The following is a 288,358-nucleotide window of genomic DNA, read 5'->3' on the forward strand; positions in this document are numbered from 1 at the left end:
GAAACTGGATTGGAAACAATTGCATTCTTTCTTACAGTCTTACACTCTCCTGTCTCTATCTGTGTAGTTTCACTACCATGTAGCTGAAAGATATGATAGCTTGGATATAACTATCTGGCAGGAAAAAAAAAAAATCCTCATACAGTCCAATCAGTTTCACCAGAGTTCTATAGACTAAGACCTCAAGTTCAAACCCAACTGTCAAACATGTAGCTTTGTGCATTTCCCCTCTGTGTGTTCCATATGCATGTATCTTCCCAGATGACCTTCCACGGAGGATAGGAGGCCGGGCCTAGGTGGGAAGAAGATGTTCTGAATCCCTTGGCTCTAACACTCTACTGTCACCAATAATACCATACCAACAGGATGGTTTAGAGAATCTCCTCTGATTTTAAAAACAACTATAAATAACAATTTTATCAGAAATTGGTTTATGACTTGATTAATGTAGAGCTTACCTGACAAATATAATATATGCCAAAAATTCACTTGTCTGAATTAGTTTGCATAGAATCCAAACCCTTCTCTTTCTCAGAGTATCTCTAACTCTATTTCTTTCCTTCACTGTCTGTCTCTCTTCCTACAAACACACACTACACTGTGAACATGTAGGTGTATCACAGCATCACATTGACAGAGACTCCTCTGTCAGAGTCTGCTCCTTCCCAGCCAAGCCATCTGAACCGAGGAGTCTCCCTTGATGACCCAAAAAAGAAATAATAGAATTGGTGCCTGTTTTTCTTGTCGACAGCCCACATACAGCGCGCGCGCACACACACACACACACACACACACACAGAGCATCTAGCTTATATTTTACCATGCTCTGGGAACTATGCACCTCAAATAAAATTTACTGCAACAGTGCAGAGTGAATTATCAAGGACATATCCCTGAAATGAGAAAATCTGCAGGCAAGAGACAGCTGCCCTCTATGCCTAGTGGAGCTTGGAGAGCCCTCTTCACCAGCAGCAAAGTTGAACAGAGCTCCCTTCTGCTTTTCCTTTAGGGCAGTGACTTATCAATAGTGAAACTTTCCAGGTCCTTAGCCACCTATCCTCTCATGAGAATCCCATCATTTCCACACCATTGACTGGAGCCTAAATGTGGCTTTTGGTATGGAAGTAAAGGAAATAAAGCTTAAAGAATAGTCAGCAGCCACCTCCTTAGGCACTTATGAAAGCTTAACTTAAAGGGTCATGTCTGACTTCCCAGGGCAGCAAAGAGAAAGGACAGACAAAAGCTTTCAAGAGTTGTAACCTTCTGGCATTCATTCGGTCAGTACTTTCTTTCCATAGTGATAGCAAATGCAGACTATGTCAAAGATTTTTAGTTTTGCTAATACTCTCTGAGCAATTCTCAAGCTGTTGCTATAAGCAGCTCATGTTTTCTAATGCGCAAGAGCATTTTAGTAATTAGGCATGAGATGCTGCTTACCATTTTAGAACCTCAATATTGAAGCCTAGTAGAGGAAGCTTTGACTGAGTCTTCTCAGTTTATGAGGGCTACTTACTTGTACCATTTTTTTTTTTCAAGAAGAGTCCTGGGTACAATGACAAGCTGGGACCAAACCCAAGGCAGAGCTGGCTCCCCACAGAGTCCCAGAAAGTGAGAACTGTACCAACTGCTTCCTTTTGTGCTTCACAACAGCAGGGGAGGATTATGATAAGGGAAGGTAGAAGGGAAGAAAAAGGAGGGAAGGCCAGGGCTGACCAAAGGTGGAAAGAGAGGAAGTTAGAGGACATATTCTGGCAAAATCTGGTTACCTTCCCTCCTTAGGCGGAGGTAAGAAATAACAAGGAAGGTGCTTGATGACACTGCATTTCTTGGGGTGGCCTGAGGGAAGAGGGGAAGGGGCCTTGCATTCTGGAATAACCACACAAGCTCTTTACCTCATCCGGCTCCCTCAACCTCCATGCAAACACAAATGGCTAAACCTCCTCCATATAATAATATGCTGCCCTAACCAGGAATGGACCCCAAAATTAAATCTGTTATTTATTAAAAAAATATTACATATTCAGAGTAAAATCTTCAATTATGCAAAATGGCATATGATGAAAGGTAAAATTCCTTTGTCTGTCACCTGACTTCCCCTCATGTGCCCTTGTCACAGAAGCTCACACTTAACAATTTAGTTTATATCCCTAGAGAAATTATTCATATATGCAACTACACCTATATATAATGTTTTTGTAAAAAATATTCAAATGAGAATCACACAAAGCATACTGTTCTGCCACTTGCTTTTTTAACTCAGTGTATTTGAACATTTTTCCATAATCATACACCAGACCAAATTCACTGTTTTTAAGGACTGCATAGTGTTTGGGCAGACCATACTGGAAAGTCTTCTCATAAGTGACCATTAGATAACTTCCACTTACTTTGCATTACAAGCCATGCTGTAGTTAAAGTTATTTGTACATCTATCTTTGTGTACCTGTGAGAGTATATCTTACAAGACTGGAATCCTAGGCTTAAGAAGTATATACATTGTAAATTTTGGTAGATAATGCCAGATTGCACCCAACAATACTGCTTACAAGTTTTTGCTTTCCAATGTCCTTGCCAATACCCAATATTCACTAAAAGGTAAAAAATGTATTTTATTATTTTCATTTACATTTCTTTAATTATGAATAAAACTGGGCATATACCCACTCATTACAAATCCTAAGTATGGATTTATAAAGCCCTATTTCCAGACACATACATATACACAGAAACATTTCTCCCAGGAAGGACCTATTCATATCCTTTCCTCATTTTCCTTTGTATTGTTCATTCATTCTTCTTAATTTGTAAGGATATATAATATGAAATTACTATATTTTTATCAGAGGGCTTTTACCTTGTTTATAGTACTACTTTAATACTGAAGTTTTGATACTTTTTTTAAGTAGCCCGATTCATCCATCTTGTGCTTCATAACTTCTGGGTTTTATGTCAGGCCTCAAGGGCTTACCAACTCCAAAATTATTTCTAAATCACTGGTATTTTCTTCTAGTATGTTCATGTTTTAATTTTTTAAGTATAAATGTTTTAATTATTTGGAATTACTTTTGGTGTAAGATGTGAAGTAAGAATCTACCTGTATATTTTCCCAAAATTTTCAGTTGTCCTAACCTAATTTGTTACTAATCTAATTTTGTCTCACTGATTTCAGACAAAATTAGGCGCATTCAGGGTGGTATGGCCGTAGACTGCGCCGCTGATTTCAAATGTCAAATGCCAAAACATATGCAGGTCTTTTTCTAGACTCTGTAATATGTTTCATTGATTTTTTATTTTTACCTCAGTTATAAACTGATTTAATCCTGTAACTTTTTATACATTTCAGTATCTGCTAGGGTTAGTCTTTCCTCATAACTCTTCTTTAGTATATTTTATTTTCAAGCTGGAAAAGTTAGAAGCAGACTCTCTCTTCAAAGGTGGAAGCCTGCATTTGCTTTGAAGGATGACTATGCTGGAGCTTTGTGAAAAGCCATTTGAATAGGTCCTCTGGTTATGTAACAATTACCTACAGCTCTGGGGAAGACCTCAGTGCAAACTCAGATGCGTTCTGTTCCAGCTGAAGCCAAATGTTCTGTTTAGAAATATAAATTGGGCAAATCTTTTAGCAGAACTATGTTGCTACTTGTATAGTCAATAGAGAAATGTTTCTTCTCTAAACATGAATTTATAATATCCTATTCTTATACATGAATTCATGTGGCAGAGAAATATGTTTTCCTGCCCTGGCAGAATTTGTGCCCAGGAGTTGCAGAGGCAGGGTGAAAGAGCCAGTGCAAGAGAGAGGCCAGGATGGAATCCTGATCCTGTCTTCAGCCTACACTACAAGAGAGACCGTAGGAAACAAAAAGAAACAAAAGGAAAAGAAAAAACAGGCCTGGAGAAGGCAGCCCATCTTGAACCTGAGCTCTTTATTCCACACTTTGTGTTATCAAATATTGAATGGGCTGAATTGGGAAAATGTATATTGTTCTGATTTATTCTGAAGCCTTCAGGGAAACCCTTATTTCTGTGGCCTTTTCCTTTCAGGGAAAAGAGAATGACTATTCCCAGTCATCCAGGAAGGTGAGTGAGGAAATGTGGATATTTGGAGGCCTTTAGGATCCATGGACCTAGACTCCAGGCAAGAGAGATGTGCTCAAGGGCAGTCCACTGTGAGTGCCTGAGTAGTGCATGGGTGGTTTTGAGAGTTGGAAAAGAGGTACACCTAGGAGATGGCGTCACAGAGGAGCTTTGAAAACTGCCATATCTGGAATCCTTATGGTATCCTCTTTGTTGTGATTCGCTTCTGAAACCGCTAAGCCTTCACAAAGCCTTGGACTATCTAACAAGCAATTATGGCAGGTTTAAGGGAAGTGGTTTGCCCACCTTGGGGAAAGTGGTCGAGATGCATGCAGCTGCAGGGTGAAGAGAGAGGGGAAACAGAGCACAGATGGCAGTCAGATAACTAAAGTGACAACACCCCCCACTCCCAATTTCTCTAACATGTGAAGCTTTACCACGGGGTCCCAGAAATGCTGAAGTGGGGAAAGCTGGGATACACTGGAATTCCTAGAGGCAGACAAAATCGCGTACTGAGGGGAAGTGTGACCTCACATCTGCTGAAGAATAATCATTTCTTGTAACAAATGCTCAACTCTTGTAATTTCTACTTTTGTTACTAAAAGTGAGGTATCCTTTCACTCATTAAACTGTTTAAGTTTTTCAAACAGGCCAGCTTCTTTTTTATGTTTTTATTTCAATAGTTTTGAGGTACAAGTGGTTTTTGGTTACATGGATAAATTCTTTAGTGGTGATTTCTAAGATTTGAGTGCATCAGTCACCTGAGCAGTGTACACTGTACCCAGTATGTAGTCTTTTATCCCTTAACCTCTCCCAATCTTTCCCCTACCCTGGCTCCCCAAAGTCCATTATATCACTCTTATGCCTTTGCATCCTCATAGCTTAGCTCCCACTTATAAGTGAGAACACACGATATTTGGTTTTCCATTCCTGAGTAACTTCACTTAGAATAATGGTTTCCAAGTCCATCCAAGTTGCTGCAAAAGACATTATTTCCATCTTTTTTATGACTGAGTAGTATTCCATGATGTATATATACCCCATTTTCTTTATCCACTATTGATCCATGGTCAATGGGCACATAGGTGGGTTTCATATCTTTTTGTGACACTCAAATTTGGAAACTCTACTTTTGTTTCATAAAATGAGGTATCTTTTTACTCATTAAATTATTTAAATGTTTCAAACAGGCCAGCTTCTATCTAGGCCTTACCCAACAGACACTGTTTTCATGTCATCCAGTCAATCCTACCAAGGCAGAAAGAGTTTTTATCCTAAACAACAATAAATGAAAATCCAGCTTATCCAGGTGGTTACCTCAAGTCTCCTTTTATCAGACTGAGGGCTTGGAGATCAGTCTTGGTTGCAACCTTTGCCAGCAAGCAGAGAAAGTCTCCAGTGGTGGGTCTTGCTCTGTTCCCCACACCCTCACATTTCCACACGGAGACGGCCTCTAGGGGAGGACATTGCTTTTCCAGGTGTTGCTAAATAAAAATAATTAAAGAACCGAGGTTCATATGAGCCTTTTTGTTGTTGTTGTTGTTGTTGTTGTTTTTGACAGGGTCTTGTTCTGTTGCCCAGGCTAGAGTGCAGTGGAGCGATTATAGTTCACTGCAGCCTTGAGCTTCTAGGTTCAAGCAATCCTCTCTACAGACAATTTTGTAACGTGATTTTCACTTAAGGTCTCCCCAGATTTTTTTCTGAGACAGTGTCTCACTCTGTCCCCTAGGCTGCAGTGCAGTGGTGTAATCATGGTTCATTGCAGCCTCGACCTCTCGGGCTCGAGTGATTCTCCCGCCTCAGTCTCTGGAGTAGCTGGGACTACAGGCACACACCACCATGCCTGGTTGACTTTTGTATATTTTGTAGATATGCGGTTTCACCATATTTTCCAGGATGGTCTCAGACTACTAGGCTCAAGCAATCTGCCTGCCTCAGCCTCCCAAAACGTTGGGATTGTAGGCGTGAGCCACTACGTCCAGCCAAGGTCTCCCAGGCTTTAAACAATCATGAAAAATCATCATTTGACTAATGTACCATTAGTCTTTATGAGTTCATTCATTCATTTAATAAGCATCTATTGAGCACATGTCTATTGTATGTGCAACTTTATACCATAGAAAATAGAGATGTTGATGACACTCTGCTTGCATTTTTACAATGCTGCTATTTTTAAAATAATTTCCAAATGTATTACTTTATCTAATCTCAAGGATAAGAAACATCTTTGATTTTCTTTTTGAAATATTAGGCTCTTTGAGAAACAATAAGTCCCACACCAATGTAAAAAAATTAATTTTATGCTTTGCTTATATTTTATAAAACAGGAAAATTAATATGAGGTCATCTGAGAAGGATACTTGAAGGTGTTTGAAACTTAGAGCAACTTTTAAATTTGAGGATGAATATGAGTAAATTTTTTGAATTTTTCATATAATCACTATGTGGAAATTTTGGGAAAACCCACTATACTAACTGATGCTATTAGCATGCGCAAGAAAAAAATAGTGCAATGGAATATATGATGGAGTCTTTCCTTCCATTAATTTTCCTGTATGTGCTGTGATTACATATATTTCAATACATGTAATTTAATATTCTGATTTTTTTTTTTTTGAGATGGAGTCTCACTCTGTTGCCCAGGCTAGAGTCCAGTGGCTCGATCTCATCTCAATGCAACCTCCACCTCCCAGGTTCAAGCAATTCTCCTGCCTCAGTCTCCCGAGTAGCTGGGATTACAGGCACCTGCCACCACACCTGGCTAATTTTTGTATTTTTAGAAGAGACAGGGTTTCACCATGGTGGCCAGGCTGGTCTCGAACTCCTGACCTCAGGCGATCCACCCACCTCAGCCTCCCAAAGTGCTGGGATTACAGGCATGAGCCACCACACCCAACCTAATATTCTGAATTTTAAGTAATATTAGAGCATAAATATTAACATGCTATTGAATAGTATTCATAACCATCATGTTAGTATTTATATTATATTACAGTGACTACTATATGATTATAATGTATTGTAATGCCCTATTACTAGACACACAGTCTTCCAGCTTTTCAACTATATTGTACATAATTATCTCTTCATATTGCTGTTGTTTTCTTATGGTAGTTACTAGAAACCTATTTTTAATAATTTATCTGCTTTTGACTTTAAGCTTTCTTGTTGAAATTATGACAGATCATTGCAAAATTAAGATCATTAAAATCCCAATAAAGAGTTTTGCTGCACATGTCACTCGTTTAAATCTACATCTGTTCTTGAGTTACTAGTCCTCCACAATTTTCTCTGACTGCTTTATTCCTCTGCAAAGTAAATAACAAATTTTTCTGTCAACTTTTGTTGTACAGAAGTGGGCTCATTAACATCAATAAGCCACTCTGTGCCCAAATATAAGAGCTAAATATAAAAAATGAATCAGTAATGAGTGACGCTAAGTGTTGAATTAAACAGTGAAATATCTTGGGCCTCTGGAAGCATTCCTGTGTGTTGAAGACTGACTTAGTAACACACTTTCCTGAGTAACACAGTAGGTTTGCTCTGCTTCTATTTATTTTCTGTCTTTTTTCCCTAAGCCTGTTTGCATAAAAACAAGAAATGTTTCCGGTTTCCACCTGCATAACACCATTCTGCTACTCTTTACACTCCTTTAATTAATCAGTCATCATGAAATCATCTTTTATATTCCTCCCATCTCATGAATAGAGACATCTATACATAGAGCCATTCACAGTGCTTGCTAACATCCCATTGACGGTAGATTTTATAAAAGAAAGCAAATCAACAATTCTGTTATATTTAAAGTTTCACATCCATAAAGGTTTATTGTGGACTCCCTGCAATTGACTCCTAGAAAATGTTTTCTTTCAGGGAATTTCAGTGCAGATCATTTAAAGGGGGAGAAATATGCAATTATTGCAGAAACAAAAACTAAAGGACAAAAAATCTCCACCCAAAAAAATAAAAAAACACATGGTTCTACAAGATACATGCACTTTGAAATGTCTCTACATAAATTGCCAAATATAACTAGGAGCACTTCAGAAGACTGATTAGCTATTTAAGGTATATACAAAGAAGACTGGATAAGAATTTGCAAATAGGAACGTTAAGGTCTTTTTATCTTTCATGTTGCAACAAATGAAATACATTATTCACTATAAAAATTTCAAATTAACAGAAAAGCACCAGGAAGAAAATAAAATAAAATCCACTGGTAATCCTGTAATCTTTTACATAGAAACAACCACATTATTAATATTACACATATTTTAAATATTTCTCTGTTACAGTTTTTTGGGGTTTTAGTTTTAGTTTTCACAAAACAAGGATCATGCTCCATGCATTTTAAACCTTGATTTTTTTCAATTAACAATACACTGTGAACAATTTCCTGTGGTATTAGGTTCCTAAAATGTGGTTTTTATCAGTCATATATTCTATATGTTAATATATCACAAATTATTTAGTTCCTGTTTTCAAGTTGGGATTTTTTAGTATACATAATTGTAATTACAACTTTACATAAATTTTTGTATACTCCTTATTATTTCCTTAGGAGAGACTTCTGGGAAAATCACTGATTTTGCTAGCCAAACAGTATTTTAAAGCCATTTGGAAAATGTTGTCAAGATGTCCATGGAGGACATGTCATTCATTTAATCTATGAAAATTACATTAAATTTTATTTCTTTTTTTCCAGCTTTTTGGAAGCATTATTGACAAACAAAAGTTCTATATAGTTCTATATATTTAACGTATACAATGTGATGTTTTTGTGTATATATATGTTGTGAAATGATTACCACAATTAAGTTAACTGACATATCTACTACTTCATATAGTTAGCATTGTGTGTGTGTGTGTGTGCGCGCGTGTGTGTGTGTGTATGGTGAAAACACTCTAGATCTACTCTCTTAACAAATTTTGAGTACAAAATACATTATTATTAACTACAGTCACCATGCTGTATAGGTCTCCAGAACTTATTCATCTTATACCAGAAGGTTTTATGCTTTAACTAACATCTCCCCAACATCCACCCCCGAGCCACTGGCACACCATAATACTCTGTTTCTATTAATTTGTCTATTTTAGAGTCCACAAATAAGTGAGATTATGTAGTATTTTTCTTTCTGTGACTGATGTATTTCACTTAACATAATTTCCTTCAGGTTCATCCATGTTGTCACAAATAAGATTTCCTTCTTGTTTAAAGCAGAGTAGTGTCCTATTGTGTATATATACATTTTCTTTAGGAATTCACCAGTTGATGGACACTTAGGTTGTTTCCATATCTTGGCTTTCTACAATGGCTGTACTAATTTACATTGCCACCAACAGCATGCAAGGGCTCCCTTTCTCCACATCCTCACCAACACTTTCTTTCGTCTGTTGAGAATAGCCTCTCTAACAAATGTGAGGTGATATTGAAGCGGCATCAGTCATCTGGGGTGATATCCAAGGTTCGTTGCCTCAAGCAAAGGAAATCAAGGACACAGACACATAAGGAGTGAGGACAAGAGCAGAAGTTTAATATGTGAAAGAAAGAGAAAAGCTCTCACTCCTGCAGAGAGAGGGGGGTCTCAAGTGGGTCTTCCAGTTATGTGGTGAAATGCACAGGGTTTTTTGTTTTTTTGTTTGTTTGTTTGTTTGTTTGTTTTTGACAGAGTCTCACTGTGTTGCCCAGGCTGGAGTGCAGTGGCGCGATCTTGGCTTCCTGCAAGCTCCACCTCCCGGGTTCATGCCATTCTCCTGCCTCAGCCTCCCGAGCAGCTGGGACTACAGGTGCCAGCCACCATGCCCAGCTAATTTTTTCTTGTATTTTTAGTAGAGATGGGGTTTCACCATGTTAGCCGGGATGGTCTTGATCTCCTGACCTCATGATCCACCCACCTCGGCCTCCCAAAGTGCTGGGATTACAGGCATGAGTCACCACACCTGGTCAATGCACAGGGTTTTATAGACTAGCTTGAGGAGGCAGTGTCTGGTTTACACCAGGCCCAAAAGGTGTACCATTTACATAGCATGCAGAGAAGCTGGCTGCCCCACCTTAATCTTCTATTATGCAGATAGGTTCTCTACCTGGCCGGCACCATGTTGCCTGTTCCTTTACTGTACATGTGGTTGACAAAGAAAAAGGAAGATGGAGCCTCCATGTTGAACATGCCTGGCTCCCAGGGAGCCGTTTCCTGTTGGTACAGCTGCCAGCATTTACATGTACAAGCTTCTGCCTTGCTTTTCTATGTCTGCAGCTTGATTTTTCAGGCTGCTCTTTATTAGAAAAGAAAAATCAAGCTGCCCTTTGTTAGAAAAGAAATTATTTGGGCGCTGCTTTTTATTAAAAAAATGGAAACCTTACTGAGGACTCTCTTACCTCCACTATTTGTCTAAATAATTTCTTTTTAGCTCCTGTATCAATATCTTTTATGGTTTTAGTTTGCATTCCTTTAATCAATAGTGATGTTGAACATTTTTCATATACCTGTTGGCCATTTGTTTGTCTCCTTTTGAGAAATGTCTCTTCAGATCCTTTGCCCATCTTTAAATCAGGTTATTTGTTTTCTTACCATTGAGTTGTTTGAGTTTCTTATATATTTTGAACATCAATCCCTTTCAGATGTGTAATTTGCAAATATCTTCTCCCATTCTGTAGGTTGCCTTCTCAGTCTGTTGATTGCTTTTTAGTTGTGCAGAAGTTTTTCAGTTTGATGTAATTTCCTTGCCTATTTTCAATTTTGTTGCCTGTGCTTTGGAATTCATAGCCAAAAAATAATTACCCAGAAAAACATCATGGAGCTTTTCCCCTATGTTTTCTTCTACAAGTTTTACTATTTCAGGTCCTACAGTTAAGTCTTTAATCCATCTTGAGTCAATTTTTGTATGTGGTGTGAGAAAAGGGTCTAATTTCATTCTTCTGCAGGAAGATACCCAGTTGTGGAAGAGACGGTCATTCCCAGTTGTGTGTTCTGGTACCTTTGTCAAAACTCAGTTAACTGTATATAAGTAGATTTATTTCTCTTCCATTCGTCTATATGTTGTTGATTTTGTTTTAATGCCAGTACCATGATGTTTTGATTACTATAGCTTTGTAGTATGTTTTAAAGTCAGGTAATATGCTACCTCTAGCTTTGTTCTTTTTGCTTAGGATTCCATTAGCTATTCCAGGTCACTGTGGTTCCATATGATTTTTAGGGTTATTTTTCATATTTCTGTGAAAATATCATTGTAATTTTTATAGGAATTTCATTGATTATGTCAATTACTCTGAGTAGTATGGACCTTTTAACAATATTAATTCCTCCAATCTGTGAACATGGAATATCTTTCCATTTATTTGAATCTTCTTCAATTTATTTCATCAGTGTCTTACAGTGTAGTGTTTCAGTGTATACAATTTTCACTTCCTCAGTTAAATTTAGTCCTAAGTATTTTGTTATTTTTGATAATATCATAAACAGGATTATTTTATTAATTTCTTATTTGGATAGGTCATTATTGATGTACAAAAATTGGTATACAGAAATGAAACTGATATTTGGATGTTGATTTTTTATTCTGCAAGTTTTCTGAATTCATTTGTTGTAAAGTTTTTTTAGTGAAGTCCTTAGGGTTTTCTATATAAATGACCATGTTGTCTGCAAAAAGAGACAATTTAACATTTTCTATTCTGACTTGAATACTTTTTACTTCTTCCTGTTGCCCAATTATTCTGTCTAGGACTTCCGGAACTATGTTGACTAGAAGTAGTGAGAGTAGGCATTCAAGTCTTGTTCTTGATCTTAGAAAAAAAAACTTGCAACTCTTTCCTGTTGTGTATGATGTTAGCTGTGGCTTTGTAATATATGGCTTTTATTGTGTTGAGGTACATTTTTTCTATCACTAATTTATTGAGAATTTTATCATGAAAGGATGTTGAGTTTTGTCAAATGCTTTTTAAGCATCTAGTGAGATGATTATATAGTTTTTCTTCTTTATTCTGTTAATATGGTACATATTATATTTATAGATTTGTGAATGTTTAACCATCCTTACATCCCTAAGACACTTTTAAAGTGTTGTTGAATTCAGTTTGCTGGTATTTTCTTGAGGATTTTTGCATTTATGTCCATCAGCATTAAGGGCCTGTAATTTTCTTGTTTTGTCCTTATCTGACCTTACTATCAGAGTAATGCTGGCCTCTTAAAATGAGTTTGAAAATATTCATTCTTCTAAGTTTTTTTTTTTCTGAGAAAGTTTGAGAATGATTGATATTTGTTTGTTAAATGTTTGATAGAATTCAGCAGTGAAGCCATCAGGTCCTGGACTCTTCATCGATGGGAGACATCTTATTGCTGATTCATTCTCATTACTCAAAATCAGTCTGTTTAGATTTTCCGCTTTTTTGTGATTCAGTCTTGGTAGGTTTTATGTGTCTAAGGATTTATTCATTTCCTCTATGTTATCCAATTTGTTGGTGAATAATTGTTTGTAGTCATCTCATGATCCTTTATATTTCTCTGGTATCCAATGTAATGTCTCCTTTTCATTTCTGATTTTATTTTTCTTCCTTTTTTTCTTAGTCTAGCTAAAGCTTTGTCAATTTTGCTTCTTTTCAAAAAACCAACTGTTATTGATCTTTTCTACTGTTTTTCTAGTTTCTAATTTATTTCTGCTCTGATCTTTGTTATTTCATTCCTTCTGCTAACTTTGGGCTTAATTTGTTCTTTTTCTAGTTCTTTGAGATGTCGAGTTCAGTTGTTTGTGATCTTTCTTCTTTTTTAATATCATTATGTGTTTCCCTCTTAGTACTGCTTTTGCTGCATCACATAAGTTTTGGTGAGTTGTGTTTTGTTTTCATTTCTCCTATTTTCTATTTTCTCTTTTGATTTCTTCTTTGACCTATTGGATGTTCAGAAGTATGATGTTTGATTTCCACAAACAGTCTGCATCACTTAACGACACGGTTACATCCTGCGAAATGCATTGTTACGTGACTTTGTCATTTGTGTTAACAAAATAGAGGGTACTTACGTAATCCTAGAAGATATAGCCTACTACACAACTAGGCTATATGGTATAGCCTATTGCTCCCAGGCTACAAGCCTGTAAAACCTGTTACTATACTGAATACTATAGGCAATTATTACACAATGCTAAGTATTTGTGTTTCTAAACAAAGAAAAGGTAATGTGTTGTGCTGAGTCACTAGGCTGCTGCCATGCCACTAGGAAACAAGACTTTTTGAGCTAGGTTACAATCTAATGAGACCACAGTGGTATATGCAGTTAGTCCCTGATGGAAATGTTGTTATACTATGCATGACTATATTTGTGAACTTTCTAGTTTTCCTCCTGTTGATTTCTAGTTTCATATCATTGTGGTTGGAAAAGATACTAGATGATTTCAATTTTCTTAAATATGTTAAGACTATTTGTGCACTGCATGGGGTGATGTGGTTCCTGTTCTGATTTGGGCATAGTCTACATAGTCTAGGTGCAGCTACATCAGCTGAGGGCAGTGATGCTGAAGACTGCAAGGTCCCAGTGGCCAATGCTGTTACGTCCACAGCATTGAGGAGAGCTGTTGGGGTCTTAGGTGGTGAAGACTGCTGAGGTCGTCCTGATCTGTTTTTCTCCAATAGAGGAAGTCTTAGAAGAAGGAATCCCTCTTGGTGCCAGGTATGTCTCACAGGTATGCTTATATGATAGGGATACTGTCTGATGCATGGTGCCTATGGAGCTGCCAGGAGGCCCATGTCTAGAACCAGGCTTTCATGGAGGTTCAGGCCTCCTGGGTCTGAGACAGCAGAGGCCCTTGTTTTCAGGGTGCAGGGCCTCCCACTGCCTCTATGGTAATGGTGTATGAGGCATGGGCGCTTGTTGAGCAGCAGTGAATTTAGTGTCTAGAGCTTGGGCAGAAGCAGAGTTACAGCAAGAGGTGCGGAGGCGCCTGCTGTGGATTGGCTCTGGTGTCTAAGGATGGAGATGGGCAGGCTCATAGGAGCCAGGATCTAGAGCAACCACCACTTGGGGTTAGAGTATGTCCAAGGTTGGCAAGAGTGGTTGCCTTGTCCCAGGGTGGCACAAGAGCAGTTCTTTCCTGGGAGTTGGGGAGTACAGAAATATTTCCCTCACCCAAGGACACAAGGTGGCATTGGCTGTTGGCTACCTCAGTGGTGAAAGCTGCTGGTATCTTTCGTGGCACAAGCTACTGGGGCCCATATGCCTCCACTAAATACTAGGAGGGAACTAAGGAGTTCAAGGCTGCCACGGGGCTGTGGAGGTCTTAGGCACAGAGATCTCCAGAGTCCCCTGCAGAGCCAGTCTTTGGGGATGTGCTAGCAACCACTGCATGATCAATAAATAGCCCTTGTCCTTCCTTGTTTGCAGCCATCTCCAGGAGTCTCAGGTATGCTATCTCCACAGTGATCCTTTCTAGGTGGTTATTCTCCATTTTTTGCCCCACCGTGTTGCTGCAGTTTCTTAGTTGAGGAAATGTTCCTGCTCTCTTGCAGCTTAGGACCTATTTGGAAGAATTGGCCAAGTTAGACCTACTGGAGTTATCTCCTAGGGTTTTATATGCTAACAGTAAGAGAAATACTCTTTCCTCTCAATTGGGAGCTATAATTACACTATCCTGGAGTTCTCATCAGTCTTGCCCTCTGCTATGTGGAGGCAACAGAATAAAGAGGTCAAGATGGAAGCTGAAGAAAATGGTAGTGGCCATAAGATCAACAGTCTTTAAGGCTGATTTGATTCCCGAGACTCATCCCTGTGTTCCCAGTTACAAGAGACAGTATGGCGCTCCCTGCCTTTTTGTCTTTAACCTACTTGTCCAACACAGACTTCTTCTGGTTGGCTCTAGTAAGTGCCTTATTTTCTTCTCTTCTCTTCTGTTTTAGAAGATGGGATCTAGGAGTCCTGGAAGCAAGAGACTAGAAAGGAAATTCTAAGCTTAAGTACGTATTTTAATTATTCTTTCCTGTAGCAGTACTTTCTCCAACTATTTTATTTACTTGTATAATTAATTCATTCAACAAATATTGAGCAACTTCTATGCACCAGGTAGTCTACTAGGTGCTGAGGATACAGCAGTAAACAAAATACATAAAATTCTTTATCCTTAGGGAATGTGCTTTCTAGTTAATTTACCATGTTTAGTGCATCGTTAACTACTGGTGATAAGAAAATTAATCATTAGAAATTCGTCCCTTGTTAATTTGGCATCCATATGCATATCCTTAAGAATTGTGGAGCCATCCCAAAATGAGGATTCTGAAGATGGATTATTGTGCTGCTTGCTCAAAGTTGTGCTTGACTCCCCAAACTTGCCTGCTCACTCTCCCAGCAGACCAGCTGGTGTGGGGGGCCCGAAGCAAGAGAGGTTTTTAGGATGCAGACTGGTTGATGTAGGTTATGCCAATCTTTATCTCCATTGATGTGGGCTCATGTTTCAGGCAGATGGGTAGCACTTAAGGTAGCAAATCCTTTATGGAGAGAAAACTTGACATTCAGATGGTTGTTTTTAAATGTTTATACATTTTACATTTGTTGATAGATACCATAAATAATATCTGATAGATATCATAAATAACTCAACTGGTGTTGGTTCTTTTGCTGGTGGGGTGACTGTAACTTTCATGCCAAGATTCTGGGCCATACACAGTCTTGCCTGAATTGGGTTTCTGTAATTTCCCATGATGGTAATCACGGTCATGGTCATACTAAAAAACACCTGAAGGGATCTCCTGTATTGCATACACACCCTTCCTTACCTCCATTGTGGAGTAGTAGTCCAATTTCCCCTTTGTAGTCAGGATCAATTACCTCAGCCAGAGTCCTAACTCCTTTCTTAGCTTGTTGACACAGAGACACCAGTAGCCCAAAGTGGCCGAGTATCAATCTTGACTTCCAGTTCAGTTGGAATCATTGCTGTGTCTCCTGGTGGAATGATTCTTCTCTCCAAAATTATGACCTCCATGCCAGCAGAGCATAAAGTCATGGGAACAGGAAGCAAAAATTTTGCTACTGGGTCACTAGAGATAATGGTGAGTGGTGCTACTCCCATTTCCACCCCATAATTCCTGGACCCATGAATCCTGGCTGTGGGAAAAATAGTATCAAATCTTGGACATTAATTCAGAGCATATACACCCTTCTGTTGAACCTTGCCCAAGCCCTGCAAAGTATTGTCACCTACCTGGTGCTGCAACTGCAACTTCAAAGGACTGTCTGACTGCGAGATAAAGCTAGCTACTTCAGGATGATGGGGAACATGGTAAGACCAATGAATTCCAGGAGCATGAGTCCATTGCCACACTTCTTTGGCTATACAGTGAGTTCCTTGGTCAGAATGAATGCTGTGTGGAATACCATGACAGTGGATAAGGCATTCTGTGAGTCCAGAGATGGTAGTTTTGGTAGAAGCATTGCATGCAGGGAAGGTAAATCCTTATGAGAGTGTCTATTTTAGTAAGGACAAAATACTGTCCCTTCTATGATTAAAGTAGTCCAATATAATCATCCTGCCACCAATGCAATCATCCTGCCATTTTGTAGCTAGCTGATCGTCCCAAGGGCATGGTGCCATATAGGGAGCTCAGTGTTGGTCTCTGCTGCTGACAAATTGGACACTCAGTGGCTGCTACAGCCAGCTTATCCTTGGTGAGTGGAAGTTCATGTTGCTGAGCCCATGCATAATCTCCTTCCCAGCCACCATGGCCATTTTGTTCATGAGCCCATTGAGTGATAATAGAGATGGCTGGGGAAAGAGGGTAACTAGTAGGCACAGAAGAGATCACTCTATCCGCCTGTATCCACACACCTCTTCCCCAAATTTCTTCATCACCAATTTTCCAATCATTTTCCTTCCAATTCCATGATCATCTGTCCAAACAATTGGCTACAGCTCATAAATCTGTATATAATCACACATCTGGCCATTTCTCCTTTCAAGTAAAGTACACAACAAGCTGCACTGCCATATGTTCTGCCCACTAAGATTTCCTTCACCACTGTCCTTCAAGGATGTCCCAGAAAGGGACTGTATTGCTGCAAGCTGTCCATACAGAACCATCTGTAAACGAGGCCCCAGTCTTCTCTTTCTCTGTCAATTGATTATAGAGTACTCTCCATGAGGCCATAGATACAGGCTAGGAGAGAGAAGGCAATGTAGCAGGAGTGAACTATGGGCATTTGGGCCACTTCATATAACTTACTTATACCTTCAGGACCTGTTCAAGCAGGATCATATATAGACCATTTCCATTTAATAATGAAGTGTTACTGTGCATGCCCAACTTAACAATATGGTGGGTCAGATAACACCCAATGTATAATGGGCAGCTCAGGTCACATGGTAACTTGACAACCTAAGGTCAAACATTTAGTGTCAACTGAGGCCCAGCACCAGGCCAAAAGCTGTCTGTCAAAAGGAAAGTAGTTATCTCTGGGTGATGGCAAGACCTTGTTCCAAAATCCTAAGGGCCTCTGCTGCAATTCACCTATGGGGGCCTTCCAAAAGCTTCAAACAGCATTCCTACCTACCACTGACAGCTCAAGTACCATGGATCTGCTGGGTCTTGTGGCCCTAGTGGCAGAGCGACTTGCACAGCAGCCTGGACCTCTTATAGAACCTTCCTCTCTTCTGGGCCCCACTCAAAACTAGCAGCCTCCTGGGTCACTCAGTAGATGGGCCAGAGTAACACATGCAAATTAAGAATATGTTGCCTCCAAAATCCACATAGGCCCACTAGGCATTGTGCCACTTTCTTAGCTGTAGGAGCAGCCAGATGCAACAATTTATCCTTCCCCTTAGAAAGGATATCTTGACATGCCCCATACCACTGGACCTCTAGAAAACTTCACAGAGGTAGAAGGTCTCTGAATTTTAGCTGGATTTATTTCCTATCTTCTGACACACAAATTTCTGACCAATAAGTCCAGACTGGTTGGTACTTTATGCTCACTAGATCCAATCAGCATAACATCATCAATGTAATAGACCAGTGTGATATCTTGTGGAAAGGAAAGGCAATCAAGATCCTTGAAAACCTAATTGTGACAAAGTGCCAGAGGGTTCATATACTTCTGAGGTAGAACAGTGAAGGTATATTGCTGGTCTTGCCAGCTAAAAGCAAAGTGCTTCTGGTGGGCCTTATGGACAGGAATGAAGCATTTGCCAGATTAATAACTCCATACCAGGATATGTGTTCATTTGCTCAAGCAATGAAATGCCATCTGGTACAGCAGTTGGAACTGGGGTCACAATTTGGTTAAGGTTACAGTAATCCACTGTCATTCTCTAAGATCCATCTGTCTTCGTTACAGGCCAAATAGGAGAGTTGAATAAAGATGAGGTGAGAATAACTACCCTTGCATCTTTCAAGTCCTTGATGGTGGCACTAATTTCTATTGTTTTTGATTGACTATTTTCCTCAGTAGAGGTAGCTCTAGTGGCTTCAATTTGGCCTTTCTCACCACACTAGCTTTCACTCCATTAGTTTAGGAACTAATATGGAGATTCTGCCCACTGCTAAGTATGTCTGTGCCAATTATACATTCTAGAATTAGAGAAATGACCACAGACTGGGTTTGGGGACCCACTGAACCCACTGTGAGGCAGACCTGAACTACAACTCCATTGATCACCTGACCTCCAGAAGCTCCTACTTTTGCTGAAGAGCCACAGTGACATTTTGGGCCTCCTGGAATCTGTCAGTTCAGAGTTAGTGTCCAATAGTCTCCAAAGGTCTGATTATTTTCTTTTCCCCAGTGCACAGTTACCCTGGCAAAATGCCATAAGTCTTTTGGGGAAAGCTAAAGGAAACATTATCAGTACAAATTTTTGGTGTACCAGGGTCCTTCCTGGAGGGTACCTGGTCTCCTTTGCTTTCAAGGGGTTTTTTAAACTGACTCATGTCTGGGAACTAATTGAGGGGCCGTGATTCTCTGCTTTTATTATTGGAGTTAGACTTTTTGTTTGCTTGACCTGAAAGTGTTCTGCTTATACAGTAAAGTAAGGATTTAGTAGGTTTTCTATCTATTTTATATCTAGGAACACCGTAATTGACTACTCAATGCCTTAGGTCTACATCAGTCAGACTATTCTGATTGTTGGTCTGCCTCTTCTCTACATCCACCTTACTTTTGGTGTTGGGAACCACCACTTGGCCCCTGCCACCCCAGATCAAATTATCCCCATTGTATGTAAGTTTTCCCATTGAGTGACAGTGCTTCTCACCATAAGGTCGGGCCTACGGAGAAGTGCAATCACAGAGCTCTTCAGGGATGCTGGAACTCCCCTTACAAATCTGTTTCTCAAAGTATTCGTGAAAGATCTATCTGGACCTTCCCAGTGTGGGTCAGTAGGTTTTACTACTCTAACTCCACTCTAGCATTACAGTCTCTTTAAGCCTCTAAATCCCTTCCTTTGTGTAAACCAAATGGAGATGAGGCTTATCCAACTTGCCCTCAGTGGGTCATCTTTTGATCTATGTTTCAGCCAACCAACCAAACAAACTGTTACTGCCTTTACTAACTTCCTGAGCTGCAATGTTACATGCAGAATCTCTGCTTAGTGGGGCTGTATCAATAAATTCAGCCTATCCCACTATTCCTTCCATCATTCTTCTATACCTTTAGTATCCATTTCCATATGTTTCCCCCCTTTTCTGCTTATATAAATTAGAAAACTCAAGTAGTTCTATCAGAGTATAGGGCACCTCCTCATGGGTTACACTCTCTATATCACTTTTAGGGGCCTGCTGGGTCTCAAGTCTAGTTACAGGGATAGAAGCAAAGAGAGATGGTGGGCATGAGTCCTGAGGAGAATCAGCATTGTCTTGCTTGGCAACTGCTTCAAGGGAGGCCACTAACCTTTTCCATAGGCAATGCACAGATCATCCCTTCAGAAAGAGATGGAAAGGCCAATACCACTGGGAGTGAGAACACCACTGCCTTGGAAGGTGGAGAGACCACTTCCACTGGCAAACAAGACTCATGAGGATTTAGGAGCTCAATGTCCCCAGCCTCATCAGAGTCTTCTCACACATCCCCATCCCAACTTACAGGATCCCATTCTTTCCCAATCAATGCCCTCTCTTCAACAGCAGATACCCTGTGAGGCTGGGAGTTCAACTTTTGTTGTAATGCAGATAATTGCATGACAAGGGCTTGTGTTGATTTTCAGCAATTTCAGCCCTTTCCTACAGGAAAGAAGATTCTAACTCAGGGCACATTCAGAAGCTCTTAGGCTATTTATACATAGTTGCAGCTGGTAAATCAAATTCATAAGCTCATCCTTTTCTTTCATCGCTTCGTCCAGCAACATTAGAAGTAACCAACCAATATCATTACATTCCTTGGTTTTCCACAAATGTTCAAAATATCACATGCCAAGTCACCAAGTTCCTTGCCTTTTATGCATGGTGAATTAAAAGTATCAAATGCATTTATTCTGCATGTCTCTGTAACAGTTCACACCATTGACTATGAGGCACTTTGTACTATTAGAAGTAGAATCCTTAGCATTTTTAGGTCTAATTAGATAGACAGCCAATTCCAGGAAACTCCAAAACCAATTAAGAAACCTCATCCTTAAAATTCTATTTCTCTAGGACCATACCTGGTACCAAAATCTGTATTCATGAGGGTTCTCTGAGACACAGAACCAATAAGATAGATATAGATATATAAGAGGGGATTTATTAGAAGAATTGGCACACATGATTATGTAGGCTGAGAAATCCAAGAGAGATCATCAGTAAGCTGTATACCATGGGATCCTGGTAGCATGGCTAAGTTCAAGTCCAAAGGCCTGAGAACCCAGGAGACCACTGATGTAAGTCAGCACACAGTCTTCCTTCTTGATACCTGTGCCCTGTAGTGTCTATGAAAGATGCTTTTAGTTATTCCTGGAAATCAGCATGGAGAATGTTTGTTGACAGGAGACCAACTCTGATGACAGAGTCACGATGTCAACCCTTCCCAGGCAAAATGAATTAAAATTAAATTTAAATTGAATTTTAAAATTAAGAGTGCAGTGTGTGGCCCCATCCTATGGATGACAAAATAGAAGAAAAAGTCCAAAAGGAATAGATGGAGGTCAGAGCATGGAGTGCAAGGCACTACAGAAAGAGTAGAGAAAAGTGGAAGAAAAAAAAGGAGGAAAAAGGCAGAAGCAGCATAAATGCATAGGAAGAGTAAAGGGAGAAAACAGAGAACAAAGGGTTAGGAAGCTGATAATGACAAACAGACAGTGAGTCCTTCCTAGTGTGAGTCAGTCACCTCCAGGACTGCAGCCCAAGAAGCAACAAGAACAATGCGTCTTTAGGAATGACAGCCAGCTCAACAAGAGAAGTCAACAGAAAAGTGTAACAGATGAGATGGAGCACAGGGAATAGAGACCAAAACCCACTTCTCTGGCTGACCAGCTTTTGCCAGTTCTCTGGTCATGTAAGCACAAAATGCAGCATTTGTGCAAGTGCACCTGTAGATATAATAGCTTAACATATTGTAGATTAATTTTGTATGATTCTTTATGTGTAAAGGGTAGAAAAGAATGAATTATTTTCATAAAACTGTTCATTCTCATAAAACAATTCCGGCAATACTAAATAGTAGAAGAAAAAAATGAGACAAAGACTTCATGACAAAAACACCAAAAGCAATTGCAACAAAAGCCAAAATTGACAAATGGAATTTAATTAAACTAAAGAGCTTCTGCACAGCAAAAGAAACTAGCATCAGAGTGAACAGAAAACCCACAGAATGGGAGAAAATTTTTGTAATGTACCCATCTGACAAAAGTCTAATATCCAGAATCTACAAGGAACTTAAATTTACAAGATAAAAACAACTTCATCAAAAAGTGGGCAAAGGATATTGACAGACACTTCTCAAAAGAAGACATTTATGTGGCTGACAAACATAGGATAAAAAAGCTCATCATCACTGATCATTAGAGAAATACAAATGAAAACCACAATGAGATACCATCCCACGCTAGTCAGAATGGCAATTATTAAAAAGTCAAGAAACAATAGATGCTGGTGAGGCTGTGGAGAAGTAGGAATACTTTTACACTGTTGTTGGGAATGTAGATTAGTTCAACTATTGTGGAGGTCAGTGTGGCGGTTCCTCAGAAATCTAGAACCAGAAATACCATTTGACCCAGCAATCCCATTACTGGGTATGTACCCAAAGGAATATAAATTATTCTACTATAATGACACATAAACACATATGTTTATTTCAGCACTGTTTACAATAGCAACGACACGGAACCAACCCAAATGGCCATCAATGATAGACTGGATAAAGAAAATGTGGCACATATACACCATGGAATACTATGTAGCCATAAGAAAGAATGAGATCATGTCCTCTGCAAGGACATCGATGAAGCTGGAAGCCATCATCCTCAGCAAACTAACACAGGAACAGAAAAACAAACACCACATGTTCTCACCCATAAGTAGAAGTTGAACAATGAGAACACATGGGCACTGGGAGGGGAACAACACACACCCAGGCCTGTTGGAGGATGGGGGGAAAGGGGAGGGAGAGCATTAGGACAAATACCTAATGCAAGTGGGGCTTAAAATCTAGATGACAAGTTGTTAGGTACAGCAAACCACCATGGCACATGTACACCTATGTAACAAACCTGCGCATTCTGTATATGTATCCAGGAATATAAAGTAAAATAAAAATTTTTTAAAAGAGAAAAAAATGAGACAGTTAAATCCCACCTACTGGAAATAAGCATTGTTAACACATAGTGGACATCATTTCAGATAAAACAGCTAAATCAATATCTCTCTACATGTAGATATAGATATTAACATAAGTAGATGTGTAACATATACGTACACACACATATACATACACGCACACACAAGCATATCTCTCTCTCTCTACATACACATACTTACATAAATATATGCCACACACACACATAAAAGAATGCATGGTTGGATGAATAGAAAGATGTGCATATAACAATAGAAAAATAGAAAAAAATCAATGATGGATAGAGAGATGATAGAAGACAGACTTGCAAAATGGACTTATATTACCTGCTATTTTTAATAAAAAGATTTCAATGGAGTCCTATTATTTAAGCATTTATTTAACTTACATATGTACAGTCATGCACTACAACAGATAAAGACAAAGAGGAAAATTAAAAATTTATGTAACGCAGACAATTTAACTTACATTCACCTCACACAATGAGCATGAACGAGATTTTCATCTATTTTTCTCCATTCGCTTTCAATAACAGTGTACCTCTTACAATGCAAGCATTTCACTGCACTGAATATGGGCTTTGGTATTTAAAAATATTATTTGCATAATATGACTTCAAAGACCACAGTAGGCATTAAGTTTATCTAGTAATCAACTGAAAAAACAGCAATCTCCTCCAAAGCTGGAGATTAAATTGGCTGTGTTGAGCTCACTCAGCAAGTGACTTTCACTGCCACGCACTTTTTTATGAGATTTTCAGAGAAAATTTTGACTATACTTTAATATTCATATTCAGAGATCATTTGAAAGCCTATGTCTTGAGCAAGATGCAATTCGTCACTGTAGATTTTTTTAAAACTTACTAGAAGGTACTGAAGAACAACTGAAAAGTTACTAAATCTCAAATTAATATTGATTTACAAGAGATTTTATTTATGAAAAGTTTCTGACATGGCTTGACTCTGTGTCCCCACCCAAATCTCACCTCTAATTGTAATCCCCACATACAGAGGGAGAGACCTGGTGGGAGGTGATTTGATCATGGGGGCAGTTTCCCCGATCCTGTTCTTGTGATAGTGAGGGAGTTCTCATGAGATCTGATGGTTTTAAATGTGGCAATTTCCCCTGTGTTCGCTCTCTTTCTCCTGCCAACTTGTGAAGAAGGTGGTTGCTTTCTTTTGCCTTCTGCCATGATTGTAAGTTTTCTGAGGCCTCCTGAGCCATGTGGAACTGGGAATCAATTGAACCTCTTTTGCTTACAAATTACCCAGTCTCAGGTAGTATCTTTATAGCAATGTAAAAATAGACTAATACAGTTTCCAAAACAAAACACATAGGGTTGTTTTTTAAACTGTGCTTAGGATTCCTTTTCAATTAACCTATTTTATTTAATTTTAGTTAATATTTATTAATGCATTCCTTTGAAAGACATGGAAATTAACACTTAAACTTTCTTCCAACATTCCTCCCTCAACTCACACTTTTTATTAGTTATATGATTATTTCACATTGCCAAGCCTTACAGGATTACGATCTGTCCTACAGTCATAATTCCCCATTTTTGTTTGGCCTCTGTTATCAAGCATTCCACCACTACTCCACGCATCATGACATCATCATTCATCTCTTTATGTTTGAATGTTGCCATCAAGTCAGTTTTTCAAGATTGGCTTACAGAGATCACAAAGTTTAGAATGTCTATTTTATAACTTACCATTTGTATTACCAAGTTACTGAGTTACTGGTAACTATTGTTCCATTATCTTTAGGCACTGAGTAGTGCTGTTAAGAAGCCCAGGCCAGGTGCGGTGGCTCACACCTGTAATCCCAGCACTTTGGGAGGCCAAGGCAGGTGGGTTACCTGAGGTCAGGAGTTTAAGACCAGCTTGTCCAACATGGCGAAACCCTGTCTCTACTAAAAATACAAAAAATTACCTGGGTGTGGTGGTGGGCACCTGTAATTCCAGCTACTTGGAAGGCTGAGGCAGGAGAATCACTTGAACCCAGGAGGTGGAGGTTGCAGTGAACAGAGATAGCATCATTGCATTCCAGCCTGGGAAACAAGAGCGAAACACTGTCTCAAAAAAAAAAAAAGAAGAAGAAGAAGAAGAAGAAGAAGTAGCCCGAGCTCAAGACCAAACATATTTTTCCCTTGTACAGGATTTCATTGTTTGACTGTTGAAATTTTCTTTACTCCTAAAATTCAGTAATTTAGCTTATATATGTCTTACTATTAGTTATTGTATTAAGGTAATTTTTGCTTTCTAGAATAAATTGGTATTTTTAATCTGTAATTTCATGTTTTTATTTAGTTCAGGAAAGTTGCCTTTTATTATATTTTTGTTAAATACTTTTGCCCCATGTCTAAATTAATATAATAGGCTTCCAGTAAATATTCCTTTAATGAATAAATATGTTTGAATACTTTTCCTGTTTCATTTTTTTTGTTCTCTCCTTCAGGAAGTCAACTATATTTATATTGATGATGTTTTCTCTGTCTTCCAGTTTGATCACCTTTGATAATCTTTTAAATATCTGTATTTTCCATTTTGTTTTTGTGATTTTTGAAGCCTATCCGGCACTCCTATCTTTAGCTGTGTTTTCAGCATTTACATTATTCTTGTTGCTTCTAAAGTATGTTTCATCTTTATAATGATTTTATTTTCTTGCAGTTCTTCCTTAGATTCTACTGGCACACTATTAACTTCCTGCTTATGTATTACATTTTCTTCTCAGAACTCTTTGAGTTCTTTTTAGAGAAAACATCATCATTTCTTTGAAAACATACAAACTTATTTTTCTGAACTCTACCCTATGTTTTAGGGTAATTCTTTTTGTGATATATTCTCTAGGTTACTTCCTTAAAATGAAAACAATAATTCCTCTTTAAATGGGGCCAACTATTAGCTAAGGAATAATATGGGCAAGAGGATCTAAGGCCATTTACAATGTAAATTGAGGTTTATTGTTATGGGCACAGTCTTACCAAGTCTGCCACTACCTACGCGGTAGGCAAGAAGCTCTTGAGTATATATATACACATTTTAAGCCTACAGTTTTAATGAGAATAAAAGGAAAGAGCCATCTGGACACCTTCATCCACCTCACAGAGATGCTTGTCTTTAACATTCTTTGCTGATAAAACAAGGAAAACGAGATTGAAATATATATAGTTCCTGTTGTAGACTCAACACTCCCAGAAACAGACAGACCTTTGTCTGTCTTTTTCAAGTCTCCCACAGGAGCAAAAGTTCATGGAGGCAACACTGCTGCTCAGTGTTGTTCAGCATCACTGTGGAATATCTCCTCTTCCCAAGTGAAATACTGAAATGGTAATGCAGACAGTTGGCAAATAAGAAACCAGGAATAAACAAGGGCAAAATTATTTAGGACCAAAAGATGTGTAACTGAAATGGATGCTTGAGAAAAAAAGGGGGATGACTCATGCTGCAAATTATGCAGGAGACAGAGTTAAGTGTATAAGAAATTCTAATATTGGGATTTAGAGTTTGAGTATGGCAGCATTTCAAATCCAATCTGTGCCACTAGTCAGACAATCAATTAAGCTCTGATTACCCACATTCATCCTCTTGCTCATATTTCCAGTACCTACACAGAACAGCCAAAAGCAGAGCAAAGATTCAAATCACAGCTTTGACTACTCTGCTCCTTCCCCAGTGCCTCTGCCTGCACCAGGACCTGAGAAGCCATGGCAAGGGCAACATAGATGTAGAGAGGGAAGGCACGGCTGCTGAGATCTGCCAGAGGGCAAGTTCACAGATGGAGGGACCTAATGCTTTGCCCTTGAAGCTTTAGTGCTGATGACAATCAAGTCCCTTCTATATTGTGGGTAGATGAACATGGTTTCCCTGCTCTCCATACTGCTCCTGGTGAGATGGATCTTAGACCATAAACACAGTGTCAGTAAGGCTCCTTTTTTAGAGATGCCATCCCTCCCATTGAAAATCACTAAACTGTAATTCCACAGGGGTATTCCTCACTTAGTAAATGAGTCCTGACACAGCCATAGACATTCTACAAATCATTAGAACTGTAGGATGGGGCTGCAGGTTTGAGGAAAATCTGTATGCCTCTGCTCTCCTGTTCCTACCTCTTCAGGTCGAGAATACACTTTGGGGCAGGAATACCACATAGATTGCAGGCTGGAGTTGGGGCCATTTTCTTGTTTCTTTGAATATAAACAGGCTTTTCTTTTTCCTATTTTTCATTCCTTTTATTGCTTTTTATGTGTTTTAAGAGAAGAAAGAGGAGCAAATATGCTTTTACGAGAACACACTTAACCAGAAACGCTATAAGTTTGATTTAAACATTTAGCATATTTTGATTACAATTCACAGTGTATGTGTGGAGAAAGTTTGGTGGCTCAGAGCATGGAGTCTCAAGTCAGTTTAAATTCTGCTTCTAACACTCATGAGATCTTGAACCAGTGATTTAATCTCTTTATGTCTCGGTTTCCCCATATAAAAAAAATGTAGGTAATAGGACCTTACTGATAAACTTATTTTCAGAGTTAAACAAAATAACTCATTTTAAACATCCAGCATATAGTAGGAGCACCAAAAAAGAACTACCATTTTTATAAATTTTCCTTAATTGTTCTCTTATTAGAAAATGCTGGTTTAAAAAACAATGAAGTATTGGTTGATTTGCCATATCTACATCTAGGTAGACTTTATTAATCACCTAATATAATTAGTCTTATATCCAAGTAAGAAAATACAGCATCCTTTTCCCCAGAAGGAAAAATATGCAACACTTCCCTGTAGTTCTATTCCACAAATGTATCAATGACAGGTCATAGCAACCTTTTATAAAAGTATGGCACTTTATAAGTCACTTGCATATTTATTATCAGCTTTGATGCTTTAATAACACTCTGCACTCTAAAGCAGACATCTATTATTCCCATTATATGTAGATATAAAAATGAAAGTGATCTCTTTGAGATTTCACAGTAAGGGTCTCAAACTCGAACTTCTCTCTTCCTGTTCTCATTATGCCACACAGACCCTCATAAGAGGAACGCAGCAGTGCTAAGGAAACAAGTCATCCTCTCCCTCCCTAAAGTGCTGGAGGAAATAAAACACCGAAACAGACACGGCCCACATGCCTCTCCTCTTTATAATCATGCAACTTAGGAAGGCTTAGAATAAGTTAATAGACATTTTCTCAAATCCTATTTGAGGAAGGAAGAAGGGAAAGAAACAAACCCTACTTCTGTCCTTAAAAAGCTGATAGTCAATTTTAGGCTTTCACAGACCTGAATGATGTAATTTAAGAATTTTATTTTATATAATCTTTGTGGAACCAACCTATAGCCATGCCTGACATTATCAATTCTCTTCAAACTTCCCCCTGGTACCTGAAAAAAAAAAGGACAAGGCTTGAAGAGATGGCAAGAAGAGATATTAGAAATGGCAGCCTACAAATTGCTCAATGTCAGGCTGTCATTGGAAACTGAGAGCTGTGATACTAATGGGTAGCAGCTGAGACTGGCTGGGGCAGTGCTGCACATGAGGAAAAAAGAGTGAGCTTTATTAACTGGACTTTCCTCCTTGGACTCCAAACCTCTTGATATCTAGAGTAGCTTGAGTATAGACCTAGAGCAAATATGCCAGTCACAATCATTGGAAGAGTTCTTTAATACATGACTTTACAAAGATGCCAACAATTTTATAAGAATAACTGATTCAAGTTGTAATAAGATCTGCATACAGTTTTACAGTTGTTAACTTCAGCATATGGACCCGCAGAAAATATTTAAGTAGATTTCTCCCAAAAAGATGTTCTCTCTTGCTGTTCTAACTCTGTTTAGTCCATGTATCTAAACTAATTCATTTCACAACAGAGAGGACGTTTTAGTTTCCTAGCTTTGGGTCAAGAAGCATAATTCCCAGACTGACTTTGACAATAGCCTATCACTGTTAAACATCCTCCAAAGAGGCCAGCACTTTAAATGTATAACTGTCCACTAATCGTGCTCATTAATCAGGAAGACCAACTACAGACCTTAAGAGATAAAAACAAAATAAGGATTCCTAATAAAGAGAGAAGATGGTTTATTTCTCCAGGCCTCAAGACTAAAACAGACTTTACTTGGCCATTGAAGAAGTAGCTTGGGCTCCAGAGTAGCTCTCTCTCAGCACAGGCTGCAGTCACTGGAAAGAAACACCAGCCCATGCCCTCCCCAGTGCCCTCTAATTCTCAGAGTCCGCCACAGCTGAGCAACACAATGGAGTCCCTTGCACATTCACAGCATCATCTCAGTCAGTCCTTTTAGGGCCCTTCCAACACTTCCAGTCCTTCTAGGATTTTGTGGACAATAGGCTAAATCAACCACTGAAAATAACAAGACAGGCTCTTCCAGCAGTAGTTGAGGCGTTGCTTGTGGATCCATCCTGAAGTATCTATTGCATAATAGAACTTTGAGCTGCTACTTTGTACTTGTTGTGTGTTATTTCCCAGGCAGGCAAGTGCTGCCTCCTGTGACAACTTCTGAAATCAGCACCTAGGCCTTTACTATCCCACAACTCCACATCACTGCTGCTTGCATTGCTACCACCCAGTCCTGGTTTTGCAGGAATAAAGCTCTCTGGAAAAGTACAAAAGTTTTCATCTTACACTAAAGCTGAGTAGTGCTGAAATAGAAATTAAAAATAAGAATTCTCCTTTACACAAATAGTGGATTCTTGGTCACTCTCTTCAAGCACAATGCTAACACCAGGTGATATCTATTTAGAATAACATAAAACCAACAATAAGAAACATCTGGTGGAGCAGTGGGTGGGGAAGGTTACTATAGGCCAAACATGATCTTAATTTTTTTATGTATTATCCGTTTTTGATCCTTAAAACACTCCTAAAAGGTTGTTATCCATATGGTATTGTTATCCATATGCTGCAGATGAGAAAGGTAGGCAGAGAGATTTAAAAAATTGCCCAAAGTCACACAGCCAGTAGGTGGTTCGGCAGGCATCCAACCCAGGTCTGTCTGACCTCATGCCTTGGGCTCCTACCCACCATGTTTGCCATCTCCCAGGGCTTAGACATACCTCATGGAATAACTTTATAAAGATATTACTAATGCTTTATATTTGTGTTGCATGTTATAGTTTATGAGGCCCTTACATGTTGGTTGTCATATTTTATCTTTCCAACCCCAAGAAGTAGCCTGTCTGATTTCATAAATGAAAGTTCTTCAGTGTTAGGTCATTGAGAGTCAAAGTAAAATTGACCAATGAATCAAAGCTTTTAATAAAATTATCAAATTAAGCCTCAAAAGGAGCTCTTCTGAATACCAGACCAACATTTAATTTTTACTGAACCACCATGTAAAGCATGTTTTTTTACATAGAAAAATTACAGGAAAATTTAAAGCTTTCTTTCTATTTATAAATGACTAATATTTGATTAACACAAGGATTAGAAACTAAATACATTTCCAAATGCTAAATAATGTGCATAGTCAAGAAAGATAGTGAAATTTTGTCATTGCTTTAATCTTGGTGCCTAGAAAACTGCCAGCACAAAGTCGTTGCTCAGTAAATGTTTGTGGAATAAGTGAAAGAATGGCAGGAGTGGGGGATCATGGTACAGCTGCACATAATATGTTGTGAGCAGCTCTTTAGTCATGTAACAAGAAAGATCTGATGCGCTAGAGAAAAGTCCTTGAATTGATCATAGTCTGATGCAATGGGACATGGCAGCATGGGATATTGGGAGTTGGGAGGAAGCTTGGGTTTTAAAATCTAAAAAGCAGCCTTTGACTTGTTCCTCCACCACTTCCTATACGGCCTTGGGAATTGATGCAACCACTCACAGCCTCTGCCTTCTTCAGTAAAAAAAGAATTTATTTAAGTCACATCACATGAGTGTTTGTATTATGAGTTTAATTAATTATTTAGATATAAGGAGATGCGAAAAGCACAGAAATTTATTATTCGAATTGTGCTGCCAGTCCATTAAATAAGCATATGCACTGGAGGGTTTTTCGCTTCTCTCTCTCTCTCTCTCAAAATTGTTTAACATTTTCATTTGCATATAAACTGTTTATTCTATAGTGTATATTATGGTACATGGTTATTAAACTAGTCTATCTTAGTTGAATACCTGAAACCATGTTTACTTGATGGACAATTTAAAGGATTTTCAAGAGCAGTTCAGACTGGGGATGATTTTCATTTTATATAATGACACTAAAATCTAAACTCTATGTAAAATAGGACTCCACTAAACAAAGCTATTCAGGAGGCTGAGACAGAGAATCGCTTGAACCTGGGAGGCCAGGGTGCAGTGAGCCAAGATTGTGCCACTGCACTCCAACCTGGGCAACAGAGCAAGACTCTATTTCAAAAAAAAAAAAAAAAAAAAAGGAGTTTATAGATTTAGGGGTGACAATTAAATGAGGTAACACCCATAAAACACTGAACACTGGACCAATACTCAAGAAGTACTATTTTCTCCACCCACCTCCAAAATCTGATACAAAGTTCCCTCTGTCAATGGAAATTACAAGTCTGAGACCAAACCCGTTGAAATATAGTTCATGTTCCCTTTTCTGAGATTCACTTAGGCACATTTTCTGGGAGCCTTCTCTAAAAACAACTGAGGAAATGAGCTAGAGACTGCCAATAACATTCAACTGCTTAAATGTTTCTATTGGTCGAATTTTCATATTTTTCATCTTTCTCTTATTATTTCTTAAGCTAAATAAACTATCTCAAAAAACAATTAGGATAGATTTCTAAATTCATGGCATGATAGACATCAGAAAATTGTTCATCTTCAAAACTTCTGTCTGGCAATTTGATACAATGCCAAGACAATTTCAGTTTCTTAATTTCTTTCATACAGCAATCACTTAAATAATTGAAACAAATTTTCAAACTCATATCCTTCCCTATTTATTCATAATTATCCAATCAATTGAAATATTTTCTTGTAACTTCAACTATAATATAATAAGTGCTTTAATCAGATAAGTTTAAAGTTTAATCAACTCAGACTTCTATGTCTATGGAAATGTTTTAATAATCTAAATTAAAATCACCTACAATAATTCACTCACTCCTCTCAATGGTATTTGGTAGTTCAAGGAGGGGCATATGCCACGGGATTAGCCTTCAACAGCTTTGTATTGTATTAAGCAAAAGTCATTTTCTTTAAACACAATGTAAATTACATTTTAATATCTCTATAGATTTCCATATTAACAAACGGAAAGCACAGCAGATTTACCAAATAAACTTGAACAGAATTGCCTAGTGTTATTAATAATTTCACCTCCATATTTTAAAGATATAAATTTGCTTGTTTAAAAACCACAGATGAGCCGGGCGCGGTGGCTCAAGCCTGTAATCCCAGCACTTTGGGAGGCCGAGGCGGGCGGATCACGAGGTCAGGAGATCGAGGCCATCCTGGCTAACACGGTGAAACCCCGTCTCTACTAAAAAATACAAAAAAAAAAAACTAGCCGGGCGAGGTGGCAGCGCCTGTAGTCCCAGCTACTCGGGAGGCTGAGGCAGGAGAATGGCGTAAACCCGGGAGGCGGAGCTTGCAGTGAGCTGAGATCCGGCCACCGCACTCCAGCCTGGGCGACAGAGCCAAACTCCGTCTCAAAAAAAAAAAAAAAAAAAAAAAACCACAGATGTAATTTTAGTACTTCTATTTTGAAAACAGGTAAAGTCAATGTCATTAGAGTCTTCGATGTCACAGTAAAGGTAAGCATATGCACATTGTGTTTTAAAAATAATCCATTATATTGCAAAAATACAGTTAGATTGTGTGTATGTGTATGTGTGTATGAAAGTGATATATAATGTCTAAAATATTACATAAAAGCCAAAGATTATTATTTGGTAGGTGATGTGGTTTGGCTCTGTGTCCCCACCCAAATCTCAAGTTGAATTGTAATCCTCAGTGTTGGGGGAGGGACCTGGTGGGAGGTCATTGGATCATAGGGGTGGAATTCCCCCTTGCTGTTCTTGTAACAGTGAGTGAGTTCTCACGGGATCTGGTTGTTTAAAAGTGTGTAGCACTTCCCCCTTTGCTCTCTCTCCTGTCATCATGTGAAGATGTGCTTGCTTCCCCTTCACCTTCTGCCATGATTGTAAGTTTCCTGAAGCCTCCCCAGCTATGCCTCCTGTACAACCTGCAGAACTGTAAGTCAATTAAACTTCTTTTCTTTATAAACTGCCCAATCTCAGGTAGTTCTTTATAGCAATGTGAGAACAGACTAATACAGTAGGCAAGTCATTACAAGTAGGTTAATTCAGGCCACAGGGTTATTGGAAGCAAAAATCTACTAAGCCAGGAAGCCACTCCTCTGATGGTTTCTCAGTTCATAATGATATCAAATACTGTGATTTGCTTGATGCCTTTTTCTAATTATATATTCTCTTAACACTTTGAAAATAATCAGCAAAGGAATAAGGATAATCTGAAAATCCCACTTACTACTAAAAATGTACTTATTATAATATTTTGAAAATATGAAAAAGTATAAATGGAAATAAAAATCACCTGTAATATCAATATCCAGAGATAATACCTTTTAATAGTTTGATATATGTACATACACATACATATACAAGGATATATATATATATATAAATTTTTTAATTGGTATTAAATGACTATATATGTAGCTTCCTACCTGCAGTCCTTCACTGGAAATTTTTTTTCATATTATTTAACTTTATTTCCAAAATATGATTATTAATGGCCATAACATATTACTGTTAGTATACAAGCTCCATGAGCATAGTGACTAAATCTGTCTTGTTCTTACAACCAGTAACGATATGCCATAATTTATTTAACTACTTCCTTAATGTTTGACATTCAGGTGGTTTCCAAATTTTCATTGCCATAAATGTTACAATATTATTAACGTTGAATTTTCCCTTTCTCTGACATTCCCCTTTTTCTGACAGATGTTTAATTTTCATCTTTCTCCCACCCTCAAAAGGGAGTTATGTTTTGCCTGATGATTATTTGAGCTTTTGCGATGCAGATTCAGAAGGAAAGAAGTGAGGCTGGAGCTGAAGAACAAGAGGTGTGTGGGCAGGACTGGAAGATAAATTTTCTGAGAATTTTGAAGGATAAGATGTGGGAGTAGCTGTGTGAGGAAATTATATGGGAGATTTTTAAAAAATTACCATGGTCTATGTAACCTTCTCACTGAGTTTTTTTAATGTAAGTATGGAAATTATAGAATCAAATTTTGGTTTTTTGTTTTGTTTTTTGTCTGTCAAATATACACCCTTGAATATTAGGGTAGCCCCATTTCTGAAATAAAGAACCTCCAAATCTCAGTGGCTAACATCATTACAGTTTATTTCTCATGCCTCTTTCCGTCCAATGGTGGTACAGACGATGGACTCCATGTGATGACAAAGAGAACTCAGCTCCTTCTGTGTGGTGGATTTGACATCCCACAGGGCCTCTGAGTCCTGCACTGGTCCTTTTGCAATCTGCCTTGAGATGAAGAAGGAGAAGGAGCATGGAGGATCTGCAGGAGTTTAATGGGCCAGGCTAGAGGTGGCGTACATCACTTTTGCCCCCAATCCATTGCCCGGAACTCAGTCACATGGTCCCCACCTAGCTGCAAGGGAAATCAAGAATGTAGCTCATTGTGTTCCAGAGATAGTCTCTGCTATCATTTCCTACGCTATGAAATCTTGATAAAACTGTTATTCGAGGTACCTATGTTCCCTTGGCCAAATGGCAGACATAGGGCCTTGGTAAGGCTATTTGGAAGATCTTTCTCAGGTATTTGAATCTTGAGTACAGTGACAGAAGAGAGGAAAGTATTTGCAGTTGGCTCACCTTGATGGTAGTGCCCTATAAAAATCCTTCATGTGTTCCTAAAACCTACACCCTTAGTGCAGCCTCATACTTATCTTTCATAAGGGCTATTCAGCTTTTCCTTCATGTCTGTGAACTACCCACATCCTTCCAAATAATTCTTTTTTTCTATGTTATCCACAATTATTCTTTGTTGCCTGTAACCAAAGGAACCTAATTAATACTGAACTCACAGTGTTTTAAAATTATATTCAGTTGTTATTGATATGTGTTTCTTGGTTCACAACACTACTCTCAGATGATGGCTTTATAAGGTTTACACAAATAATGTCAAGATAAATTGATTTGTACATAAATCTTTACCCTATTTCTGATTATTTTCTTAGGCCAAATGCCTAGATCAAATGTATGTTTATTAAAATATAGTAATACTAATTATGTACTTCAGTCAATTAAATATTATTATAGAACCTTTTCATATGATACACATTCCATTACAGCTTTAGAAAATTGTGTTTTCAGCATTAATGTAATAACAAACAGAAGAAAGTACACTTGAGCACTATACAACACAGTACTCATGTTAAAGTTACATCGATGAACCTAAGTGTGTCTTGAGGAAATCTGTACAGAAATTCTAGATACAGTACGAGCGTTCCTGGAGAGTGCTGCCCTCTGTTGCAAGAGAAAGGGAGGAAGGGACGAGTGTAACTAGATCATTAGTGCAGCCTTCTGCAGCTTGTTTGGTTTCCATTGCAGTCAGTTCAGATCTGGGATTTAGGAGAGGCCATTCCTTCTCCCTTCCGCCATGCTTGTCGCTTTTCCTCTACGTAGTGACTTCTCAGCCTCCATAAAGGAACAGCCATATGGCGATTCCTCAAGGATCTAGAACTAGATGTACCATATGACCCAGCCATCCCATTACTGGGGATATACCCAAAGGATTATAAATTATGCTGCTATAAAGACACATGCACACGTATGTTTATTGCAGCACTATTCACAATAGCAAAGACTTGGAATCAACCCAAATGTCCATCAGTGACAGATTGGATTAAGAAAATGTGGCACATATACACCATGGAATACTATGCAGCCATAAAAAAGGATGAGTTTGTGTCCTTTGTAGGGACATGGATGCAGCTGGAAACCATCATTCTTAGCAAACTATCACAAGAACAGAAAACCAAACACCGCATGTTCTCACTCATAGGTGGGAACTGATCAATGAGATCACTTGGACTCAGGAAGGGGAACATCACACACCGGGGCCTATCATGGGGAGGGGGGAGGGGGGAGGGATTGCACTGGGAGTTATACCTGATGTAAATGACGAGTTGATGGGTGCAGCACACCAACAAGGCACAAGTATACATATGTAACAAACCTGCACGTTATGCACATGTACCCTACAACTTAAAGTATAATAATAATAAATAAATTTAAAAAAAAAAAAAAAAAAAAAAGCAACAGCCACAACAGAATCAGCCCACTTAAGTCAGTTGGGTCTTTATGAAACTGTCCATGAGGCCTTGTTGTTGCATGTAGACAAATTCAGAGAGAATTTGGTTTGTCTTCTTGGCTTAAGAAAGGATATAGGAAATTTGGGGATATAGGGATTCATGATTTTTACTGAGAGAAAAAGCCTTTTTTTTTTTCAGCTTTGCGTATCTAGGACAATTCACATACAATAAGAGTCAGCTGTGAAACTGAAGTAGCTTACATTCTTTTAAAATTTACCTCAGGTGTGGCCAACATGGCCACGTGTTTTGTTGTTGTCTTACTTGTTGTGCTGTTTGAAAAACACATCCTTTACCAAAATATTACCATAAAATGTTTTAAAATAATATTTAATGCTAAAATATGTATTTAAAGAAGCACAAACACAAAATTAATTAAATGAAGATAACTTACAGAGTAATACAAAAGAAAGAGTATACACTTTTAATAAGAATAGGGTGGGAAAAGTCTTAATTTGATACCAAAGCCAGAAGAAAACAAAAAAGCTTTTTAAAAGGCACCTATCAAAAAGATCTGGTAGGATACTTTTGTGAGCAAATTTTAAAATAAATAACATTTGTTTACTTACATAAATAAACTTCTCTACTGAGCCTGGAACAATTTATAGAAAAATAGGAATATTTCAAAAATGTGTCAATACATGACATACTGTCAAATCTTATTAAACAAAAAGAGAACTACTGACCAATCTCACTTATGAATATATTGACCCCCAAAATCCTAAACATAATAGTAGGAAATAGAATTAAATAAGACACTGAAAGGATTTTAGACTGCAAAAATGTATTAATCATTCTAGACTGCAAAGATAATATTATATTAGTAAGTCAATTAATATACTCTCTTAGCTGCCAACAACATTTGTCTATTTCCAAATCTATTCCTGGTTTTAAAAATAACAAACTGTGAAATAGGATTGGATATATCCTGCCTGAATATTATTTTTAAAATGCATATTGCAAATCTAAGGCCAGCACTATGCTCAGGGAAGAAATAATGGAAGTATTTCCATTAAAGTCAGAAATAAAGATGTATTAGATCATCATAATAATTTAATAGTGTTCTCAACATCAAGCCAATGCTATTAATTAAAGAAATGAAGTAACAGGTATAATATTTAAAGGAAGGATGCAAAATTATTTCCAGCCAATAAAATTTTATATAATTTTTAAAAATGTATAATTTTCTGTGAAGCCCTGGAAAACTTCTGGAACTGTTAAGAGAATAAGTAAGGCAGCTAGCTTCAAAATAAATATACAATAATATGCAATCATTCTTCACATACCAGAGATAATCAGTAATAAAGCTACCACACATACAATAATAATAAACACCAAAAATACAAAGAGAAAAAGCTAAAAAAAAATGTGCAACGATAAAAATTATAAAACTTTACCAAGAAATACACAAGAATTGTCAAATAAATGAAAAGACATACCTTGTTTATTGACAGAAAGACCTGGTGTTGTAAAGACGTCAGTTCTTTAGTTCTTTCTCTAAAACAGACCATAACTTGTATGTAACGCCAGTCAAAATTACAACAAGAGTATTTTAAAATTTAACAAAAATTATTTTTAAATTCATCTGCAAAGACTATAACAAAAATTATGAAAGGACTAGAAGAGAGGAGTACACACTTTTTCTATTAGATAGTAACAGTTTGTGTTTAGCAGTAATAGTAATAACAACAGCAACAACATGAATAGTATTGGTGCAGGAAAAGACAAACTGCCAAGGGACAGAGAATCCCAGAAACAGACACTAATCTCACATATTATGAGATTTAATGTATGATAAATGTGGCATTTTAAATCACAGGGGACAGATTGATTACTCACTAAATAATTGGGGACAACAAATTAGCCACGTTAGGGGGAAAATTAAATTTCATAAATTCCAGTTGGATTAAAATTCTTAATAAATGTAAAGAGTGAAGCAAAAGTATGAGTAAACACTTTTTTTTTTTTTTTTTGAGACGAAGTCTCGCTCTGTTGCCCAGGCTGGAGTGCAGTGGCATGATCTCGGCTCACTGCAAGCTCCGTTTCCTGGGTTCACACCATTCTCCTGCCTCAGCCTCCCGAGTAGTTGGGGCCACAGGCGCCCACCACCACGCCCAGCTAATTATTTATATTTTTAGTAGAGGCACGGTTTCACCATGTAAGCCAGGATGGTCTCCATCTCCTGACCTTGTGATCTGCCCGCTTCAGCCTTCCAAAGTGCTGGGATTACAGGCGTGAGCGACCGCGCCCGGCCAAGTATGAGTAAACACTTTTAATAACTATAGAATGGAACAAGTCTTTCTAAACTTGACACCAAAGCCAGAAGCCATCGATGAAAATGAATTTACCTACATATTAAATATTTCTGGGCAACCAAAACAAAGAATCATAATTATTATAGACATTCAGAAAACAGAAAGAAAGTTTAGCAACACACATATTGGACAAAGAATTACTACTGTACAAAGAGCTCTTGAAAATAAATTATAAAAAGAAAAATGGTCAAAGACTATCAATAGTTGATTTACCAAAGAAGAAATTAAAGTAGACTAAAAAATAGAGATGTTCAGTTTCATTATTTTCTCAAATATAAGTAAAACAATAAAAAATAAATATTTTAAAACCATAAGATTGGCATCAGATAAATGTCAAAAGCCTAACATTGGCAAAAGAAAAGGAAATTTGGCATTAACAAAAACTTTTGATAGAGTATGAATAGACATAATTTTGGTGGGAGGTTGGTCAATCCATATCGTAATCATAAATGTTATTTTTGTAATCCATTATAAATAAATCCCATTCAATCCAACAGTCTTATAACTAGAAATTCTCCACAAAGAGATAATAACACAACAGGGAAAACATAAATGCATAAATATGCCTATTATTTTAGCATTCATAAAAGTGAAATTGAAAAGGCACAACAAAATGTCCATCACTGGATGATTGGTTAAGAACATGAGATACTCTGCTACCATTAAAAAATAAGAGTGTAGGTTTTTTATTTACTGAGGTAGAAGCATGATCTCAGCATGTTTTTTGTCTGTTTGTTTGGTTTTGTTTTTGTTTTTTGAGACAGAGTCTGTCTCTTTTCTCCCAGGCTGTGGCACATGCAGTGGCGCGATCTCGGTTCACTGCAACCTCCACCTCCCAGGTTCAAGTGTTCTCCTGCCACAGCCTCCCGAGTAGCTGGACTACAGGCATGCACCACCATGCCAGGCCAGTTTTTGTGTTTTTAGTAGAAATGGGGTTTCGCCATGTTGGCTAGGCTAGTTTCGAACTCCTGACCTCAGACGATCCACCAACGTGCTGGGATTACAGGTGTGAGCCACCACGCCTGGCCTCTCAGCATGTTTTTAAGTGTGAAAAAATTAACCTGCAATGTAGCATAAACTTATTTATAAAGCATTATGTCCACATAGCTATATATGTCTATATACATTCAGGAATCTGGAAGTTTATCTCTGAATGGTGAGATTTTTGTGATTTTATTGTCTTCTTAGTAGCTTTTTCTGCATTTAATCATGTTGTCAATGAGTATGTCGTCTTAACTACAAAATATTTGAGTTTTTCAAAATAAATATCCTTACCAACAAGATCACTGACTCTTTGCACTGTCTTTGTCCTTCCCTTTACATTAATACTACCACACCTTATCAATCTTGTGATATATTTTCTGCACATTTTCTTTCACTAGGATGCATCTTAAAATAGATGGCATCAGCCGGGCACGGTGGCTCATGCATGTAATCCCAGCACTTTGGGAGGCCGAGGCGGGCAGATCACGAGGTCAGGAGTTCAAGACCAGCCTAGCCAACACAGTGAAACTCCGTCTCTACCGAAAATACAAAAATTAGCCGGGCGTGGTGGCAGATGCCCCTAATCCCAGCTACTCGTGAGGCTGAGGCAGGAGAATCGCTTGAACCTGGGAGGCAGAGGTTGCAGTGAGCTGAAATCACGCCGCTGCACTCCAGTCTGGGCAACAGAGCTACACTCTGTCTCAAAAAAAAAAAAAAGATGGCATCTCACAATTATTGTTGGCCAGGAGAATGTCATGACAGAGTTGTCACTGCCTGTGCATGTACAAACTTGGTCATAGTTATTCATATTGTCATCAATTATGAGTTATGCAACACATGACTGTACAGCATTTATTGAGTACAACTGGTATTTAAAATTACTTTGGTTACTACTGGTACATAACTAATTACCTCAAAGCTTGGTGGCTTAAAATAACAACAAGCAGTTTATTCTCTCTCACAGTTTCTGTGGACCAGAAATTTGGGAAGGGTTTGGCTGGGTGGTTCTAGTTAAGAAATATCTCATGAGGTTTGTAATTTTGGTAGAGATGGGGTTTCACCATGTTAGTCAGGATGGTCTCAATCTCCTGACCTTGTGATTCTTGGCTGGAACCAGAACAGCAGAAGTGGAGCAAGCAGGAGCTACTGGAAACTGGCAAAGCATCTTTTGTCATGTAGTTTCGGGGCTTCTCCATGTAGTCCTTCTGGAGTTGGGCTAGTCTGGGCTTCCTCACAGCATGGCAGCCATAGGGTGGTCAGACAGTTAACATGGAGACTCTGGGCTTCAGAGCAAGCGTTCCAGCAAGCACGGTGGAAGTTGCATCATCTTTTCGGACCTAGCTTCGAAAGTCATACCGTACCACATCTGAGGCATTCTTTTGGTTACAAGCAAGACAGAAACTAGCCTGGATGGGGAGAAACCAAGCCTCCCGTCTTAATGTGGATATAGTAAGGTTCTAGAAGCATGTGTGGAACAAGAGTTATTATTGTAGTCATCTTTGGGGGAAAAAAATATCTATCACAAATGTTTCCAAAAATGTTACACCGTTATTTAGCATTGAAATGTAGTTATTTTAAATCCAGAAAGGTACTGCAGGATAAAAATAAATCCATTTCTTTATCTGTTGAACAGAGCTCTTTCAATAGGTGTAAAATAAAAATTCTAAGTGATAAGAAAGCAGTGCCTCATAGTTTAATCACCAGAATTTATTCTTGCTTAGTAGCTGTACCAGAGATGTCTTTCATTTCCCCTTGCAGATCCACTCCCCACACTTCTCCTTGTGAGACTGATGGTTAGACAATGTGGACATGCTCCTGTGCCCTCTGGCTTCACGTTGGGTTGGACCAACGAGGAGGCCTGGCAGGAGACGGTAGGGAGCGGGAGAGTAAGGGCAGAGCATTGGCTGCCCTCTTGCTTCCTCCTGGGAGCTTACCTGACCCACTCAACTTGCTCGACAAAGCTCTTCCCTTCCAGATGTCTGTAACATCTTCCTCTCATTCTGTCGTGGTAAGGTAGTAACAGCTTTTTAAATTCTAACCCCAGTTTCCTGCACATTTTTTTGTGGTTTCTCTATACCTTTGTAAATAAATCCCCTGCTGGTAGAGAGGTGCACAGAACAATGCTGCATCTTACAAGTAATGGCATCTTAGAAAAAATTAAGTACAGCTTTAAAACTGACTCATTCTCTTTCACTTTACATGTTAGCAAGATGTGCAGAGACTGGCCTTCCAAGGCCTTCCCACCGTCGGGAGGTAGGCTGGTGGTAGGCGAGACCTAAGGGGAGAGACATGAGAAAAATTCCCCATTGTAGAAGGCCATAGCTACTGGACTCAGGGCAATGATACACTGTAATATTTTCTATGTTGGAATTCCCTTGTGCTACAAGCACAGTTCTCACGTGTTGCAGTAATATTTTCTTAGTGTTACAGCCTGATCTTATGTATGACCTAAGTAAGGCCTAAACCCTCCCTTACTGTAGAACAGAAATAGAAAAACAGCAAGAAGGGGGAACTGGTTACCAGACAGCAAGCGGTGACCTAAAAAAGCAGAGGATGGCTACATAGAAACACTTGAGTGAAGTGACAAGTAACGAGCAGAGTGGAATAAGGACCTGAATGCTTTGTGGTATCTCCAACACCTGGGGTGGAAAAGGTAAAAGATAGTACCCCCTTCTGCCACATATGACTCAGGGTGCCAAAGGAGAGAAGAAGGGGATCCCTGCAGACTAGGACACCTGGGTTTCATATAGGTTTAATCATATTTAGGTGAACGTATTTCTTGAATGCTCTTGTGCATGAGCCCATTCTTAGCCAGGTGTATGCATTTTAGTGGTGGGAGCAAGCTAGAACTTCCCAAATCACCTTAAAATCTGCTTAACAATTAGCAATTTAATACTCCCAGATACATCAGACATTCATCGCATTGAAAACAAGGCATATTCTTTTCAAACAGGATTGGAAGAAGAGACATTTTCCTACTTTCATCTGATTCTTTTGAAAGTTACCAGAAAAGAGTATCCAGACTCCGATTGGTTGTGAGAAGTTGCTTTATAAAAAGTCAGTTAACTTTTTTGAATAAAAGCATTATCTCATAGATGACTGATAAGCTAATTTCAACAAAAATGAACTCCATTTTTTCTAAAAGAATAATTCTAATTATTAAAATTCATCAAGTAAACAAATGCACTGAATTACCAAAATTAATTAATTAATTAAAAGGATCCTGAGGAGAGCCAGAGCTTTGTCACACCGTGCACAGTTTACGGTGGGAGAGCTCTTGCAAATTTCTCCTTCTCTATTCTCTCCTCTTTTATTTGCCAGATTATAAACATTTCTGCTATATGCAGAGATCCTCTGACTCCACAATTGTAGTTGATTCTTATCTTCTTTCACCTGGATATTTATGGTTTCTCCTAAAGATAAGCTATGATGTTATATTTTGCCAAAGGTGTTTACCTCCCTTGAACGTGAATTTCTCTAGCATAATTCTTTAGTATTTCAAATGCAAATGAGAGTTATCTGAAAAATAATCCACAAGACACCTCCCCCCATTCTGAGGCTTTTCTACTTTCATGTGTTAATGGATTGATACATTTGTTGTGGAAGGTAAGGAAATAGATGTTTCTTTATACTACTTGGCCCCCACCTAAAACCATGCAGATCTAGAAAACTCCACCTACCTACGGCAGCAACCCTGGGTAAATATTACCAGGAGTCCCAATTGTCCACATGTGCAATGTTTGATGTATACACTTTATATCATAATTATAGGTACATGAGTATAAAATGTTACACAATACAGTCAGTGAAGCGAAATGTTCACTCTTAAAATGCAAACTTTGAGATATTAGAAATGGAAAAACTGAACAAGCTTTTGCCTTGTTCCTTTCAGTACTAGTTCTCTATTAGGCAGAATTCTTTTAGTTGCTGGTGTCAGAAACCCAATTCCAATTAAAACAAAAACTGAAAACTACTCGCTTGTAAAACTGAGAAAGGTCAAGGGTGATGTGGGCCTCAGGCACCATGATTTAAATGAATAACTATGGTGTTATTTGAATTCGTTCACCTCCTGACTCTGGTTTTCTCTGCATGGGCAGCTGACAACCTCGGCAAGGCAGAAGTCACCATGAAAGCTTCCCTTTCTCAAGTATTTACCATTCAAAAATTTAGGGAAATTCATTAACATAAATTGGCAATGATATTAGATGACCTTAATTTTGAAAGCAAATAAAAGGTTTTTGGAGGATGCTGTTGCATTGTTGCTAGGAATATAAATTGGTCTAACCACTTTGCAAAACTATTAGGCAGTATTTACTAAAGCAACATATACATGTGGTCTATCGCCCAGCAATTCCATTTCTGGGTATGTTCCCAAAAGAACTGAAGGCTTGTGTTTATAAAAAGATATGTGCAAGAATAGTCATAGCAGCATTATACATAAGTCTCCAAATGGAAACGAACCAATTATCTACCAATAATAAAATGGATAAATTGTGTTATATCTATACAATGGAATTCAATGGAATATATGCAATTTTGAAAAGAAACAGCTAGTGCTACACACGGCAAGATGAATGGATCTCATAAACATTGAGAAACTAAACACCAGAGAATACATATTATATTATTCTATTTATAGAAAGTTCAAAAACAAAGAAAACTAACTTATGATAATAGAGTTCAGAATATTAGTAACCTTTGCAGTTATTGAGTGGTGAAGGTATAAGTGATCTGTTAGGGTGCTGGAAATGCTCAATAATAAAGAAGCGGTAGTTACATGGATATGTAAAACTTCATCAAACTTTGATGTTCTTTATTGAATATAAAATATACCTCACCAGAAAGTTTAAAGAAAGGAGGAAAAAAAAGGTGCTTAGAGCAATAAAAAAAAAAAATATACCTATGCCTGATATGTGATTGTCTTCTGGGCATACACATAGTACTCATCTGAGTACCAATCCAATTATTAAAAAAAAAAAAAATTCCTAAGAAGTGACATTTAATGTAACTTGTATATAAAATATTTGACTTCAAATAATAAATGTTTGAACATTCATGTTTTACTTTATTATATTCTTATTTCTTCTTTACAATCCGTCTTAGAGTTCTAATAATTATAATCTTGAGAGTCTGTTTCTACTGTCAGTTTTTCCTTCTGGTTCTTACTTATTTCCTTATGTGCTTATTTGTTTACTATGTACTGATAATGTCCTTAAAACAATATTAATGGGAATACTTTGAAGACTAGACTTCTGCAAAGAGGATTTATGTCTGAGAGCTACAGGTGCCTGGAAGTATTAGCAACTCACTCTGACCCACCTCCAACCAAATTCAGAAGCTTGGGGTCCCATAGACCACCTAGACAATGTGAACCAAGCCTGCAAATCTGTTTAAGAACGGACTATGGCTCCAACGTCTCAGGAAAGTTTTTTTCCCCCTTTTTTCTTCCCTGCAACCAACTCAAGACAGCCCTATCCAAAGATACCAAGGGGCAGAAATGGGAATTGAGTATTACTGAGGCTGAAGTGGGTGTAGTTGTATTTAGTTTTACCTCACACTGCTAATAATATAAAGAACTGCCTGTGGCTGGGTAATTTATAAAGGACAGAGGTTTAATTGACTTACAGTTCTACATGGTTGGGGAGCCCTCAGGAAACTTACAATCATGGCAGAAGGGGAAGCAAACATGTCCTTCTTCACAAGGTGGCAGGAGAGAGAAGAGTGAGGAGTGAAGGGAGAAGAGCCCTTATAAAACCAACAGATCTCATGCGAACTCACTATCACAAGAACATCATGGGGGAAACTGCCCCCAGGATCCAATCACCTCCCACCAGATCTCTCCCTAGATACGTAGGGATTACAATTCGAGATGAGATTTGGGTGGGGACACAGAGTCAAACCATATCAGTTGTGGACTTTTACCCTGGGGATATCTCTGCTCTTTAAGGTCTGATCTTAATTTGGGGAGTCTCCTATTTGACTCTCCTTCTTGGGAGATCCCTTCATTTCTGTACTTGAAGTCCAGCAGAAGTGAACCCCAGCAGCCCCTTACAGGCAGTTCCCTCAGAACAGAAACAGCTTTGGGCTCTGCTTACTTCTATGGGCTCATTTCCCTCTCTGTTTCTTTACTATGTTGTCAGGTGCTCTCAAGGTGCTTTTCTATTTTAATTTTATCCAGCTATTTTATTTCTTGTTACTAGAATCATTGGTCTGAATAACATAGTCCACAAATTATACTTGAATCTTTCATTTATTCTCATCAACTTTGGTATTTTTCTGATACAAAAAGAATTTCCAAAATTAGATCACATTTCATGATTCTAAACTCATAAAATAGAAGGATCCTTCTTATTATATGGAAAGAATATAACTCTTCCAATTATCATGGAATTTCAGAATAAAGCCCCAAACCAAAGACAAGAGGTGATTGTTTCCTCCACATTCTGAAGAGGAGCTGTGGATCCACCAGACGCCTCCCCTCAAGACTTGGTGAGAATTAACTGGTTCTTTGACCCCCCCAAGCCCCTCCATTCCCATCCTGCCTAGCCCTTCTAGTATGTTTTAAGAAGGTCAGGGTGATAAAGACTTCCAGGCCTTAGGGGCAAGAATTTTGGATTTTGTCCTCTCTACTCATGAAGAAAGAAAGCGCTCTCCCTTCCAGACCAAATGACAGAGACTCCTACAGAAATTTTAAGAAACTGGAAGTTCTAGGAATAAGGTACCCCAGCAGGATGAGAGTGAGCTGCAAAAGCTTAGGGTGGATCCAAAGAGGGTGTTGTGAGAGAATTTGGGAGAGCCTTACATGAGTCTCCTGGAGTGCAGAGGTCAACCTGAATATAAAGAACAGCGCCTGCCTCTGGCCTAAGTCAGAGCTTCTCACACTTTAATGTACACATGAATCACCTGGGGATCATGGTAAAAAGCATATTCTAATTCAGTGGGGCATGGGTGGAGCCTGAGGTTCTTTTGCATTTCTAGCAAGGTTCCACATGATGCTGCTCTTCCCTAGACCACACTTTAAGTAGCCATGGCCTACGGAATTCTGAAAGTGGGAGGCTGGCTAGAACAACCCTCCAAAGCAAGGTGGAAGAAAGAACAGTAGTGCCTAGTGAGGAGCCACACTTCTAGCTCTTGGCATGGCCAAGATGTGTGACATTGCCCTTGTGCAAAATGTAGGTCACAGTAGGTAGGCTTGAGCTGGCTTCAATGTGACACCCGGAAAGATGGCCTGTAAGAAACAGAGGAATACCAGTAGTAGGAGGTCATGGAGCTTAGTGGGGGTCTTGGAAGAAGTTATCTGGGGAACACAGAACCCACATCAGAATGGATTTGTGTCCAATTAAACCAAAACATAACCCATAAAACGTCAGCCCAAAGACACCTGCCATATCAAAGAACAATAATAACACCAGCTAACTAAAAATACTTCTGTTCCTTTTCCTCATGTATTCCATTTCCTCTCATCTTCCCTCTTCTTCCAACCAGGGAAAAAAGTGAAAGGGTGGGATGTGTGAAACAAGAGACTACACTGTCTTTTGCACGAAAGGTCCCTGAGTTAAAGACCTCAGGTTAAGACTGAGCTGCAGACAAAGGACTTAAATGGCTTTGGGACTAAAGTTTTCATCTGTATCAGAATGGACTTTTTAATACTTTATTCTTAATCATTGAAAAGACATTTTCTTATCCCTGAAAGTGACCAGAAAGTCTTGGGCTTTGCCCACATTAGTGTTCAGGGACCAGGAAAAGAGATCTGATGACCAAAGAGAAAAGAATGGTGAGAAGAAAATCCTGGAAATATCCGTATCCTTCATGAGATTTAGCTCATTCCATAAACCAATTCTATTAATACTTCATTGGCTCAATTTATAACCATTGCCTTAGTCAATTTGCTCATAAATCAAGGATTACCTGTATTTCAAATAATCACTGAATACCTCAGGAGGGAAGCTTCTCTCTAAACAATTTCAGGTTTAAAAGAATCAAATCTTATTAAACCAATCAACATGACCCTAGGTTTTTAGTAAAGTGATCAATTGCTTTTATTTTATATTTTTTATTCATTTGTATCAAGTTACCTATATATCTAGGCTTGTAAAAATATGTAGTTCTCTTCATGTTGTCAGAAGTGTCCAGATGGTTTGATGCCTTACATGGAAAGAAAATCAGCAGTTAACTTCTAAAGAGGGAACCCTCTGGGAACAGATGAAAAATAAGAATGTCGTGTTAAGGGAAATATTTTTGGCTAAGGACTAGATTGAGAATTAGAAGAGTAAAAGAAATTTAAAGGTGTTTTCCCCAAAATAAGCTGCAAAAGCCAACATCCTATAAAAAGTAGTTCCTTACATTACAAATATGTACATGAATCAATTGAAAAATGGGTGAAGATATGAGCAGGTAGTTCACAGAAGAGGAATTCACTAGTAATCAGGGAAGTGCAAACTTAAAACACAGAGTGACAGCATTTTACACTCTATGGACATGCAAAAGCTTAAAAGTTGAGAATGCAAAATGCTTGAGAAAATATGGAAATAAGAGAATTCCCATACACTGTTGTGGGAGTGCAAAGTAAGGCAACCACTTAAAATTTGGCAAAAAATCTAGGTAAGGATATACACACCCTCCTACATAGCAACTCCACTTTCAGCATACTGTTGGGCATCTAAGCTTTTTACACATGTACTCCATAAAATAATTTTGGAAAACTATGCAGTCACTTGAAAATTTTTAAATTGAGATATAATTTTTAATAATAAATTTAAATACTTGCAAAATATATAATTTTGAAATTGTTATCAATACTGACATTCACAAAATAAAACTGTGATGCCATTCTTTCAAAAGTAGTATCAGATAACCATTACCATCTATTTTTTAAAATATGCAAGCAGCTTTTCTTTAACATTTGGAAAAATTTATCTTGTTTCCTTTTTTGTTTTGACTTGTATTTCCATTCCACTTTATTACTGAGGTTTATAGTAATATATTTTTATGCTTGAAGATCTTTCATTGACCACTCTAACATATTGTTACAGAAATGTGTATATAATGAAAAACTGAAAAAAATATTTTTCTTATTACTTTAAGATGGTGAGGATTAAAAACTTTTTCTTGATATAAAAAATTATTACCACTTTAAATGGTAATTTAAATATTAGCAATTCCTCTTTACTACTAAATTACTGTTGATCAAAAGCTAAATGTATTACAGTTTGACAAGTAATTATTAAATGTAAAATTTTATCAAGAATGCATCTTTCAATGAAATTAATGAGAATTTTTCATTCATTTAGTTTATATATCCAGAGATGAATATTGTTTACTGCTAAAATGGAACCGGGTTCACTGTAAATTCATAGCAAAATAAATGGAAGGAGGCTACCAGTAGTACAAGGCTAACCAACAGTATATTAATGATGAAGTGCATTTTTTACAGTAAAATCCATGACATATACTTGTTAAGTTATGTAAATTTAATAAGAACATAAGAATGAACAAATGAGTGAATCATTGGTTGATGGGTAACAGTGAGCAGGGACATTAAGTCCAAATAAAAAGTGTATATAGATTTATAGTATCCAATAATTTTGTCAAAGGGAATGGAAATCTTTCTTAGCCTGAATAAATGTTCAAGAAAATATAAAACACTAATTTATTTTTAACATGCATTTACTTTACTTAAAAGTATAATGTTGATCTACAGGAGATAAACATGGATGTTTTTACCTCCTCCCTTCTCAAACTTGCAAATAATACAGGTGAGCCCAGTGAATAGGAGCAGTCACCAAAGTCTTTCTCCTTTCTTAGAATGAGAAATCCAGGCTATGTTTCTCAACACACTGGTGTTTCCCAGATTGCCTTTTGGAACTCCTGAATATGAATATTCTTACGTGGGTAAATACCAAAACTTTGTCATGAGGTCACTGTCCCAATGAAATACAACACCAATGCCCTCTATATTTCTTACCTGTTTTGCTGTCACAGGACTCCCCACTCAGAAGTGATGTGTACTTTAACAATCAGGAGAAGTAACAGAAGACATCATTAAACAAAAATTGTCCTGCCAACCCACTCTACAATATATCTGAATTCAGATCATCCCTTCAAGGGTCAAAAGACCATTTCTAACTCCACTAGCTTTGCCAGATTTAACAAACTCACACACGCATACAAATGTGCACGATGCCCAGTTAAACTGAAATTTCAGTAAATGACAAATAATTTTCTAATGTAAGTATGGGAGAAGAAGATGGCAAATAAGAAAGTGGGAACTTACATGTGGCTCTCAGGCTGTCAATATTAGGATCTGAAAACCGATTCCTTTAACAACCATTCATACTGAAAAAGCCTCTGTGTTTGTGTGTGCATACACATGTGTGTTTTTGTGTGCATGCGTGTGAGTGCATGTTGGCAGGGGGCTGTTGGTTCAGTGTGTTTACCCTAATTTGAAGACCAATGTCCTGGAAAGGGCAGGGCTTCCCAACAGGTCTGCATTAAATAGGCACATGGGTTATGATTTATGCCACAAGATACTGACCTCCTCAGCCCTTAGGGCAGCGCTGGCTTAGAGGCACAGTGACATCTTGCAGGATAATCCATGTGAAAAATGTTGGGAAGCCCCATATGGAAGCTATTCTCACTAATATGCAAGGTGACACATCCATAAATGCTCACAGCAGCATGCTTTATAATTCCAAAAAAAAAAAAAAACTGGAAATAAAATGTCCACGAGAGGGAAAATGGATGAATTGCAGTGTATTCAATTAACCAAATATCGTAAATTTAAATTGACGAACTTGATCTACATCTCTCAATATAAAGAGATCTCAAAATCCTAGCACTGAGAAAAAAGCAGGTTGCAGGAGAATGCACACAATATGGCAGTATGTGTAAAATTTACACAGTTATATAAGGTTTTGAAAGACAAAAATATTGTATATTAAAAGCATTCAAGCATTGATTAGAGGGATGAACAGTAACTTCAGAGAAGTGCCTGCCACTGAAGGAAGAAGGGAGATGGGGAGGAGGAGTAAACACTGGCAGCAGACATCCTTCAGACATCAGGGCACCAGGTTTTGCTCTCAGTTCTTTACATTTTTAATCACTTAATCCTCTCAACAACTCTATGAGGTACTGGATAGTATTATCTCCATTTTGCAGATGAAGTATCTGAAGCCCAGAAACAGGAAGATGAGAAAATTTGTCTAAGGTCACACAGCTTTCACAAATGGCACAAAATGGGTTATAAACTGTACATTTAGATTTTTCTTTTATTAAAATAATTTGAATATGATAAAATGATAATGTAACAGATGAATGGGTCTTAGATGTTTCATCAGTTGCCATTTGTTTGAAATATTAAATTTAAAAGCTCTGCTTTATTCTTTCATAGGTTCACATTTCTCTAATAAGATCATTCTAAAATTCTGGTTATGGCTTCTTTAAAAAATATATATCTTTTCCTTAACTGTCCTCACTAATAGTAGACAAATTAAATATATTAGTATCCTTTTTAATATTTGCTATGGTGAAATGGAAAAAAAACATTTTATCTGTCTTTATTAGTCAATTTTGCTGTAAAACTGCATCCCACACTAGAATTCGTGTTATAATTTAAGAAGTGGTTTTTGTCCAAAATATTTGTACTCTGCATGATCCAAATGGATGGATGGCAATTAGGCCAAATTTTCCCTTAATTGATTGAATTAAGCAAAGTTTTTTTACAGATAAATTAAATGCCAATGTGTAAAAGCTTGCTGCAATTAAAATTCTAAGAGCCAAGAGAATAAGCAATTTGAAGAGTAATCTCTGATTTATGTGCCCAGAAAAAATTTCAGGTGTTAATTTTATCTCCACACGCAAAATATATTCTAATATTTCATACAAAGCTGTTGATGAGGAAATTGATGGTCACTAGAATTGCTCTCTGGGGCTGGGAGTGCAGCCAAAGCTGCCCCACAGAAGCAGATCTCCACAAAGACCAGGAGCTGGAGGCAACTGGCCAATAGTTCCTGACAAATCTCAGCTGTTACCTAATTACCTTCATTCATTTTGCTTTAAAAATCTAGGGAATTCCCTCAGTTCTCTGCTCTAATGTTGGCAGAAAATAGACCTGGCCCAAGTCATGTAGATAAGCAGGCTTTCAGCTTCTGGGGCCCCTGAGAGGTCTGTAATTAAATAACTCTAGGATTTTCAGAATCCTAGTCAAGGAGGCACATACTTTGAGCTGCTTTCTCCATGACCAACTTGTCCCATAGTGAGACGTTTCTATCAATACTTTTTAGGTTCAGACACTGATCAAAGAAGTTGCTAGGCTCAATGTAATGATATGCCATGTAAGAAGAGGATCTTGCACCTGAATGGATTTGTGTATTTGATTAATTGGCAGTTAAAAGGCAGCAGAAGATAGAATGGAATACAGGGAAGATATGTTTTAATGAGGAAAGTATAGAAAGGTACACATTATAGGGCAATAGAAGTTAGGGCAGGTTATTAGGGTTTTCCAGAGAAACAGAACCAATATATGAGAAGGGAAGAGATTGAGAGATTTATTTTGAGGCACTGGCTCACATGATTGAGAAAGCTAAGAAATCCCATGATCTGCAATTTGCAGGCAGGTGAGCCAGGAAAGCCAGTGGTGTGGTTCAGTAGGAGGCCAAAGGCCTAAGAACTGGTGTGCTGACGGTCCCCATCCCAGGGCAGGAGAAACAGTCAGACACAAAGCAAATTTTCCCTTCCTCCATCTTTTTGCTCTATTCAGGCCCTCAACAGATTGGATGATGCTCACCCATACAGAAATGGGCAATCCGCTTTAATGAATGAACTGATTGAAATGCTAACCTTATCCATTCACACCCCCATAGACACATCTGGAAATAATGTTTAGACAAATATATGGGCACACCATGATCCAATGAAGATGATACATAAAATGAACTATCACAGGCAGGCTACAAAAGAAATGCATAACTAGGAAAAACCATCAGGATACCCAGGAAATGGAAAAACCCAAGAATAGGATGAAGAGGCAAGAATCATAATCTTTGTGCCCTTCACAATGATCTAGGATTTGACCTTGAACTTGGGACTCTGTCGTACTTTGTATAATAAAGAAGATATTTGAACCCCCTAGAGTGAGTCTCCTCAGAGTTCAGTTGCAGATTTCCAGGTCCACAAAACCAGTCAGCAACCACTGAGATGTATTTTGCCAGAAGGAAGAATATAATGAAAAGTACAGGCTGGGCTCACACCTGCAATCCCAGTACTCTGGGAGGATGAGGTGAAAGGATTGCTTGAAGCCAGGAGTTTGAGACCAACCTAGGCAACATGATGAGACCACCCCCCCATCTCTACAAAAATATTTTTAAAATATTTTAAGTAATAAAAAATCATAACAATGAAAAGTACAAGTCAGCTGAGCTCAATTTTTCTACTTACAAGTTAAAATTTTTCTACTTAACAAGTTAAAGGAGTTACAAGGCTAACTCCTTTAGCCTCTCAGTTCCTTCACCCATAAAATAGAGATAACAATTTTTAGGATTGTTGTGAAGACTATCAGAATGACTGATGAGTAATAAACAATCAAATGTGAGATGTTGTTAATCATTGCCATGATATAGATATATATATACACACACACACACATAAAATGGTGAAAGTGTACACCTTGGCCAATGTCAATAGCTCTCACTCAATGGCTAATATTCAACATGTGTTTTACAAAGATCTTATCTTTGTTTTGTTGACAAACATCTGATCAGCTTCTTGGCTATAAGGAATGTGATGCATTGCTTCTCATTTGACCCTGTGCTGGTGCCAATATTAATTAATTATAAGAGAGGTTGATTGATGAATACAAAAATACAGTTATATAGTAGAAATAAGATCTAGTGTTTGGCAGCACAACAGGGCGACTACAGTTAATAATTGTACATTTCAAAATAACTAGATGAGTGTTTCTGGAATGTCCTCAACACAAATTATAAATGTTTGAGGTGATGGATATCCCAACTACCCTGATTTGACCATTACACAGCTTGTGCTTTTATCAAAATATCACATGTATTCTGTAAATATGTACAACTAGTATGTACCTGTAACAATTGAAAATAAAATAAACTTTATTAACATGAGGAGTCACTCAATCATGTGGGAATTTGCCAGCTCAGCACCTGTCATAAATGTGTGTAATATAGTTGCTGTCTTGGCATCCATTTTTAACTTTGACATAAGTTATCTGCAACCTAGTCATAACCCGTCACCATTGGCCTAGTGAAAACTTCCCCTCCCTTTGTGGAACTGTTGACCACACAAAACCTAATTGTCGACACCAGAGTCATACAAGCAAGTTCCCACTCCCAATTTTTCATATGTTTTATTGAAACTAGCTAAGCCACAATCCCTTCGGGAAGGCCTAAGGGATAACCATGGACCTTAAAAAGGACAAAGTCCACAGGTCCTCTCTCTGTCTAGCTCCCCAACTGCTCGTTGAGCTCCCTGTGACCTCCAGACTTACCATGGCCTCCTGTCAGCACCCCTAATTCTCTGGGCCCTGTGAGTAATAATTTCTTGCTTCATGCATTTTGGTTTCACCTCCTCATTGTGCCTCACTTGACCAACACACTCCAATCTAACTTTCCCCTGGTCAGGTCTCTTCTAGAGAGTGGCTATCTTGGCTGATGGCCACATTTGAGAGAGGCCTTAAGGCCCAATGAGAAAGAAACTATAACAATAGATGTCACTTAAACATCTATGTGTCTTTAAATATCATATTTGTAAACTATCTAAGGTGATCTGTGGATTATTTTCCTCTGCAAGCTTCTTGGATTTTTGGTACCAACAATAAGTACTGAGCACTAAAGGGTATGTAAGAGAGAGCTTGTGAACAAATGGTGCATTTCTTTGGCAAGATTCTATAACCATATACTAATGATTTGGATATTATTTCACACTGAGCATGCTTTTCCTCACTAATAGCACACAGAACTGGCTAGGTAATTCAGTTTGCCAGTACCTTTGGAAATAGCAATTTTTAACACGTGGAACCAGCTGTACCAGAATCACCTGCTAGACTGGTGAAAAGCCCTCTTCACTCTGCATCTCCCTACCCCCACCCCTGCACCAGACACAACATACAAGAGTCTCTTGAAGTGGGACCAAGGAATCTTCATGTTTAACAAGCTCCCTGGATAATTCTTACTCAGAGTGAAGGTTGAAAACTGGGCTTAAGATATAAAACGATGTGATTACTTGATAGTAACCTTTCAATATCACAACCCTTTGCCTTCAAACTGTTAGGGACACTTTGTGAAAATGCAGTCTTTAAGAAAAATCTCATTAATATGATCATTCTAAAAATAAAATACCTTTCAAAGCATTCAGATCAGCATTATGGATACAATTTCATTGCAGATAACTAAAGAGGAAAAACACAGGGAAAAAAAGTTTCAGTTGTTCATAGGCTCTGCTTCCTGACTATTTCAGAGCACATACTGAAGCAGGCAGCTTCTCTGTATCAGTACTCCAGGTGTACTTCTCAGGGACAAGGGGTTCCTTGTAGGTCTTCACCCTTCCTGTCAGGATGCTCTCCCTATATTGCAGTCATCACAGTGAGCCTTGCAACTTAGTGTCATGCACTTGCAATGATCATGCTACAGTAATTTCTCATCTGGGTAACTGCTAGGTTTTCTCTACTTGAGTAACTGTTCACTTTCAGTGAACGATGGTCAGATTTCGTTGTTGTTTTTTCTTCATGTTATATTTGTTCTGAATATATTTATTGAAATGCAGTTTTATGTCTCTTAAATCTTTTGTATGCTTTTGCACTTCATTGTTTTGCCTCAACATACTTCAACAAGATTTTTTGCCTCAATGCATTTTTCTTATAATTCATTTTTATTAATACCTATGTGACGGATTTTAAAAATCATTTCTTCACCAAATATTATATAGAGAAAAGCACTGCCCCATACCATACTTCTTCAAACAAATTCAGACAAAACACAGCTCTAGTGTTTTAGTGTTGTCTCACCTGCAGAAGAGTAGAGGGGTTGTATTAGATTATCCATGAGATTCCCCAGCTCTGTGATTGTGAATATAGTTATAGCTCATTTTGCCTACAACTGGATCATGCACTTTGTGAATTATCCATAACAAACTTTTATATGTACAGCTGACTTTCTTCTGCCTCTCATCATAGCTTTGAACCACTTCTCCTACTGTGAGACTGTGTGGGTTTAAAGAATAAAGAGCATTTTAATAATAGCCCAATCAAAATGTAATTAGGAAAAGGTAATTTGGCACCAAAAATATTACATAATACCGCATCAAAGATAAATTCCAGATATTTCTTATCATCTGCTATTTTAGATTACCATTTTCCCCCTCTACTAGTACAGGTATAATTCTTTCACCTTGGCTTTTTTAATGTACCAAAGACTAAACAGAACCGTTAGCTGCAAATCTACTTCTGATACTTGTCAACGTCTCTCACTTTCTGTTTCATATCAGCTATAGCAAATTTTCTTTTACATTTTTACTGATGACCACATCATATCTCTGTTAACATGTACCACATAAGCAGGTTTTCTTTAAAAAATGTATTTAACCCAGCGGCAACTTAAAAAGCAAAGTATTTTAAATTAAGACATTATATTCCTTTTTCAGAGAACATGCAGACAAAACAAGTCTAAAGGGTGATCCAATTAAATAAATTTCTATCTCTGGGGGCTAGAACCTCTGAGTTGGTTCTCAAAGTCTGCATGTTTCATATTCAGTACCTAACAAGATATTCCTCACTGTAAGCTTAAAGCAAGCAATGACATCACAATATGCATTACTCTGAGTTGTTTTCAAAACGTGCTGACCCTCTGAAAGTTTCCAAATGGCTTCTTTGTGCGCTGTTACAGACCATCTGGCTAGCTGTAGATAAACAAGTTTCAACATATGGGCCATAGCACATACATGGCTCTGCTTCACTAGTACAGAAAATTAAGAAAAGGACGCTCTCATGATATGAGTAGCTAACTCCTGTAAGAGAAGCAGGACCATGTAGTGGAGGGCCTGACCTAAGGGGCACACAGAATAGCTTAATTCCATTTCCCTCTCTTCCATTCACTGGGCATGTTGCTGGATCACGGCAAGTCTTCTCTGTTTCCTCATAGAAACATTTTTTTTTTTTTTTTTTTTTTTTTGAGACGGAGTCTCGCTCTGTCACCCAGGCTGGAGTGCAGTGGCCGGATCTCAGCTCACTGCAAGCTCCGTCTCCCGGGTTTACGCCATTCTCCTGCCTCAGCCTCCGGAGTAGCTGGGACTACAGGCGCCCGCCACCTCGCCCGGCTAGTTTTTTGTATTTTTTAGTAGAGACGGGGTTTCATCGTGTTAGCCAGGATGGTCTCGATCTCCTGACCTCATGATCCACCCGCCTCGGCCTCCCAAAGTGCTGGGATTACAGGCTTGAGCCACCGCGCCCGGCCAGAAACATTTTTTTAAAGGTGCCAGTGAACTCTTGCCTTTCTCTCCTTCCCTCTATCCTTCTCATTAAGATATATCCATTATGGGCCTACCATATATGTGTTCCCAGCATGGTGCCAGGTAATGGGCATATTGTTGAGAAAAACAGATGTGGTCCCTACCCTTGAAGGTTTACTGGACAATAATGAAGACATACATCAAATAAATGAGATCAGGAAGAATATCGCAAACCAAGAGGGAAAACATGTGTGATATCAGAAGGAGCATGAACAACTTTTCGAGACTCCAATATTTAGAAACACTTATAGACATTAAATTGAAAACTCAATTGACAATGAAAATGCTGAAAGGGAAATTCCCATTATCTCTAGATGGTAAATCAGACACTTATTATATTAGCATAAACTATTTGAAAAAATTGCCTGCATTTTCCATTCATATTTTTGACCCACTGCCTGCAATCAATGAACCTAATAAAACTACATGAAAATATGATCATCAAATACATGCACAAGCATATCAAGCCCATGACAACATAATCAATGCTTTCAGTTATGAAACAGTTGCTAGAAAACCTAGGAACTCTGAGTGTCTCCTGTTTAATATTTACAGAATAAAACTAAATGCTAAGGCAACAGTGACTCAGTTATCTCTTACAAGTAAGTGATTTACTTCTCAAGCATGGTTTCCCAGTACTCAGCCTTGCCAGAAAATGACAGCTGATACCCTAGAGTGAGAAGAGGAATAGTCCTTCTTGCTTGAACAGTCATTACATACAAAATGTTCATTTCAATGGTTTTCCCAGTTCTTAGTTAAAACAAAAGCTGTGTCTTTGACACAAATTATGTCATATGTGAAACTGTATTAATGATTTATTTTTCTCATCCCTTTGCCATTTCTACCTTTGCCTTTCATTTGCTGCCATATATTTAAAGTACAGTATATACATGAAGCTCAGCCTTTGTAGCCAGAATGAAGCAGAGAGGTCAACAGTCAGGCATTCAAGTCAGGCAGGATAAAGAGCCAATTTGAATCACGAAGGTCTTCATAAAAAATTAAACAACACATCTGAAAACTTGAATCAATCCAACTAACCACAGTGCCCTGTCTTGCACTACAGGAAAGAAAAAGTCACTCCCTAAAACCTGCTATAGCACTTACTATGCTACATTGTGACAAACCGAGACATGTTTGCCATCTACCTGATGGCAAACTCTTAAAAGCAAGGACTGTGCCATACCCATCTTTGTCCCCTCGATGCCAGCAATGCCGAGTGTGCCAGGAGCCCAAACAATGCTCATTAATCAGATCAAGTAATGAACAGGCATTGTTTTACAAAAATAAAGTCACTAAGGCAATGAATCCTCACAGTGAAATGTAATTGAATCCAGAGCTGTCTTAGCTACCTGTTAGGATTTTAGCAAACATGTAAAGTGTTTGCCCTTCAGTCATTCTACAGACAGCAACATGTATGACATAAGACCTTTAATTAAAAATTTGTACTTACATTGCTTTATTTCAGCTACAAATAAACTTTATTTGATGTAATGTAATAAAACATTTTCAAGTTTAACAATATGTATCTGACCATAAATAATCATTTAAATTATGAATATAATATATACGGTCACTTTAGCAAATTTGCGGTTCAGGAATTTATACAAGCTTTGTCTGAAAGGACAGTGCCCTCCTCCCCTTTCAGGAAAGGCAACTCTTCCCCATGTCTGGTAAGAAGCAATGTCAATGGGAGTTAGAAGAAGTCCATAATCCATGTCGGAATTCCACTTTATCCTGTGACAGGACAGCTTGCTTTATTGTAGGAAAATAATACTATCTTTCAGTTCTCTCTTATCAAATAAAGAATTGCATTCATTTTTCCCCTTGTAGGTACAGGTACTCTTCTATTCTCATCTGCTGTCTTTCTGTCTCCTTAGCTCTTAATTGCTACATAGTGCCATTTAAAAAATATATATCCACAAAGAGACCTTTTCTGTTTCCTTACCTGCCCTTCATGTCTACCATTTTTTGGTGGGTAGGGGTGGGAATCAGAGGACGGAATTGCTTAGGCACACATTTGATTTAAGATACAGAGAACACAAAAACAAATTCTCTAGAAGGAACAGACTGGTGTTCTGAAGCATTTCCCAAGAGTGGTCCAGGTGACCTTGCTTCACACAATTTGGTTTAATACAATGCAGCTCAACAAGAATGAACAGGTTTATGCCCCATCTCCAGAAGCATCACAACATTTCATGGAAAACCCATCATTCCCACACTTCTTCCACATAACATACAGTTATGGGCCAGCCCATGGGTGGGCCCACTGCAGCCTGGTAGAAAATGAGAGTCAAAAGCATGCCAATAATCATGTTAATTACAATGCAGTTGGGTACCACTTGAGCTTCACTGCGATAAAAATCCTTATAGAAGGTATCACCCTCACCTCTCAAGACCCTTCAGAGCACAACAAAAAGCTTTGCTCAAGTTATATGCTTCTCTCCATCCTGAGACCTGTTCCTGAGTTATACCATGATAAGTGAGTTAACAAAGAAAGTACATTGGTGGGGAAATCACAGAGACCCTGCAGAAAAGCCAAACTATTTGACAGAAGCTTGAAACAAACACTGCTCTGGGAAATCATTTGTATTAGCTGATGACTGGATTCTGTTTTCTAACATAGACATGCAACATATTCAACACTACACTCACTGCAGTTTGCTTGGAAAAGCCTTCTGTCATACAACAAAATACATTCTGTCTCAGGAATGATTCCTGCATATTCACCACAACACCTAGACTCACAAGCATGGGAAGTGTGCATTGGAACTTTCTCCCACTTGCATGGATTTGGACATATGCAAAGCACCAGAAACTGCTTCCTTTGTGGAACTCAGTTCTGTCGGTGTGCTTACTGCTGAGATGATCTGCTATCTTAAACTGAGAACACACAACAGCACTGATCCACAGAAAAAAGGAGAAGTCACCATCTCCCTTGTAAGGTAATGTGTACAACAGATCACCCTGTTTGTCACGTTTTAGACATCCCAAGAAAGGAGAGAAGTCGCATTCCATTCTGCAGTCTCAGCAAATGACTTCCTTCTGTTTCCACCTCTAATTTGCCTTGTTTATTTCATCTCCATTGTTCTGCTTTCGATCATGAATCATGACCTTTTTTTCTACAGTAGTCAGCGTTTTGTCTAAAAAAAAAAGAGAGAGAGAAATAAGAAAATGATTTAGCAGAACCGTAAATGTGAGTTTTCATTTTGTGGTGGGTGGACTTAATTTTTACAGCAGTCAGTAATTTGAATCATTTGTGGCTTCTAATGGATTATGAGTATCCTTAAAGGGAAACAAAAAGTGCTGTGACTCTTTTGGTAAGTTTCATAACTCCCACAAGTTGCCAAGGCTTTAATATATTTGCAAATCAGCCCCAAATAACCCATTTAGAAATTCACCTTTTTAATATAGCTATAGTCAAAAATGACTTTGCTTTCAAAAATCCTTGCAAAATACTATTGCACTTGCCCTACTTGAAAAGAATAATGACTAAATAATGATTACCAACGAGAAGTGTTCTCTCCCTCAAACCTAGGAAGGTGTGTTATTGTAAGGTAAGTGTGCAGGGACCAAGAAACTTCACTTCTCTCCCTCGTTCCTAGATGCACAGAAGTGGTATTAGTGATAGAGAAGTGTCAGCCAATGGCTGAGAAAAGTCCCTTTCTCCTGGTGTAAAGCCACTCCCCTAACTCTGCACCTCCACCGGCCTTGACTTACCACACTACATCATGTGCTTAAGAGCTAGGTCTATGAGGACCCAGAGCCTGGGACTGTGCAACCAATCTCAGCATACCCACACCATCTAAAACACTCCCTACCCTGCCATTTGGCTATTTTGCCTGCAGTCCTGCTCTTCCTTCTTTGAGGTCCCCCTCTCAGCCCAGCCCTTCAGATGGGTGATCAATAGATGGATTTTGCTGGAGACATGGTTTCTGGCTTTTCCCCTCAGCCTCACACAATAACACTTGAGGACAAGTGCTGCACTTCAGCCCAGACCCAGCACTATAGGCTCCTAGGTATCTGAAGAGGGGACTGGCAACCATCTGTGCTCCACAGACACGTTCCTAGCCCAGGGCCTCTGTCTCTTCCCAGCACAGGAGAGACCACACTTTCTCCAGCTCAGCACTGCTCTGCTCACATAGTTCATGTTCTGAATTCCTCTAGGCCACAGCACTATCTCCAAAGTCTCCCTTCCCTTGCTACCCACCTGCTAACCAATTGTGATGGTCTGGAGATTGTAGCATCCACACAGACACCTGTGGCCTCTTTCCTAGTCTCAACAGCACCCTCCTTGTGCAGGCCCTCCTGACATGAGACCTCACTCTTGCATCAGTCTTCTAACCCATATCCCTTCTCCTATTGTGAAGCCTTCCATACATCATTTATACTGCATCCCTAGTCTCACTCCTGCTCAAAAGCCTTCATCTCCTTCCCTCACCCCTGCCCACTTAGCCCTCCATGCTGACCACAGACTACCCAGCTTCCCAGTACTGCTGAAGACATGCCCCAAACTTCTTGTCCACCTCTATCAACATCTGGGCCCCTCGGTCCATGCTGTCCCCTCTGCCTTGAGCAGCCACCACTCCACTTCCACCCCTACTATGTCTTCTTGTTAAAATCCTACTCCTTCTTCAAGACCCACCTCAAATATCCCCCTGTTCTTGATTTCTACCATGGATATTTTCTTTCTAAGAATGCCCCTCAAGACTTATTTTTCTTCTGTACTCCTCTGTACTGCTTGATTTTATATTGTGCTATACGAATTTATTATCTACTAATAGAACAAAAATATATAAATATTAGACAAAGCAAGGGAGGGAAATCACCTGCCTTCCTTAAAGAAACATTGCAAAGTTAAAATGTAGGCAATTGCGAAGCATGAAGCAAATAAGCTATTATTACTAATTGATGATTTAGTAAAAATAAAATGATGATTTAATGAAAATAAATCATCTATGGAGAAGAAAAGTCCATGAAATAGCAAACTTTTTGTTTGTTTCTGCCTTTAAGGCAGCATCCGATCACAGATACCCAGGGTTTCAGAGGCTTTCATGCTTCTTCCCAATTTTCTCTGGGATCTATTTTATTTTATTTTATTTTTAATTATTGGTTTCCACAAGGAAAGAAAGCACCTTTCAGGATGCTTCACGACAAACCCTGGAGCACTGTATTGGCAGAATTCATGGCAGAAACCCAAGGTTACTCTGCTACAAGTCACCACTAGGACCCCTGCAATCCACAGGAATTATAAGAGGCCCTTTGAAGACAATGACAATACAATCACCAGGAAAAAAGGGAGCAGGAAAACTTTAAAACAATTTCATGACATTCTTTTATATGGAAGTATTTAGAAAGTGCCGCTCAATGTTATTCATAAATGACATCAACAAAATTCATGAAAACAGGATACTTAAAAGCAATTGATGGCAATTCAAAGCAAATCCGTAAGTAATCAAATTTAAAAAGAAAAAAGAATCCTTGATTATATTTCATTATCACATTTGGTTTTATATTACCAATCTGTGAATACTTGTGAAAAGGATTAAAATTGATAGCAGTAAATTAAAATTACCAGTGCAAAAGTATTCACAACTTTTCCCCCATCTATTCACTTCATTACCCCAGGGAAAATTTTCAAGTGCCTGCTGAACTCCTGAGGTTCTGGTTATGCTGATCAAGAAAATGGGGGAAAATAGGTAAATATTTGGGAGTAGGAACACAGTCTCACAGGTTTACACAGGAAAGAAAGAAACTATTATGTAGGAGAATACGCAGAGCCAAGAAGGCAGAACAGGGCAAGAAGGTAACAGAGACTAGAAGCCCAGAAGCTAATAGGAGGAAAAGAGCTGGAGAAAGCTCAGAGTCCGGAGGAGCCCAGAGTCTGTAGGGTGACCACAAGATGAGTGAGAGCTAGAGAGAGGCAGGGGGAGCAAAGGGTTCTGATTACAAGTCTCCTACTAGCCACCACCACCTCTACAGCCACCCCAGCATACTAGATTAAAAGCTTCCAGAGACTACAACTGTCATTTACTCACCTTTCTACCCTACCCATGCCTGGTTCCATACCTTGTACATAGCAGACCCTCAAATGTTTCTGGGAAAAACAAGCCAATTTTCTGGGAAAAACAACATCCATTTTTTACCTTCTGAGTTACCCACACAGTGCTACTGCATTAGTCTTGACCATTGTGATGACTCCATTCCCCTACCTGCGGATTCACTGATGGCTTACTACATTTACACCAGAGTGTCACAACTTTAGCAATAAGGACTGGGTACTTCTTTGTTGGGGTGGGGAGCGGGGCAGGGGTGCTGGCCTGTATACTGTAAAATCCTTAACAGCAGCCCTGGCCTCTACCCAGTAGATGTCAGAAGCGTCCCAGCCCCACTTGTGACAAACAAAAATGCCTCCAGAAAATGCCAAATGTTTCCAAAGAGTTGGGATGGGAGGCAAAATTACTCCTGATTAAGAACCATTTGTCAATACTAAAAGTCCAAATTATTGGAGCTGGCATAGAAGATCCTTTACAATTTCACCTCAATCTACTTTTCTGCTTTGATCTCCAACAGTTCCTGCACCCAAATGCTTAGTTTCAGCCAGGTGGTCCTTTGCATAAGCTCCCACATTGGTGCCTTTACAAAAAAAGTCCTCTTCACCTGGAATAACATTTCTGCTCTCCTTTCACTATAAATGCTTTGACCAACTTAATAGACATTCTTGAGTTTATATCCTCCAGGAAGTCTTCTCTGATCAGGGTTAGTATAAGCTCTGGGTTATTTTCCTTTCCTTTGAATCCTATAGCTTTTCCTGTCTCCACCTTTCCTTATTACAGAAAGGTTGCATGTGCGTATGTCTTAGCCTAGCCAGGCTGCTATAACAAAATACCATAAACTGGTAGCTTATAAACAACAGAGATTTATTTCTTAGAGTTCAAGAGGCTGAGAAATCCAAGATTAAGCCACCAGCAGATCCCATGTCTGGTGAGGGCTCGCTGTCTGCTTCATAGAAGGTAACTTCTAACTGTGTCCTCACATGGTAGAAGATGTGAACAAGCTCCCTCAGGCCTCTTTTATAAAGGCAATAATCCCATTTATGAGGGCCCTGCCCTCATGACCTAATTACCTCCTAAAGAATCCACACTTTCATACTATTGCAATGGGAATTTGGTTTCAAAATACGAATTTTGCAGGAGACACAAATATTCCGGCCATAGCAACATATGTCTGTTTGTGTAAGGTATATCCAACAAAAATATATGCAAAAGGACATGAGAGATATCATCTGTCTTCTGTATTTTCCTCAATGCATGGCAGCCACATTAGAAATTTCCTAAAGCTGATGGATGTTTTTAGGCTAATCATCCTTAATGAAGTGGATATTCCGTAATTATAAATTCAAACTGAGAGAAATGTAAAGAGGATACAGCAGACTATGGCTTGTGGGCCAAATACAACTGGCAGCCTCTTTTTGTAAATAAAGTTTTATTGGTACACAGGCCTATCCGTTTACTTATGTCAGTGACAAATTACTCATCAGTGAGAAGAGTAGTTTCAATAGGGACCATATGGCTAGCAAAGTTTACAATATTTACCACTTGGCCCTTCACAGTTAAAGTTTGCTGACCTCTGTGTTAAGCTAACAGGAAAACAACACCCAAGCCTCCAGACCAGCTAAAGATACAAAGGCAAATATCTTTAGACTCTACGTTAGCTGATTTATTTTTATAAAAGGCACAGTAGCATAGAAGTTAAAAGCACTTTTGAACACAGATGTCCTGGGCTTAAATCCAGCTCTATCACTCTCTGTATGACTGTGGGGGAAATTATTTTACTTCTCTAAACTCTTGTTTTGTTATTTTCAGAATGGAAAAGAAGAAAACTAACGTATCATAAACTTTTGAGGATTAATTGATCAAATTCACATAAAGTGCTCAGCAAAGTGCCTGAGAGTGAATCCTCAGCAAACACAAGCTATTATTTTAAATTGGAAAACCTTTTTGTGTTACATTTTAAAGATTACCATTTAATGATCTATCTGAACTATCTATGAATTATTAACTAAAATAATCAATAAAATTATTCTCAAGTTCTTTGACCCTATAGGATGCATGCAAATATAGCAGTGTTTCCTTGCTCATGACATGATCTGTTCTTTCCTAGTTTATACACTGGCTGCTTAACTGGATCCCCTGCCTCCCATCTTTCCCTTGTCTGCCCTCCTCACTATTGCCAGAGAGAGCTTCCCATGTTACTCCTGAGAACTAGAACCTACACGCTTTCCTTTTCCTGTGCTAAACAATGCTGGAGCCAGGCAAAATAACCTAGCTATTTGTTCTAGGAAATAGTCACTTTCAGAAGATAAGACTATATGCCAACAAAAATAGCCTACTTATCAAAACTAATAGTTTGCTCATTAGCACTTACTTCACAGCCCTCATCTAGTTGTACTTACCAGTCTAAAGCTGTTATGTCATAAACTCTGCCTAATCTTCACCAGTTCCCCACCTTCAAATCACCCAGCCCAAGCCCCAAAACTCTATCAATATCCTTGCCTTATTTCCTTCATCTGAGAAACTACTAGGACTGTCTAGGAGTGGATACCACTCATAGTGCAGTAAGTCTAATAAACTTTACTTACTTAGTGTAACAAGTCATTCTCATTGTCTTCTTAGAGAGCTTACAGCTAGTCTCCAGCTCAAAAATATTCTGAGACTCTTCACTGCCTATATACTGAAGTCACTTGAGAAGTATTATTGCATAACATTCCATAGAAGCATCGGAGTGATTCATATCACAGCTACCACTTAGGGACTGTGTGAACATAGGTCAGTTACTTTATGCTCCTGAGCCTTAAGTTGTTCTTCTGAAAAGTGGGGATGCCAGAAGCACCTATTTTGCAGGTAGCATGCTGCATAGCATGTAGCAGGTGTTCAATAATGGTTAGCAGTTATTACTTTTATTTATCATCTATTATGTGTCAAGCACTGTACCAGATTCTGCAGAAAGAAATCTGATTAAGACATAGTTCCTTCTCTGAAGGAATTCAGAATCTGGTGGGAAAATCCTAATAGTAAATTCAATGAACTCTTACAGGCATAGTAAGATCTCTGGGTTTGCTCATAGTACATGTTCTAGAACTTAAAATTACATTATTTTTTAATGCTACTTTTTATATTGTGAACAATCTCATGTGTACAAAAGAGTATATAGAAGTAAACATGAATGCCTGTGAAGCTACACTCAGCTTAAGAATTAGCATAACTGTAGTCTTCCAACTTTCAGTTGTAAGATAAAGGCAGTCCAGTATAAGAAAAATGAGTAGCACTGGGATTCAGATGATGTGGGATCTAGACTTAGTTGTGACACTAGCTAAGTGTGAGACATCTCACTTTTCAACTCCCAGTTAGCTCTTCTGTTGAATGACAGGGGTGGACAAGATGACTGGGAAGGTCCCCCTCTGCTAGAGTGGTCCCTGGTTCTCTAGTCTGCTCCTTCCCGCCAGGCTGTGAAGACGGACACCTCCAACATTAATCTGCTCACTGTCTCACCAGAACCTTCCAATTTTTCATTCCAAGTTTATTTTTCCCCTGACTTTCAAATGTGAAGAAATCTCCTCTACCTCACATTTAAAAGAATCTTCATCTGACATGTTGACACCTCTAACTAATATACTATCTCTTTCCTTCTTTACAATGTCAATTTTTTAACACGTGGGTCACTTCTGAAATTTCCATTTCTCTATCACCATCAGATCCTTTTTCAGATCCCAAGACCCTATGGTAATTGCTTCCTTGAAAGTCATTAAGACTTCTTGGACCAATTCTTGGTTCTCTCCTGCCAAGATGGCCAGGAACATTTCCTAAACGGTCCTGTGGCTCTTTTCCTTTTCTTTCTTAGAGGCAGGTCTTGCTCTGTCAACCAGATTGGAGTGCAATGGCATGATCATAGCTCACTGCATAATCCAACCCCTGGGCTCAAGCTATCCTCCCGCCTCGGCCTCCCAAGAGGCTAGGATTACAGAGGCGTTCTACCACGTCCGGTTCCTGAGACCCACACTAACCACTCTTCTTTTTCCTGGGCTGCCTCCTTTCAGCCCAGGTGAATGTAACTGCATACTAGAGAGATCATTGTGCCTCCTACCTCAAAAGAAGAATTTATCGGTGAAGGTTGAAGTCATCAAAAAAGTTTTACTAGATAGAAGAAGAATAACAACTAAAATAATAATGTTACACAAATTCAGATGTAAGGACATAATTTGGATGTCATTTATGGAGAAAGAATGGAAAATATCACCTCTTTGTTGTCAATCACATCAATTGCAATTCTTCAGCAAATTAGTCTCATCTACCAATCCAACTAAGTACCTATTTTTGGCTTTTGGAATTTTACTGGGTGGAAGATTGGAATCTATACTGTTGTCAATTCAAATCTGGTATGTTTAGTAAAAAATAAGCTAGCTACTGGTTCAGGAAACTTTCTGTTCAAAAAGCTGCATGAAAGAGTTTGGGGGATAAAAGGAAAATAATGATAAATGACCTTACAGCACAAACTCAGCTCTCTCTGGCCTCTCAGCAAGCTTCAGGGCTTCATGCATGCCTGCAGCTGAGAGCTTCCGGTTGATATTCCGGTACTGGCACTGAAGCAGGCTGCGATAGGTGGTCCTCAGGTCCCGGTTGAAGAAGGCATATATAAAAGGGTTAATGAGAGAGTTTGCATAGCCTAGCCACAGAAATGTCCTCTCCACCCACAGTGGGATGCAGCTGCAGGAAGTGCCACAGATGAAGGGTCTGGCTGTCGAGAGGAGGAAAAATGGCAGCCAGCACACGGTAAAGGCCCCGACGATGATCCCCAGGGTGGTGGCTGCTTTCTGTTCCCGCTTAAAGATGGAGATGTTTTTCCTTTCATGCTTGAGGAGTCTCGAAAGGTTTGCACACTCTTCCACCTCCTTCTGGAGCTTCACTATGCCATTCAGGGCGATGACGCTGTCTGGCTCCACTCGAGGGAAGCCAGGGAATTTGTGTTTGGCAGCACTCTTCCTGGCAGCCTTGTAAATCTGGTAGTACATGAAAAGCATGACGGACATGGGGATATAAAATGCCACTGCGGTAGAGTAAATCGTGTAGCCAAAGTCCTGGCTGATCAAGCACACCTTATCGTCATTTACATTCTGAGCCCATCCAAAGAGCGGAGGTAAAGTGATGGAGGCAGAGAGAAGCCAGACGGAGAGAATCATCTTTGCCATGCATTTCCCATTTTGCCTCACAGGGTAGGTGAGGGGCCTTGTGATTCCAAGGTACCTAGTGGAGAGATGGAAAGATAACAGGTGAACACTGTGATCATAACTGGTCAACTGAGCAAGTCCTGCCAGCCAGGTACCAGCACCAGTCCTCACAACAGCTCTTCTAGGTAGGCATCATTACTCCCATTTTGCAGAAAGGTAAACTAAGCCTCTGAGATGTTACCTATTTTATTCCAGGTCACAAAGAGGCATTGCCAGATTGTAGCCTGAGAGCCCTCTGGCTCTAAAGTCAGTCCATGCTTTTTGCATGCCTTACAGTTTTTCACAATCCATGTAGTCAACAAAGTTTAAAGAGCTCCCCCTCCCCATGACCACAGCCACCAAAATCAGCCAGGACAACATATCAACTCTGATGTAGGATGCTGTGACACATTCTCAAAACAACCAAGGTCTACCACACTCTGGTATTATACACCCAGTGATTACCCCAGCTGTCTTAATTTAGGCCAGCTTTTAATTCATTTTAGCTTTCTCTTTGCATTACAGCAAAAGCATTTCTTTAAGATCACACAGATTTGTGAGATAGTCTGGGAATCCTAGAGTGTTGAAATGGTTAGCAGAAAATGATATTATTATTATTATTTACCCACAGAAAAGTCTCACACAACAGCAATGTCAGAGGAACAATCTAAGAAATAAAAACATTCTGCCTTCTCTCTCCAGTTCTTAGGAGAATCACAAAACAAGGGTACAGTTCTGCAAAAATATTAGGGAAATCCAGCATTTTCTCTGTGCTTAGTTCTATACAGGGAATAAATATGACTCCAAGTCTGTGATCAAGGATTTGTAATGCAAACAAATCTGTGCACACAGAGAAAACATATACAGAAAAGATATTCTGCCAAATGCTTAATATTTTTCAGCTTTTCAAACCTGTGTTTTCCTCATATTTAATAGCCTTAAATTCTATTTTGGGAAGCTTGGAGCACTTGAGAAGCAAAGACAGAAAAAAAGATGGTCATTTTGTTGTTGTTTTTACTTCCTTTATGTATATAAAAGATACATTATTGAAACATAAAAAGGAAAGATACAGAGAGTCCCTAACTTACCAACAGGTTATTTTCTGAAAGTTGGCCAGTTAGTAGGTTAGAACTTAAAAAACAATTTCTGCTAGAAATATCCTTTAATACTTAAATTATCCCACAAAAGTCCAAAATCATACTTTCACAATGAAAATTAGCATCACTATAACACTTACAAGAAGACAACATCGAAATACAGTAAAAAATGATGAGCTAGATGTTCTTACTCCTCTAGAATTCTTTCCTTCAACAAGTATTAGTGGAGCTCGTTTTACTGGACAGGTACTGTTCCAGGTGTTGGAGATATGGCAGTGGGTAGAAGAGATGAAAATCCTGCATGCAGGCAAATGGAGAAATCATGTCGGATGAAGGGGAAAATCCGACACCATGGTAATGTTGAACGGGACTTCTGATCCCTTCCAAGGACTCAAGCGTTCACAATGCTGGGTTCTTCATTTGCCAACTTCTGCCTTCCCTTTTCCTTAATAAAGTTGACCTACAATCACTACCCTTAGACTTATCAGCTGTAGTTAGGATTCTGATGCTGCTCCCAAACAGAATGAGGGAAGAGAGAGAAGGAGGCTTTCCTTAGAATGCAAGAACAAGAGTTAAGAAAAAGGCAGGCAGTGTGGGGGAAAGTAACTCAGAAGAAGAGAGGGAGGGAAGGAGGAAGGAAGACGGAAAAGGGAGGAGGAAGGGAAAAGGAAAATCTAGTCCTTGTTCTCAACCAGCTCCTGTGAATGTGGCCTTTTGGGCACCTTCCTTATTCCCCCAGCAGCCTTTCCCCAGACCTGCACTTTGATTTCTTGTCTCTCTTTGTCTACAGCCCCATTGTAAACTGCCCGCTCTCAAGCCTGAATGTGGCATCCAAGACATGAGCCCAGGTCGGTACCTCAGGTTCACCAAGGAGTGAAGTCCAGCAGGTAGAGGTTACTGTACACAATTCCCCAGGGGGCCACCAGATGGCATTGTCAGACCATTTTACACCTACTTACTGGGATTGGGGGTGTGTCGATAGGGTAGATGGTTGATGTAACAGGTGTTATGTTGGAAAAATTAAGACAAAAAAAGAAGTTATATTTTATTTGTGGAGAATTAAAAAAATCAGCAAGCCTGGAATTCACAACCTAGTAAACTCCTATTTTGAGGAAATCCTTTTTCTCTCCCATTTCTTCATACTTTCCTTACTAGAACTATGCCTTCCCACTTAAGTAACAATTCCATCTTTTTCCTGGTTAAGTAAATAATATAGAATTCACAAAGATTAATCCTGAGAGATTAATAAAGTACAAAGAACATTTCAGAATATTAATCTCATTTAAATGGTATGTTTATTCATTCTAGTACACTTAGGCTGACACATTATATTTCAATCATGGTGATTAGTCTACATTCAGCCTGCCCTGGACGTACAAATTATATTTCATAAACTCTGTTCTACTTTAGGCACCATTCTCTAATTATTTCAAGACATCCTACAATAAGATAGTTATATTTACTTCTTAGGCCCCTCACTTCCACCTGGTGAGACATTATAAGGCTAAAATCAACGGAAATATTACTAGAAAAAAAAATGAGTGCTCACTGAAGTGTCTGGATATAAAATAAATAAACAAAAGTTAATAGTTTATGTTTTAACCATTAACAATCAGAAAATAGTGTGGAGATGATGCAATTAACAACAATTAAAAACACCTACGAAAAAGCTTTTTTTAAATAATACCTAGGGCCTATATGGAGAAAATACAAAATGCTACTGAGGTACATTTTTAAAAATACTTAAATCCATGGGGGAAAAACTTGTTTTTTCAATAAGAAAATCTAGTATTATAAAAGTACCTATTTCCCCTCAATCTGTAAATACTATATAACCCCAAATGAATAAACTGGCATGGCTTTTGTTAATGATTTTAAATCTCACCAAGTCAACATGCAAAAATGTACAGATAATCTGAAAAAGAATAATGAAGGGATACTTTTCCTATTAAAAAAAGCCACAGAAATAAAAGTCCCCCCAAAATTATTCAAAAAGATGTCAATAAAACAGGATAGTTTCAAATTGATTCAAATATATAAGGGAATTCAATATAAAAGGAGTCACTTTAAATCACTAGTAAAAAATTGGATATTCATAAAGTCTCACAACTGTTCAGCAATTGAGGTAAAAGTATTACTGGCTTCTTACCTTTCTTTTGATTAAATATAAATCCCAGATGGATCAAAGATTATCATGTAGAAAAAATTAAACCCTAAGACTATGAGAAAATATTGGCAAGTATTTCACAATCCTGAGATGACAAAGGCCATTCTTAACTATAATACAAAAGCTTGAAAGTATAAAATGAAACATCAATAAATGTTTGTAACAAACAAAATAAATGAGTGACATTTATAAGCAACATTTAGTTTAATTCAAAAATCATTCTGTGAAGAGTTAAAAGTCAAATCATAAACTAGAAATCTAAATGGCAATATCACAATATTCACAGATTTCCTACAGGTCAATACAAAACACAACCATCCCATAGTAAGAACTTCATAGTTTGTAAAAGAAAAAGGAAAAAGCCAACCATCCCCCAAAAAATATTTAAGCAACTGATCAAAGAAGAAAAACTAATGGCCAAAGCCGGGTGCCGTGGCTCATGCCTATAATCCCAGCACTTTGGGAGGCCAAGGTGGAAGGATCCCTTGAGGCCAGGAGTTTGGGACCAGCCTGAGCAACATAGCAAGACACCATCTCTACTTTAAAGACAGAGAGAGAGAACTATGACCAATAACCACTTAAAAATATGTAGAACTTCATTAATAATCAAAGAGATGCAAATTTTAAAACGACACATTTTTATCATTTGCCAATATTTAAGAAAGACAAAATCCAATATTAGAAAACTGTGAAAAAGCAATCGTTCTATTACGTTGCTACTGGAAGTGTTAACTGAAATAATTCTGGTAGACAGTTTGGTAATTAATCAGATATCTAGGATTTTGTCTTAAGAAGATAATTGTACAGATGCAAAATGACTAATGTGCAGAGATGTTGCTAAACACATAATAGAGGAAGAAGGATGCAATCTAAGTATTATCAATAGCAGATTAGATATGGTATACATATATATATATACTGTATATAATATGTATAATGCAACCATTAAAATGATGATGTACATCTGTATTTACTAACACAGAAACAACAGAAGAGTGCATTAAAAATGCATTGATAATAGAATATCATACAACATATTTTATTAACCTTTCTACATAAAACTGGGTGTATGCCTGTGTGAGCACGTCTATGTATGCACAGATTTCTACAAGAATATTAACTAAAATATCAATAGTAGTTCTACCTGAGATGTAGAAATTTTAATGATTTTAAATTTTCTTTATATTTTTCTATGCTTGATATTTTTGTAGTGAGCACGTAAAAAAACCCCACTACTTTAAGAACAAAATAAAAGATTTAAAGAGGATTCTGAGATTCCTAAATTACTAAATGATTCTGGCAATAGAAACAATCTGGTTCATAAAACCTTTAGAAAGCTGATAATTAAATCTTATATTGTTTTATTTGATTAGCTTGTCAAAAGTGCTTTATTATAATACATTCATAAGTTCATACAAAAGAAAAAGAACTCATTGGCATTTAAAATCCCATAATTACTATATAAAGTAATATTGGTATTCAGGGAAGTGTTTCTCTAAATTATACATTCATTCTTCCAAACCTTGTATCGGATAAATCTTACCTTCAAGGGAGAGAAAGAAAAAAAGAAAAAAAAAACTAGACTGATTTTTAATATTCCTTAATTATGCATGTTTAATATTTATCACACTAACATTTTATCCTCACTGTTAATTAGAAAGCAGGATGCTTATAAAGTCTTCAAAATTTTACTGTAAAATGCATACAAATGTTAAAGTACAGTAAATCTCGGAGACAAAAGCACCAAAGTATTATATAATTGAGAAATATATGCAACTCACATTAGGGGTGCCATTGAAGTACAGGTTCAGAGAAAAAGAGGATTAGGGATTTATAATCTGCATAGAGAGGGATCGGAAGCAAACTAACTCTGCTGCCTGTCTTCTGTTCTAACTGTATAGAAATGGTAGATAACGGTTCTTTAATCAAATGGCTTCTTCTGAGTTTCACTGCTATAGAATAATAATTTAGGGAGTAAAAGAAACTGGGTAGAATTATTCTGAAATATGGTGGTTTTTCAGAATGTTCAGCTTAAAAAGGGTTCACACACTTAGAACACCTCCTCCAGGAGATTCCTTCCTTGCAGTTGGCAAAATCCACTAGAATCTCCAGCTAATGTCAGTGGCTCCTGAAACTGCCAGATTATCAGAATCACTCAGGAGCTTTAGAAACACGCAGATTCCCAAGCCAATATTCTCATTCAAGGATTGGAGACCTAGGACTTTGCGTTTAGGATTGACTGTTCTGGGTCTTTATCCCACACACTGCTGTCAAAGCAGCCTTCTCCCATTCAATTACAAGGACTTTATACTTATCACATGAAGGGCTTTACTTACTATATATTTCATCTGAACAGTTTGCTTCCAGTTTAGTCTAACAAAATCATTATGAATCATGTTTCCATTATCTCAGCTATTAGATTTATTTCCCAGTACTGTGCTAAATGAGATATGTGTGGTCTTTATGTTTTAATCAAGTTGTAGATTTTTCTTAAGCACATAATACTCAACAGGGTTTTTTAAAACCTTTTTGACCATAGTTCACAAAAAGAAATATAACATTTTACCTATATAATAAACTGATATGTGTGTATATTTATATTTAGGAAATTAAAACAAAAGTTTCACACATCTATATTTACCATTATAAACCATTATTTACTCTCTTCTATTCTATTTCAGACTTTTTTTTTTTTTTTTTTTTTTTTTTTGAGACGGAGTCTCGCTCTGTCGCCCAGGCTGGAGTGCAGTGGCCGGATCTCAGCTCACTGCAAGCTCCGCCTCCCGGGTTCACGCCATTCTCCGGCCTCAGCCTCCCGAGTAGCTGGGACTACAGGCGCTGCCACCTCGCCCGGCTATTTTTTGTATTTCTTAGTAGAGACGGGGTTTCACCGTGTTAGCCAGGATGGTCTCGATCTCCTGACCTCGTGATCCGCCCATCTCGGCCTCCCAAAGTGCTGGGATTACAGGCTTGAGCCACCGCGCCCGGCTCTATTTCAGACTTTTTAAGTGCTGGCCTTAATGCACTAAATTGATTTCATAACCCATTATTGGATCAAGGCCTAAAGTTTGAAAATTACTCACCTTCACCAAACACATGAAAAGGTGTTTAACATCATGAGTCATGAGAAAAATGCAGATTAGCACAATGAAATGTCACTAACAGCCATCAGAGTAGTTAAAATTAATGATGATGATGATGATGATGACGATGATGATGATAAAAGCTATGATGCCAAGTGTTCTGTGAAGATATGAAACAATTGTGATTCTCACACATTACTGGTGGGAGTGTAAACTGAGGCAGTAACTTTGGGAAACTATTTTGTAATATCTACTAAAGCTAAATAATACGCACACTATGATCTAGCAATTCCAAGTATATAATGAATATTAACCAAAATACACATACAAAACTTTATAGCAGCACTGTTGGTAATAGCCCCAAATGAAACTCACCCACTCTACAAAAGTAAAATTAGTATAACTCTATAATAGTAGGATAAGTACATAAACTGTGGCATATTTATGCAATGCTATTCTATAAAACAATGAGAATGAACCCACTACTGCTTGTCAACATGGATGATTTTCACAAACATAAGGTCGAGCTAAAGAAGCTAAAAAACAAAAGAGAACATACTATTCCAAACCAGGCAAAACTAGCCCCTGGTAACAGAAGCCACAATGGCAGTTACCTGTGGAGAAGAGCAGGTCCTAAGCAGTGAGGGTACAGGAGGAAAGCTTGGAGTTCTGAAAATGTTCTTTCTCTTCCTCTGGGTGTGTTAAGCAGGTATGCTCACCTTGTAGAAAGTAAGTGAGCTATTCAGTTATGACTGGTGCAGTGTTCTGGATGTATGGAAATCAGGGGTTTTTTTTAAATACTAAAAGTAAATTTTTAACAATACACTGAACTTATCATTTGGCATTAACCTAGATGCTGACCTGTTCTCTAAAGCCATCATTACAGTGGGGTTCCAATATACTTTTAAACCATTTCCATCAGTGTTTCTAAGCTGCACTTATAGTTAGGACCAATAAACAACTTAAATTCCTTATTCTGCCCTCAGCATTGAGGGAGGGAAGTAGATAAAAGAGAAGGGGAGAAAAAGCAACAAAATTCAATCAAGTTTGGAAACAGTAGCAAGGTCTCCTCTTTGAGAAAGCATATTATCATTAAACAAAAAGGAGAGTTTCCCTCAAGAGAGAAAATCAGATTTAATTAAAATAAAACAAATCACTTAATTCTAAAAGTACCTGTAAAAATTCATATATTTGTTAACTGTTGCTACATAACTAATTAGCCCACTTTAGTGGCTTAAAACACCACCAAGGAAAACCCTGTGGCAAAAAAAAAAAAGAAAGAAAAAGAAAACTACATAACTATTAAAGGATTTTTAGATAATTATACAAAGTCATGAAAATGAATAGTGTGAGAGATTAGTAGTGACCCCTGAATTATACTTGTTAATTACCTCAGTTGTATATGGATTCACAATAAACTAAATTTTCCCAAAGAATTTGGCCTTTTATTCCTCAGAAAAAGGGGGTGGGGGTGGCAGCAAAGAAAGAACCAAAATTTATCAGCAATAATACAAGAAATTAATGGCATAAAACCTTAAAAACTTTGTAAAGGTTAGAGGCAGGAAAAGAAAAGAAAATATTCTGTTTTATGATGCTTCTGTGTGGCTTTCAACCCCATCCCATAGAAGCAGTACTGAGGAAAGGGGGTGAGTAAATCCTTAAAATTCCAAATAATACCTTCATATTGGGGAGAAGCAAATCGAGCGGGTGAGAAGACAACCTAAAGAAAAGTACTGAAAAGCCATGAAGAGCAGAAGCCCCACATACCATTTTAGCAGAGTTAAGGGCGAAGAGAACTTGTCATCTTTCAGGACACTGAGCTGAACCAGAGTAGTATGCCAAGTTCCAGAAGACTGGTAAATCCTGAGCTTAGCGGGATATTTTCTGGTCCAGGACATCTAATGAGTATTCAGAGTACAGAGTAGTCCTCCTTAACAAACTTCACTCAGCTGCAGTAGAATCTACTCCCTTCCTTTCCCTGCAACCCTACACTTTCAGGCAATTGAAAAGTAGATACACTAAATACTAGCCTAAAAAGAGAAAAATACCATATCAAATAAGGCAGAATATCAATGATAATTCAACCACAGTATGTGAGAACAAATATTAGGGTTTAAATAAACAACTCATGTTAAGAATGAGCAAAATGAAAAAAATAAAACAAACTGTTACAGCAACTACACAAACATGCTCCAACAATAAATAACAACAATGAAAGGAAAAAACAAAGAAAGAGAACATGGCTAAGACTTGAAGAACCAAGTCAAGAGGCAAACACAATTTTCAGAATAGAAGTTGTTTTCCTAAAAGTACTTTTCACTGTAAGAGACCTTAATAAATATATGTAATCACTGAAGTAGAGGCTCAAAGATGTTAAAACAGCAGAATGAGATAAAAAGAGACTGCTAAGTTAAGAAAATAAATTGAGGCCAGAACATTATCAGGGCAGATCTAATGGATGAATAAGCAGGAGCTGAGAATAGAAACAGACACATCTGACCAGGTGCTGTGGGTCACGCCTGTAATCCCAGTACTTTGGGAGGCCAAGGCGGGCAGATCACGAGGTTAGGAGTTCGAGACCATCCTAGCCAATATGGTGAAACTCTGTCTCTACTAAAAATACAAAAATTAGCTGGGCATAGTGGTGCTCGTCTGTAGTCCCAGCTACTTGGGAGGCTGAAGCAGAAGAATTGCTTGAACCCAGGAGGTAGAGGTTACAGTGAGTAGAGATCATGCCACTGCACTCCAGCCTGGGTGACAGAGCGAGGCTCCATCTCAAAAAAAGAAAAGAAAAGAAACAAGACACACCTGAAAAGCAAATCAATGGCATGAAGTAAAAAGGCTTGAGGTAATCATATCAATGCATAAGGAAAAATTTATTCAAGCAATTAGAAGGTGATAGGTAAGGAAAACACACAAAGATAAGACATAATAATAACATCTCCCTGAAGAAAAGAAAGAAACTAAACAAGGAGGGTGGAAATTGTTTAAGTAAATAGAGCTGCAACATGTAAAAAGTACACAGTGATATAATTTAGGACATTTTCCTTGAATCAATGAAAGAGCTGAATCTTACCAGCAAAAGGACACATAACATAGTTGGGAAAAAGTGATACAGAATTATTATCCATGATACCTATCCTAGTAAAGTTACTGAACTTCAAGACATGGAAAGACCACTGCAGGAATTTGGGAATGAAAAAAAAAAAAAATCAGAAAATACGCAAGGTGGAAAAAAAATCAGGCTGATTCTCAACAGCATAATTCCATGCCAAAATATAATAGAAAATGTCTAAAAATATAGAGTGTATAAAATGTGAAATAGCATTATGTCTGTTATCTAAAATTATAAAGCTAAGAAGTAGACATTCTCAAACATGAGAGAATTTGAAGAGTAAAGTATCCATAAAGCCTATTTTGGAGGAGGAAATAAAATCCATCCAACCAAAAATGAACCAAATGAAGAATTTAAAACCAGGGAAACAATGCCTATTATTGAACTTGTTTAAATGCAACAGTAAGACCCATGGGAATTATATTAGCACAACAGAATGTAAATTTTACAAAGTAAAAATAATATAAGCCACAAGAATCAGGAGCTGGGGGAAGCAACGTAGGATACAGTGTTAGAGCACTAATCAATTCAACTTTCAAAGTAGACATCAACTGATGCTGTCTAAAATTGTAAAATTTTAAAATTGTAACATATAGTTTATACAAATCCAACCTCCTAATGGCTTTCACATTTTCCCATAATCTTTACACAATCTTTCAGGAACAAATAGCTCTTAAAATTAGTGCTGCACAAAGGAAAGGAAATCAGTGTATCAAAGGGACATCTGCATCCCCATGTTTACTGTAGCCCTATTCACAATAGCCAAGGTATTGAATCAACCTAGGTGTCCAACAACAGATTAATGGATATAGAAAGTGTGGTGTATACACACAATGAATACTATTCAGCCATAAAAAGAGGGAAAGCCTATCGTTCACAGAAACATGAATGAAACTGGAAGACATTAAGTGAAATACGCCAGGTACAGAAAGTTAAACACCGCATGTTCTCACTCTAAAATTAGTTGATATCATAGGAGTAAAAAGTAGGACAGAGGATAACAGAGGCTGGAAAGGGTAGGAGGAAAGAAGGATATACAAAGATTTGTTAAAGGCACAAAATTAAAGCTAGATAAGAGGAACAAGTTCTAGTGTTCTATAGCACTGTAGGATGACTATAGTTAACAATGCATTATATAGTTTCAAATAGCTAGAAGGAGGATATCGAAAATATTCCCAATGCAAAAAAATGATATATGTTTAAGATGAGGGATATGTTAATTACCCTGAGCTGATCACTATACATTATATGTATCAAAACATCAATATGGGCTGGATGCATTGGCTCACACCTGTAATCCCAGCAATTTGGAAGGCCAAGGTAAGTGAATCACCTGAGGTCAGGAGTTTGAGACCAACCTGGCCAACATGGTGAAACCCCATCTGTACCAAAAATACAGAAAATTAGCCAGGCGTGTTGGTGGGCAACTGTAATCCCAGCTACTTGCGAGGCTGAGGAGGGAGAATTGCCTGGATCCAGGAAGTGGAGGTTCCAGTGAGCTGAGATTGCACCATTGAACTCCAGCCTGGGCAACAGAGTGAGACTCTGTCTCAAAAATAAATAAATAAAATAAACATGTACCCCATAAATATGTACAATTATTATGTGTCAAAAAAATTAAATGAAAAAATAGTAGCTCTGACTGAAAGTTCTTCTGCTTCAGTTTATTTTTCTTCTTTTAAATTTAAGTAAATTTAGTTTTAATATTTTGTTAAAATAACATGCATAGTGTGATATCATTTTTATAATTTTTTTAATCAATCAACTTTCTATCTACCTGTCATTGAGTCAACTAACCAGCTAGCCAGTCATCCTTCTAAGTGGACATAAGTATAAAGAAATATCTAAAATGATACTTACTACGTGTTATTTATTTTATTTTTCTGCATAAGAGTTTAGATGATTTGTTTTCTTTTTCATATTTTTTATAATTGAATTTTCATAATGAGCACATACAGGTTTCAAAAAATTAAAGAATTACCCTAAAATACTGCAAAGCTTTATTTTTTATTTTTGGACTGTTTCTACCTTACCAGTTACTCTTTTTTACTATACATATATTGTGAAATGATTACCACAGTAAAGTTAGTTAACACATCTATTACCTCACATAGTTACCATTGTGGGGGGGGGCGGGGGGGGGACGGTAAGGTTTACTCTCTTAGCAAATTTCAAGTATACAATGCACTACTGTTAACAATAGTCACCATGCTGTACATTAGATTCCCATACCTTATTCATCCTACAACTAAGAGTTTGGACCAACATTTCCCCTTTTTCCACATCCCCATACCCCTGCCAACAACCATGCTACTCTCTGTTTCTAAGTTTTTTAGATTCCACATACAAGTGAGATTATGCAGTATTTATCTTTCTCTGTCTGACTTATTTCACTTAGCATAATGCCCTGAAGGTTCATCTATGTTATTGCAAATGGCAGGATTGCCTTCTTTCGTAGCTGAAAAATATTCTATTGTGTATATATACCACATTTTCTTTATCCACTCATCCCTTAACAGACACTTAGATTGCTTCCATAGCTTGGCTATAGTAAATAGTGGGCAATTAACATGGGAGTGCAGATATCTCTTCAACATACTGGCTTCATTTCCTTTGGATATATACCCAGAAGTAGAAGCACTGGATCATATGGCAGTTAGCTGCATTTTTATTTTTTTAAGGAACCTCCATACTGTTTTCCATAAGAGCTGTACTAACTTACATTCTCACCAACAAGTGCACAAGGGTTCCCTTTTCTCCACATCCTCATGAACACTCAAGATTTCTTGTCTTTTTGATAACAGCTATCCCAACAAGTGTGAGGTGATAGCTCATTGTGGTTCTGTTTATGTTTCCCTGATGACAAGCGATGTTGAGCACCTTTTCATGTACCTGTTGTCCATATGTATGTCTTCTTTGGAAAAATGTCTATTCAGGTCCTTTTCCCATTTTTAATGGAATTATTTGGGTTTCTGTTGTTGAGTGATATGGGTTCTTTAAATATATTGAATATTAACCTCTCATAAGATACATGGTTTGTGAATATTTTCTCCCATTCTGTACGTGGCCTTTTCATTTTGTTAACTGTTTCCTTTTATGTGAAGAAGATTTTTATTTTAATGTAGTCCCATTTGTTTATCTTTGCTTTTGTTGGTGTTATGTCCAAAAATATCACTGCCAATACCGATATAAAGGAGTTTTTACCCTGTGTTTTCTTCTTGGAGTTTTATGGTGTCAGATACTACATTTAAATCGTTAAGCAATTTCAAGTTAATTTTTGTTAGTGGTGTAAGATAAGGGTTGAATTTCATTATTTTACATGTGGATATAGTTTTTTCGGCACCATTTATTGAAGAGACTATTCTTTCCCCATTGTGCACGCTTGGCATCCTTGTCCATTATCAGTTGACCGTATATGTGGAGGTTTCCATGGATTCCATGCTGTCAATTCTGTTACATTAATCTATGTGTCTGTTTTTATGCCAGTACCATATTGTTTTCAGTGCCATTTTGTAATATAGTTTTAAATGAGGAAATGTGATGCCTCGAGCTTTATTCTTCTTTCTCATGATTGTTTTTTCTGTCTGGGGTCTTTTCTGATTCCATGCGAATTTTAGGATTGTTTTCCGTTTCTGTGAAAAATGCCATTGGAATTTTGATAGTAGTTGCATTGAATTTATAGATTGTGCTGGGTTTTATGGGCATTTTAACACTATGAATTCTTCTACTCCATGAACATGGGGTATCTAGACATTTATTTGTGTCTTCTTCAATTTCCTTCATCAATGTCTTATAGATTTCAGTATATATATCTTTCACCTTCTTGGTTAAATTTATTCCTAAGGATTTTATTGGTTTTGATGCTACTATAATTGGAATTGTTTTATTTCTTTTTTTATGAGATGCATAGATAAAACTTAGTCATGTTTACATTTTACTTTGAGTTCCGGGATATGTGTGCAAAACATGCAGGTTTGTTACACAGGTATACATGTGCCATGGTGGTTTGCTGCACCTATCAACCCATCATCTAGGTTTTAAGGCCCATATGCATTACGTATTTGTCCTAATGCTCTCCCTCCTCTTGCCCCCTCATCCCCTAACAGGCCCTGGTGTGTGTTGTTCCCCTCCCTGTGTCCATAAGTTCTCATTGTTCAACTCCTACTTATGAGTTAGAACATGCGGTGTTTGGTTTTGTTTCCTGTGTTAGTTTGCTGAGGATGATGGCTTCCAGCTTCATCCATGTCCCTACAAAGGACAGGAACTCATCCTTTTTTATGGCTGCATAGTATTCCATGGTGTATATGTACAACATTTTCTTTATCTGGTCTATCATTGACGAGCATTTGGGTTGGTTCCATATCTTTACTAATGTAAAAAGTGTTGCAGTAAACATATGTGTGCATGTGTCTTTATAGTAGGATAATTTATATTCCTTTTGGTATATACCCAGTAATGGGATTGCTGGGTCAAATGGTATTTCTGCTTCTAGGTCCTTGAGGAATCGCCACACCGTCTTCCACAATGGTTGAACTAATTTACATTCCCACCAACAGTGTGAAAGCATTCCTATTTCTCTACAGGCTCGCCAGCATCTATTGTTTTTTGACTTTTTAATAATTGCCATTCTGACTGGCCTGAGATGGTATCTCATTGTGGTTTTGATTTGCATTTCTTTAATGATCAGTGATGCTGAGCTTTTTTTCCTATGTTTGTTGGTCACATAAATGTCTTCTTTTGAGAAGTATCTGTTCATATCCTTTGCCCACTTTTTGATGGGGTTGCTTGTTTTTTTCTTGTAAATTTGTTTAAGTTCCTTGTAGATTCTGGATATTAGACCTTTGTCAGATGGGTGGATTGCAAAAATTTTCTCCCATTCTGTAGGTTGTCTGATCACTCTGTGGTTTTCTTTCTTTTTCAGATAGTTTGTTGTTACTCTACAGAAACATGATTAATTTGTATGTGTTGCTTTTGTATCTCACAACTTTACTAAATTCACTTATTTAGTTTTTGGCAGAGTTTTGGTACAGTTTTTTTTGGTGGAGTCTTTAGAGTTTTCTACATATAAAATCATCATGTCATCTGAAAACAGAAACAATTTTACTTCTTCCTTTCTAATTTGAATGCTTTTTCTTTTTCTTGCCTAATTAGTATGGCTAGGACTTCCAGCAGTATGTTGAACAGAAGTGGTGCGAGTGGACAACCCTGTCATTCCCAATATTAAAGAAAAAAATTTCAGCTTTACACCACCGAGTATGATGTTAACTAAAAGGATGTTGAATTGTGTCAAATGCTTTTTATTCATCTACTGACATAATTATATTATTTTTATCTTTCCTTCTGCTAATGTGGTGTATCATATTTATTGATTTGCATACATTGGACCATCTTTTGCTAGTATTAATATTATGCTGAGGATTTTTGCATCTATGTTCATCAGAGATATTGGCCTATAATTTTATTTTCTCATAGAGTCCTCATCCAACTGTGGTATCAAGGTAATGTTAGCCTCATAAAATGAATTTGGAAGTGTTCCTTCCTGTTCAACTTTTTGGAAGAGTTTGAGAATAATTCACATTAATTCTTCCTTAAAAGTTGGGCAGATTCCCCAGTGAAGTCATCTGGCTCTGGACTTTGGTTTGTTGGGAGGTTTTTTTATTATTGATTCAATTGACTTACTAGTTATTGGTCTGTTCAGATTTTCTCTTTCTTCCTAATTCAGTTTTGATAAGTTGTATATTTCTAGCAATTTACCCATTTCTTCTAGGCTACTCCTAGAAGTAACCCTATTAGTTACTTTATAATTATTCATAATAGTCCCTTATGATCCTTTGTATTTCTGTGACATTGAGTTTAATGCATCCTCTTTCATTTCTGATTTATTTAATTATTCTCTCTCATTTTGAGTCCAGTTAATGGTTTGTTGATTTATCTTTTCCAAAAAAAAAAAAAAAAAAACTAGCTCTGGTTTGTTAGTGTTTACTATTGTTCATCTAGTCTATTTCATTTATTTTTGCTCTGATCTTTATTATGTCCTTCCTTCTGCTAAATTTGGTCTTTTCTATTTCTAATTCCTTGACATATAAAGTTACATTGTTTATTTAGGTTCTTTCTTTTTTTCTTAACATGTAGGTGTTTATTCCTGTAAACCTTTCTCTTAGAAATACTTTCATGGCATCCTGTTATTTTTGGTATGTTGTGTTTCCATTTTTGTTTGTTTCAGAATTTTTAATTACTCTTTACATTTCTTCTTTGACCCATTGGTTGTTCAGAAGTATGTTGTTTAATTTCCACATAGCTGTGAATTTTCCACTTTTACTCTTGTGATTGATTTCCAGTTTCATCCTACTGTGTTCAGAAAAGATACATGACATGATTTCAATCTTCTTGAATTTGTGAAGCATATTTTGTGGCCTAACATATGACCTATCCTGGAAAATGTTCTGTGTGTGCTTGAGAAGAATGTATATTCTGCTGCTGCCGGGTGGAATATTCTGTATATGTCTGTTAGGTTCATTTGGCCTATAGTTCTGCTCGTATCTGGGGTTCCTTATTGACATTATGCTTGGATGATTTATTCATTGTTGAGAGTATGATATTTAAGTCTCCTACTGTTATTGTATTGCTGTTTATTTCTCCCTTCTATTAGTATTTGCTTTACATACTTAGGTGTTCCAAAGTCAAATGCATAACTATTTAAATTGTTGTATCTTCCTGATTAACTGACCTCTTTATCATTGCCTAATGACCTTGTTTGTCTCTATTGTTTTGGCATAAAGTCTATTTTGTTTGATATAAGTGTAGCCACTGCTATTCTCTTTTGGTACCATTTGCATGAAATATCTTTTTCCATCCCATTTTCCATCCCACTTTCAGCCCATGTGTGTCCTTAAAGCTAAAGTGAGTCTCTTGTAGGCATCATGTTATTGGCTCTTATATTTTATCCATTCAGCCATTTTATGTCTCTTGTTTGGAGAATTTAATCCATGTACATTGAAATTACAAGTTGATAGGTAAACATTCACCACTGCCATTTTGTTCACTGTTTTCTACCTGTTTTGTAGTTCCTTTATTTCATTCTTCCTCTCTTGCTGTCTTCCTTTGTAACTTGAAGATTTTTTGTAGCAGTGGTATACTTTCTTTCCTCTTTATCTTGTGTGTATCTACTACAGGTCTTTCCTTTATGTTTACCATAAGGATTACATAAAATATCTTATAGTTATAACATCACCCTATTTTAAGCTGATATCTTAACTTCCATTGCGTATAAAACTCTACAGTCATCTCTTCTAACCTTTATAGGTTCGCTTTGGCAGGGAAAGAACTTCACTACTCAGTCCAGCCTATGGTTCTTGATGGGTCAACTGGTAGCACTGACAGACAGATAGAGCTTCCTGTTGAGGTCTCTAATTGAGTGGGGCCATTGCAGGTACTCTAAAGCTGGTTGGGTTTGCTGCCTGGGATCCGAGGTCAAGCAGGGGCTACCGGCTGGACTCCCTGGTCTGGCTGGGATACTAGCTGGACTCTACCCACAGGCTGTGTTCAGCAATTGGGAAGAGCCTTAGTCTGGGCTCCATGGCCAGGCAGGGTCACTGGCCAGGCTTTCTGGTGGGATGACGCCATGAGCTATGCTCCTCAGTTGAAAGGGGCTACTGGATTGGCTCTTTGCTCGGTGGGGCCATAGGCTGGGTTCCACAGATGGGTGGGGTTGCTGGCTAAGCTCCCTGGGTAGGTGGGGCCTAGGGGTAAAACTTTCTTTAAAATTATCATTTCAGCCATTAATTTCATTTGCCTGCCAATTGGTCCTTCTTTATAAATCTCTTCATGAACTTGGCAAGTTTGGAATTAACAGCTGATTTAACCATATTCAATTTCTCTGAAATTTTTGCAAACTATCTTTGCACTATAAATTCTCATTAGCTTCTTAGTTTATTAAGTAAATGTTGGGAGAAAGTCAGTTCTATGCATCCTAATGGCATAATCTCCCAAAGAGCTGTAGTGGACTAAATATGGCCATATATTCTTTGCCATCCCTTTTGATAGATAAATTTTTCTCCTCCCCTTTATTCTGGGCTGGCCTTGTGGCTTATTTTTACCAACAGAGAGTACAGCAAGTGATGCCATGTGACCTCTGAGGCTGACCCTGAAGAGATGTGCAGCTTCCACCTTTACTGCCTGGAAAACTCCCCCTGCATTTAGCTGGTATTTGTGTTGGGCCGTAGGATGCTTCACTCACATTCTCAGTGCTTCCCCAATTATGCTTTCCTTCTTAGCATAGTTAGCCTAGGCTTCCTGAGAGCATGACAGACTTCTCATGTGTCAGCTAGCTTCTCAGGGGGAGTTTTCTAAGCAATAAAGGTGGAAGCTTCTTAGATTATCCCAAAATTTGGATCCCAGCCAAGACTTCCCCCTGGAGCTCCAGACCCATGAATTGACTGCCTCCTTCAAATCTCTACTTGGGTATCTTTAAAGTGTCTTTTTCACTCCCTCCTCTAACAAGTTTTTATTAAACACTTCTATGGGTCTGGCACCATCTCGACATGTCCAAATATATCATCTCCACAAAACTGAACATCCTTCCATTTCCCCAACTTAGTGAGTCTGTCCCAGAAACCTGAGAGTCCTTCTCATTCACCGTCTTAACCCAGCTCTGCCTATTTTACCTCCTCAATGTCTCTAAAACCTATCTATTTTTCTGTCTCCATTGCCATCACTCAAGAATCATTCTCTCTCCACAAGTATTGCAATAGCCTCTAAATTGGTTCCCCCACAACTACTATTCTCCTTCCTAACCCATTCTCCTCATGTATCTGGGGTGATCTTTTTCTTAATGTTAATTTATTTCATCAAGTAAGTAACATTTTCCCACACTTTGAAAATACATAAGGCATATATTGAGAAACCTTGCTTCAAATTCCGTTTCCATCTTCTTCATCCCTCACCTCCAATATGTATCACTTTTATTAAAATCTTGTGTGCCCTTCATCTTTTCTTTGTCCAAATGCAAGCAAATAAGAATATATGTTCTTATCTCCCTCTTTCTTATATGTAAGATAGCATACTGGATACCCTCTTCTGCAGGTTGCTTTTTTCACTTAATATATCCTCAAGGTACTTCCATACTAGTGCATCAAGAGCTCCCTCATGCTTTTTTAAAACTGCAAGTATTAAATTGTAGGACTCTGCCATCATTTATTTATCTAGTAATAAATAAATAATGTGATAAATAAATTCAAATGATATTCACATCATTCTTATTCTCATGTCCACCAATCAAGGACAAAATGAAATCCACACTTCAGATGTGAATGGTCGAATATATAAAGAATAAAACAACTCCAACTTCTTCCTTGGTGATGTGAATTCTAAAACTCAGTGGCTGTCAGTCCTTCAGTTGGCCTTTGAAGAAAAGGAAGAATGTTGTTGGCCAAGGCTGGTGTTCAGTTACAGAAGGTACCACTGAAACAGCACAGTTCTGATGATTCCTCCCACTAGCCAAGAACACTTTCATTACTACAGCCCACAGCACTACGTTCCAAAAAAAAATCCTGCAACTACTACGGGTGTGTGTCCCAGAGCTATCTTTGCAGAAAAGAAGAGCTTCCTCAAATTTCCTCAATTGCTGCACTATTTGAATGTAAACATTATTTTACTTCTAACTGTAAGGATACCATGCATAGCAATCTACTTCTATCAATATTCAAGTTTTTAAAAGCATATAAAACTATGGCACCTGGGTAAGCTTTGGGTAAGACATTTGTCTCTGTATTTCATACTTTTGACAAGACCGTTTCTCTTTCTTAAGGAAGTCGTATGGAAAGTTTGGATTAAATTTACTCTATACTCTCTTTTCTATTCATTACTTTTGATAATTGTTAATTAATTTGCCCATTTCCATTAATCTTCCCCCAAAGCAATCAACTAACAAACGTGTTCAATATTTAAATGCATGTTATTTTTGCATATGTATGCATATTTTCAATGTGTTTTCTTTCTGAATTAAATTGCTTATCTGATCGAGGCCTATCACAAATGTTCATATATTTCCACTAAAATAGAGTAAAATACAAATACTTACATATTTATCAAAATGATTTGTGGTTTACAGTTTAAATAATAAGCTTTAGACTTTACAGTGTAACCAAATATGCGCTTTAAAATAGCCATGAGGATAAATGAACAAAAGAATTTTTAGAATTAGAAAATCAATTATATATTCCAACCTAGAAAAGGAATTTTAAAAAATTAGATTCCAAAAACCAAAGCAAAAACTTTAACAGCAAAACCAGTTGCCAAAATAACAAACATTATTGACAAAAATAAATAAATCTATTACTATTTAAATTACTGACAAAAATAAATAAAACTGAAAATCCCTTTTACAGACAACAAAATTGACAGCGGCAGTAGGCAGTCCGGAGCGGCCGCTGCCATCACGCTGGATGCAGCAAGGAGGTGCCAGTAGTGGCAGCAGGAGCCGCAGCGGGAGCAGCAGTGCCGGTGGCTGGACCCCTGTGCCCCGCATCCCCAAGGCAGCTGACTGCTCTGCACCCACCCTTGCAAAGCCAGGTGGGACCTGCCCCAAGGCCCACAGCCTCCGGGGCTCTGAGCCCTGGCCCAGCATGACCATTCTAGCATACCGCAGCTGCGGGGAGGGCATGGGGAGGAGGCAGAGCTGGGCCCAGAATGGTGCTGCGCTCCACGGAGCTGGATGGAGCCAGGGATAAGAGGGACCCTCTGAGAGCCTGCCGCCCTGGGGGCCACTGAGACAGGCCTGAGCTGAGCTACCTGCCAGCGCGGGAGCAGCACAGTTAGACACGGAGGGGCAGGCAGAGAGGAGCCCGGTGAGGAACTGGAGGCCCCACCCCAGGCTGCAAAGAGGCATAGCCTGGGTTGCCTGCAGGCTCCATGGAGACGGCAGGGTTCCGCCCTCCCAGGCGCAGGACCTGGGGTCTCTGACTCTGTACCCTCAGTGGCCCAGAAGGCGCACCAACCCCCTGGGGTTTCGCTCCCACTGCCTGGCGTCTCCCCACTCCGAGTGCCTGCTCCGATTTCAGAGCCGGATTGGGGCTGAGCTGGGCACTGTCACAGCCCAGCCAGGTGTGCTCACAATCAGGACAGCACTGACATGCCAGTCCCCTGTCACCTCGGCCCCCTCTAGACATTGGATACCAACAAGTGCTGCAGGGAAGCCAAGGGGGGTGCTGAGGGCAGCTTGGCACTGGCCTGCAGGTGCCCCTTGGTGCAAGCCGCCTGGGTGCCATGGACCCTAGCAGGACACAGACAGGCTCCTGGGCAGAAGGCGGTGGGTTCCCGATGAGGCCCCACCTTCAGGCCAGTGAGGGCCTGAAGACTGGGGGTCATGCTGCCAGTCCCACACGGACTGAGGTGGGAACTTGTGGTGCCTTTTCCAGACCCACCCATGGCCGCCCATGGACTAATGGGCACACACTTCCTCCCATCTGAGGCCCATAAAAGCCCCAGGCTCAGACAGAGCAGAAGAGATAGCAGGACCACAAGCTGTAGAGAGGAGCTACCCTCTCTGCTGAGAACTGAACGCTCATCGGGATGACCAGCTGCAGACAGCAGCTACCCTCTCTGCTGGGAGCCAAACACTTGTTGGGAAGACCTGCCTGCAAAGAGGAGCTACCCCCTCTGCTAGGAGCTGAACACTCAATGGAACACCCTGGCCTTAGAAAGGAGCTGCCCGCTGTGGGTCTCTGCTGAGTTGTTCTGTTGCTCAGTAAAGCTCCTCTTCATCTTGCTCACCCTTCACTTGTCTGCATACCTCATTCTTCCTGTTCACAGAACAAGAACTCAGGACCCACCAAATGGCGAGGCTAAAAGAGTAGCTATAACACAGACAGAGTTGAAACATGCCCATTGCTCACCACGTTGCAGGCAAAGAGGAGAGAAGAGTTGCAGCCCTTTGGGGAGACCAGACCTGAGGAGCTCCCTGAGCCAGGGCTGTGACTCCCTCTTTGAGGCCCTGTGCTTCCTGGTGTCCCCAAGCTTCTGGGTGCCACCACATTCCCCAGTGTCAGCTGGGGAAGCTGCTTGCAGTGTGCCTGGTCCAGCCGCAGCCTCCCAGAGAGCTGGCGCCCATGCCAGCACCTGGAGCTGCCTGCCCCATGGCAGCATCCAGCATGTCTGACTGCGCAGTGGCCAGACCCCACGTTCACTCACACACCCCTCACCACTCCACACCTGACTCGCAGTCTCCCTTGAAGGTGTGGGACCCAGGCTGGTAGCATGAGCCAAGTGCAGCCTGCTAGGCCAAGTGGGCAGAACAAGCACAGCAGGCCCAAGCAAAACTCAGGCAAAGGCACCACGAGACAGAGATTTCCAGCCAGAGAAATGACAACCCCAAAATCCTGTAACAAAATGAGAGGTTAAAAGGGAAAGAAAATAGAGAGGAAAAAAAAGTAAAAGATACCTAACTTTAAAAATACTTTTTTTTTAGAAAAAAAAAAATCCCTTTTGGTCAGAACTATAAGCCATTTATGTATAAAAGCATTTAGGAAGATAGTTGAAGTAGAAAATCAATGATAAAATTACCATAAAATTTATTAAGTGAACTATATTCAGACAGTATTCAAACAAATTTCTAAAAATAAAACCCTAAGTCATAGCAGCATAATTTTTACTCTTACTTAATATTTTTAAAAAGCAAATGGTCATTAGATATTGAGTTTATTATTTATCTTCTTTCATTCTAATCCTTTATCCTCATATCCTTTTAATGTTTTTCTTTTAAAATGGAATCATTCTAATAGTTGTAAATAATATTCAACAGTAGTAGCCTATATGAGCCATTAGTTATAGTCTAATAATTTCAATGTCTTACTTTCCTCCTAGGAAATAAGAAATTTATCAATAAGAGTGGAGATGTTTCTTCTCTCTACCTCTCCCATTTAGCATGTTAGCCATTAAAAAACCACAAAAGTTTAGTTCAAAGGATGTTGTTATTCATCTTTTCTTTCTTTGTAGTCCCTTTTCACATGACATATCCTTAAAATAAAGCAAAAACCTTCCAGAATTTAAAATTGTAGCTAATAAACTTACCGTCCATTTCTAAGCATGTGTGTGTGGTGAGGAGGTCATATTCTTTAACACATGTGTCTACCCAGAAACCCAATTGCTTTGTCTAAGTTTAATGAAACATGGTATATATTTTCCTTTTATGCCCAGAATAAGTATTACTAAAAGTAGGACAAGAACAAAATTAATTCCGCCTCAAGTTTTTATTAAATACTAGCTAACTGAGCATATGTAACATGCCAGGGTCTGGGATAAAAGCTTATCTATAGCACTGGATTCAGTCTTTACAAACCTCTAGATATTATTATCATCCTTATTTTACAAATGAGGAAACTGAGGCTCAGAATGGTTTACTCTCCCAACATCATATGATTAATAAAGTTCAAAACTAGGTTTCACCATGAGTTTTCTCATTCTAGAGCCTCCTCTTAACCAATACACACACACATAATCATTTACAAAGTATATCCATACACATGCTCTTCTCATATAATCCCAATTTGCCATTTCCAGTTGAAGAATAACTGAAATTTCTAGTTGGAAAAAACTTAGAAACCCTGACAGTAATTCAATATAGAAATATCCGTTTAAAGCATCCCTTGTTTTCGGTTAAACTCATACATTGACGGAGAAGTCGCAGCTGCTTGAAGCAACCAGCTACACTGTGGGATAGTCACAAGTGTTTAAAAGTTCTATATTAAGTCAAGAACAAATGCTCCTTTTAATGAATTTCCCTCTATAGGTGTCATTCCTTTTTTTTAATCTTTGTGGGTATATAATAGGTGTATATATTTATGAGGTACATAGGATATTCTAATACAGGCATGCAGTGTATAATAATCACATCATGGAGAATGAAGTGTCCATCCTCTTAAGCATTTATCTTTTGTGTTACAAACAATCTAATTATACTTTTTTAGTTATTTTTAAATGTACAATTAAGTTTTTACTGACTATAGTCACCCTGTTGTGCTATTGAATAGGATGTCTTATTCATTCTTTTTTTTTTTTTTTTGGTACCCATTAATCATCCTCACCTCCTCTCCATCCCCTACTACTCTTCCCAGCTTCTGGTAACCATCCTTCTACTCTCTATGTCCATGGGTTCAATTGCTTTGATTTTTAGATCCCATGAGTGAAAACATGTGATGTTTATCTTTCTGTGCCTGGCTTATTTCACTTAACATAATAACCTCCAATTCCACTCATATTGTTGCAAATGACAGAATCTCCTTCTTTTCATGTGGCTGAATAGTACTGCATTGTGTATATGTACCACATTTTCTTTATCCATTTGCCAGGTGATAGACACTTAGGTTGCTTCCAAATCTTGGTTATTGTAACAACAGCAACAAACATGGGAGTGCAGGGGTGTTCTTCTTTTAGAGCCATTGAAAATAAGGCTATTTTTTTTCCATCTGCCAACTATATGACTGCAGACATTTATGATACATTCCTTTCACATCCTCTGTTCAGTTAGGTCCTTTCCATTAGTGATGCTATAACCCTAAGCTCAAGCAGGAATAAGCAAGATGGCAAACATAATGGCTCACTGAATAAAAAAACAGTTCAGGTTATCTTCAGGCCCATCTTGTCTAGGAGCTCAAATGATACCATCAGAATTTTCCACAGAAGATGGCATCAATTTTTTTCAGAATTGAATTCCAGACTCCAAATGTGTCTGAATCAGCATAGATTACATGAAAAGGGGAGCAGCTTTCTACTTTTTCCACTTTCCTGTTATATTTATAAATCAAGTTTTATATAAACATATCGATCATTCAGAGTATTTCTTCTTTATTGGAGTTGTTCGTTCCCTTAGTACTCACTTTGTGCTAATTACATCACCAGCTTGTTCCTTGGGGAGAAATTCTACAATAGTACCTCTTATTATGACTTCTGCACTTTTATCTGACAGGTTTATATTTGGAGGCTGCTTCACATGAATGTTGTTATGACATAGCATCAGTCAGATATATTTGGCTGGAAAAATTTTTCAGAAAACTCAACTCAAAATGGCCCAAATAAGAATGATTTAATAAGTAGGACAGATCTGAAATACTTAATTTGGCAGCCCAACGACACAATCAGGGGCTTGATTTCCTTCCATCTTTTTACTAAGTGCATGGGCCCCACAGCCCCAGGACCACAATATGGCTGCTACAGTTCCAAACATCACATACAAACCAAGAGCAGCAAAACTCTGACAAACCTTCTTCAAAAGCATTCATTTCTTTTTAAGAAATGAAACCTTTCCAAGATGGCCTTTTCAGCCCTCCATTCACAGCTCAATGGCAAGAAATACATCACATACCCATTCTTAAATGAATCACAGATAGAAATATAAAATACATGAAATATAAAACAACGCTGAGTGGGTTAGTGAAACATGGCCACGTGCAGCAGAGGGACTGCCTAAACAAAATAGGGCTCTCTAAACAAGGAAGAAAATGAGATGGGCTGTTGGGTAGAAAACAGAAGAAAATTAAAGTTACCCATACTCTCATCACTCAAAAATAGATCTAGTATTTTGATGTATATGCTTCTAATAATTTTTCCCTTTTTGTTTGCTTAAGCTTATTTCATCCATTTATTCATTGATTAGTTTATTGAAGTCGAGGGCCTACTACATTCCACTACTGTTCGAGGCAATAGTGATAGGATGGTGATAAAGGCAAGGAAACAAGTCATCATCCTTGGTGATTTCAGTCCATGCTTGGTGCTATGTAGACAGTTACAGGGATAGAGGGAGGGGGCAGCAGTGGGGTAAGGTGAGATGGCGAGTTGAGAGGTCTCTGTCCCAGCAGAGTCCAAAGAGGTGAAAGAGGGAGCTGTGTGAAGATGCCGGGGAAGAGAATCCCACATGCAAAGGCCCACAGGGAGCACCATGTGGCCATGATCATGAAACAGCAGAAGTGCCAGCGTGGCCAGCATGAAACACGCAAGGGGAAAAGGAAGTGATACGTTCCAAAGTGGTCAGAAGCCAAACCTCACAGGGCCCAGCAGGCAGCTATGAGGCCTTTTGTTTTATTCTAAGAAAGCCCTGGAGGGTTGAGAAGGGGAAGACTTGACCTGACATATTTTTTAATGCTCACTCAGGCTGTTCTGTGGATAACAGACTCTATAGAGACAAAATTCTAGAAAGTAGATTCTTGAAGAATTTGTGACAGCTTTCTCAGATCAATTTTTCCTCAGTTACAAGAACAGTACTTTCTATTCACTGACTTTCTTCTCTATCTCTGAGAATGTTTCAATTACTTGGTTGAGACCAGCACTACCCAAGAGAAACATAATATAAACCACAAATGCGAGCCATATATGTAAAGTTTCTTGTAAAAGAAGTAAAAATAAGCAAGTGAAATTAATTTTAATAATGTATTTTGTTTCACACAATATATCCTAAATATAATTTCCACATATAATTAATATAAAAATTATTAAAGAGATAGTTTGCATTCTATTTCTTGCATACATTCTTTTAAATCTAGTGAATATTTTGCACTGACAGCACATCATAATTCTCATGGGCCACATTTCCAATTTTGAAAAGCCCCACATGGCTATTGCCTACCATATAGGATATGGCAGGTGTAGACAATAGGGTCTACCTGCTCTGTTAGACTACCCCAGTGTGTTCTTAGTACTATTTCATGTCTGTAATAGTTGACTACTTAATTTCATAAATATTTTAATCATGAAAGGCCTGGCTAATTTCCATATCCAATGTCACTCAGGTCTGCTGGATGGACACTGTTTCCTTCTTCTGCTGTCTCTAACTTTTCAGTTTCAAATGTTTTAATTCAGATACACCCTCATACGTATGTATGCCAACCAACTCTAATTCACAGATATTTATTTGAAAAAGCAGCAGGTAGGTAATCTTTATATCCTTTAATAAGTGAATAAATTTGATCAACTTTAGAAGATGTGAAGCTTCTAACGTTTTCTTCTTTGTCTAAAGTTTATAATTTAAATTTGATTTAGTCACACAGGTAATTTCCTAAACTTCATACCTCACATGTCACACAGGTTGAAAGAACATGAGTTTGTTCTGTTTTTTTAAATTTTAAAACCAATATTCAAGCAGAAAATATGAGATTAAGAGGAATACTTAGGGAGTAAGATCATTATCTTTTTTGAATCGTAAGATTAATGTTTTGCTCCTTAATGTGAAAAACCTTTTTAAAATGTATTAGGTAGATTTCCACTTAGATAAGTATTGTATACAGACTATAATAGAAGTTTCTTTGCTGATTACAGAGGTTACACAGACTCAGTGTTGTTATTTTATAACAGCTGTCCACATACACAGAGTCAAAGGAAAGAAAATCTAATTAATTGAAGGTCTTAGTTAGCTGAGGACTGGCAATAATTCGCTATGGCATGGCAAATGAGAGCAATTATTCTGTAGAATAAGTGAGTATACATCAGATAGGAATGTTTTGGGCTGAATATAATAGCCTCACTAACTGGCTTAAATAAATAAGCTTTGTTTTCCTCGGGAGTTCAGCAGGCCAGGACAGGTATGGCCACTTACGCTACAATACTGTCAAGGACCCAAAGGACCCAACATCCTTCTAAATTCCCATTTTTAAAAGACTTACCTGTGGCCTTAAGATGCCTCCCACAAAAAGAGGTACATCATTCACGTTCCAGGCAAGAAGACAGGCAAAAGGCCAAAGGCAAAAGATAATGCCAACCAAGTCTGTCCATTTTTAAGAACTTTTCCAGGAGCCCCCTGCAAGAAATTTCATTTCGGTCTCACTGGCCAGAGCTGTGTAACCTGACCATCATAGCACCAAGAGAGGCTGGGAGGCAACTATCTTGACTGAAAGCATTGCTATCCTAAACAAAACCAGATAACCAGCAGTTGTGAACAATGAGGTTATTGCACAATTCAGGGAAACACGGAGTTGGCTCCTGAATTGCTGTGTCGTGTGACAGCTGACGGGAAGTGAAAGCACACAGGATCAATACGAGAGATCAAAATCTGTAGCAAGATGTAACGATGCCACTTCCTTACCCACCACCCCCAAATCCCACACACCCCTTCATCTCTTCCTCCTCTGTCCATGCTGAAAATTCCTCTATGAACGCTTCCAAGGCTACAATTTCCTACAGTTCTTCAATCTTCCATTTCCCCTAAAGTTGATTCTAACTAGCTGAACCATGGATTCCAAAGGACAAGGATGTTGACATTACTCTATCCGCCCAGCCATTTCAGCATAGCAGAGTAGACCACTGGACATAATGAGTTCTTGATTATCCTCCTGTGCTATGGTTTGAATGTCTGTCCCTTCGGAAACTCACGTTGAAATTTAATCCCCAACGTGGCAGTATTGAGAGGTGGGGCCTTTAAGAGGTGACTGGGTCAGGAGGGCTCTGCCCTGATGAATGGATTAATCCATTCATGGATTAATGGATTAGTGGGACAATGGGTTAATGGATTCATAGATTTTCATGGGAGTGGAAGTGGTAGCTGTATAAGAAAAGGAAGAGAGACTTGAGCTAGCATGCTCAGCCCGCTCATCAAGTGATGTTCTGCACCGCCTGGGGACTCTGCAGAGTCTCCACCAGCAAGAAGGCCTTCACCAGATGTGACCCCTCAACCTTGGGCTTCTCAGCCTCCACAATTTTAGGTAATAAATTCCTTTTCCTCACAAATGACCCACTTTTAGGTATTATGTTACAAACAACAGAAAATAAGCTAAGATATCCTGAAACAGAGACTGTACTAAACTAAAAGTCCCACTGCTATGACTGCTCAAACGTGGCTCCTTTAAATGAAGTGGGGTCTCCCACAGAAACGTACACTATGTACTCACCCTCTACCTGTGTACTTAATCTAGGTGGCTTTCCACTTGCTCACGCTCACTGCTTTCCTGTCTCTTCCACTGTCTAAATGTGTCTCCATTCCTGGATACTATTTCCCATGTGATCTGCTTCTACCTCTGCTCTTCCCAACTCAAGTCTGAACTTGAGTTTTTAGCTTTGATTCAACACTCTCCAGATACAACTTCAAAACAGTCTTCCTCGGCCTCAGGCACCCTGACCTTTGCCTTGTTCCTGCATAACCCCCAGCTGGTGTGCCCCCATCAGGAGAAGAGATCGGGCACTCCTAACTTTCTGCACAGTGTGCTGGATTGAGGGAGTCAACCACCATGAAGGGAGGGAACTGCTGCCCTGATTCTCACTGATGAAGGGGCCAGGAGGGAGGAAGGATTTTAAACATGCCACTTCATAGTGTTATTTCCTTGCACAGCCCCCAGGAGCCATCCCTGAAGAAACATAGTGCCTCTTGAAGATTTTTTAAAAGATTTTTCCAGTTTGTTCTTCCCCACTTTGGAGCAGAGAATGTTAGAGGTTAGGACAAATAGAGAAAGAAGGACCAACATCACCAGGAATGACAAAATAGAATTCTCTATACTTCTAAATCTGCTAAGAAATAAAATCTGATGTGATTGTAACAAGTGGGCAACGTTTGGTCCCAAGAAGGAAGACAAGGCCTTCCCTGCTCCGACCTTGCGTTTTGCTGCAGCCTCACTGCTGGCTCCCTGCCTCCACCTGCTTTTTGTTTCTCATATACTGCACTGGTCCAAAGAAGCTAGGTTATGGGCTGGTCACAAACAACTCCAAAATCACAACAAATACACATTTTTCACTCGTTGCCTCTTCTCTGAGTCCAAGCAACTCTTTAGGCCAGCTCTCCTCCATGCTATGGCTAAGTAGTACATCTCTGTGTCAAGATACTCCTACAATGCCCAGGCCAGGGGAGGAGGGCTCTAGAGAACTTGACCCCCATAATTAAATGATCCCACCCAGAAAAAACACTTGTCATTTCTCCTCACATTGCATAACCTTGATGAACCACAAGGAGGCAGGGAAGTGCAATTTGTCATATGTCCAGATGGAGGGCAAATGGAAATATTGGTGTGTGACACGAATGCCTAACACACACTCCATGTTATTTTTTACCTCCATACTTTAGGGGAGTGTGGCCCCTGTGCTTAGGACACCCCATCCCCAACCCTTTTCTTGGCTAATCTGTATTCCCATCAGTCATCCTTCATCCTCCAGCCCTGCATGCAGGCTAGGTTAGAACTCTGTCCATATCATTGCACTGGTCACATCATGTTATTGTCTCTCTTACTCAAAATTACAAGCTTCTAAGTGTATCACTTGTCTTTTAAAATTTCAAGTACGAGACCAGGTGTCGTGGCTCACACCTGTAATCCCGACACATTGAGAGGCTGAGGCCAAAGGATCACTTGAGGTCAGGGGTTCAAGACCAGCCTGGGCGACATGGCAAGACCCTGTCTCTACAAAAATAAGTAAGTAAACAATAAGAAAATAAAATTTGGCTGGGCACGGTAGCTCACAGCTGTAATCCCAATATTTTGGGAGGCCAAGGCAGGTGGATCACCTGAGGTCAGGAGTTCGAGACCAGCCTGGCCAACGTGGTGAAACCCCGTCTCTACTAAAAATGCATAAAATTAGCTGGGCGTAGTGGCGGGCACCTGTAATCCCAGCTACTCGGGAGGCTGAGGTAGGAGAATTGCTTGAACCCAGGAGACAGAGGTTGCAGTGAGCCGAGATCATGCCACTGCACTCTAACCTGGGCGACAGAGTGAGACTCCATCTCAAAAAAAAAAAAAAAAAGAAAAGGAAAGAACATTCAAGAATGAAGCACAGTATGTCAGTATGTGCCACATGGAAAGTGATTTGTAAATGAATGATAAATGATTAAATGAATAAACACATAGCAGCCCAGAGAGTGCCAAGGAACAGTGAGAGGCACAACATCACAGGGCAGTAAAACAGACCCACACTCACACACACTCAGTACAAAGGTCAATCAACATTATCAAGAATGACAAAATCAAACTCTACACGTGTATAAATATGCTAAGAAGTAAAATCCAATGGGATTGTGGGAAGTGCTCTGTTTCTTTGTCCCAGAAAGAGACAGACATAACCCCTAGTGCCTGGAATGTTGTGGGACCATATGCTTTAGTTTCCTACCTTTCCTAAGAGTTCCATTGATTTGAAGAAGAAAACATACAGAACTCCTGTGCGAGGAATAAACGTTTACATCTATGACAGATACGGCTTGAAATTTAACATTCTGAAACTTTTAATTTTTAGATTAGAAAACAATATATGACCACAGCAAAATTTCAAATAATGCAAAATAGTATTAATTGAAAAGTGAAAGTCCTCTCCCCTATTTCTACCCTAGATCCCCAACACCGCTCTTAGAAGTAATCATTGTTAAGTGTATTCCTCCAGAAATTCTCTATGCATAACTTATTTATGTATGTTGATATGTAATCTTTTCCTAAAAATGAGATCATATTCTGCATATTCTACAACTCGCTCTTTTCTCTTCACAGTATATACATATATATATACACACATATATATATGGCATCTCCCTATTAGTATATATAAACACATTTCATAAATTTTAAAGCTGAATTATGAGAATACGGAATTTAAGCCAAATCCCTAACAAATGAGCAACAAGTTTTAAAGTTTTACTTTTAAAAAACTCTTTCAAAGAGAAAAAAAGTCTTTCAGACATTCTTCTCTGGAAACAACTAGAAAACTAACTTCATATTCCACACAAGATCCAGAAGACATCAGAAGGGTAATACATGGTCAACACAATGCTATTATTTATCTTCTAACTTAAAAAAAAAAAAAATCCTTTTCCTAGAAAATACTGTGTGCTATTCTACCAGGAAATAAAAAATCTGATTTCAAATGTCCTTATTTCAAACTTTTTGTCTTGTTATATAATAAAGCTTCTTCATTTATTTATCTTAGGCACAGAATCAGAACTAAAGTCCCTCTCCCATCAACTTAAAGAAATATTCATGGTTCAGATTTTCTGGATCAAAATCTAGATGTAGCTGGAAAAAGCCCTCTAGCCACTGTTCTTTGCCCATTACAATTCAGTTCATGGCATAACCCTGCCTGTGGCCATAGTAAGCACAGGCAGCAGTCAAACCACAATTGGTACCTTACTGAAGACTTTCTCCAAGCCCCCAGCCTTTCTTCCATGCTTTGGGCACTTTCTCCTTTGGCTGCAGATCTTGACTCTCTCACTTCTCTGCCTGGGTTGGATCAGGCTGGACTCCAGAACCAAGCATTGGCTTCTGGCTCTGCTGGCTCCTGCCTTGGGAGGCCTGTCATCAGTGGGACATCACAAATACAAGTGAGAGAGCTCCACTCCTGGATACCACCCTAGCAGCGTTCATGGAACCTCCAATTCCACAGACATGGGCAAGAGACTGCACTCAATGCCCCAGACTCCTCAGGATACCACATTGACTGCTCTGCTTCTCAGAGGACACTGAGCAGCTTCCAGAGGTAGCAAAGGTCAGAAATGTGAGCTCAGAAGTCTTAATCTTGAGCAAACCATTGAACCCCTCTAAGTCTTAATTCTGTCACTTATAATATAGAGTTACTGATAGTAATTATGTAATAAGATTATAATAAGGTTAAGTAAAATAATCCATATTATATTTTCAGTACAACACATGATATACAGTATGCCCCTAATAAGTATAAATGGGGATGATGATGATGATGATGATGGCAATGATGAAGCTAAATCTCTTCAAAACATCTTTGGAATTCCTGACTTCCTTGAGCAGTCAACCCACTAGCATCATGCCCCATCACCTTTCCTATACTTCAAGGAATGAGATCACCTAGATCCTTCCAGAGGAAAGGCATTCTGAAAAAATAAATAAATAAATAAATAAATAAATAAATAAATAAAACATATGATTGCGCCCTTCAGTGGTGAAATAGACTCAACAAGGATCTTCCAAAAGAAGGTAAACCTCTGATCCATGGAGATGCTTCTGAGGCTCCCCAAGTGTTCACTGACGTGTACAATTTTCTAATATTTTCTAATGTCACTCATTCTGGGGCCTTTTTTTTTCTTTCCCACAAATCTGCTTCATTTTTGAGGTGTTTTTTGTTTGTTTGCTTGTTTCTTGCTCTTACTATTGATTCCGTCTTTTATATATTTAAACTGTGAACATGGCTATTTTATGTTTGGTATTTGATAATTCTAACCTGTCAAGTCTGCAGATCCATTGTGCTGTGTGTAGTTTGTGGTGGAAGTGCCTTGTTTCCTGACAAGTTTTATGATTTGGTTACTAGGAGCCCATGCTTACTGGGACTGGAACTGTGGGAATTCTCTAAGGCCTGTAATAAGAGTCTGTTTCTCCAATTACCATTTGCATCTATTTCTGTCAGGCCAGCTGTGCTGTCAATCCAGGACCCCTTTAAATTAAATTCCAGTTTGAAGTGGTTTTATTTCTCTTTTTCTGGACCTTAGGAGTAGTGTGAACTTAGCCCCATGCCCCATGAGTGCCTGCTATAATTACAGATTCTCAAGAAAGACTTCCCACTACCAGTGCCCAAGTTGAAAAGGCAAATTTTCCTCCCCAGGTCATGTTTTTAAAAATCCTAGATTTGGTGGCAGCTTCAGTCTGACTCCCCACTTTGTAAAAGCCCTGTTTATTTCCCGCCTCGAGAATGCAGCCTTTATATTCAAAGTTCTGGGTCACCAGAAATCAGCATCTATCCCCAATGGAAGCTAACAGTTTCTACACTGGTTTACCTCTTGGGCTTCTTGCTTTCTCTCCATTTCAGATCTCTAAGGACTCCTCTTACTTTCTTGCCAGCTTAGCCATGCAATTAAAATGGTATGTATTTTAAAAATTTTATCCAGGCTTTTTAGTGTTTTGCTTTTTAGTGATAGGCTTTTTAGAATATTTAATCCATCCATAATCCTACTAGAAATAACCTAGGTTTTAATTTCATGTTAAAATTTTACTCAGTATTTTCTCCACCCCATTACTTGAATGGTTTATGTTTGCCTCTCCTTGTCACCTGCTTCAATTACCGTGATGTTTCTGCTATACTTCGGAGCCCCTGCTAATGCACAGTTCACCTCTGCCTGGGTCTTCTTTTCTCATGCTCCACTCATGGTGGAGCGATGACTCTTCACCATTAATTTTTCCAACTAGGTTGGTCCACAGGGGAAAGGTTACTGTATAATTATCCTTTTTATTCTGTGACTTCAAGCAAAATGTCTAGAACATTTAGTTCTTGACAGCTACAATACAATTATACAAAGAAAGATGGGGATTAATTACATTCTTGCTAAAACAAGTCATATTAAATAGATGATGTGGAATAGTATAACATTTTATACATTATCCATCATAAAACACACCACATATAAAACTCTCTAATCATGATGCCGGCGAGCTGCCAGCCAGCTGAGGAGATTTAACCATTTATCTCTTAAAATCCTTTCGTTATCTTAAAATTAATTACAAAGGACTCTGAAAAGATCCATTAATAACCCTCCTTTCATCACGTGCTAAATACCTCTATGTTCTTTCTCTGAAGCTCAAGTATTGGGGTTCTGTGCCCATCCTCTGAGCCTGGGTTTGAACCCTGCTCTAATCCTTCTTAGGCAAGCATCCCAGAGCAGGCCACTTCATCTCTTGGACTGTCTGGCCCTCATCTGCACAATGGAAATATAACAACTCCTCCCTTACAGGACTATGTCAGGGTTTAAATATGAACACTTTTAAAACCCTTGGTACAATGCCAGCACAAAGGTCATCCTCTATAAATGGAAGCCATAAAAACAAATTCTACTACTATCTAGTTTTTTAAAAAACATTCACCCAGTATTATCATAAATGTAGTAGTATATATAATAAATGAATTACAACTGGGCCAATATCAGTAAAATGTCAGGAAGCCAAGAGGTTTGTTTAAGAAATGGGGATTAATGTGAATTGACTTTACTACCTTCTTTCACTTTATCCTATGTGGAGACAACACACTCTCTAAGACAGACAGTCAGGAGAAAGCCTAATGATTCTCACCTTGATCCAGAACAATGTGTAATAGCTGACCATATGACTTGGCATCATTAGGTCCAGAACAAACAGTTCTATATTACTTCCCAGTTTCTTAACACCTATTCACGTTGTCAACCACTCTGCAAAAGGCTCAAGCTTCCAGCATTGCACAGGCTGCTCCTCTGCTGAGAACATTCCATAGACTTCTTCGGCTAAGACTTACTCATTTTTTAGATATCAGCTAGGATGCCATGTCCTCCAGAAAGACTCTGATCTCACTGAGCTCCCTGCTCTGAGTTCTCAGGGAATCTCCTCATCATCCACTGCAGGAGGCTATATGTGACCTACTTATTTGTCTGGATTCCCAGTAATGTAAGATGCATTAGCACAAGAACCGTGTTTTTCATTGTTCAGGTTAGCATTAAACCCAAACCCTGGTACAATGGTTGATATGACATAAGCATTAAATAAATATTGGTTGGATGAATAAATGAATGAATGAAACATGCAGAAAACTGTAGCAAAAATTGTACCTGTCCCATAAACATCAGAGGCAGCTAGAAACATCAAAAGTGTTTGATCACTCCGAAAGACCTCAATATATAATTGACAATCTAATTAAAGAAGTGGCAGAGACATGTACTTTGAACTCTGTCTTCTCAGTGAAAGTGAAATAGAGTCTAGAGGATTTTCAAACCCTATATGTAAATTCCTTTGATACCTTTGTAATGTCTATCTGTCTGCCTCCTCACCTCCACTGCCCCCGGACACACACACTTCTCCATATAACATATGACTCAGTACCCGGTGCACAGGCACTAAATACACATGAATAACTGACTGTACCTGTGCATTCCCCCGCCAATCTTAACACTGCCTGTGGCAATAGCCATTTCAGCCAAGAACCAGTATTGAGCATCCAGAACTCCAACCTTGATTTTGTGATATATTTTAAGTAACACTATGGTTCATTCTTATCCTTTTCTTTAGTCTTCAAAACTATGTTGATTTTTTTCCCCAACAATTCTTACTCCTCCTCGGAACACACCATAACACCTGATGACAAGAACTGAGCCAAGAAAACAGTAATCCACGAAGTCTTGTGGCCTTGGCGCCCCTTCTCAGGAGAGCTGGAAAGCAGCCACGGTACTGCCAGCTGAGCAGCCCGATGTGGGAATGTAACTGACCCTGGAGTGTGATTTCTCACCTGTGTTCATGTGACCACTGGGATGTGGCCTTTCTACAAGGTGCTTTTCCTACCACCTGGCTTCCTTCTTAAATACTGCTCATTCCAAGCATTTCTTGGGATGGAACTTCCTCAGCACATATGTTGGGTTTATCTCCGACCTCAGCCAAACTGTGTTTTCATTAAAAACACATAATTTAGAAGAGCAGGCAGATTAACACCTGATCTTTACTCAGCATTATAAACCCCACACATCCCAACACAGAGGATAACCATCGGGGGCCCTAACACTCTGTAAATGCCAAGTGACATTTAGCCAACCATCCTTGGCTAAGGATGGTTGATCCACTTCATTATCAGGAAAATGCTGTGGTTCTCGCCTGCTGCTTGGTATCTGTTCATGTTTCTCTATGCAGACCACTGATTTTTTTTTTTTTTGCCACATACGTATTTTGGGAAATTTGAAGCTAATGAGGAAGCCAGATTTGTGCCTGAGCTCACACTCCACATGTATTTGTTCCTAATATCTAAGAACCAACATAAGAATAGGCTATGAAATGCTTAAATAGATGGAAAAGTCATGTGACCAGGAAAGAGTAAGAAAACCTGACAGAGTTTATCTTCTCTTATTCTTGGTTATTACCTGAATTTTTATTTTTAAACTACAAAGCTTAAAATTCATGAATAATACAGGAAATCTGTAAAATGCCACTTTTCGGGAATAAGCAGGACATTAAAATGCAAATTGCAGTTCTACACACAGCTGTACTCAACGTGACAAATTAAGCTCTTCCTATTCCTTGTCTTGACATTTGCCTTCAAGATGTTTGTTCAATGTAGAGAGAAAGCATGAGGGCAAGAGGGAGAATCAGACAGGATGAGTGGTGACACCTCCAGGAGACCAGCCCCCTGTAAGAGGTCCCCAAGGCACGAAAGGTCTTCATGGAAGCCTTCCTCTCTGGCACACCACATGGGAAAAATAATCGACTGCGTTATTGTATTTTCTGAGGAAGACCTTCTTAGGAAAATGGCATACTTTCATAATAAGATACCTCTTTAAAATGAGTAGGACAGAAATCTAGAAGAAAGTGAGTAAACTAGAAAGTTTCTGAGCTCCTGCTAGACCCTTACTTCCACACATCACTCACTCAGGTAGATTCACAAAGCCATCCTCTAACTGTGCTTTATTCATTCAACATATTTACTCAAGAGGAGGGCCTACTATGTGCCAGACATACTGGGGATACATTAGTAAATAAGAAGACCAACCACCAAGCACAGTGGGTCACGGCTGTAATCCCAGCACTTTGGGAAGCCAAGGTGTGTGGATCACGAGGTCAGGAGTTCAAGACCAGGCTGGACAATATGGTGAAACTCCATCTCTACTAAAAGTACAAAAATTAGCTGGGTGTGGTGGCACGCACCTGTAGTCCCAGCAACTCGGGAGGCAGAGACAGGAGAATCATTTGAACCCGGGAGGCAGAGGTTGCAGTGAGTGAGCTGAGATCGCGCCACTGCACTCCAGCCTGGGTTACAGAGCGAGACTCTGTCTCAAAAAATTAAAATGAAAAAAATAATAATAAGACAAAGCTCACTACCTACACTGGACTTACATGCTGGTAGCTGTGGGTGGGGATATATGTCAGCTATAATGCTAAGTGCTTCACATATTTAACTCATGTAATCCTCACACCAGCCACATGAGGGAGGTAATATTATCATTCGCATTTTACAGATGAGAAATTGTAAATAAATGAGGAATTATAGATTAAATATGAATATTATTATTCCCATTTTACAGATGACAAAGCTGAGGCACAAAGAAGTGAAGTATTTTACCTAGTAAACTAGCAAATGAACAAGCTGGGATGTGAAACCAGGAATTCTGTCTCCAGAATACGCATGCTAAACCACTTTATTAGACTGCCTCTCTTATGACCTCTTCCACCTGCTCCCTTGCTATTTCTGTATGACAATAAGAGTATATTCTCCCAAGGTCAGGGTCTGAGGCCTAGTTATCTTTGTAACCCACTACTCACAACCCCTGTAGGGTCTGGTTTGTAGGTGTAAATAAATATTAAATAAATGATTTGCCTTTGATTACTGAATTACCCTTACCCTGAGCCGAAGCTGCAACAGCAGATGTTAGCACCATCTAGTGGAGAGAGGCCTGGCATGGAAGACTGCCATTATGGAGTGGCTGACAGCCAGCAAGGGATTATAGCAATTACCTGGATAACTAAGATAAACATCTTCATGTAGGTGCTTTGCCATCATTCTGCAGACCTCTGACAGCTGATCTGATAAACCCCCAGATTTATCAAAAACTAAACACCTAGTACATAAACAGTATTCCAAACCCAAAATAGATCCAGCTTTGGTATTTTTAAGGAATCACCAAAGAGCATTTTAAACAGAGCTCTTCTGGAAAATCCATGATTATGCTCACAATACAACAGGGAAGATCTCAACTTCTTGCAGGAAAGGCCTACATATATATATCTACAAATAACTGCATTCAACTTGGTTAAAGCAAATAAGATCAATCATTTGGAAACCAAGAATTAGAATGGATCCAGATATAAAGCTTAAAAGAAAATGGTTATTCCTAATCCCTACAGCTACTGGAACTCAACTCTCTTTGCACATTCTTTTACTAAATATTAGCTAATTGTGAGATCAATGTATCAGTATGACAAAATTCAACAATGACTATCTACACTTTGTTTACAGTAAAACAAAACAAAAATTTTGAATGTACTTCTTTTACTTTAAGACCTCTTAGAAATACAAGAAAAATAAAGGAGTATTTTATTTCAGTCAGTCATTTTTAATTACTTTTCCCCTTTGACATAAAGCAAAGAAAAACAGAAGAGAGGAGGTTGATGACAAAATTCAGGGAAACAGAGTAACAGGCCAAAGTGGAGAAGTCAGAAAGTGTCTGCACTTCTAGTCCCCACTTCATAGCCTAACGAACTCCTATTCATCCCTTAAGACCCTGCTCAAGTGTCGCCTCTACTGTAAGGTCTTTCCCATCTGCACTCCACCCCAACTACTTACCCCCATTATTGAGCTCCCTTAGCACTTGATCCGTAACACTATGATGCAATATAATGTTATATTGTCATCCTGCACTGACTTATCCTTCTTCAGCAGAGATGATGAGGCCTTTCTTAAGTTTCTCCGCACATCTACTGGCTAACTGACTACTGAAGCCAGAAGTAAATAACGATCCTTTGAAACAAATACCACTGCCTTCCTCTTTCTATGCTTTGCATTGTTATACCACAAAAAGCTCTTGAAAGTAGCATAAAAACCAAGCAATTCTCAAGGCCTTTGCTTTGACTCTTTTGTGATTTTTTTTTTTTCCCCTACATGGTCTTCATAACTTGTCTTCTCAAGACACAAAATCAACAATCATTGAAATGTAAAGAAGAAAAAATAACCAAGGACTCTGGTTTTAAATGCTATTTCTTCTCTTCTGCCCACAATAAAACTGTGTCAGGAGGGATGTGCCACACACACATCAGTGCATCTGCCTGAAATGAAAAGAATGTGGAAAGGCTCACTGGGAAAATCAAATTTTTTTAATAAATTCGAGTGCCGAGACATGATCTGTTTCTTTAAATGCTGTTAGCAAATGTACTGCTGAAGGTTAACAGACAATTAAGAATCATCACAGTTCTATGAAAATGATAAACAAAACAGAAAGATCAGCCTTTCGTGATTGCATAAAATCAGTCACAATCAAACAAAAAATAATCACTAAGCAAAGCATTGCACTTGCTGAATGCATTATGCTGGTATACTGCCTGTGGTGGCTAAACATTTGGATTTGGGGAGGTCACAGAGCCAGATTTCAAATCCATGTTCTGCAGTGGATAAGCTGGGTGACCTTGAACATATTATGTAACCTCTTTATGCCTCAGTTTTCTTATCTGTAAAATGGAAATAATAATAGTACCATACTGGGTTTGTTATGAGCACTTAGCAGAGTGCCTGGCATACAAAAAGCATTCCATAAAGATTCATTCATTTCATTATTTCATTTCATTATTTCAAGAAAATATCTATTTAGTGCACACACTAGACATTGTACTGGAAACTTTCACGTCCATTATCGCAGTTCACATCTAGAAAAATGAAAGAGTTAGACAAAATGTACCTTCCTAGTGCTAACATCCTTTTATCCTAGTCATGTGGAATGAAAATGTGTTTCCAGGGTTCAGCAAACATTCAATTCAAGTTTCGTTGTTAAACATATTAATCATTTTTAAAACTGGAATAAAAAGTATCACCCACACTTGAGTTCTTTATCAAATTTTAATACAAGGGAGACCCCAAATGACTTAATTTGTGCTGCCTGGTTAACTTTGCTTTTCTCTGGAGCCCTCAAAATAAAACTTTGCAGTGGATATATTTGAACTCCTTAAAAATGTGACACTGATTAAGAAAACTGCAGGTCTTTTTCTGTTTTGTTTTGTTCTTTTAATTCAGACCGGTATATGTCTATTCACATAAAATCATACAAGCAAATACAATCCTATGACATTTATGTGTTCCACTCAATTAAGTGACAGGATCCATTCACATGGTATTTTCTGCCAAATGGTGACAAACTAAACTGACTGAGGAATCCATTAATTGACTCTTTAAATTGAACATTTAACAATTAATAACTGCATGCACTTGTTACTTGCTGTGATTTTAATTTGAAACAAGTGTTTCCTACCCTTTTGAGCTACTGTTTCAGTTAAATTAAAGAAGCTAATAAAAAATACTGTATCAGTTACACTGAAGAGCAAGCTATTAAAAAAAAACTGCCATTTGTAACTACTCATCCATGTAAATGTAGATTTTCTTGACAGCATGCAGAGAGAGAGAAAGGGAGATCGAGGGAGAGGAAAAGACAGAGAAAGAGTAAGAGAGAGAGCAAATTACATTGGATGCTTAGACTGATGTGACTACAACTGTCTTCCATGAACAACAATTTCTTTGGAAATTTGTTAAATCAGCCTCACTGCTCTTTTGAATGACTGTAAGAATCAAATCTCACAAATTGGAGCTAATAAATTCATACTAATAAAATACTCCCTTTCATCCCTTCTATATATTTTTATCAATCCTACATATGTATTTCATTTTGAAAAGGGGCAGTGTTCAGAAAACTTTGTCCTAAGCCCTTCTGTATTGTGAAAAATTACCATGGGCCAGTAACTATTACAATTTCTAGGTAGAACACAAACTCGAAAAAATTATCAAATACCTGTACATAAGAAGGTTTACATCTAGAGAAGACAGATTTATGTATATTTAGAATGAGACAAATGTGGAAAGTGCCATCAAAGTGTACGTGTGTATGTACACATACATAATGTGTATTATACACAATACTTAAAGCAGTGAGGGGGAGTTAGATTGGGGGTAATTTCAACTGGGAAGTTAAAGAAAGGTTATATGGATAAACTAATACTGAAGTTGCACATTGAACACTGAACAGAATTCAACAAGAGGACTAAGTGTAAAAGACCACAGAAAGATACAGAGGTAGGAGATTGAAAATGTTCAAGAAAGATGAGTGCCCCAGGTGTATGTAAGCATTTTAGTTTATGTGCATTGAAGTGGGAAGAGGAGTGGATAGTACAACAATGGCAAGGCGAGCCTAAATTAAAATGTCACAGCCCCCAAAATTGCACTAAGAATAAACACATATACTATGTCAAATGAACCCAAAGAAGAATTTTTAAGGTTAATTGTGTTTATGATCCCTCCAAGTGTTTTATTTCACTTGGGTACGATTACAATTTCTAGTAAGTTGTAGCTCAATAATTTTCCATTTTATCATCTTTCTTAACAATTTCTTACAAACACGAGGATTATTCCATTATTTGACAGGGGTTTTGGCTCCTCAAGCATGAAATATCTGGGCACAGCTGTTTCTTACAGTTCTTTGGGATTTACCTGGGAAATCTCCAAATCTGTTTTCAGTATACTACAAGACATCAGGAAATTAAAGAGCAGTAAAAAAGAGCAGAAAATCTTGTGGTTCAAACTCCTCGTTTTCAGAAGCATTTACCACGCAGAAAGATTAGGTGACTCTGTTGCAAGGATGAAATAAAACAGATTACGAAGCCACTTTATCAAAAACATGAAAAATTTTTAAAACTGTTCACACAAGTTCATTACTCAATCTCTGAATGACAAAAACATAACCATGATTCCATGAATCAAATTTTTTTTTTTTTTTTTGAGACGGAGTCTTGCTCTGTCACCCAGGCTGGAGTGCAGTGGCCAGATCTCAGCTCACTGCAAGCTCCGCCTCCCGGGTTCACGCCATTCTCCTGCCTCAGCCTCCCGAGTAGCTGGGACTACAGGCGCCTGCCACCTCGCCCGGCTAGGTTTTTGTATTTTTAGTAGAGACGGGGTTTCACTGTGTTAGCCAGGATGGTCTCGATCTCCTGACCTCGTGATCCGCCCGTCTCAGCCTCCCAAAGTGCTGGGATTACAGGCTTGAGCCACCGCGCCCGGCCCATGAATCAAATTTTCAAATTTCTTGCCTTCCAATCCAACATCACTCATGTGTAAGGCAAAGTAGTGGGAGTTAAAATTAAGTTAACAAGTTTATAGTTCTAAAGGCTTCAGCATCTAATTGGGTAAATGAAGAATAGAGCCTGTAAATAGGACTATTTTGGGTTTGTTTGTGGGTTTTCGTTGTTTTGTTGGGTTTTGTTTTGTTTTGTTTTTTTGTTTGTTTGTTTTGAGACAGAATCTCGCTCTGTCGCCCAGGCTGGAGTGCAGTGGCTGGATCTCAGCTCACTGCAAGCTCCACCTCCCGGGTTCACGCCATTCTCCTGCCTCAGCCTCCCGAGTAGCTGGGACTACAGGCGCCCGCCACCTCGCCCGGCTCATTTTTTGTATTTTTTTTTAGTAGAGACAGGGTTTCACCGTGTTAGCCAGGATGGTCTCGATCTCCTGACCTCGTGATCCGCCCGTCTCGGCCTCCCAAAGTGCTGGGATTACAGGCTTGAGCCACCGCGCCCGGCCTTGTTGGGTTTTTTTGTTTTGGTTTGGTTTGGGTTTTTTTTGGTTGCAGCTGTACCAGAGGGAAATAATCATAATTCTTAATTTATAACATATTATCAACATACCTTTTTCATAGAATTTTTCAATGGTTACACTTTTAAATGTATATATTTAAACTATGCATTATATATATATACACAAGGGAGCTTTTTTATAAGTTGTAAAGAGATTATGGATGGTCCCTAACTAACTATGGCTTTAGTTACCATTTTTCAACTTTACCATTCTGTACGCTCCTCAACTTACAATTGGGTTACATGTGGCTAAAACTATCATAAGTTGAAAGTATCATTACATTGAAAATGTACTTTCAGCTTTCCATTTTTTACATCTAAAATGGAAAGGTTTATCTAAGGGTTCTGATAAACCTTTAGAATGGATTTGTCAGAACTTATCAGAATGAAGAAAGAACAGTACTTCAACACCTGGTGCTGAGAAAACCATATATCCACATGCAAAAGAATACAGTTGGATCCTTACCTTATACCACATGTGAAAATTAACAAAAAAAAAAAAAAAATGAACTGAAGACCTAAATATAAGACTTAAAACTATAAAACTCCTAAAAGAAAACATAAAGAAAAGCTTCATAACATCGGATTTGACAATGACTTCTTGGATATGACACCAAAGCACAGGCACCCACTACCACGCCCGGCTAATTTTTTTGTATTTGTAGCAGAGACAGGGTTTCACCATGTTAGCCAGGATGGTCTCGATCTCTTGACCTCATCATCTGCCCACCTCAGCCTCCTAAAGTGCTGGGATTACAGGTGTGAGCCACCACGCCTGACCCGGTAGTTCTATTTTTAATTTTTTGAGAAACCCCCATACTTTTTTCCATAATAACTATACCAACTTACAAACCAACAACAATGCACAAGGATTCTCTTTTCTCCTAAATAAAAAACAAGACATGAAACTGTAACTATGGCACAAACTCACTTTTCATAAACATTTATATGTAAGAAAAAAATTAGCACCTACTTCTACCACATTCACTACCACTTTCTAAGGACAGTAATGGCAGAAGTACAAAAATGTAGAGGTTCTCTGAATAACAACGAAACAAATGATAAAGGTAGAAGATAGTAACCATTTAAGTGTGAAACTAGAAGTAAGAAGACAGGAGATGGCAATATAGGAATCTACAAAAGCTAGAGGAAGGTTTAAAGAAAAATGCTCTGAATTGGTATAAAGTTGTGAACCCAAAAGTTATCTGAGACAGGTCTCAATCAATTTAGAAGGTTTTCTTTGCCAAGGTTAAAAATGCACCCATGACACAGCCTCAGGAGGTCCTAATGACATGTGCCCAGGGTGTTTGGGGTACAGTTTGCTTTTATACATTTAGGAAGACATAAGACATCAATCAATACATGTAAGATTTACATTGGTATATTGGAAGGGCGGGACAACTTGAAGCTTGCAGGGGTCAGTGGGGGTTGGGGGGTGCTTCCACATCACAGATAGATTTTAACATGTTCTGATTGGCAAGTGTTTGAAAGGGTTATCATCAATAGAAAGGAATGTCTGGGTTATAATAAGGAGTTACAGAGAGCAAGGTTTTATCACGCAGATGAAGCCTCCAGGTAGCAGGCTTCAAAGACAATAGGTTGTATAAATGTTTCTTATCAGACTTAATATCTGTGTTGATGTTAATGCTGGTCCACTTTTCCTGAATTCCAAAAGGGAGGAAGGTATAATGAGGCATGTCCGACCTCCCCTTCCTATCAGGGCCTGAATTGGTTTTTCAGGTTAACTTTGGATACCCTTGGGCAAGGAGGCAGGGTTCCATTCAGATGGCTGGGGGAATCTCAGGATTTGATTTTGGTTTACAAGCCATAAATAGATGCAAGATACTGTCACAACTATCTGAATTATTCTATCAAGGAACAGAAGTCCGATAAAACAATGAAGAATATATCAGGGAAATTTTCCCACAACATAAATGTTCCAACCCATGGATGTTTAAATAACAAAAGGTTGAAAAGAGTGAAATCTTTCAAAAGTAATTTGTGTACTTTCCTGCATTCTGAAACAGCACTTACAAAACAAATTTTAGACCAGGTGCAGTGGCTCAAACCTCTAATCTCAGCACTTTGAGGCCAGGAGTTCCAGAACAGTCTGAGCAATATAGCCAGACCCTGTCTCTAATAAGCTGGGTGTGGTGGCAAGTGCCTGTAGGTCCCAGCTTCTCGGGAGGCTGATGTGGAAGGATCACTTGAGCCTAGGAGTTTGAGGTTACAGTAGTCCAGCCTGTGTGACAAAGCAAGACCCTGTCTCTAAAATGATTAAAAAACAGACAAGGCCGGGCACGGTGGCTCACACTTGTAATCCCATCACTTTGGGAGGCTGAGGCGGGCGGATCACAAGGTCAGGAGATAGAGACCATCCTGGCTAACACAGTGAAACCCCGTCTCTACTAAAAATACAAAAACAAAATTAGCCGGGTGTGGTGGCGGGCGCCTGTAGTCCCAGTTACTCAGGAGGCTGGGGCAGGAGAATGGCGTGAACCCAGAAGGCAGAGCTTGCAGTGAGCTGAGATCGAGTCACTGTGCTCCAGCCTGGGCGACAGAGTGAGACTCCATCTCAAAAAAAAAAAAAAGATAAATTTTAATATTCTCCTGATCACTGAGTGCCACAATCACAAACATCAAGTATTGCACTGTCTATGATAAAGGTATGTCCTCAAAAGCAGCCAAATTTTCTAGGATTATTTCTCCAACACTGGGTCCAAATTTCTAGGTTTTTTCCATTCTTATGTGTTTTTCTGAAGCTTTTTATAGCTTTTATCTTAAACACATTGAGTTTTAGAGCTGAAAGGGGCCTCAGAGACCAGTTCAACCCACACATTTTACAGAGAAGGAAACTATTTTCTTCCTCCACCATGAAGCTGTGGCTCCAATGTATTGCTGTTTTAATGTGTCTATTGTGAACAACTCATCTCCCTTTTCTAATTTTCTGTTTCTAATCTGACAACTGGGAAACCAGATAAGCAAACTTGTTAGAATTGTGTCAAAAATAGCCATAATCTAAATGAAAAACTATTCTAAGAACAAAAAGTAAGAGTTTTAATGTTATTCTGTAGGGTCATACATTGTGGTAACTTGAAGGCCTCTTTTCCATTCTTTGCATTTTCAGAAGGTGTTTACAAGACAATACTAAAGGTTTCCAGGACTTTCGCATAAACGATGCTAATTCTCAGAATGAGAAAACTCTTCCCCTCATGGACTATGTGATCTTGAGTAAACTGTTCAATGGCTCTGAGTCTCTGTCTCCTCACATGTAAAAAAGAAATGAACTATCAGGGTAGATAACTGTTTAATTCAATGAGGTCACATGCTGTCTTTGCTCATTTTGTGTTGATATAACAGAATACCACAGACTGGATCATTTATAAAGAAAATAAATTTATTCCTTAACAGTTCTGGAGGCTGGGAAAATAAATTTATTCCTTAACAGTCCAAGGCTGAGGGACTCATATCTGGCAAAAGCCTTCCTGCTGCACCATTTCATGGCAGTAGAAAAAAGGGCAAGAGAGCATAAGAGGGTAAAAGAGGGCAAGAGAAGGTGGAACTCACTTTTATCAGGAGGCCATTCTTACTATAATGGTATTAATTCACTGATGAAGGTAGATCCCTCATGGCTTAATCACCTCTTAGTGGTCCCACCTCTTAATACCATCAAAATGGCAAATAAATTTCAACAGTTTTGGAGGGAACATTCAAACCACAGCACATGCTTTAAAGAAGGCTAAAAAAATGGGAGTTCTTGTTTTCTCTCCACTTTTTCTCAAGCAGCAGAAGCCATGTTTGCAAAAGCTAATAGTATCTTCATTTTATGTAGCTCATTCAGGACTGGGTACAATCCTACTCAAAGCAATATTGGGTTTTCCACAGAAATTCTCAAATGTAGATGTCATTAGAATCACCTGGGAGCTTTAAACACTCCTATAGCCCAAGCCCCATTTGCAGACAGTCTGGTTAAATTGGACTGGGTTGGGGCCCAGGTATAGGTACTTTTTAAGATATCCCCAGGCGCCGGGCGCGGTGGCTCAAGCCTGTAATCCCAGCACTTTGGGAGGCCGAGGCGGGTGGATCACAAGGTCAGGAGATCGAGACTATCCTGGCTAACATGGTGAAACCCCGTCTCTACTAAAAATACAAAAAACTAGCCGGGCGCGGTAGCGGGCGCCTGTAGTCCCAGCTACTTGGGAGGCTGAGGCGGGAGAATGGCGTGAACCCGGGGGGCGGAGCTTGCAGTGAGCCGAGATCGCGCCACTGCACTCCAGCCTGGGAGACACAGTGAGACTCCGTCTCAAAAAAAAACAAAAAAAAAACAACAACAACAAAAAAAAGATATCCCCAGGCTGGACCCAGTGGCTCATTCCTGTAATCCCAGCACTCTGGGAGGCCAAGGAGGGAGGATCAGTTGAGCCCAAGAGTTCAAGACCAACCTGGGCAACATAGTGAAACCCCCATCTCTACAAAACTAAAAATAAAAAATTAGCCATATGTGGTGGCACATGCCTGAGTCCCAGCAACTCAGGCACCGAGGTGGGAGTATCTCTTTAGCCCAGGAGGTTTAGGCTGCAGTGAGCCGTGATCATACCACTGAACTCCAGCCTGGGTGACAGAGTAAGACTGAAACTACCACTGCAAAATTACAACTGAGAAAGTGACAGAGATCTGACCTAACCAACTCCATCTTCCTTCTAACCTCCAAGTGTCCTTGTTCATTATTGGGTGTAGGCTGAACTAACTTTGGGAGGAACTTAGTTATAGTTTATACTTTGAAACAAAGATAATAACAGCCCTTTCACAAAACAAACCGCCTTCTTGCCTGAGAACTAGACTGCCTTTGTAGCGCTAACAAATTAGTCAAAAGATTAGAAATTATGGTTTAGGAGTCATGTAACTGGAGGCTACAAGATTCTAACCTTCTCCAAATTGCTCCTGGGGATAACATCACTAATGTAAAACCTAATATTAGTGCTTGAGATATTTTGCAAACCCTGCACTTAATGGATCAGCTGGCACCACACAGATTGATAAACTGGCTCATCTGATCTTGTGGCCCCTACCCAGGAACTAACAGTACAAGAAGACCTCCTTCGACTCACTGCTCCCCACCCTGACATCCACCACATTTTCCTTAAAAACTCTGATCCCTGAATGCTCCAGGAGACTGATTTCAGTAATAAAACTCATGTTTCCCACACAGCCAGCTCTGCATGAATGAATGAATGAATGAATGAATGAATGAATGAATGAAGAGATCCCCAGTTGATTCTCATAAAAGCCTGGGTTGAGAGCCAATGCTCCTGAGAAATACTTTGAGCCTTGCTGAGTGTCGGTATCTGTCTGCATCAGATCAAAACCCCTAATAGCCCCAGCAGTCCACTGGTGAAATTCTAGGCTGGTTTCTTCTTCGTGCTTCCATACTGATACCTCTAGGACTCCCCCTTGAATCAACTCCTGGACCCCTCAAATTTGCTTGACAAAGATATAACTCTGATCTCATACCAGATATATACACCGGTATAATGGTACCAGTTGTTTAAATATAATATTTCCATACTTGCTGGCAAATAGCTGCTGTTCCAAGCTCCTGAGGGTCCCCCACCTTTCCACCATCTACCCTATGAGCCAAATCCATTCTGACTAGTCAGTCAGTGGTGATAGTTAAACATTGTATTATCCCTAGCTTTGATGACCTGGGGCTTTGCCCCACCACACTAAAACTTAGAGGAAGTATTTTAAGTAATGATTTTTTAAAAATAATAGATGGGAGAAAATACCTTCAAATCATGTATCTGATAAAGAGGTTGTATCCAGAAGATATAAAGAACTGCTACAATTCAATAATAAAGCCACAAACAATCCAAGTAAACTGTGTATGGACATCTCATCAAAGAAAATACACAATTGGCTAAGATAACACCATTAATAAGAAGAAAAATACAAATTTAAATGACAACGGAAATTCTACACACTCACTAGAGTGGCTATAATCAAAACATTTAACATTATAAAGTGTAGCGTGAATGTGAAAAAAAACCCCGGAATTCCCATACATTGATGTTGAGAATGTACAACCACTTACAGAAGTTTGGCCGTTTTCTTAGAAAGTCAGACACACACCTATTAGCAATTCTACTCATGGTAATCTACCCAAGAAAAATAAAAACAATGTCTAAGAAATAAAAATAAAATTCTAAGCCCCTAACTGACTGAAGAGAACCTCTCTTGGCCAAAGGAACCCTAGAGAAACCTTGGAAGCTGAGTCACCATCACAAGGGAAAGGAGATTAGCCACGCCTTATTATCCTCCCACCCTCCCACCCTCGCTAACAGCCATCAGGCTTTCTTCCCTAAGGGCTAAATAGAAACTAGTCCTTTCAAAAGACTACTAGCTTATCTTCACATGTACAGAACAAATACAATATGAGATTAATCATTCCTTCACCCCTCCCTGATTAATCGTTACTTCACCACTCCCTGAGACATCTGTTTTCTCTATTCTCTTTTTCTTCCAACATTCACCTTATCTTATGTAAAATGTAGATTTACTGGGCACTGACTAAACTCGCACAAGTATGTAATCATTTGTCTCACTGCTGTCCCGCCCTCTCCCCTTTTTAAGGAAAAATATATAAATACTAAATATCCTGAGAACCTCTTTGTAAAAAAACAGCCATAAAAGCTTCTGTTTTTCCTGGGCATGCCCTCAGGGTGGCTCAGTAAAGCTCCATGGTTTGAGACTTAGGCCTCAGTCACTCATGTTAGTAGTCACTTCATTAACTGTGACTGGATCTGGGAGAAGAGATCAGCCCCTCTGACCCACAGCAATTCTCCTATCAGCGCTGGCAAGAGATTCTCTCCGACAGATTGTGCACACCGCCAAGGCTCAAAAGCTGCTCTCTTCTCCTGAGATTCCCTGATCTCCTGAAATTTTTGATTTCAGATCCCAAGGTTTATTTTGCCACAGAACTCCTCTAAAAAGGGAGTTTGCTCACTTCCAATTGAGAGCAGTCTTCAGCTTGGGCCCCATCTCCAGGTAAGGAGCTGGTTTGAGGTTTTATTTTGAGATTTGGTAGCTGAAGGTCAAGGTTTATTGCCAGCTGGCTGTAATTTCTCCTTATGCTCAGAGATCTCAACTATACGTAAATTATGAAATCACTTTTTCTGTTTTTTGGTTTTGATCTATCTTCCATTAGATTTAACCAACTCTTCCTCCCACCCACAATGTTGACTAAAACTCCATAGTTGCAGAAAGTCAAGCTCCAACCCCAGAAACATCAGCTGGTTAAAAGAAATCAATATTTTGCTCCCCAAAATTTATTTATTTGATATATTTTAAAGTGGCCCAACCAGACCTTTCCTAATTTGGATCTAAGAAAGATTAGCTAAGAGTCTTCATTCTGAAGGTTCCCATGTAAACATGATTAAATAAATTGCATACTTTTTCTCCCATTAATCTGCCTTTTGTGAGTTAATTTTTCAGGAAACTTTCAGAGGGTCAAGGGGAAAGCTCCTCCTTGGCCCCCACAATTTGGCGTATCCAGTAGGATCCCCAAAACCACTTTTCCCTTTTGGAAGCCAGAATGAAAAGAACTCAGGAAACTTACAAGCCAGCAAATAGGTAAGAACTTCTTATCAATGACCCTCCTGGCCTCCTTGTGCAATCCGATTGAACAGATGGTTAAAAATCACCATTTTCTCTCAAAGTTTTCATTATTGGGAAAAAAGGGATTTGTGTGACTAGTCTTGGGGTGTAGTGACTCTGGTGTATTTCTGGTACTTTATGGTGTGAATGTTCATATTGTTTGACCCCTTGCCTCTCAGAAATAGCCTTTTTTGTTGCTATTTTCCTTTGTCTTTCTGTGTTGCTCTCTCATAAAGAGCAGTGTCATAGGGTAGAGTACACGAACCTAGAATCCCTATAAGCCTGCTGATCAAGCCAGCCCTGCAGACTAGCCCATTTTATGGTTCTCACTAGACCGGTGTCTGTTAAGACAAACTTTGCCGTGGGCTCCTGAGAGGGAAACTGGATGAGTTTTCCCTCTTGTCTTGTTTTATGTCCTTGGGTTACTTTTCTAGTCTCTGCCATCCAGAGGGTATGGTTTTTCAGGGTCAGGCCAGCCAGCCAATCTGAAAAGACTGGGAGTCCGAGACACGTAATATTTTAAGTAACACACTGTTCTGAATGTGTCAAGCTCTTGAGAGGAGTTTGGACTTAAAAGGTCCCATCCCTCCGGGGCTTTTGTAGTCTTTCGCTGTCTTAAGTCTGTTTCTGAGAGAGAATTTTGGAAGATCATGGGGATTGCTTCCTCTATGCCCTCTCCAGGAATATATGGTAAAAACCTGGAAAATTACCACCTGGGTTTTAAATGAAGAGGCTTTTGAATTGAGTCACTATTGGAACTAAGTACACTATTGGAAACAAAAAAGATTTTAGAGATCTCTTATTCTAAACAATTGATGGAAAGGTTAAATTTTTAAAAGAACACATAATAGTGTTATTGCTAGCCTTAAAAATTCTCTTTAAAGAGCAAAATCTGACCTAAAACAAAGTTAAAATCCCTTGTACACTCAAACTGCCTGCTTTTGATTTCATGTGGGATTAACAATGGAAGCGGCTCCATTTTGTAGTCTGGTAGTTAAAATTCATCATCATGGAATCAGTCCTTTTGGTTTGATATTTGTGTGACTTTTGCCACTTATTGATCCTTTTCCCTTCCATGGACAGCTTTTGATTTCCTGTCTTCCATCTGTGTGGGCATATGGTGGTTTGGGGCCTTTGTGTGTAGATGACTAGCTGAGAAACCGAGACCATAGAGTATATGACCAGACAGACAAAAATGAGTTGTACCCCATTTGTGGCCACTCTTTTTTTTTTAAGCTGTCTTTGGGGTCATTCTGTTACCAGTAGCAGATCCATATGGGCCTAAAGCAACCTCAATTCTTGCCTCCTCAGAAGAAAGAATTTGACTGAGGGGTATAAGGCAGAAGAAGAGACCAAGGCAAGTTTTAGAGTAGACTGAAAGTTTATTTAAAAGCTTTAGAGCAGGAATGAAAGGAAGTAAAGTACACTTGAAAGACGGCCGAGCGGGTGACTTGAGAGCTCAAGTGTGCCATTCGACCTTTGACTTGGGGTTTGATATGTTGGCATATGAAGGTCTTGCGTCCCTTCTCCCCGATCCTTCCCTTGGGGTGGGGTGTTCACATGTGCAGTAGCCTGCCAGTGCTTGGGAGGGATGCATGCACAGTATGTTTACTGGAGTTGCACACATCTCACTTGAGGTGTTTTTCCCTTACTAGTTGAATATCCCTAGGAGGTCAAATACCACTTAAACTCCACTATTTGCCATTTGATGCACAAGGTTGAACCCACTCGCCCCACTCCTGAGATCTTATCAGGAAGCTGCTGATCACCAGTTTCAGGTGTTTCTGTTTATCGGGAGACTGCCTTTTCCTGAGTCTAGCTATGACCAATTGTTATTTTGGAGAGAGAGTTAACAAGTGCCTGACCATCATCTGATCGTTGCCTGACATTCCTGGTGTGGGGGAGAGGAGCCCTCTCCTGCCCTGGTCATGTCTGACTAGCTACCTACTGTAACAATTCTGGATCTTACGAGGACTGCTTTGTACTGCTTTGGAGATACTTTGTGTGCTCCTGGCTAAGCCATAATGATACAAACAGGAAGCAGGAAAATACTGGGTAGAAGAGGGTAGAGTCCCTGGCAAGGGTTCCACCTGCAAGCCTGTGCCTGTGGCCCTAAATGAGAACTTCACATCCCTGTTTCTCCCACCGAGTGTTGCTTTTTCCAAAACCACCAGGGCCTGCCATGCCCCTATCCTGTACCCATAAAAACCCCAAGCTCCACTGGCAGAGGAGCAGAGCAGCGTGGCAGAGAAGGAGAAAAGAGAACAAGCAACTAATTGTCGAGAGGAAAAGGAGCAACTGAGCATCAGAGATTCGGAAAAGATGCAGCTTAACTTCAGAAGACATGACTTCAGAGGAACCCAGCCAGAGGCTGGGCTTCAGTGAAAGATCACCTTCTTCCTGCACCATCCCCTTTCCAGCTCCCCTTCAGCTCGGAGCCACCTCCATCACTCAAGAAAATCTCCGCATTCACCATCCTTTGAGTCTGCATGACATGATTCTTCCTGGAAACCAGACAAGAACCTGGGTACCAAGAGGGCAGGGTGTATGTCTCTCCACTGAGCTAGTTAAACTTAGCCATCTTTGGACAGCAAACACTAAAAGAGCATTGTTTGTAACATATGCCCTCTGGGGTTCCAGAGGTTGTGGGCAACTGCTAGAATCTGCCAAGGGCTGGTACAGGGTTCATTCCTGCTGGTGTCTAAAGGCACCCACCCCAACTCCTGCACCTGCTCAACCTGCTCACCTGCTCACCTACATGCTCCCCTTCCCGCAACAGGTTTGAGCTCAGCAGCTGAGCAAAATGAGCCACCACCCCTCCCCACTCCTTTACATTTGGTAAAGGAGTTCAAAGGCCAGAAATATTAGCTGTTTATCCCAGGTAATAAGAGATATGAAAGATTTTTTTTTCTTTTAAAGATTTCTATGGTTAGAAGTCGGCTTCCTTAAAAGCTGATATCTAAGCTATAATTACAATTTTTTTTAAAAAAAGAGCTTTATGCTGTTTCTCTTTTTGGATCCTGTCTTGCGGATTTTTATTTATTTATTTATTTCTGAATCCTGTCTGTTCCTCCTTCCTGTAGCAACTCTCAGTGCCATAGAAGGGACCAAAAAGAAGGGGAGGAATTTCTGACAACCTAAGATCCTTTGGGGAAAACATAAAAGTTGACAAAGACTCCTCTGTTGGGAGGAAAATTTTGTTTTTCCTTATGAAAACCCAAGAGTTGTAAGCAGACAGATGCCTCTCAGGTCTAAAACTCTGCACTCTTTTATATTGCATTACCTGGTTTCTGGCTTTTGCGAGGTACCAGATATTACTTTGTACTATGAAAGGACTTGACATTGGTGTGTGCATGGGCTGGTGAGTTGGGCAATAGCTACAATGTTAGGGGTGGCTGAGGACAGTTATTTACCGGAAATGGTCATTACTATAAGGGGTTACGTTTCTTTGCATGTTTGGATAAGAAAAGCATGGTTTGGGCCCTAAAAACCACATGCTTTATTTGTCCCCATTCCTTAAAGGACTCCACCCTGGGCCGGGCGCGGTGGCTCAAGCCTGTAATCCCAGCACTTTGGGAGGCCGAGGCGGGCGGATCACGAGGTCAGGAGATCGAGACCATCCTGGCTAACATGGTGAAACCCCGTCTCTACTAAAAATACAAAAAACTAGCCGGGCGTGGTGGCGGGCGCCTGTAGTCCCAGCTACTCGGAGGCTGAGGCAGGAGAATGGCCTGAACCTGGGAGGCGGAGCTTGCAGTGAGCCGAGATCGCGCCACTGCACTCCAGCCTGGGTGACACAGCGAGAGACTCCGTCTCAAAAAAAAAAAAAAAAAAAAAAAAGAAAAAAGAAAAAGGACTCCACCCTGAACTCCACCCTGAAGCCAGTTATTTAAATAAGACACAAGCTAAGTTGAAAAAAACACCTATTAAATTAAATCAGTCTTTGAATCTCTTTGTGAAAGAAATTTACATTTTTAAGGGAAATCACCATTTGTAAAAGCACCTTTGTCTCTGCACCTAAACCACTAGGAAATTTAACTACAGGAAAGACAGTGCCTTAAAGTTAACATAACAAATCTTGCCTGTCTTTGTTTTGTTCTAAGTTCTGTGCCTTTGAGGTGTACATTTTCTACCTTCTCTCCCCTAAGAGTCATGTCTTTGGAAATGCAAATGTAGAGTTGCCTAGCTAATAATTGTTTAAGGTATGAAACAGATAATAAAGAGATTGATAGTCTAAAGTGGGGGAGAGAAATTTTTTGAAACCTGACAAATGAAAAATCTTATAACTCTGTAAGATCTGCTTCTACATGTCTATATGTTTCTATGTGTCATGTGTATGTGATATTTCACTACCAAATGTTATGAAAGAGCTCTAATCAATAGGCTTAAAGAAAATTAAGTGCTTAAATCAAATATCAGAACAACATACTAGCCCAAATGCCTGGTAGCTCATAAGACCTTACTAATCTTTGATAAGTAAAACCAGTTGTAAAATTTCTTTAGTCATTCAAATCTAGAGATAATGTTATATTAAGTAATCCCAAGTTTTTCACTGTAAATTAGGGTTACTTAGAGTTAGAATAGTTATTAATAAATACAATTAAAACTACTAGATTTAAGAGAATTCTACAAGCAGAGTTCATAATGAAACTAAGATGTGTTTTGGTGAAAGTTATAAAAAACATAAGGATGTGGCTTTTGCTAAAGAAAAAGTAATTTTGTATAGTTTAGAGGCTACATAAAGGTTTCTTCAAAATGAAGAAAAAAGAAAAAGTAATTTTGTATAGTTTAGAGGCTACATAAAGGTTTCTTCAAAATGAAGAAAAAATGACATAGATAAAATTAAATGGATAGAAAGAGAAAGGATAAAAGTGTGGGGAATGAGGAACCCTTGATTCCTAAGTGGCCACAGGGTCATCCATGGTATGGAGCTGCAGCTGTGCTGTATTAAGTTACTAAAGGTAAAAGTTACCAGTGGAGTTTAGCAATGGATCCAGCTCCCGGGGAACTGGTTCACAAGATGCATGAGGAAATGTAAACTAATAAGGAAAAAGAGAAATATTCAATCCCTTGGTTATTGTTATCTATAATAGCTAAAACGAAAGTAAAAGACAGTGCTGAGTTGGGCCTCAGCCAAACCAAGTTCAGATGAGGGACTGTCTGATCTCAGATCGCTAGCCTCAAAGCCACCCACAAAGGGGAAAGATAGACTGGGGCAACAAAAAGTACCTCTGAGACCTGTGATTACCAAGAAAGTAGCTAATGTGAGGGAAGGGCAAAACCAATTAACTACTGAAACCAGAGGGCATGATGTAAAGGAACATTTTGCACAGTATCATCAGCTTCCTAAAAAACGTTTACTAAAATGGATTGTAACCCTGACTGATTTTGGAGTAGTATTTTGCATTTTAAATATGACAGAGTGGAAAAAAACATGTGTAGGTTGATGCAGGACCCACAGCTCACTACTGAAACATCACAGATGGGCATATGTGATACAGACTGACAGGAGGGTATTCCTAGAGAACAGTTGATATAGAAGTTAGAAAGAAATTATTGGATGGGTACGGTGGCTCACACCTATAATCCCAACACTTTGGGAGGCCAAGGCAGGCTGATCACCTGAGGTCAGGAGCTCAAGACCAGCCTGGCCAACATGGTGAACTCCATCTCTACTAAAAATATAAAAATTAACCGGGCATGATAGCACACGCCTGTAGTCCCAGCTACTTGGGAGGCTGAGACTGCAGGATCGCTTGAACGCACGTGGCGGAGGTTGCAGTGAACCAAGATCATGCCACTGCATTCCCGCTTGGGTGATGGAGTGAGACTCTGTCTCAAAAAAAAAAAAAAAAAAGTATTTAGACAGTGAGGGTTCGGGAGTCCTTGGTAAGGTTTTCCTTTCAATGAAAAGTAGCCCCCAAATCATTTCTTTTTTAACAAAGAGCAACCTGTAAAATCAAGCTGAAGACATAGACAAGCAAGCTAGAAGCTTGCAAGGGTGAATGCCGGCAGCTGTGTCAATAGGAAATGGCTATCTGGGGCTAGGCAGGTTCAAAATGGCTCCATCTTCCCTTCTCTTTGCCAAAGCACGTGTACAGCTGGCCACGCAAAGACTCCATTTGCATAATAAGATTAGGGTGGGACGCCCAGCTGCCTCACCAGCCATGTAAACATCGCACCTGGTCCAACCAATCTATGGGCCCTATGTAAATCAGACATGGCCTCCTCAAGCCTGTCTATAAAATCCAGTGCATTCCACAGTGGGCCAGAAGTCCCATTCAGGTGCCCCTCTCTCTGTCAAGAGAGAGAGCTGTTCTCCTTTCTCTTTCTTTTGCCTGTTAAACCTCCGTTCCTAAACCCACCTCTTGTGTCCACCTAATTGATTTCCTTGGCATGAGATGACAAACCTCAGGTATTTACCCTAGACAATGGCGCTGTTTCACAGCCAGCCTGGTGGACTGGATAAAAGCCCTAAGAAGGGGGACTATCCAACTCTACTTAGAAATGCCAAATGGAGCACGCCAGATGAAGCTGCTGATATGCTTCATATACAAGCCATGAGGGACTCACTTTGTGATGACAGGAATATTCACCCACTAAATATGCTCATTACCTAGTTCATGATAAATGCTGTGGTTAAAGGGGCCCCTTCCAAATGGGTACCCCATGTAATGCTACTCCTACTGTTGTTCCAGAACAACATGAGAAGCCCATAGCAAATTGGCTGTTTCAGCTTCCCCTCATGGGTCTTACAGACGCTAATAAAACATTAAGGTAATTAACAAGAGCATGGGAAAAAGCAAAAGGGACAGTCAAAGGACTCATTCCAAGAAGGTGGAAATTTTTAAATGGTTATTCTAAAAAATAAGGTGAAGAAAGAAAACAATGATAGGAAAACAATGAAACTCAGAGAAGAAATGAGAGAGAATCATGGGATTCAACCCATCAGGGTAGAAGTCTTTAGATGGTTATTAAGAAATTAAATGAATAAAATAGAAATTGATAGGGTTAAAACAAAGGTCTTAGTATGACACTACCAAGGGTCGGATGGACCAAAGGGACTTTGCTAGTTCCCCAGCATTAAAGCACCCCAAACCTATCTATTCTCTTTACCCCAGATTGGATAGATTTTTTTTAAAAAGTCAAAAGACAAAGATTACAATGAGAAAGCGGGCCAATACTTGCCTGGGGCAATAGTGAGGCAGGTGAACCAAGATATGGATTGACAAAAGGGCCTAAGTCCCTTGGCTCAACCTCCTGCTGGGAACCCAGGTCCTTTTCAAAAGAAAGGGTAAAACGGTCATAAAAGAAGTTTCTGGGACCAGAATGTAAAAATGTAGGATTGCAAAGATTGGAATTTTTTTTTTTTTTAGATGTAGTCTCACTCTGTTGCCCAGGCTGAAGTGCGATGGCGCGATCTCGGCTCACGGCAACCTCTGCCTCTTAGGTTCAACCGATTCTCCTGCCTCAGCCTCATGAGTAGCTGGGATTACAGGCGCCCACCACCTCATCCAGCTAATTTTTATATTTTTAGTACAGACAGGGTTTCACCATGTTGGCCAGGCTTGTCTTGAACTCCTGACCTCAGGCAATCCACTTGCCTCGGCCTCCCGAAGTGCTGGGATTACAGGCAACAGTTGGAATGTTTAAACAGGCATTTTGTAAAGTGATTGTGTCTCCTTTACCTAAATGTTTATAAAAATGGATATTGTATCTGATTGGGAGATGTTTCCCCTACGTAGTACTATAAAACAGAAAGGATGTAAATGCGCCCTTCAAGCAATATTAAATGGACATGTGCGGGGAGGAGGACAACACATGCTGGGGCCTTTGTGGGGGTTCTGAGGGAGAGCACTGGGAAGAACAGCTAATGAATGCTGGGCTTGACACCTCGGTGATGGGATGATATGTGCAACGGGCCATCACGGCACACATATACCTGTGTAACAAACCTGCACATCCTGCATACGTACCCCTGAACTTAAAAGTCGAAGAAAAAAAAATGGACATGCTAAATGAGAACCAGTAAGATTGCCCAAGCCCACAGAGTGGAGAGTAGAAGCTAGAATGCTGGTGGGAACAAATTCTGTACTTTGATCGCCCTTAGTAGAGCATTTATTGCAGGTTTTGGCAAAAGCCTGTGAGCACCTCCCAATGATGACTACTGAAACTAAGAGAATTTCCACTTGAGAAGCATTTACTGCCTTGCTAAGGGACATTAACTGAAGCTACCCCTATGCTAACAGGGATAGCATCACCCCAATGAAGTGTCCAGAGTTCCCTAATAAAATGGAAATGGCTTATACAGGATGATGCTATCTGGAGTGTACAACAAGGAGGTACGCATGAGCAGAGAACTACTTACAGTGCCCAGTAAGCAGCTCTCACCTGACTGACAAAGAGCTGCTTGGTTTGTGGATGGTAGCTCCAAGGTGAAAGGACAATTTCCTGTTCGGAAGGCTGCTACTCTGATTGTAAAGCATACTTTTGTGAGCAGAATATACCTCTCTGAATTCTCCAAAATTTGGAAACTATTCATGAGTATTCCTAAAACTTATTTTGCACATAAATTGGCCATACTATCATTTCTTTTTAGTACAAAAGGAGGGATTAGAGACAGAGAAATTCTATTTCAAAGGAAAACTACAACACAATTATTACTGGATTCCAGCTGTGACTTTTGTTTTGAACTATTATTTTTCTGCAGTGGGTCTCTAAAAAAGAACCTAGTTATAATTTTCTTCATGATGTTTTTAGTTAGCTCTCTAATGGAATAAGTTCCTCTTCCATTCTGACACATAAATTCTCTTTTGTCAAATTATTAATGTTATTTATTTCCCCGTTGTTTCACTTCTTCTGAGAAAACTGAAGTTGTGATGTTTTGAAAACTACAGATGATTCAAGAGCCTGTGAATCTTCCTAATTTGAAATCCCACTAGGCCTGATCTGTTTCTCCTTGCCAATTCCCTGCTGCTAAAACTACACAAGCACCCTCCCTCTAAGCCCAGGGACTATCATGGAAGAAGGGGGCACATGAAACTGCTAGGTCTGGTTTTGAGGGATAGAATTAATTCGGACCCTACAAATAACCTGGTCTTTTGGCTTTAGTTTTTAGCTCTTATATTGCATAAAAGGTTTTAAACATTGATGAGTGCCTGCCCACCTCTATTGCCATCTAGCCTAGAACACTTAAATTGACTGTAAGTTTTTTGGCTCTGTGTCCCTTGACACCACCAAGGGACAGGATGGACCTGAAGCAGATAGCTACACCATCTCAGCAACAACATGGGACAAAATAAAAGTTTGGCCACTGATGCTGCCTCTGGCCAATCTTAGCCAAAAGGGGGAAAATGAGAAATGAAAACAATTCTAAACCCCCAACTGACTGAACACACCTCCTCTTGGCCAAGGAAACCCCAGAGAAACCTGAAAAGCTGAGTTGACAGCCATGGTGAAATGGTAAGTTGGACACACTTCCTTATACCCCCACCCTCAGGGGAGCCATCAGGCTTTCTTCCCTAAGAGCAAAAGAGAAACAATCCTTTCAAAAGACTACTAACTTATCTTCACAGGTACACAACAAAGATTAATCATGCTTTCACCCCTCCCTGAGGTAAGATGAGATTAATCATTCCTTCACCCTTCCCTGAGACATCTGCTTCTTCTATTCCCATTTTCTTCAAATGTTCACCTTATCTTATGTAAGATGTAGATTTACTGGGCACTAACTAAACTCTCACAAGTATGTAATCATTTGTCTCACTGCTGCCCCACCCTCTCCCCTTTTTAAGGAAAATATATAAATGTTAAACTTCTTGAGAACCTCTTTGGAAAAAGCCATAGGTGCTTCTATGACGCAAGTTTGTCCTGGGCAAGCCCTTAAGCTGGCTCAATAAACCTCAATGATTTGAGACTTGTGCCTTAATCACTCATTTCGGTTGTCAGTCCACAGAAAAACTTGTATATAAATGTTCATAATATAACTAGTCATAATAGCAAGAAAGTAGAAACATTTCAAATGTCTTTCAACTGTTGAAAGAATAAACAAAATATGCTATACTCATACAACAGAATCTATTCAGAAAACAAAATGAGCTACTGATACATACTACAATATCCATGAACCTCAAAATTATGCCAAGTGAAAGAAGATATACACAAAAGAATACATCTTTTATGAGTCTATTTGTACTACACTTCCAGAAAATGCAAATCTATAGACAGAAAGTAAGTGGCTGCCTGGAACTGGAAGGCAGAAGTGGATATAGACTATGAAAGAGCACCGGGAACTTGTGGGGATTGCTGTGGTTTAAATGTGTTCCTATGTTGAAATCTGAATCCCCAATACAACCATGGTGGGAGGTGGGGCCAAATGGGAGGTGTTTAGGTCATTGAGGGCTCTGCCTTCATTAACATAACATTGTTCTGCACTCATTAATGTAACACTGTTATCACAAGAGTGGTCTTGATATAAAAGTGAGTTTGCAACCAGTGCAGTGGCTCAGGCCTGTAATCCCAACACTTTGGGATGCTGAGGCTGAGGTCAGGAGTTTGAGACCAGTGTGGCCAACATGGCGAAATCCTGTCTCTACCAAAAGCACAAAAATTAGCCAGGCATGATAGTGCACACCTGTAATGCCAGCTGCTTAGGGGGCTGAGGCAGGAGAATTGCTTGAACCCAGGAGGCGGCAGTTGCAGTAAGCCAAGATCGCACCATTGCACTCCAGCCTGAGCAACAGAGTGAGACCCCATCTCAAAAAAAAAAAAAAAAAAAAAAGTGAGTTTGGCCCCTGCTTCTTCTCGTCTTCTCACACTCTCTTGGCCTCACGCTCTCTTACTCTTCCACCATCTGCCACGGAATGATGCAGCACAAAGGCCCACACTAGATGCTGGCACCATGTTCAACTTCCCAGCCTCCACAACCATGAACTAAATAAGCTTCTGGTGTTTAGAAGGTATAGATTGGATTTGTGTTCCCACCCAAATCTCATGTCGAATTACAATCCCCAGTGTTGGAGAAAAGGCCTGGTGGAAGGTAACTGGATCACAGGGGCAGACTTCCTCCCTTGCTGTTCTCATGATAGTGAGTGAATTCTCATGAGATCTGGTCGTTTAAAGGTATGCAGCACTTCCCCCATCTCTCTCTTCCTCCTCCTCCAGCCGTGTAAGACATGCCTACTTCACCTTCTACCATGATTGAAAGTTTCCTGAGGCCTCCCCAGCCATGCATCCTGTATAGCCTGTGGACCCATGAGCCAATTAAACTTACTTTCTTCATAAATTACCCAGCCTCAGGTAATTCTTTGTAGCAGTGTGAGAATAGACTAATACATATAAATTACCCAGTCTCAGGTACTATGTTATAGCAACACAAAATGAAGTAAGAGATATTACAAATGTTCTAAAACTGAATTGTGTTGACAGATACAAAACTCTAAAAATTCACTCAAAATAACTGACCTATATACTTATCTATACCCACTTACCCTGGGTAGTTTTATGATCTTGAAATTATACCTCACTGAAGCTGCTAAACAACAAAAACTTTTAAAATATATATATAAATGTAAGTCTACATTTCTACCCCTTCTTAGAAATTCTCTCCTCTTCCCTTACCACTAAGCTGCCTCTTTAAACAGAGACACCTAGGGTTGGGGATGGAAAGCCCACAGGAATCTGCTGGGTTTCAAACCTTTTGTTTGAACAGAGTACTTCATCCCTTTTTAATTTCTCCTAAAATATCCATTGATTCGTAGGTAATGTAGTGTTAGAACCCCAAATTGCCTCACGAAGGTTTTGCCTGATTTCCGGGGCTTGCCTGATTTCTGGGGTTTCTGTTTCTGGGGCCAACCCTCTTCTAATTGTCCTCTTGGTTTCTGAGATCAGTTTTTCTCTGACACTGGATTTAGTTCAGCCTCATTCTTTAGTATAAAATCTTGCAATAAGAAACACAAATACTATCACAGACCCCAGACCAGCAATCATTCAGATTGGCATCAGCTAGCTTCCCACTAGCTTTGAGGAAGGGTGGAGTCTAAGAAGTGTTTCAGAAACTAAAACGCTTATCCCAGAGATTTACATCTTAAAAAAAAAAAAGAAGAAGAAGAAGAACCTTTTTTAAATGTCAAAACATTTTTGTAACCCACATTTAGTAGTGACTTTACTTTTAGTATTAGTTGACTGAAAAAATACAGGATGACAAAAAGCTACTAGAATAGCTTAAATGCTCTTAAGTAAATTTGCATTTTATTAATCATAACTATATCTACATTTATCAGGAAGGAAAATCTATTTTGAAAAAAGAAAGAAATTCTTGTACAAGCTGCTTCTGCATTCTGGGAAAGTGCAGAATTCACCCTGGGGGAATAAGTCATTCTCCTGTTTGGGATGGCACAGTCTTTAGGTTGTGAAAGGGATGGCTCTAGGCTAGTCTGATGGGTGAGTCAGGCTGACAAGAGATAAACTGTACTGCATAATGAAATAATAAAGATTTTTAGGTGGTCCCCCGGTAATTTAAAGGAGTGATGGCTTTTTGATTTTCTTTTTATTTAGTTGGTGGTGGTGGAGGAGTAGGGACGAGAAAGAAGAATCTGAACACAGTGTTCAGAAGTTTTGAGGAGAAAAGTTTTGTCGGGAAGAGTTGCTGAACATGACTTCAGACCACCACTGGTGCTTAATGCAAAGATCCAGACACTCCCAGACATCCTGGCTTACAAAGGGGGATACCTGTTGTAAGAAATGTGCGGTCTAGTAATCTTCTTGAGTTAACCCTTTGGAATCAAAAGAACTACAAATGAGTTTTATACATATAGGAAGATCCCAAGCAGTTTAACTAGTACTGTACACAGAACGAAATGTCAACATAGGTCCTACAAGACAGTCCCACTGAGTCTGTCAATTCAAAGGACAATTGTAACATCCTAGCACTACAGTAAGGGCAATACAGATGTTCCTTGACTTATGATGGGCTTACAATGTGTTTACCCAGACACAACCCCATTATAAGATGAGAAGGTACTACATGCATATTGCTTTTGAACCACTAAAAAGTTGAAAAATAGTAAGTGGAACTATCCTAAGTTGGAGACTGTCCATAATCTCTTTACAACTTATTTTTTAAAAGCTCTCTGGCATACACATTTTTAAAAACTTAACCATCAAAAAACCCTATGAGGAAGGTATTATCAACCCAACTTTACAATGTGGAAATTGAGGCTCATGTGGAATAAAAGTATGTGTTATATCTCTTAAGAAAGTCACAGAGTAGAAGGTGGAACAAAATGGCTGAATACAAGTTTCCACCAATCATCCTCCCTGAAGAAATATCAAGTTTAACAGCTATCTACACACACACACACACACACACGCACATACACACACAAGCACCTTCGTAAGAACCAAACATCGAGTAATCACAGTGCCTGATTTTAACTTCATATCGCCAAAAGAGGCACTGAAGAGGGTAGGAAAGATAATCTTGAATTGCTGATGCCATCCCTTCCCCAACCCCCAGCAGCAGCCCCAAAGCATAGAGAATCTGTGCACTTGGGGAAGAAAGAGCATAGTGATTGTGGGATTTTGCATTGGAACTCAGTGCTGTCTATCACAGTAAAAAGCAACCTTGGCCAGAACTCAGCTGAAATTAATGGAGGGAGCATTTAAACCATCCCTAGCCAGAGGGGAATTGTCCATGATGGCAGTTAGAACTTGAGTTCCAGCAAGCCTTGCCACTGCAGGCTAAGGTGCTGTGGGGTCTTAAACAAACTAGAAAGGCAATCTAGGTCACAAGTACTGCAACTCCAAGGCAAACGCCTAGTGCTGTGCTGGGTTCAAGGCCAGTGGACTTTGGGGACACATGACCTAGTGAGACACCAGCCAGTACAGCCAAGGGAACTGACATGGTTTGATGTTGGGTGTCCCCACCCAAATCTCATGTTGAATTGTAATCTTCAGTGTTGGAGAAGGGGCCTGGTGGGAGGTGACTGAATCATAAGGCTGAACTTCCCCATTGCTATTCTTATGATAGGGTTCCCATGAGATCTGGTTGTTGGAAAGTGTATAGCACCTCCCCCTTCACTCTCTCTCTCTCCTGTTGGCAATGGGAAAGACATGCTTATTTCCTTCACTTTCTGCCATGATTTTAAGTTTCCTGAGGCCTCCCCAGCTGTGCCTCCTGTACAGCCTTTGGAATTGTGAGTCAATTAAACCTCTTCTCTTCATAAATTACCAAGTCTCAGGTAGTTCTTTATAGCAGTGTAACCACAAACTAATACATAAAATTGGTATCAGGAGTGGGGCATTGCTATAAATATACCTGAAAATGTGCAAGCAGCTTTGGAACTGGGTAATAGGCAGAGTTTAGAACAGTTTGAAGGGATCAGAAGAAAACAGAAAGATGGTAGGAAAGTTTGGAACTTCCTAGAGACTTGTTAAATTATTGTGACCAAAATGCTGAAAGTGATATGAACAATAAAGTCCAGGCTGTAGTGGTTTCAGATGGAGATGAGGAACTTATTGGGAACTGAAGTAAAGGTCACACTTGCCATGCTTTAGCAAAGAGACTAGCAGCATTGTGCCTGCCCCTGCCCTAGAGATCTGTGGAACTTTGAGCTTGAGAGAGATGATTGAGGGTAACTGGCAGGAGAAATTTCTAAGCAGCAAAGCATTCAAGACATGGCCTGGCTGCTTCTAACAGCATATACTTGTATTCATAAGCAAAGAGATGATCTGAAACTGGAACTTATATTTAAAAGGGAAGCACAGCATAAAAGTTTGGAAAATTTGTAGTCAGGCCATGTGATAGAAAAGAAAAGCCCATTTTCAGGGAAGGAATTTGAGTTGGTTGCAGCAATTTGCATAAGTAAAGAAGAGCCTGACATTAATAGCCAAGACAATGGGGAATATGCCCCAGGGCATTTCAGAGACTTTCACAGCAGCCCCTCCCATCACAGGCCTGGAATCTGGGAGGGAAGAATGGTTTCATGGGCCAGGCCCAGGAACCTGCTGCTCTGTGCAGCCTCAAGATATGGGACCTGGTGTCCTAGCTACTCTGCTCCAGCCATGCAGCCATGGCTAAAAGAGGCCAAGGTACAGTTCAGGCCACTGCTTCAGAGGGTGTAAGCCAGAAGACACCAAGGCTTCCATGTGGTATTAAGCCTGTGGGTGCGCAGAAGGCAACAGTTGAGGCTTGGGAGCCTCCACCTAGATCTCACAGGATGTACAGAAATGCCTGGATGTGCAGACAGAAGTCTACCACAGGGGCAAAGCAATCATAGAGAATCTCTACTAGGGCAGTGTGGATGGGGAAATGTGGAGTTAGAGTACCTACACAGAATCCCCACTGGGGCACTGCCTCGTGGAGCTCTGAGAAGAGGGTCACTGTCCTCCAGACCCCAGAATCTACCGACAGCTTGCACCTTGTACCTGGAAAAGCTGCAGGCTCTCAACACCAGGCCATAAAAGCAGCTATACCCTGCAAAAACACAGGGAGGAGCTGCCCAAGGCCTTGGGAGCCCATCCCTTGTGTCAGTATGGCCTAGAAATGAGACATGGAGTCAAAGAATATTATTTTGGAGTTTTAAGATGTAATGACTGCTGTGCTGGGTTTCAGACTTACATAGAGCCTGTAGCGCATTTGTTTTGGCTGATTTCTCCTGCTTGGAATGGGAGCATTTACCTATTGCGTGTACTGTCATAGTATCTTGGAAGTAACTAATTTGTTCTTAATTTTACAGGCTCATAGTGGAAGGGACTTGCCTTGCTTCACATGAGACTTTGTACTTGGACTTTTGAGTTAATGCTGGAATGAGTTAAGACTCTGGGGGACTGTTAGGAAGACCTGATTGTTTTGAAATGTGAGAAGGACATGAGATTTGGGAGGGGCCAGAAGCGGAATGATAGAGTTTGGCTCTGTGTCCCCACCCAAATCTCATAATGACCTATAATCTTCAGTGTTGGAAGAGAAGCCTAGTGGGAGTTGATTCAATTAGCGGGGCAAACTTCCCCCTTGCTGTTCTCGTGATAGAGTTCTCATGAGATACAGTTGTAGCACCTCCCCTTTCATTCTCTTTCTTCTGCTGGCCATGGGGAAGACATACTTGCTTTCCCTTTGTCTTCTGCCATGATTTTAAGTTTCCTGAGGTCTCCCCAGCCATGCCTCCTGTAGAGCTTTCAGAACTGTAAAGTCAATTAAATCTCTTTTCTTCATAAATTACTGAGTCTCAGGTAGTTCTTTATAGCAGTGTGATCACAAAGTAATACAGGAGTGCCCAATCCCAGGCAGTGCAGCTTGCAGCTCTGAACAAGATTCCTTCCTTTCACTTGAGGAGAGGAGCGGGAAGAGCAAAGAGTTGTCTTGCAATTTGGATATCAGCTAAGCCACAACAGGATAGGTTACCAAACCAGGGTTCTGAGGTCCCCGTTCCAGTTCCTAGTGCCCAGATGGACATTTCCAGACACACCTTGGGCCAGAAGAGAAAACATTGCCTTGAAGGAAAGGATGTAGTCTTTGCAGGATTAATAACCTCCTAACTAAAGAGCCCTTGAGCCCTGAATAATCAGCGGTGGTATCTAGGCAGTACACACTGTGAGCCTTGGATGAGACTCTGAGATGCACTGGCTTCAGGTGTGACCCAGCACATTCCCTACTGTGGTAGCCAAGGGGAGGGATTCCTTCTGGGGAAAAGCATAAAAAAAGAGCAAAGGTGACTTAGTCTTGCAGCTTAGATACCAGTTTGGCCACAGCTGGGTACAGTACCAAGCAGGCCCTTGGCATTCCCTGATTCCAGGCCTTGGCTCTTGAATTACTGGGCTTGTCCTGGGCCAGAGGGGAGCATATTTCCCTGAAGGGTGAGTCCCAATCCTGGAAGCATTCACCACAAGCTGACTGAAAAGCTCCTGGGCCTTAAGTGAACATCAGTGGTAGCCTGGCAGTATTCCTCATGGGCCTGGGGTAATGGTGGCTATGGGGAGAGACCCCTCTTCTTGTGGAAGAGGGAGGGACTACTGGGAAAGACATTGCCTTGTGGCAACAGCACAGATTTCTTCAGTTTCTGACTTTAGGTCCTGGCTCTTTGGTGGCTTTTCTGGGCCCAGTGGGGCCCTGGGGAACTCCACTCCTTGAAGGGGAAGCCTGGCTGGCTTTACCACCTGCTGGCTGTAGAGCCCTAGGGCCTTGAGTGAACACAGTAGCCAGGCAGTAGCCAGGTAGTGGTGACAGTGGGCCTTGGGCAAGACTCAGTGTTTTGACCCAGGGCAGTCCCAGTGGTAGTGGATACAGGGATACTTATATAACCCCTTTCCCAGCTCCAGGCAACTCAACACAGACAGAGATGCTCCACTTGTTTAGAAGAAAGTAAGGCAAGAATATGACAGTCTCTGCCTGGCAATCCAGAGAATTCTTCAGGATCTAATCCACAACCACCAAGGTAGTACCTCTGTAAGTCTGCAGGCTTATACCTCTATAAGGCTGCCCCCTAATGCAGACATGGCGGTGGTGACCAAAAACTTAGATCACAACATCCAAGTCCCTTCAAATACCTGAAAAACCTTCCTAAGAAGGATGGGTACAAACAAGCCCAGCCTGAGAAGACTACAATAAATACCTAACTCTTCAATGCACAAACACCAAGAAACATCCACAAGCATCAAGACCATCCAGGAAAACATGATCTCAAAAATGAACTAAAGTCACCAGGAGCCAATTCCAGAGAGATGGAGATATGTGACCTTTCAGACAGAGAATTCAAAATAGCAGTTTTGAGAAAACTCAATGAAATTTAAGATAACACAGAGAAGGAATTTAGGATCTTATCAGATAAATATAACAAAGGAATTCATAATTTTAGAAAATCAAACAGAAATTCTAGAGTTGAAAAATGAAACTGACATACTGAAGAATGCATCAAAGTCCCTTAATAGCAGAACTGATCAAGTATCAGAAAGAATCAGTGAGCTTGAAGACAGGCTATTTGGAAATACACAGTCAGAGAAGACAAAATGAAAAAAGAATTTTAAAAATGAAGCACACCTACAAGACTAGAAAATAGCATCAAAGGGGCAAATTTAAGAGTCACTGGCCTTAAACCGGAGGTGGAAAGAGAGATAGGGATCAAAAGTGTATTCAAAGGGATAACAGAGAACTTCACAAATCTAGAGAAAGCTATCAATATCCAAGTAAAAGAAGATTAAAGAATGCCAAACAGATTTAACCCAAAGAAGACTACATCAAAGCATTTAATAAACTCCCAAAGGTCGAAGATAAAGAAAAGATGCTAAAAGCAGCAAGAGAAAAGAAACAACATACTATGTTGTATGTATGCCAGGAAAGAGTGGCATACATAGGCCGGGCGCGGTGGCTCAAGCCTGTAATCCCAGCACTTTGGGAGGCCGAGATGGGCGGATCACAAGGTCAGGAGTTCGAGACCATCCTGGCTAACACAGTGAAACCCCGTCTCTACTAAAAAATACAAAAAACTAGCCGGGCGAGGTGGTGGGCGCCTGTAGTCCCAGCTACTCGGGAGGCTGAGGCAGGAGAATGGCGTAAAAACCCGGGAGGCGGAGCTTGCAATGAGCTGAGATCCGGCCACTGCACTCCAGCCTAGGTGACACAGCAAGACTCCGTCTCAAAAAAAAAAAAAAAAAAAAAAAGAGTGGCATACATATTTAAAATACTAAAGAAAAAAAAAGTATACCCTAGAATAATATATCTGGTGAAAATGTTGTTCAAACATGAAGGAGAAATAAAGACTTGCCCAGACAAACAAAAGCTGAGGTATTTTATCAACAGCAGACCTGTCCTACAAGAAAATGGAAGTTTTTCAGTCTGAAAGCAAAGGATGTAAATGAGCAATAAGAAATCATCTGAAGGTACAAAACTGACTGATAATAATAAGTAAACAGAAAAACACAGAATATAACACTGTAATTGTGGTATGTTAACTACTCACCTCTTGAGTAGAAAGACTAAAAGATGAACTGATAAAAATAATAACTTTTTAAGGCACAGACAGTACTATAAGATATAAATAGAAACAACAAAAAGTTTAAAAGCAAGAGGATGAAGGTGAAGTGTAGAGTTTTTATTACTTATTGCTTGTTTATGCAATCAGTATTCAGTTGTCATAAGTTTAAAATACTGGGGTAATCCCAGCACTTTGGGAGGCCGAGGCAAACGGATCATGAGCTCAGGAGATCGAGACCATCCTGGCTAACACGGTGAAACTCCATCTCTACATAAAATATAAAAAATTAGCCGGGCATGGTGGCAGGTGCCTGCGGTCCCAGCTGCTCGGGAGGCTGAGGCAGGAGAATGGCATGAACCTAGGAGGTGGAGCTTGCAATGAGCCAAGATTGTGCCACTGCACTCCAGCCTGGGCAACAGAGCGAGACTCCATCTCAAAATAATAATAATAATAATAATAATAAAATTAAATAAAATACTGGGATATAAGTTATTATTTGCAAGCCTCATAGCAACTGCAAAACAAAACAAAACCTACCACAAATATACAAAAAATAAAAAGAAATTCAACCATGCCACTAGTGAACATAACCTTTACTAAAGGAAGACAGAAAGGAAGGAAAGAAGGAAGAGAAGAACACAAAACAACCAGAAAATAAATAAAAAATGGCTGGAGTAAGTTCTTACTTATTAATAACAACAATGAATGTAAATGGACTAAACTCTCCAATGAAAAGAAACAGAGCAGGCTGGGTATGTCGGCTCACACTTGTAATCTCAGTACTTTGGGAGGCCAAGGAGGGAGGATTGCTAGAGCTCAGGAATTTGAGACCAGCCTTGGCAACAAAGCGAGACCATGTCTCTACTAAAAACAAAAATTAAACCAAAAATTAGTCAAAAAAGACAGAGAGTGGCTGAATGGATTTTTAAAAAACAGACCCAACGTGCTGTTGCCTATCAGAAACACACTAACACACTTCACCTATAAAGACTCACATAAACTGAAAAAAAAAGAACGGAAAAAGACTTTCCATGCAAGTGAAAACCTAAAAGAGGACGAGTAGCTATACTTTTATCAGACAAAATAGAATTCAAGACAAAAATCATAAAAAGAGACAAAGAAGGTCATTGTATGATGATAAAAGGGTCAATTCAGCAAGAAGATATAACAATTGTAAATACATATGTACCCAACACTGGAGTGCCCAGATATATAAAGAAAATATTAGAGCCAAAGAAAGAGATAAACTCCAACACAATAATAGCGGGAGACTTCAACACCCCACTTTCAGCATTGGACAGATCACCCAGAAAGAAAATCAACAAACACAGAACTTAATCTGCACTATTGACAAAATGGACCTAATAAGATATTTACAGAATATTTCATCCAATGGATTCAGAACACAATCTTTTCAGCACATGGATTATTCTCAAGGACAGACCATATATTAGGACACAAAACAAGTCTTAACACATTCAAAAAAACTGAAATAATAAGTATCTTCTCTGACCACAATGGAATAAAACAAGAAAGAAATAACAAGCAAAATCTTGGAAATCACACAAACACACGGAAATTAAATAATACATTCCTGAATGACCAGTTGGTCAATGAAGAAATTAAGCAGCAAATCAAAAAAATTATCAAAACAAATGATAATGGAAACACAACATATCAAAACCTGTGGGATACAGTGAAAGCAGTAATAAGAGAGAAGTTTATAGTTATAAGTGCCTACATAAAAAAAAGTAGAAAAACTTCAAATAATCAACCTAACAATACATCTTAAAGAACTGGAAAAGCAAGATTAAACAGAACCTAAAATCAGTAGACAAAAAGAAATAATAAATATCAGAGCAGAAATAAATGAAATTGAAATGAAGAAAACCATGCAAAAGGCCAACAAAATAAAATCTTGGTTTTCTGAAAACATAAACAAACTTGACAAACCTTCAGCCAAACTAAGGAAAAATAGAGAAGACCCAAATAAATAAAATCAGAGATGAAAAAGAAAGGCATTATAACTGATACTGCAGAAACTCAAAGGATTATTAGAGGCTTAATATGCCACTAAATTGGAAAACTGAGAAGAAATGGATACATTCCTAGACACATACAACTTACCAAGATTGAACCATAAAGAAATCCAAAACTTGAACATACCAATAACAAGTAATGAAGTAGAAGCAATAATAAAAAATCTCCCAGCAAAGAAAAGCCCAGGACCCAATGGCTTCACTGCTGCATTTTACAAAACATTTTTGTTTGTTTGTTTGTTTGTTTGTTTGAGACGGAGTCTCACTTTGTTGCCCAGGCTGGAGTGCAGTGGCACCATCTCAGCTCACTGCAAGCTCCGCCTCCTGGGTTCACACCATTCTCCTGTCTCAGCCTCCGAGCAGCTGGGACTACAGGCACGCACCACCATGCTCGGCTAATTTTTTGTATTTTTTTAGTAGAGACGGGGTTTCACCGTGTTAGCCAGGATGGTCTCGATCTCCTGACCTCGTGATCCGCCCGCCTCGGCCTCCCAAAGTGCTGGGATTACAGGCGTGAGCCACCGTGCCCGGCTACAAAACATTTTTTTTGAAATATCAATCCTACTAAAACTATCTGAAAAATAGAATACTTCTAAACTCATTTTATGAGGACAGTATACCCTGATGCCAACACCAGATGAAAACGCATCCAAAAAAAGAAAACTAGATAGGTTGTAGAAGTCTTAGGAGGTCGAAAATTTAAAAAAAGAAAAAAAAAGTACAGGCTAATATCACTGATGAATATTGACGCAAAAATCCTCAACAAAATCTCACAAATCAAATTCAACAACATACTAAAAATATCATTCATCATGACCAAGTGGGATTTATCCCAGGTATGCAAGGATAGTTCAGCATATGTAAATCAATCAATGTGATACATTATATTAGCACAATGAAGGACAAAACCCATATATCATTTCAGCTGATGCTGAAAAAGACATTTGATAAAATTCAAGATCCCTTAGCATGATAAAAACCCTCAAAAAAACTGAGTGTAGAAGGAACATACCTAAATATAATAAAAGCAATATATGACAGACCCACAGCTAGTATGATACTAAATGCGGAAAAACTGAAAACCTTTCCTCTAAGATCTAAAACATGATAAGGATCCCCACTTTTCTTTTTTTTTGTGGCTGTCAAATCATTTTTTTTATACTTTAAGCTCTGGGTTACATGTGAAGAATGTGCAGTTTTGTAACATAGGTATACATGTGCCATGGTGGTTTGCTGCACCCTTCAACCTGTCACCTACATTAGTCTCCTAATGCTATCCCACCCCTAGCCCCCCATCCCCTGACAGGCTCTGGTTTGTGATGTTCCCCTTCCTGTGAAGGATCCCCACTTTTCACCACTGTTACTCAACATAGTACCAGAAGTTCTAGCTAGAGCAATCAGACAAGAGAAAGATATAAGAGGCATTCAAATTGGAAAGAAAGAAGTCAAACTGTCCTTGTTTGCAGATTATATGAACTTACATTTGGAAAAACCTGAAAACTCCACACACAAAACAAAAAAAACTATTGGAAATGATAAACTCTGTAATGTTTCTTTTTTTTTTTTTGAGACCAAGTCTTGCTTGGCTGCCCAGGCTGGAGTGCAGTGGCACGATTTTGGCTCACTGCAAGCTCTGCCTCTCGGGTTCCAGCCATTCTCCTGCCTTAGCCTCCCAAGTAGCTGGGACTATAGGGGCCCACTACCACGCCTGGCTAATTTTTTGTATTTTCAGTAGAGACGGGGTTTCACAGTGTTAGCCAGGATGGTCTCGATCTCCTGACCTCGTGATCCGCCTGCCTCAGCCTCCCAAAGTGCTGGGATTACAGGCGTGAGCCACCGGGCCCAGTCTGTAATGTTTCAACATACAAAATCAATATATAGAAATCAGCAGCATTTCTATATGCCAACAGCAAACAGCCTGAAAAAGAAATCAAGTAATCCCATTTACAATAGCTACAAAGAAAATTAAATACCTAGGAATTAATCAAAGAAGTGAAAGAACTTGAAGAGAACACACATGCAAAAATGGAAAAATGTTCCATGTTCATGGATTGGAAGAATCAATATTGTTAAAATGTCCATATTAACCAAAGCAATCTACAGATTCAATGCAATCCATATCAAAACACCAATGACATTTCTCACAGAAATAGAGAAAACAATCCTAAAATTTGCCAAATATTTATTGACTGTTTATCTTGTGCCAGTACACCCACAACAGCCAACCTCAGTAATCCAAACTTGAATACCGCTCAATAACTGTTACCAATAAACTGTAACTATAGTCTTCCTTTGAAGAAGATCCTGATTTACTGCCATTCTGGTTCATGAGTGTTATTACACTGATGAATACTCTGCATTTATTAAAGAACAAAAACCAATTACCTGAAAGACATTAATTAAACTCACACACAAACCACTTGCTTACACAGCTTCTAAATTTGTAACCGGATAAACACAGAAGCCCATTCATGGAATTTTTTATTCTGGAATACCTAAGAAAAGGCAAAAGTCATAGCTGAAAAGTTGCCTAAGTACAGCTGAGCAATAACGTGGGCAAAAGTCATTACAGAAAGATCTGGTCAGCCGGACGCAGTGACTCACGCCTGTAATTCTAGCACTTTGGGAGGCCGATGTAGGCGGATAGCTTGTGCCCAGGACTTTGAGACCAGCCTGGGCAACATGATGAAACCCCATCTCTACAAAAAACACAAAAATATTTGCCAGGTGTGGTGGTACGTGCCTGTAGTCCCAGGTACTTGGAGGGCTGTGGAGGGCTGAGGTGGGAGGATCACTTACGCCCAGGAGATGGAGGCAGTAGTAAGCCAAGATGGCGCCACTGCACTCCAGCCTGGGTGACAAAGTGAGACCCTGTCTCAAAAAAAAAAAAAGAAACAAAGAAAGCAAGCTTTGGCCCAGTTAGGATGCTCCACAAAAAAAAGGCAAAAATAAAATAAACGCCTACTCCAACTGATGTGCCACTCACTGGTCTTTCCACACTTGGGTTATGTGGGGGGATCCCCAGACAAGAGGTCAGTCCGGTTCACCTTTCGAGTTCAGGACTCTGCCACTTAGCAGTTACTTCAAGCAGGCACTTACTCTCTATACTTTGGTTTTCTCCTCATAAAATGTGAAGGTTGTGCTACATAACCTCTAAAATTCTGTATCAATCAGGGTCTCCGCAAGGAATAGATTGCACATTCCAATTAGGGTAGTTCAAGGAGACTATTTGCAGAGCCATGGGCTGGAGGTAGGAAAACCCTAAGAGTTCAGCAACAGAACATTCGCCATCCCACGCCCACAGGGAGGAGGGAAGAGGACAGGAACATGGTTCAGAAGGAAGGAGTCATGCAGCAAAGGCCCTCTGAAAAAAGACCAGTAACTTGCAGACAAGGGCACAGCCAGTGCAAGGTGGCCCTACAAGCCGGGAGTCTACTCTCCACCTTCCCACTCCCTTCGATATCCTTCCCCGGACCTTCCACTGGCTGAACCCCATTGAAGCCAAACAGCATGTCAGTTTCCAGGGAAGAGGATGGAGTGGAGGAGGGTGGAATAGACTTGGAGACATGAACTAGCATGGGTCCCTTCCAGTTTTAACATTCTTTGGTAGTTGTGAGGATAATTCGACCTCAACTGACCTCGGGCATGCCAAGCCTGAAACTCCTAGGTCATTAGAAATGGGTATGGCTCACCCCTGTAATCCCAGCACTTTGGGAGGCTGAGGCGGGTGGATCACGAGGTCAGGAGATCGAGACCATCCTGGCTAACACGGTGAAACCCCGTCTCTACCAAAAATACAAAAAATTAGCCAGGCATTGTGGCGGGTGCCTGTAGTCCCAGTTACTTGGGAGGCTGAGACAGGAGAATGGCGTGAACCTGGGAAGCGGAGCTTGCAGTGAGCCGAGATCACGCCACTGCACTCCAGCCTGGGTGACAGAGTGAGACTACATCTCAAAAAAAAAAAAAAAAGGGTATGAACCAACATATACCCCAAGGTCAGCCCCTACGTCACCACTATGGGGAATATTCCAGAGTGTCGAGATCATGCCTCTAGGGGACCTTCCAAGCTCTAGATATGTTATTCAATTTTTATCTTTTTAAAAGAGGATACATGGTTTACCATGAATAGACCATCTTTTACATTCCCTTCTCTGTGAAGCTTAAGAGTTAAGGCACCAGCTCTGAAAGCAGACCCATGCTGGTTCAATTCCAGGTTCTGACTCTAGGTAACCTGATTAAATTATCTAAGCCTTTCCTCATTTGTAAAAGGGAGGTACTAGAACTTACCACATGGGGTTGTTGTAAAGGTTAAAAGAGATATTCAGCATGTAACACAGGGTCTGACTAATAAATAGTAACACTTATTATTAATCTTACATTGAGGATTTATTTGACAAAAATTTCTTGAGGAGTTGTTAATGGCTTTTATCTGAATTACCTTCCTTTTTCTTCATTTTGTCTCTGGGGGCCTCCTCCACATGACTTCCTGGGGTTCCCAAAATGCCAGTAATAATCAGGGATTTTAGTGAAGAGACACAGTAAATGATTTATCACCTTAGACAAGATGAAATTAATAGCTTTCATTGGGAAGACTGTTCATTTTGAAAATATGAAACTTACACATTGAAAATAAAATTAAATCTAAATGAAATAAAAATCAATCATCACATAATGCTATTTGAAAGATGTAATTTAGAAAAAGGAAACTTGGATTATTATCAAAAGGCTTTATTTTGGCTGGTATCTTTTATGACTACATAATCCTATTTTGAAAAAACTTGGGGGCACTTTGTTGTTGTCTAACTATAGGTACACTAAGAAATTACAAGGATAAGTAAAAGGCACCCTAACTGCAAAAGAGAATGTGAAAATAGAAAATTTCAAGAATATAGCAAACATCAGGTTTTATATACCCAGTTGAGGAGTAGGAGGGAAATAAATAAAGGAGCTACTAGTGACACAGAAGCCAAGATTCAAAAGTTGAGCTGCACACATTCATGGAGTCCATCCACATTTCCAGAGCACACTCTTAGTCCCTGGCACTGGGCTAGGCCTTAGGTGTGCAGATCCTACTAGTCCTCCAGATAGTGCTCCTACCCTTGGAGTATCCAAAGTCTACCAGGGAGGCAGACTCATGAACAACCATCCAAAGAACATGATGGAGATGAGCACTGTGTTATAATCTGAATACCTAAATATGGGAACATAAATTCAGGAGAAGGCCGGGAAAAATCACTAAAGGCTTGCTACATCAGTTATCTTTTTCTGTATAACAAACTACTGCAAAACCTTGTGGCTTAAACCACAGCCTTTTATTCAGCTTGCTCTTCTGTGAGTCAGCTGGGCTGTTCCAGTCCAGGCAGGTTCGGATCATCTCAGTTGGGTTTTTTCTGTGTCTGTGGTCAGGTGATAGATCTGCTGGTGTCCGGACAATCTATAATAACTTCATTCATTCACCTGACTGGCAACTGGTGGCCAAGGAAATAGAATGAGTAGGCCATGGGTCTCTCATTGTCCAGTGAGGGCTTCTTCACATGGTAGCTAGCAGTCACAGGGTCCCCAAAAGACGCAAAAGAAGACCAACTCCAATGAACATCCCTTTTCACGTCTCTGTTCGTGTCATGTTTGCTAAGATCCCATTAGGTAAAACAAGTTATAAGTACAATTCTAAATTCTGTGTAGGAAGGGGTGCAAACTCACCCTTCAGAGGGGTGTGCATGTAGGAACAGGAAGAATTGGGGGTAGTTTTTACAGTCTATCACAAGGCTGCACACAAGTGATATCTTGGGACAGGGAATGTTATAGTCTCCTAGGAATTTTCCAGGAAAAAATTGCTATTCCCTGGAAGAAGAATCAAGACAAGAACCACTGTGGAAATGTAAAAAATGCCTCTGATTCACCCAAGATGTACTAATGTGTATGTTTTGGGAGGTTCTGGAGATAAGGTTTGAGTTCATCTTATGATTTCCCATTTTGTGTAGGTATATTTGAAATCTCTATAGCTACCATGCTATTTCCAGTGTCTAGTCTTGCCGCTAGGGCTTGGAAAGTAACCCAATAAGCTAAACCATCCCCATGCTGGGGATATTCACATAATGAGCTATGCAGGTAAAATCCCATTGTACTGACCACCCTTACAGGAAGACCTTAGTGACAGAACATCCTGGGGATGAAATTGGCAGTGTCCTCATAAATCACATAAAGCAGAGTTAAGCCTTCAAAGTCACAGAACAAACGGTCCTGGCAGCTATGATGAGGTCTCCACTCAGGGAAGAAAAAAATACAACCCACCAAGGCAGAACTGGGTCATCAGTGGTACAGCTTCTATGTCTCCCTTGCATATTCCTCTGCCTACCTGTTTTATACCAAGACCTGATTAAACAGTCAACTATTGCTTGTTTTCTTGTTTCATTCATTCATCCAACCACTAATCCACCAAACATTTATTGAGCACCTTCCACATACCGATAGGAGCTGGAAGAAAACAGATAAATAAGATGCCCTGTCCTGAAGGACCTCAGCATTTGGTGTGCAAGGGACCCAGAAATATAAACAATTACAATGCAGCATGATGAGAGTAGAGAAGGAAGCTCAAGGGACTAAGGGAGAGCTTGAGAGGGACACCTAACCCAGACCTCAGTGTCAGAGACAGTTTTCCAAAGGCTGTGACACTTTCATTGAATCTAAAAGAATGTTTAGGAAATAGGCAGACAAGGGTAGAGCATTCCAAGCAGAGGAAAGCACTTGTACTGGGGCATGGAAGCACAGGAGAACACATGACACTCAGGAAGTACACAAGGAAAGGGCAAGAACAACTCGGATGCTATCTGAGGTGTGATGACGCACCCCTCCCCATTCACTAAAATGTTATATAAGACACAAATTATGTATCCTTCCCGACTGACCTACTGATCCCACCTCAGCATGAATGAATTCAAACCACTGACTTACCTTGAGCAGCATCTGAACTCGATTATTAGATACATTTTGGCCCCCATTGCTGGCATCAATAAACACATAGGGTGCTTTGGAGAACAGGATGGCATTCCCTGAAGCCTCATCAAGCCCCAGTACAGGTTTTTCGTAAAGGTAAACTTGATTTATTTATTCCTTTTAGGATGAAAACGGAGAGTCAGAAAGAACATCAGCAAGCCCTCCCATTTAAACAACTCCTTAATCCCAGAAAGCTGCCCTAACTGACCAGTGGTAGAACCTGAGTCCCTGGTACAGGTCAATATTGAACAATATTACCAATAGTATTAATAACAATGCTGCCTGTCAGTGGGTGTTTATATGAGTCAAGCCATTGCCTAAACTCTTTGTGAATATATATTGTTAATTAAATTTTTTTAAAAATTTGAGATAGGGTCTTGCTCTGTTGCTCAGGCTAGAGTACAGTGGTATGACACAGCTCACTGTAGCCTCGACCTCTGGGGCCCAAGCAATCCTTTCACCTCAGCCTCCTGAGTGGCTAGGACTTACAGGCATGTGACACCACGCCAGATTTTTTTTTTTTTTTTTTTTTTGGTAGAGATGGTGTCTTGCTATATTGCCCAGGCTGGTCTTGAACTCCTGAGCTCGACTGATTCTCCCGCCTTGGCTTCCCAAAGTGCTGGGATCACAGGCATGAGCCACCATGTTCAGCTGTGAATGTAATCTCATTAAATCCTCACATTAACTCTACAGAGATATTTCTATCATCACGAGGAATACGGCTTAGAGATAAGGCATAACGACTTATGTAAGGTCATAGTTAGGGAGTCAGAGACAAATCCAGAAGAACCTGTATCCTATCCCCTGTCTTCTACTTCAACAGCTTTCTGTGCCCTTAAACCTCAGTCCCAGGTCTTACCCAGTCCTATGAGAACCTTGGTCTAAACAGCTCCCATCTCTGACCTTTCCTGGCCCCAGCTTCCCTACTATACCCCTCAGTTCATTAGAGTCATTTATTCATTTAGAAATATTTTTGCATCCTGACTATTTTGCATGGCCTGTAGAAGATTAATCAGACATGGTCTTCAGCCTAAAGTGTCTGTACTCTAGTAGAATATTCATTAATTTATCCATCCATTCATTCAACTTAAATGTATAAGTATTTACTGTGTGCCAAGAACTTTTTAAGTATTAGGAAATTGAAGTGAATAAGGACATCAAAGTTTTTGTGCATTCTAATGGAATATAAGACACTTACATAAACAATGATATGGTTGAATGTGTTCCCTAAAAGTTCATGTGTTGGAAACTTAATACCTCTGCCTTCATGAATGGATTAATGTCACTACCATGGAAGTGGGTTCGTTATCTCCAGAGTGGCTTTGTTATAAAGTGAACTCTCTCTCTAGCTGTCTGGCTCTTGCCCTCTCAACATGTTATGATACAGCAAGAAGGCTGTCACCAGATGTTGGCACTAAGCTCTTGAACTTTCCAGCTTCCAGAACAGTGTGCTAAATAAGATTCTTTAGTTCATAAGTTACCCAATCTGTGGTATTCTGTTATAACAACAGAAAATGACTAATACAAACAATTATCATCAGAGTACAATGCGGCACATTTGGGCTGGAATCTAGGTCCTTTGACTTCCAGGTGAGTGCCTATCAGCAAAACTTCTTGGAAGAGTTGCTTCTACCTGCCATCTCTCCTTTCTCCTCCTTTTCTCTTTGCCTAACTCTTGCTGGCTTCCATCTGACTGCTTCACTAAAACTACTCAAGATCACCAATGACTTCAAGGTCACCGATTTGATTATATTCCATCTTTGTCAAAACATTTTCCCCTTAATTTCCACGACAGGTGTTCCTCATGTCGCACTGACTAACCATCCCTTTTTAAGCTTTGCTGGGTCCTCTTCTTAAACTCCAAACATTTTATCTCCTCAAAGCTTGGTGTTTAAACCCCTTTTCCTATCTGCTCTCTCCTACACGATTGCCTGAAATATCATGCACAATGACGCCCAAGTTTTTACCTCTAGTCCTGAATTCTCTCTGAAATTCTAGACTCATATCCAAATGTCTATTGATACAAAATTTATCAATCAAAATAGAACTCTTCATTTTTACCACCAATCCTACTGCTGTCACATCTTGGTAAACTGTATCACCATCTACTGAATTGCTTGAGCCAAAAGCATAAGAGTCATCCTTTGGGCCTCTTTCCCTCAGTGCTTACATCCAGTTCATCAGCAAGGCCTGCCTATACACCTCCAAGATAGATCTGGAATTCCTCCAGTTGTCTCTGTCTCCACTACTCCAACCCAGTCCAAGCTACAATTACCTCTTGCCTTGACTAACATAGAAGCCTTCCCATTGGTCTCCAAGTTTTCATTCTCACCCTCCTCCATTTCATTCTCCACAAAGTAACCACAATGAATTATTAAAATTGAAAAACTAGACCATTTCACCCTAGGTTTCAAAGTCTCCGGTGGTTCTGCCACACTTAGAATGAAGTCCAAACTCTTTTTTTATTTATTATTATTATTATACTTTAAGTTCTAGGGTACATGTGCATAACGTGCAGGTTTGTTACATATGTATACTTGTGCCATGTTGGTGTGCTGCACCCATCAACTCATCAGCACCCATCAACTCGTCATTTACATCAGGTATAACTCCCAATGCAATCCCTCCCCCCTCCCCCCTCCCCGTGATAGGCCCCGGTGTATGATGTTCCCCTTCCCGAGTCCAAGTGATCTCATTGTTCAGTTCCCACCTATGAATGAGAACATGCGATGTTTGGTTTTCTGTTCTTGCAATAGTTTGCTGAGAATGCTGGTTTCCAGCTGCATCCATGTCCCTACAAAGGACACAAACTCATCCTTTTTTATGGCTGCATAGTATTCCATGGTGTATATGTGCCACATTTTCTTAATCCAGTCTGTCACTGATGGACATTTGGGTTGATTCCAAGTCTTTGCTATTGTGAATAGTGGCGCAATACACATACGTGTGCATGTGTCTTTATAGCAGCATGATTTACGATCCTTTGGGTATATACTCAGTAATGGGATGGCTGGGTCATATGGTACTTCTAGTTCTAGATCCTTGAGGAATCGCCATACTGTTTTCCATAATGGTTGAACTAGTTTACAATCCCACCAACAGTGTAAAAGTGTTCCTCTTTCTTCACATCCTCTCCAGCACCTGTTGTTTCCTGACTTTTTAATGATTGCCATTCTAACTGGTGTGAGATGGTATTTCATTGTGGTTTTGATTTGCATTTCTCTGATGGCCAGTGATGATGAGCATTTTTTCACATGTCTGTTGGCTGTATAAATGTCTTCTTTTGAGAAGTGTCTGTTCATATCCTTTGCCCACTTTTTGATGGGGTTGTTTGTTTTTTTCTTGTAAATTTGTTTGAGTTCTTTGTAGGTTCTGGATATTAGCCCTTTGTCAGATGAGTAGATTGCAAAAATTTTCTCCCATTCTGTAGGTTGCCTGTTCACTCTGATGGTAGTTTCTTTTGCTGTGCAGAAGCTGTTTAGTTTAATCAGATCCCATTTGTCAATTTTGGCTTTTGTTGCCGTTGCTTTTGGTGTTTTAGACATGAAGTCCTTGCCCATGCCTATGTCCTGAATGGTATTACCTAGGTTTTCTTCTAGGGTTTTTATGGTATTAGGTCTAACATTTAAGTCTCTAATCTATCTTGAATTAACTTTCGTATAAGGAGTAAGGAAAGGATCCAGTTTCAGCTTTCTACTTATGGCTAGCCAATTTTCCCAGCACCATTTATTAAATAGGGAATCCTTTCCCCATTTCTTGTTTTTCTCAGGTTTGTCAAAGATCAGATGGCTGTAGATGTGTGGTATTATTTCTGAGGACTCTGTTCTGTTCCATTGGTCTATATCTCTGTTTTGGTACAAGTACCATGCTGTTTTGGTTACCGTAGCCTTGTAGTATAGTTTGAAGTTAGGTAGCATGATGCCTCCAGCTTTGTTCTTTTGACTTAGGATTGTCTTGGCAATGTGGGCTCTTTTTTGGTTCCATATGAACTTTAAAGCAGTTTTTTCCAATTCTGTGAAGAAAATCATTGGTAGCTTGATGGGGATGGCACTGAATCTATAAATTACCTTGGGCAGTATGGCCATTTTCACGATACTGATTCTTCCTATCCATGAGCATGGAATGTTCTTCCATTTGTTTGTGTCCTCTTTTATTTCACTGAGCAGTGGTTTGTAGTTCTCCTTGAAGAGGTCCTTTACATCCCTTGTAAGTTGGATTCCTAGGTATTTGATTCTCTTTGAAGCAATTGTGAATGGAAGCTCATTCATGATTTGGCTCTCTGTTTGTCTGTTACTGGTGTATAAGAATGCTTGTGATTTTTGCACATTAATTTTGTATCCTGAGACTTTGCTGAAGTTTCTTATCCGCTTAAGGAGATTTTGGGCTGAGACAATGGGGTTTTCTAAATATACAATCATGTCATCTGCAAACAGGGACAATTTGACTTCTTCTTTTCCTAACTGAATACCCTTGATTTCTTTCTCTTGCCTGATTGCCCTAGCCAGAACTTCCAATACTATGTTGAATAGGAGTGGTGAGAGAGGTCATCCCTGTCTTGTGCCAGTTTTCAAAGGGAATTTTTCCAGTTTTTGCCCATTCAGTATGATATTGGCTGTGGGTTTGTCATAAATAGCTCTTATTATTTTGAGATACGTTCTATCAATACCGAATTTATTGAGCGTTTTTAGCATAAAGGGCTGTTAAATTTTTGTCAAAGGCCTCTTCTGCATCTATTGAGATAATCATGTGGTTTTTGTCTTTGGTTCTGTTTATATGCTGGTTTACGTTGATTGATTTGCGTATGTTGAACCAGCCTTGCATCCTAGGGATGAAGCCCACTTGATCATGGTGGATAAGCTTTTTGATGTGCTGCTGGATCCAGTTTGCCAGTATTTTATTGAGGATTTTTGCATCCATGTTCATCAGGGATATTGGTCTAAAATTCTCTTTTTTTGTTGTGTCTCTGCCAGGCTTTGGTATCAGGATGATGTTGGCCTCATAAAATGAGTTAGGGAGGATTCCCTCTTTTTCTATTGATTGGAATAGTTTCAGAAGGAATGGTACCAGCTCCTCCTTGTACCTCTGGTAGAATTCAGCTGTGAATCCATCTGATCCTGGACTTTTTTTGGTTGGTACGCTATTAATTATTGCCTCAATTTCAGAGCCTGCTATTGGTCTATTCAGGGATTCAGCTTCTTCCTGGTTTAGTCTTGGAAGAGTGTAAGTGTCCAGGAAATTATCCATTTCTTCTAGATTTTCTAGTTCATTTGCGTAGAGGTATTTATAGTATTCTCTGATGGTAGTTTGTATTTCTGTGGGGTCGGTGGTGATATCCCCTTTATCATTTTTTATTGCATCTATTTGATTCTTCTCTCTTTTCTTCTTTATTAGTCTTGCTAGCAGTCTATCAATTTTGTTGGTCTTTTCAAAAAACCAACTCCTGGATTCATTGATTTTTTGGAGGGTTTTTTGTGTCTCTATCTCCTTCAGTTCTGCTCTGATCTTAGTTATTTCTTGCCTTCTGCTAGCTTTTGAATGTGTTTGCTCTTGCTTCTCTAGTTCTTTTAATTGTGATGTTAGAGTGTCAATTTTAGATCTTTCCTGCTTTCTCTTGTGGGCATTTAGTGCTAAAAATTTCCCTCTACACACTGCTTTAAATGTGTCCCAGAGATTCTGGTATGTTGTATCTTTGTTCTCATTGGTTTCAAAGAACATCTTTATTTCTGCCTTCATTTCGTTATGTACCCAGTAGTCATTCAGGAGCAGGTTATTCAGTTTCCATGTAGTTGAGCAGTTTTGATTGAGTTTCTTAGTCCTGAGTTCTAGTTTGATTGCACTGTGGTCTGAGAGACAGTTTGTTATAATTTCTGTTCTTGTATATTTGCTGAGGAGTGTTTTACTTCCAATTATGTGGTCAATTTTGGAATAAGTGTGATGTGGTGCTGAGAAGAATGTATATTCTGTTGATTTGGGGTGGAGAGTTCTGTAGATGTCTATTAGGTCTGCTTGCTGTAGAGATGAGTTCAATTCCTGGATATCCTTGTTAACTTTCTGTCTCATTGATCTGTCTAATGTTGACAGTGGGGTGTTGAAGTCTCCCATTATTATTGTATGGGAGTCTAAGTCTCTTTGTAAGTCTCTAAGGACTTGCTTTATGAATCTGGGTGCTCCTGTATTGGGTGCATATATATTTAGGATACTTAGCTCTTCCTGTCGAATTGATCCCTTTACCATTATGTAATGGCCTTGTCTCTTTTGATCTTTGATGGTTTAAAGTCTGTTTTATCAGAGACTAGGATTGCAACCCCTGCTTTTTTTTGTTCTCCATTTGCTTGGTAAATCTTCCTCCATCCCTTTATTTTGAGCCAATGTGTTTCTCTGCATGTGAGATGGGTCTCCTGAATACAGCAAACTGATGGATCTTGACTCTTTATCCAGTTTGCCAGTCTGTGTCTTTTAATTGGACCATTTAGTCCATTTACATTTAAGGTTAATATTGTTATGTGTGAACTTGATCCTGCCATTATGATATTAACTGGTTATTTTTCTCGTTAGTTGATGCAGTTTCTTCCTAGCCTCGATGGTCTTTACATTTTGGCATGTTTTTGCAATGGCTGGTACCGGTTGTTCCTTTCCATGTTTAGTACTTCCTTCAGGGTCTCTTGTAAGGCAGGCCTGGTGGTGACAAAATCTCTCAGCATTTGCTTATCTGTAAAAGATTTTATTTCTCCTTCACTTATGAAACTTAGTTTGGCTGGATATGAAATTCTGGGTTTAAAATTCTTTTCTTTAAGAATGTTGAATATTGGCCCCCACTCTCTTCTGGCTTGTAGAGTTTCTGCCGAGAGATCTGCTGTTAGTCTGATGGGCTTTTCTTTGTAGGTAACCTGACCTTTCTCTCCGGCTGCCCTTAAGATTTTTTCCTTCATTTCAACTTTGGTGAATCTGGCAATTATGTGTCTTGGAGTTGCTCTTCTCGAGGAGTATCTTTGTGGCATTCTCTGTATTTCCGAATTTGAATGTTGGCCTGCCCTACTAGGTTGGGGAAGTTCTCCTGGATGATATCCTGAAGAGTGTTTTCCAACTTGGTTCCACTTTCCCCCTCACTTTCAGGCACCCCAATCAGACGTAGATTTGGTCTTTTTACATAATCCCATACTTCTCACAGGCTTTGTTTATTTCTTTTTCTTCTTTTTTCTTTAGATTTCTCTTCTTGCTTCATTTCATTCATTTGATCCTCAATCGCTGATACCCTTTCTTCCAGTTGATTGAGTCGGTTACTGAAGCCTGTGCATTTGTCACGTATTTCTCGTGTCATGGTTTTCATCTCTGTCAGTTTGTTTATGGCCTTCTCTGCATTAATTATTCTAGTTATCAATTCTTCCACTCTTTTTTCAAGATTGTTAGTTTCTTTGCGCTGGGTACGTAATTCCTCCTTTAGCTCTGAGAAGTTTGATGGACTGAAGCCTTCTTCTCTCATCTCGTCAAAGTCATTCTCCATCCAGCTTTGATCCGTTGCTGGCGATGAGCTGCATTCCTCAGTTGAAAACGCAGAAATCACCTGTCTTCTGTGTTGCTCGCGCTGGGAGCTGGAGACTGGAGCTCTTCCTATTCGGCCATCTTCAAGTCCAAACTCTTTACCTGGTCTGAATCCCAATATAATTTGCAACACTTCTCTAATCTCATCTCCTTCCAGGTTTTCCTTTTATCTCTCCACTCCAATCACACTAGCCCAGGGCCTTTCTGCCAGCTGCTGCCTTTGCCTAGAAAGTTCTTTTTCCTGATCTTCACACAGCTGGCTCCTTCATGTCATTTACATCTCAGTTATATGTCACCTCCTCAGAAAGGCCTTCCATGATCACCTACTCTTACACATTGCCCTATTTTAATTATGCGTGACACTTATTACTAACAAATTAATGTGTGTGTTTTAACTTATCTGTTTCTTACCTGTCTGTTTATTCTTACTAGAATATAAGATCCTAGAGAGCAAAGGTCTTGTTTGCCTTGTTTATGATAAGGAAGAGTAACCAAAAGCGATTAGGTAGTCAATAAATATTAAAGAAGCAAAAAGATAAAACCCCTATAACTCACATAAGAAGAAAAGGCAATTTTATTACACTAAGGATTTGCTAATAAAGGGCTATCACCGTTGTGGCCCAGAAAAGAAGCCAGATTAGTAGGTGCCTGTGGAATTCAGAAAACTATCAAATAAAAAACTGTAAGACAATCCTTTCATCGGCATGAAAGAATTTTCAAAGACTTTTACTGAAAATAGCAGAGACTTTTCAATCCAAACATACAGAATATACATTTCCCAGAATACAATTCTGAAATATTCAGGCAACTGGACCAGACTGATTACGGATGGATTGGAGAATGCCTTTTAAGTCTCCCCATGTTTGACCATAAATATTGATAGCCCCTTTTTGGTAGATAGTTCTGCCTCATGTTCCAGATTTTAAAAACCATTTAAAAGGAAGAAACCTATGTAGCTGCCTCTCTTTTAAAGAATGGAATATGTTATAAACATGTCCAGAAAAATAGAATACTCAGGTATTTGAATCAGAACAGAGGCCATGATGAAAGTGATAATACAAACTGGATAAATGGGTGAAATAAAGCCCCCAAAACAGATGCACTTGAGATAGTCCCCAATCCCAGATTAGTATCCTTTACTTTAACATACAACATCAGAAGAGTGAGTACTTAGGTTTGACCTAGAAGCCATCATTTTGCAGGAGTACTTAAGAATTCTTCAGGCACAAAAAGGCTGTTGGAAAACAGACCAGATAATAACGGGGTTTCTATTGATGGAAGTGCTAATAAAACAACACAATTGTTTGCAACCAGAAGCTAAATGACTCATATCTCTTTCAAGAAAGGTCATATCACACAGAAATTGACTGTAAAGCAATACCTATAACCTAACTTTCAAAAGCTCTGAATTTTCTGATGTGAACAAAATAGTCTTAATTTACCCTCAACTAGATAACATGTTAAGGATGGGAATCTGTCTTTATCCACTTTTGTATCCTCATAGTTCTTAAATATCTAGTAGGCAAGCAGTAACAGTTTGCTTATTAAATAAGTCTCACCACCACCATCTTCTCTAACTTGGTTGTGCATGCAGTCATCTCTTCCTCTCTCCTCTCCATCTCTCCATCTGTCTGTCTCTCCATCTGTCTCTCCATCTGTCTCTCTCTCTCTCTCTCTCTCTCACATACACACACACAGATACACACACACACACATCTGGCCTCTCTGTTACAGCTCACCACTTATATTCTATCTAAAATCTGTGAAGGACTAGATCTGATAGTCCATAAAACCTTAATTATCATCACTCCCTGATGGGAGGGAGTGAGATCAGCTTTCTCGTCTGTAAAATGGGGATAATAAAAGTGCCTGGAATTATACTGGAAAGGAGTAAAGCCAAATGATCAGACAGGCTGCTTCATTCTCCCACTCCAAACACGCAGAAAACTTAGCTGCAGTATGCAACGCAAGTGTCCTGAACACCCAACACTCACAGCAGCCACTGAAACCAAGAGAAGGGAATCCTGTGTGACAAAGGCATGGAGTTTGTCTTATTCTTTCAACTCCTTCAATTTTTAAGAACTGTTCAAATTTTTCTTAGAGACCTGACTCCTCTATTCACAATATGTTCCTTACTAAAGAAGCATAATATTAATACAACAACACTACTAATAAGTGTAACAGTTCACATTTATCAGCAGAATTGGTATTAGCCAGGCATGTGACAAAAGACTTCACCTACATCAACTCAATTAACTATCACAAACCTATGGGGAAGGCATTAGTATTACCTATGTTATAGATGAGTATCTTTCATCTCAAAGAATTTAAATAATGTTCACATGGCCACAGAACTACAAATGTCAAATTTGGGACCAAGGGCTGCCCAGTATTCATCTTTAACTTGTTCATCCTTATCCCCAGCATTAAGTACAGTCCCTGACACTGGTCAAAGCTTTAAGCCTCAAATCTAGGCAACAACAATTGCTTAGAAGCAAGCAGTCTAAGAGCACAGACCAAAAAGCAGAAAAAGAGACATGGCTTCAATTCTCAGAATGGTCACTTATTAGTTCTGCAACCTTAGGCATATTTGTTAACCTCTCGGAGCCTAAGTTTTCTCATCTGTAAAACGACGATAATAAAAGTGTCTTCAATAGGACACTTAGTATCTTGAGTAATGCACAGTAAGACTACTTACAGGTCCACAATTTCTTAACCATAAATCTAAAGCTCAAAAAGCTCTGAAATCAGACCTTGTTCTTAAACTGGTTGTATTCATTTCTATTGCTACTATAACAAGTTCCCACAAACTCAGTGGCTTAAAACAATAAAAATTTTTTATCCTGCAAATGTGGGTCCCTGGACTAAAATCAAGGTGTCTACAGGCTGTGTTCCTTTCTGGAGACTCTAGAGAGGATTCATTTCATCACCTTTTCCATCTTTTAGAGGCTTCTGCTATTCTTTGGCTCAGGGCCCCCTTACATCTTCAAAGCCACCATTGGTGGACTGGGTCCCTCTCACATCGCATCACTCCAACCTCTGCTCCCATTGTCACATGTCCCTCTCTGACTCTCTTGCCTCATTCTTCCACATTTAAAAACCCTTGTGACTACATGGTATACATCTGGATAATCCAGGATAATTCTCCAACTTTAAAGTCAGCTGATTAACAACCTTAATTCCACCTGCTACCTTCATTCCCCCCATTTGCTATGTAAGGTAATATATTTACAGAGTCCAGGAATTAGGACATAGCTAGGAATTAGGGGAGCTATGATTTTGCCTGTCAAACTTGTGGCAAACTGATCTTGCAACAAAACCTAACTTGAACTGATATGACTATAGTCTTAATTTTCTTCACTAAATATGAATATTCATACATTTGATTTAGGATGCAGCACCAGACCCCACTGTGGTGCTGTGTAATATACAGTATACCAACTGAATTACATTTTTAAAATCCAAAGAATTCTGAATTCTGAAATACCTGTGATCCCAAGGGTTTTAGATAAGAGACTATAAATTTATATTCTAATTATTATTATTAACATCAACTTCTTCTCTGAAAGGCAAGAGAAAATGGTCCATGGTTAACATGGTTGATAAATCATGTTCACAGAGCCAGTGCCCCCTTGAGCCTTGGAAGACCATGCTGGCCAGGCATGGTGGCTCACACCTATAATCTGAGCAATTTGGGAGGCCAAATTTGGCTGATCACTGGAGGCCAGGAGCTCAAGACCAGCCTGGCCATCATGGTGAAAACTCGTCTCTACTAAAAATACAAAAATTAGCCAGGCGTAATGGTGCATGCCTGTAATCCCAGCTTCTTGGAAGGCTGAGGCAGAAGAATCACTTGAACGCAGGAGACAGAGGTTGCAGTGAGCTGAGATCATGCCACTTCACTTCCTCCTGGGCATACAGCAAGACTCTGTCTAAAAAAAAGATCCTGCTATGGTTTGAATGTATATGTCCCTCGAAAATTCATATGTTGGAACTTAAACCTCAATGTGATAGTATTAAGAGGCGGACTTTTGGGATGTGATTAAGTTATGAGGTTACAGCCCTCATGGATGGGATTAGCAACTTCATAAAAGGGCTGGAGTAAATTTGCTAGGCCCTTTTGCCCTCTGTTCCTTTGCCACATGAGGATGCAGCAACAAGGCACCATCTTGCAAGCAGAGACTATGTCAATACCAGACATGGAACTTGCCTGTGCCTTGATCTTGGACTTCCCAGCCTCTAGAACTGTGAGAAACAAATTTCTATTGTTTATAAATTACCCAGTCTTGGGTATTTTGTTATAGCATCATGAAGGGGTAAGACAGATCAGGAGTCAGACATTCCTCATGGCCAAACCTGATACCACTCCTTTCTTGCTGTGTACTCCTAACCTCTATCAGCCTCCCTGTCCTCATCACCCAGGGTTAGGGGTGAGGGTGTGAGTGTGTCCACAGAGTGGTCATGGGGATTAAATGAGATGAATCATACATAGCCCTTGGCACCCAACAATGGGATTGCTACTGCCAGTTATTTTGCTCCTCTACTTGGGTATTGCCTTCATGGCTGACACCCATGGCTTGCTTTCGGGAATGTGTGGCCTTCATCAAAAATGTGTTTATTTAGTGGGAAAAAAAAAGACTCTGAGATTTTTCATTTAATTTTGCCTATGTTTTCACCCTGCTCCATAACACAGCACTGATGATAATAAAAAGCTAACTCCTGGATCTAAGCTGCTAAGACCTTCACATCACTGGCAGCTTTGCTAACGTCGGTGTTCTGCAGAACAGGAAGTAACTCACCAGCCTACTATGTTCTCATGAGGCCAACCTTTGGGATTGTCCCACTGCCTCCACACTGCTTCTATTTTCACCAGACATCTCCTGATCCTAACTTGGTTTCTCAAGTAAACTTCTCCACTGCCACCAAGGGGAATGTCTTGTAGGAAGTTGCAGAATAAGAAGTCAAGGCCAGATGTGTGGATTTGAGAATCAGAAGCACCATTCCCTTTTTCCTTCCCTTTCTTCCCTCCTTCCCTCCATTTTTTTTCCTTCCTTTCTACTTCCTTCCCTCCTTTTATTTTCTTTCCTTCCTTCTTCCTTCCCTCCCTCCCTTCCTTCTGCAGTCAATCCACAAAGATTAACTGAACACCTACCAAGTACAAAGTACTATGCCAAAGGGCTGGCAATGCAGTCTTCAAGATAAGCCTGGGTCATGCTATGCAGAGTGTACAGATGATCCCACAAATCACGAGTTTATTACAGTTAATTTTACAAACTATTAATTACAAATTGAGGTGAGAATTAGGAAGAAAAATTGCAAGGTGTTAAAAAACTGTTTAAGATAGTCAGGGGATTCTAGAAATGTGCCCATGACCTAGTAATATCTAATCAAGGACCTGCCTGAAGAGTGATAAAAATTACCCAGCTAAAGAGATAGAAGAGTATTCCAGGGGAGACATGAATAGACATGTGAAGACCCTGAACATCAGAATGTCAGGAAACTGAAAGAAGACCAGAATTGCTGAAATATGGGGAGGAGAGGCGGTATGGATACATGACTGGTTAGTTGGTGGTAGGTAGGAAGAAAGGAAGGAAAGGTGGGAGAAAAGAAAGGGGGAAGGAAGGAAAGGAGGGAAATAATTAAATGGAACCAAATCAAATCTGAAGCAGAAGCTGGCAAGCTCCAGCAGGACCAAATCTGGTCCCAGTCTATTTTTGTATGGCCCCCAGCTAAGAATGGTCTTTGTATTTTTAAGTAGTTGAAAAAAATGAAAAAGAAGAATACTATTTTATGATATGTTAAAATTATATCAAATTCAATTTTCTGTATCCATAAATAAAGCTATATTGGAACACAGCCACCCACACATTTACATATTATCTATGGCTGCTTTCATGCTACAGTGGCAGAGTTGAGGAGTTGCAACAGAGACCTTACGGTCCACAAGCTTAAAATATTTACTATCTATACCTTTATAGAAAAAAGTGTTTGCCAACCCCTGATTTAGTGAGATTGGCAGAGGCCAGATCATATAATCTTTTCGGTCACATTACAGATTTACGATCTTATCCCAAGACCAGGGGAACCCAATAAATTGTTTGAACAGGAGAACAGCATGACCCAGTAGTGCCCAAACCTATCTGCACATTAGACTAGGAAGCTTCAAAAAATATGGATACATGAGTCCCACTTTCAGATATTATGAATTAATTAGTCTTGGTATGGCCAGGGCTTTGGAATTTTGAGGAGATTCCTAAGTGACTTTAATATGCAGATGAGCTTGGGAACCATGGATAGAATCACATTTTTATGTTTTAAAGATCAGTCCAGCTCAGGGGTTCTCCCTCTGGCTGCACATTAGAATCATCTGGGGGATATTTTCAAATATACTGATGTGACGCCCAGGCCCACCTGGCATCAATTAAATAAGAATCTCTAGGGGGTCTCCCCAAGCACTGGTATACAGTTGCCCAGGTGATTCTAACATGCAGCCAGGGTTGTGCACCCTGCATTAACAGGGGCCAAGTATGAAGACCCAGAGACCCCCGAGAGGCTAATGTGAGTGCCCAGCTGAAAGATGATAGGGACTGAAGTTGAGTTGTTGGGGGTAGGGGGCTGTGTAGGGACAATCAGAAAGACTTGGTGATCAGTAAGTGAGAGTGGAAGGCTGAGGTGGAAAATTTCAAAAACGATACTCAAATGTCTAGCAAAGCAACTGGGTACAAACTGATGGCACTTATTGGGATGGGAACCTTGGACGAGAAACAAGGTACGGAAGTTAGAGCATTATTTCTGTTCTGATGTAGTGTTGAAAAGGAGGGTGCCTTCGGAGAGTTGGCCAGATTAAAGCTATAAGGGACTGCATGATAAAGAGCCTTGAATGCTATCCTAACAATATCCTCCTCATACAGCAGGCAATGGCTACAATGATGTAGTGAAAGATGTATGACCTTTGGATTCAGACACTGTTCCAGTCACATACAATGTGTGTGAGCTTCCTCAGCTTCTTCACCTATAGAATGGTATTAAAAGTGTTCATATATGTCTTGTTCATCTTTGGCCAGCAGAGTCACTCAACGACAGACACTCAAAAAGCACCCTCACAAGGATATTGTAAAGATTCGATGAGATGCCATGTATAAAGTGTCTAGAAACTTAAGTAGCACAAAAGGCATTCATAAAATGGTAGTGTTATCCCTGAAGGATTTCCAAAGAAGCATGACCCAGTGACACCCTCACACTGAAGTTTTAGAAACTGTATGTGACCCCATACATGCATGGAGTGGTCACCTCCATGCATCTGGAGACTTCCTGGTGCCGCATATGATGCCTGGCCGCCAAGAAGACCACCGCCTGCCTGGGATGGCCGCCCTTGGTGCCCAGAAGCCATGAGATTTCCCCCTAGACCCTTCACTCTGTGATCTTCTGCCCAAGAATTTTGTTTCCATGATACCTCACCCTCTGTTCCAATGCCACCCAAGAGGCTGTGGCTGACCAGCGCTTCAGACACATTGTTCTCTTTTGCCTGTTCTCAAAATAGAATCATGTGCCAAGGTGGGGAAAAAAAAGCGTATATGAACATCTGTGGGAAGGATGGGCGAATGGGAGGAGAAATGGTTGAGTATCCCTGATCCAAAATGCTTGGGACCTTTTTCGTATTTTTTATATTTTGAAATATGTGCATATACATAATAAAATATCTTGAGCATGGGACCTAAATCTAAATACAAAATTCATTTATGTTTTATATTTACCTTGTACCCATAGCCTAACAGTAATTTTATTCAATATTTTAAATAATTTTGTGTGCCCATCACATGAGGTCAGGTGTGAAATTTTCTACTTGTGGCATCATGTCCGTACTCAAAGATTCTAATCTTGGAGCATTTTGGGTTTCAGACTTTCAGATCAGGGATGCCCAATCTGTACTAGGTTTAGCAGCTGAAATTAAGTTCAGCTGCACGTGATAAACAACACAATGGTATTAGTTCATCAATTAGCAAGAACTCAAGGTTCCAGCAATTCTGTGGAGTTGACAGTCCTCCATGATCCAGGCTACCATTCCAGTATACTGATCTTCTTTACCAAGCATGGCCATTTTTGTCCATCTTGACTAAGATGGTCAGAGCTCTAGCCACCATCTTCGTATTCCAGGCAAGATGGAGGAAAGGACAGAAAACAGGAAGAGGACACACACCAATTTTCTTGAAGGCAGTTTCTGGGAAACTGAAACATAATACTTCTACTAACATCTCTCAACCCCAAATTTAGTAACATGGCCACATCTAGCTATAAGGGAGGCTAAGAAATGCAGTCTTTATTCTGGGCAGCCATATCCCCAGGTCAAAGCAGGAATTCCCATAACTGAGGAGGAAGGGGAGGATGGAGATTGGGGTAGGCAACCAGCAGTATCTACTGCAAGGGGTGAAGGGTTATTGACAGGCTTCTCCTATGCTATTCCCTCACTCAGAATGCCTTTCTGCTCCCTCTCTGTGAGTTCACTCAAAGACTCATTCACTGCCTCTGTGTTCTTGGCATCTGCTGCTCCTTTGACTGGAATGTTCCATGTCTCCACTTTTATTATTTTCCTTAAATATATTTATACACATAGATATAAATAAATACACAATATTTGAACGGGCTTTGAACACAAGTTCCATCCATACAAATTGTATGTCCTTGGCAAGTCACTTCTACCCTCTGAGCCTTAATTTCCTCCTACATCAAGTGGGGATACTCATGCCCACCTCACAATGTTGTAGAGGGGATCAGTGGAGATTTCTGTATTTGGGAGTGGTCTGTAAGGAATAAAGCATTAAACATCTATTAGCTATTATCATTTCTACCCTGAAGCATTACTTCCTGTTAGTTAATGTAAGACGAAAAAAAAAGTAGTTGGTGGCTAAGTGCTACCACACAAAAGAACAGGGCAGAAGACCCATTTCATCTCCTTCTCACTTTCCCATAGCAAAGCCAGAAGAGGATTCCATCAATTCTTAAAATGTATCTACAAGCAGAAAATTAATTTTAGAGATGAGCAAGGATAACTTCCTTTGAAGTGAAAGGAGATCTGGAGAAGCCAGAATGCACCCTGCCCTGCTGATTGAAGCAGAATTAAAGCCAAAAGCAGAACTCAGATCATCAGAGGGAATGAGTCATAGTACCTGGCGAGGAAGCAAGGCTTCAGCCAGACACCAATCAGAGCTAAATATTACAGCTCTTGCAAATAAGGCAGATGAGTTCCTGTAACCATGAACAACCCAAAGGTGGCCCCTGCCCTCATACACAAAGCTAAAAATTAACGGTTGCTGACAGCATTAAAACAATAACTGTATCTGCTCAGATTAATCATATATCTGACTTAATCCAAATATACCTCACGAGATGTATCAAATACATACTTTTGCCCCTTTCATTATAATATGAAATACATATGCATGAAAGTGCCTAAAATATACATGGACACTTTAACAATAATTAAGTTAACCCTTTTGTAATTACCACTCCAGTCAAGAAAGAAAACACTATACCACCTTAGAAGCATGCCTCTCTGATCTCAGTTTTCTTCATCCCATCTAACCATCTAAAAGCAATCACTCTGTTTGTTCTTTCTTTTTTTTTTTTTTCTTTTTTTTTTTCTCTTTTTTTAGACAGGGTTTGCTTTTGCTGCCCAGGCCGGAGTGCAATGACGCGATCTCGGCTCACCGCAACCTCAGCCTCCCAGATTCAAGCGATTCTCTTGCCTCCCGAGTAGCAGGGATTACAGGCATTTGCCACCATGCCCAGCTAATTTTGTATTTTTAGTAGAGACAGGGTTTCTCCATGTTGGTCAGGCTGGTCTCTAACTCCCAACCTCAGGTGATCCACCCGCCTCAGCCTCCCAAAGTGCTGGGATTACAGGTGTGAGCCACTGTTCCTGGCCTCTTTGTTCTTATGAGATATATTTCCTTTCTTTTCCTTATAATATTACCACTTATGTACATCCCTAAAAATAGTTTTGTCTATTTAAAATTTTTATTTTAATTGAATCACATACGTATATACTTTATACTTTGCTGCTTCTGCTCAGCCTTACATTTGTAACCCCAAAATATTTATCAGTGAAATGATATGACATCTGAAATTTGATTTAAAATAACTGAATGAAGGAGGAGTTGCAAATTATATTTTTAATAAATTGACCATAAATTGATCACTGTTGAAAATGGATGACGGCTACATCAGACTTACAGTATACCTGACTTTAATATATGTTTCCAAATTTATATAACAAAAAATAGTTTAAATTACTTCATGAGATTCATTTGGTTGCTGTGTGTAGTTAAAATTTGTTCATTTTCATTGCTGTATAGCAATACTTCTCTAAGATCCCAAGACCAGAAGCATCAGAATCACTTGGGAATTTATGTGAAGTATAAATTCTTAGCCCCACCCCAGACTTTTGAAATCAGAAACTCTTGCGGTAAGGTTTCTGATTTGGTAAGGTCTGGGGTGACGCCCAACAATTTGTGTTTTAATAAGTTCTCCAGGTAGTTCTGAGGCACATTCAAGTTTGATAAACACTCCTAAATAGCATTCTGTTGTATGACTATACCATAATTTATTTATTCATTCTACTATTAACACATGTGTGTATTATTTCAAGTTTTAAGGTTTCAAGTTTGTGAATACTATAAATATTCTTATAGAAGACTTTTGGTGGACAAGCGTCTTTCTGATATATACCTGGTGATAAAACAACAAGGTCTTAGGGTGTATGTATTTTTAACATTACATGATAACATTAAACTATTTGCAAAGTGGTTCACCAATTTACAGTCCCACTAGTAATGTATGTAAATTCCCTTTGCTCCATATCTTTCCCAACACTTGGTAGTTTTTTGACATTTTAATTGTTGTCAATCTAGAGGGTTACACGCTTAAACTTTCCAACTTAGAATTTTTTTTAAAAACACACATGTTAGAGAACAGAACTTCAGACGTAAAATCAGTTTCACAAATATATTAGTTGGTGAGTTTTCATGGAGTAAACCCGATGCAGGAAAGAATCTGGTACAACAGAGAAACTGAGAAAGGTCGATGTGACTGGAATGTGGCAAACAAGACAGAAGGCAGTTCAAGATGTTGAGGAGTGAGGCAGGGACAAACCAAGGACCTCCTACATGTGCTAAAGAGTGAATTTTATTCCAGGTGAAATGAAAAGAAAATGAAAAATTTTAAGCAGGAATTTACATAATTATGTTTCTATATTAGCATACATTTAAAATATTTCAGGCACATATCCACTTCTAGCTACAATGGGTTGTTTGATACTTCAGACCAATGCTTCTGCTGAAAGTCACTTTAAAAGCTGGATAAAGCACAAATACACACACACACACACACACACACACACACACACACCCCTGCATGCTATGATGCCCAAAAGCATCAAGCAGTTGTTGAGACAACCAGGACTTCAGGGAACAAAATCCTAAAGAAGACAGAAGCACAGGGAGGTGAGCCAATATTGTGCAGCTGCTCTTTCCCTTGGGCATTTGTCAAAATTGGGTGAAGGGTAAGGGGCTAAGGATCCAGGTAAAGAGCCTCAGCAGAGAGTTGCTAATAAGGGGCAAAAACACCAGAAGAGCATTTGGCAGTCTCTTGGAGATAGAGAGGCAAAAGTCAGAGGCCTAAAAGGTAAAGATGCCAGTGAAACCTAAGCCTAGCACCTGTTTGATATTTCCCTCAAAACATTTGCTGAATTCTGAGACTGCATAAGGCAGGAGGCTAAGAAGCCATGCTTGACAGTTTCACAGTTTTGAGGAAAGAACATTTAAAGTTCTGAACTAGCCAGCGGGAGAAGTCATTGGGCTGAAATCCTAAGAAGGCTACATCCTAGAAAGCCATCTGCCAGTGGCAGAGCTCTATCAGAACTAAAATACAGCCTATGTTCAGTTCAGTCCCTAACTGGATTAAAATAATTAATTGTCCAATATGCCTGCCTAGCATTTTCTCTGGAACAAAATAACATCATCTACAGCATCTACATTTTTCATGCAATATGATGAATATTCAATCAACATTTGCCAGGCATGCCAAGACCAAAAACCCAGAGAAAAACACAGATCACACAAAGAAACCACAAGTGACTCAGATATTGGAGTCAGGAAACAAAGTGTCAAACTATGATTAATATACTAAAAAATATAACAAGATGAAGAAATTAGATGAAAAGGTAGAGAATTTCACCAAAAAAATCAGCATCAATTTAAAAAGCTTAAATGGAATTTCTAGAATTGTAAAATACCATTATGGAAATTAACTCAATAGATAAGGTTGAACAACAGATTAGACATAGTAGAAGAGACAATTAACAAATTGGAAGGCTGGTCAAATTTTTTCAAAACTCAAGCACAGAGGTAAAACATAAAATGGAAAATATAGAAAAGAGTAAGAAATGTGTGTGACACAGTAAAAAGGTCTACAATACATATATCTGAAGACATAGAAAAATAAGGAATGGAACAATAGTAGTGTTTGACGAGATAACAGCAAACTGATTAAAGATATTAATACACAAATTTTAAAAATCATTAGGAACCCCAAACAGGGTTAACAGTAAATAAACAACAAAAATCAATACAGCCAGACCTAGTGACATCACAGAAAAACTGAAAACTGATAAAAATTAAAGACAAAGACAAAACCCTAAAAATAGTCAGGGGAAAAAAGACACATTACCTTCCATGGAGTCATAATAATGTTGGCTAATGGCTGATTTTTCAACAGAAATTATGGAAGTCAGAAAACAATGGAACAATGTTTTAAAGTTCTGGGGGAAAAAAACTAGAAATATAAAATTCCATACTCAGTGAAAATATCATTCAAAAATGAAGCTGAGGCCGAATGCATTGGTTCACACCTGTGATCCCAGCACTTTGGGAGGCCAAGGTGGGTGGATCACAAGGTCAGGAGACTGAGACCATCCTGGCTAACATGGTGAAACCCTGCCTCTACTAAAAATACAAAAAATTAGCAGGGCGTGGTGGCAGACACCCGTAGTCCCAGCTACTTGGGAGGCTGAGGCAGGAGAATGGCGTGAATCCAGGAGGTGGAGCTTGCAGTGAGCTGAGATCGTGCCACTACACTCCAGCCTGGGCAACAGAGTGAGACTCTGTCTAAAAAAAAAAAGAAAAGAAAAGAAAGAAGCTGAAACGAAGACACTTTCAGACAAGTAAGAATTGAGAGGATTTGTCACTAGCAAACCCTCAGTAATATGGTTTGGCTGTGTCCCCACCCAAATCTCACCTTGAATTGTAATAATCCCCACATGTCAAGGGCAAGGCCATATGGAGATAATTGAATTATGGGGGCGGTTTCACCCATACTGTTCTCCTGGTAATGAATAACTCTCACGAGATCTGATGGTTTTATAAATGGGAGTTCCTGTGCACAAGCTCTCTCTTGCCTGCTGCTATGTAAGACGTGTCTTGCTTCCCCTTCACCTTCCCCCATGATTGTGAGGCCTCTCCAGCCATGTAGAAGTGTGAGTTAAACCTCTTTCCTTTATAAATTATCCAGTCTCAGGTATGTCTTTATTAGCAGCATGAGAACAGACTAATACATTCAGTAAAAAAATAATGCTGGGCAGGGCATGATGGCTCACATCTGTAATCTCAGCACTTTGGGAGGCCAGGGTGGGAGAATTACTTGAGGCCAGGAGTTCAAGACCAACCTGAGCAACATAGCGAGACTCTATGTTAAAAAAAAAAAAAAAAAAAGTTTTTTAATTTAAGAAAATAATAATGCTAACAGGCATCTAATTTGGCAGAAAATGATTCCAGATGAAAAGGCAGTAACACAGAACAAAATAAAGAACACTGGAAAAGATAAACACGTAAGCAAAGAAGAATGAATACTGACTGTTACAACAATAAAAATAATATCTAATGGGTTTTAATAACCTGTAGACCTAAAATGAATGCCAATAATAACATAAAAGGTGTGAGGCGATAGATAAAATTAAAATGTTCCAAAGTACCTTATTACCTAGGATTGTATTTCCCCAAAATAAATTTAAACATGTCCACAAATGACTCATACACAAATGAATGTTCAGAGCAGCACTATTAGAGATAGCCAGAAACTGGAAAAAACTCAAAAGTCCATCTACTGTGAATGGATAAGCAAATTATGGTATATTTATACAATGGAATACTACCTATCAATAAAAATGAATGAACTACTGATAGGCTAAAAACTACAGATGACTCTCACAGACATTATGTTGAGAAAAAGAAGCCAGATTCAAAAGAGTACATACTATACAATTCCATTTATATGAAGTTCTAGCCAAGCAAAACCCCAATGTGTGATGCTAAAGTCAGGACAATAGTTCTCTTTGCAGGCAATAGAAACTAGAAAGGGAGAGGAGGGGACCTCTGGGAGGTTGCCAGTATTCTATTTCTTAATACAGTTGTTTACATGGATGTGGATATTCATCAAGCTTCATACTTAGAATTGTGCACATTCAAATACTTTTCTATATGAATTTCAAAAGTTTTAACAAATATTTCAGTCATACAAAAAGTTATACAAAGGATAAGTCTATATTCACCACTGAGATTAAGAAACAAAACCTTACCAACGTAGGTGATATATATACTACTGATTATACCTCCACCCACGCCACCAGAGATAAACCACTGTCCTGAATTTGGTGTCAACCACTCCCCTGCACTATTTTATACTTTTACTCCTTCTACAAGCTTCCCTAAATGATATGTAAAACTATTTTCCATGTGTTAAAACTATACATAAAAAGTAATTTGATTTCTTTTTTTTTTTTTTTTTTTAAGACAGTGCCTCACTCTATTGCCCAGGCTAGAGTGCAGTGGTGTAATCATGGCTCACTGCAGCCTCAACCTCCCAGGCCAAAGTGATCCTCCCACCTCAGCTTCCCAAGTAATTGAGACCACAAGCATTTGCCACCATGCCTGGCTCTTTTCTTTTCTTTCCTCTTCTTTCTTTTCTTTTCTTTTCTTTTCTTTTCTTCCTTTCCTTTGTTTTCTTTTCTTTTCTTTTTTCTTTTTTTTGTAGAGGTGGGAGTCTTCCTATGTTGCCCAGACTGGTCTTGAACTCCAGGGCTCCAGCAGTCCTCCAGCCTTGGCCTCCCACAGTGCTGGGATTACAGTTGTGAGCCACCACATCTGGCTGGTAATTTGATTTATATTTTTAAAAGATCATTCTAAAATTAGCACAAGGGAATTTTCTTGGATGACAAGATATTGTATATCTTGATTAGAACATTGGTAACATAGGTATATATATATTTGTCAATATACGAATTGGATATTTAAGATCTGTGCATGTCATTATATGTAAATTATCTCACTTAAAAAAGTTTTCTAAATAGACCGTTCTTGCTTCTTCTCAGGGAATAGATCAGGGCTGGACAGAAGTGGAACCAGGAAAGTCAATTAGAATATTGCAGTAAACCTGATGAGCATCAAAGTCATCTATCTAAAGTGTAAGGAAGAAAAGATAACTTATGGATACAATTCTTTGAGCAGCTTAACTGTGAAGCAGGGCAGTAGCTGGAGGAAGAAGTGAGGCCAGAGGCCAAAAAAGGGTTTTAAAAGATACAAAACAGAACTTGACACTGTAGAAAGGAAAAGCTGAAGAAAGACCATCAATGAGCTGGGCATGGTGGCTCACGCCTGTAATCCCAGCACTTTGGGAGGCCGAGGTGGGCAGATCAGTTGATGTCAGGAGTTTGCCAACATGGCAAAACCCCGTGTCTACTAAAATACAAAAATTAGCCAGGCATGGTGGCATGCACCTGTAATCACAGGTACTTGTGGGGGCTGAGGCACAAGAATCACCTGAACCCAGGAGCCAGAGGTTGCAGTGAGCCGAGATTGTACCACTGCACTCCAGCCTGGGTAACGGAGTGAGATTCTGTCCCCTCCACACCCCCACACCCCCTAAAACAAACAGAACAACAACAACACAAAAGACCATCCATGAAGAAACAATGAACAAAGTCCTTGAGAAGGTGGGGAGACAGAATATAATGTCCAAGTAGTTTGGTATTTGCTGGCTCATAATGTCTTTTTGCTTTTTAACTGAAAGGAAGTTAAAAGAAGGGTACATATGCAGGACAGATTGTTTGGTGGTGAAAAGATAAAAGTTCTCGTCTGATGGCTGCTACTTTTTCAATGAATACAAGTCATTTTCTGAAAAAGACAGGGGATGGGAGCTCTGAAGCCTGTGAAAAACAGTATGGCATTACATTAGAAAAGCATCCCAGTGTGATGGGGAGTGGTTAAGAAAAATGAAAGGTTCCATTTTAGACAGGTTAAATGCCCAACAGATATCCAAACTCTCAAAGTACAGTATGAACATGAAAGCAACAATACTGTAATTAATCTTTGATCATGCTGCACAAAGCACAGTGTATCCTATATTAGGTACTCAAGAGGGAATGAACAAGGGAATGAATGAAGTAATTTTTTTTACATATTTTCACAGCACATTTAATATCATCTGTCATATTCTACAACGGAATTGCAGAAAATATTCTTTTCAGAAATCATATATTTTCCTTTTTTCTCATTTTTAGCTCTCAGTGTTCTTGGAAGAAAATCAGTCTGTGTCTTCCAATTTTATCAATTCTTCATTTTCTCTGAAGACATGATATGCTGGTCTTCTAAAATAACTTTTAAGCAGAATTCACCAATGGGGCAATTCTCACAGGTAAAAGGAGAATCTATATGCCTATGTGAACATGATTTGTGACAATCATGAGAATATAGTTAACACTAAAATTTTAAGCTCTTGCAAAGAAGGATTAATCTCTTCTCTGTATCCAGGACATGCCTGCCGATGCTAAATCACACATGCATGCTGAGTGAAGAATGCCTTTAGCTCATGTATAGGGATCACAAGATGATCTCAGTCAAACCTCAACGTAGCCCAGAAGAAGAGAAACACTGGCTGTCTTAGGAGACAAATTAGCACAAGGTACTATTTATGTATCATTTATCAACTGTGAAATTTTAAAAAATGGTTATAAATACAGTACTTGCAGCATAAACCGTTATTTGTTTTATTACACTAAGTTCCATTTAAAAGGACTCCATTCATGCAGGATGCTCTGTTTTGGTTGGCTGAGCAGTCAGATTTCTGTGCTTATAATTCATGTATATACTTACTATGTGTATTGAGTGTACTCTCTTAATTCCAGTTGCCACAGCCAGACTGTAAATGCATATGTTTTTGTCATTCTTAACTACTGTAATTCAGAACTTCAGCTGCCAAATTTGGTGCTAATATTCTCACATATGCAGTTCATGCTCTGCTCTTGAATAATTCCTTGTTTGCTGTCAGCACCTTCTACCATGATATATAAAATGGGAGAATCAATTTAAAGAAAAATAACCTAAATTGTTAACTAAATGGAGCTACAATGTATTTTTCTTCTTGAAAATATTCCCTTTCCTATTATTTCCTTTATTTAGTAATTATAAACCCTGGTCAAGCAAAAAATACATATAGCAGAACATTTTAAGTATCAGCAAACCACAAACAGCTGTGTTTTCAACAAGAAAAAAAGGAAAATCTCAGTTTCATGCTAGACCATTTTTTGAGGCACTGTCATTTTAAGTGTGGAGGCATCAATTATTTCCCCTAGGCTGAAAGGTCTACACATATAAAGGTTCTATAGATCCACTAAGAAAATAAGCAACCATTTCTGTGTATCATTAAACACAACAGGATACTAGTCCTGAAACACCGGCAAAATTCTGAGTGTGAACATTAAGGTTTCATACATCAGTTTCAAGTGAAATAGTTGTTCTAGGCCAAAGACGTTTGAGACCATACTTCAAGTTGTCAACTGCATAATATTTCAAGGGTCAAAAACTAGCTCCATTTCAAAAGCCTGTAACCTTACAGTCTGAAGAAACCCTGTGGGTCTCCTAGTTCAATATGACACTCAAAGCAGGAATTTTTCCCCTAGCATCCCTGACAGATGGTCAGCCTCTGTTGCAATTACTCCAGTGGGGGAGTTCTCAACAGAAGGTTCCCAAGGGCTATGATGAAAGGCCAGAACCAGCCATTCAGACCTGGAGTAAGGCTCCAGTCAGTAAGCTCGCAAGATACAGACAGCATTACCAAACATTAAAACCAGACTTCCACAAGCAAGAATGCGATTCTGAATTGACCATCACAAGGATGCAATGTCTAAGACACGCAGACCCCAATTCTAGAACCATCAAAGGTCCTTTCACTGGCCTAGGGAGTAGTTCTCACAACTGGGGAAGCAAGGTGGCTTTTCTCCGATTTTTTTTTTTTTTAAATGACTCTTTAAGGCTCACAGCAAGGCTTGATCAAGTCAGGGAGCATCAAATCCCTTCCTTCCAAAAATCAAGGCAAGGGACCCCCTGGCGGAAATGCTAAGGCTTAAAATACTCTTAACTTTGGTCTTAAATTCGTCACTACAGTAAACCAGAACATTTCGGGTTTTTCTTTTAAAGATGTACATAGGCTATGCTATAACTGAAGTTTGGATGGTGTAGGGTAGATGGGGGGTGGGGGGCGAGCGGTGTTTTCAGCGTAGCCCTTCATCCCGCCTTGAAGTCTGGCTTGATTCTCCCTGGAAATCCAGGCGAGCGCGCGGGGCTGAGCTGCCTGCCGGTCCCCAGCCGGAGCCTGGGACGGGGCGGTCCGGCCCTTACCTGTCAATGCTGATCACGCACAGGGTCATGATCGAGGCCGTGCAGCACATGACGTCCATGGCGATGAAGACGTTACAGAAAAAGTGGCCAAAGATCCACTTGCCCCCGATGAGGTCGGTGACGCTGACGAAGGGCATGACCGCCACGGCCACCGAGAGGTCGGCCAGCGCCAGGGACACGATCAGGTAGTTGGAGGGCTGGCGGAGCTTCTTGACGAAGCACACGGAGATCACCACTAGGCAGTTGCCCGCGATCGTCAGCAGCGTGATGAGCGTCAGGATGGAGCCGATCACAACTTTCTCGGCTCTGCCGTAGTTGATCTGTTCCCCACAGCCGGAGGCATTGTCCGGGGGCACGTCCCAGGTGGGCGCGGGGCTGGCTGTCACCTCGCTCAGCAGGTGCGGCGCCCAGGAGCCCGCGACCCGGTCGGCGCCACCGTCGGGGCTCAGGTCGGGCAGCCCGCGCCCCACCTCTGGCAGAAGGAAAGAGCGGAGGTGCCCGTAGAGGTCTGGGCGGCCGCTGCTGTTAACGTCCATCATCGCGCCGCCGTGTGCCGCTGCCCATGGAGCCGGCGCCCCCGCCACGCGCTCCGGCTGCCGGCCCCGGGGCTTCACCTCACCGGTTCCGCTCCGCCCGGCCCAGCCATGGGGCCCGCGCCGACCGCTGGGGGGCGCCCCGCTCGGTCTCGGAGCCCCGCACTCCCCGGACCCCCGGCCGCTGCGGATAACGCGGGAGCGCGGCCTCACGGGGACTCCCTGCGGGAGGCACCTCGGCCCCCGACGGACGCCCGGGACACGCGAAGTCGAGGGAGCTCGGGCCGGGCTCCGCCGGCAGCTCCACAGCTCGCAGCAGCCACTCGGCTGGGCCGAGAGCGCCCGGGCGGCAGCGGCAGCGGCAGCGGCAGAAGTTGCGGAGTGCGCCCCGCCCCTCGCGCCCGCCGCCGCCGCCGCCGCCGCTCCCCTGCGGCAGCCGCGCCGCGTCCCCGCCGCCGCCGCCTCCGGCCGCTGCCCGCGCCCTCGCGCTCCTGGGACGGGATACCCGGGCTGGGCAGGGACCGCCGCCTCTCCCGCGCCTCCCTACTGTGAGGGGGCGGCGCTGCACGCGCCTCCCGGGATCCCGGGATCCCAGGTCCCTTCGCCCGGGAAGCTGTCCTTGCCGCATGATAGATACTCAGAACCCCTCCAGCCGACCCCAGCCTCCGCACAGTAGTCAGCCACAGTTCAGTGGGGCATTTTTCTTTTGTTAAGAGGCCTAATGAGCCAGCGGATGTTCGGGCTCATTGCGAAATGAAGAACCTGGAGGGGGATTTTATTTTTCTTAATTAAACAAACAAACAAAAAAACCTCTCCGAGCACTACACTAAGCAACAAATAGGTACTTCCGTTTTCTATTTTGACCGCTTATGGAAAGAAGTGAAGATGGAAAAGAAGCAGCCGAATGGGGTGAGGGTGGGAGCTCCGAGAAGAGGAAGAAGGAAAAAAAGGAAGGGGGATTCCTTAAGCCCCTGGCACTTGAGAGATGGGGATGCTCTGGGGACGAGGCCTCCAAGGGGGTTAAACCCATTTAGACTAATCCTTCCTGGATGTCTAGAAACAGTCCTCTTCGCTCTGAAAATAGACCCTGATTGCCCTTATATTTCGACTTCAAAGCCTAATATATTGAAAAGAGAGTTAATTTTCCCGTAGCATTCTGGAAGTGTTACACATAAGCAAAGAAAAGGCCGGTTATACTGTTCTATAGAGGAATCCACGAGGTGTATGTTGATTTAATACCTATTGGCTAAAATTCCCCTTAGTATCTAAACCCTGTCAGAGCGACTGATTTTTATTGTTTGTGAGACTTGCTTCATTCCATGTCGTTTAAAGGTTTCACTGGAAGCCAGCAGTGATTTCTTTAGTTTAAGACTCTAAAAATAATCAAATCTGTTTTCTTTTCTTGTTAGGCCCTAGCGGATTATAAATAAGAAGAAAAGGAATAAAAATCTCAAAGTATATTGATCAGAGTGCTGAATAGTACTTCCATTCTTCAAGGTGGGTATTAGCCCTGTTTTTCCAGATAAGGAAACTTACTTGCTCTTGCAATCAGCTAGTAAGAAATAGTTATGTTTCAAACCCAGGTTTATCTGATTACTATGCCCATATTTTTCCCTGTACACATTCAAAGAAAGTTTAATGAAAAGAAAAAAAAAAAAAAGCCCTCATGGTTGGCCAATGTTCACAGCTCTCTTGCTGTGATCAACATTTCAGAGGCTCCTGTCTGCCTAGGATAAGCAAACCAATCCATTGAGTCAGAGGAAGAATGGAAGATAATATCTAGGCCACAAAGCAATATTATCTAATAGTTAAGAAGATGGATGAGGAAATTTCTTCAACCTTACTTATGTCAGTTATTCTCTGTTTCGCTTTTCTTGGTTTCAGTTATCTGTGGTGAACCATGGTCCGAAAATATTAAATGGAAAATTTCAGAAATAAACAATGTGTAAGTTGTTAATTGCACACTATTCTGAGTAGTGTGATGAAATCTCTGTCTTACCCAGGATATGAATCATCCCTTGTCCAACATATCCACACTGTATATACCACCCACCATTAGTCACTTAGTAGCCCTCTCTCTTATCAGATGGGAAAAAAAAAAACATAGTATATATAGGATTGAGTACTATCTGAGGTTTTAGGCATCCACTGGGGTTCTTGGGAGATATCCCCTGAGGAAATCTCAGACAAAAGACAAATAGTTTGTTGCTGGAATACATCTAAGAAACCATTTGTTCACCCTTCAGTGCAGAGGAGGAAATAGAGGCTGGGAGAAATTTTATAACTTGTCCAAGATCATATGTGACTGCATTGAAATGTCTCCATTTTTTATTTTGAGGTGTAGAATTGTCTTAAGGTCTTTTAAAAATTCATTCATGACATTTATTTCATTTTAACTTTTCAATTCATTTTAACTTACTTTGACTTTTGTATTCTTCCCCTTGAATACCCTAATCAGTTCAGCTTATGTATTCTGTCTTGGCTCTGTCAAATAATATTCCACAATAATTACCCACAGATTTTGAAAATTAATCGTTTTATTTGTATTTAAACCTCTAGTCAATATGATTTACCACCTACACTCTTACCAGCCCTCACATAGCCCATTTATATTTCACAACAGCTTCTAGTTTTTGCTTTTGTCTTGTTTTAGTCCCTTTGGGATGCCATAACAAAAATATCATAGCCTGGGTGACTTAACAACAAACATTTACCAAGATCAAGGCACCAGCAAATTCAGCATCTGGTGAGGGACAATATTCTGGCTTATAGACAGCCATCTTGCTGTGTCCTCACCTGGCAAAGGGGGTAAGAGAGCTCTCTGGGTCTCTTTTTTTTTTTTTTTTTTTTTTGAGACAGAGTCTTGCTCTGTCACCTAGGCTGGAGTGCAGTGGTGCGATCCCAGCTCACTGCAACCTCCACCTCCCAGGTTCAAGCGATTCTCCTGCCTCAGCTTCCCAAGTAGCTGGGATTACAGGCACATGCCACCACACCTGGCTAATTTTTGTATTTTTTGTAGAAGAGACTGCGTTTCACTACCTTGGCCAGACTGGCCTCAAACTCCTGACCTCAAGTGATCCGCCTGTCTCAGCCTCCCAAAGTGCTGGGATTACAGGCATGAGCCACCACGCCTGGCCTGGGGTCCCTTTTATGAAGGTACTAATCCCATTTAGGAGGGTTCCACCCTCATGACTTAATCATCTCCCGAATCATCTTCCCTCTCCCATCTGACAAAGGCCTAATGTTCAGAATCTATAACTTAAATGAAGAAACAAGCAAGAAACAAATAACACCATTAAAAAGTGGGCAAAGGACATGAACAGACACTTCGCAAAAGAAGACATACAGGTGGCCAACAAACATGAAAAAATGCTCATCATCCCTAACCATCAGAGAAATGCAAATCAAAACCACAATGAGATGCTCTCTCACACCTGATACCATCACAATGGGGAGTAGGATTTCAACATACCAATTTTTCGGAGGAAACAAATGTTCATTCCATAACAACTTTTAAATTGTGTGACATATAAATACAGGAAATAATCATTAAAATACTACTTTTTAAATTACTTCCTCTTTCATTGTCAATATAGCGTCGAGTCCAAGCTCCCTTTTTTATAGAACAGTCACCTCTATTATATTATCCCTGGTGATGGCTGAGTGTATTTCCCAAGAGTTGCTAGGTTTTTAATTTATAAGCTGTCACAATGCATAAACATACTTATTGAAAATCTCGGCTTCTACAGCATTACTTTGCTTATGTTGAGTTTAAATTTCATCTATCATTGTGTTATTCCAAAATCCTGACAGAGCAATCTGGAATTCTTTCAGTTTCCCTTTAACCTTCACTAACAAATAATTATGTCCTCATAAAAATGCCAAAATCTAGTGTATACTTTTCCATAATTTTCTCACAAAGAAACGCTAAAGATATAGCTTCACAAAATATTCATAAAATATCTAAATATTCATCTAAATTTGTTGTTTGTTCTGCCCTTAGTTTTCTGGTGCTTAAAAGCCATATCAAGGTGTTGCTTCCTTCTTCCCTCCCACCGCCCGCCTACTCTTCGACAGTTATACCAGAGACAGTGAGTAAAGTGTTGGCATCTAAATCAAATCATGTCTTTCGTTTTTATCCCTTTTATTCCTTGCATTGAAAAAAATTACTGCTTTTAAAAGTACCAACTCTTATCTAGACCCTCATTGGCTACAATAACATTCTCATAAGATTGTCAGTGAGGGCACCTGAGAATACAGCTTTTTGAGGTTTCCAGCTGGCAATCTCCTGCTCTCAGAACTGCTCTGGGGGAGGGCAGAAGAGCTGTGGAGTCTTACAGGATAGTTACTGTCTTCTTATATGCCCTTCTTCCCTCTAGGTACTCATCTAGCTCGTCTAAATGCATATGCGTAATCCCATCTATGAAAACCCACACATATCCCTCCATAGGACATAAGCTTAGGATAGTTTGTTTTGCCATAAACCGGCATACCCTGACAACCTAGATATACTTTAAAAAGCACAAATAAAGCTTCCTAACCATAGGGTTCATTGGCAACTCACTAGTCAGTCAAGCATGCTGATATCATGTCTACTGGGGGTCTGATGGCCTCCCATGCCCAATGCAGTGGACTTCCACAGGGCTACTCTTTCATTTCCCCAAATTTTTCAGTCTCTCACATTTGTACCCCATTTTCTCACTCAACTAAACTAATTATCTGGGTGTCCTTTGCCCCCAGAATTTGGTGAGAAAAGACTAGGAAAACTAGAATGCTTAGACAGTGTAGCACTAAGAGTATTGTATATAAATATCCTGATACTACCCTGTGGCCATTATTGGGGCTACAGATCACTATCACAGAGACAGAACACATATGCTAGAGACAGGGACTCAAATCCATCAACACAGACATTTTTGAGGCCCAGTTAGGGTAAAAGCAGTTAGTCTGGGACACCTGAATGTCTCCTTCTCAGTGAGAGTACCCCTTGCCATAGTTAATGTCATTCTTTCTAGGGTTTTAAAGCACTTTTAAGTTATCTTTATTATAGTATATACTGTTGCATTATGCTTCATATTTCCATGACATCTTCCCCATTAGACTGTGAACTCACCAAAGGGATATTTCCTTACTCCTGCCATACACTAGGTGTCCAATAAACATTAGTCAGTTGAACTGAGTGTAGAATAATGCCTATAACCAAGAATCCGTCATGTTTCAAGGTAATTGTTCAGCTTAAAAATGAATCGTGAGTTTTGTTTTAATTTAGACATACTAAAAAAAAGTACATTTCTTCTTTGATTTTTTCCATTTAGAAAATTTTCATTCTATTTACAAAGTAAATGTAACCTTTAAAAAGTTTCCGCCGAACAAGATAAATGAAAAATCCAGACAATAGCTACATCCAAGAGCCCTTATTTATTTTATTAATTACTCAATTTTTCTTAACCAGGACTGTTTTCAAAATATAAGTGATGCATGCATACCCCCTAGTGGGGAATCTATTCAGCAATGCAAATTCTACAAAGACACAGCTTTCATGGAAAGTTTTTATCAATGAACAAATTTGACATTGTCAGCTTCCAATCCTTCCTGAAAGATTTCTAATGAGAAGAAAATTTAAATTCCTCAATTAAAAAATTGATTAAAGTAGCAACAATTCATTGAGTCAACATTAATTAAGGAGTGTCTAATGCAAACCAGGTATTGTTTTAGGAGCTTTGTTTTAAAAGGACACATTAAGTTTGAGATACTATTGGATTATTCAAGTGGAGATGTCAGCTGTGCAAATACAATTTCAGGGGAAAATCTCCCAAGAGGAAAAGGAGTTACAGAAGAGTCCTGAGGATTTAACCGTGGGATGCACCAACATCCGGAGATGTTGGAGAGGAAAAGAAACCAACAAAGACTGAGAATGAGGGGGCAGTCAGGCAGGAGAAGAACTAAGAGAAATTGGATATTTAAAGTCAAGGGAAGAAAATGTTTCAAGGGGGGTAGAAATTGACTGAATTAAGTGCAAAGTAAGGCAAGAACTGTTTCAGTGGAATGGTAGGGGTAAAGCAGATTGGAATGGATTCAAGAGATCAAAAGAGAGAACATGGCAATTCAGAAGGTGGACAACTTTTGGAGTAGTTTAACTCAAAAGGGCAACCAGTAATTTGGGCAAAATCTAGAGAGATTTGTGGTATTTCAAGATAATCAAAATAGAAGTAAGGCTTTCATTGAAGTAGTGATAGGATACATCTTATTCTATAGTTTCTTTAGAATTTTATGAATCCTTCTATATTCAACAAAATGATATCTTAATGTAAAATTACCATCACAGTCATATCCCATGTCTAGGAAAAACTATGCCTAATCCATTATTTTATTTTATTTGTTGAGACTTTTTTTTCTCGAGATGGAGTCTCACTCTGTCACCCAGGCTGGAATACAGTGGCACGATTTTGGCTCACTGAAACCTCTGCCTTCTGGGCTCAAGCACCTCCCCCTGCCTCTGCCTCTTGAGATGCTGGGATTACAGGCCCCTGCCACCACACCTGGCTAATTTTTGTATTTGTAAGTAGAGACTGGGTTTCGCCATGTTGGCCAGGCTGGTCTTGAACCACTGACCTTAGGTGATCCACCTGCCTTGACCTCCCAAAGTGTTGGTATTACAAGTGTGAGCCACCGCACCCAGCTTGATCCATTCTTTTAGTCATTCAATAAGCATGTCCTAGCTACATATTAATAGGCACTGTGCTAAGTGCTGGTGTCGATAAATAAGGCAGGTTCTCTGCTCTGCAGATGCTCATTGGTAGAAGAGACAGACAAGTAAATAATTACAGTACAATGTGAAAGTCTCCTAATATAGGTATGAAGCAAACTTATAAGAGCCCAGAGGAAAGAGATATCAGCTCTGCTTGGAAAGACCAAAGAATTCACAGAGCTAACATATCAGCTCAAGTAGAAAGTTCATTAGAAGACTGGAGGAAAGGAGAAGGCAATGCTGACGGGGTCCATAAACACATGGAAGACTTGCCATAGTGGTGGAAAATGGCAAGGGTAGACTTGTTGGGGCAGATCATAAAGAAACCTGTGTGCCGGCCAGGCGCGGTGGCTCAAGCCTGTAATCCCAGCACTTTGGGAGGCCGAGACGGGCGGATCACGAGGTCAGGGATCGAGACCATCCTGGCTAACACGGTGAAACCCCGTCTCTACCAAAAAACTACAAAAAAAATTAGCCAGGCGCGGTGGCGGGCGCCTGTAGTCCCAGCTACTCGGGAGGCTGAGGCAGTAGAATGGCGTAAACCCGGGAGGCGGAGCTTGCAGTGAGCTGAGATCCAGCCACTGCACTCTAGCCTGGGCGACAGAGTGAGACTCCGTCTCAAAAAAAAAAAAAAAAGAAAGAAAAAGAAAAAGAAACCTGTGTGCCATGCAAAGTAGGTATGAGTTTTACTCTGTGCAAGAAGGGTCACATTATTTTTCTAAAATAAGTTGTTGACTGACACTTACTGCTCAATAACACGTTTAAATGTTTTTTCAAATACTTAAAAATCTAAAAATGATTCTTAGCTTGCAAGGCATACAAAAACAGGTGGCAGACCAGATTTCACCCATGGACCATAGTTTGCTAATCTCCAATTTAGACTAACTACTGGCAAGATATTTGTAAAATTCTAGTGTTCCAATATTATCATTTTAAGTTCTCAATACAATGCACTGCTGTTCAAAAACTTCCTTTGTAATTTTTATTCACACTAGCAGTAGCAATTGAAAAAGGCAAATTAAGCAATATTATCATCAAGTCTAAGGGTTTAAATCAGAGTGTCTTTTTTGAATCACAGTCTTCAACTTCACAATTTGGTGCTGCAATATAGGGTTATTCCATAATTTTCATATCTGGAAACCAGTTTCAGTGCAAAAAAATGGGCTAGATCATTCCTACCTAGATGAGCTGCCCAAAGATATAATTTTGTTACATATGAATAAATCTGTTTGTATGCTTTTTTTAACGGACAGGGGTTATATCATCAATCACAAGAACCAAATCTTTGATTCAGCCATCACTGGTGAGCCAAGATGGATATTTTAACCTTGATGACATTAATAAGTAAATTTCTTTCAGCAGCTCAAAACTGAGTTCTCAACATCCACTATAGCTATTTGGGGCATGAACTGTGTGTGGCCCATGGTTAATGCCGTAGCTATTATTTGTATGGCTTTTAAATTTAGAGCTCAAAGTGGTTTCTTGTTAATGGTACAATAAATTGGCTTAAATTCTGTGTCTTGACAAAATCTTGTCACATCGTGCTTATATTTCATAAGTCTGATGGTAACACTGACCCCTACTGGAGTCCCATCTGTAGCCATGGTTACCAATTCTGAAAAGTGTACTTTAAAATTCTAAAAAAACCCTCTTCTCCATACACAAAAATAAGCTACTTCCTAATGTGCTTTTTTGAAGCACCATTTCCAAAAAAAATTTTTAGTCATTTCAAAATACTCTCCAACACAAATAGCTTTTAGGTTTCTATACACTTATCAGCTGCAATGAAAAAATGCCAGAAATAACTTAGGTTTTTTCATATAACTTGTCTTGCAAGCTCTAAGCCATATTTACAACATACTGAGCAGTAAAAGCTACAGATATTACATTTGTAAATGTTAGTTTCTGTTTAGGACTTGTGCTTTCTTTTGCTTCCAATAAACTTTCTTTTTAAACTTGCCTTTTATGCAAAGTTTTTGTTGCCTGAGCAGTTTTTTTTTTTTTTTCCACTTAATATGCAACCATTTCTAGACAGCATCACTGTGAAAGTTAATTTTATGTTTCAACTTGACTGGGCCATGAGGTGCACAGATATTTGGTCAAACATTATTCTGGGTGTGTCTGTGAGCATGTTTCTGGAGGAGATTGACATTTGAATAGGTAGACTGAGAAAAGCAGATTGTCCTCCTTAATGTGGGTGGGCCTCATCCAATCAGTTGAAGGCCTGAACAAAAAGCTGACTGTCTCTTGAGAAAGGGAAGATTCCTTTTGCCTGACTACCTTTGATCTGGAACATCAGCTTTTCCCTGCCTTTGGACTCAAATTGAAATGTCAGCTCTTTCTTGAGCCAGCCTACCTGGAACTACACCATCAGCAATCCTGGTTCTCAGGCCTATAGACTCAGACCGAAACTACGCCGTCAGCTGCCTTGGATCTCCAGCTTGCTGACTGCAGATCTTGGGACTTGTCAGCCTCCATAATCACTTAAGTTAATTCCTTAAAATAAATCTCTCTTTCGTTGTCACTTTACATACACACACAAACACACGTTGATTCTTTTTCTCTGGAGAATCCTAATACCATCATTTATTCTATTTGTTTTTTTAAAATCCTGTTGAAATTTCAGTCCTCTTCTTTACATTTATTAAGTCTATCATCATGCATCTTTTCCCTATACCAATCATAGTTCTTCCTTTGATTTCTTTCATAGTGGCTCCTGAAATTGTATTTTTTTAAAAATCAGGCACACTGTGCATCTTAAAGAGGTAGGACTACCTTTATTTTCACAATTGAGCATGTTCTTAGGCTAATTTTTGTAAATACAAGCCTACATCTATCTCATTTTCCAATTTTTTTTTTTTTTTTTTTTTTTTTGAGACAGAGTCTTGCTCTGTCGCCCAGGCTGGAGTGCAGTGGCACAATCCCGGCTCACTGCAAGCTCCGCCTCCCGGGTTCACGCCATTCTCGTGCCTCAGCCTCCCGAGTAGCTGGGACTACAGGCGCCCGCCACTGCGCCCGGCTAATTTTTTCTATTTTTAGTAGAGACGGGGTTTCACCATGGTCTCGATCTCCTGACCTTGTGATCCGCCCGCCTCGGCCTCCCAAAGTGCTGGGATTACAGGCGTGAGCCACCGCGCCCGGCCTCATTTTCCAATTTTTAATAGAAACATGGGTATAAAAAATATTTCACTTTCATTTAACTGCACTTAAAAACTAATATTGTGAGCAGGGGCAGATTACCCCAGCACAGAAAGTGGACAGATTTTATGATATCAGGTCAGTAACGAGTTTCCGGGGGAAGGTAAGAAGATGAGGAAGGAATTACTGTGAGCTGTGAGCAGCTCCCTGGATGGATGATGTCCTATGGAATGCCATTAGAGTTCTAGGTTTAGCAGTTAACCCCTCTGATCTGCTTTATGAGGGCTTCTGGGAAAGGCTGGGCAGATGGTTCACTGCACAAACTTCCCAGATATGTGATGAATAGGGCAACTGTATTGTCAGCCTGGAGTTGAGGCATCTTTTAATCTCCCAAGAGCTCCTATAAGTGTCCCATCATGTGGGACATAGAGGATGGTTCTGTTTCAGTTGCTGGTGTATCATACTAGTGCACCATGTGCACAGTTCTGGCCATGTGATTAAATAATGCATCCAACAGTGCTATAATTCTGTTGATATGGGAACGAAGTCAAACAAGAGGCCATGAGTTCATTTATTCAATCAGTTACTTTTGGCTGAGTACCACCTACTTTATGCCAGCTCTGGATATACTCTCAACACCCTAGATCTCTGCCTCGTGTATGTTCCTCTTCCACTTCATGTGTCAAAATTTAATTCAAGCATTACTTCCTCAAGGAAACTGCCCTTTTTCCTCTTAGGATCTCCCAAACTTACCCCCTCAATCTGGGAGATAAATCTCTGCTTTGTGCTCCCAGTACATCTGGCTAAATCATTTTATAATATGGATTTCTTGCCTGGCTCCCCCTCAGCCTTAAGCTGCAAGAGGACAGGTTTGGGTGGAGCATTTTTCAGTTCACTCAGGAGGGGTGAATGAAATAAAAGTAGGATAAGGCCAAAGTCTAATCAAGCACACACCCAAGCCCACACACAGCCCAAAAAAGAGAGCTCTTCTGGGAGGATGAGAAGGGCCCAATGATTGCGTTGGATGTGAAAAACATCCTCTTTTTCTAGGCTTCCCGCAGAGGAAGAAATGACTCAAGAGCCATCCTATCTCAGCCCAGGACTTCTACTTGATATAATGGAAATAACGATATCTCTCTCATTGGCTATTGCAAGGATCAAATCAGATAACTGATGTAAAATGGTTATCATAATTATACAGTACTTTTTTTTTTTTTTTTAAACAGAGTTTCCCTCTTGTTACCCAGGCTGAAGTGCAATGGTGCAATCTCTGCTCACTGCAGCCTCTGCATCCCAGGTTCAAGAAATTCTCCTGCCTCAGCCTCCCAAGCAGCTGGGATTTTTAAGAGACTGGTCTCATTCTGTCACCCACACCAGGGTGCAGTGGTGCAATCCATAGCTCATTGTATAATAACATCGAACTCCTGGGCTCAAGTGATCCTCCCACCTCAGCCTCCCAAGTAGTTCGGACTATAGGTGTGTGCCACCACTTCTGGCTAATCTTTTTTTATTTTTTGTAAAGACAGGGTCTCACTTTGTTGCCCACACTAGTCTTGAACTGGCTTTAAGCAATTCTCCTGCCTCAGCCTCCCAAAGTACTGGGATTACAGGTGTGAGTCACTGCTCCCAGTCTTATACAGTACTATTATCTTCCAGTCAGAAATGTCTATAGTCTTCTTCAAGCTGCAGATTCTTGCTGCCACAGCCATCCCTTCAGGTCAACTTCTGACCCCTCTTCCCTATTCATCTTCCCTATTCTGTCTTGTCCTTTTCTTCTTCCCACTTCTCTCTCTGCTCTTCCACTTCTTTCCTTTCCTTCCTTCTCCCTTCCTACTTCTCCTTTCCTCCACTCACCTTCTTTCCAGTCTCCCTTCTACTCACCTTCTCTCCAGTCTCCCTTCTCTTCTTTTCTCTTCTTCTCCTCCTCCCTCCCCAACAACTCTAGTCTCTGCTTGCTTTGCTCAGGAAGCAGTATACTAGGCAAGAACTGAAACAAATTGCCTCCATCCACATGTAGTTCTACCACTACTAATGCCTTAGATTTCTCAGATGTAAAAATGAATATTGATTTTAAAAATAAAATAACAAAAAGTAAAAAACAGTACTTCTGCAAGTCTAGATCTGAAAACAGTAATAAAACAAAAATAAAAAACAGCACTTAACACACAGCTGCTTTGAAAATAAGATACATAGATAAGTACTTAGCAAGTTTGCTGACCCTCAGTATAGTGCTAAACTGATTGTTATCTATTCCTATTCTTTCTTACCTTTTCTATTCCTCTTCATCCAGGCTTAGGGTGCAGAGAAGAAAAGAAGTTTATATGGTACAGTCCACAGCAAAAGTTCTGTGACTTTCAAAGAAGCCCACTTTAGTCTCATATTAGCATCAGATAATTAAACCGTCTCCTAGCTAAAGCAATTAGGCAAGAAAAAGAAGTAAAAGGCATCCAAATTGGAAAGGAGGAACTCAAATCATTCCTGTTTGCAGACAACACGATCTTATACATGGAAAACCCTAAAGGCTCCACCAAAAAACTCCACCATTTAAAACTAGCAAGTAAATTCAGTGAAGTTGCATGATACAAAATTGACATACAAAAAATCAGTAGCATTCTGTATGCTAATAGCAAACTATCTTTAAAAATCAAGAAAACAATTCCATTTACAATAGCTACAAAAAAGATACCTAGGAATAAACTTAACCAAGAAGGTGAAAGATCTCTACAATAAAAACTATAAAATATTAAGGAAATAAAGATGACACAAATAAGTGGAAAGATATCCCATGTTCATGAACTGAAATAATTAATATTGTTGAAGTAGACATTCTATCCAGAATGATCTAGAGATTCCATGCAATCCCTATCAAAATACCAATGACATTCCTCACAGAAATATTTTTTAAAATCCTGAAGTTTGTGTGAAACCACAAAAGTCCTCAAACAGCAAGAGCAGCCCTGAGCAAAAAGAACAAAACTGGGGACATCACAAAGCCTGAGTTAAAAATATGCTGCAAAGCTATAGTACCCAAAACAGCATGGTACTGGCAGAAAAACAGACACATAGACCAGTTATGTGACAGAATAGAGAGATCAGAAATAAATCACCTATAGCCAACTGATTTTTTTTAAAACAGATGCCCAAAACACACATTGGGGAATAGACAGTCTCTTTAATGAGTCATGCTGGGAAATTGGATATTCACATGCAGAAGAATGAAACTAGACCCCTATCCCTCATCATATTAAAAAATCAACTCCAAACAGATCAAAGACTTAAATGTAGGAACTGAAACTATAACACTACTATAAGAAAACAGAAGTGCTTCATGACAAGCATTGGGCTGGGCAAATATTTTTTAAATAACACTTCAAAAGCACAGTCAGCAAAAGCAAAAATAGACAAATGGGATTAAATCAAACTAAAAAGTCTCTGCACAACAAAGGAAAAACTTTAAAAGTGTGAATGGACATGAAGATATTTGGAAACTATGCATCTTACAAGGGCTTAATATCCAGAATATATAAGGAACTGAAATAATAACAACAAAAAAGCTAAAATAAATAACCCATTAAAAATGGGCAACTTGGCCAGGCACGATGGCTCACACCTGTAATATCAGCACTTCAGGAGGCTGAGGTGGGAGGATTACTTGAGGCCAGGAGTTTAAGACCTGTCTCATCTACATAGCAAGACTATTGCTATAAAAGGAAGTTTTAAAAACTATCTGGGCATGCATATAGCCAAGACAATCCTAAGCGAAAAAAGCAAAGCTAGAGACATCACTCTACCCAAACTCAAACTATACTACAAGGCTACAGTAACCAAAACAGCATGGTATTGGTACAAAAACAGACATGCAGACCAATAGAACAGAATAGAGATCTCAGAAATAAGACTGCACATCTACAACCATCTGATCTTCGAGAAACCTAACAAAAGCAAGCAATAGGGAAAGGATTCCCTATTTAATGAATAGTGCTGGGAAAACTGGCTAGCCATATGCAGAAAATTGAAACTGGATCCCTTCCTTACACCTCACACAAAAATTAACTTGCTTGTTTGTTTGTTTGTTTATTAAAATTAACTCATTTGGATTAAAGACTTAAATGTAAAAAGCAAAACTATAAAAACCCTAGAAGAAAATCTAGGCAATACCATTCAGGACATAGACGCAGGCAAAGATTTCATGATGAAAACGTCAAAAGCAATTGCAACAAAAGCAAACATTGACAAATGGGATCTAATTAAACTAAAGAGTTTATGCACAGCAAAAGAAACTATTATCAGAGTGAACAGGCAACCTACAGAATGGGAGAAAATTTTTGCAGTCTATTCATCTGACAAAGGTCTGATACCCAGAATCCACAAGGAACTTAAACAAATTTATAAGAAAAAACCCCATTAAAAAGTGAGCAAAGGACATGAACAGACACTTCTCAATAGAAGACATTCATGCAGCCAACAAATGTATGAAAAAAAGTTCAACATCATGGATCATTAGAGAAATGCAAATCAAAACCACAGTGAGATACCATCTCATGACAGTCAGAATGGTAATTACTAAAAAGTCAGGAAACAACAGAGGCTGGTGAGGCTGAGGAGAAATAGGAAGGCTTTTACACTGTTGGTGGAGTGTAAATTAGTTCAACCATTGTGGAAGACAATGTGGTGATTCCTCAAAGACCTAGAAGCAGAAATACCATTTGACCCAGCAATCCCATTACTGGATATAAACCCAAAGGAATATAAATCATTCTATTATAAAGATACATGCACACATATGTTCATTGCAGCACTCTTCACAATAGCAAAGCCTGAAATCAACCCAAATGCCCATCAATGATAAACTGGATAAATAAAATGTGGTACATATACACCACAGGATACTATGCAGCCATAAAATGTAATGAGATCATGTCCTTTGCAGGGACATGGATGGAGCTGCAAGCCATTATCCTCAGCAAACTAACACAGGAACAGAAAACTAAATACTGTGTGTTCTCACTTATAAGTGGGAGCTAAGCAATGAGAACACATGGACCAGGGAGGGAAACAACACACACTGGGACCTGTTGGGGTTGCAGGGGGAGGAAGAGCATCAGGATAAATAGCTAATGCATGCTGGGCTTAATACCTAAGTGATGGGTTGATAAGACTTTAATAGGCATTTCTCAAAAGAAGTCATACAAATGGCCAACAGGTATATGAAAAAATCAAAAAATCATCAGCCTCACTAATCATAAAGGAAATGCAAATCAAAACCACAATGAGATACCACCTCACTCCAGTTACAATGACTATTATCAAAACAATAAATGAAAATACGTGTTGGTGAGGATGTAGAGAAAAAGGAACACTTACTGTTGGTGGAAATGTAAACTAGTATAGCCATTATGAAAAACAGTAGATGTTCCTAAAAAAATTAAAAATAGAACTCTCATATAACCTGAAAGTTGCACTACTGGGTGTATAATCCAAAGAGAGTGAAATCAGTATGTCAAAGAGATATCTGCACTCCATGTTTACTGCAACGCTATTCACAATAGCCAATATTTGGAATCAACCTCCATGTCTGACAACGAATGAATGGATAAAGAAAATGTAGTATACACATAATGACATACTATTAAGCCATTTTAAAAGTATGAAATCCTGTCATTTGGGATAACATGGATGACACTATCTTCAGTGAAATAAGCTAGACACAGAAGGACAAATACTGTGTAATCCCACTCGTATGTGAAATCTGAAAAAAAAATTAATTTGATAGAAGTCTAGAAAGTAAATAGTAGAACAATGGTTAACAGACTAGGGAGGGATTGGGGGAGGGAGGATGGGGAGAGGTTGCTCAACAGGTACAAAGGTAGATAGGACGAATAAGTTCTGATGTTGTATTGCACAGAAGGTGACAATGGTTAACAGTAAGGTATTGTTTATATATCACAAAACAGCTAGAAGAAAGTTTTTTTAATGTTATCACCAAAAATACATGAGGTGATGACTATGCTAATTACCTTGATTTGTTCATTATACAACATATACATATATCAGAACATGAAATTGTACCCTATAAATACATATAATTACAATGTGTCAACTAAAAATGAAAAAATAATTGAACTATCACCTTATTCACCTTCACCACACATTGGTCATATTTCTGACCAATCTAGATTGTTATGGTCATAGGTGAAGATGCCTGTGTGACCCTGCAAAATTAACATTCGACATTCTCATGAAAAACAAAGGGTTTGTTTCATATGACCTTATTCTATTTGCAGAAGTAATACTCTCTTCTACTCCTACTTAGGAAATATCAAGTACTGGAAAAGGCAAAATATCTTTTCTTTACAAAAGTTAACCAAGAAGAGAATTGCATGCTACTGCATGGAGCAGATCCCTCCTGCCTTCTGAGAACGACAAGAAAATCGCATAAAGGAGTACTAGTTAAGGTGTGGTCCATAGACGAGAGACTGTCTGTGAACTGTCTGTGATCAATAAATAGAGAAATTGATGGGTGGGGCATGGGAGTGGGCGCGTGTGAATCACAGCTAGGAGAGAGGACTGCTTGCGTTAGAGTCCATCCTGGTCAATAACGAGGTGCTCTCTCTAAAACAGAAACAAAACAACGAAACGAAAACTCAGCAGGCCACCAACCGGGACACTCCCCAGGTCAAATGACCGAGCCTCTAATTCTGTGATTGTTGTTGCTGTGCTCACGTTATTAAAACAAACAAACTAAAAGTGAAGATGTTTAGAACGTTTACAGTACTTTGGCATTGTCCTGATATCCGAGCTCCTGATCAGCAGACTCTATTCAGCCAGGTATAGGGCAGTTCGAGTGCTGTCAAATTTGTGATTCCCATGAGGCCAGGCTGCTTACCGGTGATGCATAAAGGACCACATCCTGGTTCGTGAAGAATTTGGAGGTAGGGGAGAAGGAGGGAGAAACTGGTCCTTTATCACAGGTGGTTTGAGAGTAAACTATCGTCACACTTTTGTAGTATAATTTGCTATTAATCCTCAATAGATCATTTACACTAAGTCGGAAAAAAGTGGAAACATCAGATATGTGGGATATGCGTCACCTTGTACATTTCTCAGCTGGAAAAGTGTAAAACATCTCAATTTTGCACCTCCCTTTTCAAACGTGTCTTTGGCTAAATCAATGTTGGCTGTAACCGCTCGTCCTCGAGCGAGCCCTGCCATCTTGTGGTTGAAGGTGTTGACTGCAACAGAGATTAGCGGTCTTTGACATCAACAGTTCTGATTGGGTAAAAGTACCCTCGTCTTGGGGTAGTTCTCTTTTAATGTCCTAGAGTCAGTCATACACAAATGCCTTCTTCCCGGAAAGTCCATTGTAAACAACGGAATGGACTTTAGGGAAAGGAAAGGAAAACGTGTTCTTTAGGACTCTTTAAATAGCATTCACCTATTAGCAGAATTCTCTGATTCATGAGCAGCGCTAAATAGATACCGTGGGCGTGAATGTTGAACGAATTCATTTCTACACTATTTTATAGGAGTACTGAATAGTGGGGAATTGGAACCCCTCCAGGGGGAACCAAACATTGTCATTCAGAAGAAGACAAAAAGGGACTGAAATGAAGCTGTTGATTTCAACACACAAATTCTGGCGGTAGTTGAAGGCAAAGTAAGTTTCTCCGAATCCCTAGTCAACTGGAGGTAGAGACGGACTGCGCAGGTTAACTACAGCTCCCAGCATGCCTGAGGGGCGGGCTCAGCGGCTGCGCAGACTGGCGCGCGCGGGTGGTCATGGGACTTCAGCATGGCGGTGTTTGCAGACTTGGACGTGCGAGCGGGTTCTGACCTGAAGGCTCTGCGCGGACTTGTGGAGACAGCGGCTCACCGTGAGTTGCCCCGGCTTCGCGGGCTGCAGCGCCTGCCCAACCTCATGCCACCCTGACCATCGGGACCCTCTTGGGAGGAACTGTTTACTGATGGGTCTCTGTCAGGTCTTCCAGAGTCTCTGGGATGTCCCCGGAATGTCCCTGGAGGCTGATGCCCGCCGAGGTGTTGGTCTGATTCCTGGCGCGGAAAACTGAACAAGGTTGTTACCTTGTTCAGCTCCTTTCCTGCAATGAGGGAACGGAGGCCCAACGAGGGCGAGGGATTCGCGTAGGGGCCTACAGCTGATAGATGACAGAAACCGGAGCTGGACTCCAAGTGTACAATCTTCTAAGCTTCTAAGTTACTATCAGCCCTTCCTAACTCTCACGACAGTGTCTAAACAAATGCTGGAATTTGGGGCACGGACAGGAAGCGCCGTGGAGGCTCAGAGAAGGAGGAGGATGCGGGAGTGTTGGAACAATATTATCCAGACAGAGAGAGGGTAGGTGGGGGTAGAGGACATACACGGCGGAGTGGAGGTGGAGGAGGAGGACAGCATGGCCCGAATCGAAGGGAAGCGAAAGCCTTGAGAGACTAGAACCTGTTTTAACTATTGGAGTTAGTCATGGGTTCTGTATTCCTTAGACTGTAAAGTGTGGGGATAGAGATATTAAAAAGAATCAAGAGGTTCGTGCAGTAACATCTGCTCCTCAGAGACAGTTTTCAGCTCATTGTGAGTTCTGATTACTGATACTGTTCAGAGGTGATGCTAGAAATGACAACCACTTCTTGGCAAAATGAATCACACCATTTTTTAAATTGTCCTCTTTATGAAGTATCCTTGGCGAAATGACTTTGCCTTTCCACTGCTGCCACTAAATGAGTGTTATCTCTGTGGTACTTTGCTCATCAGCACGAAGAGGAAAGTAGACAAGATGATCTGGGCCATTTAGCGCTAATGTTCTTTGATCCTGTAAAATAAATTTTCCTGGGTGTAGCTCCTCGCAATTATTACCTCCTCAATAGGCTTTTCCTGATGCCATCCCATTTTTAAATAAATCATGAGCTTCTTAAGAGAATTGCCATGTCTTATCCTTTTATTTACTGTGCTTAACATATTCACTTTGCAAGCACTAGTGCATGGCAGTTACTCAGTTAATGCTTGTGGAATAAACTGAACACATTAAAAAATATATAAAAAAGAAAAGTTATAATGATTTCTTTAGAGAATTTCCCCCAGTTTAAAATACACTAGAAAGAGATGTGGTAATTATGTACATTGTTAGTGGTTATTTTTTTATAAATTAAATGGAATTCATGGCATATGACAAAGTTGCCTCAACTTACAAGTCAGACAAAGGACTGCTATTTGATGAGTCTGGAAATAAATAGTGGACATTTTCAAAGAATAGGGAAGACAGAGCCCTGGTTCTTAGTTTCTGATGTGATATAAGAAACCAATAATAAGCTTCAGAAATACACTGCGTAAATTAAAATACCTTAAAGCCTGATTAGGGAAGTAAGTACTCCTAAGCTGCCAGATGAGGAGTAGTCTAGGAAAAAGTTTTGTGGAGAAACAGATCCTAGTTGACATTTCTGTAGAATGGTAGGGACATTGTTTAGTAGCCAAAAGGATATCCCAAATGGGTATAACAAGGAAGTTTAGAGCAGATTTGGGAGTGTGGTAAAGAAGAATAGGGAGAAGGTGTGACTGGTTGATTTGACTAACTGGGTGCAAGGTGAAGCCCAAGGTACAGGCATACATGTGATTTTTTTGTTTTTAAGGGTGACTTTCTCCAGGGAGGCTTTTGTGACCCCTACACCAGGTTTCATTGTGCTATATACTTCCATAGAAAACTTACTTATAAAAAAATGTATTTATATACAATGACTTGCTTGATTGCCTTATTTGCCTTAGTTCTCCAACAGACTGGGCTGTAAATTTCTTGTGGAGAAGGATTGTATTATTTATCCTGTATGCTCAACACCAGTTTAGGGCTTGTCAAGTAATGGATGCTCAGTAAATACTTGAGGGAGGAAGGGAAGAAGGAAGTTGGACAAACTGTTGAGAGTTTGGCATTGATATGTATTTTAATATTAATATCCTTTCATCCCCATTGGTATTTTTAAAAATTAAGAGAATCATGATTTTTAGATTTTTTTTTTGGTAGCCCAAAGGTCCAGAACAGTGCTAACTGATGAGGGTAATAAAGCAAGCCCTTGACCTCAAGGAGCTCCCAGTCTGTCGATGGTGTGCAGCTTCAAACGGGAAGTGGGCGGCAGTGGTGTGAGGGAGTTATCACTTCATTTCTCTCTAGGAAAGGAGTCTCTGAAGGAAGTAAAAGGACAAAAAGCAAAAGAATGAGAATAAAAGTGACAGTGATAAAGTAGGAACTTGCTGGGATGAAAATGAATACAGGGACGTGAAAGAGAATGACAGTTGAAAAGGAGAAGCACAAAGTTAAGAGTCTTTAGTATCATTTTAATAATAATTCATAATAGTTAAACAAAGACCTATGTGCCAGGCACTGTTCTCAAACACCTCGTGTGTATTATTTCATTTAAATTTCATGAGAGGTGTATGGAGTAAGTGTTGTTATTTTCACTATTTGACATATGAAGAACCTGAAACTTCACATTAAGTAACTTGTAAGTGGTAGTGCGTAGACTTTAAATCAGGCAGACTGACACTAGAGTTCACATTCATAACTACTCCTTAAATGGCCTCCTACTCTTGACATCTAGACTCAGGATGGACCTGTGTTACAGGAAGGAGAGGTTGTTATATTTAATAAAAGTGTTCAATTTTTCTTTTTCAGTTGGCTATTCAGTTGTTGCTATCAATCATATCGTTGACTTTAAGGAAAAGAAACAGGTAAAGTAATATTTCTGAAGTTAATAAGTTCATAAATAAGTATTTTTAATTCTGTTTATATTGGTAATTTGGAAGTTACAGATTAGAATATTTCTTAAATGCACTCCTTTGTGCACTATTCCTTTTCTATTTTTATATGTTAACAGTTGAACTGATGCATATTTATATAAACAATGAAGATTTGTGTGAGATACTATGATATAGTATTCAGGATTCCTAAAGTTGATTTGAAATTAAGTTACTTTCACTGTTCAAAAAGTGCATTGTTATTGGCTGGACTGTACTCAAAATATTTAGTCCTTTTTATTTTATTGTCGTGGACTTATTAACTAATTTCTCTCTTAAACATTACTAGTAAGTATGTATATTTCTCTTCAGGCCAACAACTGTATCCTGTAGATTATTTCAGTCTAAAAATTAGTTTTCATTCTTCCTATTCACTGATGTTTACAGTTGCTTCTCTGTTTAGCTTTCTTTTTAAAAATAATTTTAGAAAGTCTTTTTGAATACCAGAAATCACCTTGCTTTCTTTTAAAAATAAATGCGTATTTTTTTTCTGAGAACCCTTCATAATTTTTCCATTATGCCTTGTGCTATTGATGTATTCAATCTACGGTAACTATTTATCATTTGTTGTAGGAAATCGAAAAACCAATAGCTGTTTCTGAACTCTTCACAACTTTGCCGATTGTACAGGTAGGTGTTTTGTTGCTTAAGAAACATAGTATCTATTTATTCAGTTAAGAGTTACCTAATTATGTGTGTATTCTCTAACTTGAGCTGCACCTTATTCTGAGTACCGGTCTTACATTTTCCTCAAGGCTCAGCTCTTCAGGAAACATTCTTTTACTATCAGTTCAATACTGCTTTGATGATCTTCTTTCCTGAAGTCCTACAACTTTAAAATTATCTCATTATGTAGTTTAAGATACATACATCCCTTTCTGTGTCTGTATTATAAATTCATAGAGAATAAGGACTGGGTTTTACTGATCTTCACTATCCCTTATAGCCAGTACCTTTTAATGAGTACTTTCCACTGGTAAACAAGAAAATCAATCGTTGTCTTTTGTGCTTTTTGACATCATGTTTTTTTTTAAATAGGGAAAATCAAGACCAATTAAAATTTTAACTAGATTGACAATTATTGTCTCGGATCCATCTCACTGCAATGTTTTGGTAAGTTAATTAATTTTCTTCTCTCCTTTTGGCCTTGTAAGTTGTATTGATTAATGTTGAACAATGTTGCACTTTGTCTTCCCCCTTTTACATTTTCCCTCGCGCCCCCTAAACCGTGACACCTGCCTGCTCTCCTTGTCCTCAGAATTCACACAGTGTAATATGTCTGTTCTATTTACTCATGGCACATATGTAGTGATACCACAATTAAAGAATCCCTTGGCAACTGTTATTCTGAACTCATGTGCACCAGACTTGAGGTGGGTGCTGGGGGGGTATTGCCATGAATAATATGAGCACAATCCTTGAACTTATAAAGCTAGAGTTTACTTGGCAAGACAAGCACTGAACAAATAATAATTACAAATGTAAGGAATGTTCCAAGGTAAGGAAGTGGTAAATAAAGGATGCTCCGAGAGTATGTAACCTGAGTAGGTTGATATTCAAGCTGGGAGACGGAAGAGTCAGTAAATGTTATATAGGTGACAAGCAGGGAGCTGGTGTTCCCAGATAGGATGGATTATGCATAGGTCCTGAAGCTAAGGAAAATATGGTATTTTCTGGGAAGTGAAACCAAACAACAGGGCTAAGCCTAGTGAGCCAGTTACATGGGATGAGGTTAGAGATATAAACTTGGGTCAGGATTCCAAGAGCAGTTGGAAGCCCTTGAAGGTTTTAACTAAGGGAGTGAAATTATGAGGTTTGAATTACAGATAATGGATTAGAGGGAGTTAAGGAGGGGACTTAAGAGGCATCCAGGAGGGAGAATTGAAAGGATTTGTTGGTTAATTGGATGTAGGATGATTACTCCCTAGGCCTGAGGGAGTGGCCTGAGCAGCCAGGTAGGTAATGGTACCATTTCCTGAGATGGACCATATAAACAAGCAGGTTTGGGGGCATCCTGATGAGTTACTGTGAGAGTTTCAAAAGAGTGTGTCAAAAAAGATGTGCACGGTGGCTCACGCCCATAATCCCAACATTTTGGGAGGCCTAGGTGGGCAGATCACTTGAGGTCAGGAGTTAAAGACCAGCCTGGCGAACGTGGTGAAACCCCATCTCTACTAAAAATCCAAAAATTAGCAGGGCGTGGTGGTGGGCACCTATAATCCCAGCTACTCCAGAGTCTGAGGCAGGAGAATCGCTTGAGCCAGAGAGGCAGAGGTTGCAGTGAGATCACACCAGTGCACTCTAACCTGGGCAACAGAGCCAGACTTCATTTCAAAAAAAAAGATGTGGCCTTCAGAAGAGTGATCCCAATTAAAGATGGTGCTTTGGAAGTGTTCACCTGCAGTGAGTAATTGAAATCACGGGAATGGATGAGACTTCCTGGCCAACGTGCATTGTGGGAAGAAGAAGTTTAGTACAGAATCCTAAGGAACTTCACTATTTAATGGTATAAAAGAGGATGAGCTAGAATTGGAGACTGAGACGGGACTGCCCTAGAAGTAGAAAGACAACAAGCAAAGGGAAAACAGAAAAGGAGGAATGAAAGGTCAGCAGGGTCAGTATACCTGTGTATTCAAGCAGAAAGGCAAAAAAAAAAGTCTGTCAGATTTATTGATATGACAGTCCTTGGCTGCCTTAGCAAAAAACATTTCAATGGATATGATAGAGATGTGAGAAAATGCAGACTCTGCTGCTGACTTTGCTTAAGAAATTTGACTCCATAGGAGAATGGGAGGCATAGGGTAGTTGGTGGATAAGAATCTGCTACATAAAGAGATTTTGTTTCTTAAATGAGAGAGGTTTGGGTATGCCTGCTATCAGGGGAGAGAGAAAGTGAGATTTCCTGAGAAGGTGAACTGTTTTATCTTTAGCTGGGATAGACATCTCCATCATAGAATAGAAGTAATTAAGGAAAGACCCCCTTTATAATAGTTACTGTTGCTAAAGAAATTGTGAAAAACCAACTTTTGGTGTCTTATACACCTGCAAGGCAGCATTCTGGTTCCTTAGGCCCAGGTAGACATAAATGGAGCTGACTTTTGATAGATGTAAAGACTTTCATTTACTCTTGTTACCATGAACATCTTGGTTCATGTTCCTTTTTGTATCCTTCACAAGTGGGAGTGGGCAGGTGAAGGAGAGCAAATCCCAGATCCTGGCTATTTCTGAGACCTGGACCCTGCCCTATCTCAGCACAGGTCTGCCTAGCAGGCCCTCTTACCTGCTCAAGCACAGCACCTGCTGCTTCTCTTATACCCTCCTAACTTTTATTATACTTTTTACAAAATAAGAGATTGCAAAATTTTAGAAGATGCCAACAAGCAGAGAAGAAATATGACACTTTATTCCATAATTCAGAGATTATATGTTTGTGTAGAAATATATTTTTTTTCTAGTCTTTTCATATACAGACTCACACAATTTAGGTTTGAAATGAGATTTTCTTTCTTCTCTTTCTTTTTTTTTTTTTTTTTTTTTTTGAGACGGGGTCTCACTTTGTTGTCCAGGCTTGAGTGCAGAGTGGCATGAATGTGGCTCACTGCAGCCTTAACCTATGGGACTCAAGTGACCCTTCTGCCTCAGCCCCCCAAGTATCTAGGACATAAGTGCCTACCACCACACCCAGCTAATTTTGTAATTTTTTTGTAGTGATGGGTTCTCACAATGTTTCCCAGCCTAGTCTCAAACTCCTGGGCTGAAGCAGTCATCCCACGTCGGCCTCCCAAAGTGCTGGGTTTACAGGCAGAAGCCATCATACCTAGCCTAATTTGACTTTTACATCTCAAACACAATGTTTGGTACGTGGTTAAAGTATAACCAATGTAGGAAGGAAGGAGGAGAATGATTAGTGAGATGGATGTATGTATCTAAATTCTCATGTGTTTAGGTCTTTTCTGCCAACATACACAGCAAAGCAGAAATGTCAGTAGTATATTAGAAGTGTTCCATGATTGAAATATAAGTGTGAGTCAGTCACTAGACAGAATTTCATGTGTACAGATTTTGTTATTGTATGATAACATTCTTTTTGTATTCCTAGAGAGCAACTTCTTCAAGGGCGCGGCTCTATGATGTTGTTGCAGTTTTTCCAAAGACAGAAAAGCTTTTTCATGTGAGTAACAGATAAGTAAAAGAAAGTAGTGTTTATGTGTTATGTAAGAAGTCTGATGTTCTGATTTTGTAGATGACCTGTTTTGACTCATCTGGAAACTTTTAGGATTTGTTATTTATACTTGGAGTTTCTAGAACCCCATAAGGGTATATATAACTGGCATTTGTGTTTTTTGTTTTGTTTTGTTTTATTCATCCTGCTATCATTTGATGGGCTCAGTTTGGAGGAGCCGTTTTCTTCTGTTTCTTTATCTGCTTCATTCATTCAAAACTTCTCTTAGGTAAGTGTTTCTGAAATCACTTGTTTCTGCCCTTCTTACCATTTGCTGCTCCTTGGGAGGGAAAGGAGCAAGGTTCTATTATGTAGCATAAAAGTTTCCACCTCTGTTTCAGATTCCTCCTTTGCATGCTCTGAGGTATAGCCCATATGCCGGCATGATTGTCTCAGCTTTTAGTCTTTCAGAAATTCTTCAAAATCAGCCATTTGCTAGTATAATCCCTCTTCTCATCTTGAGAGCCTTTATGAATTGAATTTCTTTTGTACTTTTAAAATTGCCATTTCATTGCCTTTGTAGAAGGGAAAGGAGCTTACCATGTATGCTTGTCTGTCACCTTGAGACGGAACACCCTGGGCATTTTAAATGATTACAGTAGGGAGAAACATCGACTGTAATGCATTTTACTGTGTAAAATGAGGTATAACTACTTTTAGAAAGTTCGAAAGTTGCCTTTATCTGGGTTCACAAAAGTGTCCATCTGCCAAAAGTATAAAATGAGGTATAGCTACTTTTAGAAACTTCTGAAAGTTGCCTTTTTCTAGGTTCACTGAAGTGTCCATTGCCAAAAATATAACCACCAAAGGTACTACTCCTTTTTTTTTTTTTTTTTTTAGTAGCAGGCTTAATTCACTTTATTTTTCTTGTATAAAAACCCTATGTTGTAGCCACAACTGGAGCCTGGGTCCGCTGCACAGAGACTCTGGTGTGGGTCTTGACAAGGTGGTCAGTGAATTCCTGATAGGGAGACTTGGTAAATACAGTCTCCTTCCAGAGGTCAGGGGTCAGGTAGCTGTAGGTCTTAGAGATGGCATCAAAGGTGGCCTTGGCGAAGTTGCCCAGGGTGGCAGTGCAGCCCCGGGCTGAGGTGTAGCAGTCATCAATACCAGCCATCATGAGCAGCTTCTTGGGCACAGGCGCTGAGACGATGCCAGTGCCCCTGGGTGCAGGGATGAGGCGCACCAGCACAGAGCCTCAGCGGCCTGTCACCTTGCAAGGGACGGTGTGGGGCTTGCCGATCTTGTTCCCCCAGTAGCCTCTGCGCACCGGGACAATGGAGAGTTTGGCCAGGATGATGGCCCCACGGATGGCAGTGGCCACCTCCTTGGAACACTTAACACCCAGTCCGACGTGGCCATTGTAGTCTCCGATAGCAACAAATGGCTTGAACCTGGTGCGCTGGCCAGCACGGGTCTTCTTCTGCACGGGCATAATCTTCAAAACCTCGTCTTTGAGAGAGGCCCCCAAGAAAAAGTCAGTGATCTCAGATTCCTTAATGGGCAAAGAAAAGAGGTAGATCTCCAGGGACTTGATCTTCACGTCCTTGACCAAGCAGCCCAGCTTGGTGACGGGCATCCACGTCTTATCCTCGGCCTTGCCTCCGGGAGCTCCGCGGCCTCGGCCCGGGCCCTGGCCCCGTCCACGGCCGCGACCCCGGCCCCGGATGCTACTGCCAAAACCTCCGTGGAAGCCACCGCGGTTCCCCATCCCAGGGCCCCCCACCGCTGCACCGGCATCATCCGCCATTTGGTGTTCTCTCGGAGAAGAAACGGTACTACTCTTTGATTTTTTTTTTTTTAAAGACTAATCAAGTGCCCTATTAAGAAGAGGGGAAAGAGTAGAACAAGGAATTCAATTTGTGAATAGTCAAGATAACTGACTGTGAACAGTCAATTAAGATAACTGACTACCTTCAGACCAGCCTGGTCTTTGAGATTTTAATGTTACTTCAGGTTTTTTTTTTTAAGCAAAATTCGTTCTAAAATTGCAGGAAGATGTTTTTGCTAGATGTATCCAGTAGATGGAGCTATTAGCTAAGGATGCTGATGTGTGTGGTAAACATTAATAGTTTTCAAGACATACTATCAATTCTTAATTATTTATATTAACAGAGGGAAACAGCACAAATTATTTATGAGTGCCTACTCTTTTTGTTGTTGTTGTTACTTCCTTTAAAAAATGCAACTGTAGCCCGGGCACAGTGGCTCATGCCTGTGATCCTAGCACTTTAGGAGGCCAAGGTGGGTGGATCACTTGAGGTCAGGAGTTCAAGACCAGCCTGGCCAATATGGTGAAACCCCGTCTCTACTAAAAATACAAAAATTATCCAGGCATGGTGGCACGCTCCTGTAATCCCAGTTACTTGGGAGACTGAAGAACAAGAATTGCTTGAACCCAGGAGGCAGAGGTTGCACTGAGCTGAGACTGTGCCGCTGCACTCCAGCCTGGGCAACAGAGTAAGACTCTGTCTCAAAAAAAAATTTTTTAATGCAATTATAGATATTCTCAAGAATTTTGTTTTAGTTAAAGGGGTAAGTAGAAGCAAGTGGTTTTTAGTCATAAAATACACCTGTAGAACTTTTTAAAATCAGGCACATTAGTCTTCACCACTGGAGACTCTGGTCCAATAGATTTGGGGTTGATTCTGGGTATTTGTTTTTTCATGTTCTGTAAGAAAGTATAATTCAGTGCTGAAACCACTAGTGTTTAATATAAGGCAGACCATGGTCATTTCCAAATTTGTTAAACAACCAGCAGCAACTTAGTTTTGTTATTAAATAATGGCAACTCAGTTGTGATTTGGAATAAAAGTTGCTGATGTACCAAGCATTTTGTTGTCCATTTGATTTCTGGATTAATTTTGAAGATCGTGCAACTTACATTTCCATATCCCTTTACTGATGATTAGAGAAACAAAAGAAGGTGTACATTTGTAAAACCTTTCAAAAGCTTTTACATATTTATTTCCTTTAACTTTTACAACAGTCCTGTAGGATAATTGGGACAGATATTTATTACTATCCCCATTTTATAGAGGAGAAAACTGAGACTCAGGCTGAGTGATTTGCTCTAAATCTCCCAGCAAGTATGTTCTAAAGATAGGACTTTGGGTTTTAGACCATATTGTAATTTCATATAATAGTTTTATTTGTTTATCTTACTGTTTTTCTCAGACTTAAAGTTTGAATTTGCTGAACACATGCTTGATGATAGTAGATGGGCCTGTCAAAAATACTTTGGAAGATGGAAGAAAGCACAAAGTATTGACTTTACACATATACTCAAAAAGTTATATGAAAATGCAGTTTTAAAAATCTTCCTCTTCTCTATCCAAATATTACCCATTCCTTAAGATTAAATTGAAATTAGAGTTCTCCCTGTTTTCTATAGGAAATCAATTTTAACAGACATCTCTTTTAAAGCTTTTATAAGTATATTGTGGTTTGGAATCAGGTCAAATGCCAGCAGTTTGTTTCTTAAGTTACATTTTATAAGTCATTTTATTTGTTTTGTTTGTAAGTTGATTATCTAGAATTCTAACAGCTATCTATCTCTATAGGTATGGTATTCTAAAACTAAGTTAGGTCTCCAAGATGAGTCATCAAGCATACACACACACACACAGACACACGTTTATGTCAATAGTATAAAATCTAACCACATTAAATAGCATCATTTCCATAGGACATAACATAGCATTATATTTTCTACTCAGAGTATCTGGAAGATTTCTCACAGAAACTCCCTCCCCATAACTACTTAAGGAGATAAGGCAGAGGTTAAAGATTTTGAGGGTGTCCATTGGTTAGGGCTCCTTGGAATGTGGGGCAGTTGTGGAATATGACACAGAGAGAGAGTTGCATAGAAGCTTCAGGAGCATCTGGACCAATTATTCCCATTTAGGATTTAAAGCAGCTGAGCAGGTTGAGGAGAATTCAGGTTATTTAGTCCAGTGGTCTCTAACCTGCTTTGATTGTGCACCCTATCAGTTTAAAAATTTTTTGAGCCTGCTTCCAAATATATATATGTTTTTTATAAATTATTTGCATCTCTCATTGTACTGGTGTGACTTACAAAAACTACGTACACACAAAACAAATCTTAAGATAGTGAATTAAAAATTTAGTAAATGGGCCAGGCGTGGTGGCTCGCGCCTGTAATCCCACCACTTTGGGAGGCCGAGGCAGGCAGATCATCAGGTCGGGAGATCGAGGCCATCCTGGCTAACATGGTGAAACCCCGTCTCCACTAAAAATACAAAAAATTAGCCAGGCATGGTGGCGGGCGCCTGTAGTCCCAGCTACTCAGGAGGCTGAGACAGGAGAATGATGTGAACCCAGGAGGCGAAGCTTGCAGTGAGCCGAGACCGCGCCACTGCACTCCAACCTGGGCGACAGAGCGAGACTGTCTCAAAAAATAAAAAGTAAATGGAGGCTGGATCCAGTGCCTTCTGCCTGTAATCCCAGCACTTTGGGAGGCTGAGGCAAGATGACCACTTAGACCAGGAGTTCGAGGCCAGCCTGGGCAACATAGTGAGACCCTGTCTCTATTTTTAAAAAATAAAAGTAAATGGAAATAAAAGTTTTATTTTCTTCCTGCTCCTGAAATTCATGCCTTTCCTTTGCAGAGCACTGTTGTAGAGTATCTTGAGGAAGGGAGTGTCCTGGTGTTTCTTGGAGTATGGTCTGGCTCCACTGGCTTTAGAATTACCTGGGATATGTATTAAAATGCAGATCATTAGGCCATACTTAATGAATCAATGGAGGTAGGGCCTGGTTGTCTCCATTTTTGATACATTCTTTAGGGGAGTTTTATACACACTAAAGTTGAGCGCCACTGTTAATGGGCATCTCTCTTTTTCCTTGGTAAGCCTGATTGTCTCTTCACAATTTGTCAACCTGGTATCTTTGAAAGGGATTCAGGGAGGAATATGAACCCCTGCAGTCCTATTCCTTTTGTGCCATAGAGGCAAAGATGTGTATATACGTGTGCATGTTTATGGGAATACGTTTTCTTTAAATTGTCATGGGAGTCGCTGGCCAAAAAAAAAATGGTTTGGACAACTGATGTAAATTCATATGTAACCTACCAGTTTTCAGAGAAAACCATGATAAGATTCTTAACCCCAAGGCTCTATTGGGCATAATGTAATCTTTTAAAATGATATAGAAAGCATTTCATTGTAGTGTGAACATTAACTCTTATTTTGTGGTTATCTAAAAGTATCAATTAGACATTTTGGTTAATAGAAAACTAAATAACAGAATAATTCAGTTTGGGGCATTCTAAGGTTGAAGTGTCAGAGGGAGCCATGTGGAGCTGTCCCTTGTAACTAAAAGTTTATGTTAGTTCATGTATTTGCACATACTTAAACCAACATAGAGCCATTGTTTAATTGGCCACTCTTATATAGGAGAAGGGAAGAAAGGAACAATATGTATGAAAAAAGTAACCTAATTTAGCTTCATTCTGGGGAGAATGTTTAACAGGCTTTTAAATAATTAATCAGCTTTTTAAACTGAAGAAATAATTTATATTCATGATGACTAATTTAAACATTACAAAGGTACTGAAAAGTATGCCTTACTTCCACCTAAAACTCCCTCCCCATTTTTTCCAGAAGCAACCACTCGTAATAGTTTTTGTGTATCTTTTTAGAAATATTATTTACCTCATCTTTTTTTCCTTTGTTCTCCCCCTTTCTCCTTTCCTCTTTCCTTCCTGGCTAACACCATGCTTCTTTTACCTTACAGTTTCTTAGAGGTTGTTCCATAATATCCATTAGAGATGTACGTCATTCCCTTTAACGAGTTGACATATTCTGTCATATAAAGGGATCATAATTTATTTAAGTAAAATTGAGGGATATTTAATTGTGTCTAGTCTTTCATGATTGGTATTGCAATGACTGTCATTGTACTAATGTCTCCTGAGCCTTTGTAGGGTATATAGCTACATAATATATTTCTAGAGTCTCTACACTTATAGAGACTTCTCTATAGGAGACTTCACTTGTACCTACTACATACCTATAAGTAGAATTGCTGGTGTGCGCGTTTAAAATTTTGGTAGCCATTGCTAAAATGTTTTTCAAGACCTTATACTGATTTAAAGACCTTGTGAGTGCCTGTTTATTCATTCTCATGTCAGCAAGGTAGTACTAAACTTTTTTATCTTTGCCAGTATGATAGATTAAAAAATGGTGAACAGAGCTGAATTTGTTTCAGCTATCATTCAGAGCTTTCCTTCATCCACTCTTATTAAATTTTCAATGACTTTTATGAGTTGGACAGCTGTGTCAGTTGGGATGGGGCAGATTCTTTATGAGCCAATTATTTCTACCAAAGCAATATTGCTTCCCAGGCTTACTAAGTTACTATGACTGTTTTAAAGCTAGCCAGCCTCTGATCTCTACTTGCTTCCTAAAGCCCTGGGGTTGGAGTAGGAGTGACTGAAGTGGGGATTCTGAAGAAAAAGGGCAAGATACGGTATTCCTGTCATTGCTGAAGGTTGACACCAATCCTACAGGTCATTATTGCTCCCTCTTCTCTGCTCTTCCTTACTCTGCCCTTTCCCCTGGTACGTGCCACTGATGTTGTTTTGTCAGCATAGCCATCCTGGAAGTTTGAATTTATCTGTCAAGCCTGTACACACTAGCATTGTCAGTAAGCTTTATTTTTAATGTAATGTATAACAGCCAAATATTTTATCACTATAAATCAAATAATGGCAGAATCAGAGCCAGGTATATTTCTTCCAGCAATGTCTTCTGGCTTGCCCTCTACGCTAGTAATCTTTTCCCAGCTTTATTTTTCTTCCCTGATTTTCCATTTATCCTGATTTTCTTATCTGTTTATTTTATCTTGTATGTGGTTTTTATAAGCAGTTTCCAGTCTCTTTGAGAAGAAAATGCAGAGTATTACTCAACAAGTCATAGCAAAAATTAAAACAACGGAAAGGGAAATTAAAAGTTGAGAAAATGCATTCATTATCATTTGATTTGTAATAGCTCTGCTTTAACTATTTATGTAGATTCCTTCTATTAGTTTTTGAACAAATGTCATGAGGTGCTGTGTTCATACTTCTTTAGCTGCCCATTAGACTTGATAGGAGCCACAGCTCTGGGACAATTCTTGGCACAGAGTTGTTCAATAAATAGTTTGTGGGATAAATGGACCATGCATACATTCCATTTGGCTTATTTTTTCCTTGGATTTAGAATACTCAGTTTCTTCTTTCTGGAACAGTCTGAAGTAATCTTCCAGAAACTGAGCCTCACTCCACAAACCATCCTTACGTAGCAGACCATATGAGTTAGAGAGTCTCTAGGCTCCATCTTTTGAGAAAGTCTATGGACATAATCCACTTTTGCTGGATTACAGTTAAACCATTTAAACCCAACCTAAAAGAGTAGCAAAACAGTTGACTTTGTAAAAGGTCAGATGTATTTCAACACAGAACCATCAAAACACCTATGGAGTGAACCATACTTATATTTCATTATATCGGGTTTGACCCTATCTCCCGTTCTTACTTGTGCCAATTTTCCTTTTGGCCTTACCTATTTTTTTCTTCTTTACAGATTGCTTGTACACATTTAGATGTGGATTTAGTCTGCATAACTGTAACAGAGAAACTACCATTTTACTTCAAAAGACCTCCTATTAATGTGGTAAGTGTTATACTTTCCATTCTGTATTTGAATCTTAGAAACTGACATTAGCAAATTGGAAAAGAAGCAGAAGAAACCAGTGTTCTTAGAAGGAAAAACAAAAGCTAGGGAATAGGAGGCAGTTTTAGAAAAGAGAATTTTAGTTTTGAAAGCTGAACAAAGGGAGAAAGTTAGTTTAAAATTAAAAATATCCAGTTAATTATTAAGATGTTTTTAAAAGGCTGTAGAACCCAAAATTTATGAAGGATATTTCTTGAGAGGATAGCTAATAATCATGGGTACTTATAACTTGAACATTGATTATTAAGGGAACAGAGCAGTCAAAAAAGAAGGGGAAGGGAAAAAGTAAAAAGCAGAGGATCCTTGAGGCACCAGCAAGCTAAAGAGAGTGAAGAGGGAACAGAGCATGGCATCACATAGACGTGGTCTATGCAAAATTAAAATGTGTGTTGAAGCATGCTTATTCACAAAGAGCCTAGAGTTATATTAACCTAATAGGATGGCCATGTGTTCAGAGAACTTTTTTGTTTCTCCCTCTGCTATAGAATTTTTCTCATTCCCCTTCTACATAGTTTTCTCTTGTTTTCCCATACCCTTCATCTTCCATCTGCCATGCCTTCTTCTAAGTCTTAATTTCCTCCCGTTTCCATCATAAGGTACTATTATTTCACACCAGTAACTATTTTAGTAGCATAAGGTCAGCACAGCTGTTAACTATTTGCTTTGCCAATCAGATCCTAGGAAGAGTTGAGATGCTATTTTAGAATAGTGGCTTCCAAAACCCTCCTTAGTCTCCTGTTCTCAAAAACTGCTATCCAGGGAGAAAAAAAGAGTTTAGCAAATACAGTCCAAATTACGTATCCAATCCTATCAGAGTCAGAAGATTAATTTTTGTAAGAAGTTTTTCAAAGCAGGATAATTCCCCTGCTCTTTTGCCTCTGTAGAATTATAACTTTCTCAATTTTAATTCTCTTTGGTGCTAAGGCATTGGCTTGAGAATCGGGGGAGACAATAGGAGGAGAAAATGGAAAATTGGTATGGGAAAATTCAATGTGGCAAAAATAATTTATTATAATAAATTATATATAAAATTTATATATATAAATTATATATATATAAATAATAATAAATTATTATTATCTTTATTAGAGACAGGGTCTTACTCTGTTGCCCAGGCTAGAGTGCAGTGGCATGATCATAGCTCACTGCAGCCTCAACCTCCTGGGGTCAAGTGATCCTCCTACCTCAGTCTCCTGAGTAATTGGGACTACAGGTGCATGCCACCACACCTGGCTAACTTTTTTATGTTTTGTAAAGTTGGGGTCTCACCGTGTTTCCCAGGCTGGTCTTGAACTCCTGGGCTCAAGCGATCCTCCCACCTCAGCCTCCCAAAGTGCTGAGCTTACAGGTGTGAGCCACCACGCCTTACCCACCCGATGTGGAAAAATTTAAGTTAGCTTATGTTCTACCCCTAAAAATATGCTACTCAAACTAAAAATATGTAATCATATATTTCAAGGGACAAACATGAAAGCTCTTGTTGGGTAAATTTTTTTTTGATACAGAGTCTTGCTCTGTCACCCGGGCTAGAGTACAGTGACACGATCTTGGCTCACTGCAACCTCCGCCTCCCGGGTTCAAGCAATTCTCCTGCCCCAGCCTCCCAAGTAGCTGGGATTACAGGTGCATGCCACCATGTCCGGCTAATTTTTGTTTTTTGTTTTTTTTTTAGTAGAGATGGGGTTTCACCATGTTGGCCAGGCTGGTCTCAAATTCCTAACCTTGTGATCTGCCCGCCTCAGCCTCCCCAAATGCTGGTATTACAGGCATGAGCCACCATGCCTGGCCTAGGGTAAATATTGACAGTACTAGTGAACATAACAATATAGGCTAAGCTCAAATCATTGGTTCCTTGTGGTGTTGCCCGTACTTATAAATAAGTAAACAGTGAAAAACCCCTGAATCACCACATTTTCGACTTGGAAATCTATGTTGTGCAGCAGCTCGTTTGTCAAATGTGGGGAAATGAAAAACTGCAAGAAGTCATTCAGCTCTTTAGTCACACAGGATTAGGAAAGTTGTGATTGGTTGTCAAGATCTCTGATGTGCCCCAGGTACCTATGATAAAAACCACAAATTAATACAGTACTCAAGGTTATGAAAATCTTGTTGGCCTCACATATTGTTTCTCTCCAGAGGTAGCAATCTCTGTCTTTAGAAGTTTGCCTAACCTTTTTACCAGCCTCAAACTGCCAATACAGTTTCTATGGAAGTAGCACCCCCAGAGTTGGGCAATATAGCCACTCAGCAAATTGCTAGTGAACTTACAACTTTTTCACCTTTGTCTTCACCTTAATGAACTAGGAAGGTCATTTTCTAGACGGCTTTGCCTGAATAAGCCCACATACGATACTGTGACCTTGGTTGGGAGGAGCTAGCATGTGATGCTAAGCCAAGTCCATGGATTGGACAGCAGTGCACAGCACATAATTCCTCATGTCTCACGACAATGGTAAGATTCCCAGTGGCTACTTCGGTGAGAGCTTTTAATTGGGGTTCTTAGGAACTTGTATTATTGTTTAAACCAGAGTGTGAGCTTCTAGAGAGCACTAGCTGTGTCATGGTCCTTTTTTAAGTACTCCACTGTCTTGCCTATAATGAGTCCTCCTTACAGTTTGTTGAGTGAATAAGTACATGTTGAGCTTAGCATCTCAGGGTACAGCATAGGGGATGTGGCCAAATTCTCGTTGTTGGTCGCTAGCTGGATGTCCGCATTCATCAGGAAGTATATGCAGTGAGGGAAATGGGGCAGCGGGGCAACATAAGGAGGACAGTGGCATTCAAGACAGTGACACCAGGACACCCCACCCCCGATTCCATTGGGAAGTTCAGGAAAGCTACTTTTGTTTGATGGGCATTTTTGGCTTAATTCCTACATTTTTCAATTTAAGAATTCTGAAAAGTAAAAAATTTTGTCAAGTTAGAGGGATACGCAGTTTAACACAGTGTCTGCTTTAAAAAAAATCTGGTGTGAACATTTTACATATGTTGTTTAATAAAAACTAGATGATGGAGTGGAAAGAAAGGCTGCATAAGATTATTTTTAGTCTTCATCTAGTAGAGGAGTAGGCTGCACTGTGAATTGGTCAAGAAGCAGAAGCGTCCCTGTTAATTTATTCACCTATTTTTTATTAAAGAGAGAAAGTTGAAAACATACAGGGTCCAGCTTGTTGGATAATAGTTGTGGTATAGGTATGTGTGTATTATTTATAACATAATATCCAGTCTGGCTGTGGAGCTGTTTGTCTACACAAAGGGTGGAAATGTATACATTGTGAGAGCACAGAACATGTAGTAAGTAGGTGTGGATAATAGTTCAGTCTTCAGTCTTGGTCCTTGCATGTTCCCTTGGCTTTGAGGATAAACCTGTTTTTGGCCTTGAGAAGTTCATAGATTGGCTTTAAAAGGATCACTTTATAAGGATTACTTTTTTTTTTTTTTTTTTTTTTTTTTGGAGACGGAGTCTTGCTCTGTCACCCAGGATGGAGTGCAGTAGTGTGATCTCCGCTCACTACAGCCTCCGCCTCCTCAGTTCAAGCGATTCTTCTGTCTCAGCCTCCAAAGTATCTGGGATTACAGACGTCTGCCACCATACCTGGCTAATTTTTTTGTATTTTTAGTAAAGATGGGGTTTCATCATATTGGCCAGGCTGGTTCTGAACTTCTGACCTCAAGTGATCCACCTGCCTCGGCCAGGGTTACTTTAAATTAAGCACAGATCTTAATTTTATTACGATTTGGGCCCTTTTCTTTGGTTGTGGTGAAAAGCAGTATTAAGAAAGGTAAGTCGTTCATATTTTACCAATAGGCCAGACGCCATGTGAGGATCTTCAGCTTGGAAGGTTGGGATTGTGAAGGAGGGCCCAGGAGCTCTAGAGCATACCAGACACTCCATTTGTGTACTTTGCAGCTCTTCTCCCTTTTGTCATCTTCGCTGCATGCTTAGGGCACCATGATTTCAATTATGCAATTTCCTCTAAAATCTCCCACAAACCTCTTCTGGAGTCTAAATAACTTGTCATTGCAACTCTATCATGTGATAGATGTGTTTCTAAAAAATTGGATTCCACTCCTCTTCTTGGATAATCACATGACTTCAGATTATTTAGCATTTTATGACGAGCAGTTTGATACCTGCTGTGGCCCAGCAGCTTTGGGATGGGGTAGATACTAATTATCTCCATATGCAGGTAATACAGTCTTTCTCAGGTAGTTCATGGTTCACACAGTTAAATGACTCTCTCAAGGGGTTGACTAGGGATTTGTACTCAAGCTTTGATTCCAAATCTGTCATTTCCTACTGGGAAATGCTATTTAAAGTTACTTTACAGCAGTACTCTTTGTTAAGCAGAGTAATTTCATATTTTAAAACATGAGCTTTATGAATTCAGGTTGTGAGAAGAAGGATGTTCTTAAAGCCGCACGTATCTCTTTACTTTGCCTTTGATTTTTTTACAATGTTATTTCCATTTCAATGTTATTGTCATTTAACAGTGACTTCAAGCTTATTGAGTTATTTTAAGGGATCTTATATGTTTTACACTCTGATGTTTTCCCTTCAGCCCTTCCTTTAACCCTAATCCATTTCTGTCTTTGTGGTCCAATTACTCCCCACTGAGAGATGTTTAGTAAGTAATATCTAAAGCAGTGAGGTAGTTCCATGAATCGTGCTATAAATACTTCATTTGGATGTGAGTGTTCTGTAAACTTTGTTTTATCACACATGAATCTAATGTGTTAAGTACTGTGTCCATTCAGTGCCAGTATTAAAAATTTCTGGGCCGGGCGTGGTGGCTCAAGCCTGTAATCCCAGCACTTTGGGAGGCCGAGACGGGCGGATCACGAGGTCAGGAGATCGAGACCATCCTGGCTGACACGGTGAAACCCCGTCTCTACTAAAAAATACAACAAACTAGCTGGGCGAGGTGGCAGGCACCTGTAGTCCCAGCTACTCGGGAGGCTGAGGCAGGAGAATGGCGTAAACTCGGGAGGCGGAGTTTGCAGTGAGCTGAGATGCGGCCACTGCACTCCAGCGCGGGCGACAGAGCAAGACTCCGTCTCAAAAAAAAAAAAAAAGAAATTAATAAGTTAAAAAAAAAAGATGAACAATACAAAAAAATGGATTAAGAATATGAAAAAGGCATTTCACAGTAAAGGAAATGCAAACAGGCCTTAGACATATGAAAAGATGATTAAATTTATCATAGTAAAAGATTTCACATTAAAATCACCTGTGTGATTAGAGATACACTCTGTTGTAAGGCTGCAGGAAAGCAGTCATTCTCATACTTTGCTTGTAACAGTGTAAATTGGAACAATCCCTACGTGGAGGGTGTGTAATTTGGCAACAGCTCTTCAAATTACAAATACATTTACTGATTTAAACAACAGTTTTAAACTGTATGATCTCACAGTTCTGAAGCCTGGAAGTCTGAAATCAAGGTGTCAGCAGGGACTTGTTCCCTCTGAAATCTGTAGGACCGCCTTCTTTGCCTCTTTTTAGCTTTTGGTGATTTTCTGGCAATCTTTGGTAATCCTGGGCTTGCAGCTACATAACTCCAATCTCTGCCTTTGTCTTCAGTGTGTTCTCCCTGTTTGTCTCTGTGTCTTCACATGGCCATCATCTTACAAGAACACCAGTCATATTGGGTTAGGGGCCTACCCTATTCCATTCTGACTTCATCTTAACTCATTACATCTACAGTGACCCTATTTCCAAATATAAGATTACATTCTGAGGTACTGAGGTTTAGGGCTTCAACATATCTTTTGTGGATGAGGACATGATTCAACCCATTATGACTGGCAATCCCACTTTAGTGTTATTCTACAGATACACTGAAACCACCCACAGGCTATCAGTAGAGATTTGGTTAAATACATGATATACCTCTACAATATAATACTGTGCAACTGTAAAACAGAGAAAGTTATGAGCTGACTTGGAAAAGCTTTCATGTCAGGACAAGAATGTAGCAGACTACCTTTTGTATAAGAAAGAAAAATAGTATCCATATTTGCTTATAGTTGTATGAAGAAACTCTGGAAGAAGACACAAGAAATTAATAAAAGTGATTATTGGAGGAAGGGATAGGGCAGATAGGATCGGAGATGCAAGTAGTACTTTTTATTGTTTTCTTATGTTGCTTTGTGAGTCATGTGGACAGATTACCTATCTTAAACACTGAAAGGGTGTCATTCATTTGAATGAATAAAGAACTAATTTTTATGACATTAACAGGGAATCAGTATATTGTCCCAGTAATCAGCTCCTTATTTTCTTCTGTCTTTCTCTAAGGCTTTGCTTAATACTTGGAATTTTAGTGCCAGTGTGTCTTGATTCAACTGTCACACACCTGTCCTTAGTAGCATCTTTATAACCATTATTTCTCATTAGTAAAAAAATCTGATCACCCACCCATGCCAGAACCTTTGGTCAGACATGAGAACAAAAGCTAATCAGGCAGGCACTGTTAAGAAGAGGCTGTTATGAACAATCATTTGATGAGCTTTAGTCAATTTGCATTAAAATGGTCTTACAGCAAGATCCCAGGTAATGAGTCTGTATTTTATCCATCTAAAAATTTAAAATGAGATATTGTGAAAGAAATATTCACAACCTTCAATAGCGCATTATTTTTAGTTTTTCTTTTTCAAGAATTCCTATAGCAGTTTTAAAGTAAACTTGATTCATGTACCAAGATGAAAATCAGAACTTTTTTCTTAAAAAATAATTATGCTGATAATATCCTTTTTTTCTCCCCTTCCCCCTACAAAAGTTGTTTTTATTTTGATTTGGTCCCCACAAGGGTCTAGAAATTTAGATTCAGTCAATTAGGAATATTTTGAGATCTAGCCATCCAACTCTATGTATCATTCATCTCTTTCATTTGTTTCCCCTCTTCATCATCCTATTGCCTTGTATTATAGTTCCACAACTAGAAGGATAAGGAAAAGAAATACAGGTCAGCCTCTTCAGCTAATTAATAGTTTTGGTAAAATATATAGCCAAGGAGATGGCTGATAATATGGCTAAAAGGGATGTTTCTGTTTATCTGTGGCTTTTGGTTAGCCAGGTGCATCGAGGTTCCTTTGATGATGGATCGTCTGTAATGAACAACGTTATCACAGGACATCTTCTCCATAAGCTACTATTTATTCACTCAAAATATAAATACACACTTTTTATGTAAAAGGCAGTCTAGCTCTCAAGAAGTGTACAAGCTTGGCAGAGAGAATGACATACACGTTCAACTATGACAGAAATATTATCTTAACAAATGTCATTCCTAGAAATAATCAACACAGGTAAAGAATTAGAGATGGGGAAAAGTCAAAAAATGAGAGAGGGGAAGGTTGCAGTGTGGAAAATAGCATTTAAATTCTAACCAAACTAGAATCAGACAGACAGGAAAATCTAAAATAAAATCTGGGAGCCTTGAAGCCAGAGGAAGAATTAAGGAAATCTGTGTTCAGGAAGGAAAAGTAGAAGGGGCCTTGAAGTGCAAGTGAATTAAATCAAGAGAGACTGCCAGTTCTAGAAAAAGGCAAGTTTCTCCATTCCCTGTAAATGCTCAGGAGTAAACCCTAGGAGTCACAGCTGGGCCATTCTCAACTCGTACTCTGGGCAATCGAAACTCATTTGCCAAGCAGAGGCTTGGATCATACTGCCTAGAACATGCCTACCATTCTTTATTCATTCGAAAGAGTACTGCCACCCAAGTGACTTTTGCAATTGGATAAGAAAGAAAAATAGTATCTATTCATATTTGCTTATAGTTGTATGAAGAAACTCTGGAAGAAGACACAAGAAATTAATAAAAGTGATTGTTGGAGGAGGGGATAGGGCAGATAGGATCAGAGATGCAAACAGTACTTTTTATTGTTTTCTTATGTTGCTTTGTGAGTCATGTGGACAAATTACCTATCTTAAACACTGAAAGGGTGAGAATCTGATTATCTTCTCTATGCTGAAAATCCTTCAGATGTTTTCTTCATTAGGGATAATCCTCGTCATCAGCTCTAAAGGCCTGCACAGTTGGCCCTTCCCATCCTCTTTAGCCTGTCTTCCTCATTATTTTTCTCCAGCATTTGACCTTCCCTACGTACTGCCATGCTGCAACCTTGGAGACTTTGCCAATGCAAAAGTCTGACCTCCCTATGAAAATGCACCTTCCTCTGCTATTTAACTACTTAATTTCTTCCTTACCCCCATCCAATCTTCTCCTTGATAGCACTTAACACGGTTGAAGTTTTATATTTTTGTGTGGTTATTGATCGTCTGTCTCCCCCACTAAAATGTGAACTTTTAGAAGGGAGGAACCATCTCAGCTTTTGCACGTAGTTGGCTTAAAACATATCTTCTGTGAATGGATGAAGACATTTAGGTGCTCATTAGGAAAGCTGAATAGTATGGTGGTTAATTTCAATCTCATTTCCACTCATCTACTTACCTGTGGATCCCTGTGTAGTAAGAGTACATTAAATAAAGAAGTTTCTTTTTCTCATGAAAAAAGCCAGGCTTGTATGGTGAGCTGGGCAAAATCTTCACGGGCACTTCCATCTTTTTTGTTGTGCAGCTGTAAGCCCAGTGAAAAACCAGAGCCTTTATTACTAAAGAAAAAGGAGAGGACAGATATCCGGGCAATTAGCAGTCTTTGCAGTAATACTTTATAAAGATATTATAGTAAGGATTAAATGTTACATATAAGACTCTCTTAGCATATAGTCAGCACTCAATTAACTATGGCTGTTATTCTCTCTTCAACATATAGGTAATAAATTACTTACCTGAAAGACCTACCCACCCTTGGTTCTTTGGGCTTTTTTCAGCTCTTCATTTCTTTGTCTCTTTGTGCATTCGTAGGTCAGATTACTTGGTTTACTATGTTTGCATACAGTTTACTCTAAATGTAGGGAGTACATTTCTGTTTTCCTTTTGATAGTGCATAGAGTAATAGCCCCTCTCTCACCCCATTGGGACTTTGTTCTTCTTAGCCTCTTCATAATTCCTGTTTATGTAAAGTCAGCTTCCCCACAGCCAAGATAAACTCTTTTGATCAAGTAGAGCCACAGATTTATTTTCTTCTCCTTGTGGGTGGTGCCATTTGAGTGTTAATCTGTCTTTCATAAAGCTGTACCTTGACATGTAAGGGGTGAGTGGTAGGGAGTGAGGAAGGAGGTGAAGAGAGAATCTGTGAAAATGAAGTAGGCCAGTGCATGTTTATCTCTGACAGTTTTCTTTATTTCCTGTGAAGGCAATTGACCGAGGCCTGGCTTTTGAACTTGTCTATAGCCCTGCTATCAAAGACTCCACAATGAGAAGGTATACAATTTCCAATGCCCTCAATTTGATGCAAATCTGCAAAGGAAAGGTATGGTTCTATAATTTTAGGATGTTTTTCGCATCTGGCAGTTTATTATTAGTGGTACACTGGAATTGTCAAACTGACTCCTTTTCCTTAATGCAGAATGTTCTCAAAGCATAGGAACAAATTCTCCCATTTCAGTGAGCTCTGCTAGTTTTAAAGGAAAGAAAAATACCAAGGGAAGAATAATATAAGGGAGAAAAAGATGTGTTGGAAGCCATATCTTTTGATAAAAATTTGCAGTTTACATACTGTGAAAGAAAAGTCTAGAATAACAGTTGTCCTCACTGAGTTGAATTAAGATTATGTGACCTTTTCATCTTGTTTTTTAAACTTAATTCATCTGTACTAAGATCTGTTAGGAAAACATATTTTGCTTTTTATTACAGATTGCCTTTAGCTTGAAATGAAATCTTTCATTTTTTTCACCTTAATCATTTACCTTATCTTTAAAAGAAGATGGTATTTGAGCCTTAAATGTTAAAATGTGATTACTGGCTATTTATATTATGAAACTCTCCTTTTTTTTTGCATTTATCTAAGATTAATATTAATCACTTTCTATTTTGTAGAATGTAATTATATCTAGTGCTGCAGAAAGGGTAAGTCTAGCATGAAGTACTTTATTTTCATCTTTCAGGTTATAAAACTTTGCAGTTTCTAGGAGATAAATTAAAATAGTAAATGAATATTTGTTGCATTTTTTTCTATTTTAACTGCATTTGCTCATTGTAATTGCTAAACAGTAAAATTTATCCCCATTTTCTTTAGGCTTCAACTTTTGTTTATATAATTAGTTTTTCTTTTATACTTTTACAGAATGCTTTTCAAGCTTCTCTTATATTTTCAAAAACTATAAAACGCATCAAAATTATAAGGACTTAAATTTATGTAATTTTTTATTTTTGGACACTTAAATATTCTATTAATTTGCTATAAGTTATTGAAATGTTATAAATAATTTTCTCATATCTACTCTTTGTTCATTTTATTTCAGCCTTTAGAAATAAGAGGGCCATATGACGTGGCAAACCTGTATCCTTTTCTGAGTAAAAGTTGTTGACATTGTCTTCAGGAAATTTTGAATTCAAAGCTGTATTATAGTTGAATGTGGTATTTTTCTCAACCTTTTACTGTAAGTTTACCAATTAATAACTTCAAAAATAAATTGTATAACCTTATAGAGATCTTTATGTTTCTGTTTTTTAATTAATCCTGAGATAGAAAAGAGGAAACGGGGGACTTCATATGATAAAAGCTTAGAGTTAAATGAGTCTTTTCTCAGATGCATGTTCCAGTTGGACTAAGAACTGCTGTTGAATTAATTAACCTCTCAACACGACCAGGTTAGCTGGCACTTTCTGTTATGTTTGTGTTAGTCTCGTGTCCTTGGCTGACTCCGGGTTGAAATCTTTAATGCTCCCCCAAGAGGCTTGCTGTTTGGGCTCTCTGAAAGTGATGCCAAGGCTGCGGTATCCACCAACTGCCGAGCAGCACTTCTCCACGGAGGTAAGCAAGTTCTTCCAGTACAAACTGAATGGTCATATTAGAAGCAAGTCATTTTTACAGCCATACCTATTTTTATTGCCCTATCCTCCTGAGTTCCTTTGGGGTCATCTTTTCTCAACCTGTTCTAACCATAGCCATCAGTGTTTTCTCACCCTCACTTCAGGCTTTACTTTCTAAAGTTTGTAGAATGAGTATAGTTTTCATTACAGAAAGAGTATTGAATAATTCCTCCAGCTATACATGTGTGCCCCTGCCCACATTTTGGTAGACTTCTAATCTCCCTTCTTCTCCCTCACCAGAGGGCCATACTTTCCCTGTTGAAAATCTGTTTTAGAGAACTGATATATTTAAAATATACATTAAACTATTTATTAGGAAAACAAAAACAGCAAATACATTTTAAAAATCCAACTAACAAAACATAGACTGTAACTTTTACATTTATTATAACTCAGAATGTTTCTTTTCCCATGTTTTCTAACCATGGTCAAGTTGTGTCCAGACTGTACTGTTTTTGTTGTTGTTGTTGTTGTTGTTGTTTTCTGTTTTTAAATAGAGACAGGGTCTCACTATGTTAGCCAGGCTGATCTTGAACTCCTGGGCTCAAGCAATCCTCCTGCCTCAGCCTCCCAAAGTGTAGGATTACAGATATGAGCTACCATGCCTGGCCAGACTGTAATTTTTTACTTACGTTTTGTATACGTACCTTTTCACTGACTGAATTTCCTATTCATCAGATGTTAAAAATTGAAAGTATGCTGAAACTTTGGAAAATGAAAATGAAATTTTATTAAAACAACTTAAGCTTTTGATCACTGTTTTGTCTTCATTATCTTAGGACTAGTTGTAGTGGTTAAGAAGCAATTTCATTGATATCACCCAAATGAATTTTAAACTTCAAAGTAGATCGCTACATATAGACTAAGTTATTTGTCATATGAATAGCTAGGTTATTGAGGGCTTGTGTGTTGGGCTTTATTGATCTGATTTCCACTTGAGAGAACTGCTTACTGTATTGGCTTGCCATAAATTAGATGATTTTTGCTTTTAGTTTCAACATTTTTAGTTTGAGATTTTTGTGTTGTGTAGCCTAAAACTCATCACATAAGCTTTAGGAGTGATCAAATTAATTGAGATTTTTTATGATGATTTTCTTGAAATTAGGGAACAGTTGGTTCACACTTTCGTAGTTCTGTCATTATTTTGATCTATTTTAAATAAACAATCATCAAGATTTTGACTAACAGTTAGGGTTCCAAAATGGACTAAACAAGAAACAGTAACTAAAATACAAATACATATGTAACTTTATATATAGGAAAATAGGAAGTCCTGCATTTGACTTTAAGAACTCAACTGTTCAGCATACAATATATAATATGTAATGTATTTTTTTTTTAGAATTTCTTTTTGTGGGTACACAGTATGTGTATATATTTATGGGGTACTGAGATATTTTGATACAGGCATGCAATGCATAATAATCACATCATGGAAAATGGGGTGTCCATCCCCTCAAACATTTGTCTTGTGTTATAAACAATCCAATTATGCTTTTTTAGTTATTTTTAAATACACAATTAAGTTACATTGACAATGGTCACCCTATTGTGCTGTCATATACTAGGTCTTGTTCATTCTATTTTTTTTGTACACATTAACCATCTTCACCCCCCCCTCAGCCCCCCACTACCCTTCTCAGCCTCTGGCAACCATCCTTCTACTTTCTGTCTCCAGGAGTTCAATTGCTTTGTTTTTTAGATCCCACGAACGAGTGAGAACATGTGATGTTTGTCTTTCTGTGTCTAAAATCAGGCTTTTATAGGAGCTAAACTTAAAGAAGACTTGTGAACTTCAGGTGGCATTACCATTCACCCCAGTGTACCCAGGACAGTTCTAGTTTATGCCTGCTGTTTCTGTGACCTTATTAGCACTTCTATTCCCTGAAGAGTGTCCTAAATAGATGATAAAATATGGTTACCCTGGTTTTCGTTGCCATTGGGATCAGTATGAGACGGTAGTGTGATGTGTTCTTAAGATTGCTAATTCAGCTTAGGTAATATTAGAAATAAAGGATTCTGAGGCAAGGAAATGCAAAGCCTCATTATTATACTCTTACTTATGAAATCTCAGCCAGCATCTGTGTCATTCTGAGTGCCACATTTAAGAAGAACAGCAGTGCACTGAAACACTATTGGAAAATGTCTACTCGGTCCTTAAAGGGTCTGGAAACCTCATGATGAGAGGAATCATGACAGTGGTGCAGGCATGGATACCTGGCAAGCAGAAGACTTTGGACACATAGTAGTTGGCTCTCAACTTGGAAGGCTTGCCACAGGAAATCAGAATTAGGTTCCTTGGGGGTCCAGAAATCCAGAAACTAATGAATAGCAATTCTGAGGAGGTTGTATGGAAAGGATAGAGGAAAGAGGCCCAAGGTCAGAGTCTTTGGCCTGTGATTGACAAAGTTCATGCTGTCAGTCAGCCCCTGGACCAAAATGAACCTGTTGGGGACACCTGCCTTAGCCCGTTGTGAACAAAATTATTCACTTGTAAATAATCCTTTAGATTTTCCTTGGCAAGATGATTAAAGGAAATACTATATGTGAAAACATTTTGTAAACTAAAGCATACCCAAATGTAACTTCTCGCTGTTACAGAAATGCATTTATTTTTAAAAGACACTAAAGAAATGAATGCATTTTGTTTAAAAGTGCTGATTTTCACAATGTTTTATTTCAGGTGATTTTTAGACTAGACTATATGGGTAGAGAATCAGTGATATAAATTAATAGCTATTAAGTGTGACGTTTTTCATTTGGTGAAATGGAAATAATTGACAGTTTTTATTTTGAGGTTCTCATTATATTGACATTTTAATGACCTTGAGAGCAGTTTTATCCCTTTTATAAATAAAAGTGTTTTAAAATAATTGGCAAAGCAGATTTACTGAGTTAATCTTGATAAATGGGAAAATAATGCTTAGCACTTTATAGTTGACTTTATTTTTATTACTTGAAATAAGAAATAATTCATAACTAAATTTCTGGTCAAGTTGTTTCAATTCTGCCACCTTTGTAGCTAATGGGTATCTCTCTCCTTCTCCATAATCCCTTTCCCTTTCTAAGAACAGAGTTGAAGTCTATTTTCATGACACTATGGCCTTTCATAAGCTACCCTTCTGGCCTCGTTTTCTCCTAATTTTTTCATATTCCTCCTTCCCATCAGCCATATATTGTCCTCTAAACTGTCTTACCTAGGTTCTTCTTACCTTTCTCTCCATGGCTTTGTAAAGGAATACTTCTCTTTTTCTTATTCCATTTACCCTATTCAGAGTAGTGTCACCTTTATATAATACCTCATTGCTTTATCCAGCAGTTAATTCTTGTGGATGCCTCCACTCCTATTATATTTGCTCTTATTGTGCTTCTCACATGCATGTATTATGGGGAAAAGCACCGACTGTTAGGCATCTTAATACCCTCTGTATATGGACACAGTGCCTAGCCTATTAGTAGGTTTCTAGGAGAAATTGGTTAAATTTAAGTTGAACTCTGCTGCCAACCTAATCTAAGCATTTAATAATTTCTATTAATTCTTTGTTCATTGTCACCAGTTAAAGAGATCAATAAATTTATGAGTTTGATTTTATTCATTAACTCAACTAGTATTTATTGAACACATTTTGCATAACCAAGCCATTGTTGAGTGTTGGCAATATAATACAATTGATTCTTCAGAGGTACCTTGATGTTCTAATGAGAGAGATAGGGTACATGCTGTAAAATGAGGCAAGCATGTGCTCCACTTGGGAGCTGTACACTCGATTGCTATGTTTGCTCTCTTGATTTGTCTGTCTATCATATATAAAGTATCTGCTACACCAACGTCTATGACGGGGTTCTGGCTACATAAGATGCCATGGACAGACCACTGGAGATAACACTGTCCTGCAGTTTTACCCATGAGGTAATCTTCAGGAATGAATTAGATGTTAATAATATACTGATATTTGTGTATGTTGGGAAAAAAGATAATGACAGTAAATGGCACTAGCACCCATAGCAGTTCATTGTGGCTTATCATTTACTAGTGCTGTAAGCCAAGGTCATATGTTAAACCACCTCATTTTAAATTATGTCTTAACTTCAAGCACAATGGTTTCCCTGTTTGTTTTATAGAAACTAGAAAGACTGCTTTTGGAATTATTTCTACAGTGAAGAAACCTCGCCCATCAGAAGGGGATGAAGATTGTCTTCCAGCTTCTAAGAAAGCCAAGTGTGAGAGCTGAAAAGAATGCCCCAGTCTCTGTCAGCACTCCCTCCTTCCCTTTTATAGTTCATCAGCCACAACAGAAATAAAACCTTTGTGTGATTTACTGTTTTCATTTGGAGCTAGAAATCAATAGCCTATAAAAACAGTTTTACTTCCAATCCATTAAAACAACAAATGAAACCTAGTGAAGCATTTTTTTAATAGGCTGCCAGCTTAATGAATTTAGATGTACTTTAAGAGAGAAAGACTATTTATTTCTCCTTTGTGTAAGTGATAAATAACAGCAGATATACTTGAATAGGATGTTTCAGGTATTTTTGTTTTGTTTTGTTTTTGAGATAGGGTCTTGCTTTGTTGCTCAGGCTGGAGTACAGTGGCATAATCACAGCTCACTGCAACCTCAATCCTGGGCTCAAGCGATCCTCCCACTTCAGCCTCTCAAGCAGCTGGAACTACAGGTGTGCACTACCAGGCCTGGCTATTTTTGTTTTTTTTTTTTCCCTTGTAGAGACATGGTCTCACTGTGTTGCCAAGGCTGGTCTCAAACTTCCAGGATGAAGCCATTCTCCTGCTTTGGCCTCCTCAAGTGCTGGGATTACATGAGCCACCACATGCAGCCAGATGTTTGAATATTTTAAGAGCTTCTTTCGAAAGTTTCTTGTTCATACTCAAATAGTAGTTATTTTGAAGATATTCAAACTTACATTGAAGAAGTGACTTAGTTGATCTTGTTTTAAGCTTCTTCCATGTATTCATCAAATCAGCATTTTTTTCTAAAAGAATTGCTATAGAATTTGTGGAACGAGAGAGGATACACATGTGAAATTACACCTGGCCTCTTCCTTCACTGCTTCATACCTATGGGAGGTCTTTGAAATAGGATTCCTTACTTTTAGTTAGAAACCCCTAAAAACCTAATATTGATTTTCCTAATAGCTGTATTAAAAATAGCAAAGCATCGGACTCAGCCAATTTTGGAAATAATTTATTTTTATAATGGGATCATATTAAGTAGAAGTAGCTTTTTACACAAATATGTACATTTATGCAATATTAATGTAAGGGCTCTAAAACACGATGGAGTGGAGCCAGAGGTATAACTAAATAAGAATTTTTTTTTAAAAAAAAGAGAAAACTGTTCTATGGGTTGGATAAAATACAATTTTAAAAAGAGAAAGCTTTATAACCTCACCAATGAATGTAAATATTTAAGTAAAATATTGATTTAAAAAACCATTAAAACAAAGTACATCATGACCAGGTGAAATTTATTCTTTTTTTTTTTTTTTTTTTTTTTTTGTGGGGGGACAGGGTCTCATTCTGTCGCCCAAGCTGGATTGCAGTGGCACAATCTCAGCTCACTGCAGCCTTTGCCTCTTGGGCTCAAGCCATCCTTCCACCTCAGCCTCCCGAGTAAGTGGGACCACAAGCCTGCACCACCACATCCCGGCTAATTTTTGTATTTTTTTTGTAGAGATGGTGTTTCGCCATGTCCAGGCTGGTCTCAAACTCCTGGATTCAAGCAGTCTGTTCGCCTCAGCCTCCCAAAGTGCTGGGATTACAGGCACAGGCATGAGCCACCATACCCGGCCTTCCAGTTCTTTTTAATGCAGTATCCTTTATCATATTCATAGGTCAAAGAGAAAAATCAGAATATTTTTAATAGATGCCAAAAAGACATTTAATAAAGTTTAAAATCTCCTGATTTTTAAAATGACAACAATAAAAACCCATGGCAAAATTAAAGTAGACAAATATTTTATGTGTACATATATATGTTCGTATGTGTCTATTTTTTGTGTATATTAAACATGATGGCTCCAAAAGCATTTTTGACTACCACTTGGCCAATTTGATAGATTAACCTACCCATTCCTTCTGTAAAACTGAGGCCAGTGCTGCTGAGCCCACACACCAAAAGTCTGCCACTTCCTTGTGTGCAGTTTGCTTTTGTCTTCACCCCACTTAAGTTTAGTCAGCTGTGTTTATTCACAAATCTGTTTATGCCAGCTGTATTTAGCATTTTATGTAAATTAATTTTTTAAATATGAAAATTGATGAACTATTGGGGGCAAATGAATAATTCCCAGGAAAACTAAGTCAACACTTTGGAAAGGTTTGGAAAAGAGTCATTACAAAGAACTGCTGTCAAATTAGGTGTGAGAAAGATAACAAATTTGGGGGTGATCAGTAAAAACATTGGATTGCTTCGCTCATGTCAAGTTCGTTTTCTGCTTTAAAGGGACTAGAATTCAAAAAAGATAACTTTGGATCTCTCGTCAATGTATCCATACTCCCAAGAACAGGCTTTGACCCTTCTTTAAAATTGGTACCCAAGTATACATTTATCTATTTTAAACTCAAAATGCTTAACAGGATGTATGTTCAATTTTTTGCGATGTCCCACCTTAATTTATGAATTAGTGACATACCAGCTACAGTTACCAGATACAGTAAGATTTTCATGTTACAGAAAGGAGGTAAAATTATTTGCAGATATGACTGTCTTGGAAAACTCATGAAGTAAATGGGAAAAAAATAGAAATAAGGTGCCTTTCCGCTTATGTCCATGTACTACACATTTGTGTAGTATGTGTTTGCAGTTGTGCCTGCTTTCTATTCATACACGTTTATGCCATTGTTCACAATAGTAGGGCATGATGGCTGATCACCAGTGAATAGCAGAGGCAGGTTTCCTTCTCATATTTACTTTTGTTAAAATGAACCACTGATTTAATGCTGCAAGATGACAATACCTCTGCCAAACCAAGATGAAGTTTGGCAGAGTGGCCAATTATGTATAAACACGCAAAAAACAGTTTTGATTAGTAACCTGTTATATAATTTTAACAGATGACACTATTCACAAAGATGTAAATTACCAAGAAATGTGTAGGGCCTCTATAAAGAAAACTTAATGAAAGTAATAATAAAGGGAAAATAAAGAATACATGGAGAGAGACATTCTGTTTTCTTGAATGAGACAAATTGCAAATCAAATTCTCCCCCAAATTATGCATTTAACAAAATTTAAAATCAAAATGCCTATAAGTTTTTTTTGTTTTCTTGTTTATGTATTTGGTCTTTGGACTTGGTATTCTGAAAGAGTAAATATGAGAACTGGAAATTTCAGAGAAAAATCTAATGGGAGGGACTTACAATGCTGAATATTACAGAGTATAACAAAACTAGTACTGTAATTAGAACTAATTGGTGCAGAAATTCAGAACAGTGAAAAAAGCAGGAAGTCCAAGATCACACTTAAGATATAAGAAGAAATGATGGATTGATTGTTCAGTAAGTGATACTGAAATGATTGGTTATCTATTTGGGAGAGGCAGTACAGCATACCAGTTAAGTGCATAGGGGAAAGAAAAACTAAATGCATTAAAAACCCAACTTGCTAGTACTCATTAGCTATGACCTTGGGCAAATTATGTAACCTCTCTGTGCCTCACTTCATCTGTTCTCCCTACCTGTGACATTATTGCAAAGGTTAAATAGGTTAATATTTGTAGAAGGCTTACTTTGGACAGGGCCTATCATATAAAATGTACCAACTACGGCCAGGTGCCATGGCTTACCCTTGTAATCCCAGCCCTTCGGGAGGCCAAAGAGGGCAGATCACTTGAGGTCAAGAGTTCAAAACCAGCCTGGCCAACATGACAAAACCTCGTCTCTACTAAAAATATAAAATTAGCCAGGTGTGGTGGCACACACCTGTAATTCCTGGTACTCGGGAGGCTGAGGCAGGAAAATTGCTTGAGCCGGGGAAGTGGAGGTTGCAGTGAGCCTAGATCGCGCCACCGCACTCCAGCCTGGGCGACAGAGTGAGACTGTCTAAAAAAGAGAAAGTATCAACTATTTTATTATTTATTACTTGGTTATATTAATTTAAATATTGAAGTGTCAGCTATTATTTAGGAAAAAACTAAGTCAAATCTCTATCTCACACCCAATACATACCTATAGTGAATCCAGGTAGATTAAAGTTTTAAATTCTTTAAAAAACTTGTAAAATACTAGAGGAAAATATAAGTTAATTAAAAAATTGATAATCTTGGGTTGGAATAGACCTGCTAAGCATGGTCATCAAAGCCAGAAAACAAAGTTTGATTGATTTGTCTCTACATAACAACAACTGGGAAAGTACATTTACAATGCATATTCCAGGAATGTTTAATATGCTTAGCTTTTAAGAATTTTTTTTTTTTTTTTTTTAAATACCCGGCATGACATGCTGTTAGCATCCACACAGATCCCCATTCCCAGGGTGGTGTACCTATTTTGCTGGTGCTTCAGATGTTGGATAGTAATGACTTCTCTTCACCCTTTTCCAGAGGATTGTCCTGGGCTGATGAGAGTCACTTTACCTGGAGATACCTGGGAAGTTTTGTCTCCTCTGAGGTTGGCCCATGGCCAGTGACTGATGCAGGGCATTACAGCCCAGCCCACTGGCCTCGGTGGTGGTACAATTTATGCTCCTGAGCACCCCATGGGATTACGCTGAGTGTAGATTTCTCCTGAAACCACATATTTGCCTCTTCTGCCCTGTTCTGTTTTTTCTCATTCCCTTGCAGAGGACTCTCAGTAAGTCACTTGCACAAGAATCCTAATTTGAAACACTGCTTCCGGGAGACTTGACTTAGAAAATTGGACAAATAAAGTTGATTTTTTTTAAATGTCCAGTAACATGACGATGCTGACCTTTCCTAGTCATTTAAGGGAAAATCACCACAAATATATCTGGCTGATCCGGTTGAAAGTTAAAAGAAAAGAAGATTTATAAATCACCACAAATATATCTGGCTGATCAGGTTGAAAGTTAAAAGAAAAGAAGATTTATAAATCACCACAAATATATCTGGCTGATCAGGTTGAAAGTTAAAAGAAAAGAAGATTTATAAAGTGGGTATTTTCAAGGTTGAGGGGAAAGGCAATAACATTGTGGAGGGAGATATAATTTGATGCAAGTCTTATACTTTTTATGTCAATGTATTCTTCAGAAATAAATGGCTAATTATAAAGGGTGGATGGATAAGGATATTCACTGCAACAATGTCTAAAATAATGTGAAAATGGAAACAACCTAAATACCCAATAATAACAGGATTAAATAATCCATTGTACATTAAAACAAAAGAATACTGTCTATAAAGACGTCTAGAATAAGTTGTTCGGTTGAAAAAGATGTAAAGCTAAATACACAATACCCATAATGTGCACAGAAATAATCAGAATGTCATGAAACCAGGATTATTGGTGATGTGTTGCTTCCTTTGTTGTTCATTTCTGTATTGGCATAATCAGTATTGGGTGTTCAAAAGTAGAGGGAAGGTAGTATGACAGATGTTATGACATGGGGAAAAAGCAAGGTACAACAAGAAGACACCTAGGGGAAACTAATAGAATCTAAGGACTCAAGGATGGCTTCCTGGAGGAAATACAGCTAGACCAAAGGGGAGGAATGAGGAGAAGTGATGCGATGGGGCGGAGTGGGCTGTAGTGGGAAGAAGAGACTTCCAGGGAGCTGGCACAGTATGTGAAAACAGTAAAGCAAGTGCCTGGATTTTTTAAGGAACTGAAAATTTAGTTGAGTTGAAATTTAGAGTTTGGCTAGGAAAGTAATGAGAGATAAGAATAAAGAGTTAACAGCAGCCAGATTTTAAGGATTTTATAAGACATTTTTAGGAGTTTTTATTTCATCCTGAGGGAAATGTGAAGCCATCGAAGGGTTGAAAGAGGAGAGTGAGTTGATCAGCATTGCATTTTAGAAAAATCACTCTGGCTGCAACTTGAAAAACGTTCTGGAGGTAAGCAAGCCTGGAGGCCAGGAGCTTGGGAGGACTGTTTGAGTGATCCAGATGAGAAGTAATGGTGACCTGAACTAAGGCAGAGGCACCTAGGATTGGAAGACACAGACAGATCACAGCACTACTTACGTAGTATACTTGGTAAGACCTGGTGGTTGATTGAAAGAGAATGGTGAGGGAAAGAAGGTCAAAAACAACTAGGACTCTCCATTGGCCAGTGTGATGTGCCCTTCACTGGAGAGCAAACACAAAATGAAAGATTGTGGACAAAGAAAGAGTTGAGTCAGTGGGAAGGCAAGGAGAGAACCTTAATTTAAAAAGAAAAAACGACTGTGATTAAAAACGTGAATATTTCCCCCAACGTCTTTATCTTTCCCATTAGCAGAGATAACTAAGAGTTGGTCTTACTCTAATGGGATTTATTCCGTATTGTCCCTCATGCCCTCTAACTAGTTATTAGTGCAAATAGTTATATGTGGCAACACAAAAAAATAACTCTTTATTCTCTTCTCTCATGTACCTTCCATGAGGTACTCTTTAGCGGAGTGGATTTGAGGCAGATACCATAAAGAAAAGTTGGTCACATGGTGGTAACACATTGAAGTTATGCCACATCAGCACTAGCAGGAGAAATGTCTGTATTGTAGGTGCTTCACTTGGAAGAAATTGGAGGACCTTGAGCCTTAAAAGTCTGACAAACTTAAGCCAGGACCCCTGTGGGGAAGGTAGATGGTTGGACAAACAGGATTGGGAGTCAAAGAGATAACAATGAAATCCCCACTGCCTGCGGGAGGTGGACTCCCTGGATTGGTAAAACACTAGATAGAAAAGTCACAAAAATATTTCAAACCATTCTCACAACTCTGTATGTGTCTATGACCAGACACCTGAAAGACCTTCTGGTTATGGACTATGCATATACACTCTTCCAGATGGTTAGAGGCATATCTAAGAGGTTAACATATATGATCTTGTCCAAAATGGGTCTCTTGGTTCTAGTGTTTCACATCAGACTTCATTGGCTTTCATGTATTTCCACAAGGGCCAAACATTTCTCATATATTTGCTGTATTCCAGAAAGCAGTGTTCCTGCTACCTGGAGCACTTGTTGCTTGAATAACTTCTGTTTATCTTTCAGACAAACCCTAAAGGTTACCACCTCAAAGAAGTCTTTATGGAAGCCTCATCATCTTAGACACTCACAGCACTCTGTATTGTTTCCTTCATCGCATTTACTACAGATGGATACTATGCACTTATGCCTCACTTAACAACAGGGATACATTCTGAACGGTGCATTATTAGATGATTTTGTTGTGTGAACATCACAGAGTGTTACTTACAGAAGTCTAAATGATACGGCCTACTACACACCTAGGCTATATGAGCAATACAGCCTATTGCCCCTAGGCTACAAACTTGTACAACATGTCACTGTACTGAATACTGTAGGCAACTATAACACAATGGCAAGTGTTTTGTGTCTCTAAACAGACAGAAAAGGTAATGCACTGTACTATGATGTTACAGCAGCTAGGATGTCACTATCAATAGAAATTTTTCAGCTTCATTTTAATTTTATGGGACCACCCTTGTATATGTGGTCCATTGTTGACGAAACATCATTCTGTGTCACATGACTATATATTTATTCCTTATTATTCCTTTAATATTCATCTCTTCCAGGAGGGCATGTCAGGGACAATCTCTTTTTCTCACCACAGGTCTTAGGACCTGGCCTAGCACCTGGCCAAGAACTACTGGCATACTTTCTTTTATTGTGCTTCAATTTATTGTGCTTTGCAAATATCGAATTTTTTACAAATTGAAGATTTGTGCCACCTCTGTAAACAGCAAGTCTATTGGTGCCATTTTTTCAGTCATGTGCCTGTTTTCTGTCTCTCTCATGTTGCATTTTGGTAATTTTCACAATATTAAAAACTTTTTCATTATTATTATATGTGTTTTGTTGGTTAGTGTTCTTTGATTTTACTATTATAACTTTTAGGTAGCCACAAATTGCACTCATATCGGACAGTGAACTTAATCCATGAATGTTGTGCGTGTTCTGACTCCTCCACCGACCAACTTTCCCCATTTCCCTCCCTCTCTCCAGGCCTCCCCATTCCTTGAAACAAGACAATATTGAAATTAGGCCAATTAATAACCCTACAATGGCCTCTAAGTGTTCAAGTGAAAGGAAGAGCCACACATCTCTCACTCTCAATCAAAAACTAGAAATGATTAACCTTATTGAGAAAAGCATGTAGAAAGCCAAAATGGGCTGAAAACTGTCTCTCAAGTTGTGAGTGCAAAGGAAAAGTTCTTGAAGGAAATTAAAGCTGCTACTCCAGTGAACACACAAATGATAACAAAGCAAAACAGCCCTATTGCTGAATGGAGAAAGTTTTTGTGGTCTGGATAGAACACCAAACCAGTTATAATAATGCCTTAATCCAAAGCCTAATCCAGAGCAAGGCCCTAACTCTTCAATGCTATGAACGCTGAGAAGTGAGGAAGCTGCTGAAAAACAGTTGGAGAACTGCAGCGGAAGTTGGTTCATGAGATTTGAGGAAAGAAGTCATTTCTGTAACATAAAAGTGCAAGGTGAAGCACAAGTGCTGATAGAGAAGCTACAGCAAATTATCCAGAAGATCTAGCTAAAATAACTGATTAACATGGCTACACTAAGCAACAGATTTTCAATGTAGATGAAACAGCCTTCTATTGGAAGACGCCCTATAGGACTTTGATAGCTACAGAGGAGAAGTCAGTGCCTGGCTTCAAAGCTTCAGAGCTTTGACTCCCTTGTTAGTGGGTGATTTTAAGTTGAAACCAATGCTTACTGACCATTCTGAAAATCCTAGGATTGTTAAGAATTATGCTAAATCTACTTTGCCTGTGCTCTATAAATTGGACCACAAAGCCTTGGTGATAGCACATCTTTTTACATCATGATTTATTGAGTATTTTAAGCCCATCATTGAAACCTACTGTTCAGGAAAAAAAAAAAAATACTGCTTTCACAACATTACTGCTCATTGAAAATGCACCTGGTCACCCACGATTTCTGATGGAGATGTGCATCTGATGAGGATGTACAAGGAGATGAATGTTATTCTCATACCTGCTTACACAACATCCATTCTGTAGCCCATGGATCAAGGAGTCATTTTGAATCAAGTCTTATTAAGAAACACATTTCATAAGGCTCTATGCCATAGATAACGATTCCTTTGATGGATCTGGTCAAAGTAAATTCAAAACCTTCTGGAAAGGATTCACCATGCTAGATGCCACTAAGAACATTCGTGGGTCATTGGAGGAAGTAAAAATATCATTAACTGGAATTTGGAAGAAGTTAATTCCACACTGTGTGGATGACTTGGAGGGGTTCAAGACTTCAGTGGAGTAAGTAACTGTTGATGTGGTGGAAATAGCAAGAAAACTAGAAATGGAGCCTGAACATGTGACTGAATTGTTGCAATCTTGTGATAAAACTTGAACAGCTGAGGAGTTGCTTCCTATGGAAGAGCAAAGAAAGTGGTTTCTTGAGATAGAATCTACTCCTAGTGAAGATGCTGTCAACATTGTTGAAATGACAAAAAAAAAAAAAAGGATTTTGAATATTACATCAACTTAGTTGATAAAGCAGTAACAGGGTTTGAGAGGATGTACTCAATTTTGAAAGATGTTCTATTGATAGTAACATGCTATCAAATAGCATCAGATGCTACAGATAAATCTTTTATGAAAGAGCTAATTGATGTGGTAAGCTCATTGTTGTCTTCTTTTAATAAATTGACGCAGCCACCCGAATCTTCATCAACTACCACCCTCATCAGTCAGCAGCCATCTACATGGAGGGAAGACCCTCCACCAGTAAAAAGATTATGACTCACTGAAGGCTCGGATGATCGTTAGCATTTTTTTTAAGCAATAAAGTATTTTTAAGTTAAGGTATGTGCAATGTTTTTTAGATATCGTGCTATAGCACAATTATTAAATCACAGAATAAAGTAAACATGACTTTTGTATGCACTAGAAAACCAGAAAAATTGTGACTCACTTTATTGTGATATTAGTTTTATTGTGGTGGTCTGGAGGTCAAAAATCATGGACCTGTGTGTTCTCTCCTGGGAGGTCTTTGACACTGCCAGCCCCTGTCCACAAGAATTGTTAAATCTCTAGTTAATTTGCATTTTTCTAATGATCAGTGATCTTGAGCTTTCTTCTCCAGATGTTTGTTGGCCGCATGAATGTCTTCTTTTGAGAAGTGTCTGTTCATGTCCTTTGCCCGCTTTTTTGATGGGGTTGTTTTTTCTTGTAAATTTAAGTTCCTTGTAGATTCTGGATATTAAAGCTTCGTCAGATGGATAGAGTCTGAATGGCAATTATTAAAAAGTCAAGAAATAACAGATGCTGGCAAGATTACAGAAAAATAGGAACACTTTTATACTGTTGATGGGAATGTAAATTAGTTCATCCATTGTGGAAAATGGTGTGGTGATTCCTCAAAGATCTAGAACCAGAAATACCATTTGACCTAGCAATCCCATTATTGGGTATATAACCAAAGGAATATGAATAATTCTATTACAGAGATACATGCATGCATATGTTTATTGCAGCACTATTCACAATTGCAAAGACATGGAACCAACCCAAATGCCCATCAATAATAGACTGCATGAAGAAAATGTGGTAGATATACACCATGGAATACCATGCAGCCATAAAAAGAATGAGATCATGTCCTTTGTAGGGACATGGATGGAGCTAGAGGCCATTATTCTTAGCAAATTAACACAGGAGCAGAAAACCAAACACCACATGTTCTCACTTATAAGTGGGAGCTGAACAATGAGAACACATGGACACAGGGAGGGGAACAAAACACACTGGGACCTGTAGAGGGGTGGGGTGGGAGGAGGGAGAGCATTAGGGAAAATAGCTAATGCATGCTGGGCTTAATACCTAAGTGACGGGTTGATAGCTGCAGCAAACCACCTTGGCACACATTTACCTGTGTAACACCCCTGCACATACTGCACATGTACCCCAGACCTTAAAATTTAAATTAAAAAAAAAAAAAATCACTCGTTAAGCCCTGATGGGAACTTCTTAAGGAATGCGGGTTTACCATGCAGAAATCATTCTGACCACCAGGGGTCTCTTTCTACACATCACTGGGACTGAAGGCTCGCTAGAATTCCTTTGTGTCTTTACGGCTCTCAGCCTAGTTGCTGAGTGTGATGGTGGCATTTCGTGGCCTGTCACCTGGGAGCTTATCAGAAAAGCAGAATCTCAGGCCCCACCTGAGACCAGCTGAATCAGAAATCTGCATTTTAACCAGATCCCCAGGTGATCTGTATACATATTAAATACTGGGAGTGCTGTTGTATGGGATATTTCTAATCCGCAAAACTTGGAAAACAATGGGAGAAAACCCCTCCTATAGAGCTTTTTTTCACATAGGACATTTCCACCACACTTATAGAAGGATTTAGAGGTTTAGAGTTTGCTTGCTTTTATTATGAATATAAAATGTACATACAATACAATATACATTTACACATTTACAGTTTGCATTTCCTTTCATCTTTTTTGAGCAAATTCAATTTTGCATGTCCCAGTTTGCCGCTCCTTCCACTGCCTTGCACTTACACTCATGACGTTCTCTTCACCTGGGTACTCTGTGTACTTGGTTAAAAAAAAAAAAAAAAAAAAAAATCCTGCCTGGGGGTAAAATAGCTGGCTTCACTGTCCTTTTCACAGAATCACTTTCCTTCCATTGTTTCCTTTCCTGTCCCTACATGCCTTCCCTTGCTTCATTCAAACTTCTGCATTAAAAATTCAGGAGAAAAGAGGGCTGCAATAATCAGCCCTCTCTTAGAAACTCTTACATAAGCGAATGACACGTAAGTAGGCACTTGAACTTTGCTCTTTCACCTGGTTTAAGAACTACCTATGGGAGGGCTCTGAAAGTGTTTTATACAAATGAAGCTCTGGTCACCAAATGGATTATCATGAAGGTCTGAATATCAGTAGCGTGGTAGTAAATAAATAAACAGAAATACATAAAAATAAACAGAGTTTCACTAAAGGAAATTTAAACACATATAACCCTGTGCTTTCTCAAAACTTCATTAGGTACATCTTCACAACACGTTGATAAATAGAAACTAGATTTTATGGCTAGTGTCTCTTCTCTTGGGCCATGCCTTCAAAATACCAGTGAACATTTACTGATCAAAGAGTCTGTCGTTTCCCTCAGAATGTGGCTATACGAGAGGTCTTGTAGGAGTTCTCTTTGAGGCTATCGAATATTGCTTTGGTTCCATTCTGCCAGTGTAGCACCAGATCCATCGGCGTCTTCCCAGCCTAATCAAATGAGACAAGGAAACTTGACTTTCAGGTGGGTGACATCTGTCAATTCACATTCTCTGTGTGTGTTTCATGAGGTAAGGATTAGGTATATAACAGTGTTTTACAGTTTCCACTAGTGATCTGCAGTTTGTACTCAAACCAGCCCTTCAGTGTTTCTCAGAGGGATGCTTTTGCGATTTTAGAGTAGAAATCTTTTTCACATGGGACCATTCCAGGTATTGGTAAAATCCATTGTCCCTAGATACTAAGTGTCAAGAGCACCTCAAGTCATTTTGAAATTTATAAAATGCCTCCATACATCTTCCAGTATCCTGTGGAATGGGTTCCGGGAGGTGGCAGCATCCCTCTTGGACCAAGAATCAATGCCTATCCATTTGAACGATAGTTCTTTGATTGATAAGAAATGGTGGTAAATGAGCTGCATCAATAACTTGGCTTAAGTACTCAGGTACTGCTTGGGTACTATTACTGTTCCTGGGAGCAGATTTTTCAGAACTTGTCAGAATTTTCAATGAACTCTCCCAGGAAATTTGTTTTTCTTGGAGTTGATGGCAATGACATGTGTGAACAAATCATTTTTGAGACGAAATTTTGATTTCCCTTATGCACATGTTTCAAGATTTAAAAATATTAAAACCATATCATCTCTCAATTCTTATCTATAGATCTGAGAAGTCCTAATTTTTTCCATCTCTATTCATTGAGAAGTTTCTTTTTAACCCAGTGACTACAAATTGGCAGCTTTGAGATGCAAACCAGAATAGAGACCTGTTTTGTTTTGACCCAAACAGAACTTAGATTTTTGTTAAGATTAGTATGAATTGGCAACAATTGGAAACCAAGAGATTTCCCAACTGGATTTGTGACTTCTATGAAAAAATCAGAAGAGTTAACAACATGGTACCCATGGTTCTACAGAGCAACATAGACTGGGTTGGGGAAGGGCCACCTTTAAAAGAGTTATGTGCACAGACCCTGACAACCACACATTGAAGTCACTTATGCCATTTGCCCGGCACAGTGAGGTCAGCCTGCAGTCAGATTACGCAATCTGTAGGTATTTAAATTAGGGGCCCTATAACTTTCATTTTGGAACTTCCCCACCTTTGTAGTGTCTTTCTCTAGGCACAGTCATCAGTAGACATGAATATAGAGTTTTGGATAATGAGAAAATATTGTATGCTGCTCCCGATCTCCTTTACATGGTATCAATAGGTTATTGATCTTTGGGGAAAACATCAATCCATTGGGTCAATGACATTAATAGTTCCATAAACCTGATGCTAAGATCTAACTGATAATTCAGAGCCCTATTTGTATATTCTGGGCTACTCTTCCAAAAATTCCTTGCACTTCTCTCCATTGAAATTTATATCGTGATTTTTCTGGCTACTTACACAGTCTCCCTAAAGCTGTATGCTGCCATTTGTCTCTGCTGGTAGTGTCTGACTGCCTGAAAAAAACTCTTCACATTTTCTGCAGCTTTCAAGATTTCATTGAACCTGCTCTTTTTCTGATAGTTTAAAAAAATTACTAGATAAGATCAATTCCAATATCTAGACTGAGGGAGCCCTACTGTTAACACTTTCCCACTCCAAGCGATCTTCATTTATCACCATTCTTTGTGTCTGTCACCAAGCCAGATTTTTTTTAAACGGTAAAATATTCTTCTCAGTCTTTGCAACACAAATAAGGGGAGAAAATTATTTGCATTTATATGATGACTGAGTTTCCCTCCCCCCCCCCTTTTTTGTAAAGTGATTCTTCAAAAGCTTCTTTAAATTTATTTCTTCAGAAATTTATACCTGTTCCTCTGGGCAATATTTTTTAAGCTTATATTAGATGGTGTTTGTCTGGAAATTGAGACCATGAGGAAAAGTTGGTTATGTTCCCTGCTTACAGATGAAGTTAAATTAATATGTACTTATACAAGAATTTTCAGGGCCTAAATATAGGAAATTATTTTGAGAGATGTGAAGACAAATCCAAGTGGAGAATGGATAGAAATTATCTGAAAAAAATACAGGCAAAAGCACAGCTACTCCTGGAAGAAAATGGTGACATTTCACATTGCTGTAAGGAGGAAAGGCACTTTCTGAATTACTCAGATTGGACATTGATTAACCTTAGTTCACTGCCTGCACTGACCCTTGTGGAATTTTAGGACATTTTGGAAATGGTGGATGCCTTTATTTCTAACTTCCTCAGCCCTTGCACAGACAGAAATGGCCAAGGCAGATTGAACTTCTAGGTGTTTGTGGGGATGAGCAAATTTTGACTATCTTTCATTTCCAAGACCAAATTGTAAAAGAATTATTATGCACTGTATCAGGCACTGAGGTCATAGAAGTATCTATGGCTTCCCCCATCTCTGGACGTGTGACCTGAGTCCTAACCAAGATAAACACTGTTCTTGGGGAAATGGGCAGGGGCATTTAGACCATCGAAGACCCCTCAAATGCTGCCACTGTGGGAGTCGTTTCACCTATTTAAGAAATGCTCCTGGAAATTGGAAAGCTTGCAAGCGGTGTTTCTTGTTTCCAGTACTTACACAGTTCTTGATGTTGAGATCCGCGCCATACATAATCAGGAGTCTGATCATCTTATAGCGGTTCAGTCTCACCGCATCATGCAACGGGGTATCTCCTTCCTAGAGAAGCAGAGTCAACAGGTTCAGGCTGGGTCTGAGGCCAGGAAGTGGGTCCCGCAAGGGCACCCAGGCTTGGGAGAGTGATTCCAAATACAAAAGCAGTGAAGCTTTGGGAAACCCGAGCGTGTCCAGCTACTCACTCTGTCTTTGGCGTTGAGGTCTGCCTCACAGGCGATAAGATGCTCCGCGCACTCATAGTGGCCAGTCCTCACCGCCACATGCAGCGCTGTGCTGAGCAACTGGAAAATTGGAAAACGCTGCTGATTCGCTAGGAATGAGGACAGAGGCTGTCCCAGACCCCAAGACATGTGCGAGGGGGAGAAGTGGTCACTAGGGTGCCTGCGCACAGCATGGGCCTCCAGATGACTTTAATGGAGAGGCAAGGTTAGGAGATGAAGGAGTAGGGGAGGAGGACGGGCGAGTAGGGGAGAGGGAGGCGGGGGGAAGAATGTGAGAAGTGGAGAAGGGGGGGCAAGGAGGGGGAAGGGGTGAATGAAGGGAGAAGAAGAAGAAATACCTTATCTCGGGCGCTAATTTTTGCTCCTTTATTCAGCAACAATTTTAAAACATCCAGGTTTCCTCCACGGCTTGCCCAGTGGATGGCTGTGGATTCAAGCTACACCGGGACGGAAAAAGACCCAACAATGTGAAGGAGAATGTGGTCTGGGGAATTAGAATCTGGTTGCTAGGGCATCCGTGATAATACTGAGTTGTCCCCATCTAGATCGCCAATTCTAACTGGAGTCAAAGGTTCTTACCAAACGTGTTAGCTAAATTACGTGTGTGTGTGTGTGTGTGCATATGTGTGTCTTATTAGGAGGCTCTTAATAAATCTAATAATGTTTTAAAAGAATAAGAGCGACCATTTATTGAGACAGTTCTCATGCCAACATGGTGCTACACTCTAGACACCTTGATTCTTCCAGCAACATTTTGAGGTAGATGTTACTATGCACATTTTGCAGATAAGAAAAACCAGGTTCCAAAAAGTTCAAGTTTCTAGCCCAAGGAAACACAATTAATAAGAGGCAGAATACATAGTCCAACCCCCATCTGCCTGGAACTTCTAACTACTTTTGTCAAATGTACTCAAAAGTTCTAAACACGTGTATTTAAAAATTCTAGCAGAATAAAAGTTGTCCCTTCCAAAATATTTTAATCTGAATCTGTCACCTCATCTAGGGTCCCTGTCGCTCTTTCTCTATCTCTGTGGGTTTTCTGCTCTCATTTTTGCTAGCACAGCCTCTGTACCTCAACTATAGTCACTTGTGTCTACAGTTGTAACGTGTATAGTTACACCTGGGAGACCCTCTCCTCACTGATCTATGTGGTTGATATGCCCCTGGCCTTAATCCCACACTCAAGATTTTTAGTTTCCATGCAAACTTCATATTTTGTTTCTTTTTTTTTTTTCAAAGTGTTTATGTTTTGGATTCAATTTTGGCCAAGTCCTTTGGATTTCTTTGATATCCCATTTCTGCTTTGCTATAAAGTCAAAATGAGCTGCATTTAAATACATAAAGAATTTTCCCAGCTCAATCTGCAGTTCATAAATTATGCTGCATACTGGTCTTTGTAGAAATCACTGTGATTGAATTATTGAGGTCTGAATAGCAGCTACTTTCCATAGATGCAATTCATTTCATATTCAGTCTAGCCCTAAATCTCATTGGTAACAATTGGCATCTATAATATAAAGTGTACAGCTAGAGAATTCATATATGTTGCTGGCAGCCAAGGGACCATGAGCAGGCTGTCCTGTGAACAATGGAGGGACAAGGCTGTTGAAAGGCAAGTGTCGAAAATGAATGACTAACTCACTGATGAGGATATTGAATTCAGTTGAACAGCTTTCACTTCCTTCTTTTCCCTAAAATATTCCTCTATTTTCAGTATGTATGGAAAATATTTTCACATGACCTACTCTCATCTCCCAACTTTTCTTTATTTGGAGAAATGAGCTTTTGCCTAGTTCTCTCAGATCAATTTTCAGTCCAATCAGTCCGGTTTTGCATTGGAGGTTTTCCGGAGCTTCATATAGTCTACTTCTTTTGGCTCATTCCCAAGCAAAGAAATATATTTACCATATCACGGAATTCGATCTGGGCTCCAGCTTCCATTAACTTCTCCACAATTGCCAAATGTCCTTCCAAGCATGCTCTATGAAGAGCTGTCCGTTTATACTGTCAGAACAGAGATTTTAAAAAGAGATAGCAATAAATATAAAAATGTGCATAAACCCTTTTAAGAGCTATGAAGCTGGAGATTCTGATGACCTAACTGATAGAAACTCAAGTGCTTCTTTATGAATAGAAATGTCAAAGTTAACTAAAGTTGCAGAATCAGAACAATTATCCTGCAACTAATATTTGAGCTTCCTTCAACATACATTTCTAAGGGCTCAAAGGCCTACGTTGAGGAATGTGAACTTAAAGGCTCAAAACTATCTAAATGCTGACGTCTCCCTTTCTTGTATCTTGCACCTTCCTTGTTCATGTAACATTACCATGCAGATCAGACAGTTTTCTTGTATCTGGGACTGTTGCTAGACTGACTATCAAAAAGTTTCCATTCATTTTTAGGAGAATGGGAGACACGTTTTTAGTTCAACTTCAGAAGCGATCCCCAATTTCATTTCATGGGGGAAAGAATACAAAAGGATTAGTGATTTCTGATAAATTGGCTTTATCTGAATGGGCGAATGGACTATTAGAGCTGGAACAACTTTAGGCATTATTTCACTCCAATGCCCCATGTTTACAGATAAGGAAACCACAGCCCAGAGGATGCAAATTAGCTGCTCAAAACCAAATAGCCAAGTAGTGGTACAACTGGCCCCTGAACTCCAGTCTCCAGATTTCCTATCTAGTGTTGACATGTTTGGTTTTAATCCAAGATGATGCTAATTATCTATCTCTAAAGGTGACTCTTTGGCCCACATTAAAATCTTATCACAAGGATCTAAGAAGTTAAAGAAAAACTGAAAAATCAGCCAGATGTATATGAGTGCAAAAGGCAATACAATCCGTAGCACTGATCCAATATCTATTTATTTTTTGGACCACTGAACTCTCCTATTAGGCTCCTGGCACACACAGCAACAGCTGGGGAAACTGTTTCAGGTGGAAGGACTTTGGCATTATATTAGCAAGACTGCAGTAAAGCATAAGAAACATAAAATTAATGAGCTGGATTTTTCAGTGCTTTGCATGAGTCTTACCTCATCACAAACATCTGGGTTGTTCTTGTCTAACAAGAATTTTTCTACTACTGGCAGTTTATTCTCCAGAGCAGCCTTCAGAAACGTAGGCACATCCACAGGTTCCGTCTAAAGCCAAAAAATATAGATATATATACATAGCATGAGAGTTACCGTGAGCTTGCCAACATTCAATCAAACCCTCTACAGATATTTGCTCCCCTGTAGCACAATACTGGACATGTATTACTGGAAACCAAAAAAAGTCCTTACAATGATTTCAGGTTCTGGTTCCTTTACAATGGGAACTTTAGTTTTCCTGTATTTTTTCCTTTTCTTCAGTTGAATGATTATTTCAAGGTCTTCTAAATTTTCAAGCTTTGATCTTTGTTCTAGTTTTTTCTTTTTGAGCTAAAAAAGAAATTCGTATTTCAAAAATATGGTGAGTTCTACTGACAAGCATTCTGGTTGTGTCTAAACTAAATCTGCAAGGTCTGAGATAAACATGTGAACAGTTTGAGCAAAAACATTTTTTAAAAATTATATAAATCTTTGACTTCATTTTAGGGATTTCTTATTCAGATATTTATCTGGGAGTCTAATTTTCAGCTAATTGCCATCATCTTTACTTCGTTGCTTGTAGAATCAGCCCTTGCCTAACTGAGGACACAATCTGGTCTCTAAGTGATGACTTTGTAATTAATGCTGTAAACAAGCTCTAGATTTTTTAAGGATTTTTAAAATTATGCTCAAAACTTGGTTTAATTTTTGAGCATGATAAAAAAGAATCTAACAATAAATGTTAAGCTCTGAAATATCAATGTCATTCTCTTTCACTAGGCAGAGCCTTCTAAAACAGACTGTCCAGGTACCACAGCTAACTAAAGCAACTTTTATCTGTGTTAGTAATTAAGGAAAATTCACCCAGAAACACAGATTGTGTCAACACAGACAGCAGACAGTTAAACAATGATCCAAGGACCACAGACCATGTTATTGAGAAAAAGAGATCTCCCTTGCTTGGGATTAACTACATGGTGTGTAACATCAGGAATTCACTGGACATGTGTATCTTTCAATCAAAACATGGTCACAGCACATTTATTCATTGATTCAGAATTCAGAGGTCATAGTCTTGTCAAAGAATTATTCCCAAAACCTGTTCCATACAAGTTGCCTCTTTATGGGTTAGAATCTGGTAAAGAAACATCTTAATGATTGGGTTTGCTTCTCTCTTCTCCTTCCCTGGCATTTCCAATCCCTGCTCCAGCCCCAACATCCTACTAGTGGATTCCACAGATGGCTCTCACCTCTGCCTCTCGTTGTTTCTCGCTTTTCCACTGTTGCTCCCCCAGGGTCACAGGGTGGGCTGGAAGTGTCTTCAGATCCTCCTGCTTCTCTAAAGTAACAGCAGCCTCATACTCTCCATCTCTAAAATCCTCAGGAAGGAATTCCCCTGCCTCCCCGTTGCCATTCTTCTTCCCAGTGACCTATGAGGGAAGAAGATGGCAGCGTCAGAAGCAGCAGCCTTGTCCTGGGTCCTTCTTCACAGACAATGCTGCAGGAGGCTCTGGGTCCTTCTTTCCTGGGAACAGCCACCTTTGAGCAGTGCACTCTCAGATCTCAAGCTGCGACACATGCACGCTGCTACAAATGTCTCAGAATTAGCTTCAGGTGCTTGTCCTACTCTCTTGGTTAAATCAAAGCTTGGGTTAGGTTGACATATTTAAATCTACTTTTAATCTGCTTAATCACATTTCTTTTAGGAAAGTCACAAACCTTCTCTACTTAATTAAAACTCAACTTTAAGTACTTTTGTTGACGCTTCACCTTGTTGTGAAGTTTCCAGACTTACATTCTTGCAAGAAAACTTCTTGCCTAAGACATTTTGATAACTACATGTGATTCCACACCGTAGTAATAAAACCAAAGGAGAAGATATTAAATAGGAAATATGCAGAGAATTCATTGCTGGTAGCTCCATTTTTTTTTTCCAATTTTACTTGTTTCATCACATCAACCTTTTTCCACATATGACATTTTCAGAGTTCCCTTGCATTATGCCTGAAAGCAAAGGGCATTTCCATTTTCAAACAAAAACCAAGATAAACCAGTTGTCAATTTATTAAATTAATGTATCTTACATACCAGTTCCTCTACTTTCAGTACCATCATGTTGGCTGAAGGAGTCTTGTATGCTTTTCTGTCGTGGAAGGAATCCCTGGAGTTGGCCCTGCTGGGCTCCTCCACACCGGTCAGCTTATATAGCTGGGGCCGGGTGAGATAATCTTCCAACCTGGGAACCCTAGTAACACCCCCGCCCCTACTAGGAGCCAACTCAGAGGCAGGTGAATTTTCATTCCAGACTCAGTGTCTGGGAAGCTGAAGAGGGAGGGGAGGACAAGCTAACCCCGCTGAATATGTGAATCAGGAAGAAATGTGAGAGGGCCATTCCTTTGGTGGTGATCACACCGCTCAGCAATGCAAGTCATCCTATTTGTCAAGAGGCAGGGGACAGCTGTCTGTTGACATTGCACCACATCACTGCCCTTTTTTTTCTTTGTCAGCTTTCATATGACTACCTATCAAGAAAATGTAGATGCCCTACATATCACACCCCAGTAATATCTTTCTGATAAGCAGACTTATCAACACTTCACTTAGGGGAAACTTGCCTCAGGACATCCTATTCCCTGGGTAAACAGCCTAAGGGGAAGGGATCTGGGCCCTAAGGGCACTTGTCTATATCTGTTTGGAATTCTTTGGAGTGATGTCTGGGGCTAAATAGGCCCCATGACATGCCACCTTACCATCATTATAAGAAATTGAAAGCATTCAGTAATGCACTTGTCTTTTATGATGTCACTGGCCATAATTAGCACATGACATGCTTACCGTGTTCTTAAACAGCATAATAATTGCAGCATTTTTTCTTCAAAATGGATCAGAGAGGTCAAGAAATAGAGTATATGAAACCAGCTATTGGCCAGGCACAGTGGCTCACACCTGTTATCCCAACACTTTGGGAGGCAGAGACAGGCAGATCGCTTGAGCTTAGGAGTTCAGTACTAGCCTGGGCAACATGGCAAAATTCCATCTCTACTAAAAATACTACATATATATATATATATGCACACACATACACACATACACACACACGCACACACACACATATGTGAAAAAAAATGGGACCATTTATTAGCAATGGCAGGACTCTGATTAGGTCATTGGGCTGAAGTTCTCAAATGCTATGGGGAAAAGAATCACCTGTGGGAGCTTGTCAGAAATACAGATCCCTGGGCCCCACTCCAGGGAATTCTGAGTCGATTTATGGTACTTATGGTAACTTGCAGGAATCATCTTGAATTCCAAAGCACCCAGATGATTCTGATGCATCAAGATTTGAGACATGTGGCCAGAGGGATGATGCACTTTGCTTCAGGAAGGGTTGAAAAAGGTCTCTATTTCTGGTTTCTAATCTTTGAGGTATAAATTATGTAAAAATACTGGGGTCTTTTTATAGTTTCAGGAAAAACTGGGTTTACTATCCTTAAGTTGTTTAAAATCTTACCTTTTTTTTTTTTTCAGTAAAAGAAAGAAGAATGGGAGAAGGGAATTGTGAATGGAGAGGAGGGTTAATTAGGAAGTTATGTTTGATCTTTGTGTGTCTATTTCTCCCCAGACTTATCCAATCAACAAATGTGGCTGCCATTCTCCTCTTCCCCCTTGAATGCTCAGCCAGTTGATGGTGTTTCTGGAACTTTCAGAAGACATCGACTCCCCACCCCAAGACAAAACACTGACAAAGAGGGACCCACCCCCCCAGTACCTCCTGCATCATATGTTCTGATCTCCTAATGTTCTATCTTAAAAGGGGGTTAATTAAAGGAAATCTCCTGGGCTTTTCTTTGAGATGGACACAGCTATCACTATTTTCTTTTTAATTTTTTTTTCCTTTTTTCTTTATTATTTATTTATTTTTAATATATGGAATGTTTCACAAATTTGTGTGTCATTCTTGCACAGGGGCCATGCTAATCTTTGTATAGCTCTTATTTTAGTATATGCCCTGCTGAAGCAAGCAGAGTCATTACTATTTTCATTGGTCTCTTCATCTAAGTCAGAAGTAGTCATGGACACTTTTTCTACCATTTCTTATGCCTTTTTGTTCCAGGCCTGACCCAGACTGGGGGAAGTATTAGGAGGAGAAGTCTTTAGGGGAAGGACTGTGGGATGTTTAAGGGTCTTGGATATGAAATCCTAGAGCTGTCCGTGCCCTCAAAGTTGGAGCAAGAGTAATGCTCTCATTTTACAGAGAGGATGCTGAGGCACAGAAACGTTAAGTAACTTGCTGCAGATGCATAGCTAGTTGGTGAATGCTAGGTTGAAGAGTTTTTATTCCATGGAACGAAGCACACAATCATTGAGCCCAACAGATTTCCAAGGGCAAGTCTCACTTAGACCCACTCAGGATGCAACCAGAACTGATTAAAAGGCTCTTTACTGTTTCAATCACCTCAAAGAATGCAAGTGAAAGTGGGCAGGGAGGCTTACCAAGCCCTTTTCTTTCTCCAGTCATTTAATTATCCCTTGAAACCTAGCTGATTCTAGAGAGAGGCTCCAGGAAGTCTTGAAGAAAACTTCGCACAGGATGACACTTGAAGATGACTTGACGGAATGAGCTGAACTTAAAGGAGCACGCTGGTGGATGCAAGGATGTCAGGGCTGGTGAAATCACTGCCAGTTCAACCTTTTCCCATGTTGATTCAGTTTGTCATAAAACATGAGAGGTACAGCTTGAGGATAAGTGGTCAGAAGATGTAAAAAGAATATGACAACAAATAAAGAAAAAACATGAGAGAATCTGCTTTTTGAAAAGAGATTCTGGGCACCTTTAGCTCTCTAACAAAACAAAAACAACAACCATTGTATTTTCAAATCATTCTTATTTATCAAAGTTGAGAACAAAATTCCCCTGCCGGAGAGTTTTCTGTCATTTGTTTTTAGGAGTATCCTTCCCATAAAAGTTCACCCAGTGGTGTAAATTCTGACATTTGTGTATTTGGCTTTATCATAGCCTCGATCCGGACATCATCTATCCTTACTCAGATGAATTAAAACAATAAAGGTCCTAGTCAGTTCTACAATCATGAAGCAACTTGGCATCACCCATCTCCAACCAGAAAGAGGAAAGAAAGCTTCCCTGAGCTTCTCCAGTGTCACCCCATGAGCCTTCTCCCACTCCCCTCGGGATCACGTGGGTGACATGACATGTGACTAGACTATGACCATGGTTATAGTTGGAGAAAGTGAGAAGCAGAGCAGTAGCACCTAAAGTGCTTACTGCTGTCACCTAGGGATTAAAAGAGGTGCTTCGACCCCACCCAGATCCATGTGCCATAGCTCAGCTCCAAGTCCAAGGGCAGTTTTATCTTTCTGTATAAAATATGAAGTTCAAGACATTCTACTTCTACTCCAACTTTTCATTCTTATATTTTAACTATATAATAGACACATTATTGTTAAAAATAGCACAGAGAATGTTACTTAGTTGAGATCTCACTGTTGATTTGATACTTGATTCTTTTTCACCCAGTAACCGTGTCTTGGAGATTGTCTCCTATCAGCACAAACAAATCTATCTTTGCTATTTTAAACAATTAAACAACTGCATGAATTTCCATGTATGGACGTACCATTTCTTATTTAACCACTTTCTTATTTGTGGACATGTGGGCTGTTTTTTATAATCGGCATTTTCATTTTTTAAAAAGGCATTTTATAGCACATAAAACTGTATTGTTATTAACACTCCTTGTCCTTAGAACACCCACCTTGATACTAAAAGGAAGTGCTCCAAGGGCTGTAGCCAGATTCTGACTTGGAAACCTCCTTGTTCTACTGTTGTACTTACAATTGCTCATTTTGCCATCCCTTTTAATAGCCTTCCCAGACCCAGCTGTTACTCACCTTCCTTGGCCCAGAGAAGTGGCTGACTTAGCCTGACCGGCAAGCCATGGCTCAGTTACATGTTTGAAAATGCCAAAGGAAGGTCACAAAAGTGAAGCAAATAAGGTTCAATGTTGGAATGGAATAACCTGTATTTGAAAAGCAGAAAAGTACTGGAGACATTTTCAACAGGATTGTGGCACCTGCCTTCATCTCCTCTGGAAAGGCAAAGTCAAGACTAAAGTCCTTCTGCCCAGGACTCTGGATAAAAAGAGCACAAACTGCCCTAACACAGTTGGGCTGCCCACAGTAGGTTACTTTTTGCGGATATCAGTGGCCTCCTAACGTTAGAGGTAGGTGAAGGCTGTAGGTCTCACCTCCACACCTTACAGCACGTGCCTTGTTACAGTAAATAATGTATCTCAGTGCAAATTCTGCCGCACATAAGAACTCACGCCAGCCAACAGGCACAAAAGGCCACATGGACTATTCAGTAAACTCATGAAGCCCAACCCTTTGTCCATTTAGGCCCTTGGACAGTGTCCAGCACAAAAGATTCACTTGGCTAGGCACAGTGGCTCATGCTTGTAACCTCAGCACTTTGGGAGGCCAAGGCAGGAGGATCACTTGACCCTAGGAGTTTGAGACCAGCCTGGGCAACATAGCGAGATCCTGGCTGTATGTTTTTTATTTAAAAAAAGAAAAGAAAAAGTTTCACTTGAAGCAAATGAAACCACCACCACATTCTAGCAGCATATTTCAGCTAATTTTCTAGTCTACTCAAGATGACTACAGACTCCTCCACATACCGCCTACCACAAAATATGGACTCCTAGCACTCACTGTAGGCCTAGGACTCCAAGGACATAGAAAAGTGCCTGACACATAATGGGGCTAAATAAATATTTACCTGAGACCCAGCAGGACTCATATTCTTTTCTAACCAAACCACATATTTCAAATTCTCCTTTCAATGAGAAATAATTGGTAACATTTCTAATGCTAATTAACCATTAATCCTTCAATACTACTCAAAGGTAAAGATAGGTAAAGTGCTTGGGATTACCTCCACTGGAGTGGGAGCAGCTCATTAGCGTCTTTCAAATGCTAACTAACCCCAACAGTTGTAATCACAGAGTTAAGGCTTCTCAGGTGTGAACAAACATTTCTTGGAGCAGTGGTTCTCTAAGCTGGGTGCATCTTAGAATCCTCTGTGAAGCTTTTTAAAAAATGCTGATGCTCAGGCACATGAAATCCAAATCTCTGCTCTAGGGTCCAAGGAATTGGTATTTTTTAAAGTTTTCCAGCTGATTCTAATTTCCACCCAGCGTTGAGAATACTGCTCGAGGGTGTAGAATTAAACGAATATGTATCTAAATACACTTGTATTTTCTCGAAGTTGTAGTGGACAGTCAAGCTATTGTTATTCTGGTCTCAGAATTTTGATTGCTGAAGACTCTGCCTATGCTAAGACCATGGGAAACACACACATACAATTTACCCATTTAGTATTCATTTTTATTTTATTTTATTTATTTGAGACAGAGTCTTGCTCTGTTGTCCAGGCTGGAGTGCAGTGGCACGATCTCGGCTCACTGCAACCTCTGTCTCACAGGTTCAAGCAATTCTCCTGCCTCAGCCTCCTGAGCAGCTGGGACTATAAGCGCATGCCACCGTGCCCAGCTAATTTTTGTATTTTTAGTAGAGATGTGGTTTTGCCATGTTGGCCAGGCTGGTCTTGAACTCCTGGCCTCAAGTGATCCTCCCGCCATGGCCTCCCAAAGTGCTGGGATTACAGGCATGAGTCACTGTGCCTGCACTACTCATTTAATATGTGTTTAGCTCTACTTTGTGTCAGGCACTTTTCCAGAGCTGAGGTATACTTATGCTCTCAAAAGACAAATGCCTCTGCCCTCATGGCATTCACACAGTTTTACTGAAGTATTTAACAAAAACTACAGACAATATAACATGCTGCTTCTGCCACAAACCAAGAAGAGTAAGGTGAGCCAGTAGTTTTGTGGGTCTGGTGGACATGAGATGAGGAATCGGGAGGCTTGCCTCTAAATCCTGGCTTTACCCTGTGTTCCCTTGAGCAAGTCCTCTCACCTCTTACCATTTCAAATCCTGAAGTTATAAAAGGAGAGCTGTGAACAAAATGATTTCTAGGGCCCTAAAGTTTTATTGAGGTCTCAAAATCACTGAATCAAAAGGTAGAAATAAACATTCATAACTGCAGCATCACTGCAGACAGTGAAGTTGATTCTCCAATGCCTCTAAAAGAGGAAATGGTCCATAAAGCTTTCGCTAGCCCAGAGTATTTCCACTATCTTTAAGACATTCTCCCATTTGATAAACATAAAAATTTCACACTCTCTGTTACATGGATAGAAATTTCAAGAAGATCAACTTGGGGTCAAAATGAAATAAAAGTAATGGCAATTTTGATTATGCCTCTTCAAACCTTCCAAGACCACAGAGATTTTTATAAGGCCTCGTCCCCTTTCTTCCCCTTCTGAGAATCCCTGCCCAGGCTCTTGCCTAGGCTGGCATCTGTCCCCATAGACAAGGTAGTGATAAGTGGCCAGGAAGGGTTGTCAGTGACTTTCTATCACATTCTTATTTCCCCAAATAATGGGTTCTTGTTTAGGCCCCTTACACTGATTCCCAGAACATTAGGAAGGCAGAGCCTCTAACAATCAACATTCTGGGACTGTGATAAGGACAACTGGCCCGTCTATTACAACCTCAAGAAGAATGGGTGTGGGTGGGAGAATCAGTTAAAATATGAATGCATAATGGTTCCCCTCCCACCCCTCAACTTTCTGAAAAGCCAAATTTACTTCATGAGATTAAATTTCACTCAATGGACGGTGGGTTGATGGAGAGTTTGCATTGAGATGATTTTTTAAAAGGAAGTTTGATTGTCATAGTAACGCTCTGAAAAGATTTTGATGTAACTTTGGAATTACTTGACACCCAATTACATAGGACATCTACTTGGAATGAGAGATAAGTACTTCTGTGACTACAAACATAGAAAGAAAATCCATTAACCTTTTTAGCCATTTATTAAAGCAGACGAAAATTATTTTAAAAATGCAATTTCTGACTTCAAGAATAAGTACTGAAAAAAATATTTTCTTGGTTTAGTTTGGAGTTTCCTAATAAAAGGAAAATGCCACAGAACATCTTAACTATGGATTCTTTGAGAATCAGAGAAATTTAGGGCCAATAACACACTGAGTGGTCATTGAGTCCATTCCCTGACCAGGAAGGGCCAGAGTTAGGCAGGTAGAACCCTATTACTTTAAAAACTAAAACCTCCCTTGGTCATTATCCTCATATTTAAAATCTTACTGTAATACAGTTTCTTGTGGTTTGCTTAAAGCTGGGCAGTTTAGTCTGTTTGTCTCATTCTAGTTTCAGGAATGATCATCACCAAAAACACGTATTGAGCATTTTTTATGATGACTTTTGCTAGTTAAAGGGAAAAAAGCTAAAAGGTGAAATTACTGCCACTGAAATCTTACTTGAACTACCTTCATCCACTGGATCAAAACCCTTTTCATAACTGGCTATTGTTAAGCTCTCCAGAACATAGGCTTTTGGACCATTAAAAGGGTTTTCACATTGTCTAGTCCAGATCTGTAATTGTACACATTGGAGCAAATGACACCTGAAGAGGTTCTATACATATGTATTATCTTACTCATTCAACAGATTTGTTTAGTCTGTTCCTGTGGGACAACCTGACATTATCCATTTCCTGAAGTGCTGCAACAAGAAATACCATACACACCATCGCTTATGTTCTTATCCAAAATTTTACCCTGAATCCAATTTCAGACAAATCCAGAATGTAGGACATTCAACAAGGCAACTATTTTGGGCTCTTCAAAAAGGTGAACGACTAGAAAAACAAAACAAAAAAAGAAGTGAGGAATTGTTCTCACTTCGATTAAAAGAGATGAAAGAGCATGAACCTTGGTGGGATCCTGTAGTTCAAAACACAAAAGCTGTAAAATATGTTTTTGAAGACAACTGGAGGACTATGGAAGGTATTTTAGACAATATTATTAACTGAGTGATGGTTTTCTTATGCATGATGATGGTTTTGTGATAAGGTAGCAGAATGTCCTTATTGTTAGGGGATGTATTCTGAAGTATTTAGGAATGACCTATGATGCTTTCAAATGATTCAGCAAAAGAAGTTGAATGTGTGTAGAAAGAGAGAAAGACAAGAGAGAGAGAGAAAGAGAGTACAACTGTAAAATATTAGCAATTGGTTAAGCTAGGTGACGGTGCTCATTCTACTATTCATTCAACTTTCTGTATATCTCAAAATTTAAATGTGAATAAACCATTTTAGTAAAACAGATACCCTAGCATGTAAGTTCCACGAAGCAAGAGATGTTTGTCTCTCCCACGGATGTATACCAAGCGCTGAGAGCAGTCCCCAGCACATAGTAGGCACTCAATAAATATGTGTTTACATGGAAAACAAAAAAGGAGGTGGCCCCAGCATGGGGTCAGAGGGAGAGAGGGGATAGAAGCCAAGGAGTGGGCAAACCTGCTGGCACACCACCCTGACATCAGCGTTTTTCAGAGGCTTCCCGAGAGCCACAGGAATGCTACAGAATAAGGCTCCTGTGGACAGCGCCCTCTCAGCTGCACCTGCTTTTGGTGCAGGCAGCTGGGCAGAAGATTAGGTAGAGAAGACTCACTCAGCCAGAATGTCTTACCCATGTTCCCCCCACACCACGATCAATCTGGAAATAGCATGGGGATGTTTCTGATCAGAGTGTAAAAATGTAGGCATCCGTCAGCTCTCACTGGTTCAGTCATCCCATGTATACAAGGGAAAGCTTGAATATATGTCAAACCTCAGGGATCGTGAGATCCATTAGAACCCACTTAATATTATAATGCAAATGGTGAAATTGAAGGTCTTACAATTAGGCAAGAACTGGCTTCTTTCTTCATTTGATTTTCTTTAATGGCATCATAATAATATACTGTTTTTAAAAAGATGAGTTTTCTAAGATTCTACTAGTTGATGATTTATTATCTCATTTCCAAATTCCAGGGTTAAGGAAACATGTATATTAAGAAATGGCTAAAATATGAATAAAGCACAAATGCTCTGGGAGGCTGATGGAGGAGGAGGAGGGTACCAGGGTGGCTGTGCGAGGTCTTGGTCCAGCTGAAGGTCGATGAACTGAAAGTTTCCTTCTTTCCTCCTCTTTTTCTTTTTATCTTTCTTGTCTCATTTTCTTTCAAGGTCTCTTTTCTTCTTTCCTCCCTCTTTGCTTCCTCCCACCCTTCTTTCTTCTCTTCCTCTCTTCCTTTCCTTCCCTCCTTCCTTCATTCCATTCTCCCATTTTAAAAACCACAGTGACTGAAACTAAAGAGCTGGCCTCCGCACCTCAGGGCTGAGGGCTGGTTAGCACTCCTTGCCTCCTGGCAACCATGCCCCTTCTAATAGTGACTGGTTGAGAAAGAGGCTCAGATTATTTTAACTAGACGAATCCCCCCAGGCATGTCATCTCTTTCCTGTGCAGACCTGCAAGGGAGGTGATCTTACTTCTCTCACTGAGAAGGAGCCTGGCAGTGCTTCTAAACTGAATTCTCATAAGAAAGGGAAGAGCCTGTTTGCAAAAACATACTCTTTTGCTGCCAACACAAGCAGATATTTTAGGGAGGAGGGGAACTGTAACCCCTCCAAGATCTTTGCTCTCCTTCAGCGCCAAGGCTCTCAGGTTTCACAAAGGAATTTATAGAGCAGACTGACGCCTCTGGGGTTGGAATCAGCTCACGACTAAGTGGAGAATGAGGAGAGGGACAGACACCCCTCTCTGCTCTGTGCAGGCTGGGGATTGTTTACCAGGGGATGAAAAGGTCCTCTCCCTGAAAAGGAATGTTTGGCAAGGAAATGACTTCTGGAGGCACAACTGAATGGCTCCCCAGGGAGTCAGTTTGGGTTAGTTACAGATCAGACCCACCACCCTGGACAAATCTCACTGGGCAAGGGCGGCGGGGCTGTGATCACGAGAACTTGGGGATGTTTAGAGCAACTCCTGCCTTTAAAAGACAGCTGTCCTCTTTTCCAGATAAATTCTGTATGGTAAAAGAAGGAAAAGGAAAAAAAATAGAGGTTAGAAATCATATTGAAAAATTAAAGGAATGTTTGATTTGTCCATAAGAATTTCCTGACTGTGCCACTTTGCTCAGCGCTTGTCCTAGGTCCTTCCAATATCACATTTAGTGGGTAGTGAGAAGGCATGGAGTAAGTGACTCTGGTTGCTGACATTCACACTTGGATGAAGTGGAGAAAGATGATGTCCTTCCTTATTTGGTGGCTCTGGAAGCCACATTCCCTTCTCATCTGCCTTCCCAAAAGAACCTTGTGGCTGGCAGCGGAAGCCCACGCTATTCAGCAGCCCCCACCCTTGGCATTTCCTTATCTAGGAGTCTTCACTGTGGAATTCCAAGGCCCACCCCAATGCTCCGGATGTGTTTCAATCCATGGCCTGCCACTTTGTTCCTCTTGTGATGACAAGCAGATAACATAGCTCACATGCCTTCTTTTCCTGCATACCAACCAGACCCCAGTTCTGAAAAGGAAACAAACCACAAACCAAGAGAGATGTGTTATTTTTATGTAGACATTGTTAAGACGCTGCAATAAGCCTAGAATTGTGGAAAGTGCTTTCCCATGTTGCTCCAGTTAATCCCCTCAGTCACTCCGGCATTCATACAAATGAGGAAACCAGTGAGTGTGGAGGTTAGTTAAATAGTCAAGGTCTCATAGCAAGTGTGTGTGTGTTGGGGAGTGGGGGTTGCCATTTCAAAGTCCAGAATGACTCCAAGTCCACAGCACCTTTGTTGCAGTTAAATGCCATTACGACTAAGCCTAACCCCCTTGGCCATCATTACTAAGAGGCTTTACCAACTTCTGACATTGTTAACTTCAAGACAAGTATCCTTTTTTCAAGACAAGGCATCAAAAACTGTATTTCTGTTATTCATCATCACCATGGTTACAACCACAATTCAAAGACCCTCCATCTGAGAAACAACAAAAATGTGGAGAAAATATTTGCTGAACACATCAGTAAATAAATAAGTATAAAATATGAAAGTGGCCAGAATACACCCAAATCAATAAATATGAATGAGTTAAATGCCTCTTTTGAAAGACAAATATTGGCCGGGCACGGTGGCTCATGCCTGTAATCCCAGTACTTTGGGAGGCCGAAGTGGGCGAATCATGAGGTCAAGAGATCGAGACCATCCTGGCTAACACAGTGAAACCCCGTCTCTACTAAAACTACAAAAAATTAGCTGGGCATGGTGGCGGGCACCTGTAGCCCCAGCTACTCAAGAAGCTGAGGCAGGAGAATGGCGTGAATCCGGGAGGCAGAGCTTGCAGTGAGCTGAGATTGTGCCACTGCACTCCATCCTAGGTGATAGTGAGAGACTTAAAAAAAAAAAAAAAAAAAAGGAAGAAAGAAAAAAAAAAGATAGATATTCTTAAAATCCAACAATTCCACTTCTGGGTATATACCCAAAAGAATTGAAAGTAGAGTCTTGAACAGATATTTGCATACCGATGTTCATAGCACCATTATTCAAAATAGCCAAAGTATGGAAGAAACCCAAGTGTTCATTGACAGATGAATGAACAAGCAAAATGTGGTATTTACACACAATGGAATACTACTCAGCCTTAAAAAGGAAGGAAATGCTGACATATGCTACAACATGGATAAATCTTGAGGCCATTATACTAAGTGAAATAAACCAAAAGACAAGTACTGTATGATTCTACTTACATGAGGTACTTAGAGTATTCAAAATCATAGAGACAGAAAGTAGAATGATGATTGCCAGGAACTGGAGGGAGGGGGAAATAGGAAGTTATAAGAGTTTAGAATTTCAGTTTTACAAGGTGAAAAGAGTTATGGACATGGATAATGGTGATGGATGCACACTATGAATGCATTTAATACAATTGAAATATACACTTAAAATGGTTAAGATGATAAATTTTGGGGAGAGGAACTAGAACCCTAAAAATGAAAGAAGAATGAATTTTCTTAGAAAGATACTCTTATCTGATATAAAACAATACAAATAATAAAAATATATGCCATTTATAAGAGATATAGCAGGATGACACTGGAAGGTTGAAAATAAAGGAATAGACAAAGAGATACCATATGAATGCTGCCAAAATATGCAGAAGGGGCAATATTAGTGCCAGACAAAATCAAATTCAAAGCAAAAAACACTAAGTGGGAAAAAGAAGATTGAAAGACATAATCCAACAAGAAGTTATACTAATAATTAATTTTTGTGCAATAAACAACATAGCATCGAAATATCTAAACACCAAGTCTGTGTACTTAGGCATGCTAAGAATGGGTAAATATAGTAAAAAGTACTGTTTTGGCCTGATAGGAACTTGCTGTCTCTTCCAGTGGATAATTTGTCTGCAGTGTATTTAAAGCAGGGAGCTTAAGCTCAGACTTCCAGATTGGAAAGATTCTAAGTATTTCAGGGAGAGGTTATTTATGCTGTATGAGTATTTTACGTCAGGGAAGCATTATAACAAATAGACCATAAAAATCGTACCACATCCAAAGGAAAAACAAAAAGCCACAGAAGGTTCTTGGAGTGTCTCTTCAGGAAATCCTCCACACTCAAGGCTCTTGCCAGTTAGGGTAACGTGTTCATAAATTTCCTCTAACAAACTCATTCCAGCATCAGAAAATGACAAATCAATCAAATTTTGGGAGATTGATAGCTAAACTCTTCCAGGACTGTGGGCATAAATCCAGGAAAGGAATTTGTGCCAAAAATTGAACCCTTTCCTGCCAGAAATGGAAATACAGACAGAAATAAAACCAGTTACTTCATTTCAACTCATATCTACCATGTTTTAGGCAAGACAGTGAGGATGCAGCTTACAGCTTCTCACAGGTAAGATAAAATTTCTAGCAAAAGTAAGGTGCTGGCCAGTGTTGGAGCTTTGGGAAGTAGAGCTGGAGGATCCTTTGAGGCCAGAAGCTCAAGACCACTTGGGCAACATAGTGAAACCTCATCTCTACAAAAATAAAATAAAATATTAGCTGAGTGTGTTGGTGCATGCCTGTAGTCCCTGCTACCCGAGACGCTGAGGTGGGAGGATCACTCGAGCCCAGGAGTTCAAGGTGACAATGAGCTAGGATCTAGGTACTGCACTCCAGCCTGGGTGACAGAGTGAGACTGTTTCAAAAGCAAACAAAAGTAAGGCACTTAAAACACTCTAAAGTACTCAGTTGTTAAACAAATCTCATCTCCAGTGTGGACTGGGTTAGTGGAGCAAAGGGGCCAGGGAAGCCAATGACAGAGAAGGAATGGACCGGGAACCTGGGTTTTGAAATATCTTTCTCATAATTTGAGTTGATATTAAAGAAAAACCTAAACCTATTAAGGGCTAATCTAGCATTTTTTAATTCTGAAAAGTCTAAATTAGACATAAGGAATTGGTTAGAAGTACTGGATAATAATTTTCCAAGCAAAGAGGGCTTTTTTCTTCCAGATCCTTTGTCAGATGTACTGAGGCATGAACCCTATTCTTGAAAGGGAGTTGTTGCAGCTGAGCTCACTAGTACCTTATGTTCTATATCCTAAGCAAATGCATACCTACGAACTCTGGGGAATTGTGGAGTTGAGACCCTACTAGGTCGCTGGCCAGCAAGTTTTTTGGTGTGTGAATGGGTTGAATAAACATGCATGTAGATATATTTATGTATATCTAAATGGGTAGATAGAAAATAGATAGATAAATGATAGTTAGATAATAGATAAGTCATAGATAGATAGATAGATACATACATACATACATACATAGATACATAGATACATAGATACATAGATACATAGTGATATGGTTCGGCTGTGTCCCCATTCAAATCTCGACTTGAATTGTATCTCCTAGAATTCTCACATGTTGTGGGAAGGACCCAGCGGGAGGTAGATAATCATGAGGGCCGGTCTTTCCCATGCTACTCTTGTGATAGTGAGTAAGTCTCACAAAATCTGATGGGTTTATCAGGGGTTTCCACTTTCTCTTCTTCCTCATTCTCTCTTGCTGCTGCCATATAATAAGTGTCTTTCACCCTCTGCCATGATTATGAGACCTCTCCAGCCATGTGGAACTGTAAGTCCAATTAAACCTCTTTTTCCTCCCAGTCTTGGGTATATCTTTATCAGTAGCATGAAAACGGACTAATACAGACAGATACACAGAGAGATAGATAGATAGATGATAGATGATTGCTAGCTAGCTAGATGATGATGATGATGATGATAGATAGATAGATAGATAGATAGATAATAGAAGATAGATAGACAGACAGATAGATAGACAGAGAGATACTACTTTTGGTCTTTCTATCTCTCCCTCTTTATTGTCTCTTCACTTCCTCCTCTCTCTGGTCTAGCTGTCTGCCTCTGTTTCATTTCCTTTGTGTCTGCAACTAGGTACGTCTTGTCTCTCTCTGAGCATCTCTCCATGGGTCTCAGTGTATGTCTGCCCTTCTTTCTTTCTCTCTCCATCTCCCTGCCTTCCTTTTGCCTTTCTTCTACTCTGGTGGTGCTTGCTGCCCTTGCTGCTGTGATGCATTTTCTATTGATGGAGTGAGCATTAAGGAGGCCCAAATATGGTCATGGGTTTCATGCGGAGTTGAGATCACGCAGCTAGGCAATGCTCGCCCCCAGCACAGTCGTTGGGAAACTCAGAGCTGTCACAAACACTGGCCCACCTTATATCCAGACACTTAAGTTCAGGAAGAGACAGAGTGATTCAGCCAGAGTCCCGTTCATAAAAGGCAGCAAAGGCTCTCTGCTTTCAGTTGCCACTTACAATACAGTCAATTTTCTATCCCACAGCAATTTACATTCATGTCTCTGTTATAATCACTTTGCTGTGCCCTTACTGGAAGGGAAACCATTTTCCTTAGTATCACTCAGATAATCAGAGCAAGTCCTCTGGATAAGGAAAGCTCAGGTACAACAATGAAACTATTGAAATGTCTTTAAAAAACCTCTCCTTTTAAAAGAATGTTCAAAGAAATTGCCACATCAAAGTTCTGAAATGTCAAGAATTCCTATAATTTCCTTCTGTGGCTAATGCCAAGAACTTTCTAGAATACTACAATTTCTTATTCTTTAGAGTGCAGGATAAAGGATAATTTTGTTTGCCTGAGATTTAACCCACCTGAGAAGTATTTTTCCAGGGTTATGCTTGAGCAAAAGACTGGCTGAGAAACTTTCAACCAACCTGTGGGGAAATAACTTTTTGATTAAAGAGCTTTGATTAATTAAGCATTCCTTCATGGAATTCTTTTAGGGAATTCATTCTTTACTGAATTCTTCTAGAACTGCAGAAAATCTTCAGAATGGGCCGCAACAACTTTGGTCACAGAAGACAGCTGCAGCTGCACGGCAGAAAGACAGGCTAGAGAGCAGAATGGCAAGGGTTCAGCTCCATTTTTCCATGTTTCCTTTTTTCATGCTTTATTTTGTAGGGGAGTCTAAGCCAGAAAAGTAGAGATGCCTTTCCCTTAAATTCATGACTCTTGAAATTATTATTATTATTTTTTTTGAGACGGAGTCTCGCTCTGTCGCCCAGGCTGGAGTGCAGTGGCCGGATCTCAGCTCACTGCAAGCTCCGCCTCCCGGGTTCTCGCCATTCTCCTGCCTCAGCCTCCCGAGTAGCTGGGACTACAGGCGCCCGCCACCTCGCCCGGCTAGTTTTTTGTATTTTTTTAGTAGAGACGGGGTTTCACCGTGTTAGCCAAGATGGTCTCGATCTCCTGACCTCGTGATCCGCCCGTCTCGGCCTCCCAAAGTGCTGGGATTGCAGGCTTGAGCCACCGCGCCCGGCCGACTCTTGAAATTATTACAAAAGGTCTAAACATCTTCTGGAAAGGTTACGTAGGGTGTAAAACTTTCCACCCAGGACAAATTCTAAACACTGTAATGGAACTTTTCCTTCAACCCAATCTATTTGGTACCATTTACTGAGCACTTACAATACATGGCAAGCCCTGGGATAAATATTCAATGTGCCCATTTAAATCTCCCAGTAACTCTTTAATGCAAATCTATTATTTTCCCCCATATTACAGATGAAGAAACTGAGCCTCATGTGTTAAAGTGGTTTGTTGAAAATCACACAGCTAGGAGGGAAGAGATCTTGGATTCAAACCCAAGTCCGCTGGCCTTATAGTCTGTGTGTTCAAATACCTGCCTCATGCCAGGCTCGCTACTCTGACTCCAACTAGAGAGAGAAAATGAACTGAAAACTGGCAGAAAATTGGCAACAAATGTCTTAGATGGATAGCCTGCTTACTCTCCTCTGGGCCTGTACAGTAAGTCTATATAGTAAATCCTGCACGGGATGTTACAGAGACCATAGAGTAGCAAGAACTATTTAGATTGGTCCAACCCTATACCATTTGCAAAGCCTGATATCTGTGATCTCAGATGATCTTTTCTAAAACTCTGTGACTTAGAGGTTATTGTTTCCATTTTAGCAGAAAAAGAGACTAACACCCGAGTTGGTTAACTGACTTGGTCAAGGTCTCATAACTGTTAACTGACCAAGCCAAGACTTGGGCCTAAGAAGGGTTTGACTCCTTACTCAGTGCCCTTTGAGCTCCTGCTCCTGAGCCAACTCTGGTCAATTGATCATGACTGGCCTGTGGTGTTATTTGGGAGAAAATAGTCCTAGGAAGTAGTAAGACTCAGCAAAAAAAGGTGTCACAGGCAAGGCATGGTGGCTCACACCTATAATCTCAGCACTTTGGGAGTCTGAGGCTGGAGGATTGGCTGAGCTCAGGAGTTCATAACCAGCCTATGCCATATGGTGAGACTGTATCTCTACAAAAATTTAAAATTAGGCAGGCGTGGTGGCACACGCCTGTAGTCCCAGCTACTCAGGAGACTGAGGTGGGAGGATCACTTGAGCCCAGGAGATGGAGGCTGCAGCGAGCTGTGAAAGCACCACTGCACTCCAGGCCAGGCACCACAGCAAGACCCTGTCTCCAAAAGAGAACTTAAAAAAAGAAAAAGAAAAAGTATCGCTATTGATTAAGCATGTCTGCACCTACACTAGCATGAGGAGTGACAGCATCCTTGCCACAGTGATGTCATCTCTAATCTATTTAGTGCAGCCCCTTAATTCTATAGAAAAGGAAATGGAGGCCTAACTCAGAAATTCTGAGACTTCTGCAGGTTCTCTCAGAAAGTTGATGACAGTCAGAACAAAACAGCCTTTTGAGAAGTTGTCCAGATCTCTTTTCATAGTACTTTAAACCTGGGATTTAGGCTTTTCCACGCTCATGCTTGCTCATCTCTAAGTCCCAGAGTCCCTTATGAATCGGGGACAGAAGGTGTTGAGCAAACTTAACAGAGAGGACAGAGAAAGCTGGGATTGGTGCAAGACGTAGCTTCCACTTAAGACTGCTAAGCCTCCCCTGACACCTGCCTTTCTCTCTCCTTCCCTGACTCTCACCATTGCCAACACTGACCTCTCCCAACCCTGCCCTGAGCTAATCCTCCTGCCTTTGAGAAGGAGTTTTATTCTACCCCATCTCTCCCACAAGACTGTAAACCATCTAAGGTCAACTGATGACACTGTCTTGTTCAGTCGTGTAGAAGCCTCATATTACTCCACATAGGCTTGGCACACATGCTTATGGAACTCAATTGATTCTGCCCAAACTGGAATTGGAGTAAACTGAATTGAACTAAATGTACCTGAACCAAAGTAGGTAATAAAATAGGCCTGGTGACTAATGTATTACAAAGTGAAAAGTAGAAATAAAACAGGAAGGAACTGGAATTCTTGAGAGGGAAAATAGCACCTTTCTATCTCATATTCCCAATATCCTCCCCGAAATCACCAGCACATTAATAATAGCAAATATTATCAGCTAATTTATACCTATCACAAGACATTGAGGGGTACTTGTCTTCTTGTCCTAGTTTTGGTCTCTGGGACCTATAGCTAAAAAGCAAAGACAGCATCCACATATGGTAAGATGTGGGGCCAAAAACTGTACCACAAGGAGATGATATAAAAATTGTATCACAAGGAAGAGATGGTGCAAAGGTAATCACCCCTTTCATCCTCCTTTCTCAGTCTATATCAATGACTATCAAACCCATTGGACTGCAGGTCTTCATTTAGTGACAAATATCATGCAATGCCAATTTGCAAATTGAAATGTAATGGATAGACAATAAAACTTTGTATTAAAAAATTATATATGTATATAATTTTCTCCCAAAGCCAATATAATCCCTAACTTTATAGAGATAATATAAATAAAGGAGAGGTAACTTATTAAAATAATATGTGTTTCCTGGGGCACCACAACTCTAGGAGACACAACGAAGTAGTCAGTGGTGTGGGCCTGTTTGTAATGAATAAGTTTGCATTGATAAGAAAATAAGTCAATATAAAGTAGAATATCATCAACACTTTGTCTTTATACATATTGAAACAATGGGTAAATAAATTTGTTTTTATACATAGACTTTTTGCCAACTGAACAGATAAAATGCAGACTGATATTTTGACAACTTAAACAGCACAACTGGCTTTGCCATCAGCGAAGTGATTGTTCGAAAGGTGAACAGTCTTTGGTAAGTTTCCAAAAGTAACAAGTACTGTATAATCTTCCCTTGATTTACATGGTAGTTATGTTTCTGGAAAATTCAATGTATATCAAAGCTATACAAAAATACCTTGTGTTTTTTACATAAAATGGAATTGAGTTATAGGCCTATGTCATTATAAAATGTCTGGGAGGACACCAGAAAGATGGGTAAACGTGAGTTGGTTCTCCATGTGGAATTGTCTTGTGCGTTGCAGGATGTCTGGAATCCCTGGCCCATTAAGTATCGGAAGATCCCCCAATCACTGTGACAACCAATAACAGCTCTGCATATTTCCAAAATGTCCCTAGGAGATGGTGTGACCCTCACTGAGGAACACTGTCCACTATATAAAAAGACAGGCAGAAGAAGAGGAGTCTGAGAGATGGTCATCCTTCCCGTGATTGGGTATCCACAGCAGACTTGCTCTTCTGCATCTGCATCAGAGACTTGGAGAGACGTGAAGGTGGAGACAGGTGGTGCAGCAGCTGCATACCTACCACTGGGTGTGACAATGAGCATGAGTTTCCCATGGGACCAGTGGACACAGGGCATCACAGGGAGCTGACTTGAGCCATCTTGCTATTATCCCACCCAGGAGGGTTGTCTCTTGATGAAGATGCACTACAACAAGAGGATGTTGCACACAGGGCCCCTGTGGAGCAGAGGTGGGCGGGGAGCAGGGAAGCAGGTGAGGTGGGGCTGGAGTTGGATCTTTTGGTCAGGGAATTAGGCAGCAAGGGAGGGGAAAGGGCCTTTAAGGGTCTCCAAAGAACTGCTGCATGAACTCCGTCACACTGGGGGCATGGACATTGGCTAGAGTGTGCTGGCTCCTCAGTAGCCATTAAAAACAAGTTGATTCTTTCTCCTTCCCTCTTCCCTACCCCAACCCAATGAGGGAGTGGGAGCCCTGAGGAGTGGAGAGGCTTTGAAAACATAGGAGATTGAAGTTTTGTGCTGTACCAGACCTTTCTCTCTCTCTCTTTATTTTTTTTGAAACAGAGTCTCACTCTGTCACCCAGGAAGTGCCATGACACAATCACAGCTCACTATAGTCACAACCTCCCAGGCTCAAGCAATCCTTCCACCTTAACCTCCTGAATAGCTGGGACTACATGGGATCCACGTGCCACCATACCTGGCTAATTTTTTTTTTTTTTTTGGTAGAGACAGGATCTTCCTATATTGCCCAGGATGATCTCAAACTCCTGAGCTCAAGCAATCCTCCCACCTCAGCCTCCCAAAATGCTGGGATTATAAAAGCATGAATCACTTTGCCTCGCCCAGACTACATTTTAACTGCTGAAAGTGAAGCAAACGTCATGAAAGATGTTGTTAATTATACCTAAGATGTTGTTAAAGCATAAAGAATGATTTGATGGAGTGTAACTGGGACTTGGGAACAGGTAGTGAAAGAAATTAAAATGTTTCATGTCTGTCCTCCAAGAAGTTGAGATTCTTCCATAACCCAGTTACATACTTGATTTTGTCCCACAATGGATTTAAAAGAGCTAATAAGAAGCCATTTAACAAAACAGAGAATGTAAACTAGACCCAGAAGAAATATAAACTGAATAGAATAACAACCAAGCAAAAGGGAACATCAGGTCAAAAATCCACAGGACTTTCAGTCGTGCAATGCCATTATGGTTAGGCCACCAATTTTGGCTCCCTAGAAGCCAAAACAGAAAGGAAAACATGATCCTTTAGCTGGTAAAAGGGATACAATATGTTAACAACTTCCAAAACAAAAATGGTCTGGGATGTACACAAAGTGGTCGAAGAATGAACACCAATGACTACCATTGTCCAGTGCTCTTCCCCTAATTGCTTTACTGATTTAGATAGGCCTTCCATCTAATCATATACTTTAGATTAATAATATGTGCTGAGTATAGTGCTAGGATCTCTGTTATCACTCACATTTTATAGATGAGAACCCTGAGGCTCACAGAGATAAATAACTAGACAATATTGTCCCAGCTAACAAGTGGAAGAACCAGAATTCCAAGTTAGGTCTGCTAGTCTGTATACCACGCTCTTCATTAAACCCAGCTCTATAATGCTGTTATGAGAAGTGAGAAAATACTGACAGTTCTGGCTTAGCTGGAGCCCTTGAGGATTGGAGCACTCTGGTAAACTGAGGAGTGAAGCCACTGGTGCCATCTCACAGTTTGGAAAAGGCAACACTATGACGACAGTGGGTAACACTGGCCTGCCACATAAACACAAAATGTTTCAAAACCCTACCTGGTGAGGAGTATTCTCCATCATAGCTGCCTTTTCATGTCATGAAATAAGAGTCCACACACCTCTCATCATATCCATGGCAGAAATTTGAAGATTGTATTTTGATCGTTTGTTTTATCAAAGAAAGCACAAGGTTGCTTTTATTTAAAAAATGTTTTTAAGGATACTCATCATTGAGCTTTTACAGTGAAGCTTTGGTTTCACAACTTAATGCAAGATCTGATTTACCTGATTCTGTGGTCCAATCGGCTTTAAGTTCTGAGATGCTTTTGTTCAGTATTAGGGAGGCTGCAGAAGTGTAGTAGGAAGCAGACTGAGTTTGGAATCTGAGGACCTGGGTGCAAGCTTTGTCACTTAAATTGATTATGTTGAGTGATCTTGATCTTCAATTTTCTTATCTACAAAATTGAGACAATAAATCCTAGTATTCAGAACAAAGATGAAAATAGATATGTTAAAAATCATTAGGCCGGGTGCGGTGGCTCATGCCTGTAATCCCAGCACTTTCAGAAGCTGAGGCAGGTGGATAATGAGGTCAGGAGTGCAGCCAACCTGGCCAACATGGTAAAATCCCGTCTCTACTAAAATACAAAAAATTAGCCGTGCATGGTGGTGCGTGCCTGTAGTCCCAGCTACTCAAGAGGCTGAGGCAGGAGAATCACTTGAGCCCAGGAGGCAGAGGTTGCAGTGAGCCGAGATCGTGCCACTGCATTCCACCCTGACAATAGAGCAAGACTTCGTCTAAAAAAAAAAAAAGAAAGAAAGAAAGAAAAAAAAAAGAAAAAACTTTATGAACCCTAAATTGAAATTAAAATATACAGTATTACTTTTCTGAATTGAATTAAAAAGGCGAGAAGCTAGTTGAAAGAGCATTAGGTTAACGTTAACAAGATCACAGTATTTACCTGGCCTGGGTCCCAGTAAATCACCTACCACTCTGTCTAACTTCCTGGCTTTAGATAAATCATAATTTAAAAAAAAATTAAGACAGAGTCTTGCTCTGTCACCATGCTGGAGTGCAGTGATGCGATCTCCACTCACTGCAACCTCCGCCTCCTGGGTTCAAGCAATTCTCCTGCTTCAGCCTCCTGAGTAGCTGGGACTACAGGCATGTGCCACCATGCCCAGCTAATTTTTGCATTTTTAGTAGAGACCGGGTTTCACCATGTTGGCCAGGATGGTCTCGATCTCTCGACCTCGTGATCTGCCTGCCTTGGCCTCCCAAAGTGCTGGGATTACAGGTGTGAGCCACCACACCTGGCCATAAATCTTTTAAATGCCATTTTTTTTTCAGCTATTAAATTAAGTTAGATTGGTGTTACCAAAAGCCTCCTCTTTTTTCCCCCTTTCTTTTTTCTTTTCTTCAACTTTGTTTTAAAATTATGGGTTACATGTACAGGATAAATCGGTTTGTTACATAGCTAAGTGTGTGCCATGGTGGTTTGCTGCACAGATCACCCCATCAATTAGATATTAAGCCCAACATCCATTAGCTATTCTTCTTGATGCTCTCTCTCCCACCACTCCCAACAGGCCCCAGTGTGTGGTGTTCCCTTCCTTGTGTGCATGTGTTCTCATCGTTCAGCTCCATTTATAAGTGAGAATATGCAGTGTTTGGTTTTCTGTTCCTGTGTTAGTTTGCTGAGAATAATGGCCTCCAGCTTCATCCATGTCCCTGCAAAGGACATGATTTCATTCCTTTTTATGGCTGCATAATATTCCATTGTTTATGTGTACCATATTTTCTTTATCCAGTCTATTATTGATGGGCATTTGGGTTGATTCTATGTCTTTGCTCTTGCGAATAGTGCTGCAATGAACATATGTGTGCATGTATCTTTATAAAAAGAATGGTTTATATTCCTTTGAGTATATACCCAGTAATGGGATTGCTGGGTCAAATGGTATTTCTGCTTCTAGATCTTTAAGGAATCACCACACTGTCTTCCACAATGGTTGAACTAATTTACACTCCCACCAAACAGTGTAAAAGCATTCCTTTTTCTCTGTAGCCTCATCAGCATCTGTTGTTTCTTGACTTTTTAATAAGCCATTCTGATTGGCATGAGATGGTATCTCCTTGTGGTTTTGATTTGCATTTCTCTAATGATCAGTGATGTTGAGCTTATTTTCCTATTTTTTTCGCTGCATGAATGTTTTCTTTTAATAAGTGTCTGTTCATGTCCTTTGCCCACTTTTTAATGGGGTTTTCTTTCTGGTAAATTTGCTTAAGCTCCTTGTAGACTCTGGATACTAGACTTTTGTCAGATGGATAGATTACAATATTTTTCTTCCATTCTATAGGTTGTCTGTTCACTATGATTATACTTTATTTTGCTGTGCAGAAGTTCTTTAGTTTAATTAGATCCCATTTGTCAATTTTTGCTTGAGTTGCAATTGCTTTTGGCATTTTTGCCTTGAAATCTTTGCCCATGCCTGTGTCCTGAATGGTATTGCCTAGGTTTTCTTCTAGGGTTTTTATAGTTTTGGATTTTACATTTAAGTTCAACAGCCCCTTTTTAATCCCTAAACATTTTGGTCTTTGACTGTCAGCTTCCACTTATGTTTTCATGTTTGTGTAAGAATATAAATTACAATCAAGAATATTATGGTCTGAATTTCTATTTTGGAAAAGTATGAAACGTGAAAATTCTTAGTATTTGTAACTAACACGTGTAAAATCTCTCAAATTGACTTTTGGAATAGTTTTATGTGTTAACAGATTTGAATAATGGCATCTGGGTGATAAACTTCAAATTGTCAATGTGGTGAAACCTTTAGTTGATATCCAGTTAGAGTTTCAACTCTTAAAAAACTGCCTTTTTGCTTATGTTTACAATCTAATTTCCTAGGGTCACCTTAACAAAGTACCACAAACAGGGTATTTACACAATAGAAATTTGTTTTCTTACAGCCGGGAGGCTAGAAGTCTAAGATCAAGACATTAGCAGGATTGGTTCCTTTTAAGGGCAGTAAGGAAGAATCGTTCTATGCCTTTCTCCTAGTTCCTGATAGTTTCCTAGCTGTTATGGGTCTCTACAAAATTCATATTTTGGAGTTCTAACCCTCAAAACCTCAGAATAAGACTTCATTTGAAGAGAAGATCTTTACAGAGTTAATCAAGTTAAAATGAGGTCATTACGGTGAACTCTACTCCAATATGAATGGTGTCCTTACAAGAAAAATAAATTTGGATTCAGACTCATACAGAGGAATGATGATGTAAAGACACAAGATGAAAACAAGCCATCCACAAAACAAGTAGAGAGACCTGAAACAGATCTTTCTCCCACAGCCCTCAGAAGCAACAAACCCCACTGACACCTTGATCTCAGACATCTAGCTTCCAGAACTGTGAGAAAGTAAATTTCTGTTATTTAAGTACCCAGGTTGTGGCACAGTTGGCCCTTCATATCCGGGGGCTTAACCAACCACAGATCAAAAATATTCAGAAAAAAAATCTGATGGTTGTGTATGTACTGAACATGTATAGACTTTTTTTGGTCATTATTCCCTAAACAATACAGTATAACTATTATTTACGTGGCGTTTACATTGTATTAGGTATGATAAATAATCTAGAGATGATTTAAAGTATACAGGAGGATATATGTAAATTATTTGCAAATTCTGCACCATTTCTATAAGAGACTTGTGCATCCATGAATTTTGGTATCTGAGGGAAGTCCTAGAACAAATTCCCCCAGAATACTGAGGGACAGCTATACTTTGTTACAGCAGTCCTAGCAAACTAAGAAACTGGCAATCTTTGGCATTCCTTGGCTTGCAGACGCATCACCCCGATCTCTGCCTTTGGGGTCACATGGTGTTCTCCCTGTGTGCATGTCTGTTTCCAAATTTTCCCTTTGGATAAGGACGCTAGTCATATTGGATTAGGGCCCACCACAGTTTAGTGTGACTTCTTCTTAACTAATCACATCTGTCACAACTGTTTTCAAAAACAGAGGTACTGGAGCTGAGGACTTCAAAAATGAAGGGGAGACACCAGTAAACCCATGACAATTACTCACTGTGGTAAACTGAAAAACTCAGCCACAATATTTCACAGCTCATCTCATCATGAGGTAGAGTCAGTTCCCTCATCCCTTGAGTCTGGGCAGGACTCGTGACTTACTCTGACTAAAATGGAGCAGTGGGGATGCTGAGTGAGGTCTGGAGCCAGCCTCAGAAGTCTTGCAGCCTCTACCTTCCGCCTCTTGGAATGCTGCCCTGAAAGTGCCATGAACAAAGCCAATTCAGCCTTCTGGAGGATAAAGACCTTGTGGAGGGGAACCAGGGCGCCCCAGCCAGCAGCAACTGCCAGGTCTGTGACTGAGACTACCGTGGACCTTCTAAACTAGCAGCCAGATTTGGCCCACTGCCTATTTTTGTATGGCCTGCAAACAAGAAATTTTTTTACAATTTGAATGGTTAGAAAAATTAAAAGAAGAAGAATATTTTGTGATATGTGAAAATCACATAAAATTCAAATTTTAGAGTCCACAAATAAAGCTTTATGGGAACACAGTCACACTACTGTTTACATATTGTCTGTGGTTGCTTTCATGCTATACCGGCAGACTTGAATATTTGTGACAGAGACCAAATGGCCATCAAAACATAAAATATTTATTATCTAACCCTTTACAGAAAAAGTTTTTCTACCCCATCCTAAGCACAGCCAGTTCTCTGCTGATTACAACTGCAAGAATGAGGTCCAAGGGCAGCAAGCAGAGGAACTGTCCAGCCAATCCACAGATCACAAGAAGAGTAAGACCTTATTTAACATGACTAAGTTTAAGGATGGTGTGTTACGCAGCAATAGATAACCACTTTTAGATAATTGTTACCTGATTTCTAGTCACGTAATTTTTTTTTTAAGACAGGATTTTGCTTTGTTGCCCAGGCTGGAGAGAAGTGGCACAATCTCAGCTCACTGCAGCCTCCCCATCCTGGGCTCAAATGATCCTCCCACCTCAGCCTCCCAAGTAGCTGGGACTACAGGTGCACCCCGCCATGCTTGGCTAATTTTTAAATTTCTTGTAGAGACAAGGTCTTATTATATTGCCCAGACTGGTCTCAAACTCCTGGGCTAAAGTGATCCTCTTGTCTTGGCCTCCCAAAGTGCTGGGATTATAGGGGTGGGCCACTGCACCCAGCCTAAAAAATAGCTTTTAAGGCCGGGCGCGGTGGCTGAAGCCTGTAATCCCAGCACTTTGGGAGGCCGAGACGGGCGGATCACAAGGTCAGGAGATTGAGACCATCCTGGCTAACCCGGTGAAACCCCGCCTCTACTAAAAAATACGAAAAAAAAAACTAGCCGGGCGAGGTGGCTGGCGCCTGTAGTCCCAGCTACTCGGGAGGCTGAGGCAGGAGAACGGCGTAAACCCGGGAGGCGGAGCTTGCAGTGAGCTGAGATCCGGCCACTGCACTCCAGCCTGGGCGACAGAGCGAGACTCCGTCTCAAAAAAATAATAATAAAATTAAATTAAAAAATAGCTTTTAATATGAAGACAAAACAAAACATGTCTGCTTTTGGGAAAGAAAAAAACTGTGAAGACACTGAGAATTTAGAAGTCAAACTTCTCAAACCTTTTTTCATATCCATAGCATTTTTTTTCAGGTATTTCTTTTTAACTAACACTTTAAAGAGAAAATGACTGGTAGAGCTAAAACTCTCCACTAAATTGTGTTAAATCCCCTCAGTTTACATTGGATTTTGTACTAAATTCTGATTTTCAGAATTTCATGCTCTTTGACTAGTAGCTTAAGATTTTGACCAGGTCTACTGAAAAGAGCCTTCCAAAGCCCACTCTTTCCTTTGCATACTGGTAAAAGAATTGAGCTGCTCTGAGATGAACCTGGGAAGAAATAGGCTGTCGGTTTGTTTTCTGAGTACTTCTATAGTTAACTGACTTCCTGTGCAGGAGACACAGCCATAGCCTAACCACAGCGACATACAGTTTCCAGCTCTAACAATGACAGCTAGGACCCATGAGGTCTGGGAAAACCTGGGCCTGAATCTTCCCACTTCATCTGGAGCTCCTGCCTCAACAACAGCAGCCAAGTTCACAGGGGGTGCCAGGGAAATGACTGAATGAAGAGTTGAAAGACCCAAGTTCTCATCTCGTGCCACCTTAGGTATCTTCTTGACAAATGAGGAGTATAAGTAACACCTAACGTGTCCTTCATTCGAATGTTAACAATGTGTCCAGTATTGTTCTAGGGACAGAACAGTAAACAAAACTAAGCCCTTTCTCTTACAGAACTCCTCATGGAAGAGAGAAAATTCTACAGTGAGAGAAGCTAAACAATACACATATAAACAAGCAAATACTGCATGGCAGTAAGCACCATGAAGGAAAACAAAACAAGGTAAGAAGTAGCTACGTGTTACACAGGATGATAAGGTAACAGCTGAACACAGGCCTGAAGGAAGAGGAATCCATGTACATATCTGCAGAAAGTGCCTTCCAGCCAGAGGGAACTGCTCATGAAAAGTCCCTGAGGCAAAAGCATGCTTAGCGTATTTGAGGAATAGTGGAGAGGCAGTGTGGCTGCAGTGGAGAGAGAGAAGAGAAGTAGTGAAGGCCAGATCCTGTTGGAATTTTTATTTATGAGTTTATCTTTAAAAACCAGGTCTCGTTCTCTTCCCCAGACCAGAGTGCAATGGCACAACCTTTGCTCACTGCAGCCTTATCTCCTGGGCTCAAGCGATGCCCCCATCTCAACCTCCCAAGTAGCTGGGATTACAGATGCGCACCACCACACCCAGGTAACTTCTGTATTTTTTGTAGAAACAGAGTCTCACTATGTTGCCGAGGCTGGCTTCAAGCTCCTGGGTTCAAGGGATACTCCCTCCTTGTATCCCAAAGTGCTGGGATTATAGGCATGATCCAGCCTGACCCTTAGGACTTTTTTTTTTTTAGACGGAGTTTCGTTTCACTGTTGTCGCTCAGGCTGGAGTATAATGACGTGATCTCCGCTCACTGCAACTTCCGCCTCCTGGGTTTAAGCGATTCTCCTGCCTCAGCCTCCCGAGAGGCTGGGATTACAGGCGTTAGCCACCAGGCCTGGCTAATTTTTATATTTTCAGTTGAGACAGGGTTTCACCATGTTGGTCACGCTGGTCTTGAACTCCTGACCTCAGGTGATCCACCTGCCTTAGCCTCCCAAAGTGCTGGGATTATAGGCTTAAGCTACCATGCCCGGCCATGTAGGACTTTTTGGATCATTGATACTTTGGATTATTCTGAATGAGATGAGAGATCCCTGGAGAGCTTGAATAGAGGAGTGACAATTTTTTATTTAAATGACACTTTTATTTATGTTTAAAAAGGATCTTTTGGCTGCTATGTTGAGAAAAGATGGCAAAGCAGAAAGGGTGGAATCACAGAGACCATTAGAAGGCTAAAACAATAACACAGGTCAGGATTATTGTGGCTGGGTAAAGTGGAAGTGTAAAAGGTGAACACAGAATGGGTATGTTTTGGAGGTAACACCAACCAAGATTTTCTGATGGAAAGGTGGTGGGTTATGAGAAAATGAGAAGAGTCAAGAATGAACCAAGGTTTTTCACTGAGCAAATGGGGAGATGAAGCTGCCATGCACTGAAGCGGGGAAGGCTTTGGGAGAGAGATGTTTTGGAAGAGAAGGAATCAGGTTTTGTTTTTGGACATATTGAGCTTGAGATGTCTATTAGACCTCCAGGAAGGCATGTTGAGGAAGTAGTATGAATATAGGAGTTTGAAATTTAGGGGAATAGTCCATGCTTGAGAGATGCTTGAGAATTATCAATATGGAGATGTTATATAGAGATAAAAAATTTACTGCTTTATTGGGCTGGTTACCATTTTGGGCAACTGGTCCCTGGTCTTGCTGGAGAAACTCTGAGGAGCTAGGTAGAAAGTATGTCAGAACTGTCTGAGTGAGACATGGTACAGAGGACTAGCCATGAGCTCTTGTTCCCCTTGATCAAGGGTTGTTCACTGGGATATTAATTCTCTCAAACCTCCAGATTTCTTTTCTTTTCCTTTTCTTTTTCATTATACTTTGAGTTCTGGGATACATGTGCAGAGCATGCAGGTTTGTTACATAGGTATACACATGCCATGGTGGTTTGCTGCACCCATCAACCTGTCATCTACATTAGGTGTTTGTCCTAATGCTATCCCTCCGCTAACTCCCCACCCCCTGACTGGCCCCGGTGTGTGATATTCTCCTTCCTTTGTCCATGTGTTTTCTTTGTTCAACTCCCACTTATGAGTGAGAACATGTGGTGTTTGGTTTTCTGTTCCTGTGTTAGTTTGCTGAGAATGATGGTTTCCAGCTTCATCCATGTCCCTCAAAGGACATGAACTCATCCTTTTTCATGGCTGCATAGTATTCCATGGTGTATATGTGCCACATTTTCTTTATCCAGTCTATCACCGATGGGCATCTGAGTTGTTTCCAAGTCTTTGCTATTGTGAATAGCACTGCAATAAACATACATGTGCATGTGTCTTTATACTAGAATGATTTATAATCCTTTGGATATATATCCAGTAATAGGATTGCTGGGTCAAATGGTATTTCTGGTTCTAGATCCTTAAGGAATCTCCACACTGTCTTCCACAATAGTTGAACTAATTTACACTCCCACCAACAGTGTAAAAGTGTTCCTATTTCTCCACATCATCTCCAGCAACTGTTGTTTCCTGACTTTTTAACGATTGCCATTCTAACTGGTGTGAGATGGTATCTCATTGTGGTTTTCATTTGCCTTTCTCTAATGACCAGTGATGATAAGCTTTTATTCATATGTTTGTTGGCTGCATAAATGCCTTCTTTTGAGAAGTGTCTGTTCATATCCTTTGCCCACTTTTTGATGAGTTCTTTTGTTTTTTTCCTTGTAGATTTAAGTTCCTTGCAGATTCTGAATATTAGCCTTTTGTCAGATGGATACATTGCAAAAATTTTCTCCATTCTGTAGGTTGCCGGTTCACTCTGATGATAGTTTCTTCTGCTATGCAGAAGTTCTTTAGTTTAATTATATCCCATTTGTAAATTTTGGCTTTTGTTGCCATTCCTTTTGGTATTTTAGTCATGAAGTCTTTTTCCTTGCCTATGTCCTGAATGGTATTGCCTAGGTTTTCTTCTAGGGGTTTTTATGGTTTTAGGTGTTATGTTTAAGTCTTTAATCCATCTTGAGTTAATTTTTGTATAAGGTATAAGAAAGGGGTCCAGTTTCAGTTTTCTGCATATGGCTAGCCAGCTTTCCCAACACCATTGATTAAACAGGGAATCCTTTCCCCATTGCTTGTTTTTGTCAGGTTTGTCAAAGACCAGATGGTTGTAGATGTGTGGTGTTATTTCTGAGGCCTGTGTTCTGTCCATTGGTCTATATATCTGCTTTAGTACCAGTACCATGCTGTTTTGGTTACTGTAGCCTTGTAGTATAGTTTAAAGTCAGGTAGCATGATGCCTCCATCTTTGTTCTTTTGCTTAGGATTGTCTTGGCTATATGGGCTCTTTTTTGGTTCCATACGAAATTTAAAGTAGTTTATTCTAATTCTGTGAAGAAAGTCAGTGGTAGCTTGATGGGGATAGCATTGAATCTATAAATTACTTTGGGAATTGTGGCCATTTTAACAATATTGATTCTTGCTATCCATGGACATGGAATGTTTTTCCGTTTATTTGTGTCCTCTCTTACTTCCTTGAGCAGTGGTTTGTAGTTCTCCTTGAAGAGGTTCTTCACATCCCCTTTAAGTTGTATTCTTAGGTTTTTATTCTCTTTGTAGCAATCGTGAATGGGAGTTTACTCATAATTTGGCTCTCTGTCTATTATTGGTGTATAGGAATGTTTGTGATTTTTGGACATTGATTTTATATCCTGAGACTTTGCTGAAGCTGCTTATCAGTTTAAGGAGATTTTGGGCTGAGATGATGGGGTTTTCTAAATATACAATCATGTCATCTGCAAAAGAGACAATTTGACTTTCTCTCTTCCTATTTGAATACCCTTTATTTCTTTCTCTTACCTAATTGCTCTGGCCAGAACTTCCAACACTATGTTGAATAGGAGTGGTGAGAGAGGGCATCCTTGTCTTGTGCATGTTTTCAAAGGGAATGGTTCCTGCTTTTGCCCATTAAGTATGATATTGCCTGTGGGTTTGTCATAAATTTAGCTCTTATTATTTTGAGGTATGTTCCTTCAAAACTTAGTTTATTGAGAGTTTTTAGCATGAAGGGGTGTTGAATTTTATCAAAGGCCTTTTCTGCATCTATTGAAATAATCATGTGGTTTTGTCATTGGTTCTGTTTATGTGATGGATTATGTTTATTGATTTGTGTATGTTGAATAAGCCTTGCATCCCAGGGATGAAGCCAACTTGATCATGGTGGATAAGCTTTTTGATTTGCTGCTGGATTTGGTTTGCCAGTATTTTATTGAGGAATTTTGCATTGATGGTCATCAGGGTATACTATAAACACCTCTATGCAAATAAACTAGAAAATCTAGAAGAAATGCATAAATTCCTGGACACATACACCCTCCCAAGACTAAACCAAGAAGAAGTGGAATCCCTGAATAGACCAATAACAAGTTCTGAAATTGAGTCAGTAATTAATAGCCTGCCAACCAAAAAAAGCCCAGGACCAGGGGGATTCACACCTGACTTCTACCAGTGGTACAAAGAGGAGCCAGTACCATTCCTTCTGAAACTCTTCCGAATGATAGAAAAAGGATTCCTCCCTAATTCATTTTATGAGGCCAGCATCATCATGATCTCCAAAGACTTGCTTTATGAATCTGGGTGTTCCTGTATTGGGTGCATGTATATTTAGAATAGTTAGCTTTTCTTGTTGAATTGATCCCTTTACCATTATGTAATGCCCTTTCCTGTCTTTTTTGATCTTTGTTGGTTTAAAGTCTGTTTTATCAGAGACTAGAATTGCAACCCCGTGTGGGTTTTTTTTTTTTTTTTTTGCATTTGCTTGGTAAATATTCCTTCATCTCTGTATTTAGAGTCTATGTGTGTCTTTGCACGTGAGATGGGTCTCCTGAATACAGCACACCGATGGGTCTTGACTCTTTATCCAATTTGCCAGTCTGTGTCTTTTAATGGGGGCATTTAGCCCATTTACATTTAAGGTTAATGTTATGTGTGAATTTGATCCTTTCATTATGATGCTAGCTGGTTATTTTGCCCATTAGTTGATGCAGTTTCTTCACAGTGTTGATGGTCTTTACAATTTGGTATGTTTTTGCAGTGGCTAGTAATGGTTTTTCCTTTCCGTATTTAGTGCTTCCTTAAGGAGCTCTTGTAAGGCAGGCCTGGTGGTGACAAAATCCCTCAGCATTTTCTTGTCTGTAAAGAATTTTATTTCTCCTTCATTTATGAAGTGTAGTTTGGCTGAATATGAAATTCTGGGTTGAAAATTCTTTTCAAGAATATTGAATATTGGCCCCCACTCTCTTCTGACTTGTAGAGTTTCTGCAGAGAGATCTGCTGTTAGTCTGATGGGCTTCCCCTTGTGGGTAACCCAACCTTTCTCTCTGGCTGCCCTTAACATTTTTTCCTTCATTTCAACATTGGTGAATCTGACAATTATGTGTCTTGGGATTGCTCTCCTCGAGGAGTATCTTTGTGGTGTTCTTTATATTTCCTAAATATGGACATTGGCCTATCTTGCTAGGTTGGGGAAGTTCTCCTGGACATATCCTGAAGAGTGTTTTCTGCCTGGTGCGGTGGCTCACGCTTATAATCCCAGCACTTTGGGAGGCTGAGGCAGGTGGATCACCTGAGGTCGGGAGTTCAAGACCAACCTGACCAACATGGAGAAACCCTGTCTCTACTAAAAATACAAAATTAGCCGGGGTGGTGGCACATGCCTGTAATCCCAGCTACTCGGGAGGCTGAGGCAGGAGAATCACTTGAACCTGGGAGGCGGAGGTTGCGGTGAGCCGAGATCGTGCCATTGCACTCCAGCCTGGGCAAAAAGAGTGAAACTCTGTCTCAAAAAAAAAAAAAAAGAGTGTTTTCCAACTTGATTCCATTCTCCCTGTCACTTTCAGGTACAGCAATCAAGTGTAGGTTTGGTCTTTTCACATAGTCCCATATTTCTTGGTGGCTTTGTTTGTTCCTTTTCATTCTTTTTTATCTATCTTGTCTTCATGCTTATTTCATTATGTTGATCTTCAATCTCTGATATCCTTTCTTCCACTTGATGAATTCAGCTATTGATACTTGTGTATGCTTCAGGAAGTTCTCATGCTGTGTTTTTCAGCTCCGTCAGGTCATTTATGCTCTTCTCTAAACTGGTTATTCTAGTTAACAATTCCTCTAACCTTTTTCAAGGTTCTTAGCTTCCTTGCATTGGGTTAGATCATCCTCCTTTACCTCGGAGGAGTTTGTTATTACTCACTTTCTGAAGCCTACTTCTGTCAATTCGTCAAACTCATTCTCCATCCAGTTTTGTTCCCTTGCTGGCAAGGAGTTGTGATCCTTTTAAGGAGAAGAGGTGGTCTGGTTTTTGGAATTTTCAGCCTTCTTGCGCTTATTTTTTTCTCATCTTTGTGGATTTATCTACCTTTGGTCTTTGATGTTTGTGACCTTGGAATGGGGTTTTTGTGTGGACATCCTTTTTATCGATGTTGATGCTATTCTTTTCTGTTTGTTAGTTTTCCTTCTAACAGTCAGGGCCCTCAGCTGCAGGTCTCCTGGAGTTTGCTGGAGGTCCACTCCAGACCCTGTTTGCCTGGGTATCACCAACAGAGGTTGCAGAACAGCAGCCTGTTCCTTTCTCTGGAAGCTTCATCCCAGAGGGGCACCCACCAGATGCCAGCTGGAGCTCTCCTGCATGAGATATCTATCCACCCCTTCTGGGATGTGTCTCCCAGTCAGGAGGCATAGGGGTCAGGGAGCCACTTGAGGAGACAGTCTGTCCCTTAGCAGAACTCAAGTGCTATGCTGGGAGATCTGCTGCTCTCTTCAGAGCGGGCAGGCAGGAATGTTTAATTCTACTGAAGCTGAGCTTACAGCCACCCCTTCCCCCAGTTGCTCTGCCTCAGGGAGATGGGAGTTTGATCTATAAGCCCCTGACTAGGGCTGCTGCCTTTCTTTCAGAGATTCCCTTCTCAGAAAGGAGGAATCTAAAGAGGCAGTCTGGCCTCAGTGACTTTGCCAAGCTGTGTTGGGCTCTGCCCAGTTTGGACTTCCAGGCAGCTTTGTTTACACTGTGAGGGGAAAACTGCCTACTCAAGCCTCAGTAATGGTGGATGCTCCTTCCCCAACCAAGCTCAAGCATCCCAGGTCGACTTCAGATGCTGTGCTGGCAGCGAGAATTTCAAAACAGTGGATCTTAGCTTACTGGTCTCCATGGGGGTGAGATCTGCTGAGCTAGACCACTTGGCTCCCTGGCTTCAGCCCCCTTTCCAGGGGAGTGAACAGTTCCATCTCTCTGGCCTTCCAGGTGCCACTGGGGTATGGAAAAAAACTCCTGCAGCTAGCTCAATGTCTGCCCAAATGGCTGCTTAGTTTTGTGCTTGAAACCCAGGGCCCTGGTGGCATAGGCAACCAAGGGAATCTCCTGGTATAGAGGTTGTGAAGACTGTGGGAGAAGTGTAGTATCTGGGCCAGAATGCACCACTCCTCACAGCTCAGTCCCTCATGGCTTCCCTTGGCTAGATGAGGGAGTTCCCCAATCCCTTACACTTCCTGGTTGAGGCAACACCCTACCCTGCTTCAACTTGGCCTCTGTGGGCTGCACCCACTGTCTAACCAGTCCCAGTGAGATGAGCCGGGTGCCTCAGTTGGAAATGCAGAAATCATCTGCCTTCTGCATTGATCTTGCTGGGAGCTGCAGACTGGAGCTGTTCCTATTTGGCCATCTTGCCAACCACTGCCTTTTTTTTTTTTTTTTAGACAGGGTCTCTCTTTGTCACCCAGGTTGGAGGTGCAGTGGACAATCTCAGCTCACAGCAACCTCCACTTCCCGGGCTCAAGCTATCCTCCCATCTCAGCCTCCTGAGTAGATGGGAACACATGTGCGCACCACCCCGCCTGGCTATTTTTTTTTTTGCATATTTAGTAGAGACGAGGTTTCACTATATTGCCCAGGCTGGTCTTCAACTCCTGAGCTGAAGTGACCCACTCACCTTGGCCTTCCAAAGTTCTGAGATTACAGGGTGGGCCACTGTGCCCGGCTAAACTTCCATATTTTTTTGTGTGCACCAGAATGCCTGATCATGTTCCCTTAGGCATACCATATGATGGTTGCTATGGTAGGCTTAATCATGGCCCCCAAATGTATCCAGGTCCTAACCTCTGGACCCTATGAATATTACTTTATATATATATAAAAAATGGACTTTTCAGATGTGATTAAATTAAACACTTTGAAATGAAGAGATCATCCTTGATTGTCTGGGTGATCCCTAAGTGCAATCCCACGTGTCCTTATAAAAGGGGGATTTGACTAACATTGAAAAAGAAGGCCATGTGATGAAACCAGATTCAGAGAGACAAGATGCTACACCACTGGCTTTGAAGATGGAAGAAGGGGTCATGAGCCAAGGAATGTATGTCAAGAACCAGAAAAGTTGAGGAAGGAGGTTCTCCCCTTGAGCCTCCAGAGGGAGCATGACTGTACCAACACCTCAATTTAGCCCTGTAAGATTTAGTTTGGATTTCTGGCACCCAGAACTGTAAGGGAAAAGTTTTATGTTGTTTTAAGCTACCATGTTTTGTGATAATTTGTTATAGCAGCCATCAGAAACTAGTGCAGTGGCAGAGAACAGTGTTTCCAGGTTATACTTGCATGTTGTGGCAGCAATGACCAGCGTAAAAGGTGGACTAAGAGGACATGAAGCAAGGAACTAGTCTGGACCAACATCCATTGGTCCCTTCACATCACTTGGATCTGTTCTTGCCCTGTGTTAAATCTAGTGCATCAGAGAGTCTTCAAGGTGTTGTGTGGTCTTAAAATCTATTAAATACTCAATTCAGGAGGATTGATGGAACAAGCTGGAGCCTCTGTGGCTGCCACTGCTCCTAGGCTATAATTGGTGTTTATCATCTTCTTCCTCCACTACGTTTCCATATTTTTCTCACATTTGGCTTCACTTCAGTAGGTATAGGATGCTCGTCTGGTGGGGTGACCTGACTTTCACTTCTGAGGGATTGGAGCCCATGGTTAGTTTTTCCTTGTTGGATCATGATTCCTATAATTGCCCATTTATGGTTATCACTGAGCATGGAAGCACCAAGAAATACCTCTGATTCCAGATGCACTCCTTCCTGCTCTGACTATACAACATTAATCCTAGCTCCTCATAATAACCCGGGAAAAGAGTTATATTAATAATTAACAATTCCTGAATCTAACTTTTGGTCCATTGGCTTTAAAAATCAAACATGACTAGATGCTAATACTAGTTTCAGATTCAATAGAACCTTTACTGAGTGCCCTTGTGGAAACATCCTTCTCCTACTGCTCATAAAAAAAGAACCAGTCACAAATTAAGACTGCAGGAATAGGAAGCACAAGTTCACAAGTGAGTCCTTGAGAATTATGGTGAGAGGGGTCAATGCTACTCCCACCCTCTTGGTTCCCAGAACCATGTATTCTAGCTATTGGGTATACAACATTATATGTCAGTTATTGGTTCATTGTGTATACTGCATTCCAAAGGAATACACCCCACTTCTGCAGGATATGTTTTTCTTGATATGATGCCATATCAAGAAAGCTGAGCCTTTAATTGACCATTCCACCATTCTATCATTCTGGCTTCTTCCAGGTGATTTAGTATATAGTAGGACAAATGAGTTCCATAGTTATATGCCAGACATCACCTGCTCTTCACTGTAAAACAGGTCTGTTGATCTAATACAATATAATATGTAGATTTCATGTCAAGAAATCAGACATTCTATAAGACCTGGAGTGGGGGGTGCTGGAAGAGGCACCACAGGTAGTGAAGGCACACCCATAACCAGAGAGAGAGATATCAAATCTAGTGAGGATGAATCATTGGGTATGAAGGGGTCCAGCATATCCTAGCCAATCATAATCCTGAATGCCACAATCCCAAATGTTGAAATTCCAAAAGATCTGGAAAAACTAATTTTTAAAATTATTTAAAATATACTTATTTACATTTTTAAAAGGGGATTTATTTGAGAAACATATAAAAACACATCAGAACATTTCATGGGCCACTTTAAACAATAAAATGGACAATAATAACGCACATATTTTTGCAAGCATAAACACTCAGGTATACTAATGACAGTCACACAAATATAACAGGTATGAGTAGGCAAACTGTATGGTAAAGAAATAGGTCAAAAAGGGAAATGTATAAACAAATGTCACTATGGTTGGTAATTGTGTGCACTCAGCTTTATAACTGTGGTCATCTGAAGTACTGTGATGAACAACCTAAGTCTTTTGACAAGATCAATCAAAAATCGCCATGGGTCACCACCACGTATGGGGTTACCCAAAGAGCTGAAGTTTCGAGAAATTTCATCTTTCACAAATGCAGATGTAAGAAAAGAAGGTCCCTTAATTTACTGAGAAAGTTTCAATGTTTTTACATATACACACAATGCTCACACACAAAATTGTGATAATGAACTTTTATGAGGTCAAGTTTGCAACAAATGCGTAAAACAAATTAGAACTCTCAAAAAATCTCTATACAATGTCTACCTCCCATATCAGAAATGATACAAAGATGAAACAGAAACATATAGCATAAAAAAATTGTAAAAAATAATGTTCGCAATTTAAAATAGTGAAAAAAAGCTAAAAAAGAAAAGAAACAACATAAAAAGAAAATTTAACATATGAAAAAGTACGTTACAGGAATAGGTTATGGGCAATCATTCATAAGACCTAGCTAACTTTCACAATCATCAACTATATGTTGAAATCTTGCATCATGATGAATAGCTGCTATTTTTCTTTTCGGATATGGCTCTCCTTGAAGAACACATTCATACTAACTTTCTACGTGACATTGCTCTGTTTGAGCTTTTTCTATGAGTCACTGACATGAATGTTCCCTATTAAATTTTCCAATATTCTGGGTCACTCTTCTGTGTTGCTTGGGATACTTGGAAATCCATACTGTATGCATCCATATACAGGTCACAAATTTGGTGGAAACAATACTGGTGATTGAACAGCAACACCCAAAATAATGCTTTACCAGGTTTCTACGTATTTCCCAATCCAGTAAAGCTGACACCTAAAATGAAGCCCACAGATCTGCCCCTTGTTAACTTGGCACCCATACACATCTTCTTAAGCCGTACTTAATTTCCAAATAAAGACAACAAGGTAATAGTTCTAACATGATGCAACTATTCTGTGATTGTGATCTTCAGAATTTTAGGCATCAGGGATTTTAGACTTTAGGGATTTTGATTTTTCTGGGATTTCAACATTTGGGATTACAGTGTTCCAGACTGTGTCTTGCAGGATTATGATCCAAACCTCCCCTTCTAGTAATATAGTAATCACATGATCAATAATAAATGCTACCATGTGGCTGGCTGGTTTCCTTACAATAATAGTGCCATAGCAAGTGCTCGGTGTCAGTCTCTGCAGATGTCAGGAAGGGCATTCATGAAAGCCAGTGCCTGTGAGAGCCATAATAAGAGGAATGCCATAATCTTGGGCTCATTAATAGCACCATCCCTACAACAGTGGCCACTCATGGGCCCATTGCCCAAGTATTGAGGTGGCTGAGAGGAGATGCTGGCTTAGATCCATAGGACAACTCATCCTGCCTACCTGTTCAGTGCCTCCCCTTCAAAGATACAGGTGTGTTGCTCCCATTTCCATGACTCTTTCCCAAACTTCCTTTTCTCTGGTCTTTCAATCTTTCTCTTCCCAGGATCCCCTAGCCAGCCAAGCCACTCTTCACTTCTCTAGGTTCTGTGTATGTCTGTACCTCAAGCTGTTTTTTGCTTTATTTAAACTGAATGACCAATTACACTGCTGCAAGTCTTGCTGACTGGGAGGATTTTCCTTTTGCACTGTCCTTTGGGACTACCTCTGAGTATTTCTGAAATGTGATAGCTGTACTTATTCCAGCTCTACACCAGGCTGGAGCTTTTTCTCTCCGTTAGTTGATTGCAGGGGAATCTCCATGAAGTCATAGTGAGAACTGAGGTCGAGGAATTTGTGCAACAGAGGTAGGTAACATGAAGGTCTGTGTAATCTATTCATGTAAACTTATTTGTACCTTTTGGGTCTGCTTGGATCCAAGTCTAAATGTACCATTTCTATTGTACAATGGATTGCCTGACCTCATGAAATGGTGAATCGGATAATACCCATCTCATGATCTGTAATTTTATGTCCCATGCTCAGGTACTTAACCTCTGCTAAGGCCCAGAACTACACCAGATGCTGCTTTGCAAATGGTAACTAGTTCTCTGCCATAGATGGCATGGCCTTGCTCCAGAAGCCTTGGGTCTGTGATGTGACTCTTCTGTTGGACCTTGGCAGAGACTCCACACGGAATTGGTATCTGCCATAGCTATTTTTAGCACTACTGAGTCTGATGAGTCATATGTCCTGAATGGCAGAACACTTTTCACTGTATCACAGCCTGAATCTGCTGCAGATTCTCTTGCTCTGGTCCCACTCAAACCTGGAAGCTTTCTGAGTCACTCAATAAATGTGTTGAGAATTAGTCCCAAGTATGGAATATGCTGCCTCCAGAATCCAAAGAAGCCTATTTAGTGCTGTGCCTGTTCTTAGTGGTAGGAGAAGCAAAGTACAACTTGTCCTTTACCTTGGATGGGATTTCTCCGCATGACTCAGACTGTTGGACCCAAAAACTAGACCAATGTGGAGAGTATCTGCATCTCCTTGGGATGTAGCTCCCTCCCTCTGGTATACATGTATTTTTACTACAGTATCCAAACTACTTGCCACTCCCACTTATTAAGTTCAATCAATATAGAGGACCTGAATGATGCTCTCTGGAATGTCAATATGATCAAGGCCCTTTGGACTTCATTGTAACAGAGAACAGGAGATATTCCTGGGACCTAATCCTAGATAAAACAGTGGATATGTGCCACTCTCCAGCTAGAAAAAAAAAAATCAAACTATTTTTGATTCTCTTTATTGGTGTTTGTTGAAGAAAAAGATTTTACCAGATTAATTGCAATTAGAAGCCCTATGATTATTTTACAGATGAAGCCCCTAGTGGAAGTCCCATGATTATTTTATAGAAGAAGAAACTGAAGCTCTGGAGGATTATAAAACTCCAAGCATTGACCAGACTAGGGCACCACACTACAGGATCAGAGATATCTGGGCTGTCATAAAGTGGCCCAAAGTTACCTGGAGAGAGAGAGAAAAAAATGATGAAGGAAAACTGCTGACAGATTTTGCTTGCTGCACAGAGAATCATAGATCCTGGTGCTGAGGGTGCTTTGGAAGTCATCTAGCACAACCTCTTACCCTGACAATGAAGTGCCTCTGACACTGCTGGATTTAAGGTTATGCGTTTCATATAGTGAGGAGGGAAAAACACAGGTGTGCAGGTTTGGAGACATACTGTATCTGACAGCTATTGCTGTTAATAAACCACCCCCAAAACTTGCTAGCTTAAACAACACTTTTTATTATTTTCTTTGAACCTATAGGGTTGGCTGAGGGGTTATGCTACGTTGAGCTGGGATCAGGAGGGCCTACTTGCTCATACATCTGTAGTCAGCAGCTGGCCAGCTGCAGGTTGGCTAGCTGGATGGCTTGCTGATCTTAGCTGGGCTCTCTCACACATCTGCGAACAGCTGGGCTGGCCTGGTCGTTCTCTGTCTGTCTCATTCTCTAGGCTACCCAAGCATATTCTTGTGGTAAAGTCAGAGAAACAAGAAGAGTATAAGGGCAAGAAGCATAATTGGCTTGTATTCCATATGTTAACAAATGGAGTAACAATGACTCATTAGCCAAATAAGTCATACGAGTCCAAAGTCTGGCAAAGCAGAGTGCCCTGGCCACAATGGGAGCAATGAAGACTCAGGCAGGCCCTTGATGCAGGCAATCTAACACATATAACTCAATTCCAATCCTAGCCATGGCACTTATCAGATAACTCACTTTTCTGAGCCTAAGTTCCCCTAACTAAAAAAATGAACAATAGTAACATCTATTTCAAAGCATATTATAATGATCAAATAATATTTATATAATGTATCTAGTATAGTGCTTGGAACATGAGAGATGTGAAAAAATGGATGGTTCTTCTGATTATAAAGAGAGGTGTCTGAGTTGATATGCCTTTTGCTCTCTACAGCTCAGGATGCTCTGTGGAGGCCGCCAAGGTAGCCCAAAGCTAGAGTCTCTCCCTAAACACTTGGTCAAGGGAGGCTGACCTTCTGAGGACCCACACTGGCCACAGCTAAAGGGTCTTAGGACTTTGGGGACTGAAGCTTACCACATCCCTGGGATGCGATATTCTCCAATGTGCTGCCCCCATCCTGACCCAGCCACCAGATGGAGATGATGGGGAAAGCTCTGTGCCTCCTTCTGAAAAAGGCAGTATGAGTATTGGTAAGAGTCAGGCAGGCCAGTGTTTAAAGTTCGGCTTGGTCACTTACTGGCTGTGTAACTTTGGGCAACTTAGGTAATGTCTTTAATCTCAGTTGTGTTCTGTTCCACAGGCCTTTTGTGAGCACTAATAAGGTGACATCGGTTTGGGATACAGCATTACAAGGATGATGTATATGTGGTGAAATGGAGGGTTGGAGACAGAGATAATGATCAGGAAGACATGCACATGATTCTATATTTCCCTATGGATGAGAATATGGTCTGCCTGACAGCAAGTTTAGTTCAAGAACCAGGAGAATCCAATATTTGTAAACATGTCCTTAAATATAAACACACAGATTTTTAAAAATTATTAAACTTCAAGTTCTAGGTACATGTGCACAACGTGCACGTTTGTTACATAGGTATACACATGTGCCATGTTGGTTTGCTGCATCCATCAGCTTGTCATTTATATTAGGTATTCATTCTAATGCTATCCCTCCCCCAGTCCCCCACCCTCAGCAGGTCCTGGTATGTGATGTTCCCCGCCCTGTGTCCAGGTGTTCTCATTGTTCGGTTCCCACCTATGAGTGACAACATGCGGTGTTTGGTTTTCTGTTCTTGTGATAGTTTGCTGATAATGATGGTTTCCAGCTTCACCCATGTCCCTGCAAAGGACATGAATTCATCCTTTTTTATGGCTGCATAGTGTTCCATGGAGTATATGTGCAACATTTTCTTAATCCAGTCTATCATTGATGGACATTTGGGTTGGTTCCAAGTCTTTGCTAATGTGAATAGAAGCACATAGATTTTAACTGCATTTTTTTGCAGAATAGTAATGCAATCTCAGGCATAAAAATGTGATGGCAGAGCAAGCCAAGAGCTTCAGATCTGTACAGACTTTGCTTTGTATGCATGCTGTCACCAGAAGTTCACCACTTGTTAGAGACTCTGGAGGCCAGGATCAAGTCTACAGATATAAAAACTGCACCTCGTCCCACCCTGTTGTGCTATCTGCTTCTCAAAGTTCCTGGATTCTTGGTTAGATAAATCAGGCATATAAGATAAGCACATGGTGGATTTGAATCTATTTTTTCTTTGCTTATCCATCCACAACCCACCGTAACTGCTGCAGCATACAAAACACTTAGCATAGTACACAACACTTAGAGTAGTACAAAACACTTAGTATAGTACAAAACCCAGGAAGAGCACTCAGTCAGTGTTGGCTCCTTCAAACCCTCCATTTCAGGGAGATAAGAACATCATAGTTAGATTCTATACTTTCTCATCACTTTTAGTTATTGGAACAGCCTTTTAGTTATTGGAACACTTTTAGTTATTGGAACCAGGGTCTTAAAACTTAGATCTGGCTGGGCGCAGTAGTGTACGCCTGTAATCCTAGCACTTTGGGAGGCCAAGGCGGGTGGATCACGAGGTCAAGAGATCGAGACCATCCTGGCAAACATGGTGAAACCCCGTCTCTACTAAAAATACAAAAATTAGCTGGGCATGGTGGTCCACGCCTGTAGTCTCAGCTACTTGGGAGGCTGAGGCAGGAGAATCACTTGAACCCAGGAGGCGGAGGTTGCAGTGAGCCAAGATCGTGCCATTGTACTCCAGCCTGGCGACAGAGCAAGACTCTGTCTCAAAACAAACAAACAAACAAACAAACAAACAACAACAAAAAAAACCTTAGACCTATTCATTTTGAAACAGCCATGCCTTATTCAATTCAAAGTTCTCTTCCTCCCAACCCTGCTGCCCAGCTCAGGCTGCTCTGGGGGCTCTGGTTGCCTGGGATGGAACAGTGGGATGGAGGGAGATATGCAGCTGAAGAATGGTCCACCGTTCACTTCTCTGCACTTCGTTTTCTGGTACTGGGATGTGGGACAGGGAAACGATAAGCCCCACAAGACAACCTCTCCAGATGTGGTCCCTCTGGCAAGCTCCTCTCCTGAATCCATGTTCCTTGTCCAGGGATTGGACAAATTGGAAACACAAGGAACCTCACTGGCCAGTTATTCAGCCCCAAGCAGCCCCTTCCACACCCAAAAAGCATTAGTAGCTCCTTTCAAAAACCCATTTTCTCCACCAGCTAGGGGCCTCGTGCCTTGTTTTTCTCCGTGCCCTTGACTGTGGTGGCCCAGAAGCCCTGGAGCTCCTTCCTCTGCCCAACCTTATCTCTTCTCTGGAGACTTTGGCACATGAGGAATTGATTTTTTTCTGCCTTTAGAGAAATGAGAACCTGAGGGAGATGTTCTTTGCCCTCTTTTTCTCCCTATCCTGCCTCCGATCTCTCCCCAGGGCTCATCTACCACTGGATCAGCATATCAAGAGGCTGAGCAGACATTCAGCTAAGGATGGAAATGACCATCGGCCCACCATAGTTTACAAGGCAGTTCTCTTGGGCATCACTTCAGTGCCTGTAGGGAAAAACTAGTTGGTGGCCTTCTTCTTGAGAGTGGGGCAGCCTCGCTTTAAATATGAAGGGTCTCCCCAAAAGCAACCTCTTTCCTCTATAAGTCAGCTTATATCTCTCCTCCCCAAGGGGCCCCAGGGTAGCCTCTACTGTACCCTGTGGTCAGTGGTGACAAGTGAGAAGGGCATCCTGCAGCCAGAAGTAGGACTTTCTTTGAATTCCAAGGGACTTGGATAACTTACACCTCAATAGTTCATTATCTCTGTGTCATAAATCAAAGTCAAGAGCAGGAAAAACTTCAGTCAATACTTCACAACATCCTATCACATAGAAATGAGTTGCTGGCAATGAAAAGACCCCCATTTGTCCCTAAAGACTTGCATCAAAGATGAGGTCCCCTGACCGAAGCAATTAGGGAAATTCCTACTGACAGAAGAGATGTAGAAACATCTGTTTCCCACTCATGTCAAGGCCGGGGTGGAGGCGCTGGCCTAAAATAACCTTTCCTGGACCAAACAGCCTAATGGGACATTTAACCTCTCTGAGCCTCAATTTCCTGATCTGTAAAATGACAATTGAATTAGTCTGTATGGCATTCCCAGTTCAGAGACTTTAAGAGTTAAGATAATGGAATGTGATGATACTGTATAAATAAAAGAAACAAGTAATATTTTTAAAAGCTATTTGGAAACCCCCTCCACAATTCGTGACTAGAGATATAATTCAGATTTATAACTGAAGATAATCTTTTCCTATCTCCCCAAATACTTGCAATTTACTTTTTAGCTTACTGTTATATTCCATTGTGGATAAGCCAAAGGTATTTTGTTCTGATTACATAAAAGCAAAACCAAGTAACTACTCCAATTAGGTAAGTAAAATGAACCTAGAGTGGTACAGCAAAGATGTAAATGAAAACTCACAAAATATAATAAAGGACCCTAGTGACAAATGGATAAAGAGCAATTATGTCTGTGTTCAGGACCATTAAAATGACCTTAAAACTAAAAGTGGAACCCAAGGGCAGACAGGACAGCAGGCCCCACGGGCACTGGCACCAGCAGCTGGGCCACCAGGGCATCCCTCTTGCCAGCGACCCAGGCACATGGCCTCTTATCTCTGCATATCTGCTTCCCTCTCATGATGAAGGGGTGTGGGCGGAGTGGACAAACTGATGAAAAAGTCTGCTACAAAGTGCAGCTATCTCAGCGAGCTTTTTCCCTAACAACACTGAGTCTTGGGTTTTAGCTACTTGTGATTCTGGTTTTAATGGACTTTGCTGCTGTGGGATGCCTAAGAAGCTTACATTTGGGGTGCCTTAGGATCACCAGTAAGAAAAACAAACAAACCAATAAAGATTTGGATAACAAGAGAGAAGGTGATTGAAAACTGTCAACTCCCTGAAAGTTTTAAACTAAGCATGAAGCCTCCTGTGTCTCTCATTCGTCATGTTTCTGAAGACAGTTGATCTGTTGACTTAAACACATCATTTAAGAGAGTCAGCCGGAAATAATGACGGTGTGAGGACCTGCTACCCATGCTGAGTACTGAGAAAGAGCTAGCTCAATAAGAAAAAGTGGACCTTGGCCTATTACTCAGACATCTTTGGCTTAAAAAAATAATTTTCATATCTCACAATAATTTGGGCCAGGAGTTAGAAGGTCAGACACTAGTCCAGGTTTGAGGCTAATTTTTCAGAAACCTTTTTCCTGGAGCTATTTGGTGAATGCCCCAGAATCCCTTCCCTACTGCCTTCATTGGCTAAATGTTTTGATGTTTTGGAGAGTGCTAGAATCCTAGTTTCATCACTTACCATCTGTATGCCTTGTGTATGTGACTGAACCTCGCTAAGCTTTTCTCGTTGTAAAGACAAATTGTTAGCTTTCTTTTTATGTCTATGCGATTTGGTTTTTTTGTTATATTTTTTAACTCTTTAAAAGCAGTATTTCTCGCCTATGATACTTTGTCCCGTATCTTCTACCACCATTAGCATAAAGCCAATCTGGGAGACTGTGCTCAATAAACGTTATTATTTTTTGATTTTGGCATAAATATTAATAATCATTTATTGAAAAGTCTCTCTGGGCAAGATATTGAGTCTTGTTACTACATGAAGGGAGACAGGAAGGACAAAGAATGAGTTTTTCCTTAAGGAAGGTTCAATTCATTGTGGGGCCAGACAGGTAGACATGCAGCAAACTACTTGGCAGGTCTTTCCTCTTCTCTCCCACAACATGAGACTCTAGAGAGTGATTTGGGAATTAGAAACTGTTGGAACAGAGCTATTTTCTGGACAGACAATCCTGGCTTCCTGGATCCTGTTTCTACCGAGACACAGGAAGGGAGCTGCTGATGCTCATTCGATGCCCATGCCCCATTTTCCTAAAACAAACACATATTGGACATCAAAGCAGCTATGTAGTTCTTTTCTAGAACTTTCAGTTAGTTACCTTAAAGGTCCTAACTAGAGGCTGGGTGTAGTGGCTCATGCCTGAAATCCCAGCACTTCCAGAAGTTGAGGCGGGAGGATTGCTTGAGACCAGGAGTTTGAGATCAGCCTGAAGAGAATAGGAGACTCGATCTCTACAAAAATAACAACAAAACCATTAGCCCACTGTGGTAGCCTGTGCCTGTAGTCCCAGGCTACTCAGGAGGCTGCGGGGGACGGGGGGAGGATCACTTGAGCTCAAAAGTTCAAAGCTGCGGTGAGCTGTGATTACACCACTGCACTCCATCCTGGTGACTGAGACCCTGTCTCTAAAAAAAGAAAACCAATAAAGATCCCAAGTAGAACAAGCAGTGATAAGCAGGGCTGTGGAGAAGAAGAGAGTTATTCATGCCTTGTCATCCTGGTCCCCCTCCTTCTCTAATCACCTTGCAGTCCTTTCAGCCTGCAGGGACCCAGGGCCTCATGGTGGATGCTCCCCTCTCCCCAGCTCTCTCCCTCTTCTGGCCAGTACATGCTGATCTTGCAGAGTAGAAGGTGAGGTTGGGAGGAAGCTCTGGTTTCCATGGATGAGGGGCGAGGATGCGGCTGAATGAGAATGGAGTGAAGGTAGAGGGACAGAAAAGACAGACTTCCATTTCAGGTTACCATTAGTTTCCTCCTTCATATTCTAAAATCTAACACTATTCGCCAGTAAGAGGACTTGCTTTCTTCCGGTAATACCCCAGTAGCCTCTGTGAGGAGATCCTATTCCCATCTGAACAGAACTTTGGTCCTCTGTCTTGTGAAC

General features: G+C 39.7%; 3 protein-coding genes, 1 long non-coding RNA gene, 1 other non-coding gene and 2 pseudogenes across 9 annotated transcripts; 2 read left to right on the plus strand and 5 right to left on the minus strand.

Moving 5' to 3' along the window:
• Window positions 1-13,324: 13,324 nt before the first annotated feature.
• Window positions 13,325-58,703, minus strand: LOC112631060 (annotated as a pseudogene).
• Window positions 58,416-173,623, minus strand: HTR7 (5-hydroxytryptamine receptor 7). 3 transcript variants are annotated; one of them, XM_025397165.1, is made up of 4 exons: window positions 172,849-173,623; window positions 67,530-68,285; window positions 61,196-61,293; window positions 58,416-60,128 (listed from the first exon to the last, which is right to left on the minus strand). In XM_025397165.1, exons 1-4 carry the CDS (start codon window positions 173,385-173,387, stop codon window positions 60,043-60,045), a joined length of 1,479 nt encoding a protein of 492 aa, XP_025252950.1. In that variant the 5' UTR covers window positions 173,388-173,623; the 3' UTR covers window positions 58,416-60,042. The 3 variants fall into 3 exon arrangements, with proteins under 3 accessions (XP_025252950.1, XP_025252951.1, XP_025252952.1); XM_025397166.1 differs by lacking the exon at window positions 61,196-61,293; XM_025397167.1 differs by lacking the exon at window positions 61,196-61,293 and having other exon boundaries at window positions 67,525-68,285.
• Window positions 173,624-191,021: 17,398 nt separating this feature from the next.
• RPP30 (ribonuclease P/MRP subunit p30) lies at window positions 191,022-223,437 on the plus strand. Of its 2 annotated transcripts, XM_025395724.1 has the most exons (13): window positions 191,022-191,141; window positions 193,941-193,996; window positions 194,636-194,692; window positions 195,101-195,175; window positions 198,162-198,233; window positions 205,871-205,960; window positions 215,278-215,394; window positions 215,961-215,990; window positions 216,386-216,423; window positions 216,818-216,897; window positions 221,079-221,177; window positions 222,484-222,585; window positions 223,415-223,437. In XM_025395724.1, exons 1-13 carry the CDS (start codon window positions 191,060-191,062, stop codon window positions 223,435-223,437), a joined length of 921 nt encoding a protein of 306 aa, XP_025251509.1. In that variant the 5' UTR covers window positions 191,022-191,059. The 2 variants fall into 2 exon arrangements, with proteins under 2 accessions (XP_025251509.1, XP_025251510.1); XM_025395725.1 differs by lacking the exons at window positions 222,484-222,585; window positions 223,415-223,437 and having other exon boundaries at window positions 221,079-221,486.
• On the minus strand, window positions 199,123-200,034 carry LOC112631152 (annotated as a pseudogene). Its single transcript, XR_003121080.1, has one exon. The product of XR_003121080.1 is annotated as a 40S ribosomal protein S2 pseudogene (transcript).
• A 1,002-nt stretch (window positions 223,438-224,439) lies between the features above and the next one.
• LOC112631915 lies at window positions 224,440-226,428 on the plus strand. Its single transcript, XR_003121227.1, has 2 exons — window positions 224,440-225,930; window positions 226,049-226,428. It is a non-coding gene; the product is annotated as an uncharacterized LOC112631915 (long non-coding RNA).
• Window positions 226,429-232,498: 6,070 nt separating this feature from the next.
• On the minus strand, window positions 232,499-241,648 carry ANKRD1 (ankyrin repeat domain 1). Its single transcript, XM_025397794.1, has 9 exons — window positions 241,373-241,648; window positions 240,535-240,714; window positions 239,498-239,635; window positions 239,246-239,353; window positions 238,110-238,208; window positions 236,543-236,641; window positions 236,166-236,264; window positions 235,927-236,025; window positions 232,499-233,369 (listed from the first exon to the last, which is right to left on the minus strand). The coding sequence occupies exons 1-9, from the start codon at window positions 241,397-241,399 to the stop codon at window positions 233,259-233,261; spliced, it is 960 nt and encodes a 319-aa protein (XP_025253579.1). The 5' UTR covers window positions 241,400-241,648; the 3' UTR covers window positions 232,499-233,258.
• Window positions 241,649-243,205: 1,557 nt separating this feature from the next.
• LOC112632232 lies at window positions 243,206-243,307 on the minus strand. The gene has a single exon (XR_003121301.1). It is a non-coding gene; the product is annotated as a U6 spliceosomal RNA (small nuclear RNA).
• Between the last annotated feature and the right edge of the window lie 45,051 nt (window positions 243,308-288,358).

Source organism: Theropithecus gelada, chromosome 9, assembly GCF_003255815.1.
Source record: "Theropithecus gelada isolate Dixy chromosome 9, Tgel_1.0, whole genome shotgun sequence".
NCBI lineage: Eukaryota > Metazoa > Chordata > Mammalia > Primates > Cercopithecidae > Theropithecus > Theropithecus gelada.

Bases quoted from the DNA above. Each gene is read 5' to 3' on its own strand.
- RPP30 (XM_025395724.1), top strand. From the start codon at position 191,060: ATGGCGGTGTTTGCAGACTTGGACGTGCGAGCGGGTTCTGACCTGAAG. The intron at 191,142-193,940 runs GTGAGTTGCCCC...TTTCTTTTTCAG, and splicing joins TGTGGAGACAGCGGCTCACC to TTGGCTATTCAGTTGTTGCT. The intron at 205,961-215,277 runs GTAAGTGTTATA...TTTCCTGTGAAG, and splicing joins AAAGACCTCCTATTAATGTG to GCAATTGACCGAGGCCTGGC.
- ANKRD1 (XM_025397794.1), bottom strand. From the start codon at position 241,399: ATGATGGTACTGAAAGTAGAGGAACTG. The intron at 238,209-239,245 runs GTAAGACTCATG...CTGTTCTGACAG, and splicing joins ACCCAGATGTTTGTGATGAG to TATAAACGGACAGCTCTTCA. The intron at 236,642-238,109 runs GTAAATATATTT...GTCCCGGTGTAG, and splicing joins AGATCGAATTCCGTGATATG to CTTGAATCCACAGCCATCCA.
- HTR7 (XM_025397165.1), bottom strand. From the start codon at position 173,387: ATGATGGACGTTAACAGCAGCGGCCGCCCAGACCTCTACGGGCACCTC. The intron at 68,286-172,848 runs GTAAGGGCCGGA...TCTCTCCACTAG, and splicing joins TGCGTGATCAGCATTGACAG to GTACCTTGGAATCACAAGGC. The intron at 61,294-67,529 runs GTAAGGTCATTT...GTCTCATGTCAG, and splicing joins GAGAGAGCTGAGTTTGTGCT to GAGGGCCTGCACAAGGAGGG.